The sequence below is a fragment of the Diabrotica virgifera genome, chromosome 2 (genome assembly GCF_917563875.1).
Source record: "Diabrotica virgifera virgifera chromosome 2, PGI_DIABVI_V3a".
Taxonomy (NCBI): domain Eukaryota; kingdom Metazoa; phylum Arthropoda; class Insecta; order Coleoptera; family Chrysomelidae; genus Diabrotica; species Diabrotica virgifera.
Window position 1 is genome coordinate 206,090,957 of NC_065444.1, and position 288,358 is coordinate 206,379,314.

Consider the following 288,358-nt stretch of genomic DNA (forward strand, 5'->3'; position numbering starts at 1 on the left):
TTAAAATATTTTTTCTTGGACACCCTGTATAAATAATTATGTTATATTTATATTACTGAATAGAGAATTGAACAACCTTTTAAAAGAGCCCTATTACCTATTTAACAATAAGAGGTGGGGGAAGTGAAAGGGGGGTTGACAAATGACAAATGTATGTAGCGTAAAAATGTGTCCCCCTTAGATCAAAACCGACCTGTTTCGTCATTTCCTTGAAATCTAATAAATACTGCCAAATATCGAGGTGGACTGTTTTCTTAGGCCCACTTTATATATTGTGTCTTTGACGACACAATACATATCTATACACTTTAAAAAAACTAAAAAGCAAAAGAAAAATCTAACTTCTGCGTTGCCTGAAAGCAACGCTCTGCAATATAGGGTTAAAATGTTTGCTAATATGACAATGTTTAATGTACAAAAAATTAATTCTTGTCGATTGTGTGCACCTGCTGTGTGCTATTTGCTCGTTTATTAATTTATTTCCCTTAATAGTTGACTCCGAAAGAAAAACGGAAATTCATTTCGAATCACTGCTAATCTAATATTAACAGATAAAACGCGTTGAAAATACTCTCGAGCACCCTCTATATAAATTTCAAAATAACAATGTAAAAAATTTCGCAACGAAATCTAATAAAAGTCATGTTGCATCCCCTAACAAATGTTACTATGTCCAATTCAATAAACGACGAAACAAACCTAATTGTGTTCAAAAAATCATTACAAACTTGCCCAGGGTGAAAATGTTACAAATGTCTTTATAATGTGGGTCTTTTTCCACCCTCGTCGGTCGGCGCGGATGGGGCGTTGTTTTGATGCTGTTTAAGGACGACACAATAATCAGAGGCGTAGACTTTGGTTTTTTTGGCTCATCTTTTTTTTTTTAATTAATTTTACTATTGACACTTCTAAATCAATTGAACGTCTTTGTGGGATTAGACAAGGATACATTTGATCGCCACTGAAATGGAAATGGAAGTTAAAATTGATGTACAAATTATAAAATCGGTAGACATAGGCAGTGGAATAAGATAGGGCACTCATTAAGTTTTATGCTTTTCAGTTTAATTATGGATAATATCATCAACAGTGTCGACAAAGTAATAAATAATAAATAATAAATAATTTATTCACCTTTTGTTTCATACAAGTATGAAGGTAAGTCAATATAGAATTACATAATAAATATTACATAATAAAGCATAAAAATTTCACAAATAACTTGCACACTTAAAATACAAAAAAAAAACAGAAATTATACAATACTCTCATATCCGCGACTACCCAGATGTCTCTTGGATGAATTCTTCCAAGGAATAAAATGCATTATTCAACAAAAACTCTTTCAGCTCTTTTTGAAATTTTCTTAAGTTATTTTGATTTTTTAAACTTAGCGGTAGTCTATTAAATACTATTAGTACTAGTCTATTAAAATAAAGTAAGATAATACAGAACGGGAAACAAAGAAATAAAAATACTCTCTTACTCAGACGACGCAATATTGATAGCCCAAGATAAAGAGAGAGTCTGCAAAGATTAGTCCAAAGATTTAACATAAAGACAAAGAGTTTATTATGATAATCTAAACTTAAGTAATAGAAAAGAAAAACTTGGAATTATACTGTCCAGCTGTGGAGACCTTTTCAAAGAAGAAAATAATCAAGTCCAAAAAGCAAATAGGCTGGTAGAATGCCTTAATAACACTATAAGGCGAAACGGACATCGTAACACTGAGATAAGGTCAAGAATGTATACCTAGAGACAGTATAAGAATGACATATACAACAGAAACAAAACCAAACACAACCACAACACAAACCACTACTATTTTATAGAAACGGGAGAGGTGAAAGTATACTGATTATTTATTATGAAAGAATTACAGGAAAGGCGCTGACAGATCGAGAGAGGAGTGAGGACGTTAGAAGAAAATTAAACTCAGAGGCGTAGCTACCGCCGTATCAGCCGTATCAATTATACGGGGCCCCCAACATACATGGGCCCCAGCGCAGAAGGTCGAATCAAAATGCCATTTAAAAAAAATTATTATTATTTCACTACCAAAACGTTTTGAAACAGTGTATATTGTTTGGATATTGACATTTTCGTGTAATGGATTATTTATCTTTATATAAATTATACTGATCTATTTTCTATTCTGTCGCTCGCCGATATTCCCTAAAAACAGAGCTTTTTTGTTTTCAAGCTACCTTTCATTGTCTATTCACCGATGGCTATGTGTGAGACATTGTATAATGTATAATACCAAATTGCAATTTTTGTAATCGCTTTACTTTTGAATATTTAAAACAGTGTGTATTTTTTAGGTATCTTTTCCTGTGATCTGTTCTTTATCTATAAATTGTATTTATATATATATATATATATATATATATATATATATATATATATATATATATATATATATATATATATATATATATATATTGTTGTGATCTTGATTATTGATATGAGATAATATTTTTATATGTCATTTAATTTAATCAATGCATTAATAATAATCTAATTAATTTACCAGATCACATATCAATATGTTTTCAATCTCAGGGCTTTTTATAAAATTAATTACTTACATACGTGGCTTCTAAGTATTTCTTAATGGTTCCTAATCGGGATAGGAAAGAAAAGAGTAAAATAATAACACATATGGGTTACAATTGTAATCAAAATATTGTTTATTTTATTTAAATGGCAATCACTGCTTAATATTTGCTATATCTTATTATTCTTAAACATAACATTTACACATGGGAATCTTATTTCCTTTTGATTTCCAATTGAAAGTTTTTATTAACATTTAACTATTATGATTTATCAGCAACAATTCTATTTAAGTTTGATGAAGCTTTTCTGATATTATTGATTATGTTTTTTCAATTTTAAATGTGGTATTTACTACGAAAAACCCATACATTCATGTCCAAACAAATGAGACTGACCTTTTTCTGGTTCACTGAGAATGTCTTCACACAAGACCCGTTTCCTGCTATCCTTGGCTGCAATCAAAACCTCGTCCTGGCTTCCAGTAATGTTCTCCTCTGAAACTAGCTCGTATAGCTCTCGTTTCCTGCTTCTGTCGTGATGCTGTGTTCTACCTTTTTCAAAACTGCAATCAGCTACCGGGAACTCTTGGCTCAAGGAGGTTCTTTTACTCTCAACCTGGCCTACCTCTCGTTCTACGATAGATACTCCACACTCACGGAACTACACCGGCTTTCTCACTCTCCGTACACTACCGTCTACTACTCGACTTCACTTCTCGACAGCTCAAAACATTCTGATCTCTATTTGTCATTCATTCCCCTACTTTCTAAATATCCCTTCCAGATTCACAAATCAAACTTCCACCACCAACTCTCATTCGCAGTATTCCTCAAAACCAAATTTTAAACTTTCTAAATATGCTTAATGGATTTCAAAGAAAATAGTTAATTCCCATTCTAAAATTACTTTCTACTATATACAAATTTTAATGACCTATTCTTTAGTTCCACTTAGTCTTATTTAGCATCGGCTAATGACCGATCCTTCCGCAAACAACGATAATGACCTATTAACGATTTCACTTGAGTCTTATTTAATCACTTCTTAAAATTAAACATAACAATTTGTTGTATACAGGTTGTTCTAAATTTATATGCCCGTGGTTGAGAAAATTGAAAATATTTTATATTAAATTGAATTCTGTTTATAATTATCTAATTTTAATTTTCATATCAAATAGAAATATAACAAATCCCCGCCTTGTATTCGATAAAATTTATCTGCATTTTTAAATAAATTTTCTCGAGGGCAAAACCAACTCCCTGTATATTTCCTTACTTTAATCTACGTCTTATACCCCTTCTTCTTGTATTACTCTAATTAGTCCCACCTGTAGAGTAATTGTTTCCTTATTTTCAGTGTCCTCATCCTGTGTTAGAGTGTCGGCTATTATGCTGTCTTTCCCTTTTTCCCATATCAATCTTCTGTCTTTTTCCTCAGATTTTTCACATACTTTTACCGTGTATTCTGCATCCTCGTTTTCATATGCCTCCTCTTCAAATGCCACTGTTTCGATCATATCTTTTTCGCTTTCATTTGTTAGCTTTATTTCTTCTTCTCCTGAGCTCATCTCTTCTTTTGAGGAATCCCAGTTTTCTTTTGCTTTTGATACTCTCAATTTTTCTTCTTCTGGGCTCAACTCTTCTTTTGAGGAGCCACAGGTTTCATTTTCTTTTGTCTTTTTCTGACTTTTTTTCCCTTTTCTTCTTTGTCCTTGCTTCGTGGCCAAATTCATTTCCACTGTTTGTTCTTTACCTGATTCGTCCGTATTTTGTTTCTCCTGTTCCTTGTTCTGTTCTTCTTCTTTTTCTTCTGTTAGATTCATCGTATTATTTTTAAAATCTATCACTACATGTTTTTCTGCCAATTCGTCAACTCCTACTATCATGTCATGTGACATGTTTGGCATTATTACACATTGTAGTGCATACATCTTCTTACCCAGTCGTACCATTACTCGTATGCCTTCATTTATAGTTGCCAATGTCCGTTTGTTTGCGCCCACTAAATTTACCCTAGGTATTTTGTAAATTAAATTTGCTAAGTTAACTTCTTCTATTAGTTTTCTGTTGACCAATGTTATTTCAGATCCAGTGTCTATCATAATTTTAATTGGTTTCTCGTTGATAAATCCATCCACAAATTTTAAATTAACTCCATTTTTCTTTTCGTTGTTTCTTGCCAATTTAATAAACTCCTTGGGGTTACAAAAGATTCCTGTTTGATTTTTGGTTTTTAGTGAGCGCCGTCGTGAAAAAACGCCGGTTGCTCATCGTAGTTTATATTTTCGTCATAATGTCTCTCTCCGTCATATTCATCTGTCTGGGTATTATTTACTTCTCTTCTATTTTCTCTTGGTCTGTCGGATCTGTTTCGGTTTTCTCGATATCCCTGTTCATTTTGTCTACCATTATTTCTGTTTTCTTGATTTGCGAGTGTGGTGTTTCTATTCTGGTATTCGCGATTTCTGTCCTCATTCCATTGCCTATTTCTTTGTTCATAATTTCCTCTTCCGTTGTCTCTATTTTCGTTTTCCCTTCTGGGATTAAATTCTCGTCTTGTATAGTCCCTCCTATTTTGATTTCTATCTCTGTAATCCTGTGTTTCTCGGAGCCTGTAATCTTCTCGCGACCTTCTTGATTTTCTTTCTCTTAAACGTGATTCTCTTATTTGTAGGAATTGGCATAAACTATCTATGTCTTTGTAGTTTTGCAATGTGATATGGTCTTCCAGCGTTTCTTCGAAATGTCTTGCAATCAGTTCGACTAATTGTTCCGATGAGTAATTATATTGTAGATGTTTTGCGTTATAGTAAATTTGTAATGCATATGTCCTTTCTGATATACCCATCCTATCATTGTATTTCCCATTTTGCAATTCCTTGTTAATTTCCAATTGTTGGACTTTTCCCCAGAAATAATTCAAAAATTTTTGTTCAAATTGTTGCCAACTGTCAAATTCTTCTTCTTTGCAATCGAACCATAGGCTTGCTTCATATTTTAGATGGTTTCTGATAGTTTCTTTTGCTGTTTCGAAATTTCCGATGTGCTGTATTTTCTTTTTCAGGCTATTTATGAACGGCACTGGGTGTAATCTTCTTACATCCCCGCCAAACCTTATCTTCACGTCATCTGTGCTATGTATAACCATTTCTCTTCTTTCTCCGACATTTTGTTGAGTATTGATTTCCGCAATCTTTCTTTCCACTTCTTCTATGTCTGCTTGAATAGCGTTTTGCAACTTGTTTTCCAAACTTTCCATTTCTTTTTTCTGGCAATTCGTTATCTCCTTTATTTTATTTTGAATTTTCATTTCTTGTTCTTTCATGTGATCCTTAATTTTCATTTCATACTTTTCTATGCGTTCCTCCATTTTCTTGTTGTTCTCTTCTATGGCTTGTTTTGTTTCCTTCAGATTTTCTTGCATTATTCTTTTTGTTTCATCCATTTTCTGTTGTGTCTAATCCATTTTTTGATCCAATTTTTGTTGTGTTTCATCTATTTTTTGTTGTGTTTCATCCATTTTTTGTTGTGTTTCATCCATTTTTTGATCCACTTTATCCATTTTCTTTGATGTTTCTTCCTGATTTTTCTCCATTGCTTGTTTTGTTTCCTCCTGATTTTTATCCATTTTTTGTTGTGTTTCATCCATTTTCTGTTCTATTCTTTGTGACTGGAGTTGCATCATTTGTAATAATTTATCTATTCCTGATAATTCTTGCTGTTCTGATGCCATGATTGTCGTGTCTAAAATATCTTCTTGGTCTGAATTATTCTCTTGATTTGAATGTTCTTTTTGTTTTTTGTTGTCTTTGCTTTGGCTTCTTGTCACAGACATTTGTTTTCAAGAAGTACTGTCCCCGCCAAATATGAAATTTTACTAGTATGTTACCAAGACGACTTTTTCTCACCCAAATATTATAAATTGTCAATAAATATATCAAATGTAATATCGTAAAAATAAAATATTAAATCAGTTATGTAAAATTTGTACCTAAAGAGATCTAAAATTTTATGTTATCAAATGTAAGTATCTCACTTTTTACCACAGGCATATAAATTTTCAAATACCGGCTTTACTCTTTCTATCCTTCAAATTTGCCACTAGAAATACTTTACAATGCCCTCCACGTTGGACGACAGTTGTTGTGATCTTGATTATTGATATGAGATAATATTTTTATATGTCATTTAATTTAATCAATGCATTAATAATAATCTAATTAATTTACCAGATCACATATCAATATGTTTTCAATCTCAGGGCTTTTTATAAAATTAATTACTTACATACGTGGCTTCTAAGTATTTCTTAATGGTTCCTAATCGGGATAGGAAAGAAAAGAGTAAAATAATAACACATATGGGTTACAATTGTAATCAAAATATTGTTTATTTTATTTAAATGGCAATCACTGCTTAATATTTGCTATATCTTATTATTCTTAAACATAACATTTACACATGGGAATCTTATTTCCTTTTGATTTCCAATTGAAAGTTTTTATTAACATTTAACTATTATGATTTATCAGCAACAATTCTATTTAAGTTTGATGAAGCTTTTCTGATATTATTGATTATGTTTTTTCAATTTTAAATGTGGTATTTACTACGAAAAACCCATACATTCATGTCCAAACAAATGAGACTGACCTTTTTCTGGTTCACTGAGAATGTCTTCACACAAGACCCGTTTCCTGCTATCCTTGGCTGCAATCAAAACCTCGTCCTGGCTTCCAGTAATGTTTTCCTCTGAAACTAGCTCGTATAGCTCTCGTTTCCTGCTTCTGTCGTGATGCTGTGTTCTACCTTTTTCAAAACTGCAATCAGCTACCGGGAACTCTTGGCTCAAGGAGGTTCTTTTACTCTCAACCTGGCCTACCTCTCGTTCTACGATAGATACTCCACACTCACGGAACTACACCGGCTTTCTCACTCTCCGTACACTACCGTCTACTACTCGACTTCACTTCTCGACAGCTCAAAACATTCTGATCTCTATTTGTCATTCATTCCCCTACTTTCTAAATATCCCTTCCAGATTCACAAATCAAACTTCCACCACCAACTCTCATTCGCAGTATTCCTCAAAACCAAATTTTAAACTTTCTAAATATGCTTAATGGATTTCAAAGAAAATAGTTAATTCCCATTCTAAAATTACTTTCTACTATATACAAATTTTAATGACCTATTCTTTAGTTCCACTTAGTCTTATTTAGCATCGGCTAATGACCGATCCTTCCGCGAACAACGATAATGACCTATTAACGATTTCACTTGAGTCTTATTTAATCACTTCTTAAAATTAAACATAACAATTTGTTGTATACAGGTTGTTCTAAATTTATATGCCCGTGGTTGAGAAAATTGAAAATATTTTATATTAAATTGAATTCTGTTTATAATTATCTAATTTTAATTTTCATATCAAATAGAAATATAACAATATATATATATATATATATATATATATATATATATATATATATATATATATATATATATATATTCAAAGTGATTATTTCGACCAAAAACAATAAATAAATCTGTAGGAAATATCAGGTATGTGGTCTATAATAAAAAATCTTTATTTTTTCTAAAAACTCAATATTTCGCACATTTTTTTGATGGCTTCTTCAGGAGTATACTGTAACAACAATTTTAACAACTTACAAAGACGTACAAACTAGATTTTAAAATACTTACAGAAAGTTAAAAGATTTCACAAATAAATAACATTGACATTAAAATAAAAATTGTTACTGTCATATATTAAAATGCATCTTAAACTTAATATAAGAAAAGGTCTGAAGCACGTTCGTTACAGTAATAAGACAAAACACATAAAATGACTCAAACGCAAAAAATAACAACAAAAGAACAATTAGAGGAATACTATTACTTTAATTATTAAGGTTAGTTGTTTATTAAGGCGAGTGTTAACTTAATGATTACTGTAAATTTTATTCAATATATTACAATATATGTTACTTAACTGTCCAGTGTCTGTTTTGTAATTTAAAGTTTTTTTATTTTTGTTAATGTGTTATATATAATGTTATATATAATTATATATATATATATATATCTATTTGGCGGCTGACGTTATACCATAAGAAAAGAGCTTCTTTGTTTAAGCTCATTTTCAATGTCCATTCAACCTTGGATTGAAAAAACTGAACGTTTGCAAACAATCACTCTCAACAATTCAAATCTATTTTTCGACTTATTTTTCTACGATTTTTCTGTTTATTAGAGTTTATTGGGTTTATTATTATTATCTATATTTGGGTGTTTTACTTAGAACTTAATAGGACTTAATGTGGTACTATGTAATTTCCAATTTATTGAAATTTTGCAATATATTGTTTTGTTTTATTTCATTATCTTTTATTTTAATAATATTGACGATTTATGTAATCTCAGTAAACTGTATTTGTTATTGTTTTATTTTTTGACTCTGTGTAAGCTTTGTCCATAAAATTGTAAAATTTTCAGTGACAATAAAGCATATTTCTATTCTATTCTATACAAGCGTTTTTGCTTCTTTTTCTGAACATCTCTTTAGCACTATCCCACAGTGGCGTGCGGTGACTTTTTCTAAAGGGGAAGCGATTCAATAAGGATATAAAGATATTTTCTTAAGGGTTGAGGGTCGAGCCACTTCCCACCTGATAACACTCTGATGCGCTATAGGGGCAACACTCTCTATCAGCAAAGTGCTTATGTGAGACGTCCTGGGTACAAGGAGTCACAAACTAAATCCTAGCCCGATCAATGCCTGAGGTACTCTATTGCCGCTATTTCTAGTGACTATAGTGACCTATCATTGATCTGTATTGCTTGCTCGGGCCTAAAGTCCTCGCTCCGGGCTTCGTTTTCTAAAGAAGAGATCTCTTTAAATGTTTTTTTTTTAATTCCAAGGCATTTTCCACAACACACAACTTTCAACAATATGACACATGACACTTATTTATACTTGAGCTCTATTCTCCTATCAACTTCTGATAATTGTTGAATTCGGTCTTTTTCAATGGACTTGTAAAGTCTGCCTTCGCTTGTTGAATTTCTTGTAAAACTTTTAATGCATTTTAATACTGAAAAACTTCGTTCAATTGATGCACTTGTGACTGGGGTAGTTTGTAGTAATTCACACAAATTGGACACTTCACACAGGGACTTTTTTAAACCAGTAGTTATAAGAAATACCCAGATTTCTGAGTATATCTTTATCACTAATGTGAGTTGTTTCATAAACAACACTTAACTTATAATGCAAAGCTGGCATATCAAAATATTTTCATTATTTAATCGTAGTGAAATAAATTCCTCTGTGGGAAATTTTGATGAATTATAATTAGAAATATTAAATAAGAATATATTATATAATTCTACAAATTTTAATTCGTTAAAATTTTGAAAGCGAAAATTCATTTTTTGTAGAATGTTATCAAAAGGTCTCTCTGTTGTCGACATTATCAATCTTCATTCTTTTTCTTTCACCTTCAAGCCCCATATTTTCAGTTTTATCCCAAATATTTTTAAACTGCTCTCGTTTTTTAATTATCGTATTAATAAAGTCATCAATTTGTCTTATACAAAATGCAATGTCAATTGACTTCATCTGTAAAATGTCAAATAAAAGATCAGTAAAAGGAAAAATCTCTGCAAAAAATTTAAATCGAAATATTCGTTAAGCGAATGTATGTACCTAAGCAGACTAAGCATCCCTTAGAAGCAGTAACAGTCAGAGCATCCCAATCTTGGAAGGCGATCGAACAATCGCTTCTGCAGGGTACCAAAATTCGCGCGACTAGTGGGTGCGGTCATTGAACCCTGACCAATTTTTATACGGGACAACTGCATGACAAGCGGCGATTTTGAGATGCGCTTCTGTCAGAGGTGGACCGAATAGTTGAATTGTGTGCATAGCGCATATTGAGTTCCTTCCTATGCGATTAATTTTTAATATTTTTCAATGCCTATTGCTTATGTAATAATATGTAGATTACTGCGATTGGGGAAAATTTTTGATAATTAAATATTAGTTAATAATATATTTTGTTATATCGAAGTATATAATAGGGAAGCGGTGCTTCCCCCGCTTCCATGGACCGCACGCCTCTGCTATCCCATATCAGTCGTGGTAAAGGGTCCCACGACAAACTTTGATATGGGGCATGGGGCCCCTGTGGTGCTAGCTACGCCACTGAATGAAACGTACAGTGTATAAACAAATGTACAGTAAATGAAAAAAAGAAATATTCACATAAGCAGAATGGAGTAGACCCGGATGGAGACAATAACAAGAGATAAATCACCAATCTGCAGAAATATCGGACGACCGCCTCAGAGTTGAAACGACAACCTTCCATAAAAGTATCAATCCGCCAATGAACAAGCGGAATTGCTTATAAAGACAAATAAGAAGAAGTAGAATATATAGGAATAATCAATTACTTAAGAGGTGCTAATATCTTTTCTTAAAAACCACCGTTACCTTCGTGCGAATATTTTTATTAAACGCTTTTTTTAGTTCAATAGTTTGCGTCAAATCTTTAGACCTTAATTTGACTGCCTTTTCTTCAACGCAAATGAATGAAAATTTGCAGACATTTACATTCGCGGGAACAATACATGAATAGTCAATAAAAAAAATTATGTTTATTAATTGTTTAATAAAAAGAACCGATTTTAATGGAAAATGATTAAATTCTCTTGTTTTTTACAATGTAGAAACTTGAAACTTTTACGCATTGTAGCTAATGATATGAACTATACATAATTTCACTTTTTACGTTAATTGTTTACGTTATGCTTTATAAATAAACAATAAAGTTTCTTTTGAACGCTCATATATTTGTTTATATAAAAATCGGCGCTTATTCGTGTTAAATTTCAATACGATACGAAACAAAACTTCAACCAAAACTCGAATTCAAAAAATTCGTGTTTTTATCGTAGTCTTAGAAAAACCACCGGTAGAGACGTTTTGTGCTACAATTAACATTAGAACTCGTATTGGCGTATTAATTAATTAAACGCTTTTCTTTAGTTCAATTATTTGGGTAAAATCTTCGGACGTTAATTTGACTGCCTTTTCTTCAATGCACATGACTAAAAATTTTGCAGACATATGCATTCGTGGGAACAATACACGAATAGTCAATAATTTTTTTTATGTTTATTAATTGTTTAAATAAAAAAACGATTTTAACGGAAAGTGCTTTTCTCTTGTTTTTTACAATGAAAAAACTTGAAACTTTACAGATTGTAGCTAATTATACGAACTATACATACATGTCATACATTCACTTTTTTCGTTATTGTTTACGTTATGCTTCGTAAATATACAATACAGTTTCAAATTTTTTGCCGATTCCTACTATTTTTCGTCATATGTAAAAGTGTAATACTAAAAAGTAAAAAATAAAAAAAATATGAAAAAAAAATTTTAAGAAACGCTTTTCTTTAGTTACGAGTGACTAAAAATAAAAATATTATAAAAAAAAAAATCAACTAAAAAGCAAAAAATAAAAAAAATTCAAAAAATCTAACACATTCGTTAAAGAAAAGCGTGGGACGAAAACCGTTTATTCGATGAAGACGCGCCACGCTTTTCTTTGATGAATGAGTTAGATTTATTTATTATTTTTTATTTTTTGCTCTTTTGTTGATTTTTTTATAATATTTTTAATTTTAGCCACTCGTAACTAAAGAAAAGCGTTTCTTAAAAATATTTTTTTTCATATTTTTTATTAATGTTGTGTTCATGCAGCGAAGTACTGAATCTTATTTTGTTGTGCAGGTGTATCAAAATGACTGTAAAAAAAATTTCTGTCTTTAATGGTCTTTAGTGATTTGTCCAATAAATTGCTTGGCGTGGATAAGATGTACAAAAAATTATCGTCAGTTTGTAAGAAAAATTTCAACACCCCGTATCTCGGAAACGAAGCATTTGCCGACATACATTTATAAAGCAAACTGTTATTTCTTTTTCATGCAGAATTACCGTTTAAAGTTTATCGCACACCCTGTATTAACGAAACACATGTTTTTCATTACAACTAGCTGTTAAAGTACTCAAATTTTAAACGCTTTTATTTACATAGTTCAATAGTTTGCGTCAAATCTTAGGCGTTAATTTGAATGCCTTTTCTCCAATGCAAATGAATGAAAATTTTGCAGACATATGCATTCGCGGGAACAATACACGAATAATCAATAATTTTTTTATGTTTATTAGTTGTTTAAATAAAAAAAAAGGATTTTAATGGAATATGCTTAAATTCGTTTGTTTTTTACAATGTAACAACTTGAAACTTTTACGTGTTGTAGCTAATGATATGAACTATACATAATTTCACTTTTTACGTCAATTGTTTACGTTATGCTTCATAAATAAACAATAAAGTTTCAAATTTTTTGCCGATGCCAACTACTTTTCATGTTAGTACATCATATGTTTTATACATATTTTAAGAAACATGACGATATATTTTAATGTTTGAAATGTGTAAGACTAAAAAGTAAAAAATAAAAAATATATATTTTTTTTTTTTTTTTATTAAACCCAAGCTGTGTTTAGACTACTGAAATCTGGTCATCAGTTGACCAATTATCAGTTCTTCTTTAACTTATATTACTACATGATACATAATCTAAGATCTTAACCCTATGGTGTCCTCTTATTTTTTTTAACAAGTATGAAATTTTAAAACTAAAACTAACACACAATACAACACTATGCTTTTACACTAACACTTTACACTAACTCAAATGGTTTTCTTCGTTTGAGTCTTCTTTCTAGCCCAGTATTATCGAGGAGCTGGATGGCCTCGATGTTTACATGACTATGGAGCCGTTGTTCGTGACTACCTGCCATCTTCTTGATAACTTTGTCTACATCTTCCATCTCAAGATCCTTGTGGAGGTCGACATTTCGGATATACCAAGGAGCATCAACGATGGAATCTCTGGATAATCTGAATATTACTTGAATTGGCTACAGATTGTAGCTAATTATACGAACTATACATACATGTCATACATTCACTTTTTTCGTTATTGTTTACGTTATGCTTCGTAAATATACAATAAAGTTTCAAATTTTTTGCCGATTCCTACTATTTTTCGTCATATGTAAAAGTGTAATACTAAAAAGTAAAAAATAAAAAATATATGAAAAAAAATTGTTAAGAAACGCTTTTCTTTAGTTACGAGTGACGAAAATTAAAAATATTATAAAAAACAATCAATTAAAAAGCAAAAAATAAAAAAAAATTGAAAAAATCTAACACGTTCGTTGAAGAAAAGCGTGGGGCGAAAACCGTTTATTCGATGAAGATACGCCACGCTTTTCTTTGACGAATGTGTTAGATATTTTAATTTTTTTTTATTTTTTGCTTTTCAGTTGATTTTTTTTATATTCTTAATTTTTTTTCATATTTTTTTATTATTATCCAACATAAACGATTGAATAAAAAAACAGTGTTAAGAAAACCTGAGGCTATAATATAGTTGGTTTTAATTTCAGTATTTTATAAATGCTAGAATATTTCTAATGCTATTCTAGGAGCTACACAAGGTGTGGTGAACTTTGAGAAAAAAAAAACAGTTTGAGTGGTACACCTGGTACAAAATGACAATTTACCTGTCTGACAACAATATTATCACAGCGACATTGTTAAAGAATAAGGCTATAACATAATAAATCAAAATCAAAATAAAGTTAAAATAATCAATTAAATCCGAAAACATATTTAGGCAATTAGGGACATTTTTAAGGTGTTTCGTTAATTTCTTATAGTAGGTAGTTCTTGGGCAAAATAATTTCGATGATATTTGAAATCGTCCTAATGTTGTAATTATCTGCTTTTGTTTTTACTTATTTACTTTTTGTATCACTCATTATTTATCTTCAATATTATTTGTGTATCACTCATATAATAAATAAGAAATACATTATCGAATCCTCTGAAAAAATCAATAGTTACGCACGTGGACTAAGGCTATATTTATATCTTCGGTGTTTACCAAACTCAAATAATTCGAATGAGGGGCATACACTTAATTGACTTTGTAAGGGAAGAAGGACAATGTAATTTTTGCTCTAAGCGTACACACACTCTATTATTCTTAATGAACATTATTTTTGATGTAATGGCAATATGACTCGACGTGTTAAAAAAGTAGATATAAATAAAAGATGTCATAGTGATTTTTGATTTTATTTCTGTATTGTATATTTATCATTTGACAGGTTTAAAACCGCCTGAGGTAATGCGCATTTGAGTTTGAATCACGTGTATTGATTACAAGGTATTAATTCAATAGGTACTACACATATATATTAGGCGCAACAACGAAGCACTAAAAAGCCCAAAACCTAGAAATTTTGTGCAGTAAGATGAATCGTCATGCAACTTTTTGCATTCGATACAGGAGAGTGTCAGGAAAGTTTGTGAACTAAATTGATCTCCGGCAGGTAAAAATTTCCATATGAAAAACGCATTCAAAGTGCATCTCGAAGAGATGGAAAATGAAAAATTTATAACTTAGGAAATACTAACGGAAATGAGTTCAATTTTTATACCCGGAGTTTTGGAGGTCGTTGAACACGAATTTTATCTCGGCGATGGACTCCAAGATACCTGGTGCCCTGGGTGGAACTCGTCGCCTGGAGTTTTATGTTATAATTAAAGTCCGGATTATAAGCATGACAGAAAGGTCAAAATAAGCACCTATAGTATAGTATAGTTGATCCAAAAGATGGCAAAACCCAGACATCCAAAGTGAAAGTTATCTTTCAACACCAAATTGTTCTATATGGTCCACACAATGTCCAGTAAAAATTCACACCATTTTGAGCGTCGGGTTTGGGGGGGCGAGGGGGGAGAAATCGGTAAATTCGTAGTTTTTTAAGTTTTTCGCCAATATTTCTAAAACTATGCGGTTTAGCATGAACAACCCTCTATACAAAATTGTTCTACATTAAATTTGAAATAAAAAAGGTCATAGGCATAATCTTTCTAAAATGAATGGTTCCAAAGTTACGGAGGTAGAATAGTATAACTGGTCTAAAAAAAAGGCCTAACCCAAACATCCAAAGTAAAAGTTTTCCTCCAACACCAAAATGTTCTATATGGTCCACATATTGTTCAGTAAAAAGTTACAACATTTTGAGCGTCCCGTTTGGGAGGGAGATCGGAGAGAAGCCGGTAAATTAGTAGTTTTTTTAAGTTTTTCGTCAATATTTCTAAAACTATGCTTTAGCGTAAAAATGTTCTACATGAAATTTAAAACAAAAAATATTCTATACATAATTGTTATAAATTCAACGGTTTCAGAGTTACGGAGGGTGAAAAGTCGAGGTTTTCGATACTTTTTGGGCAATATTTATGATATAACTATACCAAAAACCCCGACATCCAAAGTGAAAGTTATCCTCCAACACCAAATTGTTCTATTTGGTCCACATAATGTTCAGAAAAAAGTCACACCATTTTGAGCGTCGGGTTGGGGGGAGAGGGGGGAGAAATCGGTAAATATAAAAAGGATCGAAAACCTCCACTTTTCACCCTCCGTAACTCTGGAACCATTGATTTTATAACAATTATGTATAGAACCTTTTTTGTTTTAAATTTTATGTAGAACATTTTTCTATATAACATTCATTACGCTAAAGCATAGTTTTAGAAATATTGACGAAAAACGTAAAAAAACTACTAATTTACCGATTTCTCCCCCATCTCCCCCCCAAACCGGACGCTCAAAATGGTGTAACTTTTTACTGAACAATATGTGGACCATATAGAACAATTTGGTGTTGAAGGAAAACTTTTACTTTGGATGTCTGGGTTAGGCCTCTTTTTGGATAAATTATACTATACTACCTCCGTAACTTTGGAACCCTTCATTTTAGAAGGGTTATGCGTAGAGCCTTTTTTATTTCAAATTTAATGAAGAACAATTTTGTGTAGAGGGTTGTTCATGCTAAACCGCTTAGTTTTAGAAATATTGACGAAAGACGTAAAAAACTACGAATTTGCAGATTTCTCCCCCCTCTCCCCCCAAACCCGACGCTCAAAATGGTGTGACTTTTTTCTGAACATTATGTGGACCATATAGAACAATTTGGTGTTGGAGGATAACTTTCACTTTGGATGTCTGGGTTTGGGTCTAACGATACCATACTATTATATAAGCAAAAAATGTCGCAAAAATAAGCAAAATTTTTATGAAATAACCAAGGTTCATGAAATAAACTTCTAAATAAACATAGATATAATGATATAAATAATATGAATAAAGGACATTAACATTAAAATTACGTTTATTTTAATTGTCGTATTATTAATAATAAATAAAAAATTACAAAAGTGTTAAACTGTAATATAATAAAAAAAAAAGAATGTGTGTGCTTTGTACGCACGTAAGAAGTTATACTTTTATTATATTATTTCTTAAAAATAAATATACTTTAAACAGTTTGTTTTAATTTTTTTAAACACCAAACTAATTTTGTGCTTACCGCTTAAAAAAAATAAAAAAAAAGTATAGGATTGCTCCGGATTCGAACTCAAGACCTCTCGATCTCTAGCCGAATGCTATACCAAATACGCTACGAGGACTGTGTCTGTATCGGTTCGGACGTACCTAATGACAATTCACGGTAACAAACAGACAAGGTGAAGTATAATAAATATACAATAAAATGTTTTAATAATACTCATCTTACTCCTGAGGAAGATAGATCCAAAGACACAAAAAATATAATAAATATATTTACTAAAAACACTAATATAGGGTGTCTGCGTAACTTGGAACCATATGGGAAATTTTTTTAATATCAATTTTACGAAAAAAAGTCATTCTTTATAAAGTGCTCTGCATACTATAAAACCTAAGATGCAATCATCAGATATCAAATTTTGTCAACAGTATACGAGGTATGTCAAAAAATATGAATTTCGCTCAAGAGCAAACTACCTTTATATTTCAAAATATCAAAAAATTTTATTATGAAAAGTTATTTGTAATTAAAAACCATATTCAAATACGCAATAACAGCCTTCTACTTGAAAAAAAAATTCTGAAATTTTCCTAAATTACCGATTCCGAACATCATTTTTATTTATTAGACATGTAATAACTCTTTTATTAATAATTTTAGGAAAAAAAGTTATTCTTCATAAAAATCTGTGCATGGTCTAAACCTTAAGATGCAACCATCAGTTATCCAAGTTTGTTAATTTTATACGAGGTGGGTCCAATAATATGAATTTAGAAAGAATTTCTAAATTCATTCTCCCTAGGGAGGAAAAAAGTAAAAGTGACGTCATGGTATTTCATTCATGAAATATAACTTATTGAAGCGATGTACAATATCTATTTTCTATTACGTAAGTATCTATACATTTTAACGTTTATTTAAAAACACTATGGATTTTGCAGAATGATAAAAAACAGTAAATTGTTATTCTCATTTAACAATGTTTACATTAATAATTTGACTTATATTTGACAGTTGACAGTTATATTGCACTTACTTGCTAGTTTTAGTTCTAATAAATTTTGTTGGTTAGTTACATAAATAAATTAAGTAAAAATGAAAAAATGACATGTTATTTGAAGAAGGTGGAAAAACCATATGTATAACATGGGAGTAAAGTGCCTTTTCCCCCCTTGAATGATTACTGCCCTCCGCTACGCGTCGAGCAGTAAACTTCATTCTCGGGAGGAAAAGTAGCGCTTTCCTCCCTTGTTATACAAATAGCTATTTCCACCTACCTCTACAGAAAGTATACTTTTCCTGACCTGATTGTAGGTAGCAATGTCGTACTTTTTCTCCCTAGGGTGAGAAAGTTCTTTTCCTATAGTTCTCCTAAAGTTCTTTTCCTCCCTAGGGAGGAAAAGTAAAAGTGACGTCATGGTATGTCATTGATGAAATAACTTATTGACGCCCTATACAATATTCTATTATCTATTATGTAAGTATCTATACATTTTAATGTTTATTTATAGGGCACCCTGTATTTTTCAGAATGGTAAAAACAGTAAATTGTTATTCTGATTTAACAATGTTTATATTAATAATTTGACTTATATTTGACAGTTGACAGTTATATTGTACCTACTTGATAGTTTTAGTTCTAATAAATTTTGTTGGTTAGTTATATAAATAAATTAAGTAAAAATGAAAAAATGACATGTTATTTGAGGAAGGTGGAAAAACCATATGTATATCATGGGAGTAAAGTGCCTTTTCCTCCCTTGAATTATTACTGCCCTCCGCTACGCGTCGGGTAGTAAACTTCATTCTCGAGAGGAAACGTAGCACTTTCCTCCCTTGTTATACAAATAGCTATTTCCACCTACCTCTACAGAAAGTATACTTTTCCTGACCTGATTGTAGGTAGCAATATCGTACTTTTCCTCCCTAGGGAGAAAAAGTTTTTTCCTCCCTAGGGAGGAAAAGTAAAAGTGACGTCATAGTATGTCATTGATGAAATAACTTATTGACGCCCTATACAATATTCTATTATCTATTACGTAAGTATCTATACATTTTAACGTTTATTTATAGGGCACTCTGTATTTTGCAGAATGGTAAAAACAGTAAATTGTTATTCTGATTTAACAATGTTTACATTAATAATTTGACTTATGTTTGACAGCTGATAGTTATACTGTATCTACTTGTTAGTTTTAGTACTCTAATAAATTTGGTCAATTGCAGTTACATAGTCAGTGGGTTATATAAATAAATTATTTAAAAATGAAAAAATTACTTGAAATTTGAGGAAGGTGGAAAAATCATATGTATAACATGGGAGTAAAGTGCCATTTCCTCCCTCGAATGATTACTGCCCTCCGCTACGCGTCGAACAGTAAACATCATTCTCAGGAGGAAAAGTAGCACTTTCCTCCCTTGTTATATAGATAGCTATTACCGGTCCCTAACGTTCACTTTCCGGTCTTGACCTGCATAACGGTATTTTCTGGATAAAAAATTTCCAGAAATTGTACATTTTCTGGTCGCTCTTAAAAAGGATTAGGTATTCAGAATAATCAAAGACAGAAGATATTGTAAAGTGTTCTAATACTGAAGGATCACAAACGATTTCTGAAAATGTGAAATGATTTCAGAAGAGAGGGAAGTGGGAAAAATGACTGGATAAGTTAGTTACGTTGAAATTAATATGCGTTGGGTAGTTTAGATAATATAGTTAATGTCCGAATGCCACTGAGAATTAGTTTTAGTGAAAGAAAGGAGTCATTGATGAAAATATATAGAAATGTGAAGAAGGAGGATATAAATATTTAAAGTTGAAATTAAAATTTATTTTGGGAGATGTAATAGAAAATTAAAAAAATATCCATGGGGACGAAGTTATATCATCATCATCATCATGGCATCTACACTCCTAGCAGAGTGATTGCCGCCCTCTTTGGGCCCTTCCGATTTATTTGTCGCGGTGAATCAATCCGCATTAACATTTTGATTTTACAATTGGTTGTGTGACTTGGCATCTTCTACAATTTTCCTCCGTTCGTTCCTGTTTTTGCTTCTGGTTACCTATTCTCTGACTCCCATCTTCTTAAGGTCCTCCACTATCTGGTTCTCCCATCTAGTTTTGGGTCTTCCTCGTGGTCTGACTGATACAGGTCTCCATTTGGAAATTTTCTTGATAACGGCTTCTGGATTCCTCCTTTCTATAATATATTTCATCCATCTGAGTCTCTGTGCCTTGATAAATCTGACGATGTCTTCTCCTTTCAGAAGTTCTCTTACTTCGTGGTCCATGAGTTTTCTAAATTCATTATTATTTAAGTTTAGTGGTCCAGCTCTCCTCCGAATTATTTTCCTTTGTAGGATCCTCAATCTTTCTTCCTCTTTCTGTGTCAGAGACATTACTTCAGCACCATATTATATGATTACTGGTCTAATTGCTGCTTTGTAAATTTTCAGTTTTGTATTCTGAGTAAGCTTCTTATCTTTGAGGAAGTTACTGTATTTCCAGTAGGTTCTGTTTCCTGTCTGGATTCTTTCATTAATTTCGATACTTCTATCATTAGTTCCATTAACTGAGACTCCAAGATATTTAAAATGTTCTACCTTTTCAAATTCATATTCACCAATATTTAAACTTATTATATTAACTTGGTTTTTTCTTGAGCATATTAGGTATTTTGTTTTGTTTTGATTTATTTCTAAACCCCTTTTGGATGCTTCTTTGCATAACTTCATAAATTATTCCTTTAAATTGTTTAGGTTTCTGCTAATTAATGATATGTCGTCAGCATACGCCACAAGTTGCGACGTCGATGTTATAGACGTACCTTTTATTTCTGTAGCTCTTATTGTTCCTTCTATAGCGACATTAAATAGTGACGTTGATAGAGAGTCGCCTTGTCGTACTCCAATTGCTATTTCTATATTTTTGGTGACTCCGTTATCCGTAATTATTGCTGCAGTCGATCCATTCATTGTCATTTTCGTAAGCTTTATAAGTTTCATTGGTATTTCTAAGTTTTTCATATCTTCTATTAGGTCGGGTCTTGTTAAGCTGTCAAAAGCTTGCTTGAAATCTATGAAAAGGATGTGTTAGTCGATATCATGTTCGTAACATTTCTCAATTGACTGTGTGATTATGTGAACTGCGTCTTATTGTTGACCTTCCCTCTTTAAATCCGTGCTGGTAGTCTCTTATTTTAGTTTCAATGTGTTTTGAGAGTTTTTGTCTGATTAATGATGTCAATATTTTGTAGCAGCTGTTTAACAGTGTTACTGCTCTATAGTTGTTACATTTTGTGGGGTCCCCTTTTTTAAGAATCGGAAACCTCCATTCAGCTTTCCATTCTTCGGGCATTCTTTCTTCTTCCCAAATCCTTATTATTAGGTCGTATATTTTCGGTTGGAGTTCTTCTCCGCCTCTTTTTATTAGCTCATTTGGGATTTCATCTGGACCTGCTGCTCTCTTTTGTTTTAGATTTCTTATCACACGTAAAAAGTCCTCATATGACGGCTTCATGATTTCGATTTCATCATCAAAGTCCGTTTCTTCTGTATATTCGAGAGAACTTTCTCTCGCCTTAAATAACTCTTCGCAGTATTTCTCCCATATTTTGGCATCAATCTTAACTGTTGGTTTCTTCTTGTTTTGTGATTTTACATATTTGTAAAGCTTTACATTATTCTTGCTATTTACTTCCAACTCTTCTATAACTTCATCAATCCATATCTTTTTCTTATTTGTGCAGAATTTGTTTGAGTCTTTCTTTTTTCTCCTATACTCTTCCAGATCTTCTTCTCTTCCTGTCTTCAGCCATTTCTTTCGAGCTAGGTTTTTTCCCTGGTTGCTGTTTCGCAGTTGTCGTCATACCTACGGTGACCATATATTTTTAAAGAAAAATAAGTACAAAAAAAATTGTGTTAAAAACGCAAAATGTATCTTGTTATTGGACAAATATAACTTTTTGGCATTAAAAATAAATAAACTATGTAGCTAGACATAAAAAATGATGTCAATTAAACTAAACATAACACATTACATTAACTTTGAAAAAGTTACAAACCTGTAATTAAGAGTTTTTAGATGAGGGACCTGGAATAGCCTCATCTTCTTCCGGTTTTTTGCATCATTCATATTTTTATGAACTTAAAATTAATTTAAGAAGGTCCGGCTTCGACTGAAGTAAATGAAACATTTCATACAAGTCTCATCAAAATTTGCGTATACCAGCATCGCTGCCTTGAGACTGGATATGGACATTTGTGACTTTTGCGACGACCAATAATAATTATTTATTACAGAAAATAAATGTTCGATAGCCGCACTAGTACCCGGAAGACAAAAAATAAATTCGCATAATATTTGTAAGTTTTTCAGTTTGAATTGATCTACACACTTAAAAACTTTAAGCCATCGATCCTGACTATTTTTTTCTTCTCTGTTCCACTCAGCAATTTTTTCACTTGTAGCCACGTCTTTCAAAATTCCCGGTTCGTCAAAGAGTTGATCTTCGTTTAACATGGTTGCCTTGATATACAATTTAAAGCTTCGAGAGAATAACAAACATCGTTTCATGTTATTTCACTTCTTATGCGAGCTCCACACTCTCGCCGAAGTCGATCGAGGTTCAACAAGTACGAGAGTGTAGACGGCCACCTTGTGTAACTTTGCCTCACTTCGTTCTACTTCCATTCTCTGTTGGTCTGGTCAAAGGGATCTTTGTCGGTATCGCACCGCTCTTTGTCGGTATCGCACTTCCTCGCGAAGTAGAACGAGTGTGTAGAGAGGGTACTTCGAACTTCGGTCAACTTTGGCGAAGTAACTTCGCCGAGAATGTGGAGCCCGCTTTAGATCTATGCTTTTGAATAGTTTAAATTAATGAAAATTTGTACTCCAGTTTTCTAGGTAGGTTACACATTTTGTGTAAAAATGTTTCACTTGCGCAGTGAAGTTTTGTGTGCGACCACCGCACCATAATCCTGATGTTTCACACACTTAAAATGTTTCTAAAGATCATTCATAAGAAACCCACTTTGAATTTACACTACTAATCCAGAGATGCTTGGATGTGAACCAGGATATGTACGTCCGTTTCATAGATTACAACAAGGCCACAATTCGATAAAGTCCGCCACAAAGAGCTAATGGACGTCCTCAAAGCAAAACAATTACAATACCATGACTTTTGAATTATAACAAATCTATATTATAAACAGCAGGCACGCATACGCATTAACGAACACACATCAGAAGAGTTCGAAATTAAAAGAGAAGTGCGACAGGGGTGTGTATTGTCACTACTATTATTAAATGCATACTCTGAAGAAATTATGAAAAAAGTTCTTGAGGGAGAAACAGCAGGAATAAAGGTACCTAAGTGGAACGCCAATTAACAACATTAGATATGCGGACAACCTCCAAGACCTCCAAAAGCTAATGAACAAGATAGTTGAGTATGGAGAACAATATGGATTATCAGTAAACATCAAGAAAACTAAATTTATGAGGCTATCAAAAACCCAAAATAATGATAAAAGCCTGACAATTAAAGGTAAAACTTTAGAACAAGTTGAAAACTACAACTATCTTGGCACAATAATTAATCACACAAACGATTACTCCAAAGAAATCAACGTTCGAATAGAGAAGGCAAGAACCAACTTCAATAAAATGAAAAAGGTAGCTTGTGCAAGAGAACTGAAATAATTAAGACTTGAGAGTTAGGCTGACAAGGTGTTATATTTTCTCGACTCTACTTTACGGGATAGAAGCATGGTCAATTAACGCGTCGACTACTAAAAAGTTGGAAGCATTTGAACTGTGGGTGAAGGTACTTGAAGATAGCATAGACCAAGTCTGTAACAAACAACTCAAGACCCAAAAGCTGCAATACCTGGAACAGTATATAAAGAAATTTGTTTAAAAGTAGTAAACGATAAAAATATTCATTTTTTAGAAAAAATAAGTACATTCGCGTGTCCTTAGAAAGGTTTTAAAGTACATTAGGACAATATTTAAAAATAAGTACTGTCCTACTTAAATAAGTACATATGGTCACCGTAGTCATACCAGTCTTTTTGCCTTTTTATTTCTTTGTATCCTATTACTTTTTCTGCTGCTATCGAAATGTGACCTTTTATTACTTTCCACGTTTCTTCTATGTTATTAGGATTCGAAACTTTTAAATTTGCCTCAAACTCTTTAGAATAATCTTTCTGAACAGTATCCGAATCTAGTTTCCTTACGTTCCAATTTTTTCTTTTCGTGAATTTCTTTGTGTCTTTAATTATTTTCATTTCCATATTTCCTATTACTAGGAAGTGGTCTGAATCTGCATTTGCACCACGATACGACCTGACATCTTGAATTGTTCTCCTCCACTTTTTTGAAATCAAAATATGATCGATTTGATTACCCTCCGTTGATCCTGGTATTAGCCATGTTACCTTATGTTCTTTTTTGTGTTTGAAATGTGTGCTCATTATAAATGTGTCTGTTGCTGCTGCTAGGTTACAAAGCATTCTCCCATTAGTATTCGTAATTGTGTGGAGAGTTTCCTTACCAGCTACGTCCTTGTTTATATCTTCCTTTCCTGTCATTGCGTTGAAATCACCTAGTAAAATTAATAGGTCATTCTTGGGTATATTTTCATATATCTCTTCGAGTTTCTCGTAAAAATCGTTTTTGTCTTCCTCATTCGCATTCTCGGTGGGAGCATATGCATTAATGAATGTTAAATTAGATTGCTTGTTCTTTATTCTGACATAAGATAATCTTCCACATATTGCTTTGAAATCTATCACCTTGTCCCTTAATTTGCTGCTAATTAGGAAAGCTGTACCATTATGTCCTTGTTTGGTATCTCCGGAATAAAACATTGTATATTTCTTTTTTACTATTGCTCATTGATTTTTCCATCGAATTTCTTGTAGCGCTAAGATTTCGATCTTGTACTTTTCCATCTCATTCGTCAGCTGTTCCATTTTCCCTGCTTTAATAAAGTCCTAATATTCCATGTTCCTATTCTGATCCTGTTAGTTTTACGTTTACTTCGATTTTTTTGTTTTTTGTTTTTTATTATACTCTTTACAACCGTTTCCTTATTCATAGCCAATTTTCGTTCCTGATGATTTTTATCGTTTGCTGAATTATTTTTTAGTTTTTTGGAGTACTGTTTAGCTTTGTTATCTTTGCTATATTATCTTCTGTGCTTGGGCTTCCTATGGGAGATCTTTGACTAACTTTACTAGCATTTTTTTTCTGTGATCTACTGTCTTCTTCAATCGTTTTTCCCAGTGGAAACATTTCTTTTGCCGGTTCGTTTATATCTTCGCTCTGAGGTTGGTCGAGTGAATACCTTTCTCCATTTATCCATAATGTATTGTATCTTAAATGTGCCAGGTATCCTTCCTCTCTTGCTTTTTTCGTATGCTCCGTGAGTTGTTTTCTATCGGCGATTCGGATTCGGACGAAATTATATACGGTTGAAAGATGACCCTATTAAAATTGACCGAAAAGAGAATAAATATGAGGTTTAAGTTTGGAAAAGTGTTGAAATCTTGTGTGAACAGCTGTATTATATTCCTGAAAAATAACTCTAATAATCTGTTTTAGATTTACGATTTGTTTTTAAATTCCTGTATTAAACAAAAACAAACAAAAAACAGTTGTATATGTTTATATACAGTGATGAGCGCGCTAATAACTGTCAAAATAGCACAAAAGATGGAAAACGTATTAAGTTGTGAGATAAAAAGAAGTGAAATTAGTCGAGCTGGGAAATTTAGCGATATTAACATATAAATTTACATTATATTGATTGCTTCCCACTTCCAACCTTTACACGTATCAGAAGAGTATGTCAACTAAAACTGTCACTGTGACAGTGGTAAAGTGGTAGTTGCCAAACTCGTGCGATACGTCTAAAGGTGGGAAACAATCAATATAATGTAAATTTATATGTTAATATCGCTAAATTTCCCAGCTCGACTAGTTTCATTTCTGTTTATCTTACAACTTAATACGTTTTTCATCTGTTGTGCTATTTTGCTGGATATTAGCGCTCTCAACACTATATTTTATATTATTATATTTGTACACTGCTTTCTGGGACCAACTAAAATCCCAATCAAAGGATTTTTAAAATCATAGCCTGCCCTAATAACGATATTTGTTCCCATGGCTAAAAATAAACAAAAATGTAAAATAATTGCTGTTTATTTTAATTAGCAGTAAATCTGATAATCAGCAAATAATAATCGAATTTCCCAAATTAAAAAGCTTTTCGCAGAAATAATTCCATAATTTGATCACACCTTACTTCTTAATGAGAGAATTTTTAAAAATTAAAATTCTCCGTAGAAGTAAGGACGGTAATTTCCGCCAAGTTTGGAAATGAGACACGAACTGAAAACTGATTTCGATTCCATCCGATGAAAATTCATCAACATCTTTTAATTTGCTACTCTTAGAGTTTAATTGTCTTTATTCGATTAACGGTATATTACTCAATTTCTCTTTTTCCAAGTCGAATTGGTTCTTTCTTTTTGTACGATTCACGAACTCTACTGATGAGATTCGAAGGAAATACGAAGATTGGAAAAAGCAATTCCAGTGAAAGTTTACTATTAGCTAGGAATATTTTTAAACAAGTATTTCGATTAAAATTGTACAATCAATTTACTGGAATTATATAGAATTTATATCAATTATTGAATTGCAAAATAAGAAAATGTGCATACGTAATATTACCTTATTAAAACAAAAAAAAGGAACATAATTTTTCTTAATGATATCTTAGTTGATACGACAATAACACATTTCCAAAAATGATGCTGAAATTTTTTTTGACATCCATTTTATTGCGATCTACTTTATATAAAACAATAAACAATACAGTAGAACTCCAATTATCCGGACTCCAATTATCCGGATCGCCAATTATCCGGATCAGATTGAGAAAAAGAAAAAAATCAAGTTTTTAAAAAAATAAGTCATTTTACTGTGATTCAGTATTGTGTGTCAATATTACGTAATGTAAAATTTGTCATTTACATATTGTTGTGTATACTGTATTGTTTTTCATAATAAATACCGTATATGTTCTCCATTGTGTTTTGCTGTAATTACGTTTCTTTCCCAGAAAAGGCCTTTTTTGACAAAAATCCAATTATCCGAATTTTTGATTATCTGGATCGGGTCCGGTCCCAATTAATCCGGATAATTGGAGTTCTACTGTATATGTTTGCTAAGAGAGTAACAGGCATTTTTCACCAAGTAGTAAATACCTACTAAATAGTACAATAATATGTAAATGAATTTAATTTAATTTATTTTTGTGTTTTAGTTTAGTTTCTAGTGTTGAAGTCAAGAATGTCTGTTTTTTTAGTTTTCTGTTCTGTAGGGGTGTCACAGGAGATTGGCAACCAATATGTTTGGGTGATCCTGCAGTATATTGTGGTACTTGAAGCACGGAGAAATAATCTCTTCTTTGACAGTTTGGACTTGGAGATCCCTGCGTATAGTACTGTTGGAAATGTACCAAGGAGATTTGTAAAGTTGCCTTAGAACTTTCGATTGAAAGCAATAAATCTTGTGTACCTACCTATGTTTGTTTCTATGGTAGTACCCAGATATGGATGCCATATGCTCAGATGAGTTTCATTACACAGTTGTAGATAAGCAGTCTGATGCTTAGAGTTAAACGTGATTTTTGATTCATGAACCACTACATCTTTCTGTATATGAGTCATAGTTACAGTCGTATTTTCCAAATAAGCCTATGCCAAGTTAGACGGCTGCCTACGTAAGGATCCAAGTATTTTATAAAGATGTCACTTTTTATTGGCAATTGTGTGTTGTTGTTACAGCTGGATTGACCTCCTTCCTTAGTATAAACATAATGTATATTGACTTGAAGATATTAAATCATAAAAAAATATGAAAAAAATATTTTTAAGAAACGCTCTTCTTTAGTTACGAGTAACTAAAATTAAACATATTATAAAACATCACCTAAAAAGCAAAAAATAAAAAAATTGAAAAAATCTAACACATTCGTCAAAGAAAAGCGTGGCGCGTCTTCATCGAATAAACGATTTTCGCACCACGCTTTTCTTTAACGAATGTGTTAGATTTTTTCAATTTTTTTATTTTTAGCTTTTTAGTCTTACACTTTTCAAACATTAAAATATATCGTCATGTTTATTAAAATATGAATAAAACATATGATGTACAAACATGAAAAGTAGTCGGAATCGGCAAAAAATTTGAAACTTTATTGTTTATTTATGAAGCATAACGTAAACAATTAACGTAAAACGTGAAATTATTTATAGTTCATATAATTAGCTACAACCTGTAAAAGTTTCAAGTTTCTTCATCGTAAAAAACAAGAGAATTTAAGCATTTTCCGTTAAAATCGTTTTTTATTTAAACAATTAATAAACAAAAAATTTTTTATTGACTATTCGTGTAATGTTCCCGCGAATGCATATGTCTGCAAATTTTTAGTCATTTGCATTGAAGAAAAGGCAGTAAAATTAACGTCCAAAGGTTTAACCCAAACGATTGAACTATAGAAAAGCGTTTAATTAATTAATACGACAAAACGGATTCTAATGTTACTTGTAGCACAAAACGTCTCTACCGGTGGTTTTTCTAAAACTACGATAAAAACACGAATTTTTTGAATTCGAGTTTTGGTTGAAGTTTAGTTTCGTATAGTATTGAAATTTGACACGAATAAACGCCGATTTATATATACCTAAACAAATATATGAGCGTTCAAAATTTGGAACTGTATTGTTTATTTATGAAGCATAACGTAAACAATTAACGTAAAAAGTGAAATTATGTATAGTTCATATCATTAGCTACAATCCGTAAAAGTTTCAAGTTTCTACATTGTAAAAAACAAGAGAATTTAAGCATTTTCCATTAAAATTCTTTTTTTTTTAAACAATTAATAAACATAAAATTTTTTTTGACTATTCGTGTATTATTCCCGCGAATGTATATGTCTGCAAATTTTCATTCATTTGCATTGAAGGAGAGTCAGTCCAGTGGCGGATACAAGGGGGGAGGGTGTCAAAATAAATATGAATTTAATAATCCTAAAATAAGAAAAACCGGAAGCAGTCAAACACAAAAAGATTAGGTTAATAAAAAAATAATTGAAAACCCACTTATCCTAGGGGTGGTGTGACCTTGCATCAGAGAAAAGTAATTAAATCACCCTTAAATCCATGACCATCCCCAAAAAAATTTCTGGATCCGCCACTGAGTCCGTCAAATTAACGTCTAAAGACTTGATGCAAACTATTGAAGTAAAGAAAAGCGTTTAAAAATCTCCACAGTTTGGAAAGTTAAATTCCATCCGATCCAAATTTTAAAATCCGATGAAAATTCATCTTCTTCTTTAAGTGCCATCTCCGGACGGTAATCGGTAATCATGATAGCTATTCGGACTTAAGAAACAGCTGCTCTGAAAAGTTCAGTTTTGGTGTACATCGATACTATCACAGGTTGCACAGCCATGATATTATACGTCTCCCTATACTTCTTTTTCTTTGGATCTTTCCCTGCATAATGAGTTGGAGCAAGTTGTATCTCTCTCCACGTGTTATATGTCCGAAAAATTCCAATTTTCTGGTTTTGATTGTATTTAAGACTTCCATTTCTTTATTCATCTTTCTCAGAACCTCTTTGTTTGTGACGTGTTCTGTGCATGATGTTTTCAGAAATCTTCTTTACACCCACAACTCGAATGATTCCAGTTTTTTCATTGATGCCTCATTCAAGGTCCAAGCTTCCATTCCATGAAACTAAGTCAAAAAAACGTAGCACCTAGCCACCTAACTCTTAGCTCCAACTTCAAATCTCTTGTGCAGTGCACTTTTCTCATTTTGTTCATATTTTTTGCTCTAACCTTTTCTATTCTATAATTTTCATTTCCAAAAATTCAAAAAACTGAAAAGAGAACAAAGGACGGATACGGAATGCAGAATGGAAGGTGGCTACCTGGAATGTCAGAAGAATAAATGGCAAGGCAATGGAGATTCTAGAACAATGTACAAACCAAAATTGTACAGCAGTAGCTATTGCGGAGACGAAGAAAAAAGGCCAGGGCATACAATGGATCGGAGACGGTAATTTGTTAATATATGCAGCAGTAGATGAAAACAAAAGAGCCCAATCAGGAGTAGCATGCCTGATTCCCAAAAATAACGTAGAGAAGTTGAAAAACTGGGAATGTATAAACGACAGAATTGTAAAAGTAATAATAGATATAAGTACAGAAAATACAGCTACGCTTGTAATAATATATGCACCAGGAGAAGATGACAAAGCCGAAGCAAAGCATCAATTTTTGACACAACTACAAGAGACAATAATTGACGATTATGAAGGAATGTTGATAATACTGAGAGATTATAACGACAGAGTGAGAAAAGATCATAAAAAATGGCAGGGAGCAATAGGTATACATGGGGAAAATGCAGTAAACACCAATGGAAAGAAACTACTAATTCTGCATCGAAAACGATTTGACTATAAACAATACATTTTTCGAGCACAAGTGGATCCACAAAATAACAAAAGAAGTACCCACACGAAACGAACGCTCAATAATAGACTATATGTATAATAACACATAGGTATTGTAAGAAACAAATTAGAGATGTAAGAGTCAAAAGAAGTTTTAAAGCAGGCACTGGCCATTACCTAGTAGAAACTAGAATTAGAATGAATCCAATGCTAAATAATAAGGGTGGAGTCAGAAGAAGTGCCACAACAGAACGAATAAAGATCTATAAGCTGCGAGATCCACAAATAAGAATAAGATATGTGGAAGAAACCGAAAAGCAAATACAAAACTGTAACAGGGAGGAACAAACGACGATAAGTAAAATTCGGAGGATCCTCCGAAGAGGATAAATAGAATGAATTCAAAGATTCAATATTAAAAGTGGCAAGACAAATATGTGGATATAGTAGAAGTAGTAATACCAAGAAACAAACAAGCTGGTGGAGCGAAAATATCAAGAAAGAAGTTAAAAAAAGAAAAAATTGTGGAAAAATTATTTACAAAGTAGAAGTCTACAAACATATGACATGTACCAAATACAAAGAAATAAAGTTAAAGAAATGATCAAAGAGGCAAAAAAGTATAGCTGGGAAGATTTTAGAAGAAAAATGCAGAAAAATAGTGAAGGAAACAAAAAGTTATTTTATAGAACACTGAGAAACATAAAAAAACCAAAAGAGTAAATCTTAATAAAATAAAAGATCATCAGGGAAATATCATAACGGTTCCATAACATCTCGTAACGCGGCAGTTCGTAACCGGATAAATGGTAACGGACAATTCGTAACAGCGACAGTTCGTAACGGCGACACTTCGTAACGGCGACAGTTCGTAAATATACAAATTCGTAACGGACTATTCTGTTTATTTCTGTTAACGTGGAAACTAACTGTTATTACAGTTAGAAATGCAATTATGTTTATTGAATAACCAGTGATTTAATACGAATCTGAATAATCACGAATTATTTCATTATTCCTTTGTCTAGGCATATGCAAATTTAAGGAACAATTAGAGGGATAAACTTTTAAAAATATTGATAAAAGTTTGTATGTATTTAAATATTTGTTTGTGTTTAAAGACTTTTAATATATTCTGAAACACGAAATATAAAGGTACGTATAGATATGCGCGCCGAACACTTCGCGCCGTGTGTGCGGTACGCGTTCGCGGCGGGTTCGTTAGATTAGTACGCGTTAGTACGTGTTTTCAAGTGGCACACAAACGGTGCTCCCACGATCGAACTTCTGTCGGCGCCAAGAATGCACGGCGTACACACGGCGCAAAGTGCGCAGCGCGCATATCTACACATACTTTAAAATGTGTTAAACATGTTTATCCCGGTACTGATTCGTTAAATCGCTAAACATAATTTTAAATGTAACTGTAATAAAAGTTAGTTCCCACGTTCACAAAATAAACAGAATATAAAAATAAACAGAATAATTCAATTTTGATGTTACGAATTTGTATAGTAACTAACTGTCGCCGTTACCACTTGTCCTCCGGTTACGAATTGTCGCGTTACAAGATGTCTGGTCACGTATCATAACAGACGAAGAAAAAAATATCGAGCGCTGGCAAGAATATTTTACAGGCCTACTAAATAGTGAAAATAAAATATTGTTTTCACCCAATTTTGAAAAAATTTGAAAACTTTGAATTATCCACGTCCGTCTGTCCGTCTGTCTGTCTGTCTGTCTGTCTGTCTGTCTGTCTGTCTGTCTGTCTGTAATCACAACTCCTCCGTCAATATACCAGCTAGAATGACAAATGAGGTGTCAAATGAAAGCTTATAATCCAAGGATGGTACTAAAGGTGAGAAATTTTACCTAGACTGTCTGACCGTCGGTCTGTCCGACCGCGAATATAACTCATATGTCCTTATACCAGCTAGAATGACAAATGAAGTGTCAAATGAAAGCTTATAATCCAAGGATAAATTTCACTTAAGCTGTCTGTCCGTCGGTCTCTCCGACCGCGAATATAACTCCTCCGTCTTTATACCAGGTAAAATGACAAATGAGGTATCAAATGAAACCTTATAATCCAAGGATGGTACTAAAGGTGAGAAATTTGATCTAGGCTTTCTGTCCGTCTGTCTGTCCGACCGCGAATATAACTCCTACGTCATTGTACCAAGTAGAATGACAAATGAGGTGTCAAATTAAAGCTTATAACCCAAGGTTAGTAATAGAGATGGGAAATTTTAACTAGGCTCTCTGGCAGTCGGTCTGTCTGACCGCGAATATAACTCCTCCGTCCTTATACCAGGTAGAATGACAAATGAGGTGTCAAATGAAAGCTTATAATCCAAAGATGGTAAAAAAGATGAGAAATTTGACCTAGGCTGTCTGTGCGTCTGTCCGTCTGACTGAGAATATAACTCCTCCGTCATTTTACCAGGTAGAATGACAAATGAGGTGTCAAATGAAAGCTTATAATCCAAGGATGGTAACAAATGTAAGAAATTTTACCTAGGCTGTCTGTCCGTCTGTCGGTCCGACCGCGAATATAATCCCCTGGTCATTTTACCAGGTAGAATGACAAATGAGATATCAAATGAAAGCTTATAATCCAAGGATGGTACTAAAGGTGAGAAATTTGACCTAGGCTGTCTGTTTGTCTGTCCGTCCGACTGCGAATATAAGTCCTCTGCTATTACAGGCAGAATGACAAGAAAGTTAAGAAATTTGACATAGGACTTCCGGTTTCAGAAATGCTACCAGAAGTACTGTTTTAGAGTCACCGGAATAATACAAGTGATATATTATTCGACGCGACTTCGCAAGAAGAGAACAAATATATACTTCCGGTTTCATGACTGTCTGCCCGTATGTCTATATCCTCCGTTATTAATAAAAATAGAATGACAGATGAGGTGTCGAATAAAGGCTTATAACCCAAGGATGGTATTAAAGATGAGAAATTTGACATCGGCCTTCCGGTTTTAGAGTTGCAACCGTATGAACTGTTTTAAAGTCACCGAAATAGTATAAGCGATATATTATTTGACGTGCCTTAGTAAGATGAGAACAAATGTCAAATTTTGACTTTTATATCATTTCCGGTTAAAAAGTTCTAACCAGAAGTGCAGAAATATTACATGTAACACATCAATCTAAGCGTATTGAAAAGTTGAGTTTGAATCTTTAGTTTCGGTTTTGAAGTCATTTCTGTTTAAACAATGATGACCCAAAGTTTAGTAAAAATGACTTAAAATTAGTAAAATCGGTTATCGACTTTCAGTTCTACTTTCGATTACTTTGGGTGAAAACCTAGGACTTACGAAGTCCAATTACTTGTTGATAAAGGAAAAGAAAAATGAGTCCGATAACATAACCGAATCAAATGAATCTGGAATACACGGTTGGTCAGCTTGAGCTGGTGTAGTAAACATCGTGTTTTGTGGAGCTTTCTTGTTTTTGATTAATCTCCGTGAATGGGCTTCTTCGTGCGATGTGTTGGTGGAAGTGAACTGAATGAGTATATGCTGAACATTTTGTGATGTGGAGATGGACTGTGAAAGGGACAGTAAATTGTTTGTTGCAGATAGTTCAGTATCCTTATCACTTGATTGACTTTTACGGCTGTCAGCACACAGTACCAACGTTATAAAGTACCATGCTAATGACAACCAATAGATAAGCATAGTGAACGCCAGGTAGTTATGCCAAACATAATACGTGTAATTGTTTATTTATTTATGGCTGTGACAGCTGTTTATACACGAACTTGATTTGGAGTTTTTATCAATTATTTCTTTGATCCTCAATGCATAATATTGTCATTTTTAAATGAGTAAGGACGCTGATAACTTTTCAACACCAAACAATAAGCGGTCAAGAAGCGAAGTATTCCCGTTGTGTCAGAGTAATATGGCCATGATTAACAGGGAAGATTTAGAAAGCGTCCTGGAAGAATCATTGGATGCAAAATTAAATCCAAGACTGGATAAAATAGAGATAAAATTATTAAAGGAACGAGTACTGCTTCTGGAGAGTCAAGTTGCTAATTTTGCGGGTGAGTTGGGAGATCTAAGAACCAGGGATGAGGTGAAGCAACAAAAATTAATAGAGCATGAAGGGAGACAAAGAAGAAACAACTTGATTTTCATAGGGTTGCACCATTTCGGTAGAGAACCTTGTATTCCTGCCATTAAAATATTTTTTTCAGATATGCTTGGAATGCAGGAAGAAATCAGAGTGAACAGGGCACATCTACTAAGTCCAACCAAGTTAAACGGTCCGATCATTGCACCCATTCCTTGGGATGACGACATAGCGCTAGTATTTAAGAATATAAAGAATAGAGTTGCACAAGTTTGACTTGAATATTTGAACTTGACTTGAGTTTGACTTAATTTCAAGTCAAACTCAAGTCAATCCTTCTGACAAATATTTTAAGTCAAGTCAAACTGGTCAATCGTACAGGTTTGAAAATTCAAACTGTGTGTCAAACTGGTTTGAAAGAGTTTGAAAAATAATTTATTTAGTAGATATACTTTTTTGTCGAGATAGACATGTTAGTTGCCAATTAAGATAATAAAATTAATAATACAATGAGTGCCACATAACAGTCAAAATTTTCAGTGTGTTTTAATTTAAAACTTTTAAATGTAGATATTTATTTTTTTCGAATTCTGAGAAAAGTAATAAGTATTTTTAAAAAATTTAAACGCAGGATGAAAGATTGCGTTATTACCGAGGGCCGAAAGTCTCTTAGAATAAATAAAAAGTTTGTTTTGAATGAAATATTTGCAATTAATAACAACACTAAATTTTCCTTTTTATGTTCACTCCTGTAACTTATTAAAATAAACATTATAGAAGTTTTTAGGGATGTTCGTCCCTCAGAAATAATGTAATCTTTCATGCTGCGTTTAATTTTTTTTTAAATTCTTATTAGTTTTCTCAGGATTTGAAAAAAATTAATACATTTAAAACACATTGAACATTTTGATAAGCGACATGTTACGCCTATGGCCTTCAGGGTTACAATAAAATAAGACTATTTGGTTTTTCAATGGTGATTTGGAATTTTTATGACTTTCTTTTATTAAAAAAGGCATTTACTTATCTTAGGGCCAGTTCGAAAAAACATGTGGTACCAAGCTGCTAGTTCACTCGAAAATATGTACCACAATACAAAAGTATTTCTGTTATATTCGTTGGTATTTCTTTAAAATTCAAAACTAACCCTAGGGTTAATAGACCTGGAACCCGCGTACCAAAAAAAAGTTGATTAATAACAAGCTGAAAATTTGTTAATAGCTTAAAGGTGTCTAGTCGGACAAACTTTAATGTACGGGAACACTGGAACAGGGGAAGTTTTAACTGTGGAACAGTTTAAAAATTTGGAACGTCAGATTACGAAAACGTCCCATGTATTTTGTCGGTCAGAACATCCAATTGATTTGTTACCCTTTCATTAAACTCTCATGCAAAAATCAGACTGCTATTACTAACAAACATGATTCCTGTCATTTGACATGTTCTTCGTCTTCCACTCATTAAAATGCCCAGTTGGTGATAAACACAGTCTGATTTTTGCATGAGAGTTTAATGAAATGGTAACAAATCAATTGAAAGTTCTGTCCGACAAAATACATGGAACGTTTACGTAGTCTGACGTTCCAAATTTTTAACCTTTTCCACAATTAAAACTTCTTCTGTTCCAGTGTTCCCATACATCAAAGTTTGTGTGACTAGACACCGTTAAGCTATTAACGAATTTTCAGCTTGCTATTAATCAACTTTTTTTTAGTACGCGGGATCCAGGTCTGTATGGTTTTATATTTACAATTTAAATTTTTTTCGGATACAGGCTACAAATGTTGGGTTTAAATTTAAAAAAAAATAATGTATAAAAATATGCATTAAGCTTTCTTAATAATTATCCTAACTGGCGCGTTTATTGGGTTTTATTTGTCTGTTTTCGGTTTAAATATCCTATCAGCCAATACATTTCTATGTTTATTGAACTTTGTAAAGAAAAATTTTTTTGGATCTTGTTGGGAGGGGGGGAATTTCCCCTACCCCCCTGTTGGTCCGCCAGTGAACAAATAAAGGCGTAGGCGGTCTCATTTAAAATTGAAAATAAACACGTTGCGTAATATTCAAACTTTTCAAACTGTTTGAAGATGTTTGAATTCAAGTCAAACCTAAAGATATCGAAATCAAACTTTTTTATACAAAAAGTTTGATTTTCAAGTCAAGTCAAGTTTGTTGAGTAAAATCAAACTAGTTTGACTTGATGCATATCTAATAAAGAAACTTAAAAATACCAACATTTATGTTGACGGAGACTATACAAAAGAGTTTAGGTGGAAAAGGGCAATATTAAAAAAGTCATGAAAAAGATTAAAGAACAGAACAGTGAAAGTGAAATTATGGTGAAACTCGTATTTGATAAACTTTTGGTAGAGTCAGTGCGATATTCTTGGGATGATCAGTTCGGCCTAATGTGCAATACAGAAAATGGGTCTGAAAAGTTATTAAAGGACTGGAACATCAGTTTGAACTTAAACATTGGCACGAAGCAACAAGTAGAAGATACCATACAGATGGAGTCAGGGAAAGGGTCGGTGTAGAAGACAGGGAGAGTTATTTAGAGTCTATCGATACTTTTGAACCATTTAGAATATTGTATTATTATGTAGGAGGGATTAAGGCATTGCTCAGGACACCAGAATTTAATGATTATGTAAGTAGTTATCATATATTTATATTAAGTGAAACTCATGTTGAGAAGGTCTCTAGTTCTGTATATGAAAATGTATTTGATAGTTTTAGGACATTTGTTGTACATGCCACTAGAACAAGCTCATTTAGTAGGGCTAGCGGGGGAATGATCTGTGGAATAAAGCCGGAATTGAAACCTAGGTATATCGAGATAGAGGGACAGATAGTAATTCAACTGACCATGTTATCTCATGATGTAGATATAGTACCCGTGTATCTAAGACTAGGAGAAAAGTGGGAGAGAGATTTTTTTAATTTGGAAAGGGTTGTTGTTGACATCACAGAGCAGAGAGGTGGAGAGTCGATTGTAATGATTGGAGATGTAAATGAAAGAATAGGAGAAGAGTCTAGTCTAGATATAGGGATAGAAGGGTGCGAATACGTTGGTGTATTGGAACCGGTAAGAACATCTAAAGACAAAATAGCCAATGCTCAGGGAAGGAGGATTATAGGACTTTGTTAGGAAAATTAGAGACCGACCGATTAATCGGCTTCGGCCACCTTCGGCCACCTTCGGCCAATATTTAAACCTTCGGCCAAAATTCGGCTTCGGCCAAAACGAAGCCGAAGGTTTCGCCGAAGGTGGAATAATAAAGTGTTCTGAGTATACACTAACTATACTATATAAATAATCTCTAAACAATATGCTTCGGCGAGCCTTTGATACTTTGAATAGTATTTACACCCTATTTTATACCCTAATAAACTAAAACGTTTTACAAACTTTCAGGTAGTAGGTAGGATATAAATTTTAACAATAGGCCAAGATGTCTCAAAGATCTTCATTTGAATATTTCTCACGTAGTAAAATTCTGAGGAACTATAATAATTTGATTGTATTTGTTAAAACTCAAGATTACTGGTATTTTGACTACCTAAATATTAATGGCAAAACATCGACCATCGACTATCCCTACTATAAATGCAAATATTTAGTCACCTTCGGCTTCAGCTTCGGCTTCGGCCGAAGGTATCCTTCAGGCCGAACTTCGGCATCGGCTTCGGCTTCGGCCAAAAAAATCACATTCGGTCGGTCTCTAGAAAATGATATGATAATTTTGAATGGTAGGACTCCAGGTGATCATAAGGGTGAATTCACTTTTGTAGGTACTATGGGGAGCTCTGTAATAGATTTGGCGTGAATTTCAACGGCATTGTTGCAGAGATTGGGGGATTTCTCAGTAGGTTGTGAATACTTTTCAGATCATCAGCCAATAGTCCTGGAGCTCAGGATGGTGAGGGATCAGAAGCAGGTACAAAATGAGGACATTTTACCGTTACTACCTAAACTTAAATGGACAAAACAAGATGCAAGAAATTTTGAAAATAAAATAGAGGAACGTATTCAGCAGATAGACGTGAATATGATGAGGCCAGAAAGTATTGTTGAGGAACTGCAAAGAATCATTATGGAAACCGCCGAGATGGGAGGAGTACGCGAACAGAGAGGTAAGAGAGGGAGTAATAAAAAAGGTAGGCAAGTATGGTTTGATCGAGAATGTGGGAATTTGAGAAAGTAGGTAATGAGTTTCCTAAATATGTTTAGGAAGACGGGTGGAGGATATGTGAGAGATATGTATTTGCAGAGAAAGAGAGAGTATAAACAGACTTGTGTAAGAAAAAAGAGAGAGTATTACATGAGAGTGGCAGAGGATTTAAGAAGGGTACGTGACTCTAAAGAGTTTTGGTCTTTGGTAGGTATTTTAAGAAAAAATAGTTTGAGATGTGCATCAATCCCCTTAGAGACATTTCGTCTGCACTTTTTGGGTCTCATAAATCTAGCACTTCCCTCGGGCCAACTAAGTTATGCAGAGCCTTATATTGTCGATGAAAGAATGGATGTGAGTTTTGATATGACGGAGTTAGATACAACTCTCGTAAGTCTAAAGGATAATAAAGCACCTGGCACCGATAGGATACCTGCTGAGTTTTATAAAAATCTTTCAGCTACTAGCAAAGCAAAGTAATTGGTTGCTTTTAATCCAATGTTCAATTGAGCCTCGGTTCCGGATTCTTTCCGGGATGCGATAATTTTTCCTTTGCATAGGAACGGTGCGACAGACGATGTAATGAATTACAGGGGAATAAGTTACCCGAACGCAGTAGCCAAGCTGTTTTCGTCTTTGTTATTGGGTAGAAAAAAAAAAGTGGGCAGAGTCAGGGATTTTACTGGAATACCAGGCAGGGTATAGAGAGGGATACTCTACAGTTGACCAACTGTTTAACTTGACAAGCATAATTAAAATACGAAGAGCAAGGGGTTATAAGAGAACCTATGCTTTGTTTGTAGACTTCAGTAAAGCATTTGATACGATTGATCGACAAGCGCTGTATTACAAGCTTAGTTGTATGGGGTTATCTTGCAAAATGCGGGAAATTATCAAATGCATTTTTACAGGAACACAATCTGCAGTATGGGGAACGAATGGTACGTCACGTTGGTTTGACTGTGAGAGGGGAGTTAGACAAGGCTGCATTCTTAGTCCGCTGCTATTTGTACTATTTCTTAATGACTTACATGATTTTCTATGAGGAGACGTTGATTTAAACGGATTTATCATTAGAATATTGCTGAATGCTTATGATATGGTAGTGTTAGCAAGCAGCCCGAGAGTTTTACAACTGAATATGCTAATTGTTGAGAGAGCTTCACAACTAAATATGCTAATTGATAAAGCAAAGGCCACTACTGTCGCGAATAGAAGTGATAAAAAGGGATAAGGTGACTTCGTTCAGACGATCGACAGTTATGTTTTAAAATATCAGGTAATAAGCCTAACCAAAAAACTTATATCTGTTGAAAAATAGACCATGGTTATTTTTTAGGGCATATAGGCAAATAGCTAACCTAGAGATGGTTTTCGAACAAAGGTTGGTTGGACTAATAACTTTAAACATCAAAAGAAGAAGGCAGAGTTAAATTTAATTTCGCCAAAAGATCAGGTAAAACCTCTAAGTGACTATAATAAATAACTGATAAGGGCAAAACAAAACGTGAAAATCATTGGACGAGATAAACAGACTGCGGAAATATCAGTACTCCATAAAATGTTTCTCTTAGATGAGTATACCCACACTTCAAAAGGAATCAGGCGAATACACTCAGAATGGTAAAAAGAGCGTAAAATCCTTCACAGTATGCTCTTTCCTGAATCTAAATAAAAAACTGGGACCACTAGCCACAGAGAAGCAGACTAGTCTATCATGCGCGCAAAAAAACTGATTGATACTGTTATGTGGTAAAAGAACTGATAAATCACGACAAAATCAAGTGGATAGTAAACTTATGTGTGCCGTTTAATTCACCGGGTCCAGACGATAATAATCCAATAATTCTATAAGATATATTCAATATTTCTATGATACTGTATATACATAGTAGGCTAGCTTAGGACTAAAATCATAGAGGCTTATAAGTGCAGCTTTTAAACACAAGTTTGGCCAAACAGGCTAGGAAAAACTAAACTCCTGTGGTCGATAGAACTGATCTCATTTATAATGTAGGCTCTTGAAAAACTGACCGATAGGCACATTAGGAATAATGTATTGACAATGATAGGAACACTAGCAATAGAAGGAAACTAGCTGATAATTTAAATTTCCCATGAAATGAAGTCATAGAGAAGATTTTTATCTACTTTAAGAGCTACCGAGAAATAAAAAGAATTGTTTTTTCTAAACTAAAAATTGAAAATTAATATTTGATTTCAAAAGGGATGTAGAAACAAAATTCTGACTTACTTAAAATCTGTTTGCTCTTATATACCTACTTACATATCACCTCTCTATTCAACCCTGGTGTCGGAAAGTTGGTCGAGAGAACACTTCGTTGCACATATTGAACCCCAAGTTCCTTGCACTAATATAAGGAAACCCATTAACCTCTTCCTCATTCCGTTAGTCTGTTAACCATCTACCTTTTAGATAATAGACTAGTTGTCCAATGCAAAAGATAATGATCACAACACAATGTGAAATTTGCGAGTGACGTAGGGTATAATTTTCAGATTTGATCGACCAAATGTGCACCCTTTCCCTTAATGGATACACCTCCCGCTGACTCTGACATAATAACATCTGTCAGAGATACAGATTTAACATTATAAACTTTATAGCAGTATATTATCAAATACTTTTTGCAGGGAGGTATTCAGGAATTTCAAAGTTAAAATTGAAATTAAACTAGTTATAACTTATTGTCAGAAAAAACTAGGATACTTATATTTTAAACTTTGGCAACACTTCCTGTTGTGAGATGTTATCTGGCATTTTAAGTATAAACTACCCAAGTAGCACCGACCGAACGGGTTTATTAAGTCTTTTAAGGATGCTTTAAAACTGTAGAATAAAACTAAAATTAAAACCATTTGGTTTTTAAGTAAACCTTAAGGTTGCAATAAAACCGCTTTCAGCATAAAAGGGCTCACTCTGAAAGAGGTCAATAAAACCAAAAATAAAAACCTTCTTAAAACTTTGGTTTCTTAAGCAATTGGTTTTAAAGCTGCTACGAAGATGCTTTTAAAGCCATGTTAAAAGACACTTTAAGTGCAGGCAGTTTTATAGCAAACTTAAAAAGGTTTCTTAAATGGAGACTTTTAAAGTCAATTTACCATATTAAATGATTCTTTAAACCCATAAATTCCATATAGGCCAACAAATTTTTACATGTGTTATGATAGGTAGATACGTATTTGTAACCATAAAATAATAAAAATTACTTGGTTATTTCGGACTATCAAGGTAGAAAAACACTTGCCTACCCAACTTTACTGATAATGTTACCAAAAATAGACCTAAATAACTCACGCGCTCTAAAATTTCTGACTGTTGGCGATTAAAAAATCAAAATAATAAAAAAATTTAAATCCGAAAAATATTAATTTGAAAGAAAAATAAATTTATCTAAAATTTTAATGTTTTAATGTTAAAATAAATCGAATTTATGTATTTAAGACGCTTATTTATAATTTTTATGTAAGCCTTATATTGTAATCTATCATGGGTTAAGAAAACTAAAAAAATAGTCTTAAGGCATACGTTTTACTGAGATAATAGTCTTGAGATTAAGTAGTTTTAATATTGAGTTTTACTAGTCCTATTAGGAGAATCTTTAAATCAGCAATAAAACTAAAAGGTAACAAACTAAAATCGAATAAAACCAAACAGTCCGGAAGTTCTTCATAAAACTGATTAGTTTTAAAGTAAACTGAGAATAAACCATTTTAAAATTACAATAAAACAAATTATCTATTAAGATTAATTAGTCCTATTTGATACTCTTATTAGATACTTTAAAACTATTGACAAATGCTTAACAGTTTTAAAGTTCTGGCAGTATATCTACAATGTAACTTTAAAACCATTATCTTCTTATTTACCACAATAAAATCTTTATAAACCTTAAATAAAACTAAAATGTTTTTATTGTGCTACTTGGGTACACCGCACACATTTATGGAAAATGTAATGTCTCTAAACTACAATAAAATTTACATGAATAGATTCGTCTCGAAACTACAATCATTTCATGTCATTGCGTCAACTCTGAATTTTGGTTAATAACAGCGTAAATTGAGCAGCCTCACGCTGAAATAAGCTGTTTTCAGTAGCGATGATATATTCTAGGTAATAGAATTTATTAATAGGACAGTTTTATGGACTTGTATTCTCATAAACTCTAATTACAATTTACGCGCTTACTAATCAAAATTCAGAGTTGAATTGAATTGAAAACTCGTCGTTTATACCCCGTTTAGGCTTAAGCCTCTTCAGGGTGAAGGATTCTCCTTTTCAGGAGTGTGGGAGATTGCGTCGATGGTATGTGGAGAAGCAGAATTGCTAGTGGATTGGGTTAAGAAGGTGGTTTTAGCGCAGAAGCTGTAGAAGTGAAAGATAAAAGGAAATTGCCATGCTCAGCAAGCGACCAGTCAGTGAGGGGGTTCCAAATCTGTCACCTTAGAGGAACGGCTCTTAGATCAGCGTGTGGGGATGCAGTTGTTTATCTGCGATACATTAAGGGAGTTTGTTCAAGTATTTCGTAGTACTCATCGGGAAGTTCGTTTCTGGCCAATTGTAGAAGATTGGCCGGAGGGAATGGAACTTTGTTTTTGGGAGTCCCGGTGAGTATATGCCCTCGCCGATTGCAAGGGGTAATTAGGACATTTTTAGCCCTTTGGTTGTTACCATTAATCGTTCGTATGACATATTTGTTGCTGAGAGAGCGGATTCTCTCATTTATGGGGGGTAGTTTAGCGAGTGGATGTACCAATACCGACGGATATCTCCAGTGTTTCCTGAGGCACTTTCTGAGAATTCTACGCTCGCATCCGAGGATTTTATTAGTATATTGTTGATTTAGCGAAGCATAAAGGAGCGCTCTGTAGTCGATAATGGGCCTTATGAAGGTTTTATAGGTGTGCAGGAGAGTCTTGCTAGATGTGCCTCCAAACGTTCCAGATAACGCACCAAGGAGTTTAGCTCTGTTTCTTACCCTGTTTAGGGTGTATTGGATGTCGATGTTCCAATTGAGTGTCCTGCTGAAGTGGACTCCCAAGTAGACCACCGACGGACGATATTCAAGAGCTTCTCCTTGAAGGGTTATTCTGGTTGTTTCGTACCTAGCACTACGAGGGTGTCTGAAGGCAATCATTTGTGTTTTGGCTGGGTTGAGGGTGACTCTCCATTTATTGCACCACCTCACTACCTTGTCTAATAGAGTTTGGGCCCTATCGAAGGCAGAGGGCCGTCCTAGCGTGCCTCGCGCAGTGCCTGCAGTGAGCAGTGCAGTATCGTCGGCGTAAAGTAGGATTGACTCGGTTCGATTAATGGGATGGGGAATGTCACTGTTGTACGCTGTGTATAGTATAGGAGCTAATATGGATCCTTGTGGCACTCCTGCTTGAGGAGTAAATGGGGTGGATAATTGGTTAGCGACTTTGACGCGAATTGTTCGATTTGAGAGGTAGGAATGAATAAGTTTGATAAATGTTATAGGCAGTCCAAATCGGTGGAGTTTTTCGATCAGGCCTGGGTGCCAGACCTGGTCGAAGGCCTTTTGGACGTCTAGGAAGATGCCTATAGCATATTTTCTATGCTCATTAATGGTTTGGGAAATGAAAGTAGCTGCTTCAATCAATGCGTTACGTGTGGAATGTTCAGCTCTGAATCCAAATTGAAAACTGGGGAGAATGTGGTTTGTCTCTAGGAATTCTACGAGTCTCTCCTTGAGGATTCTCTCGTAGACTTTACCTAGAGTGTTAAGAAGAGAAATAGGTCTGTAGGATTCTGTGCTGGTAGGTGGTTTCCTAGGTTTAGGAATCATGACTGTGTTGGCTACTTTCCATGAAGTTGGAAAATAGCACAACCTGAGACATGCATTGATTGTGTTTGTAAGCAGGGGTATAATACTCTCTGGAAGTTTTTTAAGGCACCTTTTGTGGATACCATCTGGGCCAGGAGATGTGTTTTTTCCTATGTTACACATCTGCCTGACGGTTTCCTCCTCCACAGGAGCCACCATCGGATGAGGGTAGGCTGCCATGTGTTGGGGGTTTTGGAGTATTTCTTCCACTCTCCTTTCGACATTGCGTCTGTGTCGCTCGTTGAAGTTTGGGTTGTTGGGTGAGATGAAGGCTGTTTGGAGAGAGCTTTTAAAAGCTTCGGCCTTATCTAGTGGATTATTAAGGATGACGTTATTGACTACAAGATGTGAATGATGTTTAGATTTTTGTTTCGTTAGGATTTTGAACTTATTCCAGAATTTACTCCCTTCTCTATAGTCCAGCTGAGAAGTAACATGCCTCCACTGAGCTTGTTTCAGCCTGTTGACCTCCAGCCTGATGGACGCTGAGAGTCGGTTGTATATTCAGAGTTGGCCATTAATATGAAATTATTGTAATTTCGAGACTAATCTATTCATGTAAATTTTATTGTATTTGAGTGATATTAGATTTTCCATAAGATGTGTGCGGTGACCTTTTAGCATTTTTAACACAATATAGGGTGAGGCAGATAACTGGCCTATTAGAAGTATCTCGAGAACTAAAGGTAACAGAATCATAAAAATTGGAATAAAGGGGTTTTAAAGGATGATCTATTTAATGAAAATATTTTCATCTCTTTGCAACTTCCGGTTATACCGGAAGTTACTTATAACTTCGTTTTTTTAAATGGGACATCCGATATATTTTTACATTTTTGGATTTTCCTCAATATCTTCTTTCTTAAAATATAATGTTTTGTAATATTATACAGGGTATTTTAAGAGATATTTACGTTCTTTTATTAATTTCGTAGCAACATTCACACCCTGTAGAATTTTAATATTTTGACATTAAAAGCTCTGCTTACGTTCAAGTGATTTTTAATATAGTCTACTATTATTATGAATCATTAGTATAGCTAATTTTAAAATTTTAGTATACAGGGTTGGTCGAAACTCGGAATGAATCTTTTCCCAGTTTTCTTAAATGGAACACCCTGAATTTAGTATTGTAATGAAATGATATTTCATGGTACTTTTTTATTTTATAAGTATTCCCTATACCTAACTGCTTTAATTTGTGAGTTATTGGTGATTCAAGCTAAACATTAATTGCAACAAAAAATACGTAAAATTTCATTAGGTTGGCCGTGAAAATATTCAATCACAAATAATTTTTCAAAAATAAATACATATTTTTCCAGACTGATTCTTAAAATTACCAATAATGGTTTAGCTATCAAAATACCTACGTAGTTTAGATTGTTGGTGCGATTAACAATTAAGCACAAATTAAAGCAGTTAGGTATAGGGAATGCTTAAGAAAGAAAAAAGTACCATAAAATATCATTTTATTACAATACTAAAATACAGGGTGTTCCATTTAAGAAAACTCAAAAAATACTCATTCCGAGTTTCGACCAACCCTGTATACTCAAATTAAAAATTTAGCTATAGTAATAATTCTTAACAATAGTAGACTATATTAAAAATCATTTGAACGTAATTAGAGTTTTAGATGTCAAACTACTACAATTCTACAGGGTGTGAATATTGCTACGAAATTAATAAAAAAACGTAATTATCTTTTAAAATACCCTGTATAACATTACAAAACCTCATATTTTAAGAAAGAAAAGATCAAATAGAGTCCAAAAATATAAAAATATATAGGGTATCCCATTTAAAAAATCGAAGTTATAAGCAACTTCCGGTATAACCGGAAGTAGCAAATAGATGAAAATATTTTCATTAAACAGATGACCCTTCAAAACCCCATAATTCAAATTTTCATGATTCTGTTGCCTTTAGTTCTCGAGATATTTCTAATAGGCCCTTTATTTGCCTCACCCTGTATACAATGCACAGAAATGAGTTCACAGCCTTCTTTACCTAAACCTTGTGTCTCTTAAGTACTCTGTGGGATAGTCCTTCCATCTTCTCCTTGGTTTTTCTCTGCCTCTCCTTCCATCAACCTATAACGGCTCTATATTTCCTAGCACATAGTTTTACTGAATCTTTTTACAGACCACGCTTCACCGTCGTACACCAACGTAGATCTCATCACACTCTTTCTTTCAGCCCTCTCTCGATTTTTCGATCACAGTGTCTCGGCGTTTTTTGGTTGAATGGAGATATTTGCGTAACTAATAGAGATATTTGATGTTTTCAACCCAAAAATTCATTTCTTCTTCTCCTTACAGTGATTCTTCTTTTCAGATGTTGGCGCCGCGATCAGCATAGATATCCTAACTTTGCTTGCTGCTAATCTGAATAGTCCGGTTGTAGATGTATTGAACCACTTTCCTCAGGTTTTGAAGCCAATATATTATTCTTCATCTCTCTCGTCCTCTTTTTAGTCTTTTTTCAAGTAACTTGCCCTAAATAAGTAATGAGTTACAACAAACCATATAATCCAGGGCTTACCAAACTGTGCGTCGCGACGCCCTGGGGCGTCGTGGCGTTGTCACAGGGGCGTCGCGTGTCATCGCGGATTTTTAATACAGAAAATATACTTATTTGACTTTAAACGAGTATAAAATATATGTATAAATAAATAAATCAAATAAAAAATATAATATCAAGTCGATATACCCTTGAATTATCCGAAATTATTCAAAAAATTGTTCGTCGTATTCACGACATGGCAGAAGATATTAATGAGCAAATTGTGGGGAAACTTTCAGGTTTATTTGCCATTCAACTGGACGAGGCGACTGATGCTCAATTGATATGTTATGTACATACAAGAAACAAGTATATGTGAAGATTTGTTATTTTGCAGAAAAATGTGTGAAAGTTGTAAAGCTACTGATTTATTCGAGATTTTAAACTCATATATTATGACTGAAAATAATATTAACTGGGATAACTGTGTAGGCGTGTGTACAGATGGTGCCCGAGCGATGTCTGGACAGTACGGAGGACTACAAGCTCTCATCAAAACCAAGGCTCCAAGTGTAAAATGGACACATTGTGTCATACACAGAGAGGCCTTAGCAGCAAAAAACATTACACCTGACTTAAGTTTTGTGATGGATAGCATTATTAAAATGGTGAACTACATTAAAACACGACCCGGGAAATCAAGACTTTTCCATAAACTTTGTGAAGATGTGGGGGCCGAGCACTCCTCTTCAATTTATTATTGCAAATTTCGTTGGCTGTCCAAAGGCAACGTACTCGGACGTGTATACGACTTAAGAAATGAATTTTACACGTATCTACATACATAATTACATAATGATGCAAAAAACTTTATTAATTCAGAGTTTATAATAAAATTAGCATACCTCTGTGACACATTTAACAAATTAAATAATCTTAATAAGTTTTTGCAGGAAACAATACTCATATCCTGCAATTGGCAGATCAAATTACTGGGTTTTAGAAGAAGTTGCTCTTATGGATGAGAAAATTAGAAGACCAAGAAATTTACTGTTTCCCTGCTTTACAAGGTATTCTACACAAAAAATTGAGAAATATTTTCCCGGAGATCTGGAGTAATATCACTAGGTCAGAAACCCTTTTCAGTCGTCCACACTGAATTTTGAATTCAGAAAAACTGTTTCAATTTTGGAGCTCAGTTTCTCATGGATATCATGATACGAGCACTGCTGCATTAAAGGTTTTATTGCTATTTGTGACTTCGTACTTGTACGAAACGCGCTTTTCTGCAGTTGCAGTAATTAAAAACAAGTACAGGTCAAACATAAACTAAAAGAAAAAGAAATGTTAGTGGTAATTTCCAAACTGGAGCCCCGGTTTTAGAGATGCATCGTGTCAAACTAGTTTGATTTTATTCAACAAACTTGACTCGACTTGAAAACCAAACTTTTTTTGTAAAAAAGTTTGACTTGACTTGATTTTAAGATCTTTAGGTTTGACTTGAAATAAAACTTCTTCAAACAGTTTGAAGTTTGAATATCATATTGCGCAACGTATTTATTTCCAATTCTAATTGAGAGCGTACCGACTTTTGTTTTGACTTATTTGGATAGGTCTGAATCTGCTACTCCGCAAATTAGTTTGTAGTTCATATTATCATTAAGTATATGCTTGGCTTGTTTATTACGTTCGTTTTGAAGTGTGTGCTTTGTGAAATAATATCTGAACCTGAATATTTTTCAGCTCAGAATAAGTACCAGATCAAATTGAGTCTGATTTTGACGGTAATCCCAGTGCAAAAATTAAGAGAAAAACATCTGCATACTTGTATTATGTAATAATAAAAAACAGCGTTATAAAAGGACAAATAGTGAACTAATTCTTTAAGACGGCATTGCAAAGTCGCAAAAAATCCATTAAACCTACTCTCTCAAAAATATAATATTTTGTTGTTCCTTCATAAATTTTTGTTCAAGTATTACAAAACGCAATTTTTGAAGCTCTTACAACCTCTTTATTCCATCTGTATCTTTTCATCTTTTGATGTGAAGAAAGGTCCAGCTATTTATTGCAAACACGTGTTACTGTGCTTGATTTGGTTAATACAAATTTTAAGATTTTTTCACTTGAATACTATTGTCCTATTGTAACATGAGCGGAGCGTGAGGGGCAATATAATACAATCCAGGGGTTCTATGTAAAATATAAACGAAAGTTGAAAAGTTGGGAGATTGTGATTCCGTAGTTTTTTTTATTTAAGTTAAAAAACAATGTTACGTAACGCGCTGTTCGAACCTCCTCCCCCCGTATAACCGTATAACGCGCCGTAACGTTTTACCTGGCCCCCCTCCTCCCAACTTCCGTTACGTAATACTGGAAAGCTTCCAAAGTAGATTAAATTACACTTGGTATGATAAAAAAACTATCCAACGAATTCTTTGTTTTAATCTAGTAACACTCAAATATAAAAAAGTTATATCGATAAAACCAAACTTGCCAGCAAGCCATTCTAAGCATACAGGAATCATTTTCAAAAAATTTACCCTAATTTGATTATAATCGCTTCCTGTATCAAGATACTTTTATGTGGCACTCATTGTATTATTAATTTTCTTATCTTAATTGGTAACTTACATGTCAATCTCGACAAAAAAGTATATCTACCAAATAAATAATTTTTCAAAGCCTTTCAAACTAGTTTGACAAACAGTTTGAATTTTCAAACCTGTACGATTGACCAGTTTGACTTGACTTGAAATATTTGTCAGAAGGATTGACTTGAGTTTGACTTGAAATTAAGTCAAACTCAAGTCAAGTTCAAACATTCAAGTCAAACTTGTGCAACTCTACCCGGTTTCATAAGCTGTGCTCAAAAAAGCAAGCACATCCCTCACATTAACCAGCCAGTTACATAAATAAATATCCCTTTTTATTTTTGTGCCTATGTTTTGATTTCGTTGTTAATTTCTAGTAAAAATTATAAATGTTCAAATTGTGTTTTTGTCATAACTATAACCTGTTACTAGACTAGTACTAAAATTGGTAAGTATATTATTGGGGGTTGGGTTGAGGGGCGTCGCAATAAAATAGCAAAGTCTCAAAGGCGTCCCAGTACGAATAAGTTTGGGAAGCTCTGATATAATCTGTTTATTTTTCATAACATGGCCGATATATTATAGTTTGAGCTCTTTTATTGTGTTAGTAATCTTGCATTCCTTGTCCATTCAAGGGCCGTAACTACCATTATGGCAACCAGGACAGTGCCCCGGGCCCCCCGGCCAAGGGGGGCCCCCGTTTGGTTGGCCATGCATAAATTTGAACGAGGTCAAATAAACTTTCAAAGTACTTTCAGTCAAGTTCTCAAGTACACGGCCTATTAATTTTAACAACTGTCGCAAAATATCTCCATGAAGTCACCTCATTTTCTTTGCTTTTAAACCACAAAGCAGCTCCGTCTTTTATAAATGGCTTCTTATAATTTCTTTGCAATCTTCGTTCTGCATATGATTTTTTTTTAAGATATTAATGAAAGGTACCGGATGTGGTTTTCTAGTATCACCGCCAAATTGGATTCTGCTCTCATTAGAGCTGTATACAATTACTTCACGATGGTCTCCTCCTTTTTGACATTTTCCTATCTCCTTCAATTTTTCTTCCACTTTTTTATATAGAATTTTAACGCATTCTCGAATTTTCCTTCCACCTTTTCAATTTTATGTATCTCCTCAGCAATCTGGTTTACCTCTCCCTGTATTTTCTCTAAATAAACCTTCATATCTTCAAATTTTTCGAACTCTCAACGAACAGAATCGTTCGTTGGGAGGCACTGAATTCCTCATACCAATCTGAAAGAAGTTCCTCGAAAGTGACTCTTAAACCTCTCAATCCAACACGCTGGGCTGGAAGATTTGATGCACACAGATTTTGCGATGTTTTTCAATTGTCTTTCAAGTCTAGCTCTGACAAGTAATAAAAGAAATGAAAGAGACGAAGCAGCACAACTGAAAAAGAAACTAGAAATTTGTTTTGTTACTAGTTGTGCAAAATAAAATCCTGGAAATCCTCAACATAGTCTCGAAAACACTGCAATCAGAATTTTGGGACCTTTTAACAGCTTACAGTTTACTTGAAGAGAGCCTCTTAAAACTAACTGAAATGAGACGACAATTAGAAACCTTTGAAGAGGCTTCAAATATGTGTCAACGTTTGGGGAATACCAGTAGGGTTCGCTCCAAAAATAATGCAGAAGACGAAAAAACATTTTGATGAACTGTGCGAAGATGAAAGATTTCAAGATCCCAAGCCATGCTTTAGAGAAACCGTGCTTTACTCAATGATCGACACATTAAGCCATCAGATAGACACTTGCTTTCAAGAAATGAAAGCAGTGTTAAATACTTACCGAAATGTTCAACCTGATTTTATTTTGAATGCAAACGAACAAGACCTTCAAATCGAAGCAATCAACTTCATAGAACGTTTTCCAGATGAGAGATGGGGGTTTACACCCCCCCCCTACCGCTGGGGGTAAACGGTAAATCCCCGAAATGGTAGAGATTTTGGTACCAAGTGGTACATCGTGACTTCTGTAGGTGAAGAGACTTCTCATCGTTACGAACGCTGATCTTGCGTTTCCCTCTGTGTTGTTTTATTTCAGTAGAGTGGTCCCATTGGTTGTTAGGTTGGTACCAAGGTATGTGCAACTGTTTACCCTGTTAATCGGTTGTTGGTTTACAAACGTTCTCACTGTATATAAATATATATCGATATCAGTAGTCTAAAATAGCCAGCGATAATCTATTAATTAGTGGTTATAGGCCTTTAACACGTTCGGTGCCCATCTTGGACAAACGCCAATTGACTGGTACTACGTAGGTATCAGTGGTGTCATGGCAAAATTAGCAGTGCCGGAACGCACTGCTAATTTTTGTTTACAAAACCTAAATTCTCTATTTATTTATTTTTTCTTTGCTTAACCAGTGTGGGAACGGCGTTCCCACGCGTTCCCACACCATGACACCACTGGTAGGTATTCAAATCGTTCATTTGGTAATACAGTTGGTACTACTGCCGATACTCGTGCGTCTTCGGTACCCTCGACGAAACCGTCGTGACGACACTCGTGCGTTATTAGCGTGACGGCACCGAACGTGTTAACTACGTATGGAAATTATAATTGTAATTATTTATTCAACCGAGATTTGGGTAAAAGACTAGACATGATATAGTCTAAGAGCTAGAGGCGAGAAATCATCGTCATAAGTAATATGGAGTTTGGCATGTGAAATGTGTCTATTGTATGTTGATAATTATGACCCCTTTCAGGCTGACACCTCAGTGGATACAGGGAGTAGCAATAAGGGATGAAAGGTGAAAGTTAATGCAGTCATTAAAGGTTTTCACCTCCTATTTTGTTAAACCTACATCGATTTACATGAAAATTGGTGAGTAGTTAGAGCATACCTCAAGAAATAAAACTGATATGGTGCCAACGTGCGCTTTTACCCTGGGGGTGGATGCCACCCCTTCTCAGAGGTGAAAACTATTTTATTAAAAATAACCCCACTAATCGATAGAGGGACAAATTTTAAGCAAAATTTATTACCTCTAATTATTAAAATAAATCAATACATTTTGAGTTATTAAAGATCAAAGATTTGAATTTTTCGTGAAATAAATGCATGATGTAAAGCGGTTTTTCGTAAATAATTCAAAAACTGTAAGTTTTATCAAAATAGTTATGATTACCAAAATTGAAGATAATAAAAAATAAAAGAGATTTCTTATTCGAAAAACCTTTGAGAATTAATAAAAAGTGAGTTATAGGTGATGGAATATATATTTTTTTCGGCTAGTACCCAAATCTATGTATTCAAGCTCAAATAACGGGAAAACGGTGCATTTAATAAAATATATTTACTGAACACTTGTCAAAGTACTTAGAAATATGTATCAAATGAGCTCCCGGAAAAGTTGATACCATTAAACATTATGCTACAAACATTTTTCAAAGTTTAGGCTCCAAAAATTTGGAGCTTAATTATTATATTATTTATATAAGTTTTTAAAATTGTTTTAAGACATTTATATAAAATGTAGCAAAAATGTATTTGAATATTATGTCATATGTGCCCATTATTGGACACCCTCAGTTTCTGTACATATTCAGTTTATACAGGGGAGGTTCTAGACCAACAAAAGTGGGGAGCAAGGGAACACAACCGGTGACTAAACAAGATAACGTGCCTTTTTAACGAAAATTATAGTACAAAAGTACTGTAAAAACTGAAGGGGGCTGCTGCCCCCTGCCCCTGGCTAGAACCGCCACTAAGTTTATATCGATAGAAAAAATTAAATTAAATATCGAAATAATATATCAACATCTTTTACGAGCACGATACATTAAAGTATTTGGTTGAACGCCTATAAAAAAATCCAACAGATCTGGTTATTGAACAAAATGGTTGGGAACTTGCTGAAGATAACACATATAAATTAAAATTGTTTGAAGGGCCTCAAATGCCAGAGATTGTTAGAGATATTATTTTTGAGAATGAAACAGACGATGAGATGGATGATGAGCAAGCTGATGATGATATTCATAATAGCGAAAGTGATGAAAATAATTATGATAGCGACTTTAGTGAATGTGACAGCGAAAGTGAAAAATAAATAGTATTTTCAACGAAAATTTTGATTTCGTTTATAAATTCGCAAAGTCCGTTCGTTCGTTCCTGCGTTGCCACTCCTGCAATATCTGGAGCTTATGTACCGATGTCAATGTAGTTTTGTCTAAATCTGAAAATCCAAATCTGAAATCGGCATTTCGATATCTCAAACCATCTTCGAGATAACCGACCTCAAAGCAAATTTTTTAGCAATTTTAGATAGCGAGATAATTCTACAATGGAGACACTGTACGTAAAAATGTTAATGAAAATTTCATATTATTTCAAAAATATATTACTTCATATAAACTGTAAAAGAATTGAAATATCAAATAAATAAATATTACTTATTAATTTTAATGTAAGTAATGTTAAATGGTAGGTTACAAATTTTTGGTGCTGTCTACCCAATGATTTATGTATTATGTATATTATATTGTATAATATACAGTGTGTCTACTTAAGTTGGACACATATATTACGGGACACTTTTTTATTTTTAATTTTACGAAATAAAGTTATAATTCATAAAAGTTCTGCATCGTCTAAAACCTACGATTCAATCATCAGATAGCAAATTTTATTTATATTATAGGAGGTATTTTAAAAAATATGAATTTCGCTCAAGATTAAAGTACCTATTTTTTCACACTGTTGTAAATTATTGTTACTACGAAAAATTGTTTGGAATTAAAAACTGTGTTGTAATATATGCAATAGTTGTTATTATAATTCAATAATTAATAATTATTATAATAATGTAACTATTATCTACATTCTTCTAATAAAAAGAAAATATTTAATTTTTTTCTCAAATTGGAGATACCTACCAATCATCATTTTCATTTATAACTCTTTTATTATTAATTTTACGAACAAAAATTATTCTTCATAAAAAGATTTGCACGGTCTAAAATCCAAGATGCAATCATAAACATAAGATTATATAAAATTGTATCGATTTTAGTCGATGTGTAAAAAATATGAATTTCGCTCAAGAAATTCGCTCAGTAAAGTGCCTTTATAGCTCACAATATTTAAATAGTAGGATATAATTGCACATTATACATAATTTTTAATTCTAAACAACTTTTCATAATAGCAATTTTCCATATTAGGAATTTAAATACATAAAAACAAAGTTTTCGTTATAATAATGCTCGCATTTTTAACTTGTTATATTTAAATTGTAATAAAACGAACTTGATAATAAATTATAATCCTAACTTCATTCCCGAAATTCCTTTAAAAATTATTCTGTTACCAAATTTCAAAATAAATATATAAATAGCGTATGTTTTAATTTTCACTTTTTCCTAAAAACTCGAAAGGGTTCTCTTATTTTCATCATCACTTGCTTAGCTTTGATGTTATAAACTTCATCTGGAGCTCACTTGATAGGTATTCTTGAGTACTTTGACAAGTGTTCAGTAAATATATTTTATAAAATGCACCGTTTTCCCGTTATTTGAGCTTGAATACTTAGATTTGGGTACTAGCCGAAAAAAATATATATTCCATCACCTATAACTCACTTTTTATTAATTCTCAAAGGGTTTTCGAATAATAAATCTCTTTTATTTTTTATTATCTTCAATTTTGGTAATCATAACTATTTTTATAAAACTTACAGTTTTTGAATTATTCACGAAAAACCGCTTTACATCATGCATTTATTTCACGAAAAATTCAAATCTTTGATCTTTAATAACTCAAAAAGTATTGATTTATTTTAATAATTAGAGGTAACAAATTTTGCTAAAAATTTGTCCCTCTATCGATTAGTGGGGTTATTTTTAATAAAATAGTTTTCACCCCCGAGAAGGGGTGGCATCCACCCCCAGGGTAAAAGCGCACGTTGGCACCATATCAGTTTTGTTTCTTGAGTTATGCTCTAACTACTCACCAATTTTCATGCAAATCGATGGAGGTTTAACAAAATAGAAGGTGAAATAATTTAATGACTGCACCAACTTTCCCCTTTCATCCCTTATTGCTACTTCCTGTATCCACTGAGGTGTCAGCCTGAAAGCGGTCATAGTTATCAATATACAATAGACACATTTCACATGCCAAACTCCATATTACTTATGACGATGATTTCTCGCCTCTAGCTCTCCGTCTAATAAGATGTTAACCATTTTTTAATCTGAGAGCTTTAAAATAGTAGGTAAGTATTTCGACTCTGAAACATTTTTTAATAAACGTAGCATTCTTTTTGATTTACGGAAAAGCGTTTAAAGTTTTCGGTTAACCGATTCGACGTCGAATTAACGAATTTTGATGAAATTCCCGTCGGTGGCGGTGGCGTATACAGAACGAGAGCATGAACGGGTCTTTCCAATCAGAACCAATCAATGAAAGCAGTTGAGTAAATAATGGAGTCTAGCTGCGGTGGCATCGTGATTAGTTATACGTCTGCGGGCTGGAGGGCAAGAGGAAAGAGGCAGGTACCTGCCAGCTTGATTACCATAGTCATGCGGCCGGGTCGCAGGAAATTAAATCGGTTTACGGCCCTCCAATATTTGTGTTGCCAACATTTAAACAATTTAGTTTCATTATGGCGTCATAAAGCTCTAACTCGGCGTTGATATATACATGTTGTATTACTCCATTGCTCTTTGTGAGATTGCATACAATTGCATTTGGGATGCTATGTGTACTTGGCAATTTAATAAAGTTAATCTGCATTAATTAGCGACGCTGTTTTGTTTGCTCGATTGTTATCTCTGTGAATAGAATTGTTTCAATGGAAATTACTAAAGGTTTGCTATTATAATTTGCGGTCTCAACATTCTTCGAGTTAACTTTATCCACAGAAACACGTAACACACTGATACAATTTCAAAATAAACACTACCCGCATGCAATATTGCATGTTCAAATTACTCTGTTAAATCTGATCTGTTCTAATAGTTGCTTTTAAAAAACATCAAAGACTAACATTTTGATTCCGTTATAAAAAAATGAATAAATGGCAACAGAATAATAATTCTCAAATGGTATTTTTATTTGTATCTAATTATCCACATCAGCAATGCAAAGTTATTCGCAGAATAATAATTTGGAAAAATTATACCAGGACTGTCCTTGACCAGAAGCAATATAATAATAATACCTAATATTGTAGAAGGAATGAAAATAGATGAGGTCAAAATAAGTAGGTATAGTTAGGTATATAGATATGTTAGTCAGGGACAGTGGTGTCATAGCAAAATTAGCAGTGCCGGAACGCACTGCTAATTTTTGTTTACAAAACCTAAATTCTCTATTTATTTTTTTTTCTTTTCTTAACCAGTGCCGGAACGGCGTTCCCACGCGTTCCCGCACGATGACACCACTGGTCAGGGATGCATGTTGTCCACACTGTTGTATCTGTATTCTTAAAACACATTTAATGAAGGCTTATGGAAAGAGTCGACACTGTAGGTCCATTTCCAGAAATAGATGATAGAAATAAATAAATCCTAGTAGCCATAGATTATTTGACGAAATGGACTCAGGTTTATGCCATACCAAATCAACAAGCTGCTACCGTTGCATAGATACCTACTGGCTAAAGAGTTCTGCAGCCTATTCGCTATTTCCTTGGAGATCCACTCTGACCAAGATTGAAACTTTGAGTCAAACTTCTTCTAAAACGATTGCAAATTGATTGGTAGATATTAATAAGACCAGAACGACTCCCTGCATCCTAAATCAAATGAAGTAGTCGAAAAGATGAACCGACCGATGGAACGATGGGTAAACACCGGTCCAAAATTTTATCCGAACACCAGAGAGATTGGTACCAGTATATTTATTAATTTCTAATAGCCTACTGCTCGGCCGTGAATGAAACTACAGGTCACACCCCAACTTGCCTGATGTTGGTCGTGAAGTTCGTAAACCTAGAGTTTGGCTGCAGACCTTCCGAAGAATATGTCAACCGCCTGAAGTTAGGAATGAATAACATTCATGAACTTACCTGACAACACAGCCAGATAGCCAGTGACAGAATGAAAGGTCAATATGATTCTCGATGCAAGAACTTGAAGTAGGTGATCTTGTCGGGCTTTGTATTGTCCCTGTTTTGTTTTCTCGGTTGTTATCTTTGTGAATAGAATTGTTTCAATGGAAATTACTAAAGGTTTGCTATTATAATTTACGGTCTCAACATTCTTCGAGTTAACATTATCCACAGAAATACGTAACACACTGATACAATTTCAAAATAAACACTACTCGCATGCAATATTGCATGTTCAAATTACTCTGTTAAATCTGATCTGTTCTAATAGTTACTTACTTTTAAAAAACATCCGGAACTAACAATTAATTTCATCAATCTATTTTTGTTTTAATTTTTATTTGTAATTATCCAATTAAGTAACCATGCAAACTGATTGAGATAAAGATCTGATAAAGAAAATAAAGAAAACGTGAGTATTCAGATCAATGGTATACATATACAACAAATTGAATGCTTCGAATACCTGGGTGTAAAAATTGAAGATTCAGGTCAACAAGGTTTACAAATCGATAAACGTATAGAGAAAGCAAAAAAAAATAAAATAAAAAAAAATTATATCAATAGGTAGAAGTTCATCTGAAAGATTGACTTGTGGATACTTTTGGCGCCAATTGATTAAAACAAATATGTATTGTTGTGATCTTGATTATTGATATGAGATAATATTCTTATTTGTCATTTAATTTAATCAATGCATTAATAATAATTTAATTAATTAACCAGATCACATATCAATATGTTTTCAATCTCAGGGCGAATTATAAAATTAATTACTTACTTACGTGGCTTCTCGGTATTTCTCAATGGTTCCTAATCGGGATAGGAAAGAAAAGAGTAAAATAATACACACATATGGGTTACAATTATAATCAAAATATTGTTTATTTTATTTAAATGGCAATCACTGCTTAATATTTGCTATATCTTATTATTCCTAAACATAACATTTACACATGGGAATCTTATTTCCTTTTGGTTTCCAATTGAAAGTTTTTATTAACATTTAACTATTATGATTTATTAGCAACAATTCTATTTAATTTTGATGAAGCTTTTCTGATATTATTGATTATGTTCTTCAATTTTAAATGTGGTATTTAATACGAAAAACCCATACATTCATGTCCAAAACAAATGAGACTGACCTTTTTCTGGTGACCTGAGAATGTCTTCAAACAAGACCCGCTTCCTGCTATCCTTGGCTGCGATCAAAACCTCGTCCTGGCTTCCAGTAATGTTCTCCTTTGAAACTAGCTCGTATAGCTCTCGTACCTGCTTCTGTCGTGATGCTGTGTTCTACCTTTTTCGAAACTGCAATCAGCTACCGGGACACTCTTGGCTCAAAAAGGTTCTTTTACTCTCAACCTGGCCTACCTCTCGTTCCACGATAGATACTCCACACTCACGGAACTACACCGGCTTTCTCACTCTCCGTACACTACCGTCTACTACTGGACTTCACTTCTCGACAGCTCAAAACATTCTGATCTCTCTTTTCAGTCATTCACCTACTTTCTAAATATCCCTTCCAGATTCCCAAATCAACCTTCCACCACCAACTCTCATTCGCAGTATCTCAAAACCAATTTTTAATCTTTCTAAATATGCTTAATGGTTTTCAAAAAAGAAATAGTTAATTCCCATTCTAAAATTACTTTCTACTATTTACAAAATTTAATGACCTATTCTCTATTTCCACTAAGTCTTATTTAGCATCGGCTAATGATCGAACCTTCCGCGAACAACGATAATGACCTATTATCGATTTCACTTGAGTTTTATTTAGCATAGGCTAATGATCGAACCTTCCGCGAACAACGATAATGGTACGCGCAATTCACTTTGTTTATTCTAAGCGCATTGTCCCGAGTTCCGTAAGTTTTTTCTAATCACTTCTTAAAATTAAATATAACAATTTGTTGTATACAGGTTGTTCTAAATTTATATGCCCGTGGTGGAGAAAATTGAAAATATTTTATATTAAATTGAATTCTGTTTATAATTATCAAAATTTAATTTTCATATCAAATAGAAATATAACAGTATATACATAAAAAAATATATATAAAACCAAACACCTTTTGTTAACCACAAAGAAGATGAAAAAGAAATTATAAAGTGCAGCAATTCATGAGCTCAAAATATAAAAACTGGTTAGGCGAATGGATCCAGTAATCCGCAGTAATTTTTTTTTCAACCACACACACAAACACACAAAGCAATAAATTAATATTATGCAATGAACACAACTTTTATAGGAAAAAAGGAAATAGCGCAAAGTACAAATATGAAAGTATTTAAGGCAATATATAGACCCATACTCACCTTCGGTTGCGAATCGTGGACATTAACAGAGAGGCAGAAGAGCAGAATACAAGCGACGGAAATGAAGTAGATACCTAAGAAGAGCGAAAGGAGTCACAAGACTTGGGTAAGAAATGAGCAGGTAAGAGAGACCAAGAGGAACATGGGACCAAGCTATTGGAAAAGTTCTACAAAAGAGAGGCAAATCCTGGAAAGAAGCAAACGTCTTGGCACAAAATAGAAGTCAGTGGCATAAATTTGTACACAATATCTAAGTTATTAGATATTGTAATCCCGACACCAATATGGTAGAAGGGAATTTGATTATATATGCAAACTGATTTTCAGAATAATCTTCTAGTAGATAAAAATTATAACAGAATTGTCCTGTGATCAGAAAGCAATATAATAATATCTATAACTCAGATAGTTAAAAGCCTGTAATGACCTTCTTCTTCATCTGCTTCTTCTTCACGTGCCTTGTCCGTTCCGAACGTTGGTAATTAACATGGCTATTCTGACTTTGTTTAAGACAGATCTGAATAGTTCTGTAGATGACAATCAGAACCATCGCCGCAAGTTTTGGAGCCACGAGTTCCTCCTCTCTGATTCCCTTCTGCTGTGTATTATCCCTTAGATAATATGCTGAAGTACCTACTCTATTATTTCTGTACCTCATAATGTGACCCAAGTATTCCAACTTCCTTTTCTTTATAAATATATTCCTACCTTTCTCTCCTTACTTATCCGGCGGAGAACCTCTTCGTTGGTCACGTGTCCGGTCCAGGATATACGTAGTATACGTCGGTAGGTCCACATTTTAAAGGCTTCTACTTTCTTTATTAATGTTGCGGTCATTGTCCACGTCTCCATTCTAATATTCCGCTTGTATCGCCGTCTAACCAGCAGAATTAATAGTTGTTTCTATATCAGATGTAGAACATCACTGGATGCTTCATTTTGCTGCTTATATCACAAAAAAGTACCTTACATATTTTTCCTCAGAAAACATTAGTAAGTAATATCGCAACCTTAAAAATATTTCAGCAGATGGAGCGAAATAATATGTCTACAATTAAAAATCAAAGCTCATGCTCCGATAAAGACAGTCTCATTCGAATTTGTGACAAGAAGCTGTGCTAGTTTCCGGTGAAAAACGTATTAAAATTCAAAAAACGAAACACCAAAATGTTTTATTCTTTCTTTCGAGAAAAAGTAGGTAGCGTAAATCAATTTTTTTGGATAAAAACTGAAGATCTATTAAACTATTGAAACTGACTGAGGGATGAAAACCTATGCTATAAAGAACTGTCTTTTCTGCTTTAAGACGTTTGTACCCATAATAATCTGGCTTCACCCTATGTGAAGATATGAAGTGGTGGTAGATTCAATAAGACTTCCAACGTCGCTGTAGCACTGGTAGTCCAGGGTAATAAGGTTTTGTCCATGACACTTGAACAGCCAGGGTACTGAAGTGTTTTTTCGACAGGTAATACTTATAAGAGCAAATTGTAACTAGAATAGAATAGAAATATGCTTTATTGTCACTGAAAATTATACAATTTTATGAACAAAGCTTAACATAGATTCACGAAAAAGATATACATAACAATAACAAATACAATTTTATAAAATTAGATAAATCGTCAATAAAAAAAATATAAACAATTTAAAAAAGTGAAGTAAAAAAACAAAAACCAATATATTGCAAAATTACTATAAATTGCAAAATTTAACATACAACATAATATAATAAAACACAAACAAAGGAACTAATAAGTTTAAGCTGCTGTATGTGACACCCAAATATATATAAATACACTTTTGTTACTTGTACATTACTGTGATTTCTTAGTTAGTCATTAAGAAACTCTTCTACTGAATAATATAGTCTTTTAGATAAATGAGCTTTTGTGATTTTACGGAACTTGAGAAAGGATGTTGCAGATTTGAGTTGTAAAGGGAGATGGTTGTATAGTTTTTTTTGCGGAATATAGTATAGATTTCTTTACTAACTCAGAAGACGGGATCGGTAAATAGACATCAAAAGTTGAATTTCTGGTGGAGTAGTCATGATGAGGCCTTGCTGGAAAGACATGCATGTGTTTACGAATTAAGCAAACAGTTTCTAAAATATACCAAGATGGAAGAGTTAAAATTTCGTGATCTTTAAAGTAACTTCTGCAATGGGTTGTTCTTCTGAGGCCAAACAGATATCTTATTGCTCTTTTTTGTAATTTGAAAATAACATCAAATTGGGCAGCTGTACTAGACCCCCAAAAAGGAAGACCATATCGAAGATGAGACTCGAATAAAGAAAAATATGTTATTTTAGAAGATGCTAAATTGAGTTCCTTCGAAACAGATCTTATGGCATAGCAGGCCGAGGCGAGTTTCTTATTTAACAAATCGATATGAAGGGACCATTTGAGGTTGCTGTCTAAAAGAATACCAAGAAATTTTACAGAATCAACGGTAGAGATCTGGCTGCTATTCACAAGCAGGGGTTGAAGAGCACCTTTATATGATAATTTTATCCACGTTAAAGGAGAGTAAATTAGAGTCAGGCCAGGTTTTTATCGTAAGAAGATCAGAAGTTATAGTTGCATGAAGAGTTGCAATAGTTGAGTTGCTCCAAGTAATACTGGTATCATCAGCAAAAAGAAAAATTTTTCCATCGATTTTTAAATTAGTGATGTCATTTATAAAGATCAGGAAAAGTAGAGGACCCAATACTGAACCTTGTGGTACTCCACATATAATGTTTTTGAGACTAGAGTCAGTATCATTTGCTCTAACCAATTGTTTCCTATTATCTAAGTAAGATTTGAACCAATTCAAAGAAATACCTCGAATTCCATAGTAATTGTTTTTTAATCAAAATGTTGTGATTTACACAATCAAAAGCTTTGGAATAGTCACAGAAAACAGTGGCAGTATAAAGATTATTGTTTAGTGCTTGGTAAACCTCGTGAAGTACAGAAAACATGGCATCAGTTGTACATTTAATATTTAAGAAGCCGAACTGATTTTGTGATAAAATATTGTTATCAAAGAGAAAGGATATAAGTCGGGTTTTTATGAGCCTCTCAATAATTTTGGAGAGTACCGGTAGTAGGGCAATAGGTCTATAGTTGCAGGAATTAGATTTTTCGCCACCTTTATGAAGAGGAATAATAATGGCTGTCTTTAGGCACTCTGGAAATTTACCGTTTTCAAAGGAATCATTAATTAGTGACACGAGGAGTTCTAACACATTATCTGTGAGATTTGAGAAGATTTTTATGGATAGTCCATCAGTACTACAAGCTTTTGATACTATTGATCGTTTGGATTAATTCAGATTTATAGATTGGTCTTATAAAGAATGAAATCGAGACAATTTCTGAATTAGGGAGATAGGAAATGGGATCTTGTTGAGATTGAATAGTTGATGTTATATTTTTACTCACGTTAATGAAGTATTCGTTTAGATTTTCAGGGTTTGGAAGGGCAAATGTTTAAGCTGCGTGGGTTTTATTTCGAAGATCGTTTATTATGGACCAAGTTTCTTTTGCAACACTTTTGGAGCTTCCCAGACGATTTTGATAGTAGGCTTTTTTAGCTGATTTGATGAGTTTTAGGTATGTGACTCTGTAATTGGTGATATATTGAGTGACAGAGACGTTGGTAGTAAATTTCTTGATATAAAGTAGTGAACGCATATTTTTTGCTGATATGCGGATATCTTTGGTAGTCCAGGGTTTGCGACGTTTTGGCTTAATCGTAATTAAAGGAAATGCCTTATTGAAGATACATACAAGCTTCTCCAAAAAATCACTGAAATTAAATAACTATGTATTTCCTGCGTAGGATCTGGCGGCCCTTTTTATTTATAAACAATTAAGTGTCAAAAAATGGCATTTTTCACTTTTTTTTCAAATCAATGGAAAACAAGGAAACTTATGGTTTTTTTAGTACAAATATCTTTGAGATTATGGAAAATGCTTTAAAAAGACATATTAAAAAGTTTGATATACTCATTTATTGTTAATGTAATTGATAAAAAAGTTCGGAATTGCAAAAAAAAATATTTTCGCAGTAACTGTTGTAAAAATTAGTGCACAGCTTTGAAATTTTTGTCAAATAAGGGTTCTTTGGTGCTTAATATGTGATAAAAATTTCAAAGCGATTCATTCAATTGTTTAAATTTTATTCAAATTGTTTATCCCAGAGAGCATTTTTTTTTGCAATAACATAAGTCAGAAGAAAATGACGTTAGAACCATTCCACAGGTGTCAAATGAAAGAGCATGAGCTATATTTTCGAATTGGTTTAAAAAAAGTGAATAAAAAATGCATTTATTAGTAATAAATAATTATGCAAAAGTATCGTAAATCTTTCTTTATAAACTTTTTATTTTGTTATATAAAAAATTATACATATTTATTACAATTGATTATCAATTATGATATAGATAACATTACTTGGTAGTTGTGCACATAAAATAGGGTAAAAAAGTTAATTTTTTTGAAAAAAAATATTCAAAAAGTTTATAAAGAAAAATTGACGATACTTTTGCATAATTATTTATTACTAATAAATGCATTTTTTATTCACTTTTTTGAACCATGTTAAAAACGTAGTTCATGCTCTTTCATTTGACACCTGTGGAATGGTTATAAGATCATTTTTTTCTGACTTATGTTATTGCAAAAAAATGCTCTCTGGGATAAACAATTTGAATAAAACTTAAACAATTGAATGAATCGCTTTGAAATTTTTACCACATATTTAACACCAAAGAACCCTCATTTGACAAAAATTTCACAGCTGTACAGCAGTTTTTACAATAGTTATTGAGAAAATATTTTTTTTTTGCAATTCCGGCCTTTTTTCGCAATTATATTAACAATAAATGAGTATATCAAACTTTGTAATACGACAATTTAAAGATTTTTCCATAATATTATAGATATTTGTACTAAAAAAATCATAAGTTTTACTGTTTTCCGTTGATTTGAAAAAAAGGGAAAAATGCCATTTTTTGACAGTTAATTGTTTATAAATAAAAATGGCCGCCAGATCCCACGCAGAAAATAGTTATAATTTGTTCCTATAGGTATTATCTATCGAAAAAACGTTTCAGTGCCCTGGCTGCTGAAGTGTCACGAACAGGGTATATTTTTGTCTTATTGCCCTGGCCTATGGTTTATATGGCTTCCGTAATACACAGGCATGCCTAAACAATACACAGGCATTACTTAGCAGCCTTATTTCTCTCATTTCCTGCGGCTTTTTGTCCACCACATTGCAGACCCATAGGTTATATTGGTCTAATAATAACCCTTGTGTGTAACTAATGGGTCATTTTAGGCTTGAGCTCCTCAAAATTCTTACCTTACATTCTTCTATATCTGACCATAGGACATAGTAGCTTTCTATGTGGATTTCAGCATGTGAGTATTTCCATGTAAACCTGTGACCAAAATATGTATACCTACTCCTAGTCCCTACGTACTTTGTTTCTTTGACAAATGAAATCTCAGTTCTTTCCAGCGCCGATATTTTTTTTCTGAAACGATTTGTGTTTTTGAAATTGACTATCAGTCTCTCCTGTTTATACCAGTACACCAGTTATCAACTATATTCAGGGCTGCTTGCATTCTCCCAGACGTCACCTGAGCTAAGAAATTGACTCTGAAGATGGAAGAGTTTATTTTAGCTAACAACATTGGGATGTGGAAAGCCACGGGATAACTATCACATTAAGGATCCGTAAGGATATCCCCAGGACACCACAATGGCTGAGAATCCAAAAGAAAAGACCCTATGTCCCGAGTATCCCTTAAGTGGGGAGAGGGTGTTAAGAATCCTCCCGGTAATCAGTAATGTCCCGAAAGTGAAAAGGATTGGTACGTGGCATATTCGAAGTATGTAACAGGCAAGGCAGCAAATACTATTCAAGAAGTGACTCGTCTGAACGTATATATTTTAGGATACAATGAAGTTAGATGGCCAACTTCTTTTTTTGAAAAACCAATTTCTTTAATGGTAGCACCATATTTTGTCAAACTTTTATGGATTCGAGAGCAGGCCAGAAAATCTGTTATCTTCTTTCAAAACTATCTTCGTGCTTTCCTCTTTTCTTTCCGTATTTATTTATTCAGACCGGTCTAGTTAAGACTCAAAAATAGGAGTGAGGTTACAATAATTACCATCAAGCTAAAAATTGGCAGGATTGTTCAAAATACCATCATAAATGAAATCTAAAAAGTCCTCATAAATCCGACCCGAGCTAAAAATTTACGAGGGGTCAAATGTCATCAAATATGGTTTTTAGCGATTTTCAGCGAAACTGTAAGTTTTAGCATAAAATTAGTTCTAACAAAAAATGTAGATTAGATAATTATCTATAAAAAATATTTTAATACTTTTTTTTCGTAAGAGCCACCGTTTTTGAGATGGTAAAGATGAGTTATTTCGGAATAAACACGTTCTGTCGGCACGTAGGCTAATCTAAATAATCACCCTACCTATTCTTTTCTCAGAAGGGTTTGAACATAACAATAAAAGCCAACTTTCTAGGCAAAATGTTTATTGCTAAGTACTAATAAACATTTCAATATACAATAAACCTTATGCAAATTTAGTTTGTTTACTATTATGCAAATTACACCTTTATCTTCCTGGGTGGCGAAATCCTTCAGGTAGATGACATCCTCGAGGTATTAATTAGTCTTGAGTACTACTCCGGAGTGAAAATACTTATTAAACCTATATTACTTATTACTTGGATGTGCTGAAGTTAAAAAAATCTAATTCAACTTTACAAGAAGTTATTTCCAACGGAATTAGCTTTCTTCTCTCTATGTATGGAGCGCCTAAAAAAACTACGTGCTTAGATAAGTTTCGATATGCATGTTTCTTTAAAAATACTCGAAATAAAAAACAAGTGCAATTTTTCGGGTATATTACCAAAATCAAGTAAGGCTTGGTTATCAGCTAGATCCAAAAGACTGGGGATGGAAATTAGTCGACAGTTCTATAGAACCAATTCAAACTTTACTCACACCTGCGCTGGAAAAACTCCTGAACACAATTTTTTGCAACTGTATAAAGGGATGTAGCGCTAAATGTGGTTGCAAAAAAGTTGGACTGTTTTGTTCGGTAGCATGCACTAATTGTCAAAACCGGTCGTGCTCCAATGTTGAATCACCAGCACTTGAGGATTCATTTGATTCTATCGAGGAACCATGCGATGTGTCATTATTAGGACAATTTACTTGCACCCAGAATGAGCAGGAAGAAGAAAAACTAGAAGGTGAAGAAGAAGAAGAAGAACAAGGAGAAGAGGAAGCAGAAGTATTAAAAATTATGAACCAGCTGGATAAATTTCCTTTTTTTGAATTTGTACCGCTTTTTATAACTTTTATCATTTTTAACCCTTGCCAATATCAATTATTCAATAGCTTCAAATTAAACAGAATCGTAACAGATCCGTGGAATAGGCCTACTGGGGAAACCACTTAAAAAAACGCGCTAAGTACACTACCTCAAAGTTGGTGTAGAAACGTATGCGCATATTATGACGATTACTATCCCTTGCAAGATAATTCGGATGGAATTCCCCAGATTAAGAGACTGGGCCGATATCAAGCACAAAATAATCTGGGGAATTCCACCCGAATTATCTTGCAACGGATAGTACACCTTTTTGAATCGTTGTCAAAAACGGTGGCTCTTAAGAAAAAAGTAATGACATTTTTTATAGATAATTAAGGGACCGTTCAAGTATTACGTAACGCAGGTGGGGGGGAGGGTCAAAAGTCTTCAAAAATCGCGTTACGTAATAGATAAACGCCCATTACAGTGCGTTACGTGAGGGGGGGGTCAAAAATCTTCAAAAATCGCGTTACGTAATATATGTACTTGAGTGCTCGCTTATCTAATCTACACTTTTTGTTAGAACTAATTTTATGATAAAACTTACCGTTTCGCTGAAAATCGCTAAAAACTATATTTGGTGACCTTTGACCCCGCGTAAATTCTTTAGCTCGGGTCGGATTTATGAGGACTTTTTAGATATCATTTATGATGGTATTTTGAACAATCCTGCCAATTTTCAGCTTGATGGTAATTTTTGCAACCTCGGATGTGTAAGTTGACCGGAGTAATTATATATTTGGCTTTAGCTTATACCTGTAGGCATCACAATCTTGTCTATTTTCAAAAATGAGATGAAATATGTTACGATAAAAAAAGGTTCAGAAACAAAGACTGCAATGGTTTGGTCACATTAAATGTAAAATGAGAATTATGTGGGACGAAGGATAGAGCTGTTAGAAGGTGATGGAAAGAGAGGTAGAGGTAAGCTGAGAAGACCAAGGGACAGTGTGGCAGAGGACTTAAGAGAGAAAGATTTAGATGAAGAAGACACGACAAACAGAAATGAGTGCGAAAAGGAGAAAGGAACAGCGGCTCCTGAAAAGGAAAAGGTCGAGGAAGAAGAAGGATAATACTTCAGGCGGTATTCTCACAACAAAATACAAAAATAATTACAACGAAAAGCCCCAGATACAAAGTTTACTACGTTTTAAACAATTAGAATAATTGAAATAAAAATATAATAAACAATATTTTAAATCTAAGACTTTTCGCTAATAAACTGCTTTCTGGCTGCATCCCATATCTCCGGATTTTACAATATATAATCACGTAGAGACGACGAAAATAGGAGAAAGCAAATAGAGGACACTTAGGCCACGCATTTACCTTCTCTTCGTCTAGGAAAAGGACCGAAAGACAGTTTCTAAATACTCAAAAACTGAGTAAAATGAAAAAGATAAAAAAGGGTTCAAGGCAGGTTTTGTTTATATTCGATTCAGAGTTGGACTACCATCTCCATATAGCAACTATTTCAGCATCCTTATGCATCATCAGTGAAGTTTATGCAGTCACAACTCTGAAGGGAATATAAACATTCTGCCCCTTTTAAGGCAAACCATCGCGATGCAATGAACCCACCTTTTGAGACGCAATCTAGCGACATCTCTCGTATTACGAGGAAAACAACGAAAAGCCCCAGATACAAAGTTTACTACTTTTTAAACAATTAGAATAATTGAAATAAAAATATAATAAACAATATTTTAAATCTAAGACTTTTCGCTAATAAACTGCTTTCTGACTGCATCCCATATCTCCGGATTTTACAATATATAATCACGTAGGGACGACGAAAATAGGAGAAAGCAAATAGAGAGATAATACGAGAGATGTCTCTAGATTGCGTCTCAAACGGTGGGTTCATTGCATCGCGATGGTTTGCCTTAAAAGAGGCAGAATGTTTATATTCCCTTCAGAGTTGTGACTGCATAAACTTCACTGATGATGCATAAGGATGCTGAAATAGTTGCTATATGGAGATGGTAGTCCAACTCTGAATCGAATATAAACAAAACCTGCCTTGAACCCTTTCTTATCTTTTTCATTTTACTCAGTTTTTGAGTATTTAGAAACTGTCTTTCGGTCCTTTTCCTAGACGAAGAGAAGGTAAATGCGTGGCCTAAGTGTCCTCTATTTGCTTTCTCCTATTTTCGTCGTCCCTACGTGATTATATATTGTAAAATCCGGAGATATGGGATGCAGTCAGAAAGCAGTTTATTAGCAAAAAGTCTTAGATTTAAAATATTGTTTATTATATTTTTATTTCAATTATTCTAAATGTTTAAAAAGTAGTAAACTTTGTATCTGGGGCTTTTTGTTGTTTTCCTCGTAATAAGAGAGAAGTCGCTAGATTGCATCTCAAAAGGTGGGTTCATTGCATCGCGATGGTTTGCCTTAAAAGAGGCAGAATGTTTATATTCCCTTCAGAGTTGTGACTGCATAAACTTCACTGATGATGCATAAGGATGCTGAAATAGTTGCTATATGGAGATGGTAGTCCAACTCTGAATCGAATATAAACAAAACCTGCCTTGAACCCTTTTTTAACAAAAATAATTGTTCGATGCGTTAATAGCAAAGTTATATTAGTTGTCAACATCGCAACAATAAATCTAGGGCTAAAGCACATAAGTCAAAAAACCGATTTTTCTTTTTATACATGCACATGTCCATATATTTTTTCTCCACCGACTGACTCAAGCACATAAGTCAGACACGTTTATTTCACATTTATTTTAAGTAGCGTACTTTTTCAACCTTTCAATGCCTATAAATCTATAGACGTTATAAAGAACATAAGTTGACTTATGTGAAAAAGTACAACTGATATATTCAGTTTTGCTGATTTATAAGTATGACTTAAGTTGATAGGTACCTCAAGTACTTGACGTTATGGTCTTACTTGTTTAAGAATATAGAGCTATGTATTTAACTTTAGCTACCTACTTAAAACATGGCTAAGAGAGAAGCGATATTCAATGAATATTGGCTAATGAGTATATACAAAAAAAAGGTCTGCTTAAATGTCATCACTAATAGAGATTGAAGAAAAAGCTTCTCAAAGACAACGCGAAATAGACCCTGAAAAACAGAAATTTCGTATGAAGACATATACATATTTTATTTTAATAGATGGACTGCGTTAAGCTATTTGTAGGGGGTGGCAATGAAGAAACAGTCTTCAGCAGGTGTCACAAAAATTAGTGATATGCGTGGAACAACTTACTGTACCTAAAAATAAAATATCCGATGATAAAAGGAAGGAAATCAAAAAACATATTTTGTCTCTTCCGTCGTAAGAAAGTCACTACACCAAAAAGAGTACATCAAAGAAATATTTGCCTTCTCACTTCTTAACACTCACCAAAATATATCAACTATTTGTGTAACAAACCCCTTCAATAAAAACTTACAGCCAAGAATTTAACAAATCAGGATAGTGTTTCAAAAACCCCGCGTTGATACATGCTATACTTGTGATAAGTGATAAGTTTAAAATACAAATTCAACTTTGTCAAGATGAGCAAACCAAAACTGAAATAACTTCGCAACATGATAATCATAAAATGACAGCAGATCAAGCTTACGAATCTAATAAAACGACACACAGATGTATCAAAATGATAGTACCGTACAAGTGTATACATGTGATTTACAACAGTGTTTTCCGACTCCATCATTGACTTCTTATGTAGCTTTTCATAAACATCAGTTGTGGACGTTCAATTTGACTATACATGACAATAAGACCGGAAAAGCTGTATGGTATGTGTGGTATGTGTGGTATGAATCTACTTCTGCTAGACGAGCGAATCAGATTGCATCTTGTCTCTTTAAACATCTTCAAACAAATCTACCTAATAACACAAGAAGTGTAATATTTTACTCTGATACCTGTGGAGGTCAGAATAGAAATTCTCACGGGGTTCTATGTCTACGTGGGCTGTACATAACTTACAATTAGAAAGAATCGACCATCAATTTATGGTTCCAGGGCATAGCCATTTATAAAGTTAAACAGTTTATGGGATAATAGAAAAGAAGAAAAAGAAAACAGAAATCCAAATATATTATCCTCATGACTGGAGTCAACCGATTAGGCTAGCAGTAACAAATTTCAAGTTGTGGAAATACTGGCTTTTTGGACTTTTGACTTTGGTATTAAGAAATAAAGATGTAGATGGAAAGCAGTTTAAATGGTTGGACAAAAGGTGGCTTCGCTATGATACGGAATTTGGAATGATATCCTACAAAGACACCTTACAGATGGAATCAGAATTTCACAAGATACATTTAAGACGGAGGCCATCTTAATGGCCTACTCTTATGGGTCACCCCCAAAATCTCAACTGTCATCAACACGCCTAACTTCACGCGCAACTTTGATACATCATTGATTCAATTTCTATAATATTCTAAATATTTATTTTTCCTAATATTATGTATCCGAGTTGCTGTGAATATGATAGGTCTTATCCAACTTAGTGCCTATGCTTTTTGGGTATAGTTGACACCATCTATCTATCGCCCGTCGGCAAATTCAAACAAAAATATAACTCCAGAACATCTTTTACCACCTTTAGTCCAGACAAATTAATATATGTATTTAATATATTTTTTTACCATCAAAAATGAGATATTTTAATCAAATATTGTATCAAATGTAATTTGCAGAATAATTTTGAATTACGTTCCGCTAATGAACTCGCTTTTTTGTCCTTCAAAGTAGAAAAAAGTTTCAATTATATTGCTTAATAGTATAATTGTCTAACAATTTTAACTGTACTAATCCCCAAGTATAAATTTTTAAGTGCTAAACTGATTGATTTACGATGAGTAACCGGGTTGTAAAAATACCGGCATGTTGTAGATAAAGGGACATCGGTTTACTTGAATTTCATAACATACAAATATTACATCAAAGTTGGGAGCGTGAAGTTAGGCGTGTTGATGACAGTTGATATTTTGGGCTGCACCCATTCTTTATACCTAGTAACATTCCAGTTGTGTCACTATTGCCTTTACGTATATCAAAAGAAAAAAAGATGACTTAGTTTCTCTACTAACATTAATACCAAATGACTTTTTTCCATAAATTTTATATAAATTTGTCTAGTAAGGAAAATGTAGGTAATATGGATTAATGGAAGAAAATATTGTGTTGTATAACAAACTAAAATACCTAGTTGTGCTTTAAGACATAAGCAGGGGCGGCTCGTGATAGTACAAGATGGTGAGGCACACTACACTTGACGAATATTACAGTAGACTCTCTCTATAACGAACACGGGTATTACGAAGTTTCGCTTATAACGAGGTATGTCCAACATATGTGTGCTTACCGAGGCCAGTGCTGTAATAAATTCCACCGCCTGTAACTTCCTTCCTATTTATCTGTCGACCGATATTGAATATCGTAGGAAATTTACAATTTGCGATGGCCAAGTTTCATTGTTGAAGTCGATGATCGACACCTAATAAACTATGTAGGAGGCTTCAAAACATTTCAGTAGTGGTGATATGTACTGTTTTAAGTTCCTTTCGTCATGTAAATCAAATATTAAACAGTATTGTTCATACAAATCTTTATTAGCAATCAAGAAGCTACAACTTACAAGTTACATGACGCTAGCCGGAATGGCGTTACGTCGCTGACATCTGTCTGTCGTTGGTCTTCTTCTTTTACATCCTAAACATAATATATTACATAATATTGTTGTCTGATATAACGAGATCCGCTTATAACGAGGTAATTAGTACGCCATTTCAGTTCTCGTTATAGAGGGAGTTTACTGTAATATTATGGTTAGCTTCTCTTTAATAGCCGGAAGGTCGATTTTGTGGCGTCATAACGTCACAAAACGGCACCGTATTTATTTTAAGGCTTGCAAACGATATTAAATAACAATTATTTTATTCGCAAAAGAATGTCGAAAGTTTTAAGTCTATAACATCGTTCATACTCTTATTAGCTGTTTTTTTAGCTAAAAATAATTAATATGATACCACATATCAAAACAGTGTGAGTCAGATGTTTCGTCCTTTCTTGGTCTCATCAGCGTTGTACAGTCATATTAAGCAAAATTTACATTATATACTACATGACAAGAACGTACAACTGATTTCAGTGGCGTAACCAGGGGGTTTTTAGGGGTTATAAGCGCCCCATACCCTTAACATCCTCCTTAATTCCATACCTCCGGAGACCCATACCCCCTTAGGATCATCCTGGTTACGCTGTTGACTGATTCTTTTATTATTAATCACTTGCCAAAACGAAATTATTGTGCGCAATCAATATACCTTCAAACACGTGATAATTTCATTTGGAACCAATCTTATATTGTAAATGTATTGAATATATAGGAAATAAAAACAAGCAAGTAAGCAAATTACTGTTATATTATAAGATTGATTTTTTATGTTAAATAAACTAAGGGTTAAATTTTATTCTTTCGGTTTTTTATATTTTTTATTAAACAGCGTGCTTAAAAGTAAAATTATTATGAAAGAAATCATAATTTCTAATTTTTTTATTAATTTACTTATTTAATTGACATTTGGAAAATGGCATACAGCTAGTCACAGCGTAATAACATATTCTAAACAACTAATTATACTAATAGTAAGTAACCAGAGTGTAGAAGGCCAAGTACACGTAACCAGAACAAACTGCTTTAACAAACTATCTAACGAAAAGTGCAAAATCACGCTAGAGGCATATTTTTGCCAGCCTCTGAAAGGATATTTAATCCCGGCTCCAAAAATTATTCTCAGTTTAAATTTTATTGCGGCCGGCCGATCACCGCCGGCTTCGTAATATGCTAGACAAGGACCCATCTGAGGCAGTGCTTCTGCTATAATTTGAGAAAGTGAGAATGAGACGCATATATACTCCCACGTAGGGTAGGTACCTACCGATGTCTTTATGAAGAACGCTTAACTACAAAGATACGGGGTGAGGGCCGTACCTACCTATTTTTATTTTTTATCATAAAAATAAAGTTATTAAGTTTTATAATAAAAATTAAGTTATTTAGCAAGTTTCAAAATGTTAAATTGTATTTAAATAATTGATGATGAAATAACGATATAACGTAAAGAGTCGATTGATATACCGGTGAGGCACTGCCTCACCTGCCTCATAGGACTAGCCGCCACTGGACATAAGCCATATATGCTTGTGTTCTTTTTAACATAAGTCAGGAAAAACAATTGTCCATACTTTTTTATGGAGTCATACTTAGCTCCTAGTAAATATAATATACACACTCTCATAAAAGAAAACAAATGTTTTTAAGAAATATTAAATTATTTTTTTATACAGTTTTATTCGATTTCTGAAAATCTATAGTTTTTGAGTTATGTGCTTTAGTCTACCGACCCTACAATAACAGATTATGAAAAAAAAAACGAATATTTTTTATATTTTCTAAACGATATCAATATTTTAGTATCTAATAAAAAATATTTCGAGAAAATTCCTTACTAACATGGAACCTCATTCATCATTGAACTTAAATGAAGTAGAGGTGAGAATATTAGTAACAGTCAAACGCTTCGGCCAATAAAAGCTCGCATTAGCGTAAAGTTTCACACCAACACTGACAACGACCTAAAAACTCATAATAGAGCCTCTATTCCAGTCCTCATGGTTCTTGTTTATACGGCCGGTGAATTCACACAAGGGATTATCAGGTAAAACTTACAGTTTAAAGATTTTTAAACTATTGTCATGTCATCAGCTTATATGGGTCGTGCTCATCCACTTCAGTTAATAAAGTTTAATAAGTGTTTTAGAAGGTTTTGTTTGGATTCTTTGTAAAGGATTATCACAAACGAAAAATTGAATTTTAATAAGCCCTTTAATAGTGTTTTAGAGATACAGCTTATATTAGGTAGATTATACCTATAGCCAGATCCTAGACCATAGAAAGTAAGACAAAGGATAAATCCGAAACAGTTTAAGATGATCGGTCATAGAATTTGTTGAAACACAATGCAAAATAGACTTTAATCAAATAATTATCAAAACTCAAATCAACAGATGAAAAAATCAATACATCAGGACTCAATGCAAAATAAATAGATTATAAGGCTTATACTAAAATAGAATTCTACTTACGAAAAAACTTGAACCTCATGTGAATCTTTTAGAATTTTATAAAAAATTTAGAGGTCTACCTCTATCTGCAAGCTCTGAGAGGTTGTTTTCTTGTGCTAGCCAAAATGGTGGAAGAGGGACGTGCCAGGTTGTTATACTATAATCATCATTCTCTTTGCCTTATCCATATGCGAGGTTGGCTTCCCTAATTGCATTTCTTCATACAATTGTATCTTGGGTCATATCAATATTAATCCCCTTTACCAACATGTCCTGCTTAATCGTCTCCCCCCACGTCTTCTTTGGTCTTCCTCTCCTACTCTTTCCAGGAATCTGCACTTCTGCAATTCTTCGTATTGGGTGATTAGCATCTCGACGTTGAACATGACCAAACCATCTCAAACTCTGCTCTCTCATTTTGGCATCAATTGGTGCCACACCTAAACTTCCCCTAATATACTCATTTTTAATTTTGTCCTTCTTTGTCACTCCACTTATCCATCTAAGCATTCTCATTTCCGCCTCATGCATTCGTTGTTCCTCTTTCTTTTTCACTGCGCAACATTCAGTTCCGTACATCATAGCCGGTCTTATGGCTGTTTTATAGAATTTTCCTGTCACACAGCACACCACTCGCTTCCTTCCCTTTCATCCATCCAGCATTAATTCTACTGCATGCATCTCCATCTATTTCTCCATTACTCTGTAATACCGATCTCAGGTACTTAAAACTATTGCTTTTTTACATTAGTTCACCATCCAAAGGTATCATTTTATTTGTAGTAACTCCATCTTTAAATGAACATTGCAAATACTCTGTCTTTGTCCTACTAAGTTTTAAACCTTTTTCCTCCAGAGGTTGTCTCTACTGTTCCAGTTTTTGTTCTAAGTCTCTTTCACTATTTCCTACTAACACGACATCATCAGCATACATTAAGCGCCATGGAATGTTACCCTGTACTTTCGCTGTTATCTGGTCCAAAACTAATGAGAATAAATACAGTCTAAGCACCGAGCCTTGGTGCAATCCTACTTTCACATGAAATTTATCAGTCTCTCACATCTGTCATAACACTGGTCGTTAATCGCTCATACCCCTCACAATCTTTACATATTCACCAGGGACTCCTTTCTGATTGAGTGCCCACCACAGAATCTCTCGAGGAACTCTATCATATGCTTTCTCAAGATCAATGAATACCATATGAGCGTTTGTTTCTTTACTCCTGTATTTTTCCATCAACTGCCTTATAATGAAAATTGCATCTGTTGTTGATCTGCCCTGCATAAAGCCAAATTGATTCTCGGATATTTCGGTCTCTTCACGTATCCGTCTATCAATTACTCTTTCCCATATTTTCATGGTGTGGCTAAGCAGTTTTATAGCCCTGTAGTTTGTACATTGTTGTATATCTCCCTTGTTTTTGTAGACAGGTACTAGTATACTGCCTCTCCATTCGTCTGGCATTTGTCCAACTTCCATAATTCTATTAAATAAACCTGCTAGCCACCTTCTTCCTGTCTCTCCCAATGCTCTTCATACTTCCCCAGGAATATCATCTGGCCCTACCGCTTTTCCTTTCTTTATTTTTTGAAGCGCTTGAGCAACTTCCTCGTTTGGTATTTTGGTGACCATTGCTGCTACTGTCTCCGTTGACTCTACTTACAGGCTGTCTGTCAAATTCTTAATAATAGTCTTAATAAGCTGTCAAAGTACTTTCTCCATCTCTTTTTGACATCCTTTTCGTGAACTAGTATTTTATTATTTTCATCTCGGATACATCTAATCTGATTAAAATCTTTTGCTTTCTTTGCTCTCTGTTTGGCTATTTTTATATATCTTCGTTTCGCCTTCGCTGGTATTTGGTATCAAGTTGATCGTATAAGTTTGAATACTCTTCTGCTTTGGATTTTGCTACTGCTACTTTCGCTTCCTTTTTCGCCACCATATAGTTTTGAAGATCTGTGTCGGATCTGGTTTCTTGCCACTTTTTATATAATTTTCCCTTCTCTTTTATTTTTCCTTGTACTTCGTTTGACCACCACCAAGTCTCTTTATCCTCAAACTTTTTTCCTGACGTTTTCCCACGTATTTCAATAGCAGTATCTGTAATACTACTGGCCATTTTTCTCCAAATTGTATTAGGGCTTTCTTTCATGTTGCAACATATTTTTTCTACTATTCTTTCCCTGAATAGGCCTTTCTTTTCATCTTTTAGCATCCACCACTTGATTTTTTGTGGTCCTCTCCGATATTTTGGTTTAGCTTCCCTTTTTACTTTAATGTCCATAATAAGCAGCTTATGTTGTTGCCTTACTGTCTCACTAACTATTACCTTGCAGTCCTTGTATTCACGTATGTCTTCTTTCCTTATTATGAAATAGTCTATTTGGGATTGATGTTGTCCACTTTTTTACGTAATAAGATGAGTTGTCCACTTTTTTACGTAATAAGATGAGTTTCCCTCTTTTTAAAGAATGTGTTAACAATTGCCATATCTAGTGCTGCTGCTAGTTCAAGCATATCATCTCCAGCTTCATTTGTAGTTCCAAAGCCTAGTCCCCCATGTATTGCTTCGTATCCTGCCTTGTCTTGGTCCACATGTGCATTGAAATTACCTCCTATTATAATTTTCTCCTCTGACGGAATATGACTCAGGCGTCTCCTAATTGGTCATAGAAAGCTCTTCTTTCATTCTCACCCAGACCTGTTTGAGGAGCATACATACATACATTTGTTATACTATAATGTGGACAAATTATTATTTTTGAATACTCTCTTCTTCCAATATAATCTGTTCAATGTCTTCTCGGATTCCATGTCTCGGAGAATTGCATAGAATCATCCGTCAGGACCGCTTTATAGCCTCCTTACTTCATCCTGAGTACTTTTTATGATTACCAAGAAGGCTCATGACACCTTCAGATTCTTACTATTAGTTTTTGAAAAGTACACCAGTACATGTTTGGACTTAGGGAGTTTTTCACCTATAAGAGCCTTTCACTAATATTTAAAAAAAATTCGTTGTAATCAAGAACTTTGCTTCAGCACGTGTTACCTACATAATATTAATGTCCATCACTGAGTCGATGTAATCCATATCAAGCAAAACTTATATTTTTATCGGTATTTTATAAAGGCATCTTTGATGGACACTTCTTCATGTTTGGACACAGTTTTATGTTCGGGTAGTTCTTGGAGATCTTACTATCTTGATCTATATAAGACAAATTTTATATATTTCTACAACAGTAACAGTACTTCGGACAAAACTTCGCACGTTTTCTTTTTTACTATATTATCATGGTGAGTCTTTCAGGAAGTCTCAGACCACTTAGCAGCGTGTTTACGAGTAGTAGGCGGAAGTTTGCTTGGTTCGTTAACTTTGCTACTGTCAACATTTTGCTCTTCCATGTTTTTACATTCATTGTTTGATCTGAAGATAAGCATTGTTCGGAGATCTCAAGTGGTTCAGTGTTTCATCTGAAACTAGGTATTCAAATTCAAATCGTCTTATAATAATGGTTTCTATCCCAAGTTTAAAGGAATTGATAGCAAAAATGAATAACCATTTTCAATTTCGTTGCAACATGAAACTACAGTCGCATTATATTCTAGTTCAATCCGAGAGTGCAGCAAGCACCTCTACCGGTTTCGAAACTTATTAGTCTCTCATCAGGAGGCACATCTGCTGCTCTCTCTGACCCAACCAGGACAAACCTCGGCGTGCAGTCACGGATTGCAACGAACGAAATGGCAGGGATGCCCTAGCGGCAACTGCTAGCAAAAGACTAAGTTTCCAATCTAATAGCACATAAAATAACACCAAAAATATTACTGTACATCCCACCAGACTGAAAAAACCGAAAACCATCCGACTGCACGCCGTGGTTTGTCCTGGTTGGGCCAGAGATATCGCAGTACCTATATATGCCTCCTGATGAGAGACTAATAAGTTTCGAAACTGGTAGAGGTGCTTGCAGCACTCTCTGATTGGACTAGAATATGGTTCGGCTGTGTTTATGGCATTTTTGATTTACATGTTTACTCCAATTGGAGTACGAAGGAAACCATTCTCTTTGGAACTTTATCGCGGTGAGAAGATGGGACGTGAATTATAAATTGTAAAATTCCCTCATCTTCTTTAGTCTCAGCATCCGTTATGGCTTGCAAATTTTAGAAGCCTCGGAGGTGTAACCATAGACGGTTCTCATTGTTTTCGGTCTGGCTGGTGGGATGTAGAGTAATATTTTTGGTGTTATTTTATGTGCTATTAGATTGAAAACTATGTCTGAATTGATAGCACTTTCTGAGTATGCGTGCTGTTTAAAAGTAATTTTGTTACTTTATGGATTAGAGGTAAGTCCATGATTATTTAAGTGGTTCTTTATAAAAACCTGATATAATCTTATCAAATCGATTTCTAGGGTAATATTTTATAATAATAATCGTTAGCGAGTCAAGCCTAGTAGGCCCACGACTTGATTGAATATTCTTCTCACCACTCTTGTCCATTGCCTTTATCCAGCAAATTGTGACCTTAAGTCTTTTTAGGTCATCTTATACATCCATTTTCCACCTTGTTCTGGGTGTACCTCTTCTCTGACGTCCTTCCATTGTACAGTGGCATTTTCGATAGTCTACTTCTGGCATCCTCTGTATTGTTATGCTCTGTATTTCTCTCTTTTATGAGATTAATGAGTAAATTCTAAATTTAAATAATTATTCAATTATTTTAATTACTGCCTATGTAAAACAAAACCAAATTTAAATTAACTTTTCTAATAAACATTATTCTCAGGGCTATTTTATTTTGATGCTTTACCTTTGGTTTGTGGCTTCTGGTATCTCTAGTTGCTTACTCCACCCAGGAAAAAAAACAGGGAAATTAAACACACTCAATGTCTTATAAATGTTAACAATATTATTTATTTATCTAATATACCATAAACATAGGATTTAAAAAAAGATGCTAAAATCTAAATTTGTTGCAACTATTTCTCATCTACTAAATTAAGCTTTAATTCTGATATCTCATCTGTTTTAACAAAAAAAATTTATTTAAATAATTCGTTATTTATTCTTACAAATTTTAATAACTTCTCTCTTTTTTTTTTAATTGATTACTTATTTCTTCTTTAAAATTTGGAATGACTAATTATGTTATAGAACTGTTCAATACAAAAATTACGCAAATATGGTGTGGATATAAACAAACTCTCCGTTTCACAAATTATTTGACTAACCTTTTTGTTTCTTCTCTACTTCTTTTCCCGGATTGCGTCGTCCTCGATTCTCTCACACGTACTCTTGGATGTTGCGAAAGGTCCCTCTCGTCCAAACTGCTTCACACACAAACAAACAGGACTCACTCGAATTCTCGACTCAGTTTTCTCTCTGCTTGATACCTTGGTGCAAATAGATATCAATCGGATACTCGTTCTAGACAGAAACAGGAATCTTCCTCGGACAAAGGAAAATTAACTTCATAAACCGGTCAACGCTTTCGTTTCAACTTGATTCTGCTTGCAAATGCCAACTTCACCACTTTACTTCCAACTTCTCACTTTTCAAAAACTGGACTGCTGTCTTCAGATATTAATTTCACAGTGTCTATTTTTTCTCTCGTCCAAATCAAACTCAACACTCTCATCCCTTCTATCTATCATTTTCCACCAATCACCAAACATCCTTTCTACCCAATACACCCCTATTATCATTTCTTAGGAAACGATTTAATTTGTATACAACTTTCCAATTTGTTAAATTCTGGGAGACATCAAATTACTCTCGTTGCTAAACAAAAAGCCTTACATTCTAAAATTATTAAATTTGTTTACCGCTTAACCTTCTTCGAATTTTTTTATAAAAATATCTTATTGTCCATTGCAAAGCGAAATAAAACTGTATTGTCTACTCTGACCGCACCATTGTTTTAGTCCGTTCAAAAACCCATTAAGAAAAACCACCTTCTTGACGATTTCACTATTCCGCGAAAACACTGATTACTCACGAAATTATCCTATTACAATTTTTGGTCATATACAGGGCGATGAAAATCTATAATTTCGTGGTCTTTGATATAAATTTATTTACTACATTTTTGCCACAAAAAAATTATACAACAAATTCCCGCCTTTGAACTCGATAAAATTCTTTGCATCTGCAACTGATTTTATCGAAGCAAAACAATTTTCCGGTATACCTATTTCATTTTCCTAATTTATTTCCTATTCCCTACCTTAACTATTTATTATGTGTCCTTCCTTCCTTTACTCATGATACTTGTACACATCGTGAATATTATAAATTCCTCTGATATCTAGTTCCTACTATCACGAATATATTGATACACGGTGAGTCACATCTCTCTACGATTTGATCTTCCAATATTTTACTAATTTCCCCTTTCACCTGTTGTCGATATTCTTACGGAAGCGGGTATGTTTTCGATCGACCCTTTCCTAGGTTTCTCACCTCAAAATTTTGGGTCGTTCTATGTTCTTCATTTATTAAGTTTTTATAGTTTCTTAAATTCAAGAGCATCTTTTTTTCTTTTCCTTCTAACTCCTTACCTATGTTTATCGTATATTCTGCATCCTTGTTTTCACATGCTTCTTCTTCGCCTAACACTGTTTCAATTGTACTCTTCTCATTTTCTTTTGTTAATCTTATTTCTTCTTCTTTTTCCTGGTTCATCTCTTCTTTTGAGGAAATTCCATGTTTCATTTTTTTTGTTACTGTCAATTTTTCCTTTTCTTCGGGGCCCAACTCTTCTTTTGGGGAATCCCAGATTTAATTTTCTTTTGTTACTTTCAATTTTTTTCTTCTTCTGGGCTCAACTCTTCTTTTGAGGAATCCCAGGTTTCATTTTCTTTTGTCCTGTTTTGCACCTTCTCTGCTTTTTGCTTTTTCCTTGTTTCATTGCCAAATTCATCTCCACTAATTGTTCTTTATCTGATTCGTCCATATTCTGTTTCTCATGTTCCTTGTCATTATTCAAATGTTCTTATTCTTCTTCATTTTCTTTTGTGAGGTTTATCTTGTCATTTTTGAGATCAATTGCTACGTATTTTTCTGTCAAATCGTCGACTCCTACGATCATGTCATGTGACAGATTTGGCATTATCACACATTATAGTGCATAAAATCTCTTACCCAATCGTACCTTTATTCGTATGCCTTCATTTATTGTTACCAATGTCCTTTTATTTGCGCCCACTAAGTTCACCCTAGGTATTTTGTAAATTAAATTTGTTAAATTAACTTCTATTAATTTTCTGTTGACCAGTGTTATTTTCGATCCAGTGTCTATCATAATTTTATTAGGTTTCTCATCGATAAAACCATCCAAAAATTTAAAAATTTTTTCATTTCTTTTATCATTGTTTCCTGCCAGTTTTATAAATTCCTTCGGGTGACAAAAAATTCCTGTTTGGTTCTTTGTTTTTAGTGAGCGCCTTTGTAAAAAAAACGCCGGTTGCTCCTCGTTGTTTTTATTTTCTTCGTAGTGTCTCTCTTCTTCATATTCTTCTGTCTGGTATTATTTACCTCTCTTCTATTTTCTCTTGGTCTGTCGTATCCGTATCGGATTTTCCGATATCCCTGTTCATTTTGCCTACTATTATTTCTGTTCTCTTGATTGGTGCGTGTGGTGTTTCTATTCTGGTTTTCTCGATTTCTGTCCTCATTCCATTGCCGATTTCTTGATTAATAATTTCCTCTTTCGTTTTCTCTATTTTCGTTTTTCCTCCTAGGATTGAAATCTCGTTTTGTATAGTCCCTCCTATAATTTTGTCTTCTATCTCTGTATTCCTGTGTTTCTCGGGGTCTGTAATCATCTTGCGATCTTCTTGACTTTCTTTCTTTTAGACGCGACTCTCTTATTTGTAGGAATTGGCATAAATTATCTATGTCTTTGTAATTTTGCAACGTGATATGGTCTTCTAGCGTTTCTTCGAAATGTCTTGCAATCAGTTCAACTAATTGTTCTGACGAATAATTATATTGTAAATGTCTTGCATTATTGTATATTTGTAATGCGTATGTTCATTCTGAGATACCCATCCTATCATTTTATTTCCCATTTTGTAATTCCTAGTTGATTTCCAATTGTTGGACTTTTCCCCAGAAATAATTTAAAAATGTTTGTTCAAACTGTTGCCAACTGTCAAATTCTTCTTCTTTGCTGTTAAACCACAGACCTGACTCATACTTAAGATGGTTTCTGATCGTTTCTTTAGCTGTTTCAAAATTTCCGATATGTTGTACTTTCTTTTTTAGGCTATTTATGAAGGGCACTGGGTGCAATCTTCTTACATCCCCGCCAAACCGTATTTTCACGTCATCTGTACTATGTATAACAGTTCCTCAATTTTTCTTTCGTTTTCTTTGATCTTTCTTTCCACTTCTTCCATATCTTCTTGAATCGCGTTTTCCAACTTGGTTTCGAAATTTTCTAGTTCCTTTTTCTGGCAATTCTTTATCTCATTCAATTTGGTTTTGATTTCTTTAATCTCTATCTCCTGTTTCTCGCTCTTTTCTATAATCTCTTCGATTTGTTTAACCATTTCAAATAATAAGACGATAGAACGAATTCAGAATTATAACTATTTAGGGACAAACGTTAGTGAAACAAACGATTATACCAAAGAAATCCGAATTAGAATAGAAAAGGCTAGAAGTGCATTCACTAATATGAAACGCAAATATTATGTAGTAGAGATCTCAGCCTAAATCTTAGAAAGCGAGTACTATAAAATGTTATGTATTTTCTGTTCTTTTGTATGGTGTGGAGACATGGACTCTCAATAAACAATGCCTCAATAGATTGGAAGCATTTGAGATGTGGACGTATCGAAGAATGCTGCGAATCTCCTGGGCAGACAGAATAACCAATGAGGAAGTACTAAGGAGAATACAGAACAGCAGGGAGATACTGGATTCCCTCAAAATAAGAGAACTTCAATACTTAGGTCATATAACACGTGGTGACAGATATGAACTCCTAAAATTAATTATGCAGGGAAAGATTCAAGGAAGGCGCAGCATAGGTAGGAGAAAAATGTCCTGGCTGAGAAATCTCAGAGAATGGTTTGGATGCAGCTTCAACTGAACTCTTTCGGGCTGTAGTGTCAAAAGTGAGAATAGCAGTGATGATTGCCAACCTTCGTCGCGGAGATGGCACGTAAAGAAGAAGAAGACTGCTAAATCGATTACGACTCCCTCAGCAATCTTAGAAGACCTGTGGCCTGTGGCATACCATTAGGGAAATCTGGATGAGTAGGTATTCCGCAATATTATATAGACCACTTAATTCGATCAATCCCCTTAGAGTAACTGAGTATATAGAAAATCAAGGAAGGACCATTCGTTATTAATTTTTTTACGAAAATGACATTGCAACTTTGTTTATAATGTTATCAAATAATAAGAATATTTAAAATGTATACTTCCATAAAAAAAATATTAAAAAAAAATTTGTACTTCTAGGTGTTACCTACATTTTTTTTGGCCATCATTAGGTAGGTATATTTTTAAAAAAATTTCCACGCTGGTATATTATAGAATCCTGATGGAGATCTTTTTCTTTAGGACGCCACTGTGACGTAATTCTCCTTGAAAAGACATCATTAGTGGGATTGAGACGGCTTTGCGGTGAGGTGACACTGTCACATACACAGCTCACAAAAAGCGCCATTGTTCTGTAAAGAATAGTTTACAGCGGTCAAATACAGCATGTAAACAATGGGGCAGAGGCGCCGATTAGCCCCAGGGGGGCGATTTGTTGTTACCCCTGCTTCTTTAATCTTATAGGGCTGCCACTCATAAACTAGTTATGCCCTTATTTCATTATACTACCGCCATTATATACAAAATATGAAAAATTGGGTTTTAAACTACTTTTGTATTTAAGTACCGTTTTTAAAGATTGTAGTTAAGATGGTAGACTTTATGTTAATGTTTATGACCCTTTGTAAGATTTTGAGCAAACAAATATACCTAGCAATTTTTTCACCAATAAACACTAAACTTTGAATTTCTAACTAGCTAAATTTGTATTAGGTAAATAAAATTTAAAAACGAAATTTTTATTGTGTTTAATTTTCTTTATATGAGCAATCTCGAGTTGCATGCGAAATACGGGCGCAACGAAAAAAATATCTAATTTTTAGACGCTTTTCTTTAGTTCAATACTTTGGGTATAATATTTAGACGTTAATTTGACTGCCTTTTCTTCAATGCAAATGAATGAAAAATTGCACGTAAGAAGTTATACTTCTATTATATGATTTCAACGAAATCAATATACTTTAAACAGTTTATTTATATTTTATTTAAATATTAAACTAATTTTAATACTTACTACTTTCCAAAAATTTTTATTAAAAAATACAAAAAATTAAAAAATAAAAGACTAAAACACACGCAAACACATTGAAAAATTAAACCAAAGAAATTATTTCTGAACAATTGTTAAGAAAATCATAACTAAATGTATTTTCTGAAAAAAAATTTAATAAATATACTTACAATCATAAAATGTGAAAAAAAAATTAAAAAAATAAAAATTTTCATTGGGAATTAAACCTGCGTCTATCAGGTTTATATTATTTTGAACTCACCCCACGAAGAATTTAACTACCGAGACATGTGAATGAAGTAGAAAGATATACCTAGCAACTAAACGTTTTAAAATTTTTTTGACAGTTGCTTATTCTGTTAGTTTAATCAAATAAGTTTGATTCTTTTTTTTTTATTTACAATTTGCTTCAACCACAAAAGTTTGATTCTTGTGGAATTAAAATACGACAAAATATAGACTAAAAAAGCAATATATTAGTTGCAGATTTTTGTTGTTAATCAAATTATGTAAATCAAAGCATTACCTATACTAGCTAGGTAGGTACATTTTCCAAATAGGTATTTACCTAATTTGTAATTTTTTATTACAATACTGAAACATACCTTATTGTAAATGTTCGTACCTGTTGCTTTTAAAAACTATTTAAAAAGTCACTACAATTATGACCTTGCTTTTTGTCACTGTCCTCACAACAATAAAAACTAATATACACAACATATTGTTTATCCAGAATCTCCATTTGAACAATTATTGACAGATGATTTTAACACCCAATTAGATCCCTCATAACGTTTCATACCATACTGTCGGTGTGCGCATGCGCCCAGAAAAATAATAATTTACCCTCGTGCCTAAGAAGTAACACTTCAAAAATTTAAATGGAAAATGCTTAAATTCTCTTGTTTTTTACAATGTAGAAACTTGAAACTTTTACAGATTGTAGCTAATTATATGACCTATAAATAATTTCACTTTTTACGTCAATTATTTACGTTATGCTTCATAAATAAATAATAAAGTTTCAAATTTTTTGCCGATTTCGACTACTGTTCATGTTTGTACATCATGTTTATAAACATTCTAAGCGGCGAAGATTTTGAACGCTCATATCTTTGTTTGTATAAACATCGGCGCTTATTGGTGTCAAATTTCAATACGATACGAAACAAAAATTCAACCAAAACTCGAATTAAAAAAATTCGTGTTTTTAACGTAGTCTTAGAAAAACCACCGGTATAGACCTTTCGTGCTACATTAGAATTCGTAATTCGCGATAAATTAACAGGGTCTACACCGTACAATAGTAAAGCATTAGAAGAGATGGAAAGACTGCAAAAGCTGTAATAGGTGTAAATAATGATTTTAATTTAAGAAATGTATGAAGAAATTACAGAAAATCTACAATGTATGGATCAAATGTTAAAATAAATGCATAAATGTGTCAAAAATCATACCTACATCCTTTTTTTTTAACATGGCGATATATTTTAATGTTTGAAAAGTGTAAGACTAAAAAATAAAAAATAAAAAATATGAAAAAAAATTTAAGAACGCTTTTCTTTAGTTACAAGTAACTAAAATTAAAAATATTATAAAAAAAATGAACTAAAAAGCAAAAAATAAAAAAAATTCAAACTCGAAGGATTATTCGAAAAAAACTGTTAGACAGATTAAATATACAAAAATCTCACACATTCGTAAAAAAATTGAAAAAGTCTAACAAATTTGTTAAAGAAAGGCGTGGGTCGTGTCCGTGTCATCATCGAATAAACGATTTGAGGATAGATACTTTTTCTTTTCGCGCCCCACGCTTTTTTTTAACCAACGTGTTAGATTTTTTCAATTTTTTAACGAATGTGTGAAATTTTTGTATATTTAATCAGTCTAACAGTTTTTTTTTTGAATAATCCTTCGAGTTTGATTTTTTTTAATTTTTTGCTTTTTAGTTTATTTTTATTATAATATTTTTAATTTTAGTCACTCGTAACTAAAGAAAAGCGTTTCTTAAATTTCTTTTTCATATTTTTTATTTATTAAAGGAAATAGCTTTAGAACAGTATTAAGATTATTTTTTCAGATCCTGTTAAATAAAAAATTGTGCACAAGGTACCTACATCCTGATGTAATTCCAACAAAACAAAAAAAGAATGTGTGTGTGTGTACTTTGTACGCACGTAAGAAGTTATAATCCTATTATATGATTTCAACGAAATTAATATACTTTAAACAGTTTCTTTATATTTTATATAAATATTAAACTACATACTTACTACTTTTAAAAAGTTTTTATTAAAACAGTACCAAAAATTAAAAAAATAAAAGAACAAAACACACACAAACACATTGAAAAATGCCACAAATGATTTCTGAACAATAATTGTCAGAAAATATTTTAACTAAATACGTATTTTCTCCAAAAAAAAAAAATATAATAAATATACTTACACTCATAAAATGTATATAAAACACAAAAAAATAAAAATTTCTATTGGGGTTCCAACCCGCTTATGTTTGCGCAGTTAGTATTGGATTTCATTTATCTTACACTTCTACCCACGGAGACACCTTCATCATGTGGGAAGATCGACGAACTAAACCGTTTAAACTTTTGACAGTTCTGAATTTAACCAAATTATTTTGATTTTTGTAGAATATTGAAATATTGAAATACATATTAGAGTAAGTACAACAAAACATATAGTAAGAAAACAATATATTACGTGAATATTGACAGAAATTTTGATGGTAATCAAATTATGTATATCAAAGCAATACATGCTATTTTGATAAGTTCTGGTAACAAAAAAAAAACTGGTACAACTCTTATAACCGAAAATCGTGTTTTTCAAGTTGTGTAAGTTGATCTTGTCCCAAGTGTCATTCCAATTTCTAGGGCAAAGTTGCCAGTTCAACGAAAATATTATATCAAACTAGGTAAAAACGGGGCTGTGCGACAGACTTCATTTTTTAATACACTAAAAACTAAAACAATTGTAATTTTCCGTCATCTAAATTAAGTATCCATACATTGATTCGTTTTTTATTATAATTTATGAAAATATTTCAATTCAAAAATAATGATAGATAATAAATCTTGACATGACTTTAAATTATTATGTTTAATGTCAAATCGAGAGCTGTGATTGGTTTCTCGTAAATTGTAGGACAAAACTGCATTAAGTTGTGTAGAATAAATAAAACACACTGGAAAAATTAAAAATTAAATTTGAAATTAATACAAAATGAATAACTTTTACAGAGCACAAGTATGTAATTTAAATATATGTATTACAATTCGAAATATATATTTTAAACGTTATTTTTTTTGTATTTAGATTTAGTGCAATTCCGTTATCTGTGATGGCAACAACGAAGTGATTCACGAACAATAATTGTCAGTCTGAACACAGGTTTACATTGGGAAAAAAAAGTGTACCAGTTTTATATGACGCGAAGTGTACCTACGTAATTTTTTTTAGGATACTGAAACATTTACAATTATTACGTACCTGTCGCTTTTAAAAACTATTTAAAAAGTCACTACAATTATAAACTTGCTTTTTTCTCTGCCATCACAACAATAAAAACTAATATACACAACATTTGTTGATCCATAATCTCCGACAATTATTGACAGATGATTTTAGCACCCAATATGATCCCGTATAAGGTTTGAGCGACTAAATAGACTGTCATAACGATAATTGACTAATATACTGTCGGTGTGCGCATGCGCCAGGGAATGTAAAAATTCACCCTCGTGCCTAAAGAAGTATAACTTCAAAAAATAGATTCCTATGGAAAATGTCCATGACGATCTGAATTTCGACAGGTCCCACCTGGACTATTAGTTAGGATATTATGCATTATTTTGTGGTGATAAACTGGATCTCTATTTGCCAGTTCTCCAACAAGCTCCCCAACTATTTATCAATAAAGCGAATCTGCTTCATTTATGTATGAACCAAATTATTATTATGCGGAACCACGCCAATTGCAGTGAACCTGTTAATACCGATTTGACTGGATTGGCCGACCATTTTGGATTAAATTCTCTTCAATTACGTGGGGATCATTCGGCATTTAACAATAAATTTTAAACTGCGGTCTCGAGCTAAATTTGTTAACCTGTTTAGTTGGTGATTTGTTTTACATAGTGCCGTTACTGTCCTATTATAATTGAATATATTTCTCTTCTTGTACACTTTAATTGTATGTTGTCTCCGATCTTTTTTTATCATTATGAGTTTACGTGCGAAAAATATCGTTTTTAGGTTACAACATTAACCCATTTATGCCCACAACTATTTTTGTCAAATATATCAATGATTTTCTCAAGAATGTAATAAAATACCCTAAAAAGCATTGAAAAATTACTAAAAAATTTTTTTAAAAACTGATTTTCGAAAAACATGCTGTGTCGTTAACGACCCGTTGGGCACATAGAGGTACAAAATAAAAATAATTACTTTTATGCAATAACATTTTATTTTACTTTATTTTTAAAACAATGAAGCAGGCATAGATTAATTATATTACTTAAGGCTTAAAATAGTTTGTGTGATAATCTTTGAAGAATTTATCGTGGAGTGGATTTTCACATTATCGCATGCCTTTGTAGTTTTATTTAAACATACACGAAATCTCCTTCTTTGAGCACCAGTAATAGTTAGATGCTGTGTTGATGCGGATGGAGCAGGAATTATTGCTATATTTTGAGGTCCAGTAGAACGGATAGAACGACTTTCCATAGTTAGATAATAATGTACGAACTATATATCTTCTAAATTCTAAGTTGTCATTTTTATATCCAAACTGTCGTGCTTGTGTCCAAGCATTAGTTACACAAACATCCAGCACCCCTATCCATATTGGAAAGTACCACTCACTCACACTCGCTGATCATCCCAACCCCCTAGGAACATGTGTGTACCGCTGCTAGTCAGCGGGACCCACATGTCCGAAGATCAAACCGGTCTCGCCCCAAAAGAGCAAATCATTTTGGATCGGTACCTATCTGACCCACAGGTTTTTCCTCCACCCCTACACAACGTGTGACATACGCGGGGAGGCTTATGATCTTTACGTCGGGCGATTTGGGAAAAGAAAACTCCCTCCGTTTCAGCACGGTTGTGGTTAGGCCACCTCATTGTAGGGGTAGCTTTATAGCTTTTCTCCCTATTTATATTACTGATTCTACTTTGGTTTTGTCATGATTTTGGACTGAAGTCCCTAAGAGTGTGTCTCCCCTCAGAGAGACACCAACCTAGGTTGGTATCCCTCCGCGAGGAGCCGTGTGGTGAGCTCGGTCACTCAGCTGCCGAATTGGCAAAATAAATTTTGTTCTCCTCGGCAGCTGGGCACCCGATGAGTCTGGCCATCGAGCCCATGGCTATCGCCCATGACCTCGATGCTTGGAAAGTACCATTTTTTTCCACGCATTTTTATACTGTAGTTCGAAATGTTGTCCATCAAGTCGACTCCGCCCATAAATTTGTTGTATTGCGAAATTAAAAGTGGTTGATCTATTTGAATTTTTAGTTTTTCTTTTGGTGAATATCCGCTTGCTTTTTGGATTGGCTTCGTTCCACGCTCATTAGATAACATGTCTATACAACAATTGCAGACTTAAACCGTATGCACCAATAAAAATAGTCGATTTTTTTGGTCCAGATCGTATCAAAACATGATTGTTGTGAAATTCTGACTTAAGCCATTTATCCCAGACATGAGAGATTTATCATCCGATTTAGTCTCACTATTTTCATTCTATTTCCTCCAGACTTTCTGCAGTAGATAATGGTTTCTTACTAAAAAAACATTTTCTCATTCTGATATGTCATGTGCCCAACGGGTCGTTAGCGACCCATCAAAGTATAATATTATATTTTTGACATATATCAAATTATTTTCATACTAGTAATATTATAATCTGTTAATACAACTTATGTTTATCTGTATAAAATGAATTCAAATAATAAAATGATGTATTTAAATATACTTACATACGTTTGAATGAAGCCATGCTGCGAACTTTATTCAAGTTCTATTTTGATGTACCTACACTCTACGAACACTACGAGCGAAATAAACGGTTTTGCACTAAATAAATTGCTTACTTGCATAGTCAGAAATGAATTTGTAAACCAACAGCGACTGGTAAATTCGACATATTTGCTTGGAACATATTTTTGTCAGTTGGGTCGTTAACGACCCGTTGGGCATAAATGGGTTAAAACTCTAAGTCATCATTACGATAAAACTCCCTTGAACCTTGGATTTATATATAGGGTGTGTCAAAAGTAGTGGGATGGGCGATGATTGCGCGAAAGGGCCTAGCCGGGTAAGATGGTGAAAAGTGCCCCCAGCTCGATTGAAATTCCATATAGGACACTTTCTAGCACATATAGAGGAACTCACTTTCTGAAATTTTTAGTCCCTAGGTGGTCACGTGACCCCCCTAGAGCCTAATTAGGCTTTTTATGTTTCTATTTTTTCTCTCAGCCGCAGTAAGAGCTAGCCAAAAACTTTTTTTAAAAAAGTTGTAAGTTTCAAAAAGATCTATAAGGAAATTTTTTTTTAATTTTTTTGGCGGGAAATTCGAATTTTTAGAACCATTTTAAACTTTTAAATACCTCTGAAAAAATAACTAAGACACTCGTTTTTACGAAAATTAATTATAATGTGTATTTTTGCACAATATTTCACCTTAATTTTTTCAGATTTTTAAAATAGGTGAAACGTACCTTTAAAAATAAAAAACCGCATTTTTTCGGTTTTTTTTTCGTTTTTTGATACAATTTTATACATATTTTTCAAAAAATTTAACACCGTCACTAGAATAGGTAAAAAACTAAAAAATAATTGGGGTTTGCTTAATAAAAATTTTTTGTAACGATATCCATTTTCAAGATACAGGGCGTTGAAGAAAACAAAATTTTACATATTTTTTACGATTTTGCCGAAACTACTGGCAACATTGTAATAAAACTTGGCGGGTTTTAAGAGGTAGTTATTGTGCATGTTTTGACATACAACTAAGGATTTAATATTCATCATTGGCGCGCATAGGGGTAATGGTCTGAACTTTTCAAAGAAAAATAGATAGTACGCCACTGACATATTTCAAATTAACAATCATTTTTGAATTCCTCGTTCAATTTTCAATAAAAAATCTATCTTCTCATTTTTTACGCGCTGCATACAACGCGCCGTTTTGCTGCAAAAAATAAAATATCTTAACGCTTCCAAAGTATTCGAATTAATTTTGATAATAATGGATGTATGAGTTTATTATGTAGATGTAGTAAGTACTAGAAGTTCGAATAATTTGTAAGGGTTAAGATCTTTTATTTTTTGAATAAAAATGGCGCGTCGGATGAAAAAATAAGAAGATACATTGTTTGTCACAAATTGAACGAGAAATTCAAAAACCATTGTTAATTTGAAATATGTCAGTGGCGTACTATCTTTATTCTTTAAAAAGTTCAGACCATTACCCCTATGCGCGCCAATGATGAATATCAAATCCTTAATTGTATGTCAAAACATGCACAATAACTACCTCTTAAAACCCGCCAAGTTTTATTACAATGTTGCCAGTAGTTTCGGCAAAATCGTAAAAAATATGTAAAATTTTGTTTTCTTCAACGCCCTGTATCTTGAAAATGGATATCGTTACAAAAAATTTTTATTAAGCAAACCCCAATTATTTTTCAGTTTTTTACCTATTCTAGTGACGGTGTTAAATTTTTTGAAAAATATGTATAAAATTGTATCAAAAAACGAAAAAAAAAAACCGAAAAAATGCGGTTTTTTATTTTTAAAGGTACGTTTCACCAATTTTAAAAATCTGAAAAAATTAAGGGTGAAAGATTGTGCAAAAATACACATTATAATTAATTTTCGTAAAAACGAGTGTCTTAGTTTTTTCTTTCAGAAGTATTTAAAATAGTTCTAAAAATTCAAATTTCCCGCCAAAAAAATAAAAAAAAAATTTTCATATAGATCTTTTTGAAACTTACAACTTTTTTAAATAAAGTTTTTCTCTTACTGCGGCTGAGATAAAAAATAAAAACTTAAAATGCCTAATTAGGCTCTAGGGGGGTCACGTGACCACCTAGGGGGCTAAAAATTTCAGAAAGTGAGTTCCTCTATATGTGCTAAAAAGTGTCCTATATGGAATTTCAATCGAGCTGGGGGCACTTTTCACCATCTTACCCGGCTAGGCCCTTTGCATCGGATTGGAAAACTGAAAAACACGGGTTCAATATTTTCCAAATTCATCGTTTTTTCAAAAAAAATGTGTCAGTTCATTGTTTTTTAAAAATCTATCAAATTACATCAGGTGGTATGGTGAGGGTAGCTTTAAAATATTTGGTAGGAACCTCCCTTTTTATTGCAGAATTGGATTTATTATGCAAAAATAAGTAACTTTTATTCGAGATATTTTATCGAATTGTTTAAATGATTTAATGTCGAAATGATTTAAAATTACATCCGTAAATATACTTTTATATAAAAAACTGAAAAATACGTGTTCATTGTTTTTAAAAAATCTATCGAATTACAACAAATATAGCCCCCATCCTACCCCCTGGGGTGGGGGGTGATAACTTTAAATAGTTAAGTAGGGACTCCAATTTTTTTATTGCAGATTCTGATTCTACAAAACGTTGTTAAAAACCGTATTCAGTAACTACCATAAAAATTAGTTTGCAGAATTCGAATCTGTACCTACACATATAGGTAGCTATGTTTTTCTGTGATTACAACGCCATCTATCGCGTATCGAAAAATTTTTAGATAAAACTGGTTTACTTTTTCATGTAGAAGTTTTCATAATTTACCTTGGAATTAGATATGGGTTTCATAGATACGGAAAAAGCTTTCGACGGAATTAAAAGAGAAGATATTTGGAAAATACTAGAGAAGAGAAAAATTGAACAAGATCTAATAGGATGCATCCAGAGTTTATACGAAAGAACGAAAAGCTATGTTAGGACAAGAAATGAAAAATCAAAAGTATTCGACAGCAACATTGGATTAAAACAGGGTTGTGTCCTGAGCCCACTACTCTTTAACCTAGTACTAGATGACGTAATAAAATAATGCAAACACAAATGGAGAGAATATAATGTAGGATATTGAAAGTTGAGAATGATACAAATAACGGAACAATGCTGCGCAGACGACCTGGTGATCATTGGGGAGTCAAAAAAACATCAAAAACAAGAAAAATCAAAAACAATGATAATTGGGAGTCAAAAAGGAAAACATGAAATAGAAGTAGATGGCAAGCAACTTGAACAGGTAGACAGATATATTTGGGGTAATCATAAGCCGGGATGGAAAATTTGAAGATAAGATAAATGAAAGAATTGCAAAGACTGGTAAACTGTACAATATTATTAAGAGCATCTTTTTAAAATAGAAAGAAATACCTAAGAATATAAAAACGGAAATATTAAAAAAGATTATGAAACCCACTCTAACCTATGCCTGTGAATCTTGGGCATTAACAGAAAGGCAAAAGAATAGACTAATAAGCACAGAAAAGAGATTTTTGAGAAGAATAGAGGGAAAACAAGAAAAGATAAAATTAGAAATGAAACCTTTAGAGAAAATCTGAAAATACACCCAGTTACAACAACAATCGAACAAGGACATCTTAGATGGCTCGGACATGTACTGAGAAGAGGAGAAGAAAAAATAGTAAGACAAATATATGAAGCAAGAAATATGGGAAGAAATATGACTGGAAGACCAAGAAAAACGTGGCCAGAAGTGAGGGAAGCGGCCGACAAAAGAGGAATAAAATGGGAGGAAACAAAAGCATTGGTCATGGATAGAAGGAAATGGAAAGAAATGTGGAAGAAAACAACGGAGAACCTAACTCCGTAATATCTCACACCGAAAGGTAGACGAGTTCTGGATTAAGTAAGTAAGTAAGTAACCTTTGGAATCACGATGCATTTTTTCCGATTATAGCGCCATCTAAGAACAATTCGAAAATATGTCTTGAATAAAAGTTACTTACTTTTGGATAAGGGATCCTAATAAAAAAATGGGGGTTCCCATTTAAGATTTTAAATTAAACCCCGCCCCAATCCCAGAGGTTGGAAGTGGAGGGTCGTCTTTGGCGTCATTCGATAGATTTTTGAAAAATATTGAACACGTGTATTTCAGTTTTTCGTTCCGATGTCAATTTCGCGAAATATTTGACAGCCCCGCTACTTTTGACACGCCCAGTATAATAAATTTTTGCTGTAAGAAGTTCTTCATCACACAAAAACTTTAAAAATGGAACACTTATTAGAAAAATTGGCACCGATATAGAAAAACCCAACTGGTTAGAAACAAGACACATTCTTTTGAAGAGGGAACTCATATTTTTATCTTTATGATGTCTAATTTTGATACCGATCACGTATATTTGAATATAGAGTAACAAGGACTAAACCGTGAAAACTGAAACCTTAGACTGGGGCAAAACTGCACGATATAAAAAGCTAACTCTATTTCGTTCCTAATGACGCGAAATCTTTTATGAAAATTTACATGGTTTATGAAGTGTACAGACAAAGAAGGTGCTATGTCAATTTTTGCAGAAAATGAGTTTCTGGTTCCCTCTGTTAGCAAGCGATCTTGGCTACCATTCTATAAATCAATCACCGGTTATGAACTTGTTGAGTCAGGAATAACATGATGTTTTAATTTCTCTAGTCAGGCTAAGAAGGTGGCAAGTCCGCGCGGTCCCGGCGAGAAAAGTGCTATGTCGTGTTGTACACATAGGCTGATGCCATCGCTGTAATTCCCGAAAATTTAGTAAATAAATGAGTTTTCGTCAGTGCATAAATAATAAACAAACACCAGAGAGTCTTAATCTTTAAAACCATTTTTCTCGAAACTTATTATTTTGACATAGCACCTTCTTTGCCTGTACCCTTCCTGTACCTACTTTGCCACTATAATGAGAAATTTAAAAATAATCGTAAAACATATCAAAAATCGTTAAAAGTATAAAATTTTGAAAAACAATATCTTGCTTAAAAATAGTCATACAACATTCTGTAATAGACCATATTCAAGGCAATTGGCTTCTCTTCCTACTAAATGTACCATTGCATATACTATTTACCTAAAACTGCTATAATGGGGAAAAATAATGGGAAAAATGGCCCAAAAATGCTGTGACCAGCGAAGTTTGAAAAATCGTATTTCGTAAACTGTAAATCCTAGAGACTTCTATCGAACGTCATTTTAAACAGGAAGGATGGAACTTTTTTTCTGTGAAGCAATGCCTATACCTATATCCCCGTGGAAAAACGTTATGGAGCAAAAAACAAAATTGCTTTCTTTCGTGTTTTTTGCTTCTTCTTTTGAATATATTTTTGTAAAAAAACATATTTTTGTCTTTAAAAGGTGATATTTTGATAGTAAATTTAACCTGGAATAATTTTTCTGTAGACGTGTTTGTACCAAAAGTGCATAGAACTCACCCTAATGCCCCCTGTGCCTAGGGACTAATTCACACCTTTCTCTCTCAAAAACGCACTTCTGTAAATGGTAGCAATCCGCGGTTTTTTCATATTTAGAGGTCCATTGACCATATGAAACAATAATACCCCGTTAATGTTGTAGTTCCTTTCTAAAGTACATAATCAATAGCCTAACAGTAGAGATGAACTTACTAGAATTTATCAAAAAGATAGAAACATATAATAAAGAAGATCAAAACCTCGTTTATTGAACACTAAAATTATTGAGAAGAAAAAACACAGGGACGACAAAAAAATAATGAAGAGATGGAAACAATGACGATAGAGACATAATAATGAAAAAGCATAACGATTGAAGTAGAGACACTAATAAAGGAGCTTACAAATGAAAAGTCCCAGGATATGACAAAATATCATCAGAAATGAAAAAATATTAAAATAAAAATAAAAATATATACCATTTTTATTCAGTTGCAATGCGAAGGCAAAACAATCTTATTTTTCACTTAGAATACGGAGCGCAGTCCAGCACTATGACACGACGATTTTCAACTCTTACTGGAGTCATCATCGGAGAGGTGTAGGCCTGCTGCTCCATACTCGAAGTGACCAACCATGAAAGTTTATCCCCACATTGCAACTGACGTGTATGGATTAGGTGACTAGCGTCATCTGGCAATTGAAAGGTAAAGTTTTCAATCCTAATGAACCTTTTTCCTTTCAATTTTCAGTTTTAACTTTCAATTGCCAGATGACGCTAGTCACCTAATCCATAGACGTCAGTTGCAATGTGGGGATAAACTTTCATGGTTGGACTCTTCGAGTATGGAGCAGCAGGCCTACGCCTCTCCGATGATTACTCCAATAAGAGTCGAAAATCGTCCATTCAGAATGCTGCACTGCGCTCCGTATTCTAAGTGAAAAATAAGATTGTTTTGCCTTCTCATTGCAACTGAATAAAAATGGTACACATTTTTATTTTTATTTTATATTAGTATTACTCCTACAGAGTAACTAGGTCCATTTTCCGTTGAAACTTTACCAAGCTACAGATGGGGGTTGTGAATTGCGCATAGTGTAGAATTCCTTCCCTTTTGTCTTCACTGCAGCATTCATCTGCCTTGCATAATATTGCAGAAGCCGTGGAGGTGTCACCAGGCAAATGGACCAATAAGTTTTTAATTTAAAAATCTTTTAGTAATATTTTTAATATTTTTCAATATTATTAATGTTGCTATTAGGATTGAAAACTTTACCTTTGAAAAAATATTAGACTAAATGGAAAAGAAGATATTTTAATATTACTTATCAATTGTGGTTTAATCCCATATAAATAAAATATGTATTTAACTTAAACATTATTTTATATTGTATTCGACCTTGTATATGTATATTTGTGAGTACATATGTCACCAGTACCTATCTAATAATGCTATTTTCTCGTGAAATCTGATAAAATCCATTTCTATAACACAGTAGGATCCATTCTTTAAATAATATTATTAGCAAACACGAATGTACTCAAGTACTTTCAATCTAATCTATTTCCATCTCTTATAAACTCCAGAAACATTAGATACTATCTTAGATGTCAAGCAGAGTACACGCGTTCAACAAAACGTTTGAATGGTTATATAGGTATCCCGCTACTTCCATCTGTTGTCTGCTATCGATACAAAGAATTTGATCCAGACAATGTTACAGTCGTATTTTATAACCGGTAAATGTTACCAAAAAGCAGTTTCTTATTTTCTCGTAATACCAAAAAATCATGAAAAATAGAGAAATGGTTTCCAAATTGAGGTTAAAAATGGATTTCATGATAATAAAAAAGAGCAACAAATTAGGTAGATACATACCTCAGTCATTTTAAAGCTTGTGAGTTGTAGTGAAACTCTGCATTCATTTCACACTTCTATTCATTTGTTTTCAATGACTTTAGTATTATTGTTTTTAGTATTATATTTTTGTACCCATATGGTATTACTTTGTGAATTAATACACAAACATACAATAAATTCTCTCTGGGGTGCCACAAGGAAGTGTACTAGGACCTATATTATACCTTATATTCACTGCTGAATTACCGACAGATACACATATCACTACAGCCACATTTGCGGATGATACGGCAATACTATCATCGAACAAAAATCCCAAAATAGCCTCAGAAATCTTACAAAATAATCTAAATAAAATTCAACAATGGATGACAAAATGGAGAGTCAAAATTAATGAAAACAAATCGCTACACTTAACATTTACCACGCGTAGGGAAACATGTCCGGCTATATACTTAAACGGTAAAGGAATCCCACAAAGGGATGAAGTCAAATATCTAGGTATGTACTTGGACAGAAGATTAAACTGGCGGAAGTATATATTTACTAAGCGAAAACAACTGGGTCATAAGTTAAGAACCATATATTGGCTGTTATGCAAAAAATCAAAACTATCAACTGAAAATAAAATATTAATCTACAAATCCATCCTAAAACCAGTGTGGACTTATGGGATAGAATTATGGGGAACCGCTGCACATTCCAACATTGAAATCATACAAAAATTTCAGTCCAAAATATTGAGATCAACACTAGGAGTTCCATGGTTCATAACCAATGAAGCCATCCATCGGGACGCCGGACTACCATACGTCAAAGATGACATCAAAAAGTGCGCGAAAAAACATACAGAGAAACCTAAAGTGCATCCAAACGTGTTAGCAAAAAATTTAGTGAATAAACCGCGCACTGTTCGTTGGTTAAAACGAAAAGTTCCGTTAGAGTTAAGTGAACAATAGGAACTAAATTAATGTGTAATGTGTTTATGTCGGAAATAGTCAGTGTTGTAGGCTAAGTTTTAAAAAAGGGGTGCATCACTGGATGCCTCCCTACATGTCATTCCTAATCATTGTCAGTCCTATTACTTATTGTCTGTTATCTACCTAAACATTTAGGTTTAGATTGTATAGATAGATTGTAATAAATGTGGGGTTAATAAAAAAAATATGGTATTACTTCATTTTTTTAACGGGCTTAAACATAGCACTTAACATGCACAGGACTTTTAGACATAAACTATTTACATTACCTCAAAAGATTTTAGGTACATTGACTCGAAAGGTTTAGTATTGTTGATTCTCCTCACTATTCCATGCTGATCCAGGACTTGAAGAGCCTCTACGTTTGCACGTTTATGAAGTCAGTTTTCATGCCTACCTGCAAACACTTTAGCACTATCTACGATATTTTAGTATCACATCTGCGACCGTTTCCACACCTAGGTTTCGGTGTAGTTCGTTACTTCTTTATGTACCAGGAAGTATTTACAATATCCCTCAGTACTTTATTCTGAAAACTTTGAATCCTTTCACTCACACTGGTACATTCCTAAAGCTGTATGGCATAATATGTCTACTTGTCTTAGACATCGAGGAATCAAGGAAATTAAGCACAAAAGAAGGCCTTACAATTTTCTGCAAAACACAAGGATTTGGCCTAGAGTCTAATCATTTGGCTACAATTTTTTTAAAAATTCATGTTTTCGTTTTTTGCCTCTCCTGTAAAATCGCTAAAAATGAGTTACAACCTTGTTCGATGGCGGTGTCGAAAGAAACAGTTTGTTCTATTCCATAGACGATTTTTTGGCGGAGGCGGCTGGGTAATTACGAATATGAAGATGTTCCTAGATTGTTAGTCCTCTATGTGTTTATACTTATTATTTATACATATTCTGTACTGCTAAACCCACTTTAAATAAATAATATTTCGTAGATTTTTCGTTATTTTAACTGTATAATATCATAACTAAAAAATATTATTTATAATAGTGCAGTCACTGAAGGTTTTCACCTCCGATTTCGTTGAACCTCCATCGATTTTCATGAAAATTGGTGTTTAATTAGAGGATACCTCAAGGAACAAAGGTGACATGATGCCAACTTGCGCTCTTACCCTGGGGGTGGATGCCACCCCTTCTCGGGGGTAAAAATTATTTTATTAAAAATAATACCATAAGTAAATAGAAGGACAAATTATAAGCAAAATTTGTTATATAAAGTTATTAAAATAAATCAACACTTTTTGAGTTATTAAAGACCAAAGATTTAATTTTTTCGTAAAAAAATGCATGTTTTAAATCGGTTTTTCACGTATAAATCAAAAACTATAAGCTTTTACAAAAAAGTTATTATTACTGAAATTGAAGATAATAAAAAAATGAATACACTCCTCACATAAAGAACTAAACTAATGTTAGTTCAAAGTGAGTTATTGGCAATTGAATGTGTATTTTTTTCGACGAGTACTCAAATCCCGTTAAATAACGGGAAAACGATGCAATGTATAAAATATTCCTGCTAAACATTTGCCAAAGTACTTCGGAATACCTATCAAATGAGCTTCAGGACAAGGTAATAGCGTCAAAATTAAGCAAGTTACAATGAAAATAAAAGAACCGTTTCGATTTTTTTAGGAAAAAGTGAAAAATAAAACATACGCCATTTCCACAAAAATTAAAATTTATAGTAATATTTACAAAAAATTTTTTATAGTAGCTTATAAGTACTGTTTTCGATAATTTTGACCGGTTTAGAATGCATATTTTTGAAAAAAAGATATAATTTAAAAAAATAATTGTTTTAAAATTTTTTTTTTAATTAAGTATTGTAATTCTCATGTTCTTTTGATAATAACTCCAAAAATACTCAATATACGTAAAAATTATATATTTTATCTGTTTTACTATTTCTATAGCAACTATGCAACCGGGGTCATTTAACCTTTAATTTTTAAAAAAGTAAGGGGTTTAAAAGATTAGGTTCAACGTGCTTAAATAGCACTTGGAATTAACTTTCAGTTTTTAGATGAACTTGATATCGTAAACACGAACGGAGTTATTAAAAAAAACAACATTTTTGGAAAAAATTTTAAAAGATAAATTTGGAAAAAATTTTGAAGCATAAATTTTAACGGTATCAACATGTTCGGGGGCTCATTTAATAGATATTTTTAAGTACTTTGACAAATGTTTTATTAAGTTTATGTTATAAAATGCATCGGTTTCCCGTTATTTCAGCTTAAATACTTCGGCTGAAATGAATGAAAAATATACATTCATTTACCTAAACTCACTTTTAGTTAACATTAAAAGGTTTTTGTAATAAGAGGTTTATTTAATTTTTTTATTAGCTTCAATTTAAATAATAATAACTTTTTTGTAAAAACTTACACTTTTTGAGTTATTGATGAAAAATTGGTTAAAAACATGCATTTTTCTCAAGAAAAATTAAAATATTTGATCTTTAATAACTCAAAAAGTTTTGATTTATTTTAATAACTTTATATAACAAATTTTGCTTGAAATTTGTCCCTCTATCGAATTATGGGGTTATTTTTAATAAAATAATTTTCACCACCGAGAATTGGTGGCATCCACCCAAAGGTTAAAAGCGCAAGTTGGCACCATGTCACCTTTGTTCCTTGAGATATCCTCTATCCGCTCACTAATTTTCATGCAAATCGATGGAGCTTCAACGAAATCGGAGCTAATAGCTCATATCCACCTTCAGTGACTCTACTATAAACGTTTTTAGTAGACTTAATACGCTATTTTGTAGGTCTACAAAAATCTTCTAACTCACTAAAATATTTATTATTCTAATTTGAATAGTTTTTGAATTAAACCCGAAACAGTTCTAGCACAAATTTTATTGAATTATGACACTCTATGAGCGAAGGTGCGATATGTGTAAATGTGTAAATTTTATATATTTTTATTTTATATATTTTCTTTTTTATGTCTTAGCTTCATACTTGAATGGTTTGAAAAGTCCATAAATTATATAGTTATTATTATGTAGTGCAGCAACTCTTTTATGTAAAATATGACAAGTAAATAGATTTCTTCTGTGATAACAGAATAATGTTGATCGATTGAGTAAAGTTATTTGGGATATTTTAATTTTTAGTCTAGGTGTTTCAAAAACACCTAGACTATAAATTAAATGTACCTACATAATAAAATCTATCGTGTAGGAGTAGTTCAAGGGAATGAAAGTATTTGTTAAAAATGCTGACCAGATGTAAGAAGCATATTCCAGGTGGCAACGAACAAAAGCACAATTAAAAAAACATGAAATCCTTTATAAAAGGTATATTTGTTAAAATCCCTATACAGGGCTACATCATAAAACAAACAGAACTAGCTTTCAATCGGTTGACCGATCATCATAAGTGTTTCCTAAAAAGTGCATAACCTGATGAAATGATGCAAAGTATTTAAAATTTTGGCTATGATTTTAAAAAGTTATAGGTTATACTCACTTGAATCAAACATGCTAACCACCAAAGTAAAAATATTAGGGTAAAAACCCTTTAAAATTAATCCGTCATAGGAACATATAAAATTATTAAATATCCAATGTTTTACGCTCGAGGTACCATTGAGCTAAATTTGATTTGTTCACATCATGGCTGTGTAGAAGCAAGTGACTTTGATGGCGGAAATCCTGAATGGTAACATGACAAAAATGACAGTTTCACAGGAACTTAACATTTCCCTGTTGGTTTTGTGATTGTAAAGTTTGTTAAATTATTAACAATATAAACAGTCGCTCCCACTATGGTAAATACTCTGTTAGAATGATAAAGAACTTGATGTAAAAGTTAGAATATTTGTAATGAAAGAGGTAGGCAAACCACATTACGCGTTGGAACGAAAACTTAGTAAACGTTATCAAGCCCTCTTATGTGGACATCTAAGCCCTGACATCTAAGCCTTGCTTTTCTAAGCCCTAGATATCCACATAAGAGGGCTTGATAACGTTTATTAAGTTTTCGTTCCAACGCGTAATGTGGTTTGTCTACCTCTTTCATTACAAATATTCTAACTTTTACATCAAGTTCTTTTTCACTCTAACAGAGTATTTACCATAGTGGGAGAGACAGTTTTTATTGTTAATAATTTAACAAACTTTACAATTACAAAACCAACAGGGAAATGTTAACTTCCTGTGGAACTGTCATTTCTGTCATGTCACCATTCAGGATTTCCGCTATCAAAGTCACTTGCTTCTACACAGCCATGATGTGAAAAAGTCAAATTTAGCTCAATGGTACCTAGGGCGTGAAACATTGGATATTTTGTACATCCATATGTAAAGTCACATCAATTTTATATGTTCCTATGACGGATTAATTTTAAAGGGTTTTTACTCTAATATTTTTACTTTGGTGGTTAGCATGTTTGACGTTCGTGGATATGTATGCTGTCCATGGGATTCTGAGCATGCGACGGTAACACCACAATTCGAACGTTTCTAATCTGATCATCCTATACTGAAATTTAATTTTGGGATTTGAAGAAGATTATGGCTTTATATTTACTTAAATTTATACCTATGCCCTTGTTTAAACACCAATCTCGTAAGTTCTGTAAGTTATAATGAATTTTGTCGTGATATTCATAGTATCTAGTATAGGGATGGCGGTTTTTGACAAAAAACCTGTTTTCGGTTATACCGGTTTTTTTGCTTACGGTTTAACCTGGCGGTTATAACCGGCCAAAGAAAACCGGTTTTTGGAAAAACCGGTTTTTGGTTTTTTTAATACAATAGGTTACAAAGTTACATTTACAATTACAATTTTCCTCTCCTCCCAAAATCAAAAAATTCCCTAACCATTTCAACTTATAAAAAATTTCCCAGACTCTTTGAAATGGGATTTAAAAAAAAATAATATCAACATAAATATTTTACTTAAAAATAAATTGGATAATGCAATATATCTTTTATTTTTGCTACCATCAAAAAAAATTATCATGTATTACTTTTAACACGTTTGTATATATTTCTAGAATAGGTACATTTTAACTCATTTAATACTTCCTGTATGGGTGTATCGTTTTGAAAACGTAGGGAAATTCTTGGAGATTCGTATTCGTAATCAGTAATACGATATGCATAGGCAGAGCATTATTTTTGGTAATCAGATAAAATCATTCACCGACTTTCAATGTCAAGAGTTAAGAGTTTAGTGTGAAAAATAGATGATGTTTGGCTTGAGTCTAATTCAAACAGACACTTCTTATGTAAATATTATGATTACAAATACCTTTTCAAGGAAATATTAAATAAAACTTAATAACTGATTCTGCTGGCTGATGTGAGATTGCACTTTCAGTTCGCTTCTGTATTTATAAAATAAAATAAAATTTGAATTATGGTTTTGTTCGGAATAGTTACTTGAGAATAATAATTATGATTGGGATCCCAAATAATACCTAACCTAATCCTAATCACCGTAAAAACCTAATAACCGGTTTTTTCTTTAAAAAAGAAAAAACCGGTTATAACCGGGACAAAAAAAATAACCGGTAAAACCGGTTATTGCGAAGTAAAAAAACCGGTTTTAGGTTTAAACCCGTAGGTTTTCCCATCCCTAATCTAGTAGCCTTAATAAGACAGCTTACTTTATAGTTATCAGCAAAGAGCAGATAGTCAGCAGTGAAACACTATTGTATATCATTAATAAATGTATTGAAGAGAAGTGGTTGGAGGTGAGACCTTTGGGACCTACTCGAGAAGACACTTAAGTATAGGGTAAGATAAATAATTGTCTCTTTTTGCAATATGCTTACGCCCTGGTAACGAACTCTCAAACCAATAAATTAGTTGTTTTTGTAAATTTTCTTATATTCGACGCCATGTTCTATGTGTTTGTTGCAGTTGCGTTTGTCCGTTGTTCTTCCTTTCTATATATTCATCAAATTATTCTATTTCCACTAGTTCAGAAATTACTATAGTGTATTATTTAAACAAAAATAAAAAAATCGCTAAACGACGTGAAAATGTGTGGCGCATACAATATTCCAGCTACAAAAGATCTGATATGAATATTACGTGGCGCGAAAATGTATTTTCATTTTGATGCAAAACAAAATTCTAGTTTTATTTTAAAAGATTTTTTCATAATATTTGCCCAATTTGAAGTAAAACGCGCCACAAAAGGGTAATTTTGATACAGTTTGAATTTTGAAACTCTTTTGTGGCGCGTTTACTTCATATTTAGCAAATATCATGAAAAAATATTTTAAAGTAAAACTAAAATTTTGTTTTGCATCAAAATTAAAATACATTTTTGCGCCACGTAATATTCATATCAGATCTTTTGTAGCTGGAATATTGTATACGCCACTAATTTTTACGGCGTTTAGCGGTTTTTATTCTTGTATCAGGAGTATTTCAAGGTTATTTATAAATTAAATGTATAAAGTTGAATGAAATGTTTCTCGATTACATGTTAAGCTTTATAAATGGTCGCCATTGTCGCATTATGTTCCAAATTATCTAGTGTCCATCGAATGTACACTCAATTTTTTTTCTATTCGAAATAGATTGAAAAAATTATTGGGATGGCCGGTAAATGAACTCGGATTGCCCGTTGCCAGATCAAATTAGCGTCGTAACCACTACAACTGCATAAACCATTTAGGAAATAATCGTTAATTGGATTATACTTTTGTAGCTTAATAACTTCTAAACGGCTTAACCGATTTTGTTCACTAAACATGAGTTTGAAACGCATTGACAAGTAGTATCTTATACATGTAAGGTCAAGTATGATGACTGAAGCTATTACAGGAATTATTGAGCTTGAAAAAACGTTTTTCCCATAAGAAATAGATTTGATCATACTTATGAAGCATATAACTTAAAAATTCGAATTTTCCCGGATATAGGGTATACACCGTTAGATTTGTCTAGAGTCCTTCTACAAACGCTCAGTTATTGGCGTAATTCGTAAGTTGAAATTTTGAGTAATTGTCGAAAACCCAAAATTTTCAAAGGTTAGTTTTTCAGTTTTTTGGCTATACTGAGCCGTGTGTATGTCTGATTCTGACAGATTAAACACCATTTGAAAGCTTAGCTCAAAGCTATTGATTTGGTGTATTTACTGTTTTCCTGTCTCTTCTTGAACCGAAAATATATACCGCCAAAAAATATGCCGTTTTGTACCTACCAAGTCCTTTAGCTGGCTTATGGGTAGTCAAAACTCACAAACTACACCGGTTCTAAATCGGCCCTCACCCCCTCTTCAAACACAGAAAAAAATTCAGATCGGTTTAACTTTTCCACACACATACATATGTCTGTTCGCTAAACTCAGATGCAACTTTCTAGATATTTTAGTCGGTAATTTTGCCAATTTTAGTAAAATTGGCAAAAAATAATTACTAAATACTGTTGTGATCTTATTTATTTATATGTGATGATATTCTTATATGTAATTTAATTTAATTAATGCATTAATGATAATCTAATTAATGAACCAGATCACATATCAATATGTTTTCAATCTCAGGGCGAATTATAAAATTACTTACTTACTTTCGTGACTTCTAAGTATTTCTCAGTGGTTCCTAATCGGGATAGGAAAAAAATAAAATAATACACACATATGGATTACAATTATAAATCAATATTTTGTTTATTTTATATAAATGGCAATTACTGCTTAATATTTGTTATATCTTATATTTATTTAATATAAACATTTAAAAATGGGAATCTTATTTCCTTTTGGTTTCCAATTTAAAACTTTTATTAATAATGAAACTATTAGGATTTATTAGCAACAAATTGATTTAAGTTTGATGAAAATCTTCTGATATTAGCGATTATTTTCTTCAATTTTTAATGTGGTATTTAATACAAAAACCCATACATTCATGTCTTGACAAATGAGACTGACCTTTATCTGGTGAACTGCGAATGTCCTCACACAAAACCCGTTTCCTCCTACCCTTGGTTGCGATGAAACTCGTCCTGGCCTCCAGTAATGTTCTCCTTTGAAAACAACCTCGTACAGCTCTCGTTCTTGCTTTTCTCGTGATGCCGTGTTCTACCTTTTTCGAACCACTTCAATCAGCCACCGGGACACTCTTTGCTCAAGGAGATTCTTTTCTCTCGACTCGGCCTCCCTCTCGTTCCGATGGGTACTCAACACTCACGGAACTATACCGGCGTTTCCACTCTTCGTACACTACCGTCCACCACTGGACTTCACCTCTCTACTGCTCAAAACATTCTGATCTCTCATCCTCATTCAATCCCCTACTTTCTCAATATCCCTTCCAGATTCAAAAATCAACATTCCACCACAAATTTTAATTCGCCGTATTCCTCAATACCAACTTTTAATCTTTCTAAATATGTTTAATGGATTTCAAGAAAAAATAATCATTTCCCAATTTAAACTTACTTTCTACTTTTTACAAAACTTAATGACCTATTATCTATTTCACTGAGTCTTATTTAGCGTAGGCTACTCAACTTGTTTATCTTAGGCGCATTGTTACCGAGTTTCGTACACTTCTTCGAATCACTTTCTTAAAAACTAAATATAATAATTTGTTGTATACAGGTTGTTCTAAATTTACATGCCCGTGGTTGAGAAAATTGAAGATCTTTTATATTAATTTGAATTTTGCTTATAATTATAAAATTTTAATTCTCATATCAAATAGAAATATAACAATACATATCCACAAACATTTTCCCTTTTTTAAATAAAAATTGACTCATATTTCTGAGCTCGGTAACTTTTGAACGGTATAACCGATTTTCAAAGTTATACATGCGTTGGAAAGGTAATGATCGCTTCTATTAGAAGCCGCAAAGGTCGGAGTTAAATTTTAGAAGTTTTTGGGAGTTTTGAGGACGAGAACGAAAAACAGACCCTAAATAAGAAGGGCCGTAAAATCCACACTTTTGGATCAAAATGAAAGGTTGACATATGAATGGGTGAGTCCTTTCCTGAACTTTAAGATGGGAGTTGGCCCAATTTTCAATTCTGTCAGATTTAGAATATCGAAAATTTCGTGTATATATAGTGTCGCGTGTAGGGGGTGTAGGTGTGCGCCACTGGCGAGAACTGCCGTTCTCTGGTAATTAATTGCAATCAACTCGTAAATAAGGTTAAAAGGTATATAAGTACGGTTTCATTCTTTTATCTTATGTTTTTAATATTGTTAATAAATTGAAAATTGAATTTATACATTACTTTAATTAAGATATCATTGTAATTTATTTTTATGGTCAGCCACTGAATTTGTTGGTAATATAATTCGTACGACACGGGCCACTTTTCAATACAAAAGCTCTTAAACCAACAAATAAACTCGGATAACAATGACATGCGCTCCAGGGCTTCGATACAAAATATCCATGTTATCTTTTGATATTTGTTAGTACAAAGATCCGCCAAAGATACTGTAAATACAGTAGCAAGAAATCTCTTTGAAATGCTATATTCCGACGCATAAAGAAGTTCCGTTTTCTATTTTTCAATACAGAATGCTCTTTTCAAGTCACACACAAAGAATTAGAGATTAGGTTTTGTGAAATTTGTCCACTCCAAATATTACATGCCCTATTAGTTTGTTACATTTTTGTTATGGGACTAGAAACTGTCATAATAGTCGAGGTGTGAATGGGTTTTTCTCAGCATATGTTTTTGAGGTTGAAGTGTGTTTTGGGAAACAGGGGATTTGCTGAGAGAATAATAGGGGATGAAAAGGTGGACATGCTGTTCAAGTATTTTAACAATATAACACCCTCGGACAATATGTGGCTAATAATAATGGGGAATCTGATAATGCGTTAAAGTCTTTGATGCAGTGATCTACTTTTCTGCTTACTTCGTATACAATTCAAAGGAACCACAAAAAGCGTTTTATCATGCACAGACTTTTTATCTTCACATCATTTGGTAGAGGTCATTTTTGTGGTATATTTCCAAAAGAAGAATGCAGTCAAAATAAACTATAAATAATAAAACATGTCACATTTAAAATCTAAAATATTACATTATTAATTTGATAATAAAATTAAGAAGTGATTAAACGATATATAAATAAAAATAATACAAATTTTATGTTTTTGATCAAATATCGGCACAGTGGTCAAAACGTGTAATATAGCAATTGATAAATAATATTATTTCAGATACTTATAACTCCTCAAAATATTTTTCTAGGGACTCCAATGTAAGATAGGTACACTGAAAAAATATTGTATAATATCAATGACTACCAATCATTGATTTTTTTTTACATTGATTCAATGAACATTTTGTTAACATTATAAACACGTAGTCATTAAGTAATGATCATATTATACATTATTGCAATGTAATTCTATACATTAAAAAATAATAAAAAGAATTAATAATTACAATTAATAGTTTTATTTATTCAATGATTTTTTTCATCATATTAATAATTTTTGTTCATTGTGTACGTATATGAAATTATACATTATAGTAGAGGAGCGAAGTATGCTAAATGTGCAGTCACTCGAGCGCTTTGGGGACCTATTGGGTTGTGAAGAGTAGGTCCTAAAACCAAAAAAAGTTAAGTAAAGTTTTCCATTTTAGTGGGGACTTTCCTCTTTTAATTTAATTTTCCATTTCCAACAATGGTTTTTTCCGATTATAGCGCCATCTATCCATAATTTGAAAAATGTTTCGAATAAAAGTTGCTTATTTTTACGTAAAGAATCCAAATCTGGAGTAAAAATTTGGGGCTCCTATTTAAGATTTTAAAGTAACCCCTCACCCCACCTTTGTGGGGTCGTGTTTGGTACCATTCGATAGATTTTTCAAAAATATTGATTAAGTGTATTTTGCAGTTTTTCGATCTAATGTTTATTTTGGGAAATATCGCGGGATTTGTATTTAAAATTTTAAATTTACCCCCACCCCTCTCCGTGGGGGTTTACGTTTGGTATCATTCGATAATTTTTTGAAAAATATTGAACACGTATTTTTTAGTTTTTCGATCTAACGTTCATTTCGCGAATTATTCGCTTTTTTTGTGAAATTTTTAACTCACCCATTTCCTTACGTCCCTCTTAAATCGTCAGATTTTTGAAATATACAATGTTTTGTTTGTCCCCTACTTACCTTATCTTAATCTGACAATTTCGAGTATTTTTAAGGATAGATTTTTTTTCGGGCCCTCCTTAACCAACTCCCCTGTATTAAGAGCTAATATATGGTAGAGGTACATCTGCAGGGCACCAGGTTTCTCCCCATATAATAAGCTGACGCGCTCGAGTAACTGCAAAAATCCCCGCTTGGGCTCCCCTACCCTTATAGTCGAGGAAATGAAGCTGAAAAAATGGCAAAACCTCGCAATTTTTTCGTCCAGCATCGATTTGTACAAAAATTTGGGATTAGGCTCATTACACCTTCTTGTTCATTTTCTATATTGAGCCGTTGTACGCTTTTGGTTTTTTAAGGGTGAAAACTACCCCTAATTGTAAAAAATTATAAAATAACATTTTAAACTTTAATATTGTCAACATTTGCTTCTTATTAGTTACATAATGATTGTTTTATGCTTTAAGATGTACTATCATAATATTTCAACCCTTAAAACCACCCTTGTTGGAGCTATATATAAAAAATTTACTTATTCTAAAAGAATAATTTCGGCTTGCATCGATTTACATAAAAATTTGGGATTAGGATTATCTCACCCTGTAATTCATATTCTATATCATGCTTAAGGGCGTTGATTATTTTTAGGGGTGTAAACTACCCCTTATTGTCAAAAATTATATAAAAACATTGTAAACTTTAATATGGGTAAATAGTTCTGATTGGCTAAAAATAATGATTGTTTTATGCTTTAGGATATAATATCATAATATTTCAACCCTTAAAAACCACCCTTAAGAACATTACAATTTTTATAAGTAGATAATTTAATAGATCTATACAGAAAAAAAAGTAGAATTAAAGAATTACAAAAACATTTATTTGCACAAAAATACAAATTTACAAATATGTAGAAGTACAAAATACAAATGGTTTTTAAGTCATCTTCCAGTATACGAACCAGTTCTGTGGTATTATACATGCATTGAAAATGTTCCATAAGCGGACTATTCAAATATTTCGAAAAAAAATTCGTTTTCTAAACATAGCTCCTTAATTTTTGGCGATAAAAAGATTTTTCAAAAAGGATTTTATAGGATTTTTGAAGAGCTATAAGACCGTTAAATTAAATTCCGTCATATCCCTTAGTTTTTACATGGAATGAGTTTAAAGGGCTCGAATAAGGGGGTGTTTGCTCGTAAATAGAGGTTTTAAACAGCTATATCTCGCTAAATATTCACTTTAATGAAAATCTATGCAAAATATAATTTTAACTATTAAAAAAGCTACAATTTAGTGGTCCATCATTTTTTTCATATCTCCAGTATTCTCGGAGATATTTTGAAGCAAAAGGTGAAAAATACGAAATTGAAAAAAAAACAATTTTTCTTTAAACTCCAACTTTTCTAAAATTAGGCCTTTTAAATAGGTCAAACTTTTTGGGTGTATTGAAAATACATATATACAAGGAATTACAGAAAGGTGAAGACCAATTTTTAATTAGGAGGGTAGTTAGGGGTAATCTTCACTGATTTTTTCGTAGAGAAAAGCAGGTACCGACCTTTTTTTGATCATAAGTCGCTCTATTTTCATGCTAGAATTTTTATTATTATTTTTTGAAAGTATTAATTGTATGCTTGAAAAAAGATTATTTAAGTTTTCCTCGAAAAATGCAAAGTTTTCCCGTTATTTGGCTTTGAATATTTCAAATTATGCATTTGACGAGAAAAGCTAACTTTTAACATGCCGTACCTCGGTTTGTATTGGTCTTAAAGATATTATAGAAAAAAAAATTTAGTTTACGTTATTAAAGATACAATTTTGTTATTTGCAGTTTTTTGATTAAATCCGTATTTTTCGAGTTATTCTCAAAAAACCCTCTAAAAAAATCGATTTTTCGACGAAAAACTGTTACTTTTAAGCGCGAATAACTCGAAAAATATTAATTTTACGAAGAACATGTAAAATACATTTTTTTCTTAGAATCACTTTTTACATCGATTTACATGGCTAAAATGTAATAAAAAATTCCCACCCCCGAGATGGGGTGGCAACCACCCCCAAGGTTTTAGCGTACAGCGGCATGATATATAAAATGATCCTTGGACTATTCCCTACCTTCTGTGAAAATTTCAAGTAAATCCATGCTGGACGAAAAAATTGCGAGCCAAAATGCTTCATTTCCTCGACTATTAGGATTATACATTTAAATTAATGAATATAAAAAGTTGCTCTAATGTACAGCGGTCTTCAAATTATCACCTCGTTTATTCAATCAATAAACGCAGTTTATGACTTAATGTATAAGATAAAATATAATTCTGGTAAAGTAAGTCGAGCTGATGTAAAAGTACATTATTTTAATGAAGCGAGATCATTGTTAGAGCCATATGTAAGAATAATAAAAGATAACATTAAATCAACTTTTTCGACTTTGATTAATGACTCGATAAACTTTTTTTTATGTAAAGCAATCGTTGTTTCAATGTACTATACCTGAATCAGTGATCAATACATTGTAGCAATAATCTTGTAAGCACATAAACCTGTACATTTCTTAAAATGCTATAAGTGTTTCTATTGGTGCAAAAAACAGAGACAACAGTGGTCACGTGACAACAATGAACCAACCCTGCATACTCCTAAAACCGGTGTTTGGTAAAAGTATACTTGTACAATTTATAAGACTATACAAATCAAAGAAAATACCATTTTATAAATGCAATAAACACAATTGATTTATTTTTATTTATGTGACAAATGTGACAAATGTTATGTCACTAAAATGTATATTATCACGGACTTACCTTTTTTTCTATCGGTAGAAAAAAGAGAATATCGGTAGAAAAAACTAAATGTATAGAGATAAGTAAAGAGCCGCGTAGATGCAAGTTAGAAATAGACGGCAAAATTGTAGAACAAGTAATGAAATTCAATTACCTAGGAGTAGAGATCACTAGTGACAGGAATATAAGAACAGAGACCACAACACAAGCGACAAAAGCGGCAAGAGTAAGTGGTTGCCTCCGAGAAACCATATGGAGAAACAAATATCTGACCACGGAAAGCAAAATAAAAGTATACAAGACAACAGCAGTGGCGGTTATCCCTTTAGGTCAATTGGTCAATGACCTCCCTGTAATAATTGTACAATCAAACAATTATAATGTAATTATTTCCTAAAAAAAGAAAATTTTCTGTATTAAAAATGTTCGGAATACAATAGTATCGTTCAAAGTTAAATTTTGCTTTTATTGTATTGACTTTTCAGTCATTTTTTTGTTGTAAAATATAGCGACAAAGATGCCGCCAAAAGATTACCGATAAATAAACATGAAATACGAGCTGTTTGACGGTACCAAATAGCCAAATTTATCTTTGACTGAAACTACCGCAATATTACTCTTAAACAGCTAAATACGAACATTCACGATGGTCAAGAAATTTATTTGACCTCACTGTGAGAATACAGCACTTTGAATCCGAACGTTCACGAAAATACGCTTATATGCAAGTTGGTACTAAATCGTGGTCATTGACCGTAGACCGTATGTATCGTTTTCGTTGTTGAGCGGTAGGTATTCGAACAATCACAAATTTCAACGAGCAAGTGATCGATCATTTCGCAAAATCTAAGGCCAGAAGAATCGATTTACTTTTTAAATCCGCATAAAAATGTAAGTTTTTATTTATTTTAGGTTTTGAGTTTAAGTAGTTTGTTGATATTCTGGCTGTTATAATTACATATTATATCATACTATTTATCTGATTTATTTGACAATTAGTAATGAAGACTTGTTCCTTTTACTTATTTCATATTTACTTGTCAAATAAAGATCCGCTTAAATTTAAACAACATATTGCAAAATAAGTTATAAGAAACCAATACAGATGATCGAATAAGAAATTATTTAAAATGGGCTTTGTAGATCTTGTTTTTCCAAAAAAATCTTGAACCACCGGATATGACCTCCCCCTTCACTTACAGACCAGCCGCCATTGGACAACAGTAAGACCTATCCTAACATATGCAGCGGAGACAAGGACCGATACAAGAAAGACGAAACAACAAATCAACAATATCGAAATGAAAGTATTAAGATCAATAGCGGGCATATCATTAAGTAAAGCAACATAAGTATACGAGAACGTTGCAAAATTCAAAATATTAACAGGTGGATAAAAACAAGAAAGAAAAACTGGAACGAACATGTAAATCGAATGGAACCAGATAGATTAGCGAACATCTGTAAAAACAACAAGCCGTATAGCAGAAGACCCGTTGAAAGGCCGCCGAAAAGGTGGAAAGACAATGTACAGTCAACAACAACTGAAACAGGATAAGAGGCAGACAAACAGGAGTAATCCTAGTCGCGCGAAGAAGAAGAAGAAGAAGTGGAAGATATGAGGAATGAGCTAAGGCTGTGGGAATCGTGTTTTAATTATTCGCTAAAATCTTTTTGTCACTCTGCTTTCAATAACTATGTTCAAAACATTGCGTAATCATGATGATAACTGCTGGTCTTGAAGACGATAATCTTGATTGTAATGCAAAAAAACCTGTTCCTTTTCCGCTCTCATTGAAAACGATAATCTTCACTGTAATGAAAAAACCTGTTCCTTTTTGTAAATTTAACGTCAAAAATATTTAGTCATCATCATCATCAATGTCGTTATGCCTCGAGAGTTTTTGCCGCGTTTACTATTTCCTTCCAGGTTTGTCGATCCTGTGCCACTATTTCCCATTGTCTCACTCCCATTTTCTCTAGATCTTCTTTGACTGCATCTTTCCACCTTTTTCTAGGCCGTCCTACAGACCTTCTCCCATCTGACCTTTCTCCGAGAAGCTATGAAAGTATTGTAAGTATGTAAGTTCAGTATTGGGTCCTCTACTTTTCCTTATCTTTATAAATGACATCACTAATTTAAAAATCGATGGAAAAATTTTTCTTTTTGCTGATGATACCAGTATCACTTGGAGCAACTCAACTATTGCAACTCTTCATGCAACTATAACTTCTGATCTTCTTACGATAAAAACCTGGTCTGACTCTAATTTACTCTCCTTTAACGTGGATAAAACGGTAGCATTATCATATAATGGTGCTCTTCAACCCCTGCTTGTGAATAGCAGCCAGATCTCTACCGTTGATTCTGTAAAATTTCTTGGTATTCTTTTAGACAGCAACCTCAAATGGTCCCTTTATATCGATTGGTTAAGTAAGAAACTCGCCTCGGCCTGCTATGCCATAAGATCTGTTTCGAAGGAACTCAATTTAGCATCTTCTAAAATAACATATTTTTCTTTATTCGAGTCTCATCTTCGATATGGTCTTCCTTTTTGGGGGTCTAGTACAGCTGCCCAATTTGATGTTATTTTCAAATTACAAAAAAGAGCAATAAGATATCTGTTTGGCCTCAGAAGAACAACCCATTGCAGGAGTTACTTTAAAGATCACGAAATTTTAACTCTTCCATCTTTGTATATTTTAGAAACTGTTTGCTTAATTCGTAAACACATGCATGTCTTTCCAGCAAGGCCTCATCATGACTACTCCACCAGAAATTCAACTTTTGATGTCTATTTACCGATCCCGTCTTCTGAGTTAGTAAAGAAATCTATACTATATTCCGCAAAAAAACTATACAACCATCTCCCTTTACAACTCAAATCTGCAACATCCTTTCTCAAGTTCCGTAAAATGACAAAAGCTCATTTATCTAAAAGACCATATTATTCAGTAGAAGAGTTTCTTAATGACTAACTAAGAAATCACAGTAATGTACAAGTAACTAAAGTGTATTTATCTATATTTTGGTGTCACATACAGCAGCTTAAACTTATTAGTTCCTTTGTTTGTGTTTTATTATATTATGTTGTATGTTCAATTTTGCAATTTATAGTAATTTTGCAATATATTGGTTTTTGTTTTTTACTTCACTTTTTTAACTTGTTTATATTTTTTTTATTGACGATTTATCTAATTTTATAAAATTGTATTTGTTATTGTTATGTATATATCTTTTTCGTGACTCTATGTTAAGCTTTGTCCATAAAATTGTATAATTTTCAGTGACAATAAAGCATATTTCTATTCTATTCTAAAGATTTTTGAAAAAACTCACATTTTTTGTCATGTAAAATTTGATGTTTTCGGCATGGAATTGGAATTCGAAATTTGGTAAAATTTCGGAAAAAGTTTTAGGGGAGTGTAAGGCAGCAAATATTTCTTGCGGATTTTTTTGTCCGGGAATTTATGTGGGATATTTTGTTCAAAAACATTTGTGGGGATTTTTATTTGTCCGGGTTTTTTTTGCGGGATTTTTTGTCCGAGGATTATTTGTCCGGGGATTTTTTGTCTGGGGATTTTTTGTCTGGGGATTTTTTGGCCAGGGATAATTTGTGGGGATTGTTTGTCCGGGATTATTGGTCCGGGGATTATTTGTCCGGACCCCGTCGAGAAGCACTTGTTTCCTAAACTACAAAGACAATGGGAAGATCCGTATGAAATTAAAAAGCGAATAGACGACGTAATATACCTAATTACGAATTTATCAAAAGGCAAACGAAAAGTTGTTTATATAAATCAGTTTGCACCAATATGCTAGGCTAGATCAATTGAGACGGAAGAAGCACGAATCGTCCAACATGAGATGAAAGATGACCGACGGCCAGGTTTTAATGAATTCTTGTCAAATTACACAAAAATAAAGATTGCTGGATTCGGCGTGACTAGAGAAGTTTAACAGGATTTTTTAGTATTCCGTAAAACGATCTCTAGGTCACCGTGTTGCCCAAGACCTCGATATGACTAAAAGAATATTATTCGTATTCAATAAGAAGTTCGATCACTTGGACAAGAAATCAGAAGCCTAAAATTGGAAGAGTAATGCGGTTACAAGATGGTCTCCAATTTTTGCTGTATATGGTGACCAGGAAGGCTTCTATAGACAGGGCAAGCTACGAGAAAATATAGGGTTCCGCAAAGGACTTGGAACAAGAGAGGCATTGTTTGCGTTTAATGCCCTCTCTCAAAGATGCTTAGATATGAACCTGGATATTTATTCCTGTTTCATCGACTTCAAAAAAGCGTTCGAAAGGGTCCGACATGAAAACCTAATAGAATTATTGAAAAACAGAGATATAGACACGAGATTTACGAATTATAAACAATCTGTATTGAAATATAAGCCAATATAAAGATAGAAGAACAAGAATCCGAGAATATTGATATCAAGAGAGGAGTAAGACAGGGTTGTGTTCTGTCGCCGCTACTGTTTAACCTGTACAGTGAAGCCATATTTTAGGAAGCGATAGCGGAGATAAGTGATGGAATCTCTATAAACGGAAGAATAGTAAATAACATAAAATTCGCTGATGACACCGTTATAATGGCAGACACCCTGAAATCGCTACAAGAATTGCTATTTAACGATTATTGCATTCGATACGGACTAAAAATAAACCAGAAAAAAACAAAATTTATGATTGTCTCAAAAACAGAACATGGAAATGAAAGGTTAATGATAGAGCAAACCCAAATAGAAAAAGTTAAGACATACAAATATCTGGGAACCTGGGTTGATGACAAAAATGACCAAAGCAAAGAAATTAAAGTCCGAATTGAAACTGCAAGGCAAGCATTTATAAAAATGAAGACACGGCTTACAAACATAGATCTTCAGTTGCCTCTCAGATTGAGGGCTCTAAGATGCTACATATTTTGTATATTGCTATACGGAATGGAAGCTTGGGCATTGAAGAGACAACACATAAGAAGAATAGAAGCGTTCGAAATGTGGTGTTACAGAAGAATATTAAAAAATCAGTGGGTTTAAAGGATTACCAATGTTAAAGTGCTACGACGTTTAAATAATGAGTTAGAAATTATGAAAAGTATAAAAACTAGAAAACTGGAATATTTGGGTCACATTACCAGAGGAGAAAAATATGAGTTGCTGAGAATTATGCAAGGAAGGATCCAAGGAAGAAGAAGCATAGGAAGAAGACGCCTCTCCTGGCTGAGGAACCTTAAAGAATGGTTTAGCTGTAGTTCATTGCAACTATTCAGAGCAGCAGCCAACAAAGTGACCATAGCCATTATGATATCCAACCTCCGATAGGAGAGGCAACTTTAAGAACAAGAATTAATATGAAGGAAATCGTATATAATTATGACATCAAAAATTTGGCTGTACCAAAGATAGACCATGCGCTAGAAAATCTGGATTGGAAAATTCTGAGAATCATGCTTAAAGTGATTTTCCGAGAAACCGGCGCGTTCAAATTATTGTGTGTTACACCAACCCGAATTGGTTATGCCCTTTAAGGACAGTAAACTGTTATTTATTCTTGAGAGGTTTCTGCAGAGCTGGAGAGTCCTGCAGGTCCCGCTCTTCTGGACATTCATGTAAAGTTGCTGATCGGGACGCTCAGATCTAAGAGGGGACCTGTGTAATGCAAAAATAAAAATATATTACAGCAGGTATTAAAAAACTATTATTAATGTAAAAATGAAAATAAACGGTTTCGTTTTGGTTCAAATCGGGTACCTTGTCAAGAAGGCTTTGCAAGAAGAGAAATGAAATATTTATATCGGAGTATGGTTAGAACGACCTCTAACGGAGAACGATGATATGACTGAAATAAATGTCAACGACGAATCAAGTAATCTGTTAACCAGTGGCGTAGCAGAGGGCCACGCAGCGTGAAGCTTGCGGGGGGCCCCAATCTTGTCATCTGATATTATGTAAAGATCTGTTATTGATACATTATTTAACGTTGTGTGTTTAAAATTAGAAACATAAATTTCTAAATAGACGTAGGTATTTGCCAAGTGAATCATCTCATAATATCTAGAAACTTAATTCCTTCCGGCCTACCGAAATTGTATGGTAACGACAATAAACTATCTTCCTTTGTACGCGACTATTAAAAGATTTGAGAATTGCAATTTGACGAATTTTAGAACAATATTTCTAAATCTAGAAATGGGTTTTCTCTTTAATCTTACAGAGGCCCCCGCAGCATGAAGCTTACGGGGGGCCCCAATATGTCAAGGGCCCCATCTTGTTGTCTAATATATGTAAAAATGTGTTGTTATATTATTTGCATACATACGTTTTTTAAGCAGTGCAGTATTGAAAATGAAGTTGTCCATCCGAATTAATAAAATTGTAGATATATTCGCTGATAGTAGATAGTGCACGAAGAAAGTTGTTCATCTCATAGAATAATACTAATGTAATCATTTAGTAATTTTTGTTGTATTTTATTCTATACCAATAAAGATGAAAAATGTAAATCGTCATAAACAAAGCATGAATACACCAATAGGGCTTTTCATCGATTGTCATTTGTTTCGAGCTTCTGTCATATGTTGTATAATCTGTGTATAATGTTGATATACACGGATTATACGACATATGACAGAAGCTCGAAACAAATGACTGTGAATGAAAAGCCCTATAGCTCAGTAAATGACAGATTTTGAGTGAAATTATCAGCGTCACGACGGACGTATTTGCTTGACTATTTCACTCATCTTAAAATTTTCACATAATCTGACCAATCACAAACCAAAGACAGCTTGTGTTATCGCGAAAACACCAACTGTCTTTTAATTCTGATTGGTCTATCAGCTTCGTGTTTTCAACGACGTAACCATGGATACCGATCGCAAAGCAAAGTTTGACGTTTGCCAAAAAAATTATTGTAGCTGTATACGTCAAAATGATTCGTTTCGGTGGTACTTCAAACGAAGTTATAAACCAAAACATTGAAGAAAATATACCGAGTAACACAAGAAAATCTAAATCTTATATATGGAGACAATTTATGATGTTCTGTGTGGATCGCAACTACAAATTAGATGCAGAAAATAACAACGAAAGACTAGCATTCATTCTAAAAGACTGGGCCTTCAACTATTTATTGTTATAGGTAAAAAATAATTATAACAAATTATTTATAGTTATAACAAATATTTCATGATTATGACTAATTGTGAATTATTCAAAAATGGGTAGATTTGGGTTACCTAGATCAAATGTATTATTATTAAATTCCTTCCTCTCATTCTACTGAATTTTTGGCCTATCACTTTGTCCGTGAAATAGTCTAATAAAATAGCACTAGTGATTTAATTTATCTTATAAGTCTGTCTTTTATTTCTAAACTCAACTGAGTTGCTTAAAGAAAACACCACTCGTCCTACGGACTCGTGGTGTTTTCAAGCAACTCAGTTTCGTTTAGAAGTAAATCGACAGTCTTATTGCGAAAATTGAATCACTAGTGGTATTACTATTGACAATTTGGATTTAGGTTCTAGTTACACTCCACTTCAAAGTTGGATTTATGCCGTTGGTTGCTTTTACTTCGGGGGTGACACCCATTTTTGGGGTAGAAAATCATACGTTTAAAATAACTCCGGAAATGTATAAATTGACTAATTATAAGCAACTTTTGTTGTTCTATAGAGTTTCTTTATCTATGATAATACTTTTCAAGTCATTTGCGAGTGAAAATGTTTATTTTTCAAAAAAAAAACAACGTTTTCAGACGAGTTTTTCGCAAATAACTCAAAAATAAGTAATTATCGAATTAAATATTAGATATCGAAAAAATATTTGTAGCAAAAATGTAGCTTATAAGATACAGAAAATGGTGTACTTATTCATGAAGTCTATCGACACAGTAAAAGCACAGTTGAAGCTCATGAAAAATATGTGTCCAATTCCAAATCGAATATTTCAACCTGAATTAACCAAAGAATGAAGAAATTTTCGGGAAAAATTCTTAAAACTTTTTTAACTGTTTCAAAAAAAAAGCTATATTTTTATTTTTTATAAAAGTTTCTAGCACCAAAACTATACGAGTTACGCTCAAAATAAAGTTGGCCCCTTTTTTAGTAAAAAAAATCGTGAAAATCTGCTCCTATTTTGCACCCCAAATAAAAATTTATCATTAGCGCTTTACCATTTACTTTAAATAAACTACTCGTTAAAAGTTAGGGATATAGAAAATTCTGCTGAATTTTCATAGTAGATTTTTTCGTGAACAGATTAACGGATTCAGCAATTTTTTTATTATTTTAGATTTTGCTTTAGTATTTACACAGCTATGCAAAGGTTTACTCTAACTTTTTTTGTACTTATACCGGGGGGAAGAAAAGAATTGTTTTTCTTATGTTAAGTTTGAGACGCGCGATAGGGAGGACGAGGTACCTACTAATGTGAGTATACATCGAAATCGTATTGTAGTCTTAAATTTTGTGAACATGCCATCATTTTGTTTTTTGAATGTCCTTGATATTCTTTAGAAACAAAAAAATAGACGGTTTTGTAATTTAACATGTGTTTTAACCGAAACTAAAGTTTGAGACACGTTGTAGGGAGAAAAAGGCACAAAGTTGAGTATACCTTTGATACCATGTTGTAGTCTCATATTTTGTGAATATTTTATTTTTTTAATTTCTCTAGTATCTTTAATAACAAAGAAACTAGACGGTATTACTCTTTAATATGTGTTTTAACTGACGACATGCATCACATCACACATGTGAAACATAGAAACACATATTAAAGAGTAATAACGTCTAGTTTCTTTGTTATTAGAGATATCAGAGAAATTAAAAAAATAAAATATTCACAAAATACGAGACTACAACATAATATCGAGGTGTGCTCACCTTTGTGCCTTTTTCCCCCTACAAGGTGTCTCAAACTTTTGTTTCGGTTAAAACACATGTTAAATTACAAATCCGTCTATTTTTTTTGTTTCTAAGATATCAGGGACATTCGAACAACGACATGTTCATAAAATATAAGACTACAATACGATTGTGATGTATACTCACATTTGTACCTCGTTCTTCCTACAGGGTGTCTGAAACTTAACATAAGAAAAACATTTCTTTTCTTCCACCCGGTATAAGTACAAAACATAAGTTTGAGTAAACCTTTTCACGATTGTGTAAATACTTATGGTAGGGGAGCAAAGTATGCTAAATGTGCAGTCACTCGAGCGCTTTGGGGACCTATTGGGTTGGAAACAGTAGGTCCTAAAACCAAAAAAAGTTAAGTAAAGTTTTCCATTTTAGTGGGCGCTTGCCATCTTTTAATTTAATTTTCCATTTCCAACAATCGTTTTTTCCGATTATAGCGACATCTATCCATAATTCGAAAAAATGTTTCGAATAAAAGTTACTTATTTTTACGCAAGGAATCCAAATCTGCAATAAAAAGTGAGGATTCCTATTTAAGATTTTAAAGTAACCCCCCACCCCACATCCATGGGGGGTCGTGTTTGGTGCCTTTCGACAGATTTTTCAAAAATATTGAATAAGTGTATTTTACAGTTTTTCGATCTGATGTTCATTTCGCGAAATATCACGGGATTCGTATTTAAAATATTAAATTTACCCCCCACCCCTCTCCGTGAGAAATCGTGTTTAGTATCATTCGATAGATTTTTAAAAAATATTGAGCATATATTTTTTAGTTTTTAGATCTGTCATTCATTTCGCGAAATATTCGGTTTTTTCTTGTGAAACTTTGGGGCTCACCCATTTCCTTACGCCCAGCTCAAATCGTCAGATTTTTGAAATATACACTCGTTTGCATGTACTTAACCTACCTTATCTTAATCTGACAATTTCTAGTTTTTTTAAGGGTAGATTTTTTTTCGGGCCCCCCTTAACGAACTCCCCTGTGTTAAGAGCCAATATATAGTAGAGGTACATCTGCAGGGTACCAGGTTTCTCACCATATGCTAATCTGACGCGCTCGAGTGACTGCAAAAATCCCCGCTTGGGTTCCCCTACCATTAAGAAAAATCTAAAATAAAAAAAAAAGCGGTATCCCGGTATCCGTCTGTTCGCGGAAAAATCAACTATGAAAATCAGCATAATTTTCTATGTCCCTAACTTTTGACGAGCAGTTTATTTATTGTTTATATGATCTGTAAGTTTGACCGGTTCGAAGTTCTTATTTTTGAAAAAATATAAAAACGCTTTTTTTCAAAGTAACTTAAAAAGTATTTAAACCGGGAGATATTAACAGAAGTTCAACCACGATTTTCTAAGTCCTGCCCTTTGCAATACTGGAAGGTTAGAGAAGATACTTACAATTTGTGGAAAAATCCACGGGTTTTCTGTGACATTTTCCTGTGAAAATTAGATTTTCCATGAAAAAAAAATTGGGAGTTGCGATGAGTTTTTAAGTCCTGCCATATCCATAGAATAACAGGATACTATCTATTTTATGAAGAAAATTTTTTGGGCAGGACGGTTGCAAAAGGACTAAGGGAGTATACAGATATACAAACATGTAATGAAAATATTGAAATTTTCATAATTTTCTAAGTCCTGCCAACTTAATAACTTAATCATATTTATTTCAAAATGGCCAAAAAAATGTTGGCATGACGTCACCTAATGTTTAACTGCACTTGTTTCTTGGAAAATTCTGTATAAAATTTTCACTCTGGTTCCGTGATTTTCTAAGTCATAAAATAAATTTTGTTATAGAATAAATAATTTCAGTAGACATTATTTAAAATGGCAGGATGTTTAGTTACACCTTTTTTACTATATATAGTTAAAAAATTTGTAAGAAAATTCGTGGAAAATTACACGATTTTCTAAGTCATGCCATTTCGCACATATCTCAAGAAGGTTAATATAAATCTATTTTCAAAGAGGCAGGATGGTTGTATAGTTATTTCGTATAAAAAAATTAAATTGTGTGTCTGTAAAATTATTTCAGGGTGTTATACAAACATATTCATATTACCACAATTTTCTGAGTCATGCCATGTCGAGTATTCTTAAAAAACACTAATCTAAAACCGTTTACAACTTAACAGGATAACCGCAAAGATGAATAATACAAAAAATTAATTTGTATATCATTAAAACAATCGTATCCTATTAAATATTATTTTCCTGAATAATGTCTCGGAATTTTTACACACTTTTCAAATCTAATGGCAAACTGTAACATCTTTATTTTAAATGATTAGATCATATTTTTATCTAAGTAAACGCAATAAAAGTAAATAAACAATTTTTACAATTTATTGGTTATAGTAGGGAATTTACCAACCCATTATATTATACAGGGTGTCCAGAAGCTCTCATAACAAACGAAAACCGGAGACTCCTCAGATAATTGTAAGAAAATTTAACTCAATTCACCTAGTTCAAAAATGCTTTTGTGAAAATCTAGAGCTCTTTATAGATGGCGTCTTGTAATTAACCATCGTCATAATTCAACCCGGATCTATCCAATGCTGGATATAGGTCTCCCCCAGTCTTCTCCATGCATTTCTGTCCTGTGCTGTCTGCATCAAGTTTCTGTCGATCCGTTTGATGTCATCAGACCATCTGGTTGGCGGACGACCTCTATTTCGATATGCTTCGTCTAGAACAAGCATATCGAAGTCTTGTAATTAGTTTCTTTAAAATAGCTGCAGAACGCTTTTATTTGGAAAAACGAAAACTGGTAACAGGCGCTAAGTTGCCGCACTCAACTGGTTTTCCTGATATTGTAGGATTGTAGATATTGTCCTGATATTGTTTCCTATATTTGATAGCAAAATGTACTAACACTAACAACACCAGAATAAATCGATTTTTAAAACAGCATCTATCTACTTGCAACTTTTTGCATTGGTTCAGGATAACATCAGGAAAAGGTATACAATATAAAAATGGGTGGAAATTGCATTTTAGTGCATAACATGCATCCAAAAGTGCATAAACCTTTCAAAATCAGTGTATTAAGGGCAACATTTTGTTATTTGGGTGGTTTATGGAGTTACGAATACGCAAGCAGAACCGACCTCCGAATCACCTAGTGCCCAGAGTTGCTAAGGCACGTCATCTGGAGTTTCGTGGGATACCGGCAATAAATTCAAGAAAACAGATTATTCGAGGGTTTTTGGGATGGCCGAACACGAATATGACATTACAACCGACCCTCGGAGCACCTGGTGCCCAGGGTGACTGATCTCGAATTTAGAGAGTTTTTGGAGGTCGATTCTGATGGCGTTTTCATGTTCAGCAACCACAAAACTCCTCGAGTAATCTACTTGCATCACTTTAGTGTCTGAAAGCCTCGAAATTTAAGAATATGGTGTGTATATTAGTCACCCCGAGCACTAGGTAAAGATCTGTTCTAATGTGACATTCTTGTTCAGAAACCCCAATAACCACCTGAGTAATCTGTCTGTATCAATTTACTGCCGAAATTAATATATAAATATGGTATAGAAAATGATTAACAAATAAAAAGGTACCATAAAATATCATTTTATTATAATACTAAAATACAGGGTGTCCCATTTAAGAAAACTCAGAAAATACTCATTCAGAGTTTCAACCAACCCCGTACACTAAAATTAAACATTTTGGTATACTATTAATAACTGACAATAGTAGACTATATTAAAAATCGTTTAAACACAAATTAATAAAAGTTTGGATATCAAATTACTAACAATATGTATAGGGTGTGAATGTACCTACAAAATTAACAAAAAAACGTAATTATATTTTAAACTACCTCGTATAATATTTCAAAACACTATATTTTATTAAAGAGAACATCGAGTAGAATCCAAAAATGTAAAAATATACAGGGTATTCCATTAAAAAAAACAGAAATTTGTGTCACCCTGTGAAAACGGGTAGTCCTGTATATTAGAAAATACTGTTAAATCATAGACCTATCTGTGGCCCATGTTTTACCTAAATAACTTTTTTCGTATATCTTACGACAAACGAGTAATTGGACTTTGTCACACTAATGCCCCACCCTGTATACAAAATAACCATAAAACCATCCTGCCTCTTTGTAAATAGACTTATATTAAGATTCTTGAAACATGTGCAGAATGGCATGACTCAGAAAATCGTTGTCTTTTTCACGAATTTTCTTACAAATCTAGGACTCCTGCCGTCTTACAAGAACCGTTTAACCTTCCTGCCGAGTACCGAAAAGGTATTGATTGTATTTGAGTATTATAACTTTTTAAAGGCAGGACTAAGAAAATCACGGAATCAGGGTGAAAATTTTCCGCAGAATTTTCCAAGGGACAAATATACTTAAACATTAGGAGACGTCATGCCAATATTTTTTTTTAACATTTTGAAATAAATATGTTTAGTTTATTTAGTTGGCAGGACCCAGAAAATCATGAAAATTTCATTATTTTCCTTACATGTTTGTATACATATATACTCCGTTACCCCGTTTGCAACCCTCCTGCCCAAAACATTTTCTTCATAAAATCGATAGTATCCTGTCTATCTACGGATATGGCAGGACTTAGAAATTCATCGCAAAACCCTATTTTTATGTTTTGGGAAAATACTGTTTTAAATTATGTTTTACTGTAACACATAAAATTGGTTAAGACATGGCTGTTTAAAATTTCCATATCCTCGTGATTAGTGACTCGTTCAAGCCTTTCAACTAGAACCCTTTTAAAAATAAGCACTTTGAACCGGTGAGACTTACAGGTCGTATAAAAAAGTTAGGTAATTTGTAAGGGATAATGATTAGTTTCATTTGGGGGTGCTAAATAGGGGGAGATTTTCACAATTTTTTACCAAAAAAATGGAATTAACTGTATTTTGAGCGTAACTGGCTTAGTTTTGATGCTAGAAACTTTTGTAAAAAAATAAAGCTTCTTTTAAACACTTGAAAAAAGTTCTAATGAGTTTTCCCGAACTGTATTTCATTTTTTGGTTATTTCACGTTGAAATATTCAATTTTAAATTTGACGAATAAGAAAAACTTTTCATGAGCTTGCTTTTCAAGTTGTCTTTTACTGAGTCGATAGACTTAATTTTTGTTTCATTTGTTTTATAAGCTAGATACATTTTTGCTAACAATATGCTTTTCGATCGAATATTTACTCTTTGAACTATTTGCAAAAAATCATATAAAACCGTGGTTTTTTTGTTGAACAATAAACAGTTTTACTTATAAATAACTAGAAAAGTCTTAAGTTGACCACTTCGGTGGTGACACTGAAAATTACACGGTATCGCCATATTTTACGTTGATTTACTGGGCTGTAACACATATAGGTATTTGTAACACATGTCGCATTTAGTAATTTTTTAAAGTTTCATTAACCCCCATTTCCAATTCTGCGGGGGGGGGGCGACGGAGTTTGTTACGCCACTGCTGTTAATCCAGGTACTTGATTCTTGATTAACAAAGCCGACATTCATTTCAGTCATTTATTATTAATGTTCAAGTTTTATAACATCAAAAATTAACAATACTAACAAAACTGAGAGACAAACGTATTGGTAAGTGACAGTACATGAAGTACTTACATTGTATAGAAGATTTAACCAAGGTCTGAGAATAAAAACGAAAAAACGCTTTAAAATATTATAGGTTAATCTAAACAAGCCTGTATACTCCCAAAGAAAATAACTAAATTACATATTTGAGCAATTTTTAAAAGAGTGCCTTTCTGATATGACCTGAAAAATTGGTTTTTCTTGGCACTCTTTTTCCCATAAAGTGCTAAAAATTATAAAAATCCTACTTTAGACGCGTTTATCATATTTATTTTTAAACGGGCTGGCGTCGTGTAATCTCCTTTTATACTCTGAGTACCAAATGAAATTATTATTACTATTATTAACGATGCTAACATTATTCTTGCATAGTACAAATGACTTTTAAATTGGATTTCAAGCAGGGAGGATGGGCGCATCAAAAATGGAGTACGTAATATGATTAGTTCCAAGATACGACGGCAGATGGGAGCTTCTATAAAAATGCCTTTATTATATTTTCAACTACAATGGGCTGTTTAAGCTAAAATTGGCACATTGTTATCCTGCGTTTCGCGTTCCGTGAGATACGATGATGTTTCTTTTGTTGATTGCTTTATTTTTGATTGTCGTCGTTATTCGGTCGGCTGGTGTTTTATTGTTACATGATTAACTGTTAAAACTTTGGATTCATTTAAAAGGAATAATTTGGTAAAACCGTTTTATAGGGATTGTTTATTATTTTCTATAATCCGAAAAACCAAATATAAGATATTTAAAAATAAATTCGTGCTTTTATTAGTCTTTTATGTTTCCACTAAAATAGAGTATTTATTATTACACCTGTGTAGAAAAATAAATATGGGCTGTTTCAGGGTAAAAATCAATACAGGTATTTGAAGGTGCTAACTCGTAGGGGGATATATGTAGTTAATTAAAAATACATACAGAGGTACTCGTAAATCAACCTCATCTTTTTGTAAACAAAGACCAAAGCCAGAAAATATTATTTTTTGCCTATAGCATTTTTAGTATCATATTTACAGCAAAAGTTGTATTACCAAAGTTGTGTATCATGAAAAAACGACTAATTTTAATTTTTACAAGTTAAAATCCATAAATAATTAACCAAGATAACTGCAAAAAACCACGTTTTTTGCACTATTTTGTAAATGTTAATAACTTTTACCAAATAGGACGCCAGGAATTTATTACACCTCGATCATGAAGTAATTAAGTGTCTTTATTAGTGTGCATAATTTGAAGAAGATCCGTTTGTTAGTTAACTAATGAGTTGTGTTAAATATTTACCCAGACATTGAATGTTTAAACAATTATTGTTGCCCAAGGAGTATTTTCAGAAGTTTTTAGCAAAGTGCAATGAGTTTGTAAAGACTCAAAGTACTAGGAAAGTTAAAAAAATACACAGTGTAGGCCAAAGAAAACAGTCCACCTCGATATTTGGCAGTATTTATTGAATTTTAAGGAAATAAAGAAACAGGTCGATTTTTGATATAAAGGGGACACATTTTTACGGTGCATACATCTGTCATTTATCAACCTCCTCCCTTCCACTTCCCCCAAGCCTTATTTTTAAATAAGGAATACTGGTAGTGTGCTAGCTCATTTGAAAAGTTATTCAATTCTCTATTCAGTAATATTAACATTGAGTAATAACAGTAATATTAACATAGTGTCCCAGAAAAATTATTTTGAATTAAATTAATTGACACAAAAAGAAGAATGTATGTATTTATTTAACTCAAAATACATCTTACTGCTGACAGAAAACAGAAAAAATAGTTATTTGATAAATAAACATTGTTTGTTGCTTAAATTCAATACTCACCCTACCAAGAGGCAGATGGGTGGCAGCTTTAACATTGAAATTAAGCGAAGAGCAATGTTTATTTATAGAAAAATATTTTTGACTGTTTTGTGACAGCAGTAGAATGTATTTTGAATTCTTCTTTTTGTGTCAATTAATTTAACTAAAATATTTTTTTCTTGCACCCTGTAGAAATAATGATGTTATTGTTTATATTACTGAATAGAGAAATAAATAACCTTTCAAATGAGCACACGACCCCTATTATCTATTTAAAAATACAGGGTGGGGGAGTGAAAGGGAGGGGTTTGGCAAATGACAGATGTATGATGTATGTACCGTAAACATGTGTCCCCCTTAGATGAAAAATCGACCACGTCTCGAAACTTTTAATATTTTTTATGTGGTTCTGTTTAAGAGTCCAGGCCTCTACACCGTATAATAGCGTGTTAAATACGTAGCATCTTAATATAAGCATTCTTAATGGTCGACTTGGTCGAGTTATCTCAATTAAAACAAAATGAAGGCTCTACGTTATCTGGGAGCAGAGATATTGTAAAAATTTTCAAGCATTTTATTTTTTTTTTACATTTTAAGGTTGATATTGTTTTGATTGCGTCGGATACTCTATACGGCGCAATCTTGTGTTGCTTATTCGATCTCTCAGGGTTAATCCCAACATGAAATGTTCCATTTCCCTCTGTGTTGTTCTTGCGGACGTCTTAGTGAGTGTTAGCATTTCCACGCCATAGGTTAGAATCAGCAGCACACATTGATCAAAGACTTTTCTCTTTAAGCAGAGAAAAGGCGAAGGATTTCCTGGCTGAAGAATCTACACACATGGCTCAACACAACAACCACAAGTCTTTTTAGAGAAGCAGTGTACAAATTACAGATTGCCACGATGGTCACCAACATCCGAAACGGATAGGCACTACAAGAAGAAGAAACCACTAACATAATAGGGTGAGGAAAGGTATATTGGTGATACACGTAATTTGGTAATAATTTTTAATCAGATTGCCACACAGTTTCCTATGCAAGCACATTCATGACACAGCCACAGTATAAAGAGGGACAGTAGAACCACTCTCCGAAAAATTGGAAGTAAAATCTGTAGTCGCGCATGGCGACCGCGCAATGTTGGCAGTCGCTTTTGCCCCACTCTCGCATTGCTATTCGCATAGAAACGTACGGCTTTTAACAGGGAAAACCCGCATCCACCGCTGGTGAATTACCAATTACGTACTGCCGGTATTACTTCCTGAGATCAAAGCGCCGACAGAAGAGTGATTTTACTGTGGAACCTCTATATACTGTGACACAGCGCTAGTAAGTTGTTATGAGTGTAAGCAGGACAAACATATATTACGATTTCGCAATGCGCGCACCCGCGTTTAGTAAACAGACTGTTTTGACCGTTGCGTTGTGCGACAGTCGACAATGAAACCATTTCTTAGTGAATGTGAGAGACGGTTACATCTTTATTCGAATAATTGCTGCTTTCTTTTTAAAACTTTATAAAACCATTCAATAAACTAATTGTCAATAAAAAAAGCTGCATTGCATTCGTGATTTAGCCAAAGTTAAATTCCTTAAATTGCGGTTGTTTCACCAAATCTTCTAACCACTATCAACAATATACCTTACCGTGTCACCAACTTACCTAACATAAGTTTGTATGTCAATTTGACATTTACTATCATTATTATTCATTTTTTTGTTAAATTAGCTCTTCTAAACATTTTTTCCAAATAATAAGTAACATAATAAAGCAAAACTTTGCTTAGTTGTCAAATTCTTTTATTATTAGTATTTCTCATTTTTATCACCAACATACCATTCCTTACCCAACCTATTGTGGAAAATGTAGGTAGGTAGGTACTGTTACACTGTGTAAAAAATTATTTTATACATTTTCATAAAACAAACTTATTTTTAATAGACTCAAAGAAAAACGTTAATATGCACAATTAAGGTGATACAGTAGCGATCAACAGGTAGCAAAAACGCGTTCCAAGATTGCGGCTGTAATTTTGAATATTTTTTCGAGATATTTGGCACACTTATTCGTGGACACGCGCCAACTCGTAACTTTTAATGACAACAATTTTCAAATCAAAATGTACACCGGCCAATTCGTAACTTTTTTTTACCTGACCTGCCAACCCGAAACTTTCTTCAAGTGAATTCGAAACCATTGATTAAATCTATAATACCTTAAATCTAAAATAAACCGAATGTTTCTTGGTTTGCTTAAAACATTATATTTGTACTATATGTACCTATAAAAAATAGCAAAAATTGAAATATCTTAATAAAATAATTGAAACAATATTATAGTGTTTCATTAACACGTGTTAAAATATTATTTCCATCAAGTATAGCTCTACACGAGCTTGGTTTTTATCAAGTATTTGTAAATTTAATATTTTTTAGATGTTTAGCAATGATAAATTATTTAAATCCATCTGATAATTTAAAAGCAAAGAGATTTTCCATATGTTTATTTCAAGTCTAAAATATTATACCTTTATTTATTCATAGTTACGAATTCACCGGTAGTTGATCGGTTACCGAAAAATTACCTGAGAGGGTCAGAGTTACCAATTGTCCTGTAATTAGGATGGGGGATTAAAATAGTTACGAATTCACCGGGACCCTTATTCGTAATATAATAAAGAATGGCGGTATAGAGCCCAATTTGAAAAATATATTAATATGTGGAAATTACTCTGTAATTAAATACAATATTAAAAAGAAGAGCCTGTACCGCCATTAAGAAGAACAAAAAAATACACTTTCTTCAAATAAACTTTTTTATCCGATGCCTAGATTTTGTGTCATTTTGGAACTACTAAAATTTTTTATTTCATTAGTAGTTCCAAAATGACACAAAATCTAGGCATCGGATAAAAAAGTTTATTTGAAGAAATTGTATTTTTTTGTTCTTCTTAATGGCGGTACAGGCTCGTTTTTTTAATATTGTATTTAATTACAGAGTAATTTTCACATATTAATATATTTTTCAAATTGGGCTGCTCTGTACCGCCATTCTTTATTATATTACGAATACGTGTGCCAAATATCTCGAAAAAATATTCAAAATTACAGCCGCAATCTTGGAACGCGTTTTCGCTACTTGTTGATCGCTACTCTTTCCTCTTAATTTAAACTTATTCATATATTATTGCTCATCCGAAAAAAAAACTGTAGGTACCAACTCAAAAAACACCTTTTTTCGGGGGATACCAAACTAATTTTTTTAGATCTTAATTTAACTTTAAATTTTAAATGGCAAATATTTAAATTTATAAATTAAAAACGAAGAATATGGATAAGTGAAAGTTTTCTAATTGTGTAAAAGGCAAAACAAAAAAAAAACTATGATATATTATCTAACACAGGAAAAAATTAAAATTATGGGTTATGTGAGATTTTTTTTAAATATTGGTCACTTTTTTTACAATCAACGAAAAATATCAAGGACAGTTCTAGAAATACAACGGTTTTTGTGATAAATAACGTTAAGGCCATGGGTACATAATTCGCAAATATTTTACGGCTTTCCCTACTTTTTCTGTCTTTACACGACAAATTACGTGTAGTAAAATTCACACTGGTATTGATGGTATGGATATGTTAACATTACTCTACTTGAAAATGTCATCATTAACTTAAAGAGATGGCTTTTGAATGTTCTTGGATAACTGCTATTTGTATAATTGCAAATTATTAATTCAGTTAATAAATGTGGTAATTTTTTCACTAATTATTTATTCAGTGATTGTAATAATTTATAAGTAAAACAAAAACTAATACTCAATCGAGAAAAGAGGAAAAGTGTTAAAGTGATTTTTTAATAATATATTGTTACTATGGAACGCTTACAATTTTGAACATCTTTAACAACAAAATACACAGAATATTATTATCCTGATGTATTCTCTGCTTGGATTTCCCCAAATAATACACAATAAATAACTTTTTATTAAGTTCTCTAATCTAAGTAACTTCGAGATAGAACTGAACAGCATTAAACAAATAGCAGTAAACAATGGCTATAACGAACAAACAATTAACAAAATTTTAAACCAAAAAATCCATAAGAAAGCCCTGAAATTAGTCTATCTACCACCACAGAAAGAACCCAGTACCTTCTGCTCTATCACATATACTGGCAAGATAACAACAAAAATAGCCAGATACATAAAAAAGAAAGGAATAACACCAGCTTTCAGAACTAACAACAACTTAAGCAAATATATTAAAAACAATAAGAGCCGAAAGAGAAAACAACTACAGAGTGGTGTTTACAAACTAACTTGTGATGACTGTCCGAAAACTTACATCGGTCAAACTGGCAGAACTTTTGACAAACGGATAGCAGAACAAAAAAGGGCTTTCAACAATAGAAAAACAGACACTTCTACATACGCACTTCACCTTCTAGATCATAATCACTCTTTTAATGAACAGTTTCAAATTCTGCATATTCAAAATAAAGGCCTTAAGCTATCTTTATTCAAATCTATGGAAATTAATAAATTGAAAAATACAGATATAATTCTGAATGACCAACTCAAAACAAATAGCTCCCCACTCCCAGTGGCGTAACAAACGCCGTCGGGGCCCCCCCGCAGAATTTGAAATGGAACCCCTTTTAATCCGGGAGCAGTCGCGCCGTTAGAAAAAATCCAACTTTTTATCATTTTCCGTGATAACTTAATGAACAATTTTGCAACATAACTTTCCACTTGTAAGTGCCTCGAAGAAGATTGTAGTAATGCTTAGGATTTTTTTTTTTAATTTTTTTTAATTTCATTTTTATTTTTTTTTGTGGAATTTATGGCTTTGGTGGGAACCAATTAGTTTTAAAATTGTTAGAAATAGATATTTTTAACATAACAAGCAAACAAAAATATTATAAAATTGAAATTTGTTTTAAATTTGTATTGTTAGATTTTGTTCTACGCGCGACTGCTCCCGCGTTAAACAATTACTAAATACGACTTATTTAACAAAAACTTTTTTATGTTAGCGTTATCATTCACTGTTTATAACAACTTACATTTCTCATCTTTATCGGTATACAGACCCATTCCAAAAAAGTGTGTTTGCGTAGCTTGGAACTTATGGGAAACTTTTTTATTACATATCTATATTACGAAAAAAAGTTATTCTTCATAAAATGCTCTGCATGGTATAAAACCTAAGTTGCAATAATCAGATATTAAATGTTATTGATTTTATACGAGGTACAATATAAAAAATATTAATTTCGCACAGTAGTAGGTACCTAGACCGCCTTTATATTTTACAATATTGAAAAATTTTATTATAAGAAGTTGTTCGCAATTAAAAACTATGTTTAAATATGCAATTATATCATTCCAGTTGAAATATTATGAACTATAAAGGTACTTAACTCTTAGAGAGAAATTCATATTTTTCGACATACCTCGTATAAAGTTGGTAAAATCTGATATATTACGATTGAATCTTCGTTTTGAGATAATGCAGAGCTTTTTATAAAGAATCTGATGAGAATTTTATAAAGAATTTTTTCGTAAAATTAAAAAATTTATAATAAAATAGTTATTATAATTATTGTAATAAAATGATGTTGGTTATCGGTAAATTGAGAAATATTTGGAAAAATTAATTTTTTATTTACAAGGATGTAATTACATATTAAAATTAAAATCGTATATTGTTAAATATAAAAGTAGGTACTTTATCCTTGAGTTAAATTCCGATTTTTTGACTTACCTCGTATAAAATTGATAAGCTTTGATATCTGATGGTTTATCTGGCTTATTTTGTATCTCAGATTTAAGAGACCATTCAGAGCATTTCATGAAGAATAACTTGTTTCGTAAAATTGATAATAAAAATGTTTCCCATATGGTTCGAAGCCACGCAGACATACTGTATAAGTGCTCAAAAAAATTTATTTTGAATTTTCAAATTGTAATGTCTGACAGGGCCGTAACTACCATTGGGGCAACCGGGGCAGTGCCTCGGGGCCCCCGGCGAAGGGGGCCCCGCGATTGTAATCGCGTTATACTGCCTATAGGCAATAAAAACCTACATTATAGCCGAAGAATGTAAGTAACATTATATGTAGTATATTTTTTATGAAAACAGAAAAGATGTTATATTGATGGTAAATATTTAGCTTAAAATAATGTGATTTCAAATTTTTTTGTGTTGGTCAACTAAAATAGCAATATGTAGGCAGGTACAGTAAACTTCAGTCATGGAGTACATTAAAATGCGTTTTCAAGTGGTTAAATATCAATTTTCCCGGACTCCTTCTGCACAGGGTGATTAACCCCAGACCTCCCGGTAGGGGGCCCCCAGATCACGTTTTCCCCGGGGCCCCTTAACATCGTACTTATGGCCCTGATTGAATGACATTTTCGAATTCAATATAATCAAAAAGCAAATAGAAACATTTTTGAACAAAGTAAAATGATGAATTCGCCGATATCTTTTAAAATTATTTAATATAAAACAGTTTTATTGTTTTAAGAATTAATAAACAATTAGAGGCATCTGTGAGTAGAACTTTTCACTTTAAGATAAGATATATAAACTAACAAAAAATGTATTAGAAAAATATAAGCTTCTTTGATTTTTTCCGAAACCGAAACAATGCAAGCTTTTTTACATTGACTCCCCTAAAGCGTAAGTGTTATAATTTCCTTATCTTACCGTTTATCTGTTGAGAGATTGTCCAATGATTACCTACACAAGAAAAGTCGTCAATAATTGTTAAATAAATGCGTACCAAACTGATGCAACTATAACCGTAAAACAACACAAACATAAATAACATTCAATGCAAACAACCAATATGAAATTACTGGCGATAATATTGTATCGAAATACTAAAAGTAGGTAAAGAACAGAAAGGAAGAAAACCCATTTTTAGATTTAAAAATATTGTTCTTAAATTCGGCAAATTGCAATTCTAATATCTTTCAATAGTCACGTACAAAGCATTATATAGGTAGTTTATTGTCGCTGCCATAAAATTTCGGTAGGCCGGAAGGGATTCAGTTTCTAGATATTATGAGATGATTCACTTGGCAAATACCTACGTCTAGTTAGAAACTTTTACGTTTTTAAATTTAAACAGACAACGTAAAAATAATATAACAATAACAGATTTTTACATAATATCAGATGACAAGATGGGGCCCTTAAGTGATTGGGGCCCCCCCGCAAGCTTCACGCTGCGGGGCCCTCTGTTACGCCCCTGCCCACTCCTCAACCTCTTCAGTTAAAGACTTTAAATAGGCAAACCATTGTAAACTAAATCACTTGAGAAAGTCACTCTGCCGAAACAGCTGTAGTCACATAGTTGTAATGAATTTTGTGGAAGTATAGAAAACAAACGTTTTCAGTGTTTTATTGTTAGATACTTGCAATTATTATGATATACTAACATCCATTGATCTATTTATAGGACGGATCAAAATTCAAAAATGCAAATATATTAAACAATTTCATGAATATATTTCCAGATTAAGAACAATATTACCTACTGATATTTACTGATGGATGTTGTAAGAGTAAAATTTTGAAATTTAAAAACAAAAAATAAATTGGGCGTCAATGGGTTCAATATGAAATTGCCAGCTGACACACCTTAGAAAAAGAAATATAAAACACAGACATGTCATATTATTATTTTGTTACTAACTAAGAGGTAACGGAATCTTTTTGTTTACACATTTTATGCGATTATTAAACACCAATAAAAAAAACCTCCACTAACATCCTGACGTTTATCCGTATCGGAATTATACATTCTAACTAAATTACCAGCCATTAGCGGTTATCTAAAGGACAGATCGCTAAGGACCAAAAAGGGATAAATATAACAACACGTCACTATTTATAAAATCCTTAAAAAGCTTATGTAATTCTTTATTTGGAGCACACCTTTGAGGAACCCATTTAAGTTTCTATTAAAGAAAGGAAGATGAAGGGTAGATAAGAGCGGAATTAGTAAACCCTTAAAACAGTTTTCTATGCAATCGGAACCATCAACCACTTTGGTAATGCGAGGAATATTGGCACGCATTCTTTTGAAATGGCCATTGGCGTACTTACAAATACATCTCGATTATTTTAATATGTGTACCTATAATTATTATTACACATAAATAGGTAATTAATTTATTATGTCTATGTTATTCCTATCTTAATTCTATATTCTTCTTCTTCTTCCTCGTCTTCTTCTTCCTTCTCGTATGTAGGCTTTAAAGCCTGTTTATTCTTCAATATTAGCCTCCTAAATTGTTTAAATTATCGCACCATCTTTTTCTTGGTCTGTCAATACTTCTTCGTCCATTTGGTCACTTATCTCGTGCTATTCGTACTATCCTATCCTCTGCCATTTTACTAATGTGTTCGTTTCACTCCTGTTTCCGTTTTGTTACCCATCCATTTATGTCTTCTACATTGCATGATCTTCTTATGTTTTTGCTTCTCTCCCTATCCAACAGACTTTTCCCTGATATTCGTCGAAGTATTTTCGTATCTGTTGTTTCTAGTAGTCGTCTCGTTTTAGATGTGTCAGGTCTTGTCTCCGCCGTTTATGTCAATATAGGTCTAATTGCTGCTTTATAGATTCTTGCTTTTGTGTCTTGTCTTAGGTGTTTGTTCTTCCAGATTGTGTCATTAAGAGATCCTGCCACTTCACTTGCCTTTAAACTTTGTTGTCGTACTTCCTCTTCAACATCTCCGTAACTGGTTATAAACCTTGCTTTTTGCTTTATTATGTTCCCATCAATTTCGATTTTACATCGTAGTGGGTATTTAGATGTCATAGAATAGAATAGAATAGAAATATGCTTTATTGCCATGAAAAATTTTACAATTTTATCGACAAAGCTTATAAATAGTAAAAAAAACAAAACAGTAACAATCCAATTTACTAAAATTACATAAATGGTCAATAAGTTAAATAAAATAAATAAATAAATCGAAGTTAAAACAGAAATAATCAATTGCAAAAATTTAAATAAATTGCAAATCCATAGTCTACCTAATAATTAATAAAAAAGGTTTATACATTTGGTTTTTTCTGCTGATATTATCATATTGTATTTCTTGGCTGTTGTATTGAAGATGTGTGTTAAATTTTGGAGATCGTCTTCTGTCTCGGCGATTAATGCGGCGTTGTCTGCATAACATAATATTTTGATTTCTATGTTCCCCATTCTGTAACCATGACCTTTAGGTACTGCTTCTATTATTTCGTCCATTATTATATTAAAGAGCAGTGGGCTTAAAGAGTCATCTTATCTGACTCCGCTTTGTACTGGTATAAACTGTGTTAGTTTTCCATTTACGAAGTAGATGTTTTCGATGGTTTGTATAATATTGACTGATTTGTGTCTTCTATACAGTAAGTGTAAGACGTCTTCGACTTGGATGCTATCGAAAGCCTTTGTCAGGTCTATAAAACATACATATACTGATTGATGAATTCGACCGTTACTTGGTGGAAGTTCAATTTATCTAACAATAAAACACCGAAAACGTTTGTTTTCTACACTTAAACAAAATTTATTATAACTGAAATGTTCTGCACAAAAACACTTGGATGAACCCAAAACAAATCTTTATTGGACTACATATCAAATACAACTCGTTAATTCTTTTACCTGTAACTGGCTAAAATATAATGCGATAATTAGCAATACATGAGCGTCGCCAGTGGGGTTTATAATTACATGGCCAATACATTACATCACCCCACCCTAAAATCCTACTTATAACTAAATTTAGGAACACAACAAAACTAAACTCCTAAATACTATATTTCGAATCCAAAACGTTTTGGTTCTTTTCTAGATCTTATTGGACGTCTATGTGGGATGCCTGACTCTTGGATAACATCACTATCATTTTGAGAGTCTAGCTGAGGCTCCCCACCTAGATTTCCTGTTGAGCTTGTAGCGGCTTGGATAACATTTTCCTCGTTATTTTGAATATTATTTTCCTCTGAACTATCGTGCATCGTCTCCGCAAAGGTAATACCTTCTAAATTACTATTAAAAACTATTTTAATTTGATTACAATGTCTTTTCCACGTAAGTTTACTCCCTAACGGATTTACCAAATATGCTCTTCTACCTAAAATTCGTAAAATCTTTGCTTTGCACCACGACACCTTGGTGTTTCTATAATCTTTAACTAAAACGATATCCCCCACTACAAACTCTACCTGTCTCCTCCCCCTATAATATTTCTTATTATTTTCTTGCGCTTGCATCAAGTTACGTCTAATTTGTGTTAAATCAACTGGGTTTGATTGTTGGTTTTGTAAATCATCAGGTTTAATTAAATCTAGACGCGTTCGCAAAGCCCTTCCAAAAAATATCTTAGCGGGAGAAGTACCTGTCGACAGGTGCACTGTGTTCCTATATGTCAATAAAAATTTAGACAATGATAAATTAATATTCCTTTGATCAATATCTTTTAACAAAAAATGCTTGACTGTTTTAACGCTATTTTCAGCGGCACCGTTGCAATGTGCTGAAAAAGGAGGTATTGTTATATGTTTAATACCATTAATTAAAGTAAAATGTTTAAATTCTTGCGATGTTAGCTGCGGGCCGTTATCGCTGACAAGTACTTCCGGTAAACCATAACGAGCAAAACACTCCCTAAGTTTAGCAATCGTAGCCATTGAGGTGACTGAAGACATTGGACAAACTTCTACCCATTTAGAAAAAGCATCCAAAATGATAAGAAAATGAGTTTTTCGCGTTTCGGCAAAATCTATATGCACGCGTGACCAAACATTTTGAGGAATGCTCCAGCCTTGTAAGGGAACCTTAGGAGGATCTGCCTGCATGTGCTGACATGGAATGCAGTTCTTGCTGAGAACTTCAATTTCTGTATTTAATGATGGCCACCAAATATAAGACCTAGCTAATAATTTCATCTTAACTATACCAAAGTGAGCTGAATGCAATTCATTCAGTAATTTATTTCGTAGTTTACTAGGAACAATTACTCTTTGTCCCCACAATAAGACGCCATCTTCAATAGATATTTCATTTCGTTTAAGGAAATAGGGTTTAATCTCTAATTCAACATTTGTGGGCCATTTGGCCATAACATATTCAGTTACACGAGACAAAATCGGATCTAATTTTGTTTCTTTCCTTATATCACTCACATTAATAGGAATTTCTTCGCTGTCTGCTAAATAATTTAAATTAACAGTTTCCTCTATATTAAACTTAGAAGAATCTAGCCTTATCGGCTTATTTGAAGGCAATCTACTTAAAAAGTCTGCTACATTTTTTTGTGTCGATACATGCTTTATATTAAAATTGAAACCACTTAAAAATACTGCATATCGCTGCAATCTATTTGCCGCTGTAACCGGTATCCCATTTTTAGGGCCAAAAATGGATACTAACGCCTTGTTATCTGTGATTAAATTGAACTCCTTCCCATATAAAAATTGGTAGAAACGTTTGATTCCCCACACTATAGCAGTTGCTTCTTTATCTAGAGTCGAATAAGCCTTTTCGGTATCGCTGAGCGTTCTACTAGCAAAATAGATTGGTTTCTCGCTACCATCTTTCAAACTATGCGAGAGAACAGCTCCGATCCCATAATCTGAACTATCAAGCGTTAAATTTAATTCTAAGGTTGGGTCGTAATGAACTAATACTAGATCTGAAGCTAACTTTTCTTTAATAGTGTCAAAAGCTAATTGACATTCTTCATCCCAGTGCCATACTACATTTTGTTTTAAAAGCTTATATAAACAATGAACAATGTTTGGGAGATTTGGAATGAATCGATTATAATAATTTATACTTCCAAAAACGATTTTAGTTGTGTCACATTCGTAGGTTCTGGGATATCCTCAATAGCCCGAATTTTATCTTGACTTTTATGCAAGCCCCTTTTATCAATTATAAATCCAAGATAAGATACTGATTCCGCGAAAAACGTACATTTTTCTTTTTTCACTGTAAGACCACATTCTTGTAAAATCGCTAAAACTTTACACAAATTCTTAGTGTGTTCTTCCCTGTTCCTTCCTGTAATTAGAATATCATCTAAAAAAATAGATATACTTGGTATATTGAGAAATATTTGTTCCATAATACGTTGGAACTGGGATGGACCTGATACAACTCCGTACGGTAGACGATTAAATGCAAATAATCCCTTATGAGTACTAATAACCGTATATTTCGGAAAATCTGGATGAATCACAACTTGCTGATAAGCTTGACTCAGGTCAATTTTAGAAAACTCTTGACCAACCTGTAAATTAGCAAATAAATCATCGATCCGTGGTAACGGATATTTATCCGCTTCGATAAAAGGATTGATAGTTATTTTGAAATCACCACAAATCCTAACACCTCCATCATTTTTTAAAATCGGTACTATGGGTGTTCCCCATTCCGAAAATTCAACTGGAGATATAATGCCCTCCTGAACCATTTTATCTAATTCCATCTCTACCTTGTTTCTTAAAGAAAAAGGAACCACTCTGGGTTTAAAAAATTTAGGTCTGGCATCTGGTTTAATATTAAATTTTAACTGAAATTTATTAAATGTGCCCAATTTGTCAGAAACTACAGTGGGAAAATCTTTCATTAACCACCCCATTATTTCATTATGTTTATCTGCTTCAATAAAATTTTGTTCCCTGAAACCCATATTATAACACCTAATAAAATTTCTACCTAGCAAGGCTGGAGTTTCTCGATGCATAACATAAAAATCCAAATTATTTGTTTGTTTTGAAAAAGTTACTGGTAAGTTAATTTTGCCCTTACGATGAACCTTGTCTCCCGAAAAATTAACTAACGATACATTAACTTGAGATAACGGTTGTGTATTAAAATATTTGTTATATATACTAAAAGGTAGGACAGAGACCGCGGCGCCCGAATCTAATTCAAATTTAAACATTTTACCTCTAATACTGATATCAATATAAATTGGCGGATCATTATTTGCTGATATACATAATACAGATGATTCAGTTCCTTCTTCCAATAAATTTAAAAATCTATTTCTACATACCCGTTTTAAGTGTCCTCGAACGTTACATAAATTGCAGATATAATCCTTATAGGGACATACTGAAGGCGGATGTCTTTTAGCACACCTGAAACACTTTTGAACACTACCACTGAACTCATCACGATTAAAATCCGAACTATGTCTCTGCATCCCTGAAGTTGAAGGTCTAGTCTCCTTAAATCGCCGTTCTTGTTGATGTGCTCTGCCATGTGATACTTGCAATATTTCCTTACTGCAACTTCCACTCGTTATTTGACACACCTCTCTCTCTTCTGCTGGTTCCACTTTCACCACACTTCTGCTATATACTTCGTTAATGCCAGTTATTGCTGCTTCTTCAATTTGTGCTGTTTCCATAGCTTTATTAAATGTGATATCTGACTTCAGTGCAAATAGCGTATTCTTTACTTTTCCCTCATTATATTTTGAAATAAACATATCTGTTAATTTCGTTTCCAAATTATTTCCAAATTCACAAGTACCGGCTAGTTTTTTTAAACGTATACACTCCAATTTTGTACACTTTCACTTTTTGTTTTCGAAGCACCATAAAACTTTGCCCTTTCTACCCACACTAAACAAGTTTTGTTATAGTAGCTATCTAGGCTTTTTACAATGACATTAAATTCACATTCTTCAGGTTTTTTAGGCACGGAAAAGTCGGATAACAAGATATAAGCTTCTTCTGAAAGGTTATATAACAAAATAGCTCTTTTAATATTAACATCTGTAATTTCTCTAGCGATGAAATATTGTTCTAGTCTTTTTATAAACACATTCCATTCACAAATTCTGGGATTAAATTCCAAATTTAACGATAAATCTAATTTCCCGTTTTTCGACATTTTGTATTCACTTATACACACTTTAAAAACGTTTTTATCTTCGTCGCCATGAAATGTTCTGCACAAAAACACTTGGATGAACCCAAAACAAATCTTTATTGGACTACATATCAAATACAACTCGTTAATTCTTTTACCTGTAACTGGCTAAAATATAATGCGATAATTAGCAATACATGAGCGTCGCCAGTGGGGTTTATAATTACATGGCCAATACATTACAATAACTATGTGACTACAGCTGTTTCAGCAGAGTGCCATTCTCAAGTGATTTAGTTTACTATGTGTTTGTCTTTTTAAAGTCTTTAACTAAACAGGTTGAGGAGTGGGGAGCTGTTTGTCTCGAGTTGGTCATTCAGAATTATATCTGTATTTTTCAATTTATTAATTTGCATAGATTTTAATAAAGATATCTTAAGATCATTATTTTGCAGGATTTGAAACTCTTCATTAGAGGTCTTGGCTAATTAAGATGTGTAATAAACTCAAAATCACGCGGAAGACCAAGGTATAGAGGAGTAGATGTTTGGGACATATTTTACCAATGCCGAAAAAAGAAATAGTTTTGCAACCAGAAGAACAAGAGAAGAAAAGAAGAGGGAGACCACGAACGAAGTAGTTTGATAGGTTTGGGACTGACATAGAAGAAATGCGAAGGGAATGGAGAGAGAACAAAAGAAGGACCAGAACAAAGCCTTTTAACAGGTGAGGTATCAAGAAGAGTAGCACATGAATGACAGCATGTGGAGTTCTTAAAAACGTATTTAAAAGAGGATACATATCTACCAGTTATCCTGAAACGGAAAGTCTTACATCAGTGCCTTCTGCAAATAATGCCCTACGGAGCAGGAAGACTATCACTAATAAAAAATAATGCTTTAAAACTAAGAATAGGCCAAATAAGCATGGAAATTTTAATGATAGTAACAATAAAAAACAAGATCACAAACGAAGACCTGCGAAACAGAATCAGAATTACTGATGTTGTAGAGCGAGCTTGAAAATTGAAGTGGAGATGAGTTGTTCACGTGGAAAGGATGAAGGATGGAAGGTGGACACGCAAGTTAACCGAATGGAGACCAAAAACAGATAAATGAAACAGAGGAAGACCACCTATATAATGGCTAGATTATCTGCGAAAAATAACGAAAAATTGGATTCATACTGCACAAGACTGTGCACTCTGGGTAAAATCAGGGTAGGCCTATGTCCTGCTTCTTCTTCTTCTTCAGCCTTCAGTAATCCAACTTTGGACATATTAGGCCTCCCCCAATTCAATCCAGTGTTGTCTATTTTGCGCCACCTGTTTCCAGTTGTGTCCTCCAAACTTCTTTATGTCATCGGCCCATCTCATTTGTCGCCTTCCTCTACTTCTTCTTCCTAACCACAGTCTCCATTGTTGTATTTCGTAATTCCATCTTTTATCCTTCAGTCGGGCATTGTGTCCTGCGAAGCTCCATTTTAATTTGGCAGCATGTTCTTCTGCGTCTTTTACTTTGGTTTTGCTTCTAATCCATGTATTTGTTTTTTTGTCTATGAGCCTCACCCCTAGCATTGATCTTTCCATCGCTCTCTGTGCCTTTACTATTTTATCCATATTGACGTTGGTGAGTGTCCATGTCTGTGAACCATACGTAAGTATAGAGAGGATACACTGATCGTAAACTCTGGTTCTCAAATATTGTTCTATTTTTGTGTTTTTCAAGATTCAACTCAGTTTTCCAAATCCTACCCACGCTAACCTTATTCTTCTAGTCATTTCGGCAGTTTGATTTTCTTTGTTAACTTTCATTATCTGTCCCAGGTAGATGTATTCGCTTACTGTTTCTAAATCTATGTAATTCAACGTTATTTTTGTAATGTTCGGTGTATTCGTCATTACTTTTGTTTTTTCCAAGTTCATCTTAAGACCTACTTTTTCCGAAGCTTGAAATAGTTGCGTCATCATGATCTGTAATTCTTCGAAACTTGTAGCGAATATTACAATGTCGACAGCATATCTCAAATGACTCAGTTTTCTTCCATTAACATTTATTCCTTTATCTACCCAGTTAATGTCTTTGAACACGTCTTCAAGTCACAGTGTGAACAGCTTTGGTGAAATAACGTCTCCCTGGCGAACTCCTCTGTTGATTGGTATAGCTTTGGTTTTCTCATCTATTTGAATTTCCATTGTAGCTTGTTTACAATATTATGTATGAGCATTCTGTATCGAGAATCTATCCTGCAGTTGTTCATAGCTCTCTCTATTGCCCAAAGTGCTATGGAGTCGAATACCTTTTCATAATCAACGAAGCCAATGTATAAGTTCAAGTGGTATTCATTGGCTTTCTCTATTAGCGTTCTGACTGTAAGAAGATGATCCGCTGTACTGTAACCCTTTCGGAATCCTGCCTGCTCTAGCGGTTGATAGCCATCAAGCTTCGACGATAGCCTATTAGTTATTACTCTCATAAACAGTTTCTACATTTGGGACAACAGGAAAATTGGCATATAGTTCTTCAGATCTCCTCTGTCTCCTTTTTTGAAGAGAATTATTGTCAAGCTTTCTTTCCAATCATCTGGGACTTCTCCTCTGTGAAGGCATTCGTTGAAAAAATTTTTCAATTCTTCGAGAATAATTTCACTGCCCTCCTTTAACATTTCGGCAAGTATTCCATCTGGGCCCGGAGCCTTATTATTCTTTAGTTGTGCCATAGCTTGTTTTATTTCGAAGGATTCTATATTAGGGAGTACTTCTGCTTGTTTTTTGAAATATGTGTTCATAGCATATAAATTTTGTTGTTCTAAAAAGTTATATAATTTTCCTTCTCTTTTACCTAATTTTACGTTCAAATCTCCCATAATAATTATAGTATATCTTGTATCATTTTCATCTAATGCTGTTATCACATCTTCGTAGAACATTTCAACTTCCTCTTCCTGATGTGATGTTGTGGGAGCATACACTTGTATTACCTTTATCTTAGTTTTATTATCTAGGTCTACTATAATATAAGCTACTCTATAAGAAACGCTTTTATATGTTGAAATGTATGGTGTGAGATACTTTTTGATAAGAAATCCTATTCCACCATATGTTTCGTCTATTTTCCCTGTATAGTACAGGCGATTTCCAGAGTTTAGCTGCATGCATTTTTCGCCTCTTCTTTTCACTTCTGACAGTCCTACAATATCCCACTTTATCCTGGATAGTTCTTCTTCTAATTCGTGTACTTTTTCATCTTTAGTATTATTTGTAAATAATAGTATTTTTTTTGTACATATATTCACAATTTGTAACGCCACTGAGAGAGTTGTATCATTATTCTAATTGAATTGAATGGGTCTGATTTTCTGACTGCTCCAGATCTAGTTTGATAAAGAAAATTACACACTAACACGGCACTTGTATTTATATAATATATGTAAGCTCAAAAGTCTGCTATTTCTGAAATTGCTTTTGTTTTATCAGATGATTAGTACTCTAGATGGATACAATTAGTATTGACTTTAAGTGGATGGACTTAATTAAATATCTGATGGAGCTGATAGAACTGATTATAGTCTTTATCCAAAAAGACACAATAATTTGCACTTAGATGATTGACTTTACGAGGGTAAACACCTTTTTTACTCTTTTGGAGGTTTCGAACATAATTGAGTTAATTTGTAATACAAACATCTGCTTGTTGTTTAAAGAATATGCTCCTTAATTTAGAATACCTTTGCTTAGAACACGTTATAAAATTCTCTAAAATAATCTTTATGGTCTTTCTTTGAAATATATTGAAAATCGCCATTTTTCGTTTTTTTTTTCAATTTTAAAATGCTTTTATGTACCTCGCAAACAATCAACTTTAGAGAAAAATTATAAGAGACCTTTTTTATCCAGAATGCTCCAAAAAACCTAACAAAAATTTGTCCGGGCCGAAAATAATGATTTTTGCAATTTGATTAAAAAAAAATTGTTAAAAAAAATGTTTCTTTGTCACATCTTATACAATTTACTATTTTATTGGGAAATAAGCCACAATTTATTTTAAAAATGAAATGTTTTAACGATTCCACATCCACTTCGGAGGTCGTTATCTAAATACAAAATATTAATAAATTAAACAAATTTTGTTGCTTAGTAAAAAAAATTCTTCTAATAATTTAATTTAATCTGACTCATTCATATCGGCATTTCAGACATATTAGACAAGGCGAAAACGGCGAGTTCGTTGGAAAAAATATTCCCATGAAATTTTTTTGTATAATCACATTCGTGAGATACCCCAGAATAAGGTTAAAGAAATCGCCTAGGCGAAAAGTGGTCAAAATTTTTTTTTTTAATTTTTTTTTATTCAAATTGCAAAAATCAATATTTTCGGCCCAGGCAAATTTTTTTTAGATGTGTCGGACCATTCCGGACAAAAAAGGTCTCTTATAATTTTTCTCTAAAGTTGATCGTGTTTGAGTTATTAGCAATTTAAAATTTTTTGAAAACGCGAAAATGGCCATTTTTAAGACTTAATAACTCATTTAAAAATTATTATTTAAAAAGTTAAAACGTCACTAAATCAAATTTAAAGCCCCCCCTACATGATCTTGAAGAAATTTGTGTTATCAATTTATTACTAAGCTTTTATTTGTGAATATTAATAATGAGCGATAAGATCGTATTGACGCGGCTGTAAATGTGAGTGTGAGTGAGATGCGCCATTGGACTGCCTGAATGGCATCTCTTTCGCACTCATCATGGACGGCCGCCTAATACGTGCATGGCGCTCATTATTATAACTTAAAAATAACAATTTAGTAATCAAATAATGACAAAAATTTCTTCACGATCTTGTAGCGGGGAGGGGGATTTAAACTTTGATTTAGTCGCTTTCTGACTTTCATAGTAATAACTTTTAACTGAGTTATTAAGTCTTGAAAATCGTCATTTTTCGTTTTTTTTTTTCAATTTTAAAATGCTTTTATGTACCTCGAAAACAATCAACTTTAGAGAAAAATTATAAGAAACCTTTTTTATCCAGAATGGTCCAAAAAACCTAACAAAAATTTGTCCGGGCCCAAAATAATGATTTTTGCAATTTGATTAAAAAAATTGTTAAAAAAAAATTTGCACCACTTTTCGCGTGGGCGACTTCTTGAAAATTATTCTGGAATGTCTCACGAATGTGATTATGCAAAAAAATCTAATGGGAATATTTTCTCTAAAGAACCCGCCGTTTTCGCCTGGTCTATTTATCATACATTTTAAAGTAGAAGATTTTAAAATGATATTGCCAATATATATGAGTTGCTCTCATGGGACGACTTTATTGAAAGATTATATGAAATAATGAACTTTAATAAATGAGTCAGATTGAATTAAACTATTAGAACGATTTTTAACCAAGCAACCAAATTGGTTTAATTTATTAATATTTTGTATTTAAATAACGACCTCCGAAGTGAAAATAGAAACCCGAATAAAATTCATTTTTTGATTAAATTGTGGCTTATTTCCCAATAAAATAGTAAATCCTTTTAAATAGTTGTACAGATTCATTATGAATGTCCCATCTCTAAGGTGCAGATTCTAGACCTTAAAATATGATATAAGATTTAACCCCAATCACTTAAAATAAAATGTGGCTCCTTACTGAATTATAGGGTGTTTTATTTAAAAATTTAAAAATCATTTGTACTTACCTGGTAGTTAAAAACAATTTGACATATCGTGGTCATATTTGGCAGAAAGCGTAGGTACTGTAACCTGTAACCCTACTAAATTATGATACAAAAACTATTCCGGCTACTACCAGAGGAATACGATAGGGGGCAGTGGATGGTTGACCCTTCCCAAATTCTACGCCACTGGCGGAATTGCTATTTTAGTGCCATTTTCGGATTCTCCAATACTTTCTCTTTAAATAATATACTCTTCATTCTTAACGATAAAGTCGTTAGTTTTCGAGATATTTGAAATTAAAAATGAATCGATAAAGGTATTTTTAATAATGTTCCTATTGTGCTCCTTCATTTTTAATTTCAATTATTTCAAAAACTTATGATTTTATCGTTACGAATAAAGAGTATAATAATATTATTTGCATAGAGAGTATTGGAGAATCAAAATTTTACTTTTTCGAGTCTGGATCCGACTACAGTTTTTCCGTTCAATATCGGGCTGTATCTACACCCTTTGTATTTTCAAGCCATAAATCATCGGTGGTGCACTTTTTCTTTCTTCTTCTTTTAGTCCATTTCTATCCAACTTTGGACATAGGCCTTCCCCAAATCTTCTTATTTCCGTCTGTCCTTGACTGCGCTTTTCCAGAGTTAGTTCCTGCAGCTTTTACAATATCGTCATTCCATCGCATCTGAAGTCTTCCTCTTCTTCCTGTCCACGGTCTCCAATTTTGTATTTCAGCATTCCATCTTTTATCTTCCCGTCTCGCATTGAGGCCCGCAAATCTCCATTTTAACCCTGTTATATGTTCAGTTACATTTTTTACTTTTGTTTTCTTTTTTATCCATTTGTTTGATTTTCTGTCTTGTAGTTTTATTCCCAACATGGATCTTTCCATTTTTCTTTGAGTTATTTTAATTTTGTTTATGTTGGCCTTTGTTAATGTCCATGTTTCTGAGCCATACGCCAGAACAGGAAGGATGCACTGGTCAAATACACGGATTTTTAGGTACTCTTGTATCTTTGTGCTTTTTAGTATCCATCTTAACTTCTCCAAATACTGCCCATGCCAATCGGATTCTTCTCTGTACTTCAATTGTTTGGTTCTCTTTATTAGCTTTGATTATTTGACCTAGGTATATATATTATTCACCAACCTCAATATTGACATTATTTACATTTACATTTATTCTGTCGTTTGTATTTGTCATGATTTTGGCTTTATTCATGTTCATTTTTAATCCTATCTTCTCCGATGCGTGTGTTAGTTGAGTTGTGGCTAGTTCTTCTTGGTTGGTTGTAATAAGGACAACATCATCGCAATATCTAAGGTGATTGAGATTCTTCCCGTTTATGTTGATACCCATGTCTTCCCATTCTAGTTCTTTAAAGACGTCTTCCAAAGCTAAGGTGAAGAGTTTTGGGGATATTACATCTCCTTGTCTTACGCTTCTACGTATTTCTATGGAATTAGTTTTGTTTGTTTTATTTTCCCATTGGACTGTCATAGTTGCTGTTTAATAGATGTTATGTAAGAGTTGCCTGTACCTGGAGTCTATTCTGTTGTTATTTAGAGCTTTCTCTATCGCCCATATCTCGACACTATCGAATGCTTTTTCATAGGCTACAAAGGCTAAACATAGATCTAGGTTGTATTCGTTTGCGTTCTCTATCAATATTTTCATAGTGAGGAGATGATCTATGGTACTAAACCCTTTTCTGAAACCTGCTTGTTCAACTGGCTGATAACTCTGTCCATTTTATTTGTTAGTCTATTGGTTATAATTCTAATAAAGAGTTTGTACATTTGTGAGAGTAGTGAGATAAGTCTGTAGTTTTTTAAGTCCCTTTTGTCTACTTTTTTGAATAGCAGTATTGTAATACTTTCATTCCAGTCGTGAGGTATTTCTGCCTTGTGTAGACATAGATTAAATAGGAGTTTTAGCTCCTCTATAATAGCTTGGTTACCTTCCTTAATCATTTCAGCAAGGACACGATGCACTGTGATGGGCAAAGTCTGCATACTCTCAGGTGCTCCACGTTCTATATTTCCCCGCATTCACAAATTGCGCTGTTAAATGAGATTCTGTTTTACAGGGGCAACAACGGTGCGTATGCGTTTGAGTGTCCGCCAGGTTCTCCAGTCCAGGTTCATTCCATTAGGTCGTTCCGTTCTGGATGTATTGGAATAGTTCGGGTGGTTAATTCAATGTTAATGATACTGCTAATGATACGGTACTGCACACCAGAAAATCGCTCTGACACAAACATCCAACCATCTCGTAGTCCATATTCATTACATACTTTTATTCATTATATTATATTTTATTTAAAATTATATCTTTATACAGTACGGTAGGGAAGACAGAGAAGACGAGAATGGAATCAGCATGTGCATGTGACGAGAATGGACAATGGACAGCGAGAGAATAGCCCATATAGCCAGGGATTCGAAGCCAACAGGCAAGAGACCAATAGCAAGGCCCTTTAAAAGATGGCGAGATAGCTGGCAGTCAACATCACAGCTACGAACACAAGCTCAAAATCGGTTAGGAACAGGCCAAGAAGCCTAATATAAGAAGAAGAAGATAGTGAAAGAAATAAAACCTTTTAAAAATACTGAAGGTACCTATAGGATGGAATAGAATTAAATTGTAAATGCAGAGATAGATATGAGTATTTGAAGATGACATAATATGGCAGTATTATTTTCCGAACCAGCAGGAAAACTGAAGCAAAATTTAGAAAATGGAAATCAGAAGCAAAAAAAACCTAAATGTAATTAAATAAAGAAAAGACAGAGATAATGAAAATATTAAGGAAAAATACAACACGAATGAAATCGAAGAGGTGATAGGTCAACAAAAATAAAGCAAATTAACATAGACATATAACATTTATACATGGTAACAATAATAAATAACAGAGTAAGCATAGAGTAACATCTCGACAGACGAAGATGAACTCAACATACGAAGATCACAACAGTCCAGAGAGTACATGAATACTAGTCCAGGCACTAAATAGTGAATTCCTCAACAACAAAGAAATATCAAGGAAGATGACAATATATGAAACAATAGATATGCCATCTTTTACATACGGGGAAAAAGAAGACACATAAGAATACAAGCAGCAGAGATAAAATATCTCAGAAGAATGATAGGGGCAAGAAAGATAGACAGACTCAAAAATGAAGAAATAATAAACGAAGAAAATCAAATCATAATAAAAAGAGAAAATTTATGGTAATATTTAATTCAAAATATTTCATTCAAAATAAATTTTGTGTTTATTCTAAGGGATTTTCGGCCCTCAGTAATAATGTAATCTTTTATTCTGCGTTTAAATTTTTCAAAAATATTTATTAGTTTTCTTAGGATTCAAAAAAAATTGAATGCATTTAAAGAGCGTTGGAGCAAGATTTCGCTCTTATCCCCTCAAATAAACAAAAAATAACAACAAAAAGGTATTTTATACTGAACTATGCCTTTTTCTCTAACATATCAAATTTATAATACTTAAATGAGAGAATAGAAAAATTATTGCAAGTCTAATAATTTGCATTTAATTAAGATTGAACTATTTAAACGATAGTTATTTTCCTAACAAGTGCAGAAAGTCATTATTTTCCGCACGCGACTGCAGTTTGCCGAACGGCGCGAAGCGGGAGTTCGGCAAGCAGTCGAGCCACTTTGCCACAATACTGCCAGTGCGTCTTGCCTTTCTTTAATAATTGTATCACATTCTGTATTCCACCAAGGTGGGGAACAACGAATTTTATTTTTAAAAGTTTTGTATTGCGGGATTGAAGTGTGCGCAGCATTATTCATACTATCTATTAGAAAGCTATATTTATCAGATGTACTGTCCATTTCGTAAACGCTATTAAAGCAATTTTCAACTGAGGTTGTGTAAAGTCCAATTGGCTTTTCTAATGTTCCACTTACTTCTGGGTATAAATTCTTCAGTTGTAGTATTATCTAATATTTCCATATTGATAATAATATACTACCAAAAATATACTAGAGCAAAATATACTACCAAAAAGTTATTCCGCCATATTGGATGGAGCGTTTTTGCGAGTGAAACCGAGCCCATCTACTTCACCGTATGCCGCATCCCCTCCCTCCCACATCACTGGTCAGAATGTATGTACCAGTGGATTTTATTAGCTATGTCAGGAGTAACAAAGGTTACATCAATTGCTGAACTGTTTTGATCTGGTCGAGTTAGAACAGTAGGTTCACCGTTATTTATTATATATAGGTCGAGATCATCTGCAGTATTAATAAGTTGTGTTCCAACTGTGTCATTGTAACTAGACCCCAAACCCCAAATAGTATGGTGAGCATTAAAATCTCCTCCTATAATTGCTGAATTATTAACCTGCGAGAAGATGTTTGTCCAATCATTTACTGAACTTTTACTTTTAGGTGGTCTATATATAGATAAAATATTCAGATCATTTGTTATATATTTAATTGTTACACCACAAACTTCTATTTCCGTATTAAAATTAGAGTTTAAATTTAATTCACTAAAAGCAATTGAATTGTGGATGAGAATAGCTACACCACCGAAGCCATCATTTCTGTATTTTCTAACCGAATTATAATTTTTAAAATGATAGCTAATATCTTTTTTGAACCATGTTTCACTAATTAAGGAGGATGTCTATACTTTTATTATTTAAATAATGCATTAAACTACCTTTGTTTGATATAGCAGATCTGGAATTCCACTGACTTATTTTTAAATTATGTTGTATTGATATTATGAATTAGTTATGAACTGTTTTACTTCTATAATAATTATTTTGTTGTCTAAGATTTTTATGTCTTCTACAGTATGAATATTTTTTAAAAAGTTTATTATAAATGTGGCTACAGATTTAGCTAGTTCAGTTTTCTTTTCGATATTAGTATTCGGTGTATAAGAATTAGTTGGCAAAAGTTGAGACGGTCCAAAAGTGAAGGGGAACATCGGTTTATGGGATGTTGATTCTAAAATACGTGAATTTGCTTTTCGTTTCTTTCCTGAGTGTTCTTCTGAATTATTTATATTAGAGTTTGATTGAGTCAAAAATTAAGATCTTTTTATTTCTACAGTGGACCTAGTCGGACCAAGATTTCTATTATTATTATTAATTGGTAGAGATGGAAATTATTTTTCATTATTATTTAAACTAGAGAAAGAGTTGGGACTGATGAGTGCCGAAAAGGAGTTTTCACATATTATTCTAGTTTCCACAAAAGTAGTTTTTTGTTCTATCACAATACTTTTAATTTTCTGTTGTTTTTCGTAAAATGGACATTTTTTGATATAGTCACATGATCGTTATTTTTGCAATGTATACAAAACATACTTTTTCCACAATGATGATCTTTATTTTTAATTTCACAGCACTGTATACATAGTTCCTGTGTACTACGGCATTGTTTTGAAACATGTCCAAATTTTAAACACTTATAACATTGTACAACTCGGCCAAAAAACTGTTCAACAGAAAAATATACTCTATTAAAGGCAACATCATTCGGTAAAATATTGCCTTCAGAAGTTATAATTATAGTTTTTTGTCCACATATTCAATTTTGTCTTCTTTTTGTACCCTGAGTTTAGTCCGATATATACTTAAAACATTAGAAGGTGTTTCGATGTTATCCATGAGATATTTCACATCATATCTAGTGTCAACGTCTTTCACCACACCTTTTATTTCTAATAAATGAGTAGGAATATATGCCTTCAAATTTTGTTCTTTAAGTGAGCTATTATTGACGAGGCTATTTGCCTTTAACCGAGAAGTAAGCAAAACTTTTACACGGTTCCTACCTATACTTTTAATTTCTCGAACATTCGTAAGTTTTAATTTTTTAAAAATAAGGTGACTCATTTTCATTGCATGTAATTTTCCCAAATTAAGATCATCACCAGTCCTTTCAATATAAACCCAAATATTATCAAGATTATACTTATAATCCGGTCAACTTAGACATCAAAATGCTTGGCAAATAACAAAAATTTCCGGAGAGCCAAATTTTGGTGGAGAGCTAGGGTATACCAAAACAAATAAAGTTTAAAAAGTCCCCATCGATCCCATGTGTGCGTCAAAAGTTATTCGGGGTCAAAGGTCAAAATTTGAGATTTTTTGGATTTTTTTCGAAAACGGTAAGTTTTATCAAAAAAAACCTCAACCAAAGTTGTAGATCTTAACGTTCTCTACAAAAATTGTCCTTGCAATTTTTTTCCTAAAAGTTACCATTCCTGAGATATCGCGATTTTAAAAGTTACTTTATACATTATATGCACATATAAGCCACGTGGTATTGTTTTGTTCCTCGATTGAATGTTTGTTTATACCATTTATATCGGCCATTTTCCTGCATTCGACCTGCCCTCTATATTCCGTTTCAATCGCGAATTGTCCGTAGGTCTGGTTCATAATATTATCTGTTTCTTTTAGTGCTAAAGGTTCAGTTCAAGTGAATATAATTACTTATTACAAGCGTCTACCATTTAGTACCGTTACCGTTATTTGTTAACATCATCGGGTTCCGAGATTATCTTTGATGAAAATATAACAGTTCCAGCGAATCAACAACAATTTTTCGCCAACATTAATAATAAATCTCGTTTCATTTCCATGTTAACTGACAAATTAACAGCTGCAAATATTGAAGTGAAACAAGCTAAAAATGACGCAGATGTCCTTATAATTGAGACAGCAATTGAAAAATTTAAGGCAACAAACACAACAATTGTAGTTGGTGAAGATGTTGATTTGTTAGTACTGATTACTGCAAGGTCTCCAGTAGATAAAGTTATTGATTTTCTGAAACCTGGAAGGGCTCAACAGCGAACAGAGATATATTCTTCGAATAAAAAATGAATAACCATTTTCATTCTGGTGGGATGTAGAATAGCATTATGTTGTTTTATATGCCATTAGAGTGAAAACTTAGTCTTTTTCATTCTTCGAATAGTTTATCGGCTTATCCCAAATGCCAAAAGTACATTTTATTTTTACATGCGATAACCGGCTGCGACACTACGTCCGCAATGTACAGAAGGGGCAAAACGTCAGTACTTAAATTATTCGAAAAAAAGATTTGACTGACTGCTGTAAAGTTTTTACAGAACTTGATTCTACACCGCAAACAATAATTACGGAAGGAATTCGCTTTCTTCTTGCGGTTTATGGAGCTCAAAAAAAAATTATATGTCTTGATAAATACCGATACTTAACTTTTGTAAAAAATACGCGAAACAAGAAACAAGTACAACTATCATGTCTTCCTCCAACATCAGCATCTGCTTTTCAACATTTGTGTCGAGTATATTATCAAGTTCAAACATGTCTAGGCAATGAACTCAATCCAGAAGACGGGTTGGAAATTAATAGATAATACTCTGGAACCGATAAAACCTTACTCCCACCTGCTCCAGAAAAACTCCTTAACACTATTTTTTGCAATTGCAAAAAAAGGTTGTAGTGCCAAATGTGGATGTAAAAAAGTCGGGTTGCTGTGTTCTATAGTGTGTACCAACTGCCAAGGTCAGTCTTGCTCAAATGTCCAGTTTAGTACAACAGAGGAAGACAGACTCCTGTGCTTTTAATGAAGAGACCAATGACTCACATTTGAAGAATTTTTGAACATCCAGCAAGAGGAAGAGGAAGAAGATGAAATCGAAGAAGACTTGACTGTTGAAGTAGACTTTCAAGAATATGAATCTGATTAAAATATCTAAAGAAATCAAAACAATAGTTAACCTAATAATCAATAGCAATATCAATAATCAATATCAATAATAAGGTAATATCTAGAACTTGACCAGTATTGTTTCCTTAAATTATCCTAAAATTGTCAAGACAGTTAGTGGAGTAGGCCTATAGGGGAAACCACGGTAAAAAAAAACGCGCCGAGTACACTACCTCACAGGTGGTGTGGAAACGTGTGCATATCATGTATAATGTGACTCTTTGAATCGCGATATCTCAGGAATGGCAACTCTTAGGAAAAAATTGTAGGGACTATTTTTGTAGAGAATTTTAAGATCTACAACTTTGGTTTAAGGTTTTTTTTTGATAAAACGTACCGTTTTCGAAAAAAATCCAAAAAATCTCAAATTTTGACCTTTGACCCCGAATAACTTTTGACTCACACATGGGATCGATGGGGACTTTTTAAACTTTATTTGTTATGGTATACCCCAGCTCTCCACCAAAATTTGGCTCTCCGGCAATTTTTGTTATTTGAAAAAATGTCTATATAGACCGGGTTATTATCTGAAAGCAAATTGAATTGTTTAATGTTCGATCTCGCGTTTTGACCATCATCTTACATATTCAATTCCATTTCACTAATATCACCATTATCCGCAGTCACTCGCGTCAAAAGAGACGTCCCTGACTCACTTTTATCCCCCATTTAAGGGGAAATAAGTTTTAAACTACTATATACTGAAATGTTTTTGTTTATAAACAATAAATTAATTATTAACCACTACTGTATCCTCCAAAAAACACCAAAACTTTTATCTTTTACAGGAGCAGATCAAAATATCAACATCGATTTCATCGAATTGTCGGGTATAATATCACAAGAGAGTGAGAATAAATTGAAAATAATGCGACAGTTTTTCGAAAATTTGTTGTCTCGATGAGCAGGGCTCGAGTGGCTATTGCCCAATGACAACCAAATTTGAGTAAAAATGAAGCATTATTTTCTTATTTATTCTTATTGTCGTGTGATACTCGTAAGATTATTTTTTAATGCGTATATTATGGATATTTTCTTAAATGTGACAGTTGTCAAAACTAGGAAACTGGTTGCCATTAAACAGAAACAATTTACTTAGAAAAAATTTATCGGGAATTTTCTACAGTACATAATTCTCAGTATAATTTTAATCTGATTGGACAGAATTAAACACGTGATCAAATATCTTACTATACGATTGAAAGTTAAAATCATCAAAAAATAATCGCGTTAATTTCATTAAAACACAATACGATATATTTGAAATAAATTAGTGAATAATAGCTAAATATTAGTTTATTGCAGGTATTATAATTACTTTAAGGCCATATTAACATATCTAAATTAACACGCGTGCGGAAAAGTAAAAACCGCGTGCGGAAAAGTAACACGCGTAGACACTTTTGCACGCTTGTGGAAAAAATTATTTATGCAATTTATGGAATTATTTAGAATAACATACAAATGCATTAATGCTAGATAATCCATCGAAATGTTATTGTAAGTACATATTTAGCCAATATATCTGCACTGTAGAATCTGTCCATTACATCTAGTCCAGGGTAATAAGGATTTTTCCATGACACTTCAACAGCCAGGGTACTGAAGCGTTTTTTCGACAGGTAACTATAAGAACAAATTGTAACTATTTCCTGCTTAGGACCTGGCGGCCATTTTTATTTAAAAAGAATTTCCTTTTTTTATTTAATTAATGGAAAACAAAACAGTAAGACTTATGGTTTTCTTAGTAGGTACCTACAACCATCTTCGAGAGAATGGAAAAATCTTTAAAATGGCGAATTACAAAGTTTAATATACTCATTTATTGTTAATATAATTGCGAAAAAAGTCGAAATTTCAAAAAAAATTAGTTTCGCAAAAACTATTGCAAAAATAAGTGTACAACTTTAAAATTTTCTCAAATAAGGGTTCTTTGATGCTTAATATGTGACAAAAATATCAAAGCGATTCATCCAATTGTTTAAATTTTATTCAAATTGTTTATCCCAGAGAGCTTTGCTTTTGCAATAAAATTAAGTCAGAAAAAAATAATGTTATTACCATTCTACATGTGTCAGATGAAAGAGCATAAACTAAATTTCCAAATTGGTTTAAAAAGTGCATAAAAAATGCATTTATTAGTAATAAATAATTATGCAAAAGTGGTTAATTTTTCCTTATAAACTTTTTATTTTTTTGTATAATAAATTATATATTTATTACAATTTTTATCATATACATATCATTACTTGGTGGTTGTACCCCTAAAACAAGGTAAAAAAATTGATTTTTTTGAAGAAAGTTATTCAAAAAATTTATAAGGAAAAATTTACGATACTTTTGCATAAATATTTATTACTAATAACTGCATCTTTTATTCACTTTTTTAAACCAATTTGAAAGTTTAGCTCATTCTCTTTCATTTGACATCTGTAGAATGGTTTTTAAATCATTTTTTTCTGACTTATATGTTATTGCAAAAAAAGCTCTCTGGATAAACAATTTGAATCAAATTTAAACAATTGAATGAAACGCTTTGAAATTTTTATCACCTATTAAGCACCAAAGGAACCTCATTTGACAAAAATTTCAAAGCTTTATACTTACTTTTACAATAGTTATTGCGAAATTAATTTTTTTGCAATTTCGATCTTTTTTTGAAATTATATTAACAATAAATGAGTCTATCAAACTCTGTAATACGCCATTTTAAAGCTTTTTCTATTCTCTCGAAGATGTTTGTACTAAAAAACCATAAGTCTTAATGTTTACCATTGATTTGAAAAAAATAAAGGAAAAAAGGCCGTTTTTTGACACTAAATTCTTTATAAATAAAAATGGCCGGCAGATCCTACGCAGAAAATAGTTACAATTTGTTCTTACACGTATTACCTGTCGAAAAAACGCTTCAGTATCCTGGCTGTTGAAGTGTCACAAACAGAATATATTTTTGTTTTTTGTCTTATAGTACCTACGTTCTTTAAAAGTAAAATATTGCAAAACCTCTAAATTTTAAAGAACCGATTGGATTGACATGAAATTTGGCATACACATAGCTAACAAGTCAAAGAAAAAAAGTGATATTGTGCCAATGTGTGCTTTTGCCCTAGGGGTGAGTTTCACCCCCTTTTGGGGGTGAAAAATATATGTTCGAAATAAGTCCGAAAATAGATAAAATGACTCATTCTAAGCAACTTTTGTTCTATAAAGCTTTTTCACCAAGTTAATACTTTAATACTTTTCGAGTTATTTGCGAGTGAATATAACTTTTTTACAAAATAACTACGTTTTCAGACGGTTTTTCGTAAATAACTCAACAAGTAAGTATTTGGTCGAAAAAAAAATTTTTAGCAAAAATATAGCACGTAAAAAAGTGAAAAACATGGTGTATATATTAGGTCACTATACCTAGTAGAAGCACAGTTATAGCTAATAGCTAATGAAAAATAGATTCATACTCGTCAAATTCCAAATCGAATATTTTAACGTGCCATAACCAAAAAACGAAGCACTTATTTGGGGACAACTCATTTTAACTTTGTTAAAGTGTTTAAAAAATGCTTATTTTTGTTTTTTAACGAAAATATTTCAACGTCAAAAGTAAACAAGTTACGCTCAAAATACAGTTGGTCCCATTTTTTTGGTAAGAAATCGGGAAAATCACCCCCTAATTAGCATTTCAAATGAACTTAATTGTTACCACTTCACAAGTTTTTTACTCGTGTATGTATTGTTCATATGATCTGTAAGTTTCATCGGTTCAAAGTGCTTATTTTTGAAAGAGATGCAGTTAAAAGGGCTTGAAAGACTCACTTATCACTAGTGTATGCAAATTTAGAAACACCGAATCTTAACAAATTTTTGTCTTACAGAAAAACAAAAGAGTACAAAATATTCAGAAAAGTAAAACCGACTTTTCTATGGTTTAGTAAAAAAGGCATTTTTTCAAAAATAAAATTTTTAAAAATTTTAATTTAAAACCAAATTTTTTCAAAAATAAGCAATTTGAATCAATGAAACCTACAGATCATATAAACACAACATAAGTAAAGTAACTTGTGAAGCGGTAAAGATTAATTTCATTGAAGTTGCTAATTGGGGGGTGATCTTCCTGTTTTTTTTGCCAAAACAAAAGCGACCAACTTTATTTTGAGCGTAACTTGCTTACATTTAATGCTTGAAATTTTTTTTATAAAAACAGAAATAAAGCTTTTTTTAAACACTTTAAAAAAGTTGAAATGTTTTTTCCCCAAGAATGCTTCATTATTTGGATATTTCAGATTTCAGATTGAATTATTCTATTTGGAATTTGTTGAATATGAACCTATTTTTCATTAGCTATAACTCTGCTTTTTGTGGGTATAGAGACCTAATATATACACCGTTTTTTTCACTTTTTTACAGGCTATAATTTTGCTTAGCATATTTTTTTTTGGCAAAATGCTTACGTTTTGAGTTATTTGCGAAAAACCGTCTAAAAACATGGTTATTTTGTTCAAAAATGAACATATTCACTTGCAACTAACTCGAAACGTATTGATTTGGTGAAAAAACTCTATAGAACAGAAGTTGCTTAAAATTAGTCAGTTTATCAATTTCGGACATTTCAACTTATCTTGGACATATATTTTTTCACCCCCGAGATGGTGTGAAATTCACCCCTAGGGCAAAAGCACACATCGGCACCATATCACTTTTTTCTTTGACATGTTAGCTATGCGTACGCCAAATTTCATGTCAATCCAAGCGGTTCTTTAAAATTTACAGCAAAAACCGTGAAAGAATGTACTATTATTACCCTAGCCTAATCAGTAAATATCTGCTTAGTTAGTAGGTATCGCAATAGGGCTTTTCATTCACAGTCTTTCGTTTCGAGCTTCTGTCATATGTCGTATAATCCGTGTATCTTCATATTATTCACATTTACAGATTATACCTACAACATATGACAGAAGCTCGAAACAAATGACAATCGATGAAAAGCCCTATATATTACTTAAATAATATCGCAATAGGCAACTATACTATTGAATAGGTGCCTTCACATATCTGGGCACAGAAATCGATCAGAAGAATGCTGTAGCTAAGTAGCGAAATTATTGCACGTATTTCCAGTGCGAATCGTACGTAGGTACATATAGGTACTAGGTAGGTATGTTAACCCGCCAGTGGTCGCTATATGAGATTTTCTTTCACGGTTAAAGAAAATTGCGCACAACTTTTTTTCTGGGAAATTATACGCGCTGTAGTTCCTTCTAGTATCCTAACTATCCTCCCTCGGCAATATAGTTGACTCGTCCGCTCAGATAGTGACTCAGTTGACTTAGTATCACCATATTGTTGAGTCAGTGCGCTTCATGTGAGAGATTCGCTCATCAAGCGACCACCGGCGTCACCAAGTGTGTATAAAAATTAATTTTATTTTCCCCTTAAAACCTAAAATAATATCCTTTTATGATGTAATAAAAGGCGCCGTGGATGTGGTCGATGATATGAAAATCCTATATTCTGTTTCACGGGTTAGTTGTAGATGGTCACTTGCCATATATTTTTCAATGTTAAATATTGGCGGCATCATTGGCGTCACATTTTATATAAAGATAATAATAATAAAACAGAAAAACATCGTGTCTTATTAAATCAAATGGCTTTATCGTTGTTGAAACCTCATCTTTTTTGTAAAATTTTGTAAAAAAAGGCAAACGTTGGATATATGAGAGAAAATCTCACGCGCGACCACTCGCGTAAAAACCTACCTAGCGACCAATGCGAATATTAATAAAAGCTTGATGACATCGAAATTATTAGACAAAAGAACCAGAATAACTATCTAAAGAACATTGATTAGACCCGTAGTAACCTACAACGAGAGAACAATTTCTTTTTTAAACACACCGGTTCACATATAAAGAAACGAGTTATTTAAACACAACTCAATAATTTCTTACAGATAATTTCTTCAATACTAAGAAATGCATTAATGGTTACATTTAATTTTCTTATCCTAAAGTTTTTATTTCTTAAATTGAAAACTACAAATATTTTGCAGTATAAGAAATATAATGTTAAGTTAATCCATATTTATATTTGTGAACAATAAATTTTCTTGCAATCAAATAAATATTTTAAACCACAAGAAATAATTCTTCCGAAATACCCTCTGTAGTAACTGTGGTTATAAAATAAAAACTTTGTCGTTAATGCCGAAATGTTACTTGGAAAGAGATTTTCTTCCACAAAAGAATTGCGCAGATTAACTATTTATGATTTAGTCGTCAGTGTTTGTCAAGATGGCGTGATATGTTCATGTTCATATAGATGGATGTTGAATTTATTAGTGTTCTTTAAAAATTAACGGATATTTTGAAGGTACGTACATATATAGGTATTAAATAAAAGTAAATTGAGTAATTTAAGATGTAATAATAATATTGTTGCGTATCCGAATGGTTAAAAAGAAACATAATAGTATCTTTATAATATGCTTTTTAGGTATAATGATGGACGACTCTGAAATAAAGGAGCTTATTATTCTAACTGGGAAATATGCCACAATTTAAAGCTGGGACAGAATGATATAATATATAGCTTCAGAACAACATTAAGAAAGGAGTTATTAACCGACTGCGGGGCCTTCCAGAAATGGTAGAACTTCATACATGTAAGTACCTTTTTAAAAATGTGTATACTTATGTATCAACTATAATAGGTTTCTTGAATGTATCGTCTTCTATAAAAATATACATACAACGCTATATCAAACATGGCGGTTGCAACGGTGAGGATGTTTTCTGTTAATTTATTTGAGATAAAGAAATCAGTTAGCCTAAAAGAAATATATGTTTATGGTTAAGAAATGTTATTGCCGAAAACCGTGAATTAGTTAATATGTATTAAATGACTTAGATGTAAACTAATAATACTTTCCCGTAATAAAATTTCTTAATGATTAGGTATGCTGTCTCTTTCAGATTATAAGAAAATTACATATTATTATGTCTGCTTCAATGTTTTACATTGGTTGTTTTTTCCCTCTTGGTTTAGCTAAACAATATGTTTATTGTATGACTTAATATTATACAGATAAATAATTAATATTTCATTAACAAAAAGAAAAAAATAAACAAAGATGTGTAGGTTAAATAATGCCATGTTTGAACTAAATATGATTGATTATTATTAGTATTAATAGTTCTTATATGGGGCCGTGTATTTGTTTTTTTTTTGTATTTCCTAAATTTGTCAAAATAAATATCTATAGATATCTTTATAAAAATTTTTTTATTAAAGTAAGTTTACTCTTTCTACATAACGATTTTGTTTTAGTGAATTGCTGATATACAAAGTGCTATTAACAAAAGAAGGAAAATTTGAGGAAGTTGGATTTGCCTCTCCATCCTTTTATTGTTGTGTAGAAGCCAGTGATTTTAACAGTGGAGAAATTATTTGTATGTAATAATAACGTTTTATATCTTGTTTTATTAATAAATAATGATTTTACCTCAATACAATGATTTATTTCGCCGTATGTAATGTCAATCTATTTTCAACAAATATTAACTTAATTCTAAATATACGATTATATCTGCGAAATATATTTCTTAACATTAAATACATTAATTATTAATAGTAAAATAATAATATTCCTTACTAAGAAATATTATTGCTCAGAAATAATAGTTTTGTAATGTGTAGAAAATATATTTTTATGACTAATAAAATTAATTAACATCAAGTGTAATTTCTTTCTGATAAATGGGTTTGAAGTTTGCCAGAAAGTGATAGTTCAATCATGTTTAAGATATATTTCTTTGGCTATAGTAGAATTTATTTGAAATATTTTAGAAAATTATATCTTACATACAAAGATATATTTCTTAGGCAATATGCCAAGTCGATCTTTCTTAAATATTAATAAAGTTTCTTTATGTCAAGAATTTTTTTTCTCGGTGTATGGTTGTGAAACCTAGCTAATTACAAAAAAAGATGAAGCCCAACTCAGAACATTCGAGAGAAAAATACCGAGAAAAGTCGGTATCTGGCCCGGTACAAGAGGAAGACGGCACATAGAGAATCAGGAGAAATGATGAAGTTAATGGATTTAATGGAGGATATGAGATTGTAAGATTAGTGAAAAGTCAAAGAATATCATGGCTGGGACATATCTATAGCCAAAAAAGATGCAAAAACAGCAAAGAAAATATTACAATGGATAGGAATCAATGGATAGGATACCGAAATACCGACAGGAAGGGCACTGAAAACTATGAATATAAGACAATGGAAGAGAAGGGCACAAGGGAGATCTGAAGTGAGAAGTGACGGACATAGCCAAACAAGCAAAGACCCAACCAGGGTTATGATGACAAAAGAAGAAGAAGAAGGTGTCAAGAAGGCGTCAAAGGTGTCATTCTCTAATTTTGTTTTTATTATTTTTAAAGTCTTGTCTAATGGCACATTTGTAAATAAACTCTTTAGGTACTTTTATCAACACTTACCTACTAAAACAGGCAGGTATTATTTGAATTAAATTAAATATCTGATAATTTTTTTAAAAATTGTGTTTCATTTAAGTTATGAACTAAAAAATCCTTGTAAAAAAGTTCCCTTTTTTTGGAAATCATTTTGCAACCCACTCAACCCTTTATCCCCTATGGAGTCGCGACCCATGCACGCTTTGGGAACCACTGCTCTAGATTATTAAAATTTCTATTGCCATCGTCCGCAGATATAACATTATGTTAGTTTATCACTGTTTACGGTAGTATTTCAGTCAATGAAACGGTCACAATTTAGTAGATATCTATCTATTAAATAGTTATTTAAGAACAGGTCGCACGAGCGACAACGGAGCGAGTTCTATAAATCGCGTAAGTTCGCAAAAAGTACTTCACGCACAGTTTCATACAATATTTTATCTACGATAAACAAACAGAAAAAGCTGTAACTCTTCGTCACTGGAATTCATTTCTATTCTACAATTTTTAGAACTTTGACATTTAAAAATTCTTACTACTTTCAAACCACAAAACTGTCAAAACTTTTGTTGTAATTTATTGCTCATATTCATATTGTCATCACCATGACAACGCCAAAGTTAAGGATTGTCACCATGACAAAGCGAAGGTTAAAACAGTGCGAAAAAGTAAGTTCTATTTAAAATGCATTGTTACCTCACGCACACTTTAAATCCTTCACACACTGCTATCTATAATTAGTGGAGTCAATGAAGGTGGATATGAGCTATTACTTCCGATTTCGTTCAACCTCCATCGATTTGCATGAAAATTGGTGAATGGTTAGAGGATATCTCAAGAAACAAAGGTGACATGGTGCCAACTTGCGCTTTTACCCTAGGGGTGGATGCCACCCCTTCTCGGGGTGAAAATTATTTTATTAAAAATAATAACCCCATAATTAGATAGGGCGACACATTCTAAGCAAAAGTTGTTGTATACAGTTATTAAAATAAATCAAAACTTTTTGAGTTATTAAAGATCAAAAATTTTAATTTTTCGTAATATAAGAAAAATGCATGTTTTTAACCGATTTTTCATAGATAACTCAAAAACTGTAAGTTTTTACAAAAAAATTATTATTACCAAATTGAAGCTAATAAAAAATTAATAAGCTTCTTACTAAAAAGACCTTTTAATATTGACTAAAAGTGAGTTATAGGTAATTGAATGCATATTTTTCTCGGCGAGTAGGTACCCAAATCTAAGTACCTATTCAACCTGAAATTACGGGAAAATGATGCATTTTATAACATAAACAAACTGGAACATGAAGTAAAAACCACTTCTATGTAAAAGGTATATTTACTAAAAATTTTTAGAATCCCAATGGATTCAATAAAATGAGTTCATCAGAACGTTTTCAAACCTATCGGTCCATCATCAGTGAATCTAAAATCAAATAAGTAATCCCACTATTAAAATTGAAAAGATGGTTGAAATTGTGAAAGTTAAAAAATATGGTTATGATTACTTACTTGAATACTTGCAAAATAGCCCCAAAACCAGACAATGGTTGTGATTATAAATAGATCTACATTATGTTAAAATAAATTTAAAATTGCTAAACGCCGATGTTCAGGGATTAAACCTCTGGGAACATGGTGAAACTCTACCCGAGGACCCAATCAACCATCTTCGGTCAACGATGACTACTAAGTGTCAAAGCTATGTAAGGAAATGCTTGATGTGACATTGACAGTTGAGGAAGAAGGTAGTCGATTTTCAAGGAAATTTAAAACGTTTTAGTTTATAACATAAACTTATTAAACATTTGTGAAAGTACTTAGAAATATCTAACAAATGATATACCAAACAAGTTAATAGCGATAAAATGTATGCTCCAAAAATTTTTCAAACTTTATCTTTAAAAAATTTTTCCAAAAAACTTTATCATTTTTTTAATAACTCCGTTAATTTTTAAGATATCAGGTTCACCTAAAAACAGTTTGAAAGGTAATTCCAAAGGCAATGATGACGCGGTGAATTTAATCTCTTAATCCCCTTACTTTTTTAAAAAATCAAAGATTAAATGGCCACGGTTACATGGTTCTCCCGGCAAAACTTAAGCTTTAAACGTTTTTATCTCGGTTATTTTTCACCCTACAGAAATGGTAAAGAAGGTATAATATTTAATACAGAAAAAACTAAAATTTGGGTATATGTCATTTTTTACATATATTGAGTATTTTTAGAGTTATTACCAAAAGAAAATGAAAATGACGATAATTTTAAAAATTCTGATTTTTTTAAATTATATCTTTTTTTCAAAAATACGCATTCTAAACCGGTGAAAATTGTTAAAATCATTACTTATGCTAATACAAAGAAATTTTTGTAAGGATTACTATAAATTTAATTTTTGATGAAATGGCGTATGTTTTATTTTTCACTTTTTCCTAAAAAATTCGAAAGGGGTCTCTTAGTTTCATCATAACTTGCTTAATTTTGATGCTATTAACTTCTTCTGGTTCTCATTTGTTAGGTATTCTAAAGTACTTTGATAAGTGTTTAGCAGGTATATTTTATAAAATGTATCGTTTTCCCGTTATTTAAGCTTGAATACTTAGATTTGAGTACTCATCGAAAAAAATATACATTCAAATACCCATAACTCACTTTGAAATAACATTAGTTTAGTACTTTGAGTGAATAATGTATTCAATTTTTTATTGTCTTCAATTTGGGTAAGAATAACTTTTTGTAAAAGCTAATATTTTTTGAGTTATACGTGAAAAACAGCTTTAAAACATGCATTTTTTTAAGAAAAAATAAAATTTTTGATCTGTAATAACTCAAAAAGTATTGATTTATGTTAATAACTTAATATAACAAATTTTGCTTAGAATTTCTCCCTCTATCGATTTATGGTATTATTTTTAATAAAATAATTTTCATCCCAGAAAAGGGGTGACATCCACCCCAGGGTAAAAGCACAAGTTGGCATCATATCACCTTTGTTCCTTGAGGTATCCTCTAACTACTCACCAATTTTCATGAAAATCTATGGAGGTTCAACGAAATAGGAGGTGAAAATCTTCAGTGACTGCACTAAATGATAGTTTTCACAAACTAAAAACTTATACATAATATGACATAGGGTAGACAATAGTTATTTATGAAACAGTTCGTGAAGTATGCTTTTTGAGAACGAACGCGATTTTTAGAGCACGAGCGACAAAGGAGCGAGTGCTATAAATCGCGTAAGTTTGCAAAAAGTAAGTACTTCACGCACAGTTTCATACAATATTTTATCTACGATAAACAAACAAAAAAAGCTGTAACTCTTCGTCACTGGAATTCATTTCTGTTCTACAATTTTTAGAACTTTGACATTTAAAAATTCTTACTACTTTCAAACCACAAAACTGTCAAAACTTTTGTTGTAATTCATTGCTCATATTGTCATCACTAGAGAGCGGAATATATGCAACGCAACATTACCAAAATATGCGCATATATATGCATTACTTTTACTACAAATATGCAGGTATTTTTTCTAAATTTGTCTAAATATGCAAATGCATATTAAAAATACTCAAAAATAAAACAATATATTAAATATAAACATTTATGTTTAATACATATTTATTTTTCACATAAAACAAATGAAATGACACACAAAATCTGATATTATAATTAAATTAAGAAAGTAAATTATAGTATGAATTTATAATCAAATATTTTTCAAAATTTTCAACTAGCAACTTTTGCCTTCTATCACTAAAAACGTGTTTGGACACAGAAAAAGTTCGTTCTACATCTACTGATGTTATAGGACAATACCTATTTTAATTTAGGCAGTAAGCTAATTTGCCAAGTCGTAAGATCTTCAGAAAAGTTGCCTTCAAAAATACGTACAACTTTCCTCAAACAATCGAAGCCCTCATTTTTTTCTAAAACATTTTTTAATTTATTTCTAATTGTAATCCCTGTATTTCCGGGAATTTTTTTACAATGAGCAGAAAAAGTGTTAACAAGATTAACCGAATCACTTAATTGTAAATTCCTTTGTTCTAATGACTTTATTAGATCTGGTAAAAAACTAAAATTAACTTTTATGAACATAAGTTCTTTAGCAATTTGTACGTTACTTAAAAGTTCTTGACTTTCAGTTACACACTGCGAGTCATTTTGAATATCTAACACAACGTCTTTTATGGCATCAAAATGATTTGCGTAGAAAATTTGTATTTTTATTTAAAAAATGTATTTTGATGCTTCTCTCTATGTCCGTCTTTATAGAAGTAAAAGCGAATCTGTCGAATAAAAACACTCTTTCCAGAAAAATTTCTTTTGTGGGACATGATGCTTTTGTTTTGTCAGTTCCTCATTTAAAAAATGAAATGTGAAAATGAATGTAACTTACGATTTTGGAACAGACCTTGCAAAATACTTTGTCTCCACTTAGCTTTAACTCGGGAAAACACTTTATCCAAGCACTTTTTTGAATGGTAGACATATTTAAATATAATATATACCAATCACTTCAAAAACACTAAATACGATACAACGTTTACTTTAAACAAATGTTGGCCGGAAACTGACAAAATAAATATAAGACCCTTAAAAACAGGTAGGTACCTACGACTTGCTACGCTAATAAAATAATATTTTTCTGGGAACACCCATAATTGTTAAATTCAGGTAGTAATGGGAAAGTCCAGATAGATAATAATGAGCGATAGATAGATAAATAACGAGCTCGTTCATATCGAAGTTATAAAATTCCAACTAAGAGAGGAAAATTTTAAACTTTTATATAATTTATTTTTAAAACATGCAAAATAAATCGTGTTTAGCTTAAATATGCAATGTTGTGTTTGTTGTCTGAAAATATGCAATATATGCATCTATATGCACTTTGCATATATTCCGCTCTCTAGTCATCACCATGACAACGCGAAAGTTAAGGATTGTCACCATGACAACGCGAAGGTTAAAACAGTGCGAAAAAGTAAGTCCTATTTAAAATGCATTGTTACTTCACGCACACGTTAAATCCTTCACGCACTGCTTTTTCTCATGATCATCTTTCAGTGCGTCACAGTTTTTCGATTTCTTTCTAACGCATTAAATTATATGTGCCAAAAAAGAAGGCACGTCCGTGATTACAGACATTTACAACATTTATTCTAGTTATTCTAGTTGTCGATAGATGGCGCCATAATAAAAAAATATCTTTTTTTAATTAGATAATAATATTACAAATATAATCTGTATACTTAATTTATAAGACTATACAAATCAAAGAAAATACCATTTTATAAATGCAAGAAACACATTTGATTTGTTTTTATTCCAAATTGAAAATAAAATGTGACAACTGTCAGATTTAACTAAAATGTCATGTTAGAATAAATGTCATAAATGTGTATTATCACGGACTTACCCTTTTTCCTATCATTTGTTACTCACTGAAAAATGCTCATGAAAAGGACAGTATCTATAATGATAGTTTTCACAAACTAAAAACTTACTTATATAAGTACATACTTAATATGACATAGAGTAGATAAATGTATTTTATCTCTAGAAAAATATTGAATACCTAGATAGGTACCTAGAAATACTTATTGAATGTTGAATATGAACTGAAAAAATATAGAAAAATATACTTTACCTACCTAAATAACAAAATCAACTTCAAGTTCGTTATAAGCTTGAGCCTATTATTACCTAATTGAAAGGAAATTCTTGGTTTGGAATAGGTAATTAAATTATGAGTACTTAGATACAAAAACTACGGTGCAGGGTACAGGTAGTCTTTATACGATTTAAATTTTATGTCATCATAGATTAAATAATTTTGACAACAAAAAGGTGGGTAGGTAGATATCTATTGCCGTTTATCGTTTTCTCCAACATCCGTCAAAATTATAGTAATTACCTAAATAATTTCTATTCAATCAACAATCAAGAATTAACTATAGGTATAAACAAAATTATTTATGCAATTTATGGAATTATTTAGAATTTATAATAACATATCTACAAATGCTTTAATGCTAATCCATCGAAATGGTATTGTATTTAGCCAATATATCGGCACTGTACAATCTGTCCATTGCCTCAGTAAACATCTGCTTAGTTAGTGAATCAACACCCTATACATGTTTGTAGATACGTATACGGACTCCGGTCAGGCTAATTAAACCAAGTCTAACATAAACAAATTACCACAAACAGTATAAATCTCTGAAATTTCAGAGAAGGAGTTAATAAATGCGTTCCATTGGTTAACCTCACTCAAAGACAAGTAGCAATAGGACTTTACTCAACTTAATTCCTGACTATTGACACCAATTTGAAGCTTTTACACCATAAAATCTACTGTACAAAGCTCATTAGAGCTGGCAGCCTCTCCGTCTACACTTGTAGACTCCATGATGGATGTTCTACAACTTTTATTGGCCGAACTAGCGTTGCCACGCCTAGCAGCCCGCCCATTCGTTGTGCGGAGTTGGTGCCAACTTCAGTCAGTTGAAAACGCGCGATGGATTCGGACCGTTGTGAAGATACGTCAAGTATTCTTGGCTACGGGCTGGACGTTAAACCCTTAAGAATGGTGGCTAGTCCGCATACCGGACCTCGGCACACGATTGATAATATCCTAGGACTTGTCAGGAAGGACGATGGTGAAGTGCTGGAGAGGTCACAAACTCCGGGAAATGGTGAAAGTGCTGGTAAGTTACCGACGCAAATGTTTTGAGTGGTACACGTGCTTTCAATCCAGTCTATGCAAATTTCCTTACACTATCAATGTTCTTAGGAATTAAAAAGATAATTAGCAACAACAAAAATCATTGTTCCCAGACAAGCTATAAATAAATCCATAAAGTCTTATATTATAATATATTATATTATAAGTATTATAAAATATTCACACGTATATACCTACATTTTTACTTAAAATTACCTAGCGATGAATTATAATTTTATAAATACTCCAACTAGGTAAACATTTTAAATATGATGGATAATAACCACATAATATGTACCTATTGTAATTGTTTGATATGTGGTTCCAATATTTCATTTTGAAGAAAAAACGTAGCAACAATCGTCAATAAAGAAACAAATAAGAATAAAAAGTTTCAATTGAATATTGGCATCTGACTTCAGTTCCCATAAGTAGGTACGATATTTTTAAATTACTAATTATTATTTGATAAAAATGTTTCCAATATTTAATTCAGAAGTAAACACGTAGCAATCGCAATCATTGTTTATAAGCAGACAAATATAAAAACCAAAAGATTCAATCATCCCGATCTAGTCATATGGGTACAACCACAGCCTTCTTCTTTTTTTGGTGCCTATTCGTTTCCAATATTGGCGATCATTCTGGCTATAATTATTTTATTAACTGATGCTTTAAATAGATTACTTAGTTGTTGTTGTGGAGAATCATTACTCAGGTTCTTTAACCATGATATTATTCTTCTCCCAATTCATCCACAGCCTTAAAAATATAAAAACCTTCCTTTTAAACAATTCGCACAAAATAAAATTTATAAAAAAATTCTTTATTTAAGTTACTTTCGTTACTCTTTTGCGGTAGTGCTCTTCTTCCAACTTAGTTCTTCTGATTATTACAATGACTATTGTTCCTTATTTCCGTAGTTACTCCTTATTCTCCTTGTTTTTGTAATATGACTTCATGTTTTGGTAATACCTAAGCTTTGTTTGTTTTTTGTTTGTGTGTACTAGCTCTAGGTAGGTACTGTTTATTATGTTATTTTACTGTTTAGATCCGGAATCTCAATCATATTATTTAAATTATAAACTTTGTTTATATTGGTAATATTTTAAATCAGTGCATAATTAGATGGACCTTTCATCATGTTACCATTTTGTATTGATTTTTTAATGGAAAACTAACGCGAAGGATAGGAAGAACCAATGATGATGATTGATTTTTTAACCTTCGGATGACCAAGCGGGGGAAATTGTGACCCCAGCGTATATTTTTCTTTAATAAATCCAAAAGTATTTTCAATTTTTAACTCATTATTTTTTTATTTGACTTTAATATCATTCTAGATATCCTCATATTTCGAAATAAAAAAAATTCCCTATATTTTACTAATAAAAAATATATTCTGAAGTTGATGTTTAGTAAAATACCGTCTATTATGTGTAATTCCAAGTAGTTTTACGCTAATGAAGCTAATAAAAAAAACTTCATTTTTTTGTTAATTGTCATTTTTGACATTTTTGACCTGGGGTCATTCCCCCCCCCCCCCCGCCCCCTTGGTCATCCGTGTAACAAAAAACGGTTGGTCATCGGAAGGTTTGTAAACGAACATGTGATTTTAGGCTGTCCCTATTTTCCATTGTTTTAATGAATTCAGTTTGTCTGCTTTGTATATAATCCCTATTTGAATAATTTTTCTTCTTTTTATTGAAGAGTTGCATGTCAGTTTTTAAAGTTTTATTATTTTTTGCTGCCGGTTTTTCAACTCTGATCTGCTCTGTAGTTAATTTTATTAGTAGCTATGTGATATTTACTATTGTTCCAGTACTTCTGGTGCAAGTAATTTCATAATTAAATTTTGCATTAACATAATAATCTCAAAACGAGGATGCTGTAGTTTATATTAATTTACAGTTCACTCAATTAAGTTTTATTAAAAAAAAGTCTCTAAACAAGTTCTTACAAGGAGGCAATAGAGGAGGCAATATATCTACTAAAAAATGTACCTAATGTAATTAGTTAAAAAAGTGGACATACAGTGGCAACTTGATAACTCAGATTAATCGGGACCGCTGCCGATCCGGGTTATCGAAAATCCGGGTTAGCCGGAGAATATGGTAAAGTTAATAAAATACGGTATACTTACTTACAGATACAATCAGTTATATTTGAAATAACATGAAATATACAGGGTGTTTGGTAAAGAATGGGCCATAGCTTAACCGTAGATTCCACCGAAATACAGGGTGTCAAAGTTAAACTTGTATTTTATTTATTTTTGAATATTTCCTGACAGGCATGGGACATCAACACGAAATTTGGTAAGTGATGCTGGTACTGTCTTCTCTACTAAATTGTGTTAAACAAACGTTTCTGGCTACTACCAGAGACGTACGACGGGGGAACGTGAATGGTTGGCCCTTCCCAAATTATACGCCACTGGCGGAATTGCTATTTTAGTGCAATTTTTTGATTCTCCAATACTATCTATGTAAATATTATACTCTTCATTCGTAACGATAAAGCCATTAGTTTTCGAGATATTTGAAGCTAAAAAGTAAGGAGCATAATACATTAATCAAAATAAGTGTGCCTTTTCATTTTTAACTTCAAATATCTCGAAAACTAATGACTTTATCGTTAACAATGAACAGTTTATTATTTTCATAGAAAGTATTGCAGAATCTAAAATTGTGCTAAAATAGCAGTTTCATCAGTGGCGTAGAATTTGGGAAGGGTCAACCATTCACTTTCCCCTGTCGTACGCCTCTGGTAGTAGCCGGAAACGATTATTTAATATAATTTAGTAGGATGTACACATGTACAGTACCTACACTTTCGGCCAAGTATTATAAAAATACGTCAAATAGTTTTACAGTACCGGGCACACATAGTTCTTAAAGTTTTAAATAAAGAATAAATTATTTAAAAAAATAATACTAAATAGAAAAGAAAATAATTTGACATATCGATGTCATACTTGGCAGAAAGTGTAGGCACTGTACACCCAACTAAATTATGTTAAATAATGGTTTCTGGCTACTACCAGAGGCGTACGACAGGAGAAAGTGAATGGTTTACCCTTCCCAAATTCTACGCCACTGATGAAACTGCTATTTTAGCATAATTTTTAGATTCTCCAATACTTTCTATGTAAATAATATACTCTTCATTCGTAACGATAAAGTCATTAGTTTTCGAGATATTTGAAGTAAAAAATGAAAAGGCACTTATTTTGATTACTGTATTATGCTCCTTCGTTTTTAGCTTCAAATATTATGGCTTTATCGTTACAAATGAGAAGTATGTTATTTACATAAAAAGTATTGCAGAATAAAAAAATTGTACTAAAATGGCAATTCCGCCAGTGGCGTAGAATTTGGGAAGGGTCAACCATTCACGTTCCCCTGTCGTAAGCCTCTGGTAGTAGCCAGAAATGTTTGTTAAACATAATTTAGTAGGGTATACAGTACCAGCACCACTTACCAAATTTCGTGTTGTTGTCAAACGCCTGTCAGGAAGTATTCAAAAATAAATAAAATAAAAGTTTAACTTTGACACCCTGTATTTCAGTTATTATCAACTTTTGTACTAAGGTAAGTTAGCTTAAATCTACCTATTTTAACCTCAGGAATCTACGGTTAAGCTATGTCTCATTCTTTACAAAACACCCTGTATATTTGTACAGTACCTACACATATAAATTATTAAAAACACGCAAACACAAACCTAAGCAAACGGAAGCAAACAACACAAGACTGTACTACACACAATACAGTCACAATCGGAACACTGAAAACTAAGACCATTGTTTAAAAAAGAATTTTTTAAATATGTAGTCTTTTAGTCTTTTTAAACAATGCTAGGACAGTTTGAAATAAATAAAGGAATAACAGGTGCCTGTTGTTTCCGATAAATTTGAGACAATGACCGTCGCTCTGCCGCCGTGTGCCATGGCCCATGTGTCATTTTTACTATCGTATACATAGTTCAAATTACACAAATATACATTATCTCCCAAATATTATATTACGTACTATCCCTTGCAAGATAATTCGGATGAAATTCCCCAGATTAAGAGACTGGGCCGATATCAAGCAAAAAATAATCTGGGGAATTCCATCCGAATTATCTTGCAACGGATAGTATATTTTTATTGTTAAAATGTTTGTCTGATGAAAATCGGTCCAAGTTAGCCGGACTTCCGGGTTATCGGGTTTCCACTTTATTTAGGTATAAAGACAAAGAAAAATGGTAGTAAATGCCTGTAAGTTATTTCATCTTTTACATTGTCTACATCTTTTACATTGGTCCATGTTGATTTATTTGTACAAATTTTAGAGAATAATAATGGTGATTACTTCATGGACTTTATCGTCATCAACTACTATTCCATCCATCCTCAGATGACACTATCCCTTAGGTACAGTTGGAAAAATGAAAGAATACCCATGAACGAACATATAAAACACGCTGTATTTTCCTGTCACCGTGTCACAAAGAAAATTGTCCAGTGCAAGTACATGTAACAATAATTATTACATGTACTTGCGCTGGCCAATTTTTTGTGTGACACGGTGACAGGGAAATACAGCCTGTTTTATATGTTCGTTCATGGGTATTCTTTCATTTTTCCTACTGTATGTCATTATCAATCAGCCATTCGGTTGATATCATCAGCCCATATGGTTTGAGATCTGCTTCTACTTTTCTTATTCTCTCTTGGTCGCCATTCACCAATTCGCTTCTTATAACAGCTGTCTTTCATTATTCCCATGTGTCCTACCCAGTTCCATTTTAACGTGGCAATCTTTTGCCATGTAAAGAAGTAACATCTGTTACTTTTAATCGTCTTCTTATTTGTTCATTGGATTTGCGATCGCTGAGCCTAATGTTGAGAATTCATCGTTCGATAGTTCTCTGAGTGACTTGCTTCGGAGCATTGTAAAGATACGTCAAGTATTCTTGGCTACGGGCTGGAAGTTAAACCCTTAAGAATGGTGACTAGTCCGCATACCGGACCTCGGCACACGATTGATAATATCCTAGGACTTGTCAGGAAGGACGATGGTGAAGTGCTGGAGAGGTCACAAACTCCGGGAAATGGTGAAAGTGCTGGTAAGTTACCGACGCAAATGTTTTTAATGGTACACGTGCTTTCAATCCAGTCTATGCAAATTTCCTTACACTATAAATGTTCTTAGAAATTAAAAAGATAATTAGCAACAACAAAAGTCATGTTTCCATAGAAGCTATAAATAAGTCCATACAGAGTTATATTATATAACATTTTAAATATGATGGATAATAGGAAACCACATGATTGTTTTATATAATATGGTTCCAATATTTCATTTTGAAGACAACACGTAGCAACAATCGTGTATGAACAAACAAATATAAGACCAAATAATTTCAATTCAATATTGGCATCTGACTTCAGTTCCCATAATACGATAATTTTGTTTTTTTATTAATTTTGAAGGTAGGTTCCTACTTACTAAATTCGTATCACATTCAATGTACAATCAATATGTAGGTACCCACTTTCACGTACTTAAATTACTAGATAATTATGTGATAAATATTTCCAATATTTAATTTAGAAGAAACCACGTAGCAATAATTGTTTATAAACAGACAAATATAAAAACCAACAGATTCAATCTTCCTGATCTAGTCATATAGGTAGGTACAACAACAGCCTTCTTCTTCTTTTGGTGCCTATTCGTTTCCAATATTGACGATCATTCTGGCTATAATTATTTTATTAACTGATGCTTTAAATAGGTTAGTTGTTGTTGTTGTGGAAAACCATTTCCTCAGGTTTTTAACCATTGATATTATTCTTCTCCCAATTCGTCCACAGTTAATATTAACATAGGTACTCCTTTCAAGATAAACAGAACTGTAATTTAGTCCAGACAATATATCCAGATCCAGAAATATGATGTGAAAAATAATTTTGAATTAGGTTTCGCTAATGAACTTGTTTTTTTTTGTAATTAAAGTAGAAAAAACGTTACATTTCTGTTGCCTAATCATTATTGTCCAGTTATTGTCTAATTATTTGAAGTGTACTTATATCCTTCTACTAATTTAGAATGATTAATGTGTTGTTAAAACATTTTATCTTTAGCGGCTTTTGGAATATCTTGCACTCAACGAAAAAGGTACGCAATATTAATAAAAACGTTAATTCAGACAACAAAGGCAGTACTTAAAATTTGTCCAATTCTTGGTTTTATTGGAACAACAAAGCGATGTTCATCAATTCATTATTTTCGTTAGTTGATCCAATGTATTTCTTTTATTGAATGGATGAACACTTTATTGATATTACGAACACTGTTCACTGAGTCAACGAACACTATTCATTGAAACAACAACGTCGTTAATTGACCGACGAAGACTATTCGTTGTTTCAATAACAGTGTTATTTCTCCTAACGTATACTGCTTCATGCATTCAATCAATTTCGTTTATTTCTACAATTAGTTCCGTTTATTCTTACAATTAATTCCGTTTATTCCAACAATAAATATTCTTACAAGCAATTCTATTCATTCCTACAATCAGTTTGGTTCTTTCCTACTATGAACGTATTTTATATTAATAATTACTGAATGCATTAGCTCAATGTATGATATTAATTGATTAATAATAATTTTGCAAATCCCCCTTTCTTGTCCTAAACCTAATGGACTTTACACTGTGTGATTTCTCATATGATTTCACTTATACAGTGCTTTGGAATAAGTGTTACTCCCCCCCCCCTTATTAACTTATTTATTTTTAGCACATAAGCAAAACGCCCGGACAGGTCGATTTTTAAAATAATCAAATTATATTATAACATCCATGTTTCGAACTTTACGCGATACCTCTTCAGGTAACAGCCGCAACTTTGATTTGTTTTAATAGGAAAGTACATCATGTGACAGCTCATTTAAAAGCGTTTGAAATAGTGATTCCAAAAATGTATAACACTTTAATGCTTTTAGGGAGCGCAGGTGCAAAATTTTGATCGAATTCTTTTTAAACGCATTCATTTTGTTTGGAATCCTGAGAAAACTAATAAGTATTTTTGAAAAATGTAAACGCAGAATAAAAGATTACATTATTATCGAGGGCTTAAATTCCCTTAGAATAAACAAAAATGTTCTTTTAAATGGTATATTTGAAATTAAAAATCATATTAAATTTTCTCTTTTTTACCCCTGTGACTTATTAAAATAATCATTATAGAAGTTCTCAGGAACTTCAGACGCTCGAAAATACTGTAATATTTTATTCTGCGTTAAAATTTTTCAAAAATACTATTTAGTTTTTTCAGGATTCGAAAAAAAATGAATACGATAATAGACACACGAAAACTTCCTTTCAGTACGGACTACACTTGGAAACGAAATGAAATTATTCGGCACTTCGGCAGAGGTAACAGCATTGCTTAACAAAGAATTCATTTTTAAACAATGGTAACACAGAAAAGCTCGGGGTATCACGATAAGAAAAGCCGTTACATTTCAAATGGTCAAGTAAAACATTTATTGTGTCAACAACTGCGTTTATTGTTTACTTCTATGGAATAATCAAATATCACTCTTTATTAACAACATTTGTACCTTGTTTTAACGAAAAATCTGTACGTTTTCACGATAAACCAAGGTAATTGCTTATCATCTACGAAATCAAGAAAGTGTTTTTCTGTCAGAGTTAATATTATTGTTAATACGAAACTAACTTATTGGCTGAATAAATTGAGTGTTATTGATTAATGTACTAGTTATTTTTACAATTATTATTATTCAATCATTGTGACAATAACCAAATACATTGATCAATGTCTGAAAGTTCGTTGAAACAAAAAATTTAATTGTTGTTAGAACAAAATACTATTCAATAATCACTGTTAATCAATATTACGAACTAAATTTTTTTGAGTGTACACATATCGAATTTCATTGATATAATGCGCATTTCCACCGATTTGCGTTTCGACTTATATACCTATACTGCTGGAGACGAATGCTGGGAGTGTCATAGGTGGCCCGAAGAACAAATAAATCTATACTGAACCAGCTAAATAAAAAGAAAATACTAAAAACTCAAATACCAGAACAAATAATAGGCTATTTTGGAAACATGCTTCGAAGAAATGGTCTTAAAAAACATACCATCCAGGGAAAGGTATTGAAGGCAAAAGAAATCGAGGTAGATTTCTTATGTAAGGAGGTTAGTATTCCTTCTTCCTCTTCTGTTTTTGATTTCACTATTTCGGTATGCTTTTGATATCTTACTTTTGCTCTAGATACAAACAGCCTTCCAGGAAAAGAGCTATTGAAATGCCAATTTCCTAGATGTAAGTCAAGCATTTGACAAGGTCTGGCATCCAGGATTGTTATTCAAACTAAAGAAAGAAATTTCTCAGCCGCTATATACAATACTAAAATCATATCTCGAAGAAAGGTTATTTTACACAAGATACGAAGAAAGTGTGTCTGAAATTCACAACATAAATGCTGGGGTCCCGCAAGGCAGTGTCTTGGGACCAATTCTCTACACAATCTTTACAGCTGATTTCCCAAATGGAAAATAATCTACAATCGCAACATTCGCAGATGACACTGCAATTCTGGTAAAAAACCCAGATCCCATACAAGCAGCTGAAATATTGCAACAAAACATACATCTAGTTGAAATATGGGCTAAGAAATGGAAGATAAAGATCAACGAAGCAAAATCGGTTAACGTAGTATTCAGTAAATGTCACAAATAAACACCGAATATCCTAATGCATAACAAGAATATTCCTAAAAATGATACTGTAAAATATCTCGGATTACACCTTGACAAGGGGCTAACATGGAGAACACACATCTGGACGAAGAGGAAGCAATTAGGAATAAAATACAAAAAACACTACTGGTTACTCGGCCGAAAATCCACCTTATCTTTATCTAACAAAATATTAGTGTATTAAGCAATCATCCGGCCCATCTGGACATACGGGATTGAACTGTGGGGAACTGCAGCAGACAGCAACCTAGCAATACCGAGCGGTTTCAATCCAAGGTTCTTCGTGCTATCACAAATGCACCGTGGTTCATTCCAAATGCAGACATTTACAGGGACTTGAAGATCGAGACAGTGAAGCAGATGATCATCAAATGCAGTGATAAATATTTCAAACGACTGGAAAAGCACCCCAACGAATTATCAGTGAATTTATTGGACAACTCTACACAACTAAATAGACTGAAAATTAGAACTCCTCTTGACTTGCCATTTAGAACATAAGTGTTTTAAGGTTTTAAGTGAAAGTAAGTGATTTAATGTAGTTATTAGTAACAAACCTACTAGTAGTTGATAGTCATTGGACTAAAACTCCTCTCACATTTGTTCGTTCAACAAAAATGCTTAGTGTTACTTTTTTTTGTGATGTAACAGATTCTATTTAAAAACAAATAAAAAAAACTTTTGCTCTGCCTATTGTTAGCTGCATTCGAAGTACATTATACCTTCCTTATACAGTTATTATCAATGTCTTTTTCTGTGTCTTTAGGGTATTAGAGCTGAACTTTGAGTTTCTTGCAACTTTTATTCGTGAGCATATCTTATTAACTTAGAAGTCTCTAGAGCCTTTGATATTTAGTTATGTTATCTGATTTATTTCCATCTGCTCTTTCCATCTGTTTTTTTTTCTTCGGTTAAATCTTGGGTGAAAAGAAAAATAATGTTTTGTCTAATATTTCCTAACGTAATGTAGTACATAATGTAGAGCGAGAACAGGTTCTATTGGATTCGAAAATTACCTAAATTAGTAAATTAGGTGTACATGAAAGCAGATAAAAAATAGTTTAACAATTATTAGCGAGTCACATTTTTATTCTTTCCATAAGTAGTGTGTTTAGCAATGTTTTAAGAGAAAAAATAGATAAAATATAAGATGATACATATAATATTAAAATTGTTCATCATGGCAGAGAAAGAGCAGCTTTAGGCCAAGAAAATCTTGCATCGATTACTTGTTCTCTCTAAGACAATTAATGGAAAAAAGTTATCTCACGATAATTATTTACGTGAAAGAACGAATAACTGATACTTATGTAATAAATATTTAGTTTATATTTTTGGAGATTTTAATACTTATAAAACTCTGTAGCCTTTTTAAGTGCAAACTTGTAATTCTGTTTGTTGGGTTCCATTTACCAATAATATTACTACCTAATTTTAAAGTTTGTTTACCCATTTTACGCTTTATTGTCGATCATATTAGTACTTTATTGTAAATTAATTTATTTGCTAATGATCATGTAATTAGTTTTGTTGATGTTGAGTTTTAATCCATAATTTTCACAAACTTTGATTATTCTATTAATTAGTATTTACAACTCTTAATTAGAGTTAACTAGGGCCAAGGTTTAATTAGTGTAACTAATTTTATTTGCAGTTTTGCTCTTGGTCAATTCAACTATTAAAACTAAAATTATTTCGTGCCATACCTCAATATTTTTCTGAAATGTATGGCAGCTTGACTGATTCTTAACCAATAAGCGAGCCCCTCTAGCCTTTTCCTTAGGTTGTTTACCATATTAAAAGTACTATAAAATGCATCATCTATATAAAAGTAATGCACATTTTAAATACACATTTTTTTCGAATCCTGAGAAAACTAATAAGTATTTTTGAAAATTTTAAACGCAGAATGAGAGATTAGATACGTTATTACCGAGGGCCGAAAGTCCCTGGAAACTTCTATAATGTTTATTTTAATAAGTTACAGGGGTGAAAAAGAAGAGAAAATTTAGTGTGATATTTAATTCCAAAAATCTCATTCAAAAGAAACTTTTTGTTTATTCTAAGGGACTTTCTACCCTCGGTAATAATGTAAACCTTTATTCTGCGTTTAAATTTTTTAAAAATATTTATTAGTTTTTTCAGGATTCGAAAAAAATGAACACCATGTCCGTGGTGATATTTTCCATATCGAACATTCGCTATCTTTGTCATACAGTGTACTCAGTCGAACAGAATGTAGTGACAAGACAGTGACAAGCAAAGCTACTAAATATTTGACACGGCTTCATAGGTCTGGATCCCGCGGATGAAAAAAAAAGTTGATTAATAGCAAGCTGAAAATTTGTTAATAGCTTAAGGGTGTCTAGTCGGATAAACTTTGATATATGGGAACACTGGAACAGGGGCAGTTTTAATTGTGGAACAGGTTAAAAATTTGGAACGGTCAGACCACGAAAACGGCACATTTATTTTGTCCGACAGAACAGACTCTTAAACTCTCCGAAGGCTGTTCTGTCGGACAAAATACATGTGCCGTTTTCGTGGTCTGACCGTTACAAATTTTTAACCTGTTCCACAATTAAAACTTCCCCTGTTCCAGTGTTCCCATATATCAAAGTTTGTCCGACTAGACACCCTTAAGCTATTAACAAATTTTCAGCTTGATATTAATCAACTTTTTTTTCATACGCGGGATCCAGACTTATCAGGAATATTTTGAGTTGTTTATTAAATAATAATATTGATGGTGTATTTGATAAGTAATAATTGATTTAAGACATGAAATTAATAGAAAGTTATTGATTGATTATTAATTATGAAAGCTCCCAACAGAGAATACACCAGGATATATTCTATGATCCAAGTATTTTGTTGTTAAAGATGTTCTCAAAATTTATCTAAGCGTCACATAGTAACAATATATTATTAAAAAAATAACCTTTTCTCTTTTCTCGAGTATTAATTTTTATTGTACCTATAGTATATAAATTATTGTAATCACTGAATACATAGTTAGTGAAAAAAAAACGTTATACTTCTACTATTATGATTTCAACGAAATTAAAATATTTTAAACAGTTTAATTGTATTTTTATTTAAATATTAAACTAATTTTAATACTTAAAATGATACCAAAAATTAAAAATAGCCTCCCCGCAACCCGCAATTGCTTTTCCCTGGATGAATCGTAGAAAATTTAGATTTAGCAACTAACTTCATGTTGTCAGTGTGCGCGTCCTTCATATTGTGGTTTTCATAAAAATTCACTCCCATCAATTTTCCCAATCGCGCCTAAAAAAGTATAACTTCAAAAATAATCAGATTAATTAACTGAATTAATAATTTGAGCGTTAAACAAGTAACGGTTAACCAAGAACATTCAAAAGCCATCTCTAAGTTAATGATGACAATATCATTGTCAACTAATCTTCATACAAGTGTCAATTTTACTACACGTAATTTGCCGTGCAAAGAAAGAAAAAGGAGGGATAGCCGTAAGATATTTGCACCTACCTCTTATTGTTATATGTAAAGGAGGGAGATCCAGTAGTGCCTCCATAGCTGCCGTAGGTGTGCCCCTCATAGCCAGGCGCGGATCTAGAAATTAATAATAGGGGGGGGGGGCAGACTTACCTCAAATACAAATATTGTATTTTCCAGATTTAGCCATACGACTCACACTTACTCTAAGGATAAAATACACTATATAATCCCAGATACCTACGGTATCAAAACGATTGATAGTCACTGGTGATTGAACTCACTGGTCACTCTTTATCATAAAGATTAACCTTTCTACCATCAATGGGTAGGTACGCATGGATTATCTAGTAAAATACAAATTTTATATCTTTATTGTATCGCAACTTTGAAACGTGACTTTTCATGAGATAAGGTTTATACCCAGTGTAATGTATTTGCATTTTAAAATATCATTTTTGTTATTCTTTGAATCGAGAAAAATATTTCCGTTGTTTATGGTTCCACCGGTACCCAAACAAATGGGCCTGCAGATTATTTTTCAGAGAAGGGTGTTTTATTAGATTTTATGGCTTTTTTCAATTCTTTGGAAGCGGTTGTCGTGTAATTTAGTGTTGTACTGTTGTACTGATGGATTAAAGTTTAGAGTTAACGGAGAAAAATAATAAATAATAAAAAAATACTTATAGACTAAATACAATAGGGGGGTCCATAGACCCGTTGACTGCGCCTGCTCATAGCCCCCGTGATCCCGAGACAAGCAAGTCTTTGCACCTTGCTTAATTTGATGATGGGACTTTTTTGCTGCACTTTTGGCCACCATACCACTGATGCATATGTAATGGCAGCTAATCTGGAAAGCTCAACGTAGATGGCGCTTGTGTAGTTGGAGGTCACGTCAACAATTCAAATCAATCTATTTCTAAGTAAATATTGCATATTTGTTTCGCTGTGTGAATTTAATTTGAGAAAATAAAATGCCTCAATGTGCTGCGCCTTTGTGCTTATTGAGAACACCTGGATACAGGTTTCCCAAAGATATTCTGATGAGAAAAAAGTGGATTGTAGCAATAAGAAGTGATAAATATCTTCTGATAATAAATGCACGTATCTGCAATAAACATTTTGTTGAAACAGATTACGTATTTCCCCTGGATTCGACTGTGAAAAATCGAATACTTCACTATAAAACTCAGATTAACATAAATATTTTTATTTTGGCCTGAGCTATAGAAATAAAATATTAGCACGTTGATTAATATAGCTTACCCTTCGATAAGGGCTTCCTTTTTTCCAGTAACTCTCGCATTCCAACAAAAAGGATATCGAAAAAAAATTAAAGAACTGAAACGTATTAATGAAAAGGCGCTTCAATACGAAATCAATTACGATATGAATTAAATATCTCCAACGAATGAGTACAAAAATTAGAAAGAGAGGGAAGAAGGAAAAACATTGTGATTCAAGGACTGCAGATTGACACCGATCAACCACTCTTGCTAGGGAATGCGGTAGAAAAATTAATAGAAAAGGAAATTCGAGTAAAAGTAAACGTTAATGAAGCAAGAAAGCTGGGAGACAAAATATATTTGGTAGACATGGATAGCAAGACAGAAAAGACCAAAGTAATGCAAAATAAGATGAAACCCAAGCAACTGAGAGAAAGAATATACATAAATGATGATCTGACGAAGGACGGATAGGGAAATAATGGCCAAAATAAGAAGAATTGCTAAGGAAGGAAAAATCAAAGAAGAAAATTAAAGGAAATAGCACAAAAACAAAAGACTGACAATGACCAAAGATAAACAATGTATTATGGAAATGGAATAAAGAATAGGAGCAGCTGGAAAGAATAGAGGAAGACATTGCAAAACACTAGAATTGAATGTAGTATTAGGAGACCCAACAAAGATGACCCGGCAAAGAAAACGGAAACAAGAATCAAAAAATAATAAACGAGATAATAACAATAATGAAGAACTAGTTAAAACATCGACGTGGAATATAAGAGGATCATTCCAGGAAGCATTCCATATGAAGCATCTAGTAAACAAAGCCAAAAAATATAAATTTGATCTTGTGGCAACAAAAGACTAAGAAACTGGGACAGAGCAGTTAGGAAATAGATGGCTATATAAACACTGTAGGCTGTTAAAGGGCTTCCTTTTTTCCAATAACTCTCGCATTCCTTCTCCACAATTCGTTTTTCAACGTACAAATAGTCCAAGATCCGTATTTTTCTGTCATAATTTATTATTTTATTAAATCGTAAACAAAAACACCATATACAAACTTCACGAATTGTCAAAACGTTGACCCCCAACTATACTAGCGCCGCCAAGCGGGAGCAACGGCGTACATAGCTGCCATTGTGGGTTGTATCACCATGTTATAAATCCAATGTAGGTACTACCTGGATAGTACCATGCCTGGTCTCAATCCCCAAATTGTTCCATAAGAAAGTCTGGCTACTATTAACGTAGTTACCGCTCTCTTTATTCGTTTTTCTTTCTATCTGCTGATTCCAAGTAAGCCTTGATATACTGATAATAGGGGTTAGTACTAAGAGAGGAGAATAGCTCGTGTGTTCTTTTTAAAAGTCAAAACCAGTTTACTTAGAGAGTTTTTTATCTGTTCACTTCGAAAGAAGGCAGTTAGTTAGCAGAAGTTATTTTTCGCTTTCATTGTTCAGGAATGTCTGTATTTCTAAAGAAGGGGTAGGATGGGGATGAGGAATTATTACTCAATTGACAATGTCTTATTCTCATCACTGGGAGTATCCTACTGTTAGTTTACATAACTTAAAAATATTGCTTATCATTTGTAATGGGACAGGTAGCAATAAATATTGGATATTGAATAAAAATAACCAGAGCAACTTATACTATGTAATCTACAGTGTGTTGCATGGGATACCACAAAAACAGAATAACGAACTAATCAATGTGTCCTCTCCAACAAATAATATCAATGGAGTATAATGATTTCCGAGGCTAAGTTAATAAAAGACGTTTCAATTAAACAATCCTAGTAATTTAGCAAACAGAGCTTCTGGCTTTCTGTGATATAAACAGGAGCGAATAGTAACCAATATGCTCTAATTAAATAATTTGCAAACATTAATTAGCTCTGTGAAGTGTTCTATGTACGTTAATATTACTTAACCAAAATAAATTTATTGCACATTCACCTAAATAAAAAAATATTATTTTGGAATATTGTAGTATTATGTGGAACGTTGAGTATTAATTTAATACACAGAGAGGGGCAACATTATGGAATAAATTCATTTTCTCTAAAATGGACGATTTTGGAGATAAATCCCAAAACAGGTCCACTTTTATTTTTAAATTAAAATTTTTTGGCATATACAGGGTGGTTAATCTTATTCGCCTCGGTCTCTGTACGGAAAACCACTTGATATTTTAAAAAAATTTCTTCACAGAAATATACAGGGCCTTTAATACTACAACCTAAAAATAATGTGAATTATACAGGGTGTTCCAAAAAAGAGTGGTATATCAAAGTTATATTTTTTCTTATAGAATGCCCTATATCTGATGACATTATTGAATTGACCTTAAAAAATAAGCTATACTTTCATAAGGGTTCCCTATACCTAAATACAGGGTGTTTTGATTTATTTCGATTTATATAAAAATGTAAGGTTTTAGAAAAAAATAAATATCTACGAATCTAAGAAGCAGTAGCAAATTCTTTCTTGGATCTTAATAATAGACTATTTAGCATACTTAAACAGATGCTTATTGCAACAGAATTTCTTACAGGGTGGTCAAAATATGAGATTGTTCTATTAACAAATTCAAGCTGTAATAACTTACTTATTTTAAATGGAACACCCTGTATCTTACTAGTCTATCGCGTAGAAAATTTACTTAGCTTTCAATTTGTATTAGGGTTTCCTATACCTATCTTTTTACAGGGTGGTCAAAATATTAGATTGTTCTATTAACAAATTCAAGCTGTAATAACTTACTTATTTTAAACGGAACACCCTGTATCTTACTAGTCTATCGAGTAGAAAATTTACTTAGCTTTCAATTCTTATTAGGGTTTCCTATACCTATCTAGCTTCATTTTTTAAATATTAAAAGATTTCCTAATTTGTAAGCTTTAAAATTTAGAATTAAGTACCTATGTCGTGGTTATTTACAACACATCACCAACACCGGCAATTTACTTAAATATCTTAGTCAAGATAGTTTCATTAATAAAATTCACATTTTTATCATTTAATCACACAGAGTGTTCTTATTTTAAATGACATACTCGATATTCTATTCTTTATAATGGAAGATATTTAAAATCTCTTGAATTCCATGTTAACATTCTCAATACACATGTTATTCTGTAAATATAAATTCTCATGTTATTCTGTAAATACCCATTTTTACATATTTTTGTACAATAGGCTCGTTTTCGTCAAAGTAGCCATTGCATTTAATTGTTTGTAATTGCGATTTAAAGATTCAAACAAAAAGTGGCGTTCTTAAATTTACTTAATAACCGTTGGGTTAAGATATGGAAAATACTTATACGGAATGAAATATAATTTAAATATCTTCCAGAATACGGCATCTAATATAGGGTATGCAGTTTAAAATAAACATATTATTCAATTTCACATGTAGGCCAAAATCAACTAAAATAATACAACACTCTGTGTGATTACATGATAACAATGAAAATTTTATTATTAATGACAGTATCTTGTCTAAGTATATTGCCGGTGTTGGTGATGTGTTGTACATAAACACGACATAGGTACTTATGTAATTCTAATTTTTAAAGCTTACAAATTAGGAAATCTTTAAATATTTAAAAAATGAAGGGAGATAGGTATAGGAAACCCTAATAAGAATTGAAAGCTAAGTAAATTTTCTACTCGATAGACTAGTAAGCTACATGGTGTTCCATTTAAAATAAGTAAGTTATTACAGCTTGAATTTGTTAATAGAACAATCTAATATTTTGACCACCCTGTAAAAAGATAGGTATAGGAAACCCTAATACAAATTGAAAGCTAAGCAAATTTTCTACGCGATAGACTAGTAGGATACAGGGTGTTCCATTTAAAATAAGTAAGTTATTACAGCTTGAATTTGTTAATAGAACAATCTCATATTTTGACCACCCTGTAAGAAATTTTGTTGCAATAAGCATCTGTTTAAGTATGCTAAATAGTCTATTATTAAGATCCAAGAAAGAATTTGTTACTGCTTCTTAGATTCGTAGATATTTATTTTTTTCTAAAACCTTACATTTTTATAAAAATCGAAATAAATCAAAACACCCTGTATTTAGGTATAGGGAACCCTTATGAAAGTATAGCTTATTTTTTAAGGTCAATTCAATAATGTCATCAGATATAGGGCATTCTATAAGAAAAAATATAACTTTGATATACCACTCTTTTTTGGAACACCCTGTATAATTCACATTATTTTTAGGTTGTAGTATTAAAGGCCCTGTATATTTCTGTGAAGAATTTTTTTTAAAATATCAAGTGGTTTTCCGTACAGAGACCGAGGCGAATAAGATGAATCACCCTGTATATCATACTAGTGACGTAATCCGTCTGGGCGTGAAGACATAATTGATGATTTTTTTAAATAGGAATAAGGGTCGTGTGGTAGCTCATTTGAAAGGTTGTTCAATTCTCTATTCAGCAATATAAACAATCATTATTTATACAGGGTGGCCAAAAAAATAATTTTTGAATTAAATTAATTGACGCAAAAAGAAGAATGCATTTAATTTATACTTACTTACTTACTTAAGCCGTAGGGATGGGAAAAACCTGCCGGTTTAAACCTAAAACCGGTTTTTTACTTCGCAATAACCGGTTTTACCGGTTATTTTTTTGTCACGGTTATAACTGGTTTTTTCTTTTTAAAGAAAAAACCGGTTATTAGGTTTTTACGGTGATTAGGATTAGGTTAGGTATTATTTGGGATCCCAATCATAATTATTATTCTCAAGTAGCTATTCCAAACAAAACCATAATTCAAATTTTATTTTATTTTATAAATACAGAAGCAAACTGCAGTGCAATCTCACATCAGCCAGCAGAATCAGTTATTAAGTTTTATGTAATATTTCCTTGAAAAGGTATTTGTAATCATAATATTTACATAAGAAGTGTCTGTTTGAATTAGACGCAAGCCAAACATCATCTATTTTTCACACTAAACTCTTAACTCTTGACATTGAAAGTCGGTGAATGATTTTATCTGATTACCAAAAATAATGCTCTGCCTATGCATATCGTATTACTGATTACGAATACGAATCTCCAAGAATTTCCCTACGTTTTCAAAACGATACACCCATACAGGAAGTATTAAATTAGTTAAAATGTACCTATTCTAGAAATATATACAAACGTGTTAAAAGTAATACATGATAATTTTTTTTTGATTGTAGTAAAAATAAAAGATATATTGCATTATCCAATTTATTTTTAAGTAAAATATTTATGTTGATATTATTTTTTTTAAATCCCATTTCAAAGAGTCTGGGAAATTTTTTATAAGTTGAAATGGTTGGGGAATTTTTTGATTTTGGGAGGAGAGGAAAATTGTACTTGTAAATGTAACTTTGTAACCTATTGGATTAAAAAAACCGAAAACCGGTTTTTCGAAAAACCGGTTTTTTTGGCCGGTTATAACCGCCAGGTTAAACCGTAAGCAAAAAAACCGGTATAACCGAAAACCGGTTTTTTGTCAAAAACCGCCATCCCTATTAAGCCGTCCTCTTGTACCTTACGGTGTCGAGGTAAGTGGAGAAATCAGACGTTTTCATGCCTTTCGGTCAGTAGCTAGTCTTTCTGGTTCTCTCCACCCAATAGTTTATTTTACGCAAGCCTTTTCAATATTTGCGTTCCACGTTCTGGCTGGCCTGCCTCTTCGTCGTTTGTTGTCAGATGCCGCTTTCCGTACCCTCTTTACAGTTCTACCTTCACTCATTCTCGCCATATGTCCGAACCACGATAACTGTTTCGTTTCAAGTATGTCTAAGGTCCTTTCAACACCGCCCCTTTCACGTATGTCTTCATTTCTTATACGATCACGTCTGGTCACCCCGGATACCGCACGTAAATATCGTATTTCGCATGCTTGAATTTTACTATGGATGCTGTAGTTCACTGTCCACGTTTCACTACCGTATAGTAGCACCGGCTCGTATACAGTTTGAAATACTTTCATTTTTGTTTTCAGGCTTACTTCTTTCTTCCTAATAAAACTTTTATTTAGTGCATAGTATAATTGTGTTGCACTCATTACCCTGCTATTTATTTCTGGTTCTATATTTCGTTGCCCATTCATTGTTGATCCTAGATACTTGAAGTCCTCTACTGGTGTAATGGTCTCATTATTCAGCTTTACATTTTTATCTTTTCTTGAGTTTTCGATATTACTAAAGCTTCTGTTTTTTCAATATTTATTTTCATCCCAAATTTCTTAAAGGTTTCATTCCAAACATTCACATTCACTTGCAAGTCTTTTTATGATTTTGCAACAATTACCAGGTCATCTGCATATATCAACTCTGACACGTAAACTTGTTGAAATTTATACACCCCAACCCTAGTTCTATTTACCTTACCCCTGCATTATTTTGCAATTTCGTCCATTAGAGTGATGACTAACAAAGTACTCAGAACACCACCTTGTCTTACACCTGTCCTTGTGTAGAATTCTAGAGATAAACGATTGTTTGTTCTTACATTATTACGTGTACATTTATATATATATATATATACATATATATATATATATATATATATATATATATATATATATATATATATATATATATATTGTTGTGATCTTGATTATTGATATGAGATAATATTTTTATATGTCATTTAATTTAATCAATGCATTAATAATAATCTAATTAATTTACCAGATCACATATCAATATGTTTTCAATCTCAGGGCTTTTTATAAAATTAATTACTTACATTCTAAGCTTCTAAGTATTTCTTAATGGTTCCTAATCGGGATAGGAAAGAAAAGAGTAAAATAATAACACATATGGGTTACAATTGTAATCAAAATATTGTTTATTTTATTTAAATGGCAATCACTGCTTAATATTTGCTATATCTTATTATTCTTAAGCATAACATTTACACATGGGAATCTTATTTCCTTTTGATTTCCAATTGAAAGTTTTTATTAACATCTAACTATTATGATTTATTAGCAACAATTCTATTTAAGTTTGATGAAGCTTTTCTGATATTATTGATTATGTTTCTTCAATTTTAAATGTGGTATTTACTACGAAAAACCCATACATTCATGTCCAAACAAATGAGACTGACCTTTTTCTGGTGCACTGAGAATGTCTTCACACAAGACCCGTTTCCTGCTATCCTTGGCTGCAATCAAAACCTCGTCCTGGCTTCCAGTAATGTTCTCCTCTGAAACTAGCTCGTATAGCTCTCGTTTCCTGCTTCTGTCGTGATGCTGTGTTCTACCTTTTTCGAAACTGCAATCAGCTACCGGGAACTCTTGGCTCAAGGAGGTTCTTTTACTCTCAACCTGGCCTACCTCTCGTTCTACGATAGATACTCCACACTCACGGAACTACACCGGCTTTCTCACTCTCCGTACACTACCGTCTACCACTCGACTTCACTTCTCGACAGCTCCTCACATTCCGATCTCTATTTCTCATTCATTCCCCTACTTTCTAAATATCCCTTCCAGATTCACAAATCAAACTTCCACCACCAACTCTCATTCGCAGTGTTCCTCAAAACCAATTTTTAAACTTTCTAAATATGCTTAATGGATTTCAAAGAAAATAGTTAATTCCCATTCTAAAATTACTTTCTACTATATACAAATTTTAATGACCTATTCTCTATTTCCACTTAGTCTTATTTAGCATCGGCTAATGATCGATCCTTCCGCGAACAAACGATAATGACCTATTAACGATTTCACTTGAGTCTTATTTAATCACTTCTTAAAATTAAATATAACAATTTGTTGTATACAGGTTGTTCTAAATTTATATGCCCGTGGTTGAGAAAATTGAAAATATTTTATATTAAATTGAATTCTGTTTATAATTATCAAATTTTAATTTTCATATCAAATAGAAATATAACAAATCCCCGCCTTGTATTCGATAAAATTTATCTGCATTTTTAAATAAATTTTCTCGAGGCAAAACCAACTCCCTGTATATTTCCTTACTTTAATCTACGTCTTATACCCCTTCTTCTTGTATTACTCTAATTAGTCCCACCTGTAGAGTAATTGTTTCCTTATTTTCAGTGTCCTCATCCTGTGTTAGAGTGTCGGCTATTATGTTGTCTTTCCCTTTTTCCCATATCAATCTTCTGTCTTTTTCCTCAGATTTTTCACTTACTTTTACCGTGCATTCTGCATCCTCGTTTTCATATGCCTCCTCTTCAAATGCCACTGTTTCGATTATATCTTTTTCGCTTTCATTTGTTAGCTTTATTTCTCCTTCTCCTGAGCTCATCTCTTCTTTTGAGGAATCCCAGTTTTCTTTTGCTTTTGATACTCTCAATTTTTCTTCTTCTGGGCTCAACTCTTCTTTTGAGGAGCCACAGGTTTCATTTTCTTTTGTCTTTTTCTGACTTTTTCTCCCTTTTCTTCTTTGTCCTTGCTTCGTTGCCAAATTCATTTCCACTGTTCGTTCTTTACCTGATTTGTCCGTATTTTGTTTCTCCTGTTCCTTGTTCTGTTCTTCTTCTTTTTCTTCTGTTAGATTCATCGTATTATTTTTAAAATCTATCACTACATGTTTTTCTGCCAATTCGTCAACTCCTACTATCATGTCATGTGACATGTTTGGCATTATTACACATTGTAGTGCATACATCTTCTTACCCAGTCGTACCATTACTCGTATGCCTTCATTTATAGTTGCCAATGTCCGTTTGTTTGCGCCCACTAAATTTACCCTAGGTATTTTGTAAATTAAATTTGTTAAGTTAACTTCTTCTATTAGTTTTCTGTTGACCAATGTTATTTCAGATCCAGTGTCTATCATAATTTTAATTGGTTTCTCGTTGATAAATCCATCCACAAATTTTAAATTAACTCCATTTTTCTTTTCGTTGTTTCTTGCCAATTTAATAAACTCCTTGGGGTTACAAAAGATTCCTGTTTGATTTTTGGTTTTTAGTGAGCGCCGTCGTGAAAAAACGCCGTTTGCTCATCGTTGTTTATATTTTCGTCATAATGTCTCTCTCCGTCATATTCATCTGTCTGGGTATTATTTACTTCTCTTCTATTTTCTCTAGGTCTGTCGGATCTGTTTCGGTTTTCTCGATATCCCTGTTCATTTTGTCTACCATTATTTCTGTTTTCTTGATTTGAGCGTGTGGTGTTTCTATTCTGGTATTCTCGATTTCTGTCCTCATTCCATTGCCTATTTCTTTGTTCATAATTTCCTCTTCCGTTGTCTCTATTTTCGTTTTCCCTTCTGGGATTAAATTCTCGTCTTGTATAGTCGCTCCTATTTTGATTTCTATCTCTGTAATCCTGTGTTTCTCGGAGCCTGTAATCTTCTCGCGACCTTCTTGATTTTCTTTCTCTTAAACGTGATTCTCTTATTTGTAGGAATTGGCATAAACTATCTATGTCTTTGTAGTTTTGCAATGTGATATGGTCTTCCAGCGTTTCTTCGAAATGTCTTGCAATCAGTTCGACTAATTGTTCCGATGAGTAATTATATTGTAGATGTTTTGCGTTATAGTAAATTTGTAATGCATATGTCCTTTCTGATATACCCATCCTATCATTGTATTTCCCATTTTGCAATTCCTTGTTAATTTCCAATTGTTGGACTTTTCCCCAGAAATAATTCAAAAATTTTTGTTCAAATTGTTGCCAACTGTTAAATTCTTCTTCTTTGCAATCGAACCATAGGCTTGCTTCATATTTTAGATGGTTTCTGATAGTTTCTTTTGCTGTTTCGAAATTTCCGATGTGCTGTATCTTCTTTTTCAGGCTATTTATGAACGGCACTGGGTGTAATCTTCTTACATCCCCGCCAAACCTTATCTTCACGTCATCTGTGCTATGTATAACATTTTCTCTTCTTTCTCCTACATTTTGTTGAATATTGATTTCCGCAATCTTTCTTTCCATTTCTTCTCTGATTGCTTGAATAGCGTTTTCAAACTTGTTTTCCACATTTTCTATTTCTTTTTTCTGGCAATTCGTTAACTCCTTCATTTTATTTTGAATTTTCATTTCTTGTTCTTTCATGTGGTCCTTCATTCTCATTTCTTGTTTTTGCATGTGATCTTTAATTTTCATTTCATACTTTTCTATGCGTTCCTCTATTTTCTTATTGTTCTCTTCTATCGCTTGTTTTGTTTCCTGTTGATTGTCATCCATTTTTTGCTCCACTTTATCCATTTTCTGTTCCATTTTTTGTTGTGATTCATCCATTTTTTGCTGTGTTTCATCCATTTTTTGATCCACTTTATCCATTTTCTTTGATGTTTCTTCCTGATTTTTATCCATTTTTTGTTGTGTTTCATCCATTTTCTGTTCTATTCTTTGTGACTGGAGTTGCATCATTTGTAATAATTTATCTATTCCTGATAATTCTTGCTGTTCTGATGCCATGATTGTCGTGTCTAAAATATCTTCTTGGTCTGAATTATTCTCTTGATTTGAATGTTCTTTTTGTTTTTTGTTCTCTTTGCTTTGGCTTCTTGTCACAGACATTTGTTTTCAAGAAGTACTGTCCCCGCCAAATATGAAATTTTACTAGTATGTTACCAAGACGACTTTTTCTCACCCAAATATTATAAATTGTCAATAAATATATCAAATGTAAATATCGTAAAAATAAAATATTAAATCAGTCATGTAAAATTTGTACCTAAAGAAATCTAAAATTTTATGTTATCAAATGTAAGTATCTCACTTTTTACCACAGGCATATAAATTTTCAAATACCGGCTTTACTCTTTCTATCCTTCAAATTTGCCACTAGAAATACTTTCAAAATGCTTTCCACGTTGGACGACAGTTGTTGTGATCTTGATTATTGATATGAGATAATATTTTTATATGTCATTTAATTTAATCAATGCATTAATAATAATCTAATTAATTTACCAGATCACATATCAATATGTTTTCAATCTCAGGGCTTTTTATAAAATTAATTACTTACATACGTGGCTTCTAAGTATTTCTTAATGGTTCCTAATCGGGATAGGAAAGAAAAGAGTAAAATAATAACACATATGGGTTACAATTGTAATCAAAATATTGTTTATTTTATTTAAATGGCAATCACTGCTTAATATTTGCTATATCTTATTATTCTTAAACATAACATTTACACATGGGAATCTTATTTCCTTTTGATTTCCAATTGAAAGTTTTTATTAACATTTAACTATTATGATTTATTAGCAACAATTCTATTTAAGTTTGATGAAGCTTTTCTGATATTATTGATTATGTTTCTTCAATTTTAAATGTGGTATTTACTACGAAAAACCCATACATTCATGTCCAAACAAATGAGACTGACCTTTTTCTGGTGCACTGAGAATGTCTTCACACAAGACCCGTTTCCTGCTATCCTTGGCTGCAATCAAAACCTCGTCCTGGCTTCCAGTAATGTTCTCCTCTGAAACTAGCTCGTATAGCTCTCGTTTCCTGCTTCTGTCGTGATGCTGTGTTCTACCTTTTTCGAAACTGCAATCAGCTACCGGGAACTCTTGGCTCAAGGAGGTTCTTTTACTCTCAACCTGGCCTACCTCTCGTTCTACGATAGATACTCCACACTCACGGAACTACACCGGCTTTCTCACTCTCCGTACACTACCGTCTACCACTCGACTTCACTTCTCGACAGCTCCTCACATTCCGATCTCTATTTCTCATTCATTCCCCTACTTTCTAAATATCCCTTCCAGATTCACAAATCAAACTTCCACCACCAACTCTCATTCGCAGTGTTCCTCAAAACCAATTTTTAAACTTTCTAAATATGCTTAATGGATTTCAAAGAAAATAGTTAATTCCCATTCTAAAATTACTTTCTACTATATACAAATTTTAATGACCTATTCTCTATTTCCACTTAGTCTTATTTAGCATCGGCTAATGATCGATCCTTCCGCGAACAAACGATAATGACCTATTAACGATTTCACTTGAGTCTTATTTAATCACTTCTTAAAATTAAATATAACAATTTGTTGTATACAGGTTGTTCTAAATTTATATGCCCGTGGTTGAGAAAATTGAAAATATTTTATATTAAATTGAATTCTGTTTATAATTATCAAATTTTAATTTTCATATCAAATAGAAATATAACAATATATATTATACTCTTTATTGCTTGGATTAACTTCGGTTTCACATTTTTACGGTTTAATATTTCCCAGATATTGTTATACGTGGCGCCCGATCAAATGCTTTTTTCAAGTCCACAAAACAGAGAAACAACTTACTGTTATGCTTTTTCTGATAACTGTCTCACCGAGAATATGAGATCGGTTGTACCTCGCCCTGGCCTAAAGCTGCATTGGCTGTCATCCAGAGCGCCTCGATATTTTCTCGCAGCTTTTTCTCTAGTATTGTTTTGTAGATTTTACTAGCATCTACCAATAATGATATGTAATTTATTTAACACAAAATATATTTTACTGCTATCAGACAATATAAAAAAATGTTTATTTACAAAATAACCATTGCTTTTCGCTTAAATTAAATGTTCAAACTGCCAAGAGGCAGGTGGGAGGTTGTTTGGTATTTAGTTTAAGCCAAAATCAATTTTATTTGTGAAAACATTTATTTACTATTTTCTGACAGAAGTAAAATGTATTTTGAGTTAAATAAATTATATACATTCTTCTTTTTGCGTCAAATAATTTAATTCAAAAATTATTTTTTGGCCACCTTGTATAAATAATAATGGTAATGTTTATATTACTTAATAGAGAATTGAACAACCTTTCAAATAAGCTACAACTCGACCCCTATTCCTATTAAAAAAAAATCATGGATTACGTCATCACACCCATATGAATGACGTCACTAGTATGATATATCTGCCAAAAAAATTAAAATTTAAAATTAAAATCGACCTGTTTCAGGATTTATCTACAAAATCGTCCATGTTAGAGAAAATTAATTTATTCCATAATTTTGATCCTCACTATACATATACACTTACAGACAGAAATATTGCAAATTTTATTTTGGGTCTGTTTTTGAAGCATATTTTTGCCTTTTGAGAACTTTTCTACTTTTTAATTGTTAAATAAGTTCTTCTGGACTATTCTACGTATATTCGTTGTCTTGCTTATTGGAGAGCTACAACTTGTATAGAAATTAATGAAATAGTCTAATTAGGTCTTACAATACCGGAATTCCGGGATCCCGAGTACCGGGAACCCGGACGATTTTTGTCCGGTATTTGATACCGGTATTTATAATAAAAATACCGGTATTTCGGTATTAGCTTAATTTATAAAAAGTGAATTGATGCACAATAAACTTTCTTCTAAGATATTTTTTGCTATTACAAGAAATTATTTTTGAAGATAAACAACCAATATTATTGTAAAAAATATTTATTAAACACGTTTAATACACATACAAATCAAGTATAGCGCTTTCTAAAAGCGTGAATGTCGTTAATTCAAGGCGAAGGGTTATATCAGCTTCTACAACCAAATTATTAAATCTCGTCTATACAAATACATAAAATGAGTTATATAAAAATTCCTAAATATTTAAAATTAGACTACTTTATTTTATAAATAAGCCGTAAGATTTATTAATCAGAATTGTTTTTACATTTCCAGATCTATTTTTCATTTTTTTTGTGTATTGTGGTGTATAGATTAGGCTCACTTATTTTCTGAATTATTCATAATAGTTGAAAATATATGTATAGCGGTCTAAATACAGAGTAATCCATATAAAATATTTGTCACAGTAAGTTAATCTTTGTATTAATATATTTTAAAGTTAAATTAATTTACAAATAGCAAATTTCATAAGTAAAAGTACTATCTTATTACAGTAGAACCCGCCTATTAGAATAACGCTTAAAGGAATATCCCGGTTAAATGAATATTAATTTGAGAACCTGAAACGTTTTTTGTAGCCACCAATGATCGGTTATAAGAATATCCCGGTTAAAGGAATAGGACTCATTGATTGATGGCCACTCCATTTTAAGCTGTAACTTAAAATGAAGATGGGCTGGACACGTTACCAGAATGAAAGACGTAATATGGACTCGCAAACTATTGAATGGAGATCAAGAGCCGATAAACGTAGCAGAGGAAGACCACCAACACGATGGCAAGATGACTTACGAAAGACAACAAAAAACTGGATACAGAAAGCACAAGATAGAACACTTTGGAGACAAAAAGGGGAGGCCTATGTCCAGCAGTGGATCGAGAGAGGCTGATGATGATGATGCTGATGGCCACTCTAGAACCTCGGTCTTAATCAATCTGGCGTAAGGAAAAAAATTCTCTTTGATGATGTTAACATGTACGATATGTAAGATTAGATCATGCGAAACTTTCTCCTGACCTTCTGTATACTCGACTACATCCATTTGGCTTCCATAATCGTATCCTTGTTTCATCTGCGAAAAGAACTCTTCCCCATTGATATCTGTTCCAGTCAGTTAACATTGACCTTGCAAATTGCAACCGTTGGGTTTTGTGTCTTGGGAAAAGTCGTGGAACTCTGGTAGGCCGTTTTGAATTTAAACGAACCTCTTTAAGTCTTCTCGCCACTGTTTGCTTCGTTGACTACCAAAAGGCATTTGATTGTGTAAGCTGGATAAATCTGTGGTAAATTTTAATAGAAATGGGCACACCAATGAACCTGGTGACCCTTATTAAAAATCTATACCAGTCCAATACAGCAATAGTACGACTAGATCAGAAGTTCTCAAACCAATTCAAGACCGAGAGAGGTGTTAGACAAGGATGTGTGTTGTCACGTGACTTATTGAACATTTATGGTGAACATGTCATGAGGATGGCTTTAGAAGGATAGTAGAAGGTGGAGTGTTAGTAGCTGATAGGAAAATCTCCAATTTAAGATTTGCTGATGACACTACACTTATTATAGCAGCAAATGAGCAAGAAATGTTTGATCTTCTGAGAAGAGTTAAGTACGAAAGCAATAAGATTGGCCTGAAAATCTGAGAAATCTGAAACAAAAATAATGTTGGTCGACAGATTTCACACTATTCAACTGACTAACACGTTACAGAAATACCAGATAGTAAACAGCTTTGTCTATATCGGGTCTAGTATAACTAACGATGGCAACTGTGAAGTAGAAGTACGGCGACGTATTGGTATGGAAAAAAATGCGATGAGTCGCCTAACTAAAGTTTGGATAGACACATCTATCTTTCAAAATATCAAGATCAAACTGGTAAATGCTCTTGTATTCTCAGTATTTTTATACGGAGCAGAGACTTGGACATTTCGCGCACGCGAGCGCCAAAAAATTGATGCCTTTGAGATGTGGTGCTGGAGAAGAATGCTGAGCATACTTTGCACAGCTCATAGGACAAACGTTTCCATTCTAAACCAACTCGAGATTAAAAAAAGACTGTCCACAATTTGTCTGCAACGAACAATTCTTCGGTCACGTGATTCGCAGAGGTGACTTTAATTTGGAGGGATTAATTGTTTCTGGAAACGTTCCGGGGAGAAGATCAAGAGGACTATCACCAACTAGAGGGTCCGACCAAATTAAGAAAACAGCTGGAAACTCATTCTGCGAAGAGCAGCTGAAGACAGAGACCAATGGAAAAAAAATTGTTAGATATACTGGACGAAATCACGATCCTCAGTAATGGGTAAACGACAAGAGAGAGAGTCACTGTTTGGATACTTACTTTAACTTGTCGTGACTAGTAATTAATTTTTGTGATTGGGAGCTGTAAGTGTGAGATTTCACAAAGATTGATGACTAAAATATTGGTCATCTCTTGGCGTTGAACATAGTTCTCGTCCTTGACCAGGTCACCGATTGTATTATCTCAGTATTACTGTGGTATTACTTTACTATACGAGAAACAGTCGATTGCTGGATACGCAGTCTCCGCGCAATATGTTCTTGTCTATAACTCTCATTGGCTAAAGTAAAAATTTTAACACTCTCTAACTCACTTAAATGTGATATATCAGCAAAAACTACATATCTAATCAAATCGAAACCTGATTAAGCCTGCCTTGACTGATATTAAAAATTTTCAACAATAGATGAAGATCATTTGGCTTTTCAACAGGACCGTGCTTCTCCGCATTATGCTTTACTTGTTCGTCAGTATTTAGACCAACATTTTCAACGTCCTTGGACTGGGAGAAGAGGCAGCGTCAAATAGCCTCCTAGGTCACCAGATTTGTCTACCTTGGATTTTTTGTGAGGAGTCCTAAAAAGTAAAATGTATAGAACACCACTCGTATCTTTAGAAGATTTGCGTCAATGAATGCCTACGAATCACATCGCTTTCACCATTTGTTTAACTAAAAATTAAATAACGATCTAAAAATATTATTTTTAAAATAATGTATTTTTTTAAATAAATCAAATAAAAGTATTGGACCGAATATAAAATTGAAATACATACTAAATTCTCAATTGTAGAACTATCACCAAAAATTTGGTGTGTCTCTGTCCACTACCACATAATGACCAATGATAAATATTTTCTGATAAACAATCCTATTGCAGCACAAAATCTAAGGCAGGGGAGGCCTACATCAACGCAGATCCAATCAAAATTACAAAGCAACCATTTACACATCAAAAAAGTTTAATCAAAGAAGAAATAGAAGAAATTTTTTTCTTTATACGCAAAACATTCTGTTAATATTTAGTGTATTTTTTTAAAACATAATCCTTAGGGTATGAACAGAACAAGTGGGTCGCGGTGAAGGTGGAGGTGGAGGTCGCGGTCGATGTCGATATCCATGTAAAACAAACACATTGTAGTGAATGGAAGAGAACATAGCAGGTAAGTCGCGGTGGAAATTTAGCGCGATGCCATCCAGGAGGTGTACATCGATGCTTTTGAAAATAAAATGAGTTTGTTTTACATGGATGTCTGCTGCGCGCCTACAAGGATGCTTCTCTGTGATTGGTCCGTTCGAAGCCAGGTTGTCATTACCTGCGCTATCTGAGTTGATACTTTTTATATAATGCCTTTTTTGTATTCAGTTTATTTTTGAATTTCTAAAGTAATTAAATTCAGTAAAGTTTTGAAATATGAAGGAGGATCTGATTATTTACAGCTGACATTTCATCACTATCATCACTTGACTGACACAACATCGCAAAAGCACTGTCTGTTTGTCATTCAAATTTCATTAAACTACTTCACTTGATAGTGATTCTAGATCGACTGACAGCGCAAGTGACCTCCTTGCTATGTGCTATCGACATCGACCGCGACTTAACTAGTAGCATCCACCGCGACCTACACCTCCACCTCGACCCACTTGTTCTGTTCTTACCCTTAGATTACGTAAAATTACAATTATTTGAAACAAAACTCAAACTTAAGTATATACAAAATTCTTAACTACTCTGAAGGACCTGATGAACAATATTTCCCTATTCACTTCTGTTTTGTGCTTTTCATTTCCAGTCCCTCACGTTCACGTCTTTAAAGTCTTTTTTCACTTTATTAATCAACCTCGTTCTGGGTTTATCTCCTCTTTTGGGACCGATTAGTTTTGTTCACAGCTAATTTAGGTATTCTGTTCGCTACCATTCTTTCTATATGTCCCAACCATCTGGTTCTTTGTGACTTGACGAACCTGGTGATAATAGGTTCTTTGTAAAAAGCCATTAAGTCGTTGTTGGTTCTTATCTCTCACTCGTCTTCTGTCATCCTTCCTCCGAATACGCGTCTCAATATTTTCCTTTGCCATCTTGGCAGAGTATCTTCTTCCTTCTTATTTAATGTGAATACTTCACAGGCATAGGTTGCTCTGTGTGTAATTACTGTTTTATATATTCGGAGTTTGCCTTATCTAGAAACATCCTTTGAATTCATTCTTCTTCTTCTTAAAGTGCCTATCCGTACCGGATGTTGGCGATCATCATGGCTATCTTGACTTTGTTTACCTCAGCGCGGAACAGTTCAGTGGTAGTCGTGTTATACCACTTTCGTAAATTTTGAAGACAGGAAATGCGTTTTCTTCCCGGTCCGATTTTACCATTTACCTTCCCTTGGAGAATCAGTTGGAGAAGGCCGTAACGTTTTTGATTTCTCATTAGATGTCCTAGATATTCTAATTTTTTTGTTTTGATGGTTATGAGAATTTCACACTCTTTCCCTATTCTACGCAGGACTTCCACATTAGTAATTCGGTCAACCCAGGGTATACGTAATATGCGCCTATACGATTACATTTCGAAAGCTTCGAGCCGATTCATAGATGCAACAGTTAGTGTCCACGCTTCCATTCCGTAGATCAGAACTGTGAATATGTAGCATTTCAACAGACGGTATTTTGTTTTTAATGATATGTCTCGACTGTTGAAAATGGGTCTCATTCTAACGTATGCTGCTTTCGCTTTTATTATTCGCTGTTTAATTTCTGTCGAGTGGTCCCATTGGCTATTTAAATTCGTGCCCAGATATGTATATTGCTCAACTCTTTCGATATTTTGTTGGTTGATTGTAAGTTGATCGTTAAGTATTGGTTTTTTACTAATTGTCATAAATTTGGTCTTCTTTATGTTTAGAGCTAGTCCGTATCTGTTGCTGACTTCTGTTATACGATTTGTTAATATCTGTAAATCATTCAGATTATCGGCAAAAACTATGGTATCATCTGCATGTCTAATGTTATTCAGAGTAGATATTGAATAGTAGTGGAGATAAAATACAGCCCTGTCGTACTCCTCGTTCTATTGCAATTTTATCAGTCAACTGGTCTTCTATTTTGATTTTGGCCGTTTGATTGTAATAAATGATACTGTTAATTCTCAGATCTTTGTTATCAATTCCAATTTCTTGCATTAGAGTTATTAATTTGTCATGTTTTACTAGAACTTCTTTGAATTCATTAGGACTCTTAAACTGTCTAATTTTTTATTCTCTTTTGCTATTCTGGCATCAAGCTTCCCTTTCTCTTTTCCATTTCCATCGAGTACCTGCTACACCCAGGTGTTCAAAATTGTCCATCCTTTTAAAACTACACCTTTGACCACTTTCAGATCTCGTACTAAAGTCTTCTTTTTTTTGTTCTGTTCCTCCCATGATCGATCATATATTTGGTTTTCTCCCCATTTACTTCCAATCCAGATTTGGGTGTTTCTTCAACAATTTTTTTCACCACTCTTCTTAATAATTCTTTCGTGGTTCTTTCTAAGGTCGTTAAATCATCAAGAAGTGCCATGCACTTTTGCCCATTTTTCATGATTGTTTCTTTCGCCTTCATGCTGCATTTTCTGATTACAGTTTCCAACACTCCTAAGTTGAATAATGTAGTAAATAAAGGATCTCTCTGTCTCGTATTAAAAGAAATTTACCAAAAAAAAATTTCCATCACTCCACTGAAACACATTAATGCTAATAAAAATTCATCGGCTATCTGAAGATTTCGTACCCGGTCATTAAAATTATAAAGCTTTGGTCTAATCGACGCTTTACTTAATTGATATTTAAATGCAACGCCTACCAATTTGTTAGTCTGTAAAAAACATTTTCCACCAGGTAGAAACTAGTGGCTGTCGAAGGTGACGTATCCAAATTTAAATCAATTTAAATCAATTAGGCCGAATTAAGGATAAATGGACTACCGTGATGATCAACATATCGTTTGGAATGCAGCATCGGATTAAGGTTGAGCTCTCAATCTACAGGTGCGACGTGGTTAACTTCAAATCATCGATTGATCTTAGATAAGGTCCATATTATAATTTATTTTGTAAAATAAGTAGCACCAGTTGGCAATTATCTCAAAAATAATCTTTTTCTTATGTACCTTCTGGTACCATGTCATTTCGGTCTGACGTTGACATGAATGACATCAATTCCTCTTTGTCCTTATCGAGGCAAAAAATTATGCAGCATTATAGATTTCTCTGAATTCACACACGTTAAATTTTCTTTCAATTCTTTCGGTTTTTAGCATTTATCGAAATTGAAGCAGTAGCTGCAGTGGTTTTCTGATTGGTAGCTCAAATACGTCCCTATTGTTCTATCTAACCCTCCTCCTCCTAAGGGCCTTCTATATTAAGGTTGGTGATCAATATGGCAAATTTATCTCTGTTCTGGGCTTGATGAATTAAGTCATTCTGTTGTGTGGGTCCTATCTCTGATGTTTCGGAGCTAGGATTTTTTGCTTTCTTCCATAGATAAGGTTCATATTATAATTTATTTTGTAAAATAAGTAACTCCAGTTAGGCAGTTATCTCGAAAATAATCTTTTTCTTATGTACCTTCTGGTACCATGTCATTTCGGTCTGACGTTGACATGAATGACATCAATTCCTTTCTGTCCTTATCGAGGCAAAAACATTTATGCAGCATTATAGATTTCTCTGCATTCAATGTTATATTTTCTTTCAATTCTTTCGGTTTGTAGCATTTATCTAAATTAAAGCAGTAAGTATCAACCTACTCCTCCTAAGTGCCTTCTCTATTGAGGTTGGTGATCAATATGGCAAATTTCTCTCTGTTGTGGGCTTGATGAATTTAGTCATTCCTTGTTGTGTGGGTCCAATCTCTGATGTTTCGGAACTAGGATTTTTGCTTTCTTCCTATACCCCTTTTGCCTTCGATTTTGCCTTCTAATATCACCTGGAGCTGCTCAAATTCCCCATGGTGCATTATGTGTCCTAGATATGACGTCTTTCTAATTTTGATTGTTTCGATTGATTTGATGCGGACACTGAACTCGTATCGGACAAACACCGTCCTACCAGAGTCCAGAGTTCCCACCATTATTGACGAATGCAAGGATATGGTCCGTCGGAATTAAATAAAAAAAAAAGATCAAGGTAACAGAAAGTTAGTTTAAGCTGGAGAACTGATCTAGCAGGAACAGGAACTGTTTCATCTAACAGGCAAGTGAAATTTTCAAACTGTTTTGAACTAAGTCATAGGTCAAAAATGATCGGGGCTGAAAAATTTAGATCGATGGAATGAAGTTAACGCCAGATCAATAGTCCGATCAGAACCATATAAAGTGAATTGACGAATTTATTAAGGTTGAGTTCTCAATCTACAAATGCGACGTAGTTAATTTGAAATCATCGATTGATCTTATAGCCCAGTAAATGAACGGGAAATTCGGCGATACCGTGTAATTTTCAGGGGCAACTCCGAATTGCATGAAAATTTGGATTTAGGTTCTACTTATCCTCCACTTTAAAGTCGAAATTGTGCCGTTGGTTGCTTTTACTTGGGGGGGGGGGGTGACAGTTACCCCTTCTCGGGGGTGAAAAAACATACGTTCAAGATAAGACCGGAAATAAATAAATTGACTGATTTTAAGCAACTTTTGTTCTATAGAGTTTTTTACGTAAGTCAATACTTTTCGAGTTATTTGCCATTGAAAATGTAGTTTTTTCGACAAACGGTTTTTCGCAAATAACTCAAAAAGTAAATATTTATCGAAAAAATATCCTTAGCAAAAGTGTAGCTTATAAAAAACCCAAAAAATGATGTATCAGTAAAGTCTATCAATCAAATAAAAACAAAGTTGTAGCTCATGAAAAATACGTTCTTATTCGTCTAATTCCAAATCGAATATTTCAAGGTGAAATCACCGAAAAATTAGGCACTTTTCGGGAAAAAACCCGTTTAAACTTTTTTAAAGTGTTTATAAAAAGCTTTGTTTTAATTGTTAACAAAAGTTTTAGCATTAAAAATAAGCGAGTTACCCTCAAAATAAAGTTGGCCCTCTTTTTTTTTGTAAAAAATCATGAAAATCTCGCCGTGTTTAGCTCCCCAAATGAAATTAATCGCTACCGCTTTACAAACAATTTACTTACCTATCTATTTTTTATACGATCTGTCAGTCTCACCGGTTTAAAGTGTTTATTTTTGAAAGGGTTATAATTGGGAAAGCTTGAATGGGTCACTAATCACGAGTGTATGCACATTTTGAACACCTATATCTTAACTAATTTTTTTCCTACGGAGAAACAAAATAAACTAGCATATTGATAATAGCAAAACCTACATTTTCTACTTTTTAAGATTTTTCTTATCACTAATACTTTTTAAGTTATTTTAAAAAAATGAAATTTTTCAAAAATTTTTAGAAAATTTTTTTTTACTATAAAACCAAACGTTTTAAAAAATAAGCACTTCAAACCAATCAAACTTCTTCTTCTTCTTCAGGTGCCATCTCCGCTACGGAAGTTGGCAATCATCATAGCTATTTTAATTTTTGAGGCAGTAGCTCTAAATAGTTGTTTCGAGCTGCATCCAAACCACTCTCTCAGGTTCTTCAACCATGAAATTCGTCTTCTTCCGATGCTTCTTCTGCCATCTATCTTTCCCTGCATTATGAGTCGTAGGATACCATACTTCTCGCCCCGCATCACATGTCCGAGATACTGTAGCTTCTTTTCTTTAATTGTAAGTTCAACTTCCTTTTCTTTACCTATTCTTCTCAGTACTTCATTGTTTGTAACTCTATCTACCCAGGAAACCCTCATAATTTTTCTATAGGTCCACATTTCAAAGGCGTTAAGTCGTCTCATTGTCTCTACATTTAACGTCCATGATTCCACTCCATAGTATAGAACACTGTAGACGTAACATTTTGTTAGGCGTACTTTAAGAGCTAATGTTAAATCTTTGCTACATAGGACCTTTTTCATTTTTATAAAATTAGAACGTGCTTTTTCGATTCTGACTTTTATTTCTGCAGTGTAGTCATTATTTTCTGTTATAAATGTTCCTAGGTAAGTGTACTTTTTTACTCTTTCGATCTGCTGGCCCTCTACTATCAAGATTTCGTTAGTATTATGGTTGTTTTTACTAATTTTCATAAACTTCGTCTTTTTGATATTGAGAGAGAGTCCGTACTCCCTACTACACCTTACTATTTTACTCATGAGTCTTTGCAGGTCTTGTAAACTATCGGCTATTATTACTGTATCATCTGCATATCTGATGTTGTTAACTAAGACTCCATTTACTCTTATGCCGACTGTTTCATCTTCCAGAGTTTCTCGCATTACCTCTTCAGAATAAGCGTTAAATAATAGAGGTGATAGTATGCAGCCTTGCCTGACTCCTCTCTTTATTTCCATTTCTTCAGATGTTTCTTTTTCAATTCTTACTATTGCTCGCTGATTGTAATAGAGGTGTGTTATTAGTCTTAAATCTCTTTCATCTAGGTTTTTATTTTTTAGGATTTCCATGAGTCGATCATGTTTTACTTTATCAAACGCCTTATTGTAGTCTATAAAACAGACGTAAAGAGGATGGTTAACATCCAAACATCTCTGTGTCAGCACGTTGAAGGAGAATAATGCCTCTCTGGTACCCATACCATTGCGGAACCCATATTGAGTGTCACTAATATCCAGCTCCAGTTTAGAGTGTATTCTGGCGTGGATAATTTTTAATAGAATTTTCAAGGTATGTGACATTAAGCTTATGGTTCGGTAGTCACTGCATTCTTTTGCATTCACCTTCTTTGGCAAACACACAAAGGCTGATGTCAACATTTCTCTAGGGATGATTCCAGTAGTATAGATAGCGTTGAACAGTTCTACTATTATGTCCAGGTTTTTCTCGTTGACCAACTTTATCAGCTCGCTAATCAAACTTACAGATCATATAAACAATACACATACAGTTAATATAGATGGTAAAGCCAAACGATTAATTTCATTCAGGATGCTAAATAGAGGGAGGTTTTCACGATTTTTTTACCAAAAAAAGGGGCCAACTTTTTTATCAGTGTAACTCGTTTATTTTTGATGCTGTAAACTTTTGTAGAAAACAAATAATAAGCTTTTTTTCGATAATTTAAAAATGTTAATAAGGTTTTCCCGAAAAACGCTTCTTTCTTCGGTGATTTCGGGTTGAATTATTGGATTTGGAATTAGACGAATAGGAACGTATTTTTCATGAGCTACAACTTTGCTTCTACTCAATTTGTAGACTTTACTTGTACACCATTTTTTTCGTTCTTTTATAGGCTACACTTTTGCTAAAAATATTTTTTTCGATAAAATATTTACTTATTTGGGAAAAACGGTCTGAAAACTTAGTTTTTTTGTCGAAAAATCAATATTTTAAATCGCGAATAACTCAAAAAGTATTGACTTACGTAAAAAACTTTATAGAACAAAAGGTACTTAAAATAAGTAAATTTATCCATTTCCGGCCTTATTTTAAACACGCGTTTTTCACCCACCGAGAAGGGGTAAATGTCACCCCCCAAGTAAAAGCAACCAAAGGTACAAATTCAACTTTGAAGTGGAGCGTAAGTAGAACCTAAATCCAAATTTTCATGCAATTCGGAGTTGCCCCTGGAAATTACACTCCAAAGCGGTCATTTATTGGGCTATTAGATAAGGTCCATATTATAATTTATTTTGTAAAATAAGTAGCACCAGTTCGGCAATTATCTTAAAAATAACCTTCTTCTTATATACCTTGTGGTACCAGGTCATTTCGGTCTTCAGACCGAACTCATCCTACTCCTCCTAAGTGCCTTCTCTATTGAGGTTGGTGATCAATATGGCAAATTTCTCTCTGTTCTGGGATGGATAAATTAAGTAATTTCGTTTTGAGTGGGTCCAATCTCTGATGTTTCGGAGGCAGGATTTTTGCCTTCTCCTATATCCCTTTTACCTTCGAATTTCTTCTTCTTCTTCAGGTGCCATCTCCGCTACGGCGGTTGGCAATGATCATAGCTATTTTAATTTTTGAGACACTAGCTCTAAATAGTTGTTTTGAACTGCATCCAAACCATTCTCTCAGGTTCTTCAGCCATGAAATTCGTCTTTTTCCGATGCTTCTTCTGCCATCTATCTTTACTTGCATTATGAGTCGTAGAATGCCATACTTCTCTCCCCGCATCACATGTCCGAGATACTGTAGCTTCTTTTCTTTAATTGTAAGTTCAACTTCCTTTTCTTTACCTATTCTTCTCAGTACTTCATTGTTTGTAACTCTATCTACCCAGGAAACCCTCATAATTCTTCTATAGGTCCACATTTCAAAGGCGTTAAGTCGTCTCATTGGCGTACTTTAAGAGCTAATGTTAAATCTTTGCTACATAGGACCTTTTTCATTTTTATAAAACTAGAACGTGCTTTTTCGATTCTGATTTTTATTTCTGTAGTGTAGTCATTATTTTCTGTTATAAGTGTTCCTAGGTAAGTGTACTTTTTTACTCTTTCGATCTGCTGGCCCTCTACTGTCAATATTTCGTTAGTATTATGGTTGTTTTTACTAATTTTTATAAACTTCGTCTTTTTGATATTGAGAGAGAGTCCGTCCTCCCTACTACACCTTACTATTTTACTCATGAGTCTTTGCAGGTCTTGTAAACTTGTAAGCTATTATTACTGTATCATCTGCATATCTGATATTCTTAACTAAGGCTCCATTTACTCTTATGTCGACTGTTTCATCTTCCACAGTTTCTCGCATTACCTCTTCAGAATAAGCGTTAAATAATAGAGGTGATAGTAAGTAGCCTTGCCTGACTCCTCTATTTATTTCCATTTCTTCAGATGTTTCCTTTTCAATTATTACTGTTGCTCGCTGATTGTAATAGAGGTGTGTTATTAGTCTTAAATCTCTTTCATCTAGGTTTTTATTTTTTTAGGATTTCCATGAGTCGATCATGTTTTACTTTTGATTCGATTTTGCTTACTAATATTACCTGGAGTTGCTCAAATTCCCTATGGTGCATGCATTATGTGTGCTAGATTTGGCGTCTTTCTAATTTTGATTGTTTCGATTGATTCGATGCGGACACCGTCCCACTAGAGTTGGGTCCGTCAGAATGCAGGGAGATGGTCCGTCGGAATTAGTCGGAACATAAAGTTAGTTCAAGCTGGAGAACTGATCTAGTAGGAACAGGAACTGTCTCATCTAACACAACTGAAATTTTCAAACTGTTTTGAACTAAGTCATAGTTCAAAAATTATCGGGGCTGAAAAATTTAGATCGATAGAATGAAGTTAACCCCATATCAATAGTCCGGCTAGAATTACATAAGGTGAAGTGACGGATTAAGGTTTAGCTCTCAATCTATAGGTGCGACGCGACGTGGTTAACTTGAAATCATTGATTGATCTTAAATAAGGTCTAAAGACGGTTGTCGGCTTAAGATTTCACGAATTACTTCATTATTCCTTTGTCTAGGTATATGCAAATTTAAGGAGCAATAAGAGGGATAAACTTTGAAAAATATTGTTAAAAGTTTGTATGTATTTAACTATTTGTTTGTGTTTAAAGACGTTTAATATATTCTGAAACACGAAAAACAAAATGTGTTAAACATGTTTATCCCGGTACTAATTCGTTAAATTAATAAACATAATTTTAATTATAATTGTAATAACAGTTAGTTTCCACGTTAACAAAAATAAACAGAATAATTTCATTTGGACGTTACGAATTGTCCGTTACGAATTTGTATATTTACGAACTGTCGATGTTACGAAGTGTCGCCGTTACGAACTGTCGCTGTTACGAATTATCCGTTACCAGTTTTCTGGTGACGAACTATCGCGTTACGAGATGTCTGGTCACGGGTTCAAAGTATACCTAAAAATGTAAGTTATAAAAATAAACTTTCATATTATTAACAGGTCTCTTATACCATATACCGGGTGTCCACTTATATTTTCCCCCATTTTAACTGCCTATAACTTCTAAACGGCTTAAGATAGAAATATACGGTTTTCGATGAAATGTTTTATTTTAGTAAAAGTTTTGTCTGAATGGATTAAATTATTTATATCGCTTTCAAATACGAAAAGAAAAATGGCGGATTTTTGAAAAAAACGTTGTTGACTTTTTTTTAATGGAACACCCAGTATATTTTTTGTAAATTGAAAGAAAGGTCATTCGCCTATCCAGCAATATAAAGTTTTTCAAAATCGCTTGTCAAATCACTGAGTAATTAATTTTTAAAATGAGCGGTGCAACGTGGATATCCCATACCTAAATAACATAACTAAGCAAAATGATATTATGTTATGTGATTTCCACATTGCATCTTTCATTTTAAAAATTATTTGCTCAGTCATTTGACAACCGATTTAAAAAAATTTAATATCGCTGGATAGGTAAGTGACCGTTTTTTCAAGCTTCAAAAAGATATACTGGGTGTTTCAATAAAAAAAGTCAACATCGTTTTTTTTTTCAAAAATCCGCCATTTTTTATTTAAAAGCGACATAAAAAATGGTTATTTACCTAAAAACTTGAAAAAACGGTCATTTCCCTATCCAACGATATAAATTTTTTAAAAATCGGTGGTCAAATGACTGAGAAATTAATTTTTAAAATCAGAGATGCAATGTGGAAATCACATAACATAATATCAATTTACTTACATTTACAATAATTGTAGGTATGTTATTTAGGTATGTGATATCCACGTTGCACCTCTCATTTTAAAAATTAATTACTCAGTGATTTGACAACCGATTTTGAAAAACTTTATATCGCTGGATAGGTGAATGACCTTTCTTTCAATTTACAAAAAAATATACTGGGTGTTCCATTAAAAAAAAAGTCAACAACGTTTTTTTCAAAAATCCGCCATTTTTCTTTTCGTATTTGAAAGCGATATAAAAAATTCAGTCCATTTAGACAAAACTTTTACTAAAATAAAACATTTCAGCGAAAACCGCATATTTCTATCTTGAGCCGTTTAGAAATTATAGGCAGTTAAAATGGGGGAAAATATAAGTGGACACCCGGTATTATGTACAAATATGTGGTGGATTCGAAAAATATTCAAAATATCTCAATAAATGCTAGCTTATCGAAAAAGTACTAAGAGGCAAAAAAATTTTAAAAACATTGTGTTTAACTAATTGCACCACAATAATAAATTATTTGGAACGTACACAAAAGTTTGGGGGGGTTTAAGGGAACAAAACCCCATAAAATTTTTATGGGATGCACAAATTTCACTATAATTTATTTTTAGGACGGTACCTTCCATAAGAATGCCGCATGTCTATCTTCAATAAAAAATCTGTAATAGTTTTCGATATATTGAAAAAAAAAATCGATTTTCATTTTATAACTTTAAAGGGCTGTAACTTTTTTTGTGTGCACATTTATACTAAGGTAAGTTAGGTTCAATCGAACTATTTTTGGTCCCAGAATATGTGATTTAATTTATGACCTGTATTTTTGTTACACCCTGTATATTGTGCTATTATTAATCAAATACCTATATATTTTAAATATGAAAAATATGCAAAAAGATAAAATTCTATTTTAAATACTAAGTAGTCCGCCACTGGTATGATACTATTAAATGACTATCAATTTGATGAAATATCTAATGGACTTGATCTCCGTCAAGAATAAAAGAAAAATCGACGGCGTGGAAGCTGCATACGTGACTGGGATTACGATGTAAGAATTGTGGTTTATACAATAGCTATTAAGTGCAGTTTGATGAGTGCTACTACAGTAATTTACGTAACAAGTTCCGAAAGTGATATTTTACGAGACGATTAGGCGAGTCCTGGAATCCCGCGAGTCTCGTAAAATCACTTTTGAATCGTGTTAGGTACGTACAGCTGGTTCCAAAAAAAAACTGATACGACTCTTAAAGCGTATTTTGTAGAAAATTGAGCAGTGTACTTTCTTCTTCTTCTTCTTTTTGTTTTTGATCTCGCTGCAAGACAATTACCAGCACGATTTATAGGCGATCTTGATGTAGTCTGGCTCTAAGCCATATCAAAATCGCTGACTATGTACTTGTAAAAAGCTTTTGATGAGGTGTGATATAATGAATATGACTTTAATTATATTTAATTTATTATATTTTGAAGGATAAATACTTATTTACATACTGTTACTGTCACTGCCAAATCTTAAAATTTTTCAGATAACTTCAACCTCAAAAAATGGCTGTTTGTTTGTTTATTTTATTATTTGTCTGTCATAATAAATATAATATAATATCAGACCAATCATACACTGCTCAAAATGATCAAATCTTACTAAGAGTCGTATCAGTTTTTTTAGGAACCAGCTGTACAATATTTTTTCTGCAGTCGTTTTGTATGTTAAAAAGAATATATGGATAAACTTTACTTATGAACTTTTATTAAGCACTTTAAAGTTACTCTCGTGAATTCAACATTAGAAAAATCTACTTATGAATATTAATAACACAATTCTAACAATTATTTACATTGATATTGTTAGGAATATTAACAGAAGTGGCAGTATTGAAATTAGTGTTAGACGTGTCAGTACTTTTACTATTTTTTGACATATTAATTTGGTTGTGGCCATTTTCAATCTGTGAAGCTATGTGAATCTTATTTATTAAAGAATTTTCTATGTATTCCTCTGCTACATTAGTTGATTTTCATCCTCCGTGTCTTTTCAAGTTGGTTATACAGTGAAACTTGGATATTAGGTACGGCTTCGGTAGTTACGTCATCTCGGTTGTAACGTCAATTTTTAATAGGTCCGGCCAAAAACTATTCGATAACATTATTAAAAACCCGGTTTTAGCGGTAAAAATAAAGTAACCCTCGTCTATAGCGTCATGAAATTTTACAGGAGGTTGTTGTTTTTTCATTTTATGAAGAATAAAGTGCTTTTCCAGCTTTGCGACATTGCTCCTTCCAAGAATGTGAAAAAGGCCCATTATCCTTTTGTGTACAGTTATGTGACCCTGGCAGTTTATGATTTCTTATTATTTGTCAGTGCCATCATAAAGAGTCAAATTTTCTGCTGTAATAAAATAGTGCGAATAATGCTCTAATAAAATTTTGCCTGGTTAAAATTTCATTTTTTTCTACCTCTTTTATAACGTCACTCTGATATAGCGTCATTTTTTTACTGGACCCTTCAATGACGTTTTAACCAAGTTCCATTGTATTTAGTATTGTACCACCACTATCAGCGAGTAATGTGGCTGAGCTCCTTCGAAGACAGTGGTCGGTGTATTCTTTGGGATGCGGTAATTTAAGAAATTCAGCAATAGTGCAGGCGATTTTTCCAAAAGTGTGAATACCAATAGGTTGTATAGTAGGTAAGTAAACCTTCTATTTTTGTAATATACGAATAATCTACGCTGTGGTGTGTTTGCTTGACGTAATGACAAATATATTCTATATAAGGAAATGTTATTTTCCCCAATAACCACAAAGCGTTGTCATAATAAATTACAAAGATGATGTTATTGTCGAAGCCGTTACCTAGCTACCCAAAATCGTCCCGAAAGTAAAAAAACGTCCCGAAAGTAAAAAAATTAGTCCCGAAAGTAGGTACTTTCGATACGAGTTGTGTAAATGGTAGGTACTTTCGATTTAATAAATCATACCGAAAGTTTTATTTTCGGGACGGCGGCGGCGGCCGAAAAAAGTTTTTAGTTAGGTACGATGAAACTATAAATTGTACCAAAAAAATCAATGTTTTCCTATAATAGTTAAGAAATAAGCCAAAATCAATTTTAAGTAAAGAAATGACTATATTATTATAATGACATATAATTGACAGGTATAGATTACTTTTTTCCTTGGAGTTATATTCTGACTACGTATCCTGCAAGGCTCATTCGCCGATACACCAATTTTGCTTATTTATTTTCGAATATATTTTCCTATACCTATCTACTTAATATTTCCTATCCTAATTATCCAGGGTGTCCAGAAACTCTCCCGACAAATGAAGACTGAATATTCTTCAGATAATTTTAAGACAATTTAACCCAATTCACCTATTGTAGTCCGAAAATGCTTCCTAAGGGAGTTAGAGCTCTTTGAAGATGGCGTCTTGGAATTAGTTTTTCTTAAATATCTCCAGAACGCTTCTATCTAGAATAACGATGGTACTCTTATTTAATTTCCAGAGATAAATCGATTCCATCAATTACGAGTTTCTAGTACCGGTCATAGGCGCCCGTTTTGGGTAGGGCAACGGTTATTTTATTATACTAAGGCAGTGGTTCTCAACCTTTTATGTCTGGCGAACCACCTCCTGATGTTTTTTCATATTCGCGACCCATCCCTTACCCACGATGATATATAATGTACGCTACTCAGTTACTGTAAGAGCCACGGCGCGACCCACCTAGTGGGTCGCGACCCACCGATTGGGAAACGCTGTACTAAGGTATTCCAGTACTGAAGGGTACTCTTGCTTTAAATCGGTAGGATTCACCGTTTTCTAGAAAAATCGATTGGAAAATTTTTCGTTTGTGAATTGGAAAAAAATTTGAAAATTTTTTTCAAAAAAAACCCGGTTTATTTTACCGACTTAAAGCAAGAGTATCTTTTAGTACTAGAATACCTCATAATTTAATCATCAAATGTCAAAAATGCTTAAAAATTAAAGACAAAAAGTAATGCGATAAAAATAACCGTTGACCTACCTAAAACGGACGCATATGACCGGTACTAGAATTCCGCAATTGAGGAAATCGATTGATCTCTGAAAGACAAATAAGTTTACCAGTTTTCGTTTTTCTAAAAATTTTTTTTTGAAAATTTCACACCTGTAATTTTGAACCAATCAAAATACGTTAATTTGACAGATCACCATGGCAACGGAGGTATTTTATCGGAAATTTTTTGCTCGTGGGGTACCCAACAGCGAATTATAGTGGAAATTTTTTGACGTTTACAATAACAGAACATTTTTGACAGACTGGTTTTTATTTGTTTACATAATTTAGTTTTGATTCATTTTCTATCACTTGTAGTTACTCAAAACTTATGTAAAATTGAAGAATATACTATTTTCTATCTTGAAATGGTATTCCCATGCAACTACAATGAGTAGAAATTACGAATTTGAAAGCCTAAATAATTGCTGATAAAACTATGGCGCGCTATTAATCTGTTCATGCAGCTTTGGATTTTCAAATGCAAATTTGGTGTGGAATTTTCTTACCGAATACCACGAGAAGTCAAATTAATATCCGGAAATTTTTTTTTGATCATGAATATTTTTAGAAAATTTCCCTCGTCTGCGACTCGGGAAATTTTCAAAATATTCATGATCTCAAAAAAATTTCCGGAAATAATTTGACCTCTAGTGGTATTACTAGTGAAAATTTTTTTCAAATTCAGCATACGAGAAATTTTCAAATCGATTTTTCCAGAAAAGGGTGCGTCCTACCGACTTAAAGCAAGAGTATCTTTTAGTACTAGAATACCTCACAATTTAATAATCCAGTATCAGAAATGCTAAAAAGTTAAAGAAAAAAAAGTTATGCGATAAAATAACCGTTGCCCTACCCAAAACGGGCGCCTATGACTGGTACTAGAAATTTGTAATTAATGGAATCGATTTATCTCTGAAAATTTAATAAGTGTACCAGTTTTTGTTTTTCTAAATAGAAACGTTCTGGAGATATCTAAGAAAAACTAATTCCAAGACGCCATCTTCAAAGAGCTGTAGCTCCCTTAGGAAGCATTTTCGGACTACGTAAATTGGGTTAAATTGTCTTAAAATTATCTGAAGAATCTACGGTATTCGTTTGTCGGGAGAGTTTCTGGACACCCTGTATATTATAACACATTTTTTCTATTCTCATATAGGTCTGAATCCCGCGTATGAAAAAAAAGTTGATTAATAGCAAGCTGAAAATTTGTTAATAGCTTAAGGGTGTCTAGTCGGACAAACTTTGATATATGGGAACACTGGAACGGGGAAGTTTTAATTGTGGAACAGGTTAAAAATTTGGAACGGTCAGACCACGAAAACAGCAAATGTATTTTGTCCGACAGAACAGACTTAAACTCTCCGAACAGAGATTAAACTCTCATGCAAAAATCAGACTGCTATTTGTCACCAAATGGGCGTTTTAATGAGTGGAACATGTAGAATATGTCAAATGACAGGAATTATGACAGGTGATAATAAGCAGTCTGACTTTTTCGTTTTGATTCAATTCGAGTCTCTTGCCATCCTCTGACACAGTGTTTCTGGGTCTCTACCCTTTATCGAAGAGGCTATTGCAAGTAGACTGAATTGAATCAACTCGAGACAAAGAAGAACTGCATCTATTAAAATATCTGCAGTATATTGTGGTTAGACTGACCTCTAACGGGGAATGACAAAATAAATAAAATAAATTTCGACCAAGAGTCAGGATTCTGTTAACCGAGATACGATAGTATCAAGCGGCGCCGCTAGGAGGAGCTTCTCCAACAATGCGTCTCAGAATACCTTAAGAACACTTGGTCATTTTGTACTCTAAACCGAGTAAAGCATGAAAAAGAAAAAGAAAATAATCGTTTTCGTTTTTATTCAATTCGAGTCTCTTGCCATCCTCTGACACAGTGTTTCTGGGTCTCTACCCTTTATCGAAGAGGCTATTGCAAGTAGACTGAATTGAATCAACTCGAGACGAAGAAGAACTGCATCTATTAAAATATCTGCAGTATATTGTGATTAGACTGACCTCTAACGGGGAATGACAAAATAAATGGATCCTAGCGGCGCCGCTTGATACTATCGTATCTCGGTTAACAGAATCCTGACTCTTGGTCGAAATTTATTTTATTTATTTTGTCATTCCCCGTTAGAGGTCAGTCTAACCACAATATACTGCAGATATTTTAATAGATGCAGTTCTTCTTCGTCTCGAGTTGATTCAATTCAGTCTACTTGCAATAGCCTCTTCGATAAAGGGTAGAGACCCAGAAACACTGTGTCAGAGGATGGCAAGAGACTCGAATTGAATCAAAACGAAAACGATTATTTTCTTTTTCTTTTTCATGCTTTACTCGGTTTAGAGTACAAAATGACCAAGTGTTCTTAAGGTATTCTGAGACGCATTGTTGGAGAAGCTCCTCCTAGCGGCGCCGCTTGATACTATCGTATCTCGGTTAACAGAATCCTGACTCTTGGTCGAAATTTATTTTATTTATTTAGTCTGACTTTTGCATGAGAGTTTAATCTCTGTTCGAATAGTTTAAGTTTATTCGGTCGGACAAAATAAATGTGCCGTTTTCGTAATCTGACCGTTCCAAATTTTTAACATGTTCCACAATTAAAACTGCCCCTGTTCCAGTGTTCCCATGTATCAAAGTTTATCCGACTAGACACCCTTAAGCTATTAACAAATTTTCAACTTGCTATTAATCAATGTTTTTTTCATACGCAGGATCCAGACCTAATACTATAATTTTCCGCAAATCGCCAGGAAATTTTGACATTCCTGTCAAAATTTCTTGAAGAAAAAGTCAGGACTTCCTTACTGTAAGGAAATGTCATTTCCTTACTGTAAGGAAATGATATTTCCGTACAGTTGTTAGTGTTCTACATTAATGATAATTCAACCTCAATACGTTTCCATAGTAACCCAAGTAATTTTATTAGGAATTTCAAAGCACCATTTATTTGGGAATAAAATTATCGCGTTTTTTTTAAATCAATCAATATCTGTCGAATTTTAAACGATTTGCGGAAAAATAGTATGTTTACCTCGTAGGAAAAGCCACATTCCTGGACTCTGTGTTGCTAAGTCTCGGCTTGCGCCTCGACTTAGCAATCTTCACAGTCGTCCAGGAATGTTAAGCTTTTCCTACCCGGTAAACAATGTACTAATATCAATTATGATTTCACTACCTGTAACATAATGAACTTCATTATGATACAGATTTTCATTACGATACAGATTTTTAACCAATTGAATCGCGATATGGCATTCGCGATGAAGGTGGCACACGCACAGTGACCAATGGCGAGTCAAATACATATGCTTTGACAGTTCTCAATATTAGTCCAGAGAAATAAGGTTTTTCTCGTGACACATCCCCCTCCAGGCCGAAACCAAATTTTTTGAGTAGTATGGACATCTGTATTATTAACCTATATGTTTCCTGCAGCCGATTTTGATGATATACATAGTTATAAACAAATGAAGATCGAAAAACAGTAAATTATCGCTTTTTTCGTCTATTACCAAAAAGTTAAGCACTGTAAACAAATTTGAGAGTAAGAAACTCATAAATCGTATAAAAAACTTCAATATGGCATTCGCTGAATATGTCCAACCTTATTGGTTGCTTAGAAAATTGCAAAATAAATCATAAATATTGAGTTTTTATAAATATTCGTAACTTAGGTAAAAATTAACTTAGAATCTTCTTATTACGCGGAATGCCGAGACTTCTTGTACTTAAATTATATTTTAAATTTCAAAGCAATTGGTCAAATAGTTTAAAAGTTATTTAATTTATTTTTCCCAAATTCATTTTTTTTGCAACACTATAAGTCAGAAAATTATGAGGTTACAATAATACTTCGGACAGTTTATGAAAGAAGAACATTTATACTATTACCTTAATTAAAAATAAATGACAAAAAATAATTTTAAACAGTGTAAAATTATTTTGCAAAAACATGTCCATCTTTTGTTTACTTATAAACAATTAGAATAACTTTTTAACCGTTACCCGTAGAAAAATTATTTTTTCATATTTAGAAAGACTGAATTTTTATACACATTTAGAAAGAAAAACAACTGTTCTAGGACATTTAGGGACAAAGTTAGCCCCCCCATTTTATTAATTCACATGTTTTTGCAAAATTATTTTGCAATATCTACAATTATTTTTTGTCATTTTTTTTAAATTAAATTAATACCGTAAATTTTCTTCTTTCATAAACTATCCAAAATATTACTCTAACTTCATCATTTTCTGACTTACAGTGTTGCAAAAAAAATTAATTTTGGATAAACAAATTAAATAACTTTTAAACTATTTGACCAATTGCTTTGGAATTTAGGGTGTAATTTAAGCACCATAAGTCTCAGCATTCCATGTAATCAGAAGGTTCTAAGTTAATTTTTACATAAGTTATGAATATTTATAAAAACTCAAAATTTATTATTTATTTGGCAATTTTCTAAGTAACCAATAAGGATAGACATATTCAGCGAACGCCATATTGAAGTTTTTTATACGGTTTATGAGTTTATTACTCTCAAATTTGTTTAAAATGCCCAATTTTTTAGTAAGAGACGAAAAAAGCGAAAATTTACCGTTTTTTGATCTTCATTTGTTTATAACTATGTATATCATCAAAATCGGCTGCAGGAAACATATAGGTTATTATTATAGATGACCATATTACTCGAAAAATTTGGTTTTAGCCTGGAGGGGGATGTGTCACCAACACGATATTTTTTTTCCTTATTTCTCTGAACTATATGTAAGCAAACTGACAAACTACTTAATTTGTTTGCGTTACAAAATTAATAAACTTGAACATAAAAAAGAATAAAAAATTGAATAACCATTTTTAATTTCGTTGCAAAGCGAAAATACAGCCGAACCATATTCTAGTCCAATCAGAGAGTGCAGCAAGCACCTCTACCGGTTTCTAAACTTATTAGTCTCTCATCAGGAGGCACATATGCTGCTCTCCCCGATCCAGCCAAAACAAACCCCAGCGTGCAGTCCCGGATTGCAAGGAACGAAATGGCATAGAGGCCCTAGCGGCAACTGCTACAACAAGACTAAGTTTTCACTCTAATGGCATATAAAACAACATAATGTTATTCTATACCCCACCAGAATGAAAACAATGGGAACCTTCTCTGGTTACACCTCCGAGGCTTCTACAATATGCAAAAAAATTTGAATATATTTTTTGTAGTGAATGATCATATAAAAGATCGTGTATTCAACTTGCATTTAATTATCATTATGAAGCTCGTACTCTATACGAAACTCGCCGCTAGGCGGCTCGGTTTACCAAAAATAACTATTATCTACTCTATGTCATATTATGTATAAGTTTTTAGTTTGTGAAAACTGTCATTATAGATAACAGTGCGTGAAGGATTTAAAGTGTGCGTGAAGTAACAATGTATTTTAAATGGGATTTACTTTTTCGCATTGTTTGTAACTTTTGAGTTGTCATGGTGACAATCCTTAAGTTTCGCGTTGTCATGGTGATGACAATATGAGCAATGAATTACAACAAAAGTTTTGACAGTTTTGTGGTTTGAAAGTAGTTAGAATTTTTAAATGCCAAAGTTCTAAAAATTGTAGAATAGAAATGAATTCCAGTGACGAAGAGTTACAGCTTTTTTTATTTGTTTATCGTAGATAAAATATTGTATGAAACTGTGCGTGAAGTACTTTTTGCGAACTTACGCGATTTATAGCACTCCCTCCGTTGTCGCTCGTGCTCTAAATATCGCGTGCGTTCGCAAAAAGCATACTTCACGAACTGTTTCATAAATAACTATTTTAGCACTCCATAGGAGTGTTAAAAATGCTACTTTAAAGCACTAGTGTTTAAAAATTTTAAGTCACTGCAGTTAAAAGTGAATTGTCAAATTGTGAAGCATCAAAATATTTATATTTCATTTATTAACATTAATATTAATAGTACAACTTGCGCAATTGGAAAAAGGTGGTTTAAAAGGTTTTTTAAAATTTAATTTAAAGTGTATTATTGCATTTTTAACACGTTTGTAGAAAAAAACTATTAAAATTTTTTAGAATATAGGTACAACAATTAATTGATTGGTTGACTTACCTGTTAAGGAGGGACAATCATAATTGTCCTATCTTACATTTCGAACATTTGTACTTATGGTAGTGGCCTTTTCGGGCCGCTGATCACAGTTTAAAGAAGCAGAAGAAGAAAAAGAAGATTATTAAGCTTCTTGACAAGTGACGTCCGCGCATCACTGTTTTTTTTTTTTTTTTTTTTTTTTTTTTTATTTTATTTTTATCGCACAAGACATGGGTGGTGTTACGGGTTAAAAGTCGCTAAGCAACTGGAAACGATTCTTATAAATAAGATTGTCATAATTTTTGCTTTATTGTCACAAGTACTGGCCTAAACAATTATAAAAATCAGGCTTCTATATTGTCTTGAACATTAGCGGCTATCAAGCCATTTTTAAGTCCGAAATCATATAGAAAATCAGGCATGAAGTAGGCTTTAGGTATACATTGCTACCTGTCTAGTAAGGGTCATCTCTTTGTCTTTACCTGTCTAGTGTCATATCTTGCTCACTTTTGATTTACACTTCATGAGGACAAGTTAGTATTGTCCTATGAAACTCCTTGAGGATATTTAATCAGAAGTAATCCAGATAACTAATTAAGAAATATTCAATTTGATGAAGTTGACGATTGTCTTGCTCAGCAAGGATTTAAAATATCTGGATATTTAGGTCCCCAAAACCTTTCTTTTTGGCCATACGCTATCTTTAAGGCCAACAATTTTTCTTTCTCTCCAATTCATTTTGATGTTGTGAGTTTTTTTGAAACACCCTTGTCCAGGGTCGATATTTATATAACCTGTATATCTGTGAAGTATCCAAGTATATAAATGCAGTACGACATCATCCACGTGTATAACATCGACGGAAAAAACATAAGGTAGGATCAAACCAATACTTCTCTTAAAAGAACGTTGTTTTGCCTGTCTAAGCCACCACACCATACAGCAGTCTGACAAATATCTCGGTTTTGTATTTTTTTCTTGTAAATAGTACCTAAATATAATATTACATAGTTTTAAGAATTATAATATGGGTGTACGCTGAAAAGAATATTCTTAGAGGCAAATATAACCTTTAGTTGAGCTTTTTACCTTTTCCTTTTGGTTTTTTTATACTTTCAATTAAGATTAATATGAATTTTTTTTAGTTTTGGTTAATAAGAATAAATAGTTTGTGAATTCTCCGATTTTTTTGATTTCTTATTATTATTTTTTTGTTTGGTAGAAAATAAAACTAGTTATTTACCTTCGCATACCTTCAATAAAAACCGGTAACATCGGCGAAGAGTAACATTTGGCGCTCCAACGTAAAATTTTTTGTTATTATTTATTTTATAAAGCATTGAGTATTATTACATATTATTATTTAACAGATATAAAGATATACACTGCTGTACATAACTATTATTAGGCATAAAATTTCTGATTTTTGATATGGCATAGTGGCATAATAGTAATTATTGTTAGGTACATATTTCACAGATATTTTGATACACACTGCTGTACATAAAGATTATTAGGCATAAAATTTTTGATTTTTGATATGGCATAGTGGCTTAATATTAATTATTATTACATATTACACAGATATTTTGATATACACTGCTGTACACAAATATTATTAGGCACAATATTTTTTATTTTTGTGCTTTGTGGACACTTTCTTGATTTCTTGCAAATAAATAGTTAATTTTATTCCTTTATTTCCAATATACAGGGTGGCTCAAAATTATTGCACCTCATAAAATATATATTGCATAGTATTTTATCGGTTTTAGTGTTCGGATTTAACCCAATAGTTGTGTATTGACTTACTACTAGCTCGCATAACTTAAAGTAGTAGTTGAAGTTATTTTTTTTTGTTTTTTGTAAGCTCGCATAACTTAAAGTAGTAGTTGAAGTTATTTTTTTTTTGTTTTTGTAACATTGGGTAAGGGTTGCGTGTTGCCATTTCACGCAAAAATATTTAAGAATAGGATACTATAATATATTGTTGAGATTTTTTTTTGTCTTTACTTTATACTTCATCTCTTATTTTATCATATTTTTTTATCTCTAACCGAGATAGGGTTTTATTTTATTCTTTTTCGGTTTACTTAATATGGAGGTTAATAGACTTTTGGGTGATGAACTCAGTTATGAGTTATCAATAAGAAGTTTACCAATTGATGCAAATGTACACACGAAAAGGGCTACGTTGAGAGAAGCTCTTAAAGCAGAAAGAGAGGGACAAAGAGATTCTCCTAAGGTGGTTAATATAGACCCATCTTTTGAGTTTTCGTTGTGCTCAGGGAAACTTAGCGATCTGGAAGAAGGTATAGAACATTTTAATGAACAGAACAGAACTAATGAATTTAAAAGAATTAGTTCCCGTCTAACACATGTTAAACTTAGACTTAACAGACTTCAATGCAACGAAAAACAGGAAGCTCAAAGGAATCAACTATTAGATTGGCACAAACGGTTACTATTAGAAGTCAACAGGATTTATGAGAGCTTTGGGAAAGATAATCAAGTAGAGCACATCTCACTTTTGGATACTTCAGTTCCATTATTGCCTGAAATTGTTCATTCCGGGTCTCATGAATGTGGTTTGGTAAACTCAGAATCATTAGCTGAAGAGCATCCTATTGAAGCTGCGCTGTTTGGAGCTACTAACAGTTCACCAACTGCAGGCAATAGAGTTTCATTCTTAAGGCAGGTTTTTGAAGAAAATCAACATGATAGCACGATACAACCACAAGTACATTCTCAAAGATGTTCTAGTTCTCTGAGGGTTTCAAGCAGAATATCAGATGGGAATCAAGAGTATATGTCCAGTGCTATAAATAGACCACTTAATTCAAGTAGAGAAATGAATTCTTCTGAAAATCACACTAGGCATACCGAACCACAAACTGATACAAGATTATCAAGGCACGATTTTAATAATGGAAGTAGTGCAACAGTACCTACAAGGGAGATTGATAATACTTTAGCTCGACATTTTAATCTGGAAACACCTTCATCTAACTTCAACAGTAAAATAATGGATTCGCTAGATTTCTTAAAGCATGATGTTCAGAACGTTGATATAAGTAGATGGAGATTACAATATGATGGAATCTCGAGCGTTACTAGTTTTCTAGAAAGAGTGGAGGAACTCAGAGTTTCAAGAGGAGTATCTAAAGAGAGACTACTTCGTTCGGCTCCAGAACTTTTTACCAAAGACGCCTTACTCTGGTACAGAATGGGAAATTTTACATCGTGGGATAATCTGGTCCAGGAACTTAGGTCTGCTTTCCAGCCCCATGACTATGAGAATTCCTTATGGGAGGAAATCCGAAGAAGAACACAGGGCTCACAGGAACGAGTTATAAACTATATTTCAGTCATGGAAAATCTATTCAAGAAACTATTGATCCCCCCTAACGAAGAAGAAAGACTGAATATCATTCGTAGGAATATGCTTCCTTATATTCAGCAGGGCTTGGCTTTAACAAAAATTAGCAACATCAGTGATCTTTGTTCATTAGCCAAGGCTATGGAAGCAATGGAAACAAGGATTCGACAATTTTGCCCTCCTCCTTCAAGCACCAGACTTTTGGTAGAACCTGAATTAGCTTATAGAAAGCCGTCAACTCCTATTTTTACGAGTCCGGTTACAACACCTGTGTTTACAGAAGAAGTTGCAAATAGCGATAAATCTGAACATTTGAATAAGGGTACATGTTTTAATTGTGGATCTGAGGGACACAAGTTTAAAAATTGTAACCAGCCTAAGAAGTTCTTCTGTTATAAATGTGGATGCAACAATGTGACAACGAAAAACTGTCCCAGATGTTCAAAAAAACGCAGCTTCTCTCCCTCGATAAGTCGGACGAGTGGAGTGGAATGTAAATCAACTCCGACAACTGATAATACAGCGGTCCTTGAATACATTTTAGCCCATGCTGAAGGTGATCAACGACCATACTTGAGTGTCTCAATTCTTGGAAAGGATATACTTGGATTATTGGATAGTGGAGCATCACGAACCATTCTTGGAAAATCTGGTTGGGATGTGTTTAAAGACATTTGCCCATTAAATGAAGATAACAAGAAATCATGTATAGTTGCTTCAGGTGATTCATGTGAAAGTATAGGATCTATTACTGTACCAGTACGGTTAAGAGATCGGGTTCGTGTTTTGAATATTCTAGTTATCCCATCCCTTGTTTCTTCGCTTATTTTAGGTATTGACTTTTGGTCAGCTATGGGGATAGTCCCAGACCTTTTTAAGGGAGAATGGTTTTTTAACCGTGAAGAAGAGTTAAATAGTGTATTAATTTCTGGAATCCAGGACTTTGATTCATTAAATAAAGAACAATGTGATCAATTACAAAAGATTGTAGATAAAGCGTTTTTAGGAATGACATCTCAAGAGACAGGATGTATAAAGGGCGTGGAGCATGTGATACATACCAATTCACCACCCATTAAACAAAGGTACTACCCATTGTCACCAGCTCTACAAAAGGTAGTTAATACCGAACTGGACCAAATGTTAGAAAAAGGCATAGTAGAACCTTCAACCTCACCGTGGTCGTCGCCCATAGTCATGGTACAAAAGAATGACAAATGGAGATTTTGTGTTAACTATAGAAAGTTAAATGCGGTAAGCGTTCCGGATGCATATCCAATTCCTTATGTGTCATCTATTCTAGATAAACTTCGAGATGCACGATATTTAACTACCTTGGATGTCAAATCAGCATATTGGCAAATAAATGTAGCTATGGAATCTAGACCTTTAACTGCTTTCACAGTGGCTAATAGAGGTTTATTTCAGTTTCGTCGTATGCCTTTTGGGCTACATTCAGCTCCTGCTACATGGCAGCGTGCAATTGACAATATTTTAGGTCCCGAATTAGACAGTTATGTTTTTGTATATCTTGATGATATAATTATTTGTACATCAACGTTTGAGCAGCATTTAAAAGTTTTAGAGACAGTATTTCAGCGTTTAACCGACGCTGGTGTTACTCTTAATAGGGAGAAGTGTTTAATATGTCGTTCAGAATTGAAGTATTTAGGCTACGTAGTAAATAAATCTGGATTACTTGTCGATCCAGAAAAGGTAGAAGCAATACTGGGAATACCGACACCGAGAACTGTTCAGGATGTTCGTCGGATTGTAGGTATGGCATCATGGTATAGGAGATTTATTCCATCATTTAGTACTGTTGTCTCACCGCTTACTCAACTTACTCGAAAAAATGTACAATTCGTTTGGAATAAGACATGCGAGGACGCCCTGAATAAGGTTAAAGAATATTTAGTTTCGGCACCCATTTTGGCGTGTCCTGATTTTTCTTTACCATTTATAGTAGAGACAGATGCAAGTGACTATGGATTGGGGGCTGTTCTTTCTCAAAAACATGGAGATGAAGAACACGTTATAGCTTACTTGAGTCGATCACTGACAAAAACCGAAAGGAAGTATTCTACTACAGAGAAAGAATGTCTCGCCGTTCTATTTGCTGTAGAGAAACTAAGACCATACTTAGAAGCTACTAAATTTGTAGTTATTACAGACCATTTTAGTTTAAAGTGGTTGTTTTCCATTAAAGACCCCATAGGCAGAATTGCTCGTTGGGCTCTGCGTTTGCAGGCATATGACTTTGAAGTCATACACCGGAAAGGAAAAGATCATCTAGTGCCTGACGCACTATCTCGTGCAGTTCCTTGCATAAATGCTTTGGATGTAGACTGTTCTACTTCTACACAGGTCAGTCTAGACCGATGGTACTTGGGTATGATTTCCAAGGTCAACAAATTTCCTAGAAACTATCCACTTTGGAGGATAGAGGGAGGAAAACTTTTGAAGAATATAAAACCGCGATACCCTGAACTAGCTTTATCAGAGTGGGTAACGGTTGTTCCAAGGGAACAAAGACTAAACCTTATAAGAGATCATCATGATCCTCCAACGTATGGACACCTTGGCGTTTCAAAAACATTTGGAAGACTTAGTCAAAAATATTATTGGCCAAAGATGCGATCAGATATAGGACGCTATATAAAGAACTGTACAACATGTCAACGGATAAAACCAGAACAGCAACGTCCTAGAGGTCAATTGTTATCTCAGCAGCCGACTGCCACTCATCCATGGACTCTCATCAGTATAGACTTAGTTGGACCTTTACCTAGGACCACTTCAGGATTTTCGTATATTTTCACCGTGTTAGATTGCTTTTCCAAATTTATTTTAGCTTTCCCAATTAGAGCAGCGACATCAGCCAACATAGTTAAGTTGCTAGAAAATGAGGTGTTTCTAGTCTATGGTGTACCAGAGAGAATTTTGTTGGATAATGGAGCACAATTTCGTGGCCATACATTCCAACAACTTGTCTCAAACTATGGTATTGAATTAAAGTTTACAGCACTATACCATCCACAAGCTAATCCCGTGGAAAGAGTTCATAGAGTAATAAAAACTATGTTGACGGCCTATGTCTCTCAAAATCAAAGACACTGGGATCTTCTTTTGCCAAAGATTACATGTGCTTTGCGATGTTCGGTTCATGAAGTCACCGGAGTCTCACCGAACCTTATTAATTTTGGTAGGGAAATCAATCTGAATGGCAATAGAAATAGACATGAGTCTGAACAAGGTCAGTATAATATCGGACCAAGGAAGGAATCTCTGGATAAACTGTTTTCTGATGTTCGGAAGAAACTTAAGTCAGCGTATGAAAAAAGTAAAGTTCCATATAACCTGCGAAGAAGGACAGAAACATATAAAGTAGGGGACATGGTTTGGAGAAGAAATTTCGTTCAGTCTGATGCTACAAGATATTTCAGCGCAAAATTGGCCCAAAAGTTTGTAGGACCATTTAGTATTAAGAAAGTGGTCTCCCCATGGAGTTATGAACTTGTTGATGAAAATGGCTCTCATGCAGGAACCTGGAATGCAAAAGATTTGAAACCGGTTACTCAGGACAGTGAGGTTAAGGACATTAAGTCTAAACCTCCTGATGTGGAAGTATAGAGTTACAATGTGTTGAAAATTTTATTGTAAGATTTTGTTATCTTTACAAGTTTTTGTTTTATTTTTTTTGGTTTTGTTTTTTTTTATTTTTGTTTTATTTTTATTTTGTTTTGTACCGTTAGGACTTAAAAGTTTCTTTGAAACTTTTTGCAAGTAAGGGTGGGGTTGTTACGGGTTAAAAGTCGCTAAGCAACTGGAAACGATTCTTATAAATAAGATTGTCATAATTTTTGCTTTATTGTCACAAGTACTGGCCTAAACAATTATAAAAATCAGGCTTCTATATTGTCTTGAACATTAGCGGCTATCAAGCCATTTTTAAGTCCGAAATCATATAGAAAATCAGGCATGAAGTAGGCTTTAGGTATACATTGCTACCTGTCTAGTAAGGGTCATCTCTTTGTCTTTACCTGTCTAGTGTCATATCTTGCTCACTTTTGATTTACACTTCATGAGGACAAGTTAGTATTGTCCTATGAAACTCCTTGAGGATATTTAATCAGAAGTAATCCAGATAACTAATTAAGAAATATTCAATTTGATGAAGTTGACGATTGTCTTGCTCAGCAAGGATTTAAAATATCTGGATATTTAGGTCCCCAAAACCTTTCTTTTTGGCCATACGCTATCTTTAAGGCCAACAATTTTTCTTTCTCTCCAATTCATTTTGATGTTGTGAGTTTTTTTGAAACACCCTTGTCCAGGGTCGATATTTATATAACCTGTATATCTGTGAAGTATCCAAGTATATAAATGCAGTACGACATCATCCACGTGTATAACATCGACGGAAAAAACATAAGGTAGGATCAAACCAATACTTCTCTTAAAAGAACGTTGTTTTGCCTGTCTAAGCCACCACACCATACAGCAGTCTGACAAATATCTCGGTTTTGTATTTTTTTCTTGTAAATAGTACCTAAATATAATATTACATAGTTTTAAGAATTATAATATGGGTGTACGCTGAAAAGAATATTCTTAGAGGCAAATATAACCTTTAGTTGAGCTTTTTACCTTTTCCTTTTGGTTTTTTTATACTTTCAATTAAGATTAATATGAATTTTTTTTAGTTTTGGTTAATAAGAATAAATAGTTTGTGAATTCTCCGATTTTTTTGATTTCTTATTATTATTTTTTTGTTTGGTAGAAAATAAAACTAGTTATTTACCTTCGCATACCTTCAATAAAAACCGGTAACATCGGCGAAGAGTAACAGTGGGTTCAAAAGAATCAATGGGGGGGAGCGTACAAATGTTCGAAATGTAAGATAGGACAATTATGATTGTCCCTCCTTAATAGGTAAGTCAACCAATCAATTAATTGTCATTCACATAACATTTCGAACATTTGTACTTATGGTAGGCTGTTGAAAGATTAAACAATATTGTGCGATAAATAAACAAAAGTACATTGCAATCCAAAAATGAATAGTACTTAGCAATTTTTTTTTTTTAGAAACTTTACACAAAATATATACATATGTATACCTAACTAATATATTAGAGCAATTATTAATTAAGATTCATGTTTATATTTTAATTATATGAGATGTGTACTTTCAACCAGGTACAAATAAACATAATAAGAAAATTAATGTTCTTACTAATATTAGTAACCTACACATGTAATATAATTACAATTACATACAATTACATGGACTCACCAGACAATACGGTTTTGCAAAGAGTCTGTAATCTTTTGCTAGAGGTTTATTATAAAAAATATTGAATACTTGAGAATTTTCTGTCCATCTCGCCGTCTCTCTAATATCTTCTATAATCCAGTTCTAACTCCCGCTGAGGTAGATGCATGTCTGACACTATACACTTTAAAAATATTAGTGTCTATATTTTTAATTTAAAAAAAAATGTTATATCTATCTACTCAACGCCTGGGTAGATGTTGCTTTATACGTCTCTTTTTTTTTTTTGTTTTTAGTTATAAACAAATTGTCTTCCGATTGAGGACGAATGTTTTAGAAATCTCTAAACACTCTCAACTGTGTTTTTTGTTTTAAATAGGTTGATATTTGTTTATTTATTATTATTATTATTATTTTTTGGGGAAGTCTTTATCCTATGTTATATCAAAATGTCAATTTTATCTTGATCCATGAAAATATTCTGAATTTTTATTAGGTACAGGGTTTGCAACCTCTGAACTGAAGTGAGTGCAATCAACATTACAAGTTTGTAAGTAAGATCTTTCAGGGAAAGGCTTGTGAGACGAAATAATGTTTCTAAATAAAGTAATACTGGTAGAGGGTCCCAAGTTAATTAATATTTGGGCAATTAAGGTTTGAGGTTATATATACATTTGTAAAAAAATTTAAAAATGTTTTTATAATATTCTAGGATATCTTCTATCAACGCCAATGCAGCACTGTGAATGTTAATACGAGCTATAATTATAATCCGGTTCTACGATAGATTTAATAAAATTAAAATTTGATAATTCATAAGCAAAATGGTTATTATTTTATACTAAACCGTCACCATCTCTTGAAAACTGTATCATACAGATTTAGTGATTTGTTGTAATAGATGGGATGGAATCCTCAGGAATGCCTTTTCTTAAAAAGCTTGCCTGACAAGAATATGGAAACCCAAAGGATGTCCTGGATATAAAACCCCAAAAAAAATTCTAGATTAAATTTTTATCAGGTCCATAATTATCTTTTTGGTTGTGTAAGGTATGGTGGTCAAAGGTTGTGTACCAAGGCTGAAAAACATAAAATTTAAATCCATGCCAATCTAGAGTTAAGGCATTGGCTTTCTCTGATCCGGGGTCAGGGTTCAAAATTACATACCTTGCACATTTTTTTTTTAGGATATGTGGCAAACATATCGATTTCTGGAATAAGAAGCTGCTCAAAAATTATAGTAACACAATTATCACTTAAAGAATACCTACTCTGTTTCTATTTTTAAAGATCTTGATTCCGAGTCAGGCAAAAGCATTTTTTTTTACTGTTACAGATGCAAAAATAATTTTGAAATTCCTATTTTCACAGAATTATTAAACTTATCTGCAAATGTTGAGTACTGTACACTACCCATCTTGTTAATGCAAGACACAGCTGTTGCGTTATTTATTCCTAGCAAAATGTTACAATTCCTATATTCGTTGAAAAAGGATTTCAAGCCACTATATGCTGCTAGTAACTGAAGTACATTTATATGTAGTTGTTGTTCATGACTCCAAAAACCATGAGTTTTGTTATCAATGCAGCATACCCGCCATGCTAAAAGATATATGCATCGCAAAATATTTCAAGTACATAATTGGATTATTTTATATTTTGCTCACTAATTGGTATGTTATTTAACCACCAATTGTAATCATTTTTAAGTATTTAGGTATGGTCATTTTAGTGTTATAACTATTAGTTTAAGAAAGAGGCTACTTTTCTTTTGTATTTATTTATATATTGTTTTTTTTTTTAGTATAATTTTCCATATTTAACTTCCATAAATGGACGAAATGTTACAAACTGACCGATTAAGGCTGCAAATGATCTTATTTTACATGTACTTTTATTTTTGATGTTCTGAATACTATTAGATTTTTTTTTGTCAGCAGGTGCAAAATATATCAGTTTCGAATCAAACGTAAAACCAAGAAAAGTTATATTTTGTGGGGGTGAAAGTATACTTTTCCTTTTTTTTTATTTATAGTAAATCCCAAGCAGAAAAAACATAGAAGATGTTTAAACAATATTTTCTTTACATTTTAAATATGATTTTGAAATTGGTAAATGGTCCTCTAAAAAATTGACAAAAGTAAAGCCTCCTGTTATTAGATTATTTAGGGCTGGTTTTAAAGTTTTTGTAAATATAAAAGCCGAGATATTATTCAAACCAAACGGTAAACAGTTTAATTAATATAAAAAAGTTCTGTACTTAAATTTTAAATATTTTTTAGAATTTTAATGAACAGGAATAGCAAAATAGACAACTTTTAAATCTATTTTTGCCATAACCCTTGAAAATGAGCTTGAGGACTGACCTATTATAGTCTTCCAGCTTAAAATATGTGGCTTCTATAAAGCAATTCAATTGTTTTAAATTCAAAACAAAATCTCTGATTTCCGTCTTTTTAGGCACAAAAAACTACGAAAAATAAATTGTCCTTTTGTATGTGAAGAAGGAGAAATAGTAATTTTTAATTACTTTTCAAGTAATTTTTTTTTTGTCATACGACCAGTTTGGGTCTATGAGAACTTTTGGTGCTCTCTCTTCAGAGGGCGTTGTTTTAAATAAAATATTAAAACCTTAGACCAAACTTAAAAATTTCTTATCTGAAGTAATCCCTTTCCATATTTTAATACAGTTAGCCATATTATCCTATTAATTTTTATTGACATTTAGTATGACATCCTGGTTGTTCTCATTTGCTTTTGGTACTGCTGTCTGTTCGATTGTTTGCATCTCGATGCTAATAGAGGGTGATTTGAGTACTGACTTTGTCCAATTCTTGGTCTGCTCAAGGTTGGATTGAAGTTTAAACGCTGCTGATTAAAGTTGCTAGATTCTGAAAGAACTCTTGATGGATGCTGAGTGGAAACAGCAGCTTGGCTTTGTGGTATAGTCTTTGGATAAACAGTGATCTTTTGTGGCTTCGTAATGACTTCGAGATGACTTAATAAAGCTGATTTTGTATCTTTGTTTAATATTTTTGACAAAACCAAACAAAAAATTATTGTAAGTACACTTACTAACTTTGTAATATTAAGGTAGACGATAAAAATCAATGCAGAATGTGCAAAAAGTAGTTAAATGTATTTTATTCTATTCTAAACTTCTGGGCTACTATAAGTAACTCTGCGAAATAGGAGTAGCTCAAAACAAAGATTTTCTGGGCTACTAAAAAAAGTACCCTCTTCTAGTTTTATTGTTTGAGGACAAACCAAACAAACATTTAATGTAAGCAGTAAATTTACTACCCTCGTAATATGAAATCTAGGCAAAATGTGCACAAAGTAGTTGAATAAATACATTTTATTGTATTCTAAACTTCTGGGCTACATTAAAGTACCTCGGAGAAATAGAAGCAGATAAAATAATCATAAAGATTGTCTGGGCTGCTAAAAAGTACCCTCTTCTGTAATTTTATTGTTTGAAGACAAACCAAACAAAAAGCTTGGTGTAATTAAACTTGCTTGTAATCTTAAATCGAAGTAGAATTTACAAAAGTAGTGAAATAAATTGTATTCCAAACTGCTGGGCTACTGTAAAAATACCTCTGAGAAATAGAAGCAGATAAAATGATCATAAAGATTGTCTAGGCTACTAAAAAATACCTCTGCTCTAGTTTTATTGTTTGAACACAAAACCAAACAAATAATTTAGTGCAAGTAAACTTGCTTGTAACGTGAAATCGAAGTAAAATTTACAAAAGCAGTTAAACTAATATATTTTGTTCTATTCTAAACTTCTGGACTACTGTAGAGTAACTATGAAAAATAGAGGCAGGTCAAATAATCATAAAGATTTTTTGGGCTGTTTAAAAGCACCCCTGCTCTAATTTTATTGGTAAACCCTTTATTTTGTTCTATTTTAAATCTTTGGGCTATAATTTTATTTTTAAACCCCTAATAATGTAGTCTGTATTACTTTGGGCTACCTTAAGGTATCCTTATTGACACAAAAAATATAAATTTTTGCATAATATCATGTCTGTCGGACATTTTGCTACAAAATAAACATTAATAGGAAAACCAGTGCAGTGTGGCAACATAGCGCCTGTTACATCTCTGTGTGTTTTGACAAATACTATTGACGTTTTGAGTATTTCGAATAGGGAAGAAGGCGAGATATAGTAACTATGACAACAGAGAAAATATATTGATAACAACAAAAAAGGACCCCAAGTTTGAATTTGGTTAAAATTGTCATTTCGTAAATATTAAATATTTATAGTTCGATCTATTCACACATAATTTAATTTATCTAACATAAAATGATTCAAAAATATCTTATAAATAACTTGGTCTTTTGGGATAAAACCCAAAAATATCATATAAATACCTTAACTCTACCAGTTTCTATTGCAAATTTTCATATTTCCGCCTCTTTCGGGATACACAATTATTCTCTGATGACTTTTGTGGTATTTTAAACACTGTCTAATAATTTTTATAAAACTATTTGGAAAGCACTTGTGATCAGTACACGCACAGAAAAAAAACAGTGATGCGCGGACGTCACTTGTCAAGAAGCTTAATAATCTTCTTTTTCTTCTTCTGCTTCTTTAAACTGTGATCAGCGGCCCGAAAAGACCACTACCATAAGTACAAATGTTCGAAATGTTATATGAAGGACAATAAAAATAAGATGTTATTCTATAGTTGTTATGATTTACGTATTGACAGTATAGGAAGTTTTGATGTAATGTCAATAAATTATATATATAAAAATGGAATGTCAGTCAAGTTCAAGTATGTAAAAGTTTTTTTAGATATTGTCCTGTAATTGAGAATGAATAAATTATAATTGTTGATGTATAAGACGTTTGTAGAAAAATATTGTATGATATACTTGTTAAAAAGTACATTTTTAAGGCACTCATGTGAATTGCAGAATTCGCTTCGCTCATTCTGCAAACTTTCACATGCGTGCCTTAAAATTGTACTTTTAACACTTATATCATAAATAACTATTAAGAGTCATTACATTTTAATCGCCTATCATTTCCTTTATTTTGAAAACTGTTTTTTTCATTAACTTTTTATGTGTAAATACGCCCAAATAGTAAAATCTACGAGACTTTTAAGAAAATTATAGAGGAAGTGGAATTTGTGTATTTTCCCCATTTCTTGCTAATAAGGCATTTGTGTCGATTACGGCGTACATTGTTTAACAAGCCACGGACTTTTAAGGCCAATAAAAAAAGAGCGTGCATGCAAAAAAGCAATTAACATTTACCGCTCTTATCGCAAATCTGTTGTGTTTATTAATAATGCAATGCAATTAAAGTGCACGAAAACGAAACTTGGATCAATGTTCTTAATTAAATAATCAATTGTTTTACTTAAAAGGGTTATTGGAAAGGTTTGTTTGTAAGGAAATGATAAGAACTATGATTATGGAAATTCGAATACATGACACGAAATTTCTTCGAGCTTGGGTTTTAAACATGGTTTTTAAGCATGTTTAGAACAGACTGCTAACATATATTTTCTTTTTTTTGTATAAAAATCTGACCAGAATTCCGTCAGTATTCCATCCAATGTTAGATTTAAGCATCCCTTAGGTTTGTCCATTGGTTTCTGTTGGTTATTTTTTGCATAATCCACACTCTCCATTTCAGGAGTGCGTGAGGGGTGCATTTTGTCCCCCCTATTATTTATTGTGTATTCTGAACATATAATCAGAGCTTCTATTGAAGATCGCCTTGAAGGTGCCGGAGTCAATGGAATCAACATTAAAAATGTAAGATATGCCAACGACACCGTAATATTAGCGGAAAAAGAAGGCCAACTAAAAATATTCATGAACATATTATTATATCAGATGCTGGGCTTGGACATTAACTTTTCCAAAACCAAAATTATGGTATTCCACAAAAAACCCCACGAGCAAATTACACCCAACACACAAATAAATAGTATCACCCTTCATAGTTCCCAAAGCTTCATATAGCTGGGCATAGAGCTAAATAGCCAACTAAAACACTCAAAAAAATATGAAGTCTCATTGAAGTAGCAAGGTCTGGTTTCATGAAAATGCGTAAAATGCTCTGTAACCGCAAGCTATCAGTCACAATAAGACTGAGAACACTAAAGTGTTATGTGTGGTCTCTATTACTATATTATGGCTGTAAGACCTGGAAATTAAAACAGTATGACGTCAACCAATTGAATTAATTCGAAATGTGGATGTACCGCCGAATGTTAAAAATAAGCTGGACCAGCAAAATTACGAATGAAGAAGTACTGAGAAAAATGAGCACACGTCCTCATCTGGTCAATACTATCAAAATTAGAAAAACGTCATATCTAGGACACATTATGCGTCATAGGGAATCTGAACAGGTCCAGACAATATCGAAGGCAAGATCGAAGGTAAAAGGGGTATAGGTAGAAAGAAAAAATCTTTACTACCAAACATCAGAGATTGGATCAACACATCAGGAAATGACTTAATTTATCAAGCCCAGAAAAGAGACAAATTTGCCATATTGATCGCCAACCTTAATAAAGTAGGCACTTAGGAGAAGGAGGATTTTTTGCCCTTTAGGAACGGTATTTGCAGATTTTGAAGAAGCAATTCAGCAAAGTGTCACTGATGTTTGGAATAATGTTTCACTGAAGGGCTGCCGATTCCATTTAGGACGATCCTGGTAAGTAGTCATATTTGAATCTATTTTTGGATGATTATGATGATGTTTATGTGTGCTTTTTGTTTTTTGGTGTTTTTTTACTGACTTCCCATATGTCACACTGTTGTAATTTTAATGGATTATTTTCTTTTTTCAGGTGGCGCAAAATTCAGGCACTATTAGGCTTATCATCCTTATACAAGGACAAGGAGAATGATGTAGGAAAATATTAAATTTAACGTAATGCTTTGGAACACCCAAAAGATGTAGGAGATTGTTTTGTTGAAGATTTGTCATCAATACAGCCACAAAATCATAGAATAGTGGAATTTGCGGACTATCTGGTCGATAATTATGTGTCAGGAACGGCTAAGTTTCCGCCGGAAATATGAGAAATATACGAGGAATATATGGGAAATATACGAACGCATGAGAGACTTTTAATTCCAGGTTTAACTCGTCATTTTTTTGCTCATCCTTTTAATAAACTTTCAAACTGAAACCACAGTATATAGAGGTTCCAGAGTATATAGAGGTTCCACAGTAAAACCACTCCTCTGTCGGCGCTTTGATCACAAGAAGTAATACCGGCAGTACGCAATTGGTAATTCACCAGTGGTGGATGCGGGTTTTCCCTGTTAAAAGCCGTACGTTTCTATGCGACAAGCAATGCGAGAGTGAAGCAAAAGCGACTAAGAACATTGCGCGGTCGCCATGCGCGACTACAGATTTTACTTCCAATTTTTCGGAGAGTGGTTCTACTGGTGGTGAAACGTATGTTAAAATTTAAAGTGTACAAAAAAAAGTAAAAAAAAATTATTCTGCACAACCCCATACATCAAAAAATTTTGTAGATTAACAAATTTTAAAATTAAATAATAGATTGTAGGAGAAAAATTTAGAATAATTAAATAAATGATTTAGCATGTAATTGTAGGTTATGGTTTACTGTAAATATTTTAGGTATAGGTACATTTTTGTAATAAAATTATATGCTCTAAAATAAATTATTGTTTTCTAATTCCTAGAAATCATTACGTACACGGACTAAGCCCCAGGTAGGCACGGGACTCAATTTACACATCTTCGGGACTCAACTCGGCTATTAGAAAGACGGATTATAAATTCTGGGAATCAAGTAGGTTACTCCGCTATAAAAAATGGCTAACGTTACAAATATTCTGGAATTAACTTGAGTTTTCACGTCTCACGTAAGGACAATAGAAAACTTGCACATTTTTTTATTACATAATATTGTTCAGTTTTGTTTAAAAATGAGATATCCAAAATTTAACGCTAAAAAAACTCATAATAACTTAGAAGTACAAGTTTAAAGTCTTCTGTATTTTAAAATAGTTCAAACAACTCATGACGTCACATAGTTTAACTTTATGGTTATATTTAGGTGTAAGTATTCTTTTTTCTTCTTTAGTTTATTGGCCTTCACCTACTTGGGTATTTGGCCAGCTCATCGTCGCGGAATAAGGGAAAAATATTTATATTCTAATGACATTTATCGTATGTCATTGTAATAATATATACCAGTTTGTTGAGATTGGAGTTTGGTATAGGTTTTGAAGGAAAGGGAAGAAGGTCTACTATGGAAAATAAAAGAAAACACCATAAGTGCTGTTTAGTGCCATTTTCTAAAAGTACAAGTTTTCTATGGTTTTAAAATAGTTCAAACAATCAAACGTATTTTCTACTGACGTTTATAATGTATAATTTAAAATGATATACAATTTTGTTTACTTTGTTGGTGCATAATGTAAACATATAATCATATGACGTCACGACGCGTTTTGGGCTAGCTGCTTTAATTTGAATTTATAATCGTCTTTAGGGGCCAAAAGCAACACAAAAACAATTTTTTTTATCTTTTATACATGTTTTACATTATGTTCCGTTGTGTTTTATAACATTTTTTTCGAATTTAAAATTTTATACAAGTTCCCTATTATTCCCGCGTCGAAAAACAGCCATCGTTGTATATTTACATATCACAAAAAAGCAAAACATTGTTTATCGGAAAGCATTAAAATTTAACTTTGGTACCAACCCAAATAATACATAGTACAGTAGAGCGTCGATTATTCGAACGTCGATCAACCGAACGACCAGTTATCCGAACTCCCGCGCCCCTCACCCGAGTACCCAGCAAGCGTTAGTAATTAACGCTTAAAATATCTTCAATTTTCTTCAATATTGTATCCAAAATATGTTGTTGCAAAGACTGCACTTTTTTGTTTAGTTGCTATTTGTCATTATCAAGATATAAATAAATATGTAGGTATATAAATATGGCTTTTATTCACTTGTGGATAAATATGCATAACTATATCAATATAGTTCGACTATTCGAACAAATCGGTTTTCCGAACACCTATGTCCCCCAATTAGTTCGGATAATCGACGCTCTACTGTATTTCTATTTATTCTTAGCAAAACAACGTGCAAAATAACCAACACTTTTAAATAAGTAAAATTTTGGTAAAATCCTTCAATCATTATTGCAGGTAGAAAAGTCCTTGATACATAATACAAATCGATAAGTAAGCTTAAAGTAGTCTTCTATCTAAATATACGAGAATATTATTTATAGTCCAAGAGTTGGGAGAGGATTTTGCTCGTGATAAGTAATATGGGCAAACTATACGGGGATGTGTTTAATTAGTTGTGTACATGACTTTTCCCTACGGGCGGAAACCAGAGTGGGGGACGAGGGTATAAGGGGTCAAAGTCGCGGTTTTTATTATTTTTTTGTGGCGCTCATGATCAAGATAATGCACCAACATTTGGGAATAAGTAGGTCGTGACGTAACTAAGCAAATTCTCCAGAGGCGGAAAGCTGCGTGGGGGACAACGGGGTGACGAGCGGGGGTGAATATAAAAATTGTTAGGGGTTTTTTGTGACGTTCGTGGTCGAGATATTGTACCAAAATTTGGGAATAAGTAGATCATTTTGCACCAGCAAAATCTCCAGGGCGGAAACCAGAGTAGCGGACGAGGGTAGTTATGAGGGGTCAAAGTCGCGGTTTTTATTATTTTTTTGACACTCATGATCGACATAGTGCACCAAAATTTGGGAATAAGTAAATCATGACGTAAGTAAGCAAAATCTCCAGGGGCGGAATGCTGCGTGAGGGATAAAGGTAAAGGTGTGGTGGACAAGAGTGAATATAACAATTACAAAGACAAACGTTACAAAAAACTCCTTATAATTTTAATATTCACCCCTGTCCCACACAAAGCGTTCCACCCCTGGATATTTTGCTTAGTTACTTCATGATCTACTTATTCCCAAATTTTGGTGCAATATGTCGATCACGAAAGTCACAAAAAAACCCCTTATAATTGTTATATTCACCCCTGCTCGTCCTCGTCACCCCTTTGTCCCCCACTCAGCTTTCCGCCCCTGGAGATTTTGCTTAGTTACGTCATGATTTACTTATTCCCAAATTTTGGTTCTCTATCTCGATCATAAGCGTCACAAAAAAAAATAAAAACCGCGACTTTAACCCCTTAAAACTACCTTTGTCCCCCAATCTGGTTTCCGCCCGTAGCGGAAAGTCATGTATAGTCGGAAAAATGAAAGAATACCCATGAACGAACATATAAAACACGCTGTATTTTCCTGTCACTGTGTCACAAAGAAAATTGTCCAGTGCAAGTACATGAAACAATAATTATTACATCTACTTGCACTGGACAATTTTCTTTGTGACACGGTGACAGGAAAATACAGCGTGTTTTATATGTTCGTTCATGGGTATTCTTTCATTTTTCCTACTGTATACAACTGATTCAACATATCCCCATATAGTGCAGTCACTGAAGGTTTTCACCTCCGATTTCGTTGAACCTCCATCGATTTTCATGAAAATCGGTGAGTAATTAGAGGATACCTCAAGGAACAAAGGTGACATGATGTCAACTTGCGCTTTTACCCTGGGGGTGGATGCCACCCCTTCTCGGGGGTGAAAATTATTTTATTAAAAATAATACCATGAGTCGATAGAGGGACAAATTATAAGCAAAATTTGTTATATAAAGTTATTAAAATAAATCAACACTTTTTGAGTTATTAAAGACCAAAAATTTAATTTTTTCGTAAAAAATGCATGTTTTAAATCGGTTTCTCACGTATAAATCAAAAACTATAAGCTTTTACAAAAAAGTTATTATTACTGAAATTTAAGACAATAAAAAATTGAATATATTCCTTACATAAAGAACTAAACTAATGTTAGTTCAAAGTGAGGTATTGGCAATTGAATGTGTATTTTTTTCGACGAGTACTCAAATCTAAGTATTCGAGCTTAAATAACGGGAAAACGATGCAATGTATAGAATATTCTTGCTAAACATTTGTCAAAGTACTTCGGAATACCTATCAAATGAGCTTCAGAACAAGGTAATAGCGTCAAAATTAAGCAAGTTAAAATGAAAATAAAGAACCTTTTCAAATTTTTTAGGAAAAAGTGAAAAATAAAACATACGCCATTTCCACAAAAATTAAAATTTATAGTAATCCTTACATGAACTTCTTTATATTAGCATAAGTAATGTTTTCGATAATTTTGACCAATTTAGAATGCATACTTTTGAAAAAAAGGTATAATTTAAAGAAATCATAATTTTTAAAATTATTGTAATTTTAATATTCTTTTGATAATAACTCCAAAACTACTCAATATACGTAAAAATTATATACAGTAAAACCCCGATTATCCGTGCTCCTCGGGACCGAAGGGTGGCACGGATAATTGAAAAGCACGGATAATCCGAACATGTATTTCTTATGTATAATACATATGTATATATACACATACATATGTACCTATGTACATATGTAAAAAATAAATGAAAAAAATAAATCTTTCATTATGAGTCTCTCTTTCGTCATATAGAGTTTCCGTCAAGTGATTTACGATGACGCTATTTTGATAAAACCTCAAAAATGCAACTTGAGTAATAAAAAATTATAGCACGGATAATCCGCAGCACGGATAATCCGCACCCGGATAATCGGGGTTCTACTGTATAACAAAATTTTATTTTTTTTTCTGTGCCAAATATTTTACCTGTTGTACTATTTCTATAGGAAAAAAAACTGAGATAGAAACGTTTAAATCTTAAATTTTGCTGTGGGAACATGCAACCGAGGTCATTTAACCTTTTTTTTTTAAGTAAGGGGTTTAAAAGATTAGTTTCAACGTTTTTAAATAGCACTTGGAATTAACTTTCAAACAGTTTTTAGATGAACCTGATATCCTAAACACGAACGGAGTTATTAAAAAAGAAACAATAACATTTTTTGGAAAAATTTTTAAAAGATAAATTTTGAAAAAATTTTGGAGCATAAATTTTAACGCTATCATCGTGTTCGGGGGCTCATTTAATAGATATTTTTAAGTACTTTGACAAATGTATAATAAGTTTATGTTATTAAATGCATCAATTTCCCGTTATTTCAGCTTGAATACTTATAGTTTTTTACTCGCCGAAAAAAATATACATTCAATTACCAATAACTCACTTTTAGTTAACTTTAAAAGGTTTTTCTAGTAAGGGATTTATTTCATTTTTTATTAGCTTCTATTTTGATAATAATAACTTTTTTGAAAAAACTTACACTTTTTGAGTTATTGATGAAAAATTGGTTGAAAACATGCATTTTTCTCAAAAAAAATTAAAATCTTCGATCTTTAATAACTACAAAAGATTTGATTTATTTTAATAACTTTCTATAACAAATTTTGCTTGAAATTTGTCCCTCTATCGAATTATGGGGTTATTTTTAATAAAATAATTTTCACTCCCGTGAAGGGGTGGCATCCACCCCCAGGGTAAAAGCGCAAGTTGGCACCATGTCACCTTTGTTCTTTGAGATATTCTCTAACCACTCACCAATTTTCATGCAAATCGATGGATGTTGAACGAAATCGGAGGTAATAGCTCATATCCACCTTCAGTGACTGCCCTAATTAGTTTGTCCATATTACTTTTCACGAGCAAAATCCGCTTCTATCTCTCCGACTATTAATAAACTAAATTTTAAAAGTATCATCTATACTTACAATATTCAGTAGGTACAATATCTCTACATATTCTCTGAACTATTTGTGTTCTGCAAAATTTAGTATAACAGAGTTTTTCCAAGTTGTAGGTATTTTTAATGTTATAAAATAAAAATTATCATTTTCGATCGCTTCGAAAATCATACATAACCGAAAGAAGGAGAAAGCCTTGTCGCATAGCGGGAAGCCCTGTTGGTTTCTATCCTGTATGTATTGACAGCACTCCAATTTGACGTCTGCTTACTTGACAGGGAATTACGTTTGATAGGATTACGAAATTGACAAATAGGATCAAGAAGGCTTAATTGGTTGTTTGAGTTTGGTCGACGGTGAAATATTGCGATTTTTTTAGTTTTATAAACTATTATGCATATATGTATTAGGAAATCACTTTTTTTTAGCTTATCTTTCTATACCATTTCTTTTGAAATAATTCTCGTATAGACAAAATTAACTTAATTAATCACTCTTACTCTTTTGCTTCACTACAAATTATGATTTGAACTTGAATAACTCAATAGCTGATGATTATACAGTGGAACCTCGATAACTCGGATTAATCGGGGCCGCGGCTGAACCGAGTTATCGAGAATCTGGGGTAGCCGGAGAATACGTTAAAAATGAATAAAATACCTACAAATAAACGTCGTTATAAGTGAAATAACATGAAATATATGTATATGCACAGTACACATCTAAATTACTAAAAATACGTAAACACAAACCTAAGCAAGCGGAAGCGAACAATACAAGACTGTACTACACACAATACAGTCACAATCGGAACGATGTTATGTTATTTTAGAACAGTGAAGACTAAGACCATTGTTTAAAAAAGAATTTTTTAAATAGTCTTTTAGTATTTTTAAACAATGCTAAGACATTTTGATTGAAATAAATAAAGGAATACTACTACAGGTGCCTGTTGTTTCCGATAATTCAAGACAATAAACGTCGCTCTGCCATGCCGCCGTGTGCCATGAGTCATTTTTATTAGCGTATAGTTCAAATTACACAAATATGCTTCTTTTCATGAGCATTTTTCAGTGCGTCAAAAATGAAAGAAAAAAGGTAAGTCCGATATAATATACATTTATAACATTTATTATAACATGACATTTTAGTTAAATCTGACAGTTTACACACTTTATTTGCAATTTGGCATAAAAACAAATCAATTGTGTTTACTACATTTATAAAATGGTATTTTCTTTGATTTGTATGGTCTAATAAATTGTACAGATTATATTGGTAGATATATTATATAATTCGTAAATATTTTTATTTTCGATTACAGCGCCATCTATCGACAACTAGAATAAATGTTATAAATATCTGTAATCACAGACGTGCCTTTTTTCTGTCACATACAATTTATTGCGTTAGAAAGAAATCGAAAAACTGTGACGCACTGAAAGATGTCTATGAGAAAAAGAATACACATTATCTCTCAAATATTATATTACATACATTTTTATTTTGAATTGTTGAAATGTTTGTCTGATGAAAATCGGTCCGGGTTAGCCGGACTTTCGGGTTATCGAGGGCCGACTTATCGGGGTTCCACTGTATTTGCTATTAATGAAAACACGATTAAAGCTATTTGAAATTTGAAATCTTATGTGACGTTGTTAACCGTTGTTAGACGTCTTCTGACACCTCAGAAGACGTTCTGACGAACGAATCTGAAGCTGGTATCGGAAGAAGTGCCAATTGAAAGAAGACTAGTTGGACAACCTCTCCTATAGCGACGTAATATAGCAGGAGGCCTTTAAAGCTATGACCGTGGAGAATTGGATGGAAATATACTGTTGCCTGTAACAAATATACCAAGTTACTTACACCGTGACGTTACAAGCCTTCCTGGGTTTTAGGCGTCTTGGCAATATGATTTATCCTTCTCTGTTTTGACCTAACTCCATCCAATTCTCCACGCTCATAGCTTTAAAGGTCTCCTGTTATATTCAGTGGCGTAGCTAACATGGGTGACACCCGGGGCGGTTATCGATGGTGTCACCCCAAATCCTAAAAGTAAAGATTGTTAAAATCAACGAAAATTCGATAAAAGTACTTATTATGTTTTGAATAATGAAAAAATTAAGAATTATACCTAGTTAATGAAATTGCAGTAAATAGTATATAACAGCTTATTAATTTTTTGTTTGCATTATGTAAATTAATTAAAATATTTTCTTCTAGTTTTACTAGCAGTAAAGTCTAAAATCACATTTTCTATATTTATGTTTTGTGTTGCTTCATGTTCGATATAGTTAAAACCGAGGTTATATAGCCTTTTTTGCGTCATTGTTGCTTGCTAGTAATTCTTGATTAATTTTAGCTTACTAAAACTTCTCTCACATGAAGTTCCATTTTACAATGAATTTTAAAAAATTTACAGCTAACCATTTAGAGCCTGGAATATTGGCCGCTTGTGAATGCTTTCTGGGCCTTGGCATTTCTAGCAGGAGGTCTGCTTCTGATACCTCTTCATGGTAAAAGTCACAAAATTTTGAAACAGCTAATTTCAACTGTTCACTGTTCGTGAAAAGCAAAGTGTGTGTCTGCACAACATCGAACAGTGAAGCCACATCATGAATGAACTCTGATCTGGTTTCGAGTTCAATAGTGAATAGGTCAATACATTCCAACATATCCTTTTTAGTTCGGCTCGAAGTGTGAGTCCTTTATCGGTAGCTAATTCACCATTCATTCGTTTTTGACGTCGAATTGGTTTTTCGGTGGGAATGTCGTTGACCTCATATTTTTTGTTGACAAAATCTATTGCTTCATCTGTAATATGACCTCGTTTTTCTTCCATACAAAGACATGTGTCCCTATTTTGGTCGCTGATTGATCACGGTTATACCTTTACTTTGAAATTCAACCTGGCAAAAAATTATTTCTCTTAGTACCTACATCAGACATATCCAATAGAAACGATAACAAAGAAATGTGAAATTACACACAGCGGGCATAAGGTTATGTGCAGCACCTCTGGTGTCTAAATTTTCTTGATGACAATTCCTCAATTGCAGCAACAACACTATCAAAATGTTCTGCCAATACTTTAACTGCAGCATAGTGAGCACTCCGTTGTGATAAGTCGTTTCAGATGCTTTTCTGTATTAATAAGCACTACCCAGTATCTAGTGGAAGCAGAAAAAAAAATAAAAATATACTCTACAGTTCCGAAAAATGTTACGCAAGATGTATTTTGTGCAAGAGAGTGCTGGCCACATAAATTAATTAAATGATTAATACATCCAACGAAAATGGCCTTTTTCTGTTTTCCTTTAATAATAGCTTATATTTCTCCATATATGCCACTCATAACAGTTGCGTTATCGTATCCCTGTGAAATTGTGAATGGCACTTCATAATATCTAAACCATCAATTTCAAGTTTTTTTTAAAGAATTTCCTTACTTAGATCAACTGCTTTTTTCATTTTAATGGAAAAAATCCAAGAAATGCCTCTTTAACCTCGACTTTTCTGGTTTCGTGTATTCACAAAAAAATATCAAATTGTATTTTAATTCTTCTTTTTCACATACCATGTCCTTTCAAAAGGTTGGTTGCCATCATAGCTAGCTTAATTTTATTCACTGTCACCCTAAATAGCATGCTTGTATCAATACCATAACAATCTCGCAAGTTCTTCAACCATGAAGTTCTTCTTCGTCCTGGACTGCGTTTGCCTGATAATCGATTGTAAAGTGAATAAAGTTACAAATTAACGATTCATTCTTTTCTGATTGGGTCTCTCGGGTGTCACTCCGAACGAGTGACACCCGGGGCGGAGCGCCCCCTCCGCCTCACCCTTGCTACGCCACTGGCTATATTATCTCGCCACTGGAGTCGAGGTTGTCCAACTGGTCTTCTTTCAATCGGAACTTCTTCCAATACCAGCTTGAGATTCGTTCGTCAGAACGTCTTCTGAGGTGTGCTGCCCATTGGATTCTTCTGGACTTTATTTATTTTATTATGTTGGCATCTGGATAAAGTTCTTCAAGTTATTTGTTAGTTCTTTTCCCATACTGTCCTACTGCTTTATGAAGTATAGACCCAAAGGTCTTCCTTAGGATTTTTCTTTCCCAAACAGGTAGTCGATCTTCGTTTGCCTTTGTTGTCGTCCACGTTTCGCTACCATACATCACTACGGGTAGTATTATTGTTGTATATAGTTGTATCTTTGTCTTCTTCTTAACGTGCCCTATCAAGTCTCCTTGACGTTGGCGATTAACATGGCGAAACTGTCTCTGTCTCGAGCTATTCTAAATAGGTGTTCTGCTTTCTTTATTCCTGTCCACTCCCGGATATTCTTCAACCAAGAGGCCTGCTTTCTACCAATTCCTCTGCGTCCTTCGATTTTACCCATCATAATAAGTTGAAGAATATTATACCGGTCTCCCCTTACTACGTGTCCAAAATAGGCCATATTTCTATATTTGATGTTATCTATATTTGATGTATCTTTGTACGTATTGTTAGTTTTTTCGATTTTATGCTGTTTTAGAGGACATAGAGACATCTGTTTTTGTTCAAAGATACTTAAATTATTATCTGACGCGCTAAAATTTAAAGTCATCGATGGTGTTGTTCTGTCCGATTCTATCACTGTTTCGATTATTGCGGTTCAAACTCATATATTGATTATAGTCTAAGAGGTGGTGAACCCTTCGACGAACGGTCGTCCTGTAAGGCTAGAAATTTTTCTAGTGATAATTCATAGCACACCAAGGCTAAAAACCATGACCTGGCAGGCATCAGCCGTGCACGTGTATCTACCAGGTGAATCGAAAACTGCAAATTTAGGGGGTAAAATAAACTTTCTTCTGTAAAGTTTAAATTTAAGTATGTGTTTGAGTAAGTCACTTAGAAGAAATATGTACAAGCGATTCTGAAGAGCATAAGACCTTGCCAGGCGAGGGGAAAGGTTATGGCTTTTCCTAAAATTATTTTTTTTGCATCAAACAAAGTTTTTTTAGGTTTTTTGAATCATTCCAAACAGAAAAGGTCTTTGGTGATTTTTCTCTTGAGTTAATACTTTTTGTTATATAAGCGAATAAAAATTTTGAAAATTGCGAAATCGGCCATTTTTAACCCTAAATCGGACATTTAACTAAAAATTTCAATGTTTCCAAGGTAGGTAGATATTCTTTAAACATTGATTGATAAAATCCCGAAGAGTTTTTTGCAATACAATATCGAAAACCCCTTTGTTTTTAATTGCTAATCAAGCGGGCGCGACACTGTAGTATAAGTGAAGACGTTCAGAAGAAAATTTTTTTTAAGGGTCTTATGCTCTTCAGAATCACCTGTCATTGTACACATTTCTTCTAAATGACTTACTCAAACACATACTTAAATTTAAACCTTACAGGAGAAAGTTTATTTTACCCCTAAACTATGCACTTTTCGATGCACCTGGTAGATACACGTGCACGGCTGATGCCTGCCAGGTCATGGTTTTTAGCCTTGGTGTGCTATGAATTATCACTTGACAAATTTCTAGCCTTACAGGACGACCGTTAGTCGGAGGGTTCACCAGCTCTTAGACTATAAGATTTAGTTTAGAAAAATTTAATTAGAGTAGGTTAGAATAAATTTACTCGTTGTTCTATCAGTGGAGAGATTGTAATATTGTTATTCCGACAGGAGCATAAAAAAATTTACTTTTGCTGACAAGAGCGCCTAACCTTTGGATCGAAAGTTCCGAATGGTAGTGGGTTCGAATCTCATCAGGTTCAGGAATTTTTTCATTTATTATAAATTAATAAATGACAATAGTTTCTATCCTTGTGGGACCGGTACTCACCGGAGGGACCGCAGACGTTCGGATACAATTAGCGTGTCTTTGCAAAGACAATGACGTCGACTTTGCAAAGTAACAAGACACTTACTCAACACACACACTACACATTACACCTGAGTTAGTGATAAGTTATACAATTACGTGGCTAAAGGTTCTAGTTAATCAAGGCCAAAATCAGAGAAAAAAAACAAAAAACTTTTGCTGACAATGCTTTTTATTCAATGTTTACACGCTACTCTAATTTAATTTTTAATACGAATAAATCTGTTACATTTATCGTTTTATGTTGAAAACATTTTCAATTTAAATAACTTTGTTAAGAATAATTAATAAACGTCGGTAGTCATTAATATTTTAATTTTAGACACAAAGAAACTATCAAAACAAGTTAAATTGGTATTATGAACGCGCATATGAAAATTATTGTTACTTGGGATGATTTTCGTACTAGGTAACAAAGTGGAAGGTCAAAGCTCTCTTTCCAACTTATTAAATTATTACTCTTTGACGTCCATTGCATTAACTAGAAAATTAATCAGTTTCTGACAGATAATTAATCTGCTAAACGTACTAATTAGCAACTCCGTTAAGGTTTTATATAACAAGCATAATAGGCTGTTGATTACTTCGGGGTTCGGAATATGATGATTTATATTCAACAGTTTATTGGCAGACGAAATTAAACAAGAAAAAGAAAGGCAAATATTTTTGCCATAATTCGGCTTGCTCTTTTATGTATTATAAATGATACCCTTAAGAATTAAAAAGAAATTGACTAAAACGTTTTAGTGTTAACACCTCAAAATAATAGTCCAATGAGTAATGTGATAAAATCGATCATTAAAATAATTTACCATTGAATACTTAACTAAAAATAAACACAACGTGAGGACACCACCAGCTAGTAGCACAGTGTCATCTCTCTATCGAAGATTCTTAACACCGAATATGTTATACAGGAGTTCGAAGACCATCAGTTTGGCAGGATTACTATTTTGCAGTATTGTCTAGATTCTAGATATTATTTAATGTGGTATGAAACCAATTCTTCTTTCGGTGACGATTCGTTTGTTGGATATAATAAATGTAAAACCATTTGAACCTACAGATTATGATTTTGAACCGTTCTTAACGATAATAATTTACAACTCAATCTTACGATTGCCTTATCTTCAATCCATGGTTTGGTTTATTATTCTTTTCCTGTTTGCTTCCTTATTGTTTCAATTGGAGATTTTAAATTCTTCTATGGCCTTTTCAACGTTCTTCTTCCACCTGGTCTTCTTCCTTCCTTTCCTCTTCTTTCCTCCTCTTTCTCCCGTTAGAATTCTTTTGGGTAGTTTCGTGTTTGCCTTCCTTAGGATATGTCCCAACCCTCTCAATTTTTTAGATCTAATAATGCCTATGATATTCGGTTCTCCATATATCTCATCTAGTTCCGTATTTGGTCTTTTCAATCATTTTCCAGCCCATAGCTTTCCTGCAAATATTTTCTTGCGGACTTTTCTTTCCCACATGTGCAGCATAACTTGTTTGGATTCATTGACATAGTCTAAAGGTATTATCACTGTCTTATATATTCTTATCTTAGGCTTTCCAAATATGTATATCTTTACTTTTTAATAACTTGTTTGGAGCAAAGATACACAGCCATAATGCTCACTTGGATTTCTTCCTTCAAATTTGGTTTCCTAGTAAATGTCCTGGTCTCCTAGGTATTGGAATCTTTCTACTTCTTCGAATATATATTTTTCTTTCTGTGACTATTATCAGGTTATTGTTCATATGTATTCTCGCTCTTTCAATTTCATATACAATGTGTCCCAAAAGTAGTGGAAAGGTCCAATATTTCGCGAACTAAACATCAGATCGAAAAACTGAAATACACGTTTTCAATGATTTTAAAAAATCTATCCAATGACATTAAATACGATCCCCACTTCACACCATAGAGGTGGGGTGGGAGGCAACTTTAAAATCTTAAATAGAAAACCCCCGTTGTCATTGTAGATTTAGATTCATTGTGTAAAAGTAGTCCAACTTTTATTCGAGACATTTTTTCGAGCTATGCGGATCGATGGGGCTATGAAAAAACAGAAAATACATGTTTAATATTTCTCAAATATCTATCAAACAACACTAATTTTGACCCTCCACACCACCCCCTAGAGGTGGGGTGGGGGGTAACTTTAAAACCTTAAATAGCAACCTCTATTTTTTATTACAGATTTGTATTTTTCATGAAAAATTAAGCAACAATGATTCGAAACATTTTTTAGAATTGTTGATAGATAACTGGAAAAAGACCCTTTTTTAGCGCCATCTATCAACAATTCTAAAAAATGTTTCGAATAAATGTTGCTTAATTTTCCTTAGCGAATACAAATCTGTATTATAAAATGAAGGATTCTGCTATTAAATATTTTAAAGTTACCCCCACCCCACCTCTAGGGGGTGAGGTGGAGGGTCATGTTTAGTGTAATTCGATAGGTGTTTAAAAAATATTAAATACATATTTTTTGGTTTTTCATTTGGAAGTGTATTTCTGGAGATATTGGACCGTTTCTATAATTTACCTATGGTATTACGATAAATTGTTTTTTCCGATTAAAGCGCCATCTATCCATAATTCAAAAAAATGTTTTGAATAAAAGCTGCTTATTTTTACATAGGGAATCCAAATCTAAAATAAGAACTGGGGGTTTCCGTTTAAGATTTCAAATTTACCCCCACCCCACCTCTGATACGTGGAGTGGGAGGTCGGGTTTGATGCCATTCGATAGATTTTTGAAAATTAATAAACACGTATTTTTCAGTTTTTCGATACGATGTTTATTTCGAGAAATATTCGACCATTGCACTACTTTTGGAACACCCAATATATGGTATTTTCTTCGTTGATATACAAGGTGTCCCGAAAAGATTGGTCATAAATTATACCACACATTCTGGAGTCAAATAGAATTCGACTGAACCTTACTTACCTTAGTACAAATGTGCTCATAAAAAAAGTTATAGCCCATTGAACTTAAAAAATGAAAATCGATTTTTTTCAATATATCAAAAACTATTAGAGATTTTTTATTGAAAATGGGCATGTATCATTCTTATGGCAAGAACATTTTAAAACAAAATTATAGTAGAATTTGTCCACACCATAAAAATTTTATGGGGGTTTTGTTCCCTTATACCCCCAAATTTTTGTCTACGTTCCAATTAATTCATGATTGTGGTACCATTAGTTAAACACAACACTTTTAAAACTTTTTTGCCTCTTAGAATTTTTTCGATAAGCGAGTTGTTATCGAGATGCGTTTTTTTTTAATATATTTACATAAAAATTTTATAAGGGTTTTGTTCCTTGAAACCCCCCAAATGTTTGTGTACGTTCCAATTAAACTATTGTTGTGGTACCATTAGTTAAACACAGTGTTTTTAAAACGTTTTTGCCTCTTAGTCTTTTTTTGATAAGTCACCTTTTATCGAGATGTGGCTTCTTTTTCAAAATATACCTAAAAATGTAAATTATAAATAAATTTTCATATTATCAACAGGTCTCTATAATCGTTCTTAACCATATACAAAAATATGTGGTGGATTCGACAAATATTCAAAATATCTCGATAAAAACTGGCTTATGGAAAAAGTACTGAGAGGCAAAAAAGTTTTAAAAACATAGTGTTTAACTAATGGTGCCATAATAATAATTTAATTGGAACGTACACAAAAGTTTGGGGGGTTTAAAGGAACAAAACCCCCATAAAATTTTTATGGGGTGCTCAAATTTCACTTTAATTTTTTTTAAGATACTGCTGCCATAAGAATGCCACATGTCTATTTTCAATAAAAAATCTTTAAGAGTTTTCGATATATGAAAAAAAATCGATTTTCATTTTGTAAATTCAAAGGGCTGTAACTTTTTTTGTGTGCACTATTGTATATAGGTAAGTGAGGTTCAATCAACCTATTTTTGACCCCAAAATTTGTGGTATAATTTATGACCAATCTTTTCGGGACACCCTGTATATCCTTTTTTTTTTCTCGCTTTCGCTTCTAGTCTTTTGGAATTTCTTTTAATTTTTGCTTACGTCTGACTCTCATTATTTATTAATATTATGTATTATGTTATCAGCGAATTTTAGGCATTGGTGTTTTCGTTGTGTCCGGCTTCTTTGACGATACTAAAAATAAGTTTCAAGAAGGATACTAAACAACAGTGATAACAGTGGGCCCCTTGTCGCACCCCCTTACTGAGTTTAACTACGTGTCACTTTTATCATTCCTACTAAATTATTCAGTAATTCCGCTTTTGCATTGTATGCCTTGTATACCTCTTTACGTTTACTATGTCAAAAGCTTGTTTAAAGTCGATGAATAGGACCGCTGTGTATTTTCTATATTCGTAGCTTTCTGCTTGTAATTCACGCAGCATTAAAATTTGACCTACTGTGCTCCTCTTCTGAATCCACCTTGATATTCTTCTATCATTATTTATTTCTTTTAGTATTTCTAGTATTTTTTAGTATCTTTTATATCATTCTAACCCCACATACCAAATTGCATGACAAAATTCGCACTTTTAATTTCTTCAGTATTTTTAGTCAGGACCCTAAAATACGTCTGTCCCGAGATGCATCTTGGGCCAGCCAATTTTAAGTTTTAGGATCCTTACTACAAATAATGAAAAAACTAAAAGGGCGAATTTTGTTATGAAATTTGGTATGAGGGGTTAGAATAATATTTGAAACATCTTTTTCAAATAACTTTTTCCGATATTTCTAACACGAAACAAAATTTCGAACATTTACTCTGTTTGTGTAGTCGCGTTTAAAATTTAAATTTCAGCTGAGTATCTTAAAAAACACTAAAGTGTTATGTGTGTTCTCTATTACTATATGGCTGTGAGACCTGGACATTAAAACAGTATGACGTCAACAAACTGAATTCATTCGAAATGTGGATGTACCGCTGAATGCTAAGAATAAGGTGGACCAGCAAAACTACAAATGAAAAAGTACTGGAAATAATGAACACACGTCCTCATCTGGTCAACACAATCAAAATTAGAAAGACGTCATATCTAGGACACATAATGCGCCATAGGGAATTTGAGCAGCTCCAGTTAATATTAGAAGGCAAAACCGAAGGTAAAAGGGGTATAGGAAAAAATAAAAAATCCTGAACAGAGAGAAATTTGCCATATTGATCGCCAACCTCAATAAAGAAGGAACTTAGGAGGAGGAGGATCTTAAAAAATGTGAACATTTCCTTTTGTAAATAAATTAGTTGTTGAACCATAAAAGGATAGACCGTTCTTGGACAAAAATTTAATAGTTACTATTATTTCTTGAAGAATATTTCCCTGATGTTCCTTTTCTTCTAAATAACTTTTTTCCATTAATGTACAATAATTTGTCCTGATGTACTACTTCTCTTGACTAACGTACATACCAATTGATGAAATATGTTCAGGAGATCGCTCATGTTGAATAACTATCATATTGATATTCTTACAGTCATTATACCCATCGAAACTTACAAAAACAGTCAATTTCGTGGAAAATAATTTGTAAACGTAACAATAAACACGGCTACATTTAATAGGACTGTACACTGACCACTAGCGAAGAATGTTTCCCATTGGCTTTCATTTTATAAAAAATTGCACTTTGCAAATGTCTGGTTTTATTATTATCCAGTTGTGTAACACATTCACAAATTTATCAATATATTGATTGGGTCGAATATTTATAAGATATTGTTGAAATTCCAGATTTAAATGTTTTGGCCAATCCCCTATATTGCTAGGAAGAGTTATTGACATTGTCGTTTTCTATAGAAGATGACGGAGATGTACTTGTGACAGGTGAAGTCGCTTGAAAATCAACAGTGGAGTCATCATTTATAATTTTTCTGTTCATGAAATGAAATAACTTTCAAAATTTATTTTGTTATTGCAATACACAATTTTTTGGCGATTTTTTCGGGCCCCATTAAAATGCGGGCCCGAGGCAGGTGCCTCACGGGTCTAGTGGTAAAATAGGCCCTACTGCAAGTATTTTATATGCAACATTTAGTAGCGATATTCTCCTGTAATTATGGCATAAACTTTTGTCGCCTTTTTTGTGAATTGGGTACCTATAGTTTGGCTTCGGATCATTCTTTCGATATGTGTTCTTGTTCCCATGTTTCTTTCAACAATTTTTCCAAATGCGTAGTTAGTGTTAGTACTGGCCCTCCATATCTGAACAGTCCTCCATATCACTGAACAATTCCTTTTGGAATTCAATTCAGGTACATTATTTTTGGAAACCTGATGATATTAACGATTTCCTTCATTGTAATCTGTGGGAATGCGGTTCTAATCATATATTATAATATTAATAACTAGCCCATAATTAATTAATGGAGCAGATTTCTAAAGATAATGATTAAATTATTTGTTAAAATGGTGAATAAAATACGTGTGGTTGAATATAATCTTTTATTCCACTCATGAAAAGCAAGAGCATAGTGTCAAAATAATCAAAACGCTATTTTTTATTGCGTTTTAAATATGCATGTTATCAGTAAAATGCACATGCAAACATATTTTACTTTTCATAAGCCTATCAGCAGTAGCACGATAAAAAATTAATTTTTGAAATGCTTTATTTTAATCAAGCAAAAGTGGAAGTTTCTGTCAAAAACTGATTTCGTTTAACTATTTTACATGCGAGCAACTATTCGGAAAATGAATACTTTTATACAACAAATTAAATGAAATCTAACGACCGATATGGTGGCGAACGAAGATACGGGGGAGGAAAATTATTTAACTTTTAAACGATTATTTTTACGATAAGTTTTGTAATAGAAAGTTGTGTAATATCTTGCCCTTGTCCTTTGTCTACAATACTTGTATGTGGCACTTATACCTACTATACATAGTATACTGTTTCAATAAACTCCACCAAGAAATTATGTGCTCTAAACAAGGGCCATCAATCTTCTTTGGATGTTTAAGGATTTCTCCTGTGCACTCAGATATACAGATAGACAGATGTACAAAAGATGCTGGTTTCAACTTCAGTGTCTTGTATGCCCATAATACATCAATATTTAGATAATATAAAATTGCTGTTAATAAAGCCATAATAGCTTATGTAGTAATCAACATAATATCCACTGGAACTAGAAGAAAATACCTACAATGTGTTTGCATTCCCTAAAATGTGATTCACCTTTTCAACATTTTTGACTAATTTCTTCGAATTTATGTGATTGTTACAGATTTTAATTCATTAGTATAACTTCTTATTCTTATTCTTCCTTCTTGTATGTAGGCTTTAAAGCCTATTTATTCTTCAATATTAGCCTCCTAAATTGTTTAAGTTATCGCACCATCTTTTTTTTGTTCTGCCAATACTTCTTCGTCCATTTGGTGACTTATCTCGTGCTATTCGTACTATCCTATCCTCTACCATTCTACTAATGTATTCGTTCCACTCCTGTTTCCGTTTTGTCACCCATCCATTTATGTCTTCTACATTGCATGATCTTCTTATGTTTTCGCTTCTCTCCCTATCCAACAGACTTTTCCCTGATATTCGTAGGAGTATTTTCATCTCTGTTGTTTCTAGTAGTCGTCTCGTTTTAGATGTGTCAGGTCTTGTCTCCGCCGTGTATGTCAATATAGGTCTAATTGCTGCTTTATAGATTCTTGCTTTTGTGTCTTATCTTAGCTGTTTGTTCTTCCAGATTGTGTCATTAAGAGATCCGCCACTTTACTTGCTTTTACGCTTTGTTGTCGTACTTCCTCTTCAACATCTCCGTAACTGGTTATATCTATTCCCAGATATCTAAACCTTGCTTTCTGCTTTATTATTTTCTTATCAATTTCGAATTTACATCGTAGTGGGTATTTAGATGTTGTCATACATTTGGTTTTTTCTGCTGATATTATCATATTGTATTTCTTGGCTGTTGTATTGAAGATGTGTGTTAATATTTGGAGATGGTCTTCTGTCTCTACGATTAATGCGGCGTCGTCTACATAACATAATATTTGGATTTCTTTGTTCCCATTCTGTAACCATGACCTTTACGTACTGCCTCTATTTTTCGTCCATTATCATATTAAAGAGCAATCGGCTTAACGAGTCACCTTGACTGACTCCGCTTTGTACTGGTATAAACTGCGTTAGTTTTCCGTTTATCTTGGTCTGTATTCGATTATGAAAGTACTTAGATGTTTTCGATGGTTTGTATAATATTGATCGGTATGTTTCTTCTATACAGTAAATGTAAGAAATCTTCGACTTGGATGCGATCGAAAGCTTTTGTCAGGTCTATAAAACATAGATATGCTGGTTAACTGTACTCAATGGCCTTTTCTGTGATTTGTCTCATTAAAAATACGGCGTCTACACAGGATCTTCCAGATCTGAATCCTTGTTGTTCATCTGATAAAGTAGTTAGTTTATTAATTTTCTTAGTTAGGACTTTTGTTGTTAGCTTAAGTGCAGTGTTCAGTAGATTTATACCTCTATAATTGTTGGGGACTTCTTTGTCTCCTTTCTTGAACATTGGTATCATTATGCTGTTTATCCATGCGTCTGGTATCTTGAAGTGCAATATATTAATTTTTGTATAAGTTTTGTCATCTCTAGGGTTATACTTTCTCCTCCGTATTTTAGAAGCTCGTTGGTTATTTCGTCTGGTCCTGGTGACTTTCTATTTCTGAGTGAATTTATGGCTATCTCTACCTTCTGAAAACTGATTTCTATTTCGTGTCTTAATTCAGGTAGGTTATTGTTTTGATTATTATTTTCCTTTCCTTTAAGCAGTTCCGTCAAGAATCTTTCCCATTCGTTTGCTGGTATGTTCCCATTCGTTTGCTGCATTCCTTCAATTCTACCATTTCTTTCCGTTGGTTTCTTATGAATCCTCATATTTGTTTTTGTGTTCCGTAGAAGTCGCTTCCCATCCTCTTTGTAAACTGTTCCCAGTGTTTATTTTTTGTTCTTCTTACCAATTACTTTGTTTCATTTCGTATTCTTCTATAGGTGTCTCTGGATTCTGGAGTGTTTGATGTTTTATACTTCATGTAGGCCTCTCGCTTACTCGCTTCTCTTTTATTTCTTTTCTCTTTTATTTCTTTTCTGAACCATGGTGTATTGTTGTTGTTTCTTAGTATAACTGTACAGTATAATTGACCTACGTAAATATCTTTCTCCCTTCTTCTTCTTCTGGCGCGTATCCGTTACGAATGTTGGCAATCATACTGGCAATGATAATCTTATTAGCTACTGCCTTGAAAATCCCTGTAGTGGATGTCGCAAACCAGGTCCTCGAGTTCCTGAGCTAAGATATTCTTCTTCTTCCGACGCCCCTTTTGACATTCACATTTCCCTGCAAAATGCATTTTAACAGGTTATATTTTTTTTTTCATTTCGTGTGATGTGGCCGAAATATTATAATTTTTTTCTTTTCACCGTGCACATTATTTCCTTCTCTTTAGTTTTTGGAGTATTTTGGCATTTGATATTTTGTCTATCCATGATATCTTAATAATTCTACTATATGTCCACATTTCGAACGCTTTCAGTCTCTTCGTTGTTGCTTCCTATAGAGTCCAAGACTCTACTCCATATAATAAGATGGAGAATATGTAACGTCGGAGGAGCCTGAGTTTCAGTTCTAAATTCAATTTGTGTGATTTGAACAGCTTGGAAATTTGGATGAAAGCTGCCCTTGCTTTTTCTATTCTAGCTTTTATTTCTTGGTAGTGGTCCCACAACTCATTTAATGTAGTGCCAAGTTGTATTTTGGCACACGTTCTACTACTTTTTGGTTGATAGTAAACTGTACGCTCTCAATTCTTTCTTTGCTGATTATTATCAATACTCCTCGAAGTATTTTTATCCCATCTTTTACTTTATTATTGACTTTAACGGAAGCTGAGTGATGCCAATATAAGTTCTTGATTATACGTAAATCTTTGCCGTCAATTCCCGCATCTTGTAAAACATCCATCATTTTGTTGTGTTGTATTGTGTCAAACGCCTTTTGGAAATCAATGAAACAAGTGCATATACTTCACTGCATGTCCCGACAAAGCTGGAAGAGAACTTGTATACTGAATAGGATTTCTCTTGTTCCTAAACCTTTCATATAACCAAATTGCGTTGGGGATACATACTTGTTCTTCGCAGATTCTGTAAAGCCTTCGATGTAATATTTTTTAAAATAATTTCAACAAGTGGCTCATTGCTGATTGTTCGGTAGTCAGTACACCTTTTGGCACCTTGCTGTTGTGGCAGAACTATAAATTCTGATCTTTCTATCTAATTATATCAAACTATCACGACAGAGGTAATATTAGGAGACCCAGTGCGAGAAGTTAAATATGTCCTTGGTCTCAAACCAAAGTACCCGTTTATGAATCGATACATTTTATATCGAGGAACAGATAAAGCTTCATCAGTTAAAGTTCGTGCTACTTTCTGGCTCAGGTCTGACATTAAGATGTTCAGTCGCACAAGCGCCTTTAACATGACTTAACGATAACGACCACTTGCTGAGCACGAACCTATGGCTGTCGTGCCCTCCGAAATACGGTGATGACCCGTAAAATTTTTAGAAATTGAAAATTTCGTTGTTTTTGCTGAGGATTGAACTTGTAAAGCTTGATAATATTTTCGGATTGGTAAGCCAGTATCTTAGCCACTATAGCTTCATCAATATTTGGATGTCTTTTATTGTCCTATTATAGTCCCGAACATCATTTCGACTGAGTAGTTCTGTCCGATGATCTTGATCCCTAATAGGGCACATTTGTAACTTTCACCAACACAATATTTTGGGGAGGAAATTGCAGATTTGCTCTTTTTTGTAATTTACTCCTCGGGAATACTTCTAGAAGAGTCAGTCTAGATAGTAGCTTGTGTTATATTAGTTCTCACATGAGAAATAGTTGCAGGTTTCCATGGCATAACAACGTTACTAGTGTCAACACCCGACCCCTCATATTGAGATCCCTTCTTTGAACTCCAGATAATAATTGTGGAGATATATTAAGTATACTGTAAAAATTTCTGATGTATGATGGTATGACAGTATTTATTAAAAAAAATTTGAAATTTTGGTCAGTTACTTACACGTCTTCGAGTTCATCATCACCTGTACATCACGTCTTTGAGTTTTACTGTTTAGTCCAGTAGAAAGAATGGTATACTTTCACCCGATAACTATGTTTTTAAGTATGGACTCTTTATTTGTCTATTGAGAAATTCACACCGAGAATGCAGTACGGCTAAGATACATTTCTAATGGGGAATAAACGCACAGGGTTGTCGGTCTTTACCAGTTGTTGATTGCTCTCTAAAGAGCGTCGCACAGGAACTGTGGCAACACTGAATGCGCATTCCTATCTTAACCGTACTGCAATCCCAGTGTGAATTTCACGTTAGACACACTACTTTCAAATTTCCGCCGTATAATTAAAAACGTCTGGATAATTATCTCGAACTATATAGTATAGTATGTATAGTTGATCCAAAAGATGGCATAACCCAGACATCCAAAGTGAAAGTTATCCTTCAACACCAAATTGTTCTATATGGTCCACACAATGTCCAGAAAAAAGTCACACCATTTTGAGCGTCGTGTTTGGGGGGGGGGGGGGGGAGAGCGGGGAGAAATAGGTAAATTCGTAGTTTTTTAAGTTTTTCGCCAATATTTTTAAAACTATGCGGTTTAGCATGAACAACCCTCTATACAAAATTGTTCTACATTAAATTTGAAATAAAAAAGGTCCTCTGCATAATCTTTCTAAAATGAATGGTTCCAAAGTTACGGAGGTAGTATAGTATAACTGGTCCAAAAAAGGCCTAACCCAAACATCCAAAGTAAAAGTTTTCCTCCAACACCAAAATGTTCTATATGGTCCACATATTGTTCAGTAAAAAGTTACACCATTTTGAGCATCCGGTTTGGGAGGAAGATGGGACAGAAGCCGGTAAATTAGTAGTTTTTTACGTTTTTCGTCAATATTTCTAAAACTACTGCTTTAACGTAAACAATGTTATATACAAAAATGTTCTACATAAAATTTAAAACAAAAAATGTTGTATACATAATTGTTATAAAATCGACGGTTCCAGAGTTACGGAGGGTGAAATGTCGAGGTTTTTGATACTTTTTATATTTTTTTGGCAATATTTATGATATAACTATACCAAAAACCCAGAAATCTAAAGTGAAAGTTATCCTCCAACACCAAATTGTTCTATATAGTCCACATAATGTTCAGAAAAAAGTCACACCATTTTGAGCCTAGGGTTCAGTGGGGGGGAGGAGAGGGGGGAGAAATCGGTAAATATAAAAAGTATCGAAAACCTCCACTTTTCACCCTCCGTAACTCTGGAACCGTTGATTTTATAACAATTATGTATAGAACCTTTTTTGTTTTAAATTTTATGTAGAACATTTTTTTATAGAACATTGCTTACGCTAAAGCATAGTTTTAGAAATATTGACGAAAAACTTAAAAAAAAACTACTAATTTACCGACTTCTCCCGCATCTCCCCTCCAAACCGGACGCTCAAAATGGTGTAACTTTTTACTGAACAATATGTGGACCATATAGAACAATTTGGTGTTGAAGGAAAACTTTTACTTTGGATGTCTGGGTTAGGCCTTTTTTTGGACCAATTATACTATACTACCTCCGTAACTTTGGAACCGTTCATTTTAGAAGGGTTATGCATAGGACCTTTTTTTATTTCAAATTTAGGGTTGTTCATGCTAAACCGCTTAGTTTTAGAAATATTGACGAAAAACGTAAAAAACTACAAATTTGCAGATTTCTCCCCCCTCTCCACCCCAAACCCGACGCTCAAAATGGTATGACTGTTTTCTGAACATTATGTGGACCATATAGAACAATTTGGTGTTGGAGGATAACTTTCACTTTGGATGTCTGGGTTTGGGTCTAACTATACCACACTAATTATCGTTATTTTGAGTAATCCCTTAGGATGGTTTTCAATTAATGGCCGAACTTATATTATTGAGTTAGTCAGTAACTCTGGTAGCGTGAGGTTGTGTATGTTTTGATTTGCAACACGGCCCACTGCTAATTGTTGTGTTTACGTGTTTGTTTTGATTTGTGGAGTGTTGTGAGTTACTAGTAGTAAGTCGTTCTACTTTTTGTTTACTTTCATCGACCTTGTTTATTACTGCAATAGAATTTTTGACCATGACATACAGCTGTGAGAATTGTCTTTCACATTTTTCTGATTCGGATAAATTGAATAATTTAAGATGTAATGGAGATTGTCGGAGAACATTCTGTATGAAGTGTACAGGTCTAAACAAGTCGTTCACAAAAGCCTTATTGGATCAGAAATTTTCCCATCTAAAATTTTTTTGTACACTATGTGATTCGCCTAGCTTAAGATATTTAGATGAAAAAATAAATAATCTATCAAGAAATCAAATACCTCTAGAAAACTTTGAGGCCTTAACACAAGTTACTAAAAAGCTTACTGATAATTTGCCAGTTTTTATGGAGACTTACGATTTGTTAACAAAAAATGACGACAAACTGGACTATATTATTAAAAAAATTGACGAGATCCATAGACTGAATAACCTGCTGAATCCTGAAAAGGTTTTAAAATCTGTAAGGCAGATGGAACATGATATTTTCAATTTATCGTCAGTTTTTTTCGGCGGTTCAGATGAGACTATAAAGGTTCAAATCCAAGACTCAACGTCTACTGAAATTAAGGTAGGATTAGAAAGGCTTTCTTCAAATGTCAGTGAAATCTCAAATCAAATGAGCAATATTTCCAAAAATTTACCTACCTTACCAACAAAAAAAGAGGTATTGAACAAAAAAACATTTTATGCCACCACAAGTACCCAAACTGAAGAGCCTCAACGTTGCGAAGTAAGTCCAGAGCAAAAGTCAAAAAACACAGAAGATAAATGTCAGTTTGTAATTATTAGTAACTTAACCCCAATATACACCCCTATACAAGTGGTACACTACATTAAAGAGAAGCTAGGTATCAAAGAATATATTAGATGTTACGCCCTCGTTAAAGATGCCGACACATCAACTGGTTCTTCATTTAAAATAGGCATAAAATCTAGATCATCGATTAACTTACTATTTAATAAGAAAATTTGGCCACCTGGTGTAATCATTAAATGGTCCATTGAATCTTCATATTCCGAACCATCCGAGTCACATAAGAATCCGAAGAATATCAGAAGCCCTGTTATCCCGGAAAATCCAGTTACCAGTTTATGCAACAACAAAGATGAAGTACAGAACACAAATATATGTTCAGACAAGCAGGCCATCGAAATTTGTAAATCTAAGAATCCTTTCCATTCGCAAATTAATTTCGTTAAGAAAGATACTTTAGAACCATCTATAAATCTGGATCCTTTGACTCCACCAAGAGTTAGATTAACCAATAACTCTAATAGTCGGTATCTTCTAGCCAGATTAAGGGAACCGGATATCTTAAAAGCCATTAAACTTCATCTTGCTTATCTACACGACCAACCTGCTTCTGTATTTTACGATGGATTTACGAACACAAGCGTTAAACTGTTTTTGGCTTCCGAAGGGCTTCCTACCAACACGGAAGATCTACGAAAAATTCTTCTAGAATTTAACGAAGTCTATGGAATTGGTCCAGATGAGGTGGAAGCTGATCTTGCTGCTTTTAGGTCCTTTCTCGCTTCTGAAAGAATTATCCATTTACAAAAATCAAGGGAATGTCACCAAAATTACTATTCCGCTGTGTCTCCTAAACGAAATTTTTAAACATCACGACGTGTTCTGAGGGACTAGAATCCTCAAATTATTTTAGTGATAACAACTTTAGCATGGTTCTGATTAATATTCGTTCTATAAGATATAAAACTGATGAATTATTTCTATTTCTAGAGGAATTAGGGTTTCCTCCGATAGTTGCGGTTACTGAGCACTGGCTTGAAGTCAACGAGCCTCTTTTTGTAGAAAAATATTCCACTATTGCTAGGTACGATCGTCAAAGTTCAGCGCATGGAGGTACCCTGATTCTTTCTACAAATAATGATTTTTCTCTGGTAACAAAATATGATTTTCTATTAAGCGAAGCATTCTTTGAGTTTTCCTTAGTTTACAGTAAGAACTTTAATCTTTATATTATTTGCATTTATAGATCACCTGACTCTTCCGTGGAACTATTTTTTCAGAACCTGCTTAATTTGTTAGATGACCTGCCCCATAAAAGCAGAAAAATTTTATGCGGGGACTTTAACATTAATTATGCTGCTGCTTGTGCTACACAAATATCCCTAGTCAACATATTTGAATCGTATGGTCTAACAATGCACATTGATTCTCCTACAAGGATTACAAAAACTTCATCTACCATAATTGATTATATTGTCTCAGACTTCTCACCCGGTGATGTCTGCGCTACAACTGTTAATGCGGGACTATCTGATCATGAAGCGGTTTATACGAAGTTTAACATCTTTAGCAAGCACTCTTCGAAAACTCGACGTTTAGGCAGGATTTTTTCCGCTCGGAATTTTCGTAAATTCCAAAATTTATGCTTAACCTCTGAGTGGCCCTTTCCTTCTATGAACGTCGATAATAATTTCAGTGACTTTTTGAATAAGCTTGTCTGTATCTTTAATAAAGCATTTCCTTTAATCACAATTAAGCCAAAGCATCACAAACCCTGGACTACCAAAGGTGTCCGCATATTAGCCAAAAATATGCGTTCACTACTGTACATCAAGAAATTTACTACCAACGTCTCTGTTACTGAATATATCACCAAGTACAGGGCAATCTATTTAAAACTTATAAAATCAGCTAAAAAATTGTACTATCAAAATCGTCTGAGAAGCTCTAAAAGTGTTGCAAAAGAAACTTGGTCCATAATAAACGATCTTCGTAATAAAACTCACACAGCTCAAACATTTTCCCTTCCAGACCCAGAAAATCTAAATGAATACTTTGTTAATGTGAGTAAAAATATAACATCAACTATTGTGTCACAACAAGATCCCATTTCCTATCTCCCTAATTCAGGAAAGGTCTCGAATTCATTCTTTACAAGACCGGTTGATAAATCTGAACTGATTCAGACAATCAATAATATCAAAAGCAAATCTTCCTGTAGTACCGATGGACTATCCATAAAAATTTTCTCAAATCTCCCAGACAGCGTGTTGGCAGTCCTTATCTCTCTAATTAATGATTCTTTTGAGAAAGGTAAATTTCCAGAGTGCCTAAAGACGGCCATCATTATTCCTCTTCATAAGGGTGGTGAAAAATCAAATGCCTGCAATTATAGACCTATTGCATTACTACCGGTACTCTCCAAAATTATTGAGAGACTCATAAAAGCCCGACTTATGTCCTTTCTCGTTGATAACAATATTTTATCACAAAATCAGTTCGGCTTTTTAAATAATAAATGTACCACAGATGCCATGTTTTCTGTACTGCATGAGGTTTATCAAGCATTAAACAATAATCTGCACACTGCCACTGTTTTTTGTGATTATGCCAAAGCTTTTGATTGTGTGAATCACGATATTTTGATAAAAAAACTAGATTTCTACGGAATTCGAGGTATTTCTTCGAACTGGTTTCAATCTTACTTGGATAATAGGAAACAACTGGTTAGAGCAAATGATACAGACTCTAGTCTCAAAAATGTTGTATGTGGGGTACCACAAGGTTCAGTATTGGGTCCTCTACTTTTCCTTATCTTTATTAATGACATTACTAGCTTAAAAATCGATGGAAAAGTTTTTCTTTTTGCTGATGATACCAGTATCACTTGGAGCAACTCAAATATCGCAACTCTTCATGCTACTATAACTTCTGATCTACTTACAATAAAATCTTGGTCCGATTCAAATTTACTCTCTTTTAACGTAGATAAAACAGTAGCATTGTCCTATAAAGGAGCTCTTCAACCCTTACCTCTTCATAACAGCCAGATCAGTATCGTTGATTCTGTAAAGTTTCTTGGTATTTTTTTAGATAGCAATCTGAAATGGTCCCTTCATATTGATGTGTTAAGCAAGAAACTATCCTCAGCTTGCTTTGCAATAAGATCTGTTTCGAAGGAAATGGATTTAACCTCTTCCAAAATAACATATTTTTCTTTGTTCGAGTCATATCTTCGATTTGGTCTCCCTTTTTGGGGTTCTGGTACGGCTGCCCAAACTGATGTTATTTTTAAATTACAAAAAAGAGCAATAAGATATCTGTTTGGCCTCAGAAGAACAACACATTGCAGAAGCTACTTCAAAGATCACAGGATTCTAACACTACCTTCTTTATATATTTTAGAAACTGTTTGCTTAATTCGTAAACATCTACATGTCTTTCCAGCAAGACCTAGACATGACTATTCCACCAGAAATTCTACCTTTGACATCTATTTACCGATCCCGTCCAGTGAGTTAGTAAAGAAATCTATATTATATTCTGCAAAAAAACTTTACAACCATCTCCCTCTACAACTTAAATCTGCAACATCTTTCCCCAAGTTCCGTAAAATGACTAAAGCCTATTTATCTGAAAGACCATATTATTCAACAGCAGAGTTTCTTAACCAATAACTAAGAAAGTACAGTATTCTTATTTATAAGTATAATCTTAATCTATATTTGAGTGTCATATGCAGCAGCTTAACTTAACTTATTAAATTTCTTAAGGTAGAATATGCAATTTGCAAATTTTTTTTTAAATTTTGCAATAGATTGTTACTGTTTTTTTTTTGTTTCTCTTTATTATTTTTATTTATATAGACGATTTATATCATTTTAGTAAATTGTATTTGTTATTTGTTATTGTTCTTATTTATGATTCTTGTAAGCTTTGTCTATAAAATTGTTAAATTTTTCATGACAATAAAGCATATTTCTATTCTATACATTGTCGAACACGTCACGATTTCAGACATTTTCTTAGTTTGTCGCTGAGATACCTGGTGATGTAAATTTATAAATTCTTTGAGTAGTGAAAAACAAAAGCACCTGACTTAATAATTTTTTTAGCATTAAATAAATATAGGTCTCTTTTTAAAGTTTACAATTTTTTTATAAAATAAAATAGATACAAGTTTTTTTTAAGCATATAAATAGTCATGTCAATTTAAGCAGTGTGGCTTGTTTTATCTTCTCTTAGCCTCTACGGTTAAGATTTATGGCCCCTATGATTCTGCAGTTCCTAGCATTCAGTATTTTATGTTTTGTTGTGTCAAACTATTAACTAATTATTACATATTTGTCAAATATTTGATATTTCCCTACTATTTATATCTATACCCCCTAATAGAGCTCCCGACTGTGAGCAACGAGGCCATCGTATCTTTTTGGTACACGATCAGATTATTACCATCCTAATTCACGCCTTATTCCACGTAAGGATAATTATCGTCCTGATCTCCTTTTTTGTATATATGACTTTTCTGCCTTCCTATCGTTATAAGCGTCGAGAGTCGGTGTCGATGTATAACTATGGCTAAAGAATTTATTTTCTATTTTACACCATAAACCAGAACATATCTCGAAACTATTATTGATGCAGAGATGAAAGGCCCCAAAGAAGAAGGAATAGACAGTTCAATCTCCTAAGACATGCAAAATATTGGAAGAAATTATTATACTAACTGTAGCGGTTAAGTAATAAAACCACCTTAAGCAAACGGTAAGTAGAAACTATATAACATCAACAAACTGAAAAGTCTGAGATGCAGAATTCACCATTATAATAAAAATTAAAATGGTAAATAGTTATTTAAATCTGAAACTTTCTTGTTGGAAGTTCTTTCTGGTACCTCCTTAATCTGCAACTTTTACAATTTATAAGACAGCAGACGACGAATATAGAAAACAAAAATGACTCTACTCTATTCAGTCACATTCCGTTTTCATTCGTCTAGGAATAGGGCAGAAAGAAACTTCCTACTACTCAAAACTGAGTAAAGATAGAAAAGTAACAGATGGTTTTGGCTTGTTTTCGAATCAGAGGGATGCAAAGTCCCTGTAAAGCTGTTTTTGCCTTATAGGCTTCCTCAGAAGAGCAGCGTGCACACCTTTGAAGCGAAAACCAGCTAGCCCATCTATTTAAGGGAAATTTCAAACATCATTGAAATCCCCATTGGGACGCAATTCAGCGACATCTCTTAAACAAACTGAAAAGTCTCAGATGCAGAATTCACCATTATATTAAAAAATAAAATCATCATCATTATCACGTAGCGCTACAACCCTGGGTGGGTCCTGGCTGACTTTACAACTTTCTTCCAATTTGTTCGGTCTTTCATCAACCTAGGGTCAAATGGGATGTTCATTTTTCGGAGATCTGCTTGGATGTTATCTTTCCATCGCATTCTGGGAGGTCCGAGTGGTCTTTTGCCTGTAGGAATCTCCTCCCATACCAGTCGTACAAGTCTCTCGTTATGAAGTCTGTGCACGTGGCCTGCCCATCTTAGTCGCTGTGATTTAATTTCTTGGACAATATCGGTGTCATTGTAGAGTTCTTTTAATTCGAAGTTGGTTCTGATCCTATACTGGTTTGTGTTAATGTCGTGGTGAGGTCCGAAAATTTTTCTAAGTATTTTTCGTTCAAAACGTCTGAGCTTTTCTTCGTTTGATTTGGTCATGATCCACGTTTCGCAACTATATGTTAGTACAGGTCTGACGATGGATTTATAGATTTTTATCTTGGAACTTCTTGTAAAATTTTTTGATTTTATAGCTTCTGGTAAGATTTTTTGATTTTATAAGCTTATCCAGTGCGAATAGACAGCGATTTGCTGATTGGATACTGTCTTTTATTTCTTCAGTAACATCGTTGTCAGCTGTGATTACGGCCCCCAGATACTTAAAACGTTGTACTCTTTCGAAATTGAAGGTGTTGACCGTCACATTTTGTCCTATCCTGTCTCTTCGTGTCGTTCTATTTATACACATATATTTCGTCTTCTCTTCATTAATCCTCAGCCCTACTTCGCTTTTTGCTCCTTCTACCTTGTTGAAAATGGCTTTGGTGGATAGGATGGAGTCTCCAACGAGATCAATGTCATCTGCGTATGCTAGTAATAACTTGGGACCTTGATCCGATAGCAGTTCTGTTTTTATTTCGGCCGACCTCATGGTTTTCTCTAATACAAGGTTAAAAAGTAGTGGAGATAACGCATCACCATGTTTGAGTCCACTGTTGATTTCGAAGCTGTCAGACAGTTTATTAGTTATACGCACTTTTGATATTCCACCCTCCATAAATACTTTAGTCATTCGAATGATTTTCTTTGGTATTGACTACTCAGTCATGGCATTCCGTACTTGGCTTCTTTCTACGCTGTCATATGCCTGTCGAAAGTCTATGAAGACATTGTGTATGGGTCTGTTATACTCTTATCTCTTTTCTAGAAGCTGTCTCAGCGTGAATAGTTGATCTATTGTGGATATGTTTGCCCTAAAACCGGCTTGAGATTCTCCTAGGACATTTTCAGCATAAGGGGTTAGTCTACCAAGAATGATGTTTGAGAGGATTTTATATGCCGTGTTTAAGAGTGAAATTCCTCTGTAATTCGGGCATTTTGTTTTGTCCCCTTTTTTGTGGATGGGCACTATGATGTTTTCCTTCCATCTTGCTGGTATCCTTTCTTCTAACCATATCTGTGTTATTAATTGGTGGATTTGGCGATGTAGTGTTTCTCCACCATATTTTAGAAATTCTGCTGGTATCTCGTCCGTACCCGGCGCTTTGTGATTTTTCAGCTTATTTAAGGCCTTTCGGGTTTCTTCAAAAGAGGGATTTTCGACGGGCATGTCTGCTGTTATATAGATCTATTCTTTGTGCTGTTCTTCCTGTATGATGTTTAGAAGGTCTCTGAAATACCCTTTCCATTCTTCTGTTAGTTCTTTATCGTCGATTATCATATGGCCTTGATTGTTTCTCAGTGTATGGATATAATTGGTTTTATGTTCTCTTTTCTCTGTGTAGATTGCTTTGTAGAATTCTCTGGAGCCTGGTTTGGGTCGGTCTCTCTCCATAGCTTCATATTTGTGTTGTCCATAGTTTCTTTTCTTTGTGAGTATCATTTTTCTTGTTTCTTTTCGGCAGTCGTCGTATTCCTTTTTACTTTTGTCTGTTTGTAGTTGTATCCATGTCTTTCTTACTGTTTATCTTTTTTCCAGCTGTTCCCGACATTCATCATCATACCATGTTTTTACCCTCTTCTGCCTACTCCTTCCAAAGATCTTCAAAAATAAAATGGTAAATAGTTATTTAAATCTGAAACCTTTCTTGTTGGAAGTTCTTTCTGGTACATCCTTAATCTGCGACTTTTACAATTTATAAGACAGCGAACGACGAATATAGAAAACAAAGAGGACTCTACTATATGCAGTCACATTCCGTTTTTATTCGTCTAGGAAAAGGACAGAAAGAAACTTCCTAGTACTCAAAAAAATGAGTAAAGATAGAAAAGAAGAAGATGGTTTTTGCTTGTTTTCAAGGGGTCCCAATAGAGATTTCAATGATCTTTGAAATTTTCCTGAAATAGATGGGCTAGCTGGTTTTCGATTCAGAGGTGTACACGCTGCTCTGCTAAGGAAGCCTATAAGGCAGAAACAGCTGTCCAGGGATTGTGCATGTGCATCCCTCTGAATCGAAAACAAGCAAAAACAATATTTTACTTATATAACATCACTTGCATTGGCGCAGAATTAATAAAAGAAGGCAGAGACTCCCTACTGAATCGATACACGAACTTATAGTGAACATATGGAATAATAAACAACTGCCACAAGACTGGAATACCGGAGTAATCACTCCACTACATAAAAAGGGAGATCGGCTTCAATGTAAAAACTACCGGGCAATAACGCTATTGACTGTGGCATATAAAATACTGTCAAATATTGTATATGAGCGATTGATACCATATGCGGAACAAATAGTTGGGGGATATCAATGTGGTTTCTGCAGGCAGAAGTCCACAATAGATGAGATCTTCGTTTTGAGACAAATCTTGGAAAAGACTAGTGAATTTAATATAGAAACACATCATCTCTTCATTAACTTTGAGAATGCCTTTAATAGTATTCATCGAGAATTTCTGATTAACACGCTGAAAGAGTTTAATATTCCAACTCATCTCATTGATATAGTAAAAGAAACACTTAAAGTACAAAGCAGGGTTCGAATTCAAAACGCAGTAACAGATACACTCCATGTTAGAACGGGCCTTCGTCAGGGAGATGCCCTATCCTGTATTCTATTCAACATCACATTAGAGAAAATATTTAGAGAGTCAAAAGTCAACACTAGAGGAACAATAATAACAAAAAGTGTACAAATATTGGCATTTGCAGATGATGTTGATATCATAGCTAGAAGCAAAAGAGAAATGATAGAAGCATTTAATGCTATATAAAGCCAAATAAATAAAAAACCAAATACATGAAGGCCAGCAAATCGACATGCCAAAGAAACCTACAGAATCTGACAATAGGAGACTATAACATCGAAAGCGTAAAAAATTTTACATATCTAGGTTCACTAGTTACCGCAGATAACAATGTCAGCGAAGAAGTTAAGAGAAAAATACATATTGCTAATAAAACATATAATGGACTCATTAAACATCTAAGATCTAACAACATCACGAGAAAAACCAAATGCAAAATATACAAAACCCTGATAAAACCGGTCCTTATAATATAATTATATATTATATGGATCAGAGACATGGACACTGTGGAAAAGCGATGAGAACTTATTAGGTACGTTTGAACGAAAAATCCTTAGACACATATATAAGGGGGTGAAAGAAAATGACGTATGGCGCAGAAGATATAATTTTGAACTATACGCAGCATACAACGAACCAGACGTCATAACATCCATAAAGATTAGACGTCTGCGCTGGATGGGCCATGTTGAACGAATGTTGGAGACCGAAACACCAAAACATATAATAAAGCAAACACCAGTAGGGAGAAGGTCAAAGGGAAGATCCAAACTTAGATACATGGAACAAGTGGAACAAGATCTGAAAACACTTGAGACTATCCACTGGAAGAACAAAGCAAGGAACAGAACAGAATGGCGGAAAATCCTAGAACAAGCCAGGACCCAAAAAGGATTCTCGAGCTACTGATGATGATGAAAATCACTTGCAGAATGGCATCGATCCAAATATGTGTATATTAAAAGATTTCTGTTGGATCGGAAATTTCTGGTATCATCCTCGTAGTTGAGTACAATAAAATTAAGTGAAATGTAACGGCCGATCTAGCGGCGGCGGCGAATAATGTTGGTAATATTTATTTTCCGTGCCGTTTATTTCCATTCTGACTGGAATTGCGTGTACATAATCATATCACCCGTGATATGGCGAGTTTAATGGAACACCACTTAGATTACTTAACTTGATGTTTTTATTTCGATTTAACTAGAAATGGCGCTAATAATGTGCAGGTTGGATTAACTTTTAAATATTTTATTGAACATTACACTTATATTTTAACATTTTGATGGATGTTACAAATCTATAACAATAAAAGACTGAAAAACTTTTGTATTTCTCAGTCGCTCAATTTTCATCAGAAGTCTCAGTCTTATATACTGATACCAAATAATAATTTATCCCACAACTTAATTTATTTATAGGCCTGGATCCCGCGTATGAAAAAAAAGTTGATTAATAGCAAGCTGAAAATTTGTTAATAGCTTAACGGTGTCTAGTCGGACAAACTTTGATGTATGGGAACACTGCAACAGGGGAAGTTTTAATTTTGAAACGTGATTTTAATCGTGGAACGCGATTTTATTTGTGGAACGTGTCATCCTAATAAGTTTATGATTGTGAAAACTAGTAGGTTGCTTTTAAGTTTATTCAATAGCAAACTTTATACAGGGTGAGTCATGAGGAACTGTACATACTCCTAAACTGTACATACTCCTACCTCGTATAGAGGCTCCTATGGGGAATAACAAATGACCATTAAAAAGTGGCTGCTCCCATTGTTTAATAATATACAGGGCGAGTTTCACATTTTGACAGAAATTTGTATTCGTCATAATTTTTGAACGGTCAGATCGATGTGTCTCTTATTTTGGCCAATCGTTACACTATTACCACCTAATCAACTAATTTATTCAAACTAGAAAAAATCAGATCCGGCTTTAAAAAAATTAGTTCGTTTTGGTCTTAGAAAAAATTTCACCCTGTATAAGCTTTTTGAAAACTCTAATATGAATTTTACAAATTAGACAAATAGGCAATTAAAATGGCATATTTATTTTTTCCCCGCACGATTACTTAATTTTTTATAAAAAAAATCAAATTTGACTATGAATAATTAAAAGTTTGGTAAAGTGAACCATAGATTTAAAAAAAATAACTTTTATTACAAAAATTAATTTTTCTTTGCACAAATAAGTAATTTATGTTACCCTCCAAACAACTGATTTATTCAAACTACAACAAAATCAGGTCCGGATTTAAAAAATTAGTTCGTTTTGGTCTTAAAAAATTTCACCATGTATACGCTTTTTGAAAACTCTAATATGAATTTTACAAATAAGACAAATAGGCAATTAAAATGGCATATTTATTTTTTTCCCCACACGATTACTTAATTTTTTATTAAAAAATCAAATTTGTCAAAATCGGAATTTTAACCTAAAAATGAAAAAAAAATGAAATCACGGTTTAACTCGCTACAACTCTGTTCCATTTTAATATTTTTTTTCTGAAATATTTACAGCACATACCTCTTACCATTGTGAAGACTATGAAAGTTGTTGTAGACTTTCAGTCTTCTTCTTGTAAAAGTTGCAAACTTGTAAATCGCAAAAATTAAGTGGAAAAATTTTAAATTTATCAATTTGATCACGTCTATGTTAAACTATAAAGTCCAAAAGAAGCGTTATGGGAAGTTTTAGAGCTAGACGTGTTATAGAAAAAAAAAAAATGGTAAAACTTTTAATTTTAAGAAAAACGTTGTTTTTGTAAATACATTTTTGTAAAAAAAGTTAATATTTTTAAATCTATGCAAAAACTTTGCCAAAGCTTTTATGCATAGTCAAATTTGATTTTTTAATAAAAAAATAAGTAATCGTGTGGGGAAAAATAAATAAGCCGTTTTAATTGCCTACTTGTCTTATTTGTAAAATTCATATTAGAGTTTTCAAAAAACGTATACAAGGTGAAATTTTTTCTAAGACCCAAACAAACTAATTTTTTAAATCCGGGCCTGATTTTTTTCTAGTTTGAATAAATCAGTTGATTGGGTGATAACATAAATTAAATATTTGTTCAAAAAAAAATTCATTTTTGTAATAAAAGTAATTTTTTTTAAATCTATGGTTCACTTTACCAAACTTTTAATTATTCATAGTCAAATTTGATTTTCTTTTATAAAAAATCAAGTAATCGTGCTGGGAAAAAATAGATATGCCATTTTAATTGTCTATTTATCTAATTTGTAAAAATCATATTAGAGTTTTCAAAAAACGTATACAAGGTGAAATTTTTTCTAAGACCAAAACGAACTTATTTTTTAAATCCGGACCTGATTTTTTTCTAGTTTGAATAAATCAGTTGATTAGGTGATAACATAAATTAAATATTTGTTCAAAAAAATTCATTTTTGTAATAAAAGTTATTTTTTTTAAATCTGTGGTTCACTTTACCAAACTTTTAATTATTCATAGTCAAATTCGATTTTTTTTTATAAAAAATTAAATAATCGTGTGGGGAAAAAAATAAATATGCCATTTTAATAGCCTATTTGTCTAATTTGTAAAAATAATATTAGAGTTTTCAAAAAGCTTATACAGGGTGAAATTTTTTCTAAGACCAAAACGAACTTATTTTTTAAATCCGGGCCTGATTTTTTTCTTGTTTGAATAAATCAGTTGATTGGTGGTAACATAAATTAAATATTTGTTAAAAAAAATTAATTTTGGTAATAAAAGTTAATTTTGTTAAATCTATGGTTCACTTTACCAAACTTTTAATTCATAATCAAATTTGATTTTTTTATAAAAAATTAAGCAATCGTGTGCGGAAAAAAATAAATATGTTATTGTAATTGCCTATTTGTCTAATTTGTAAAATTCATATTAGAGTTTTCAAAAAGCTTATACAGGGTGAAATTTTTTCTAAGGCCCAAACGAACTAATTTTGTTAAAGCCGGACCTGATTTTTTTCTAGTTTGAATAAATCAGTTAATTAGGTGGCAATAGTGTAACGATTGACCAAAATAAGAGACACATCGATCTGACCGTTCAAAAATTATGACGAATACAAATTTTTGTCAAAATGCGAAACTCGCCCTGTATATTATTAAACAATGGGAGCAGACACTTTTTAATGGTCATTTGTTATTCCCCATAGGGGCTTCTATACGAGGTAGGAGTATGTACAGTTCCTCATGACTCACCCTGTATAATATATGAACAAATGTTTGTCCGGCAAATATGTTTAGCATTTTAATAAGTCCGACACGTAGAATATGTAAAATGACAGGAATTATTTGGTGGTAAATAGCAGTCTGATTTTTGCATGAGAGTTTAATTAAAGGGAAGCAGATCAATTGGAAGTTCTGTCCGACAAATTACATGGGACGGTTTCGTAGTCTGACGTTCGAAACCTGTAACCTGTTCTACTATTAAAACTTCCCCTGTACCAGTGTTCCCGTACATCAAAGTTTGTCCGCCTAGACACAGTTAAGCTATTAACAAATTTTAATTTGTTACTTCTGCTACAGTTACATTATTTCTGTTTTTTACTTTTTAATAAAATTTTTTCAAAATAAAATTCACTCAACACCTCCTCTCTCTTTTCTCAATAAAGGTAATAGCTTAGAAAATCATATATATTTTTTTAATTGTCCTAGATGTTTTTAACCTAAGAGGACAGAGCAACTTTTCTAAACCTTTTAAAATAAATTTTTCATTCTTTTTAAATTAGTATTGATGAACCTATCAATATCCCATAAAGTTTATATTTTGCACTTATAACAGTTTACATTTATTTACCCTCTACATTCTACATAAAGATTTGCATTTTCACGGTCTTATATATTTCTTGATATCAGACATCTTACGCCAGGGAAATAAGGCAAAAATATACCATGTTCGGGTCACTTGAGCAGCCAGGTTGCAAATGGGTTTTTTTGGATAATATTTATCTAATATATTATAAATACAAAAATGCCCGTCATAGTTCGGACGAGAATTTTAGTTATTAACAAATAAGTGTCAGAAATGGCAGTTTTTTCGTTTAAATCGCCACAGGTAAAAATAGGGTAATTAAATATCTTATATTATGTATATAGTATCTTTCTTTTAGTAGATGAGCAAAGGTTAAAAATGGTAGTTTTTAAATTTTAGTCCGTCCATTTGTTGCTTCGGAAATTTCAAAATAAAACTAAAATTTCGAAAATAAAACGTTTTTGCTATAACTTTTGCAAAAATGATCTTGAGACTTTCATGTTGCATGAAAAGTTGAGTCAAATAGTCCATGTAATGTACAAAAAATTATAAGACGATTCGTCGATTAGTTTAAATTTTATTTAATTTGTTTATCCCAAAGAGCTTTTTTGCAATGTTATTGTTCAATGTTATTTATAATGATATAGCAATTCTGTCAAAATCACGTGAAGGAAAAATAGTTATGTTTTCAACGTATTTAAAAAAAATCATTAAAAAGTCATTTTTGGCTTATAAACAATTTGAATAACTTTTTTAATATTTACTCTAAACTAAAACTACTTTGGGATTTGAAAAGCTGGTATTTTTACACGATTTTCAAAAAAATCTTTTTGCCTAGGTTAATTATTAAGGTCAAAGTTAGCCACTTTTTTTATTGAATTCTACTTTGTTTATAACAATTAAGCAACCTAACTAGCGCCAATTTGAAGTTCAAGGTAGGTATATGGCTTATGCGTAGAAGTTTGAGTAAACTTTAATCTTCAACAAAGTGGTTAATAAAGATTTAAAAATTACGTCCTAACGAAATTCATTCGTGGTCGGTGGAGAGAATTATTAAAATCCATGCACTAAAAAAATTAAATTGATTCTTCAAACATTGGCTGCAATTAATATCTCCGGAGCTTGTTGATGGATTTTGATAATCAATTTTTTAATTTGTATGTACTCGTAGTCTTAGAGTACGTTATGTACACATATCCCCACCTAACATTACAAAATATTAGGGGAACCCCCTTATCACTCAGGGATATAAAAAAATAGATTACGACCGATTCTAAGACCTACCAAATATACCTACATATATAATTTCATAAAAATCGGTCAAGCGGTCTCGGAGGAGTATGACAACTAACACTGTTACAGGAGAATTTTTATAGATGTAAATATTAAGATGGCAATTAAAAAATATGGGTTGGTGGTAGAAGAGTGAAAATTAAGGGTTGTATGTATTTTTTAATTATACACCATATAAAATTAAGGTAGACAATTTGGTCCAAAAAAACTTAAAAAAAATGTCAGGCAGGCAACCCCCTTATAAATTATGGGTATGAAAAATAGATTAAAACCTATTCTCAGTCCTATAGGATATACGTGTAAAATTTCATAAAATTCGGTCAAGCCGTTTCAGAGGAGTATAGTAACGAACACTTACAGGAGAGTTTTATGTGTCTAGAAGTAACTGAATTAAATAATAAAAGTGACTAACATTGACCACAATTGAACTAGGAGAAAAAGTTTTTTTCTCCTAGGCCAAAAAGGCCAAAAACGCCTTTATTTTGAATGTAAAGAATTTAAAACTGTTCATTGAAAAAGATTGATTATGATCTAAAAGGTGAAGTGCGTATGTAGAATCTGTTTTTCTATAGGTTCGGACCAACGACCCGGTGAAGCATGTGTTGAAGTAATTTACCAATTTCAACGTCGATAAAGAGAATTAGAAAATATATAATAGTGCAAAGGAAAGAAAACACGGTCTGCACCCCTTCTTACTGTGCTAGTGATGTTGAAAAAGTAACTATTCGTTACAAAGTACTCGTTACTTATGAATACCGAAAGTAACGATTACTATACAGAGAGGCAAATCGTTACTTTGATTACTCTGATTACTTCGTTACTTCGTACCAATCGTACCAGAGCGAGTAACGACTATTGTATCTACATTGATTACTTTGATTACTCTTATTACTTCGTTACTTCGTACCAATCGTATCAGAGCGAGTAACGACTATTGTATCTATCTTGATTACTCTGATTACTTCGTTAAAAAATACAAAAGTAACAACAGTAATCTGAGTAATCAAATCATTTTTATCCCTTTATCAGATCGGTGAAGGTAGTTGTTATATCGGAATACCTATGCAAAATACCTACCTACTGAGAAATACGATTCTAGATATGATTACCGGTACTCAAATACAAAAGTAACAAAAGTAATCATAGTAATCAAAGTAACGAATACTGTAAATGATTACTTTATACAAAAGTAACGATTTGTAACGAATACTCGAAAGTAACTATAATCAACATCACTATACTGTGCAATTAATAAATATTTATTTTTTTTAATTAAAATCGGTCGGACGCACAGTAAGGACCATACACTACTAGTGTGGGCGGTAGGATTTTAATTAAGTTGGTTAATTCATATAATGATAAAAATGTTAACACAACAAAGTTAGATGACTACATAGTACCATTACCACGGCATGGAACGTATCAGCGATCCTAGCTCAGTCAAAAGTGGGATGTTTGAGCAACTGTATGTTAAATCTCTTTAAACTTTGTCATTTTACCGACAATTCATCGAAAAATGATACACGCTCCTCAGGGTAATAAAAATAGGAAAAAGGGGTAGTAAATTAAGGTTTGGTATCAGCTTATGTGTCATAAATACCAAATTTACAGAAATTTCTCTATTGCACGTTGCGTTGAATCTCGTCTTCAGTTTTTATCTTTTTCTGTTACATTTTTCTATTTCACTTAGAATGTCACACCACGTTCCGTCTGAGTTCTTTTTTATATGTTTGATTAATTTATGGGAAAAGTTAAGTTCATTTGTGCCTTCATATATCATTCGCTGACCTAAAGTCAATAAAGATGTGAAACGTTAAAATTAATAAAATATATAAAATAAAAAAATAAAATTTAAAAATGGAAAAAACATAAAAATAATTTTAACAGATTGAGCTTAACATATTAAATTCAGAACATTTTGAAACACAATACCTAGATTATTTAAGTAAATTAATTTAAATAACGACTTATTAATTATACACGGCAATATGTTATTTTCAATCTACCCTCCGGTTAAGTTCAACAAATTTAATGTGACTTTTATTATAGCTAAAATTTATTGGACCTTTGCATGATGTAAAAGAACTGAAATCGGAATTGCCCCATAAGTATAATACATAGTATAGATTAATCGTAACTGACATGTATGCAAATCTGACGAACTGCACACGATACTTTGTTGCATGCTTTTTGTTTACTAATCGAATTTTTAAATTACGTTTAACAACGGTATTATACCATGCAATTTATTTAATTTCCTTAGTTTAAAAAAGGAGCGATCAAAACAGAAGCATTCGATCTAGACGTGACGTATTATGCACAGGTTTCTTTAATGAACTTTAATGGCGGTAAACCAGGTTACTGAAAATAAATACTGAAAAAACTATGTAAATGCATAACAATAAGTATGGGAGTGCATATAGATTTTCACTTCGGAAAAAATCAAACAAGATAGGACTTTTTGTAATTTCATTAAGAAATGTTCAATAAACAACATATCAAAAAGTTCTACTCGAGAAGTTTGTTCTTCATTTTTTATTAAACAAATGAACTACGAAATTAGATGTTTTTTTAAATAACTCTGAAAATATAAATTTTAGAAAAAAACTGACTTAACCATTGAAAAATTCAGAAAATTTTACAAAAAAACCTTATATAAAGAATTTTCTAAAATTAAATCTGTATCTTCTATAATTTTTTATTTATAACGCTAAAGTCACCCTTCTCACAAACATTGGCGCACTGTAAACTAACGTACGGCGAAGTGCACGGTTGAGTTATTTTAATGTAATTTTTTAACTAATTCATCAAATAAAATTTTACAAATTGAGCATGAAAGAAGAATAATTAAGCTATCTTACGGTTATAATAGAAAGAAATGAAATATATGGGCATAAGTACGGTGTGGGCGGAAAGTGAGCCTTACATGAATTTTGTTTAAAAATGATTTAAAAATGTGTAACTAATACAATTTTTCTTATAAACCTCTCAATTTTGCACAACTTATCTTTCAAGCATCTTGCTACATGATGTTTCATTCAAAAAAAATCTCAAAAATTTAATTCAAATGATATGACGTCTCAAAAATTGTAATTTTTGAAATTTTCGTAGTTTTATAGAATTACCACCAATTTAAGACGGTATTACTCAAGTTTGACAAATCTATTACAATTTTTTAAGTACTTTTTTAAAGCTTATGATGTAGTCTTTAAAATGCACTAAATTATTTTACTTTAGAAATGAAATAAACTATTTCTTTTTATAGTATAGTATAGTTGATCCAAAAGATGGCATAACCCAGACATCCAAAGTGAAAGTTATCCTTTAACACCAAATTGTTCTATATGGTTCACACATTGTCCAGAAAAAAGTCACACCATTTTGAGCGTCGGGTTTGGGGGGTAGAGGGGGGCGAAATCGGTAAATTCGTAGTTTTTTAAGTTTTTCGCCAATATTTCTAAAACTTTGCGGTTTAGCATGAACAACCCTCTATACAAAATTATTCTACATTAAATTTGAAATAAAAAAGACCCTATGCATAATCTTTCTAAAATGAATGGTTCCAAAGTTACGGAGGTAGTATAGTATAACTGGTCAAAAAAAAGGCCTAACCCAAACATCCAAAGTAAAAGTTTTCCTCCAACACCAAAATGTTCTATATGGTCCACATATTGTTCAGTAAAAAGTTACACCATTTTGAGCGTCCGGTTTGGGAGGGAGAAGGGAGAGAAGCCGGTAAATTAGTAGTTTTTTTTAACGTTTTTCGTCAATATTTCCAAAACTATGCTTTAACGTAAACAATGTTATATACAAAAATATTCTACATAAAATTTAAAACAAAAAATGTTGTATACATAATTGTTATAAAATCAACGGTTCCAGAGTTACGGAGGGTGAAAATCGAGGTTTTCAATACTTTTTATATTTTTTGGGCTATATTTATGATATAACTATACCAAAAACCCAGACATCCAAAGTGAAAGTTATCCTCCAACACCAAATTGTTCTATATGGTCCACATAATGTTCAGAAAAAAGTCACACCATTTTGAGCGTCGGGTTTGGGGGGAGGAGAGGGGGGAGGAATCGGTAAATATAAAAGGTATCGAAAACCTCCACTTTTCACCCTCCGTAACTCTGGAACCGTTCATTTTATAACAATTATGTATAGAACCTTTTTTATTTTAAATTTTATGTAGAATATTTTTCTATAGAACATTCCTTACGCTAAAGCATAGTTTTAGAAATATTGACGAAAAACTTAAAAAAACTACTAATTTACCGACTTCTCCCCCATCTTCCCCCCAAACCGGAAGCTCAAAATGGTGTAACTTTTTACTGAAAAATATGTGGACCATATAGAACAATTTGGTGTTGAAGGAAAACTTTTAATTTTGATATCTGGGTTAGGCCTTTTTTTTGGACCAATTATACTATACTACCTCCGTAACTGTGGAACCGTTCATTTAAGAAGGGTTATGCATAGGGCCTTTTTTATTTCAAATTTAATGTAGAACAATTTTGTGTAGAGGGTTGTTCACGCTAAACCGCTTAGTTTTAGAAATATTGACGAAAAACGTAAAAAACTACGAATTTGCAGATTTCTCCCCCCTCTCCCCCCCAAACCCGATGCTCAAAATGGTGTGAATTTTTTCTGAACATTATGTGGACTATATAGAACAATTTGGTGTTGGAGGATAACTTTCACTTTGGATGTCTGGGTTTGGGTCTAACTATACCATACTATTAAGAAAATTAAGAAAGATAACAAAAATGTAATACAAAAACCAAAAATTACCAGCTAAAAAAATGTTTATACAAAGTGATCAAAACTTTTTTCTGTAAAACTTACCTAAAATTCATTTAATAATAAGCTTCAACAATAATAAATGTTCAGCAAAAAAAATTTTTTTTTAGCTCATACAGTATTCTGCAGTTACAGTATCTGCGTAACTTGGAACCTATTAATAACTTTTTTATTATCAGTTTTACGAAAAAAAGTTATTCTTTATAAAATACTCTGCATCGTATATAAAATCTAAGATGCAATCATCAAATTTAAAATTTAATTAATGTTATACGAGGTATGTCAAAAAATATGAATTTCACTCAAGAGTAAAGTACCTTTACATTTCACAATATCGAAAATTGTTATTAAGAAAAGTTGTTCGGAATTAAAAAATTTGTTTTCGTGTTTAATTACATCCTTCTAATTAACATATTGTGAATAATAAAGGCACTTAACTCTTCAAAAATTCATATTTTTTACATACCTCGTATAAAATTAAAAAAGTTTGATATTTGATGATTGTATCTTAGATTTTAGACCAGGGAGAGAATTTTATGAAGAATAACTTTTTTTTCCTAAAAGTGATAATAAAATAGTTATCATAATTGTAATAAAATGATGATGAGAGTATCCGTAATTTGAGAAAAAATTGAATTTTTTTTTTTCGGTTAGAATGATGTAATTGTATATTTAGACATAGTTTCTAATTTCAAAACAATTTTTCATAATAGCATTTTTTGATATTGTGGAATATAAAGTTACTTTACTCCTTAACGAAATTCATATTTTTGACATAACTCGTATAAAATTGATAAAATTTTATATCTGATGGTTGAGTTTTAGATTTTTGACTATCTAGAGCATTTTATTAAGAATAACTTTTTTTTCGTAAAATTGATAATAAAAAAGTTTTCCATGTGGTTCCTAGCTACGCAGACACACTGCCCTATTCCACGAACACACATGTCGGTAAAGTCAGCAGCACCACTTCATAAGACCCAATTCAGACTAAGACTATATTTTATTGCTAATTTATTGCTAATTTATTACGCAAAGGAAAAATTTATTGCTGTAGCCGTTTCCGAGAAACAGTGGGTGCTGCTAGCTTTACGGTAAAGCTAGCAGCACCCACTCTATATCTCGGCAATGAAAAGGAGTACAGGGATCATTTTAACGGCATATTTTATTGCTATTTAATTGCTCTTGATTGGTATATTAACCAATCCTGAAAAGCTACCCCATCATCCCCTAGCGTAAAACTCACCCCCAAAAAGATGATGAAAATCGAAAATTCAACCCCAAGGAATTAATTGCTAATTTATTGCTAATTTATTACGGAAAGAAAAAATTTATTGCTGTAGCCGTTTCCGAGAAACAGTGGGTGCTGCTAGCTTTACGGTAAAGCTAGCAGCACCCACTCTATATCTCGGCAATGAAAAGGAGTACGGGGATCATTTTAACGGCATATTTTATTGCTATTTAATTGCTCTTGATTGGTATATTAACCAAACCCAAAAAACTACCCCATCATCCCCTAGCGTAAAACTCACCCCCAAAAAGATGATGAAAATCGAAAATTCAACCCCAATTAATTAATTGCTAATTTATTGCTAATTTATTACGGAAAGAAAAAATTTATTGCTGTAGCCGTTTCCGAGAAACAGTGGGTGCTGCTAGCTTTACGGTAAAGCTAGCAGCACCCACTCTATATCTCGGCAATGAAAAGGAGTACGGGGATCATTTTAACGGCATATTTTATTGCTATTTAATTGCTCTTGATTGGTATATTAACCAAACCCAAAAAACTACCCCATCATCCCCTAGCGTAAAACTCACCCCCAAAAAGATGATGAAAATCGAAAATTCAATCCCAAGGAATTAATTGCTAATTTATTGCTAATTTATTACGGAAAGAAAAAATTTATTGCTGTAGCCGTTTCCGAGAAACAGTGGGTGCTGCTAGCTTTACGGTAAAGCTAGCAGCACCCACTCTATATCTCGGCAATGAAAAGGAGTACGGGGATCATTTTAACGGCATATTTTATTGCTATTTAATTGCTCTTAATTGGTATATTAACCAATCCTGAACAACTACCCTATCATCCCCTAGCGCGAAACTCACCCCCGAAAAAATGATGAAAATCGAAAATTCAACCCCAAGGAATTAATTACTAATTTATTGCTAATTTAATACGAAAAGAAAAAATTTATTGCTGTAGCCGTTTCCGAGAAACAGTGGGTGCTGCTAGCTTTACGGTAAAGCCAGCAGCACCCACCCTATATCTCGATAATGAAAAGGGGCACAGGGCCCATTTCAACGACATATTTTGTTGCTAATTAATTGCTCTTGATTGATATATTAACCAATCTCGAAAACTACCCCATCATCCCCTAGCGCGAAACTCACCCCCGAAAAAATTATGAAAATCGAAAATTCAACCCCAAGGAATTAATTAATAATTTATTGCTAATTTATTACGAAAAGAAAAAAATTATTGCTGTAGCCGTTTCTGTATAAACAAAAAATATATATAAGATATAATGTGGCGCTCCAAGTTTACGTAAAGCTGTATTGCCCATATAGAATCCAAACGATTAGAGAAAATCTGAATAAACCAGTGCTAGGTTTGTTCTGCATTTTTGCCAAAGCGTGTAATTTTTTCTGCATAAACAAAAAAGATATACAAGATATAATGTGGCGCTCCAAGTTTGCGTAAAGCTGTACTGCCCATATAGAATCCAAACGATTAGAGAAAATCTGAATAAACCACAAGTTAGTGCTAGGTTTGTTCTGCATTTTTGCCAAAGCGTGTAATATGTTCTGCATAAACAAAATAGGTTATACAAGATATAATGTTGCGCTACAATTTTGCCTAAAACTGTAGTGCCCCACAAACGTTTATGGAAACGATATGATTCGGGACTCGTATAGCATTGATCATTTGAAGAAAACTTGTTAAAAAAAATAGTCTATAATCAAGAATAAAACAAAAGATTTGCTTTTTGTCTTGTTTGACCCCACCGAAGTTTTAAGATCATCGTAAATTTCCCATTTATTGTTATTTCGTCGGCAGTGTTAAATATAATGTCCAATTGTTATTTCGTTTTCAGGAGGAACAAACTCAACAATGCCTTTAATTTGGTATGTTCTGTTTTTTAAGGTACCTAACTAACTGTTGCTGGAATGTCGGTTAACTCGACTAATGTACAATTTTCAAGACAAAAACATGAATGGGAGCAAAAAAACTGCTTGAAAACGTAGTAACAATTAATGTCTCTTCCACAAACGGAACACATAGATATGGTTACATTTAATGCATTTTACACATTCTTGATTCCCTTCCTTGACAAATACTGTGTGCTATTGATAAACCGATTTTTTATTTATGCTGAAAAAAAATCATGTATTGCTGCTGTATTTGAAATTTCTCATTGTTTCAGTTTTCATTTTGTTATTATAACGCTTATGGAAAAATTTATCTGTATCCAGAAATTTAGTGTCTCATTATAAAAGTTATTTTAATAACAGCTGTAAAGCTGAATAATCCCTTGTAAATATAATACCTACTCTATTGTTGTATAGTTTTCAGAATTACCCAAGATGTCAGGACCGGCTTCCAAGTCAACTGTAGGTACATAATATTATCATCAGATCAAATAATCTGTACTAG

General features: G+C 32.9%; 1 protein-coding gene across 1 annotated transcript; it reads right to left on the reverse strand.

Moving 5' to 3' along the window:
• Positions 1-7,542: 7,542 nt before the first annotated feature.
• On the reverse strand, positions 7,543-195,788 carry LOC126879774 (cilia- and flagella-associated protein 251-like). Its single transcript, XM_050643024.1, has 2 exons — positions 194,489-195,788; positions 7,543-7,758 (listed from the first exon to the last, which is right to left on the reverse strand). Exon 1 carries the CDS (start codon positions 195,657-195,659, stop codon positions 194,847-194,849), a length of 813 nt encoding a protein of 270 aa, XP_050498981.1. The 5' UTR covers positions 195,660-195,788; the 3' UTR covers positions 7,543-7,758; positions 194,489-194,846.
• Between the last annotated feature and the right edge of the window lie 92,570 nt (positions 195,789-288,358).

Coding starts and splice junctions, on each gene's coding strand:
- LOC126879774 (XM_050643024.1), bottom strand. CDS start 195,659: ATGATAGACACTGGATCTGAAATAACATTGGTCAACAGAAAACTAATA.